At 37.9% G+C, this 288,358-nt stretch overlaps 2 protein-coding genes across 9 annotated transcripts; one reads left to right on the top strand and one right to left on the bottom strand.

Moving 5' to 3' along the window:
* The first annotated feature begins 35,075 nt into the window (after positions 1-35,075).
* Positions 35,076-71,834, top strand: LOC129248340 (inhibin beta B chain). Of its 4 annotated transcripts, none has more exons than XM_054887847.1 (5): positions 35,076-35,295; positions 63,223-64,534; positions 64,705-64,962; positions 70,620-71,002; positions 71,126-71,834. In XM_054887847.1, the coding sequence occupies exons 2-5, from the start codon at positions 63,550-63,552 to the stop codon at positions 71,291-71,293; spliced, it is 1,794 nt and encodes a 597-aa protein (XP_054743822.1). In that variant the 5' UTR covers positions 35,076-35,295; positions 63,223-63,549; the 3' UTR covers positions 71,294-71,834. The 4 variants fall into 4 exon arrangements, with proteins under 4 accessions (XP_054743822.1, XP_054743820.1, XP_054743819.1 ...); XM_054887845.1 differs by having other exon boundaries at positions 35,076-35,631; XM_054887844.1 differs by lacking the exon at positions 35,076-35,295 and adding an exon at positions 60,388-60,587.
* A 35,973-nt stretch (positions 71,835-107,807) lies between these two features.
* LOC129248174 (voltage-dependent calcium channel subunit alpha-2/delta-4) lies at positions 107,808-277,326 on the bottom strand. Of its 5 annotated transcripts, none has more exons than XM_054887632.1 (18): positions 276,671-277,326; positions 252,154-252,539; positions 251,158-252,038; positions 213,633-213,714; positions 154,161-154,271; positions 127,689-128,165; positions 127,347-127,628; positions 123,007-123,714; positions 122,834-122,931; positions 122,587-122,702; positions 122,312-122,523; positions 121,945-122,159; positions 113,613-113,717; positions 113,244-113,505; positions 112,714-113,181; positions 109,313-109,468; positions 109,095-109,251; positions 107,808-109,015 (listed from the first exon to the last, which is right to left on the bottom strand). In XM_054887632.1, the coding sequence occupies exons 3-18, from the start codon at positions 251,265-251,267 to the stop codon at positions 108,822-108,824; spliced, it is 3,753 nt and encodes a 1,250-aa protein (XP_054743607.1). In that variant the 5' UTR covers positions 251,268-252,038; positions 252,154-252,539; positions 276,671-277,326; the 3' UTR covers positions 107,808-108,821. The 5 variants fall into 5 exon arrangements, with proteins under 5 accessions (XP_054743607.1, XP_054743608.1, XP_054743606.1 ...); XM_054887633.1 differs by having other exon boundaries at positions 252,159-252,539; XM_054887631.1 differs by having other exon boundaries at positions 251,158-252,539.
* Positions 277,327-288,358: the final 11,032 nt, after the last annotated feature.

The raw sequence follows: 288,358 nt of genomic DNA, 5'->3' as shown, positions 1-288,358 counted from the left end.
CGCCATCTTTTTAATGAGTTAGTGCGTTGGAAGTTATATCTCTAGCTGACTTCTAGTGAAAGTTTGGTGACATTCGGTTAAGTGGAAGCGAAGTTATTGCGTCTAAAGTGTCAGTATGTTTGTGTCATCGGTACAAAAATGAGTTTCGCACAAAGAGCTAATATTAAATTTTGTTTTAAAATCGGTAAAACCTTCACCGAAACATTTGAATTGACGAAAAAAGTGTATGGCGATGATTGTATATCTCGTGCTAGAGTTCAAGAGAGGTTTACACGTTTCAGAGATGGTTGTGAGGGCATAAATGACTATGAACATATGGGCCACCCAAAATCACCACGAAAACTCCATTGAAATTGTTCGTAAATTTATCAAAAATAAACCGATTTCTTCGCTGAAATTCATGGAATCGGAGTCCAAAACATAAATTTATCGCAATTTAACTGATCATTTGGTCTCATGAAAAGTGTGCATACGTTTTCTTCCGCACAAGTTAACTGAGGACCAAAAATTGCTCAGAATTCAACATTCGAAAGACCTCATTAAAGAGGCGAGAAAAGACGAGAACTTCCTCTACAACATTGTAACTGGTGATGAAATGTGGTGTTTCCAATATGAGCCTGAAACTAAGCGTCAAAGTGCCGAATGGAAAGCCCCAGACGAGCCACCACCCAGAAAATCGCGTTTGGAGAAGTCAAAAATCAAGTCGATGCTGATTTGTTTTTATGATACCAAGTGAATTGTCCACAAGGAGTGCATGCCAACGGACCAAGCTATCAATGCAATTTTCTATCTTGGCGTTTTGAAGCTTTTGTTGCACCGCATTCGTCGAATTCGCCCTGAATACCGCGAAGAAGGAAGTTGGTATTTCAGGGCGATCCACTCTTGTGACTAATTTTTTAACTAGAAATCGCATTTTAACCATCAATCACTCACCGTCTTCACCTGATATGGCTCCCTGGGACTTCTACCTATTCGGAAAATTGCATTTGGCCATGAAAGAGAATCGTTTTGCGTTCGTAGAGGCTATCCAAAAGGCTTGTACCGACATCCTCAAGAACATTCCGGTTAATGCAACTGAAACATTCTTTTGAAAAGCTTTTAGATCACGGAAAACAGTGTATGGATGCCAGAGGGGACTATTTTGAAAAAAATAAGCTCGAAGTTATCAGTACAAAGCTCCTGTCGTTTTTATTTAAGTTAAGTCTTGTTTATTTTGGACTTCACCTTTTATGGTAGAATTTTTGGTAGTATATGAATTAATTTGAAGAATTAAGAATGACAGCCCTCCAGACATACAACAATAGATTTAATACTAACCACGGACTTAACTTCACAATCATCGAAATTTATAAAACAAAAGCCATAAATACTCGTATAATATTTACATGAGTCCACTACTAATGCGTTATAAGTAAAAAATTTAATGGGTTATTTTATATATATCTGTATGTAATAGGAGTGTTTTATCTTCTCCAAAAAGGTAATAAAAAATCGTACTGCCACTTATCTCACTTAGCGCATACCAGAGAGCGTAGCCAGACTTCTGGCTCGCGAATGCCGCTTGCGTGTTTGGGATTCTGGATCTTACATCGTCTGCTGACGCGTTACCGTTAAGTGCCTATATCTGATATCTACGATTTAAAAATGTTGCGCTGATTCAACCCTTCCTAGCTTTCAATTCTAAAACGATAAGTGTAAACGAAAGTATGCGGAGTCAAAGTACTTGCTATATATAAGTACAGTGCACTCGCGGTAACTCGAATAGCCGCTAAGTCGAACGACGTGCTAACTCGAACACATTTTTTCCCCTATTGACTTCTTTGTAACTCGAACAATAAAAAAGCGCTATAACTCGAACAAAAAAACAAATTTATTTGTACACACATTCTTTTTAAACATGTACATTTTGTACATATGTAGATACATATGTAATAGTATATGTATATAAATTATATGTATACTAGTGTATTGTCCATATGAATATTTCGGCGTTAATATCCCGTTAGTTTTCTGGGAACAACATCTTGCATTGACCAAATTGCTTTAAATTTGTCATTTGTAGTGTATCAGTGCACGTGAGTAATGGATCGTAAAAGGTTGAAGTGTTTAACATTAAAAGAGAGGGCTGAAGTCCTTAACAAAATTAAACGTGGACGTAGTGTTACTTCTCTAGCGAAGGAATATGGGGTAGTTAAGTCCACCATAAGTCTTATAAAAAAGAAAGATAAGGCAATTTATGGCTTGCACTAACGCTACCGGCAACCATAAGCTTAAACTTCTCGTTATTGACAAAGCAAGAAATTCTCGTGTTTTCAAAAATTTTAACTGTCCGGTGGAGTACAAAAATTCCAAATCAGCCTGGATGACTTCGGCGATTTTCAAAGACTGGTTTCATAATTCGTTCGTGCCGCAGGTAAAATCCAGATTCATTAAAACAATTTTTTTAACCAAGTTAAATGACTTTAATATTTAGGTAAGAAAATATTTGAAAGATGGGGGACTACCTGAGAAGGCTCTTCTTCTAATTGATAATGCCCAATCACATCCCAACGAAATCGAATTAAAGTCCGAGGATGGTTTAATTTTAACTATGTTTATGCCGCCGAATGCGACACCATTGATCCAGCCAATGGACCAAAATGTAATTCGTATAACGAAACTATACTACAGAAATTTTCTACTGGCTTCCATTTTCAACAATCGATCGAAAAATCGATATCGATGACTGTTTTTTTAACATAGCACACTCAATTGATATATTAAGTCGAACAAATTCGATAAATCGAACAGCGCCTGTTTTAATTAGTTCGAGTTATCGCGAGTGCACTGTACTTATATACTTACACCTTAGCACACCTACATACATATATACGAGTATGTACATATATGCATATGAATTTATGTTATCGAAACTGTCTGCAATTGATTGCTCCTAATTGTGGAGTAGAAAGCAAAATAAACCCGATAAGCGAAAGTAGCTTTGAAATGGTTTTATATTTCTTTCATTTATTATGACACTCAAGGTCCACCCTCCTCCACTTAACCGGTGAGATAAAGCGATAAAATTAGCTTCTAATACTCATTTAGCAGAAACGAATTTAGCGGATACTTACAGTTCTTGACAAATAGTTAGGAACGCAAGAGCTGCTAGGCTACATGAAATTACGTATTCACAGTACGATGTACGAAGCGCACCTTACTTGTAACTAGCCATGACACACACCACTTCACAACCTTATCTCCAGCAGCACAAAGTATAATCAGTTATCATCAAAACAATAACCAAATGCTCCCTCCTCCATCTGCCATACCTTCGCGAACCACCATCACCCAACAAAACTCCACCATTGTAGCTTCCTTCATCTGCCATCAACACTTTCCTTCGTAGACATATCAAATATTCTACCTACACTACAATATATCAGTTTTAGCGTCACCACAGATACAAAAATTATCCTTCATTCCCTTCTTCTCGAATATTGTTCCGTCTTTTCAGCTAAGATTAGCGCCAACCTTACCTCGCAAAGATTTGGATATCCGCATGTATGGTGAAAAGCGAATAGGGCGACTGCGGAAAATATGGTTCGACCACGTTGAGGGCGATCTAAGAAGCATGGGTGCCACCACCGACCATAGTATGACTATGGGCCGAGATGCATAGAACAATTGTGGAGGCAGCTAAGGCTCACACTGAGCTGTAGCGCTATATATAATATAATGGCATGTGTACCGACTCACTCTCCTCTAAGATTATATTAGTAATTTGGGAAACAGCGAATACTCTGCCAACAAAATCAGAAAACGATTAACTGGACATGTTCCAAAATTTCTCTAAGTATGGATCCCCGGACTGCGGCCGGCAAAGACGAATGGGTTGGTGCGTGACTGCTATTTGGAATTCAGAGGGAAAGTAGGTTCGAATCTCGGTAAAACACTAAAATTAAGAAAAAGTTGTTTCTAATAGCTGTCGCCCCTCGGCAGGCAATAGCAAACCTCCGAGTGCATTTCTGTCATGAAAAACCTCCTCATAGGTCCCTCCATTTGTGAAACAACATCAAGACGCACGCCACAAATAGGAGGCCAAACACACAAAAAGGGTATACGCGCCAATTATATATAAATGAACTAGCCGACCATCATCATTGTCATTTACAGCTCGGGGTGAGCCAATGCTCCCTTTACTATTGCGCTCCATACATATCGGTTCATTGCATGGCTTTTCGCGCGTTCATGCTACGCAAGTCGTCTTCCACATCATCTGCCCAAATTGCGAACGTTAAAAGTCTTATTTGCGATATTGTAGCCATCCATTTGAAGTACGTGTCCTACAGGACCGGAAATTCTCCTCAAAATTTTACGCTCAACGCGTAAGAGATAGTTGTTTATATTAGTAGTCAGAGTCCATGTTTCACATCCATACGTTGCTACTGGTCTTATAAGCGTTCTATAGATCTGTAGCTTACACGTCCATGACAAGAGTGTTTTTAGAATAGTTTTAGGTGTGAGTAATAGCCTCTATTTGAAGTCTGCAGTCTGTCGTTTATGCAGATAAGCGAATCCGCTGTACTACTTAAGTCGAGTCCTAGGTATTTGAAGGTTCCACTTTTTTTAAATATGTCGTCCCCGACTTTCAGGCTACAGTAAGGACCATTGCTTTGCGATCTAATCAAGTAATTTAGTCTTTGCGATATTGACTTCTAGACCAACTAGCTTTGCTTTGTTAATTAGCTTTAACGAGGTGTCGGCAAACGCATGTTGGTTTCTTGCGATGATAACAAGATCGTCAGCAAAGCCTCAAATATGAACGCTCCTAGAGAAAATAGTCGCACCAGGGTCGATGACGGTGATAACAAATTTCAAAAAAGTGTTAAAAATTAGGGTGGAAACTGTGCCACCTTGCTTGTCACCCGTGAGAACAGCGAAAGAGCCAGAGGCTCTTCCTTACACTATCACCTTAGATACTGTTTCTGTTAGGCGAGCTTCAGTGGAATTCTTGCCGACGCAGAAGGAAGTATAGCTTTTCCCTGCCGATGCTGTCAAAGGCTTTTTGGAATCTATAAAAACCAGTCATTCACGCTGCCAAATTAGCGCCTCTGGCTCGCCTGACTACTACACACAATTGGAAAGACATGAAAGGGCGCATCACTTTACACAACAAACAAATCCATAAAAATTCATTTCCACAAACTTCTGTGTACCAATCTATCAACAGTAACCAATCTAACATACAAACTTTCTTCCATCACATTGACAACCGCATATCCAGACTTGGTCTAATAAAATTGGGACAGCTTCGTTTAGGTTACATAAATTTTACTTTGAAAATATTCAACCACAACACTCAAATTGCAACTTTCCAACCAAAAAATTCCAGCATCAACCCACTAACCTTCTTATCAGTCACAAATGCAGAAAATATATGAAAAATTATATCCGTTTTGAAATCTATCTGTCTATAGGTATTATGCTATTGGGTATGGGAATAAGTTTCCGCCCTCGTTAAAGAGGTGTCGCTGCTGATACCATTTTTGTGTTCGCTCTAGTAATATACTGGTGATTTGAACGCGTACGAGTATATGTGAGGTCTCGATTGCAGTAGTTGACATTCGTTTGAAGGGTAAATATCCTTTTTTATCTGACGTCAAAAATGTCTACGTTCGTCCCGAAAAAAACAACATTTGCGGTAAATCATGATTCATTATTACCTTTTAAAGAAAAGTGCAGCTGAAACATATCGTATATTGATCAATATTTATGGTAATCACGCTCCATCAAATATAACTTGTAAAGAGTGGTTTCGACGCTTCCAAAGCGGCATTTTCGACGTGAGTGATAAAGATCGCGAAGGGGCACCGAAAAATTTCGAAAATATTCAACAATTATTAGATGAAGACGCATGTCGAACCCTTAATGATATGTCTAAAGAGTTGGATGTTGACTGTTCAACCGTCGATAAACGTTTGTACGCGATGGGAATGGTCCAGAAAGTACAATAGGTAACTGGGTGCCACATTAATTGAAGGAGAGGGATATCGAGAGATGTTTGGTGATGTTTTTGAACGGCAGAAAAGAAAGGGTTTTCTGCATCGTATCGTCACTGGCGAGGAAAAATAGATCTATTATGATGACCCTAAGCGTCGAAAATGTTGGAGCTTGCCAGGTGAACCAGATCCATCGACAGCGAAAAAAAATACATGCTTCAAAGGTTATGTTGTGCATCTGGTGAGATCAGAAGGGTGTCATCTATTATGAACTCCTTAAACCATATGAAACCATCACTGACGATCGTTACTGACTGCAGCTAATGTGTTTAAATCGAGCTCTCAAAGAAAAACGGTCGCGATGAGACGATAGACATGACAAACTGATTTTGCGGCATGACAACGCCAGGCCGCACGTTGCTAAATCGGTCCAGAAATATTTAGAGGGACTGCATTTGGAAATCTTGTCCCACCCGCCGTATTCCTCAGACTTATACCTTTGGATTACCATCTGTTCCGCTCAATGTAGTCAGCCCTTATTGGAGAGCGGCTCACTTCTTACGAGAGCACCGCAAACTATGTAGCTCAATAAACGGATTAAGTCAAAAGAACTCGAATTTTTCGTCAAGGGAATCCGTATGCTGCCTGAAAGATGGAGTAAAGTTGTACCTTCTAATGGCACATACATCTCTTAATTCAATTGATTAAATAATTCGTAACTTTGACTAAGAAAAGACAGAAACTTATTCCTATACTCAATATTTAGCGATTCTTACTTGTAATTAATTATTAAAGTTAAACTCAACATCTTTGGTAGTATCAAGTTTTCCCGCGAACTGAAACCCTGCGCTTCCATTGCTGCTATTAACCCATTAGCTTGAAATTTTAATTATATGTACGTTAATCATGAAAATAATAAATAAAAAATAAAAATAAAAATACGTATAGACTACCATGGGATTAACAGATTTCCAGATCATCACTCTAAATCATAGTATATGGTATAGTATGTTTAGCATTAACAAAGTTTTAATTTGTAAACTTAGTCAAGGTCATTCTAATGACTCTGGAAATTTTGGCTGATGCAATTTTCACTTAAAATGTTATAATCAATTAAATATGAAATGGCTGGTGAAGGTTTACACATTAAACTAAACTTCATTGAATACTGGCACAGCCGCATGTGCATATAACGGGTGTTTTTGGAGGTCTGGAGTTGTTGTTTCCACCTAAGTCACAAAAAAAAAAAAATTAAAGGCGGCGTCATTAAAAAATAATGTCGGATATATGGCTAATCCTATTGCGTATTAAAGCCCATCTGGAGTAATAGCCGGTTTCATCTTGCTAACAACGCCCCATATCTTTTTCTTAATTCCTGTCATCCCCGGTGGGACATAATGCCTTATGAATATTGCATCTCCAAATTCCATATGCAGGCTGGATTTTCCACAAAAAAGTGGGTACCATTTGGATACTGGTTTCTATTAGAGTTTATACTCAATATTTCAATTAGCTTGAGAAGGGTGGAGTACTTAAATAAGTCACCAGCCTAAGGAAGATCTGGTAAGCTCCACCTATAAAATAACCAGATAATCTATAAGAAGAGGCTGCCTCTAACCTGAGGCGCAGACGCCTTTTGTAGTCGCTCGCTCCGAGACAGACGCTGCAAAGCTTCAGGGGACCTTTAAATCATATTTAAAGAAGTACGATAGCCTCCGCGAAGCTCCCTCTCTTTTTAGCCCAGACCGCACCTCGCATGCGGATTCGTTATCTCATCTTCAGTATGGTTTCTCAGGTTACCTGGGTGTATCACAGAGAGGTGAAAGAGGGAATGGAGGATCGATTGCTGATAGCAGCTATCTCAGCTTTTCTAAAACCCCCTTAACACCTTAGCTGGTTTATAAGCTTACAAAAGGCTTATCTCCAGAAATTCATCCCAATAAAGTGACGATTTCAGGCGTTGAATGTCATACTGCAGTGTTTTTCTGGAACCATCTGGTACTTAGCCGATTAGTATGGACGTATGGAACTAACAATCAGAGTATAACTTCCTGATAGTGATATTATTGACGGTAAAGTCTATTAATTAATTGTTTATGTATTGATATTTTATGATTTTAATATAGATGCTTTAACAAAAAATGTACGAGTAATAATAAGCTTTATTCGTTAGAAGAAAATATTATATAATAACATTTTTTATAGCATGTAAGTAAGTCAATTATTTAAAAGCTTAAGAAGGTTAAGAAAAGAGCGTCTAGAGGAAGCAAAGTCAATCTCAAAAGATTTGTGGATAGTATTAAATTCTATCAAAGCGCTCATATTAGATGCATTCCTTACATATAGCAGAGTTCTTAGAGAGTCAATGTAGAAAAAATAAAATTTACGAAGCCCACTAGATGGGGTATTAAGATAGATTCGCTCAAGAAAAGAGGAATAATTCACAACCACTTGAATATAAATATAAAGAAAACATAAATCGCCGGGACTGTAGAGATTTCAAATTGGGAAGCAGGCATCCGGAATGGTATAAGGGTATGGGGTCAAAAAATTAGAGGAAGGCAGAGCAAAGCCAATGAGAACTTTTTGGGCACGTAGAATTCGAGTTATACGACAGACACGATCCCAGAGGCATGGTCTCCAGCTGAAAGATGCATATTCCAAATGCTGTTTAGAGTAATTTCAGAGTATAATGATTTGTAAACTATAGGTGTTATAAGTAGGAGGTGGTATTTTGATATTCAAAGCAAAATGCTATTTTTTAATATAAATGAAAAAAGCAAAGAACCCAAATACTACATTCTGAGACTCCATATGACACAATAATCGAATATGACTTATATTTGCCAACAACAATCACACACCTACGATTAAAGAGATAGGAGTCCAACCAACGGACAAATACAGGGTGGGCCATATAGCGTTTGCTTTTTGAACCACCTATTTCTTTGAGCATTGGTGGATATATTCTGTCAGGTCCAGGGGACTTGAAGTTCTCAAAGGAAGACAAGGAAAACCTTATCGATTCTTTTTTCACTATCCGACTAGCATTATACAAGCTGTACCTAGAGGTTCCACCATTGCTACCGTAGACAGGGGCACTACTTCAGAGAGAGAGTTCTACTACCCGGAAAATGGGTTTCGAGTAGAGCATTAAATGTATATCGAATTAGATATAATCATGAGCCGGAAACAGCAAAGCAAAACACGAAACTGTTATAAGATTTATAAAATCTCAAAGGATAAGATGGCTTGGTCAGGCGTTTAGAATGCCCAAGGAGAGAACAAGTCGAAAGGCAGTTGAATTGCGCCCTGTTGCACACCGAAGAAGAGGACGCCTCAGAAAAAGATCGCTGGAAGACGTTGCAGATGTCTTTGCAAAGCTGAACGTGCGGCGGTGGAAGAAAGTAGCCTTAGATAGGGACGGGTGGCGAAAGGTTATGAATTAAGCAATGGTTCACCAAGGATTGGGGTGCTAAGAGGAAGAAGAAGTAGTGGTACAGCTGTAGCATTACCGGATTTTCCGAAAGAAAGGTGTCTATTTTCTTTGACGAACTTCTTCCGCGAACAACTTTTATTGGAACATCCAAGGCAAAATACTGCACATTCAAAGTGGCCATAACTAAGAAATTAGACCAAAGAATGCGAAACGGTTTTGAGGTTTGGGTCATATAGCGTTTGCTTTATGAACCACCTATTTTTTTTGAGAATGGTAACACAAATGACATGTCAAATGTGTTCATAATTTACTTAAAGGTTTGACATTTACGAAATGGGACGCTATACGCTTGAGCAAAATTGGGAAATATTGAAAACCTATTTCCAAAGTGGGGAGTCTTCTTCTTCTTTTCTGATTTTCACATCGGTGGCTACGTCAGTAAGCGGAGCTCAGAAAATCCACATGTTACTGTAGAGAAGCAAATGCATCCACAACGAGTCACTGTTTGGTGCGGTTTTTGGTCTGGCGGCATCATCGCGCCATTTTTTTTCGAAAATGAGCGAGGGGGGACCCGCGGTTACAGTAAAGCGTTACCGTGACATGCTCAACGAGTTGTTTCCAAAAATTGAAGAGGATGGCATGGACGACATTTGGTTTCAACAGCGCGGTGCAACTTGTCACACTGCCAAAGTTACACCCGAATTTTGGCTACCATTTTTGAAAACCGAATAATCAGGCGAAATTCCGATATCAATTGACCGCCTCGGAGCTGTGATTTAAGCCCGTTGGACTATTTTTTGTGGGGAGCCGTTAAGGAAAAATGCTATGCGAACCATCTAGAGACGATTTAGAGAGAGACTATGCTTTAAAACACGAAATCGAAGTTGCCATTCATGAAATTGGAGCCCAAGCAATCGAAAATGTGCTTAAAAATTGGGTTGATCGAATGGCTTACTGTAAGGCCAGTCGTGGCAGTCATTTGAACGATATTATTTTTCATTCATAAATGACAATGTTCAATCTTCACAAAAAAAAAAAAAGTTTGAAAAAATATTGATTAGTTTTTTTTTTATAGCCGATTCAAAAAGCAAATTTTACATGGCCCACCCTATATTAAATGAAAGCCAATACATTCTAATTTCTTAACAAGCATTGAATGCAAAACTCTGGCGAAGGTTTAGAGAAATACGAATATATTATATAACATCGATTTGGAAACTTTTGTGAAAAGCTTGTATGCAATCTTCTGAGAAAACAGCCAAAGTTTAAATGGCCGATGTAGCAGGAATGACGCCGTGCTGGTTGGGAAAAATTAAGCTTTTGACCGCACAAAATATCTTATACTATATTTTACAATGCATTCAAACAAGTAAATCATTCTTGGTTCCGCTTTTAAAAATTGGTGTAATAAAAGCCAATTAGCTCTACTTCAATGTTGGAAGTATGTATGCAAGCTATGCGAAGCAGTGCATCGGTGCATCGGTAGTTGATGAGCCATCAATCGTTCATTCTGGCCGGAATTACGGGCTATTAATATGGCTTATCAGGGGACATAATTTCTTTAAATTCAGCAAAAATTCAGAGAGTCTAATCTTTTTGCTGGATTCACAATTAAGTTATAATATTAAATGGACTTTGTTGGAAAATAAATAGATTTTGAATGTTATGGGTCAGTCCTTAAGTTCGTGCGTTTTTTAAAGGTGGTTTTAAAATTAATAAAAAAGATGTTTAAAGTATTTATTAATCAATAATATATTTTCCTTGATTATTTACAATGTCTTCCCAACCTTTAGGCAAATTTTTAATTCCCTGCCCCAAAAATTGCTTGTCGTTGGAGCCAAAATACGCTTCGATATCCCTTTTTATAGCTTCTTTTGAGAAGTAACGGGTGATTTTTTAGCTATTATCTTTTTAAACAGTTGGTTTAAGCAGCTGACGCAAGTTTCGTATTTTGTTTCACTATCAAACATCTTCAGTTTGGTCTATAATTTAACCATGAATCGTCTTACAAACGAACAACGCTTGCAAATCATTGAATTTTATTATAAAAATGCGTGTTCTGTTAAGAAAGTTTATCGCGCGCTTCCTCTATTTTATGTTCAGTTTAATCGACTTACTGAAGCGGCTATTCGAGCTATTGTGACTAAATTTAGAACCAAATTGACATTATTGGACATCAAACCACCAAGACGCTTACGTAGAGGGCGAACTAAAGAAAATATCGCAGCTGTATCGGCCAATGTTAATGAGACCATCATTCTTCGCCGTTCGCAGCAATTGGGCCTCTGTTACTCAACAACGTGGAAAATTTTGCGAAAGGATTTAGGTGCGAAGCCTTTCAAAATACAGCTGGTGCAAGAATTGAAGCCGATCGACCTACCACGACGCAGAATTTTTGGATAATGGGCTCTTGGAAAGTTAGCCGAAGATCCACTTTTTACCGAAGATCCTCTATGTTCAGCGACGAAGCTCATTTTTGGATCAATCGGTACGTAAATAAGCAGAATTGTTGATTTTGGAGTGAAGATCAGCCAGAAGAATTGCAAGAGCTCCAGAAAAGGCCACAGTTTGGTGCGGTTTATGGGCTAGCGATATCATTGGATCGTACTTCTTCAAAGATGCTGCGAATCGTAACGTAACTGTGAATGGTGAGCGCTACCGTGAAATGATATCCAACTTTTTTTGCCCAAAATGGAAGAGCTTGACTTGCATGACATGTGGTTTCAGCCAGACGGTGCCACATGCCACACAGCACGCGTAACAATGGGCTTGTTGAGAGGCGAGTTCGGTGAACATTTTATTTCACGTTCGGAACCTGGCAATTGTCCACCCAGATCGTGCGATATAACGCCTTTAGTATATTTTGTGTGAGGCTATGCTAAAGCTCATCTCTATTCAGACAAGCCTGCTTCAATGAACACATTGGAAGACAACATTAAAGCATTTATATATGAGATACTGGCCGAAACATTGGAAAGAGTTTGCCAAATTTGGACTAAGCGGATGGACCATTTGAAGCGCAGTCGGGGTCAACATTTGCATGAAATAATCTTCAAACATTCAATTATATGGGCTGTACTATCGATTTAAATAAAAATTTCATGCATTTTTCTAGATTTTACGTGTGTTTTTTGAAAAACTTTCATATAGTTCTTAAATAATCATCCGTTAGTTCTTGTTGCTCATATGGGATTGAAGTCCACGGAAAAGGTGATAATCAGACGGTGTAATATTCGGAGAGTATGGTGGATGCGGCATTAGCTCCCATCCGAGCTCGTTTTGCCTAATGTTTGCCTTACGGAATAAGGTCTTGCGTTGTCGTGGGGAAACAAAACTTTGCGTCTATTCGCTAAAGACGGTCGATTTTTGTCAAGAGCCTCATTGAGGTTTGATAGCTGATGGGAATAATAATCAGCAGTTATCGTCTGGTTTGGTTCCAGAAGTTCATAATAAACAATACCGGACATATCCCACCAAATAGACAGGATAATCTTCTTAGGGTGAAGGTCATCTCTAGAGGTCGGTTGTGGTGTTTCATCTACATCTACGATTTTTCAAAAAACTTTCATTTTCAAGCCGTTGCATCAGCTGAAACACACATTCACACTCTGCTGAAGGTTGGCGACGGAAAGTCTATGCAGAATCCAATTTCCCAGCTTCGAAACCTTTCCCAACTGAACCAAGTGCCTGTGAACTGTTCCATGCTATGAATTTAACCTCTAAGCTATCATATCGACTGTCAAATTTGGCTCATCTTCCACGAGTTCGAGCAAGGCGTCGGAGTTAAAGACTTACACTCACGGTACCCTCTCCGTGAACAGTGTTTATTTCTGCAGCATCAGTTGTTCCATTTTTGGAAAAAAGTACAAAATATGCCTCTTATACGCGTTCGAAGATTCCATTTTAATTTTTAACAACACGTGCTTCTATTCTCGATTAAAATCACATGTTGCATGCACAATATATCAAAGAAAATATAAATAGTTCCGTTATTTTCCGCGAATAATTTTTTGTATGCAAAAATCGTACAAAAGTGAAATTATGGGTAAAATACGCATGAACTTATGGACTGACCTGATATAATTGTCGGTGCTTTGCCAGAGTATTTTACAGTAAAAACTGCTGCAATTCACGAAACTGTGCTTTATCCTCAGCAACAAAAAAGAAATAGTATTCACTTTAGGGATAGGGCTCCATAACAGCATAAAAATACACATGTTAAGCCGATCATGCCACAACATGAGGACATCCATTCGTCTTCCATTTGGCCACACGGCAAGGACTCACTGCCGTTTTCTTAACGTTACCCACCAACCAATTCGTTACCATTGCAACGCTACCACCAAATCAGTCATTCACAGCGTTGACGAATGTTCTGTGCTATATTTATCAAGGATAATAATATTTGGGGATATGAAACCATTTGACCTTTTCAAAGCTACTAATATAGAGAGCCTTAGCACTACCAACAAAATTGTATGTTATGTAACATCAACGGCATATAATTTAATATGTTGCTAAATATCTACATGTATTAAATATAAATTGTTTTACTGTAGTTGTAGCATTTGAGCAGAAGTCCTTGGTCGGTTGAAGTGGTGATTCATCCAGAATCCAACAAGCGCTTCCGCACCATTTTGTTGCCACATTCTCGTTACTAACTTGTTTCATGTGCGTCTTGATGTTTTCCCGCAAATGGAGGGAGCTACTGTTTTATGCCGCTTCCGAACGGCAGATGGTTTTTATGAAACTGAACATTTTTAAATTTCGACGTTCAATAAACCCGTGCCTTTCTTGTCCCAGAGCAAAAACAAAAACAATTCGTACGTTACCAGGGGGAGAGAAACCCGTGAGATAATAGACGTTTCTGAATGGTAGATGATTTTTATCATGATCTTTTACATTTTCCCAATTGACTCCTTAGCAAACAAGCAGAAAGGAGTTTCAAATTAGCTTATATTATGTTTTGGAGTTTAAAGTTAAACAGTACTCATAAGCACGGAGTTTAGCGCAATAATAATTTTCCTTTAACTTGCCATAAACACACCTCTTTTATTTGGTCACCAAATGTAACCGGACATGCAGCCCTATTTTTTTCAAAAAATTGTTGTTGCCAAATTTGACCGCACTATTGACTACTTTGACAGCTCCAAATCTCACAAATCACAATATTACCAAGCCGTTCACAATTTTCACAAACATGTAATTGCTCCTCATTTTGTTTGTTTTTTTATTGGAAAGGGAGCTGACGTCAGACTTGTCAAATCGCGAAAAATAAAGTAACTGTTTTGGCTAGGCGCCACCTATGGTACTCAATTCGCCTTGGAAGCAACTGGTATAAATAAACATATGTTGGTGGCATTGGAAAAGAGCCGACAAAAATTACATTTGTTTGGAAGCCCTTAATGAGTATTAGTAAGACCGGGTAAACATTTGTTGCTTCAACTCGTGATTAATGACGCTCGTGCTCCGGCAATATCCTTTGTGTTCCCATTCTTCCCAATGTTATTTTTGACTGTAGACTAAAAACTAACAATTTCACGGTTTGCAAACACTACGGGCAATTCCCAAGGGGAATTCGCAATGTTGAAGCAAAAAAAGTCGCCCTGCATGAAAGCGGTTTACTGAAACTTGCCAAACATTAGAAAAGAAAGTTGGCAGCATTGAAATAGTGAGTTATGCCAGTTTAGTGGGGTATAACCAAGATTGATAGAGAAACAGATGACGCCTTCCGAATTCGCCGTGTCGTAAGAGCGGATGAATATACAAGCAAAAGGCAGGGGAATTACTTGTTTGTGAAGAAGAAGAGTAGTCGAAAGCAATGGAAACAACCAAGCACAGGAAATTATTCCCACACACACATACTTTCCTGCCGTGGCGTCTTCCGCATAAAAACGCAAACAAACTGCATATGGAGGCTTTATATTAATTTGTGCTTTCACAATTTAACACACGGCACTTTGTTTTGATTCGTTTAATTAGTTTAAATTTCACAAATTACAAAACTACCAACTGAATTTTCACAAACATATAATTTTTCCTACCTTTTGTTTTGTATTGCGAACTTAGCTGACGTCAGACTTTTCAAAATCGCGACAAATAAAGTAACGGTTTTTTAATGGCGCAACCATAGTACTCAATTCACCTTGAGATATAACCATAATTTTGTCATTGCTCTCACATGGACACCAATGGACACCAATGGACATCTCGCGCAGGGCTAGGGATAAACGCCGGATAAACGGACATGGTACTTTTCACCAGGAAGTACAAGGTCCCGACGTGGAACCTCCCGAAGCTAGGCAACAACGAACTACTTCTCAAAGATCATGCAAGGTACCTCGGAGTAATACTGGACAGTAAATTGCTGTGGAAGCACAATATTGAGGAAAGGGTGAAAAAGGGCAGTAATGCGTTGTACGCATGTAAAAGAATGCTGGGCGTTACTTGGGGTCCATCACCCTCTCTGATGCATTGGTGTTACACGGCAGTAGTTAGGCCGATATTGCTGTATGGGGCCTTAGTATGGTGGACTGCGACAAAAAAACTGACATACTTAATGCCGCTGGAAAGGATTCAACGACTCGTTGCTCTGTGCGTAACAGGAGCGATGAAAACCACTCCAACGGCGGCACTGGAAATGATACTCAGCATGCCACCTATGGACCTTATGACGGAAAACCTGGCAGCGAAATCCGCAAAGAGGTTAGTGGCTGCTGGGGTATTCCCCTGCAGAACCTTCGGTCACAGCTCAATAGGAAAGTGGAGCTCAAGTTGTACAGACTACATGACTCCGTACTTTAATTGGGAGAGAAGGTTTTGCCCTACAATTGAAGAGGAGGGATGGCACAAAGGCATGAGGCCTGGCCATAGAGCTTTTCACATCTATACAGACGGCTCTAAATCTTTAGACGGAGTGGGAGCGGGTATTTACTGCTCAAAACTAGGGATAAGTCAGCTTGTCAAGCTGCTAGACCACAGCAGTATTTTCCAAGCGGAAGCCTACACTAGAACTAGAAAGAACTCAACAATTAATATATACGTGGACAGTCAAGCATCAATAAAAGCAATAAGCTCATATTGTTTTAAGTTCAAAAATGTTCGACGGAGCAGGGAGGACATAGAAAGGCTATCCGCAAACAATAGGCTGCATTTCTACTGGGTACCTGGTCACAAAGGCATTGTGGGGAACGAAATAGTAGATGAGATAGCAAAAAGTGCTGTTAGACTACATTTTGAACAAGAGAACGACATACCAAAACCGCTAAATACTATATACAATGCAGACAGAAAACTGACTCAATTCATACTTACGCTCTCGCGAAAGGACTGCAGAACTATCATAGGTAGGCTAAAAGGTCATAATCTATTGGCTGCACATACGTAAAAGATAGGGATTGCTAACACGGAGAAATGCAGGAAATGCAGAGAGGATGTTGAGGAAACTTTAGAACACCTTCTGTGCGTTTGTCCGGCATTATTAAAAACGCGTTTAAAATTCCTGGGAGCCCCATTGTTTGAGGGTCTGGAGGACGTCTCAAAAGCGGATCTCCCAGCTCTGCTTAGATTCGCCAAAAGCGCTGACATCCCACATGATGTCTACTTTCGGTATTCATAGAGGTCGGTCTCCATCTGGTATCGCTAGGGACCAAAAGATCTATGCGTGGCTTATTGCTAACCAGGCTAACCTAACCTAACATGGACATTTTTCGTCAACTGATTTTTTATAGATTGGGCAGTAAAAGTTTTATAGGTTTAAAGACACCCGTTACTTTTATATGTATGTATGTATATGTTTGAGCTAGAACCTATCACAATGCTTTACATTTATATGCATTTAAATTTATGTATTTGAAAGGGAAATTAATTTAATTTAGTGATTAAATGCTGGCAAGAAACATGTGTTCTCTATTGTTAAAAAATGCAATATTTATTATCAATATATGTATGTATGTATGTACTTACAGTTATGGCCAAAACATTAGCTTGTTTTTTGAAATTAGTTCTCAAGAGCGAATGCGTTATTCTGGATGCCACTTGCACATCGCTTAGGATTAGAGGATATTAATTGATTATTGATTTCCTGCGAGCTATACTGCGAAGCTATTTTCTCGCCGATATACTCGAAGCTATTTTCACGCCTATAAATTGATTTTCAATTGATAATTTGGTTTGGCAATTTTCTCGCTTGATTTGTTTTCCAATAATCTCCACAAGCTTTTAATAGGATTAAGATTGGGCGATTAGTTGAAAAATTAAGAACTTCTGGCTCTGTAGAAAGTCTTTGCATACTTTAGGGACTGGCGTTGGGGTGTCTTCATACCTCCGTTTTAGTGGCATTTTTCATAGGTATATTGCAAACATCAAATCCATGAGTATCTCTATTTGATCTGCTAATAGGCCTTATTCCATTTGAATCTTTCAGGCAGTTCATGGATGCGTCAGCTGAAAAGCCTTGCTTCAATTTTATAACATTTCAGTTAAGTTAGGTTTTGTCGTATTCCAATCCGGGTCCACTGCTCTTTGATGATGTGAAAGATTTAATAGCGGTTCAAGCAAGGCGGAACCCGCAGATACTTGATTATTGCTTCAGCATATTTTGGAGGATACCGCAATACCATACTGTCAAAAGAGGTCCAGATTGGTTAGCTGCTGGAGCAAGGCTGCGATGGCAATGCACCCTGTGAGCAATGGGGAAGTACTAGCTCGAATTAGAGGGGCGAACGTCTATTGTAACATTGATACTGATCTGTACATATTAATTATCGGTTGTACACCGATAGGAATATATTGATGTGATCCCCAGTAATAGACGGAGGAACGGTCAAAGACCTATCATCAGATGAAGAGAGTCCCTGCTACAGGCAAGGATAACTGCAACCGCAACGGCGGAAGGTAGATACTATCCAACTCTAAATAAGTAGAGTATGGCCGCAGGTGAAGGATCCTCCCACGCCTCTTGTGGAGCCTAGTTGTCGATAACTTGCTGACTAAAAATGGCATCCGCTATCGAGAATACGAAGATGACATTGTAAACATAACCAGGCGCAAGTTCAATAATACGCTTTGCGATACAAAGAGCTTTAAACCTAACGAAGAGATGGTGTGTTGGGGTGGATCTGAATATAAACCTGTTCCAAATAGTCATTATTCCTTTCACCTGAAGAAGAGTCGTACATTGAATGAATGAAATCAATATGGACAAAATTGTCTCATCCCAGAATATGGAAATGTTGACCCTGCAGCTCTCACTTGCCCAAGGAATGAGGTCCAGAAAAATTCAGCAATGTGAAATAAGAGTTCTGATGATACTTGAATGATGTTTATTGTATGAAAGTTCGTAGAGGAATCAATTAATGTGATAAGACAATTTTCTCTAAATGAAAATTTGTTACATTGCTTCTGCGTATAACAAGGTATTGTATATATACGTATATACTACTGCGGGCAAAAAGTAAGGTGAATTTATTTGTCAAACTTCGCGGGATTAAAATTTCGCTCTAGTTATTTTTTTCATGAGTTGGCAGCACTGTTAATAACATCTGGGCCAACTTTCATGTGAATGTCATTATCAGTAATATATTTACGCTTGTGTTTACCAAACGACCAAGAGTGCATTTTTCGATTTTTACAATGTCTGATTTGATTGAGCAGAGAAGTGCCATCAAATTTTGTTTGCGGAATGAAATTTCGGCTGCGGAAACGTTTAGCATGTTGCAGAAGGCATTTGGTGATTCGACCATGTCGTATATATATTATATATACGTGGTGTGTTCAAAAAATAAGGCGAATTTTCATTTTTCTCAAAAAGTATTTATTTATTCACCCATTTCTATTTTATCTCCTTCAAAGTCCGTATGACACAGTTAACACTCGGAATGCATCCGCGCATTTAATTTCGTTTTTCACACAAAATTTGATACAGGTTCTTTAACCCATCTTTTATCAATAGGTAAAAATCGAAGACGAACCGAAACATGTGCAAGCAAAGCAGTTGTCAACAATTAACTGAACATTCAAAATGGCCGAACTCGTCGGCATGAGTGAGAGACATGAGTACCAACATATCGCCACAAAAAATTGAAATTCGAACATACGGAACCTGCGAAAATTCAAAATTCGCGATACCTTTTGAACACACGTCGTATAATGAAGCCGACATTTGTCTGAATCCGCAGTGATAAGATCAAAGTGATTCACTGGCGATGTGTAACCAGTTTATGGCTTATCCTTATATCCATCTTCGCAAATGATTTGGACATTTTTCATAATCATCTTTACCTTTTAGCAGGCAAGAGAAATATATAATAATATTTTCCTAGTATTTATTATAATACAAAAGTGCTCTGACGTCAGTTGAACTTCCTGGTCGCATGTTTGAAAGTACCTTCGCGCTGTCTTTTTAGAAAAGTATTTAATTTGTTGACAAAATTTTATAAGCACATACATATTGTACATATTTTCTTTAAGTTTCATTGTAAATTTGTTTTATTTTTAACTCAATTAAATGTTTTGATTAAGCGGATGTGAGCTATAAAAGTCGCGAAAAACATTTTAAATGTGATGAAAAGATATGGACAGACATTTATGGCTATATATGTGTAAAAAGGAACTAAATAAATGGGTAATTAATCAAAAACTCCACAGACAGCGTTCTTAACCTTAAAGCCAATTTTAATCAGCACTGTTTGGCACTGATACATTGATAACACCCACAATATGCCCGTGTGGGGAGCAAATACATACATATGTACATATATGAGTAATTATAGAATTGTAACACTGTAACACTATTCATGCTATATGTAATAAAGAATTTTATATATTGAAAAATATGAATAAAACTACAAGTATGTACGTGCATGTAAATACAGAAGTACTGGCATGAAATCAATAGCTGATCGTAGTCTATATAATTAAAAATTTATGTTAGAATTCTGAAATTATGAAGTCTCTAAATCTACTATATAACTCCATATCAAGCGTTCCAGGCTCTGTGGCTTTTAGTGACTATAAGATTTGGCAGCTGAATATAGCGCTGAAAGTCATAACTGGAAGCCTATCACTCATATCTGGCACGTTTGGTATGGAATTAAAGCTTAAAGGCCTATATCATTCGAGCCATTTGTGATATAGAGCGAGAAATCGCCCATATGGCATTCGAAAATTGAGTTGATCTGCGAAGCCAGTCGATAAATGAACGAAAATATCATCCATAAATAACTGGACTATTTGTTTTTTCGGAAGCGCACAGGTTCGAAACATCATTTAATAATGCCCTGGTATGAATCTTCTGACACGAAGCCCAAATTAATAGGAACAGTTTTTATTAATAAGGGTCACACCTCCGCAGACGATGGCAAATCGCCGAGTGTATTACTGGTACGAAAAAACTCCTCATAAAAACCATTGGCGTTCGTAGGTGGCGTAAAATTGTAAGTTCCTCCATTTGTGGAAAAACAGCAAGACGCACACGGTAATATTAGTCGGAGCCAATATAATCCACAGCATCTTACAAACGAATGAAAGTTGCATGGGCAATCAAATCTTTTTCACCTTTCAAATCTCCAAGGCCAGATGGGATAATTTCAAAGATGTTACAGAAAACCTGGGACTGTATCCTACCATGGCTAGAGGAAATTTTAAAAGCGTGTTTAAACTTAGGCCATATTCCAGATAGTTGGAAACTAGTCAAGGTCGTCTTCATACCAAAAGTAGGTAGTAGGGGACATGAATCAGCGAAGCAGTTCAGGCCAATAAGTCTTTCGTCTTTGCTGTTAAACACTTTTGAAAGACTTTTGGATGTACACCTCAGAAGCTCTTTGGAGGGCTCTGGTATATCAACTGCACAATACGCATACCTTAAAGGCAAATCTACGGAGACAGCGCTTCACGAGGTAATCCGAACAGAGGGCTCTCTAGAGAACAAACATTATACCATGGCGGCATTCTTGGATATAGAAGGCGCCTTTAACAATGTTATGCTTGGAAGATGGGATCTTCAACCTAAGCATACATTATGGCTGTATAAGGCGGTTATACGACCTATTTTATCGTATGGTTCAGTAGTTTGGTGAAAAGCTCTCTGTACTCTCTACAATACCAAATTACTCGGCAGAATACAAAGATCTGTCTATGCAATAACGGTCGGTGCAATCAGATCATGTCCTAGAGAGGCTCTCAATGCACACGTTATTCCAATAGACCTACATATTAAGAAAACGGGAACCATGAGTGCATTTAGGTTAAATGAAGCGGCTCGCTGGAAAGAAAAAGCTTGTGGTCACGCTAGTCTATTATTGCTAACTCAGCTAAGCTCAGTGTGGACTGACTACATCGTCCCGATGGTAACTTTCGATAGGAATTTTGCCTCTCTCATTCCATCTAAGGAAGAATGGAATAAGGGATTCTCTCTAAAGAACTTCGACACTACAGTCTATAAAGATGGCAGTAAAATGGATTGTGGTGTTGGAGCTGGTATATATTCTCGTAGACTTGGAATTGAAAAATCTGTGCGTCTCCCTAATACCAGCAGTGCCTTCCAGGCCGAAGTACTGGCGATTGGGGAAGCCAGTCGGCTACTAATCACGGATTTCTCTTTTAAGGACAATATCGCTATTCTTTCGGATAGCCAAGCTGCAATCCAGGCACTGGACTCGGCTACAACAACCTCTAAAGTAGTAGGGAAAGTAGGAATAGCCTCACCATCTTGAGTGAAAACCATAAAGCAACCTGAATTTGGGTCCCGGGACACCGGAACTTAGAAGGTAACGAAAAAGCCGATGAACTGGCAAGAGGTCGATCTGCCATGAATAGCGTTCTTGCAGTACCGGTATTCACACCATTAGGTGCAGTCAAGAGTGCAATTTCCCTAAAATACATTCAAATCGCAGATTGTAGATGGAGAGACCAGACGAAATGCAAAATCAACAGGACGTTATGGCCCACCTACAACCTCAAGCAATCGTCGACATTGATAAACATGAAACGACGATACGCCTGTAGACTGACGGCAGTTATAACTGGATTCTGGTCTATCGGAGAACAAGCCGCCAAAATGGGCATCCCTCACAACACATACTGTCATAGTTGTAAACAACCGGAGAAAAAGGAACAATCTCCCATTTCCTCTGTGAATGCCCTGCCCTATGGAAGGACAGAATGTTAACTCTGTGCAAGCCGCTGTTCGAGAGTGTCGAGCAACTGTCTGGCTTAGACGTCAACAGCCTAATAAGGTTCCTAAACCGCACAGACTAGATATAGTCTTGCTGTAAATAAGGGTGGGCCAAATAAGACCTACTAATGTTAGACACAAATAACCTTTTTATTTTTTGACATATTATCATATCGAGTACTTTTTCCCCCGGGCCCGGAGTTTTCAGAGGGGCCTGGACTCGAGGGTAATTCCAAGAAATTTCCTGCTTGAAAAAATATAGTAAATAATACTTCTACCAGAGTTCCGTCACAGACTTTTTTTGGTGTCACCATATCGAATGTTATGATCACGATTACGAAGAATAAATATAATATGGTGATACAAAAGTGTAGGTGTATTATTGAGCTCTTATTAAAATGGAACATTTTATGCTACTGATTTATAAGTTAATTAATAATTATAGTGGTGATTAGATTAAATTTAGATAGTTGTATTTTAAATGAAGACCAATTTTGAAACGTAGTTATTCTTTAAAGCTTTAAAGCAATTTGTCCTTACGTTGATAAAGAATTAAATGTAAAGATAGCAATAATAATTTTTATAGACTAGAAATTTTTGATTTTTCACTGGGTATGTTATTATTATTTTTTTTTTTTATGTTATTATATAAATAATTTTTTAAATTCGTTTCCCCAGTCGTGAAATTGACTTGAACACTTTTCGTGAACACTTTTCGCATTTTAGATACTTCATAAAACAAGTTATTTTGAATATCGATTTCAAGAGGAACACATTTCTCGTCATCATAGACTCAGTTATCACTAGTATTGAAAATCGGCTTACTGCAATTAAAAACATAAACAACATTTTCTCATTCCTGTGGCTATTTCCTAAAATTGAAAAAGCAGAACTTCAGACAGCAGCTCTTAATTTTGCTAAAAAATACCCTTCTGATGTGTCGGAAGAAATCTCAATTGAGATGTGTCACTTGAAGAGTGTGTACAAGGCGCATTTTACTGGATATTCGGAATGTCGTATGCCTCCGTTCGACTTGTTGAATGCCATCACAGCTAAAAACTTGGATACTCTGTTCCCGAACATCTGCATTGCTTTGCGAATATTCTGCACCCTGCCAGTATCGGTTGCCGGCGCACACTGGGGATTTAGCGGAAAAAAGTCAAATTTGCAACATACCACCTACGCAATGTTTAATGGTATTTCTAAATTCCAGAATAGAACTAACAATAAAATCAAAAAGAATTACTAAACTCCGACTTACAGTTTTTTTTATAGATACATATGTCAAAAGTATAATTTTTTTATAGTATTAAACTGACTAAGAAAAAACTTCAAAGCCCAAGGTGGTTTTTTTTCCTTTTGCTTGAGCCGACTTCCAATTTTTTATTTTTCATTTAGGGTACGATATTTTTATATATTTTAGCCGGAAGAACAAAGGCTGTAAAGCATTTGATTATCTACATATTTATAATTAATTTTACGAAAAAAAATCATATTCCTTCATATTCTTGGATCTGCAAGTTCAGCTACATTTACCTACGGTCAGAAACTAGTATCAACGTGTTTCTTAATAGCGTCTCTTTCAGTTTTAATCAATTGCAGGTGCCACCAGGCGCCACTGATTATTTTTTGGCAATGATAATAACTAAACGCTTTCTAGTGTGTGTATAATGATAACGAAACACTTTTAATTTTGTTGTCACATTTTGAGGGTAATTCAGAATTATGAACTTACATGTATCCTGTGCGTAAATATGTGCTGGCTTATATTAATTAAAAAAAAAAAAAATTTATGAATTTTAAAAATCAATTTTTTTTTAATTTTTTTAAAAAATAGTTTTTAAACATGTTCTTTTCATACACAAATATATACAACTTCGTTAGTAGTAAAAATATAAATATTTTTTGGGATGTATACTTTTTTCCGCATCTCTGTACAAAAATCCCCAGTGTGTGGCGCCGAAAGATCGTTCAGCGCTTTATCAAGGATCAAAGACTACCATCGTTCTTCTTCAACTCAGAGTCGAGTAACAGGATTGGCAACTTTGTATTTGGAATCTGAGTTAGCAAGGAAACTCGACTTCGATGATATTATAAGAGCTTTTGCCTCAGCTAAAGCAAGAAAAGCAAACTTCTAAGCATCGTGGCAGTCATTTTCAAATATTTGTAAGGCTCACAAAATGAATAAAAAATTTTAACTTTTTTCAGCTGCGTTTTTTATTTCAGATCTGCTGAAGAGTTTTCTAAAATTCATTTTAATCAATATTTCATAATTAATTCTATCAAAAATTTTATTATAGATATGTATATTCAATGTATAAAAACAATTTGCCAAAATAAATGATTATTGCAAAAGTTATTTCAGTTTAACATTAGTAGGTCTTATTTGGCCCACCCTGTAGATCTGGGCAGTCGACGATGCCGTTAACAATACTGAAATAAATGAAAGTAAAAGTGGGTTGTCCTTATCTTTTCTAGAGATTCTAATTCTGATTAGCTTTAGCCGCGAATTATAGGAAGGAACAGAGGACTAAAATCGAAGGGAATGTAATGCCTGTTTAAGAAATATTTTTTGAACGATTTAATCTTTCTTAATATTTATTTATTTTTATTTCTCCCTTAGTGCCCTGTGTCCAAAGCGCATAGCAAAATCGCATTAATTTTAGAAACATTGCTCATTAAAAGATTGCACATGGTTAATATATGTACATATTAGAATTTATTAAAAAGGATGATAAGTAAGTATTCTTCAAAAATGTCTCTTTTTTAATATTGTTTATATTGTGAGTACTAAGGCGAAGCCATCTAGCAAGTCACTCTCAATTCTTTTAATAAATTTTTAATATTACTGCAGTTTGCTTGGCAGCTCAACAATTTGTTTCTATTAGAACTCTATGGGAATACACTTTTTCGAGTTCCAGCTGGTTTTTTACGTATGGAGAAATATGTTGTGCATGGAAAATGCGACTGAGTATATAAAAAATAAACTACTCGTGAACTCTTTGTTGAAATGTATGGCTTTGAAAACAAATATATGAAATGTAAGCACAAATACACAATATTCTAAGGACAATATCAAAGAGGTAAAAAACAGACTGACCCAGAGAGTTTATACCTTCTTCTTTTTAATTGGCGCGCTAACCGCTTACGCGATTTTGGCCGAGATTAATAAAGCGCGCCAGTCGTTCTTTCTCATGCTAATCGGGCCCAGTTGGACACACCAAGTGAAACCAAGTCCTCCTTCACCTGATCTTTTCAACATAGAGGAGGTCTTCCTCTTCCTCTGCTACCACCAGCTGGTACCGCATCAAATACTTTCAGAGCCGGAGTTTTTATATCCATTTAGACAATATGCTCTAATCAGCGGAGCCGCTGGATCTTTATTCGCTGCACTATGTCTATGTTGTCGTAAACCGCATACGGCTCATTTTGTTCTATCGCCTGCGATTATCGCCGTCGCCAACGTGTAAAGGTTCGACAATTTTTCGCAGACTCTTTATTTCAAACAGTTAAAGGGACGTATTATCGGATATTGCCATCCTACAAACTTCTTTTTAGACTTATAAAGATTTAGTGTTTTTCATCGAGAGAGAAAAATTGCCAATCCAAAGCGTTACTTTGTTGGCAAGAGATATTCTCCATTGGATTTCAAGGCTAATATTATTATCGGGGATAATGCTGGTTTTATTTCATTGGAGGACATTTTTATGTGGCGGGTCCCAAACCCAGCGCACAACCAGATATCCCGGTTGGCTTCGCCTTCTCACATCAACTCGCTCTCAAATGGATGATTGGGAGCTACTTGGAGGATTCATGGGCGAAGCCCGGAAGTTGTGAGCTGCTTGAACAATTAGGGACTTGAGTGACAATCAGAGACTTTCACCACTTGCATAGACTTCTACACATGGAGCCATCCTCCAAAACAATCCCGCCACCAAGAAAAAGAAGATAATGCTGGTTCCTAAAGAAATGAAGTCTCCCATAACTTCAAAATCATAACTGCCAATAGTAAGGGGGCTGCCGATACGCGAGTGCGCCAACTGTTTGTTTGCTGACAAGAGGTATGTTTTCGTCGTGTTTTCGTTTCACTTCCTTCCTTAGCAAAAGCAAAACTAACAGCGCGGTTGTTAACTCCGATGCTGTCAATATCATCGGCATGCGTCAGCAATTTGCGCTCTTATAATAAATACGGGGCCTCAGCTATTAAGCTCTGCGGCTCGCACAATCTTTTCTAGCGTCAGGTTAAAGAAGTCATACGACAGCGAGTCATTCTCTCTGAAACCTTGTTTGATATCAAATGACTCGGAGAGGTAGGTATGCGTTCACGCTTTTAGACCATTCAAATAGATATAATAAGTCCAAAGAAAATTCTTTTGAATAACAAATTTTATTGCCGCAGTTAAATTTGTATATCTCTGAATAACTACAATAATTCGGAGAGCATCGTCGAAAGTCAGAGACATATTCTTAGCTGACACCGCAGCTGGGCTAGAAAATAAGACTAAACAAAATTGTTTACACCTCTGCCACCTTTCTTGTATGCAGGTGCAAGAATAAAAATTTGAGAGATCAAATTTCAAAATATTTACACGGCCAAGATTACTCAGGCAATTATGGTATAGCGCCATCCAAAACAGGGGGAAGCAGAAATACTTAAGTTCGTCTGTACTGAAAATGGAAAATGTATGCAATAGTGGAATAATGCTTCTTTTTTTTGAAGGGAACATTAAGATGATATCTTAAAAAATATGTTTAGCTTTAAAGGTCAAAGACTCAGACCACCTAATGGTATTATTATGAGAATTGAATGCAGTGACACACAATACACCATGAAGCTGACGACGATGCTGACTACGCGCTTAAGGGGTCCCGATTGTACATACATATACATTTCCATTTGCATGCACCAGAAGCTTTACGTTGCATGTAAACAATAAATTAATTGAATGAATGGAGTAAAATACAGTAGCTGCTGGGCTGCCTGGCTAGCGGGTGAGCAGTGCTGCCGTTGGTGAATTTTTGAGCGGAGTGAAAGTGCAAGAAGTTGAAGTGTTCCGGAGTATTTCGGGATAAAAATGCTACGGAATTTATTTCATTTTCATTATACTTTCAAATAAAGTATTTATTTTTGTTAATTGTACATGGTGGCGCAAAATTAATCATCCCCTTTTGTTTTTGAATAACTGTTTTATTAAATGAAAAACAAAAAAATGATTTTTGAGTGATGAAAATCTTTGTTTTGAAGTTGGAGCGCCCATTGCTTGTCTATTTGTATGCTGCAACTATTTCACAAATTATAAATATTCCGATAGAGTGCTTAATTTTGCGCCATATTGTATGTACATTTAATAAGGAAGGAGGTGCAGGAAACTATTCAAATTAAATATTTTCCGCCTTTTTGTATGCAAATTCCAGCTAATTTCTCGAACCTATTAAATAGTGACAGGTGCGCATGTCACAGAGAATGTGAAGATTTCGATACCCCAATCGTTGACGACGGAATTGTCGTTCCGTTACCCGACCATAATGAGGTGAGAATAACGCGGCTAAAGAAGAACAGAGTCGCGGGCGCCGACGGACTACCGGCTGAGCTATTCAAACATGGCGACGAGGAGCTGGTAAGGTGCATGCATCAGCTACTATGCAAAATATGGTCGGATGAAAGCATGCCTACCGGTTGGAATTTAAGTGTGCTCTGCCCAATCCATAAGAAGGGCGATCCTGCAATCTGTGCCAATTACCGCGGGATTAGTCTTTTAAATATCGCCAAAAGGTTCTAGCGAGCTTACTGCGTGAAAGGCTGAAGCCCACCGTCAACCAACTGATTGGACCTTATCAGTGTGGCTTTAGACCTGGAAAGTCTACCATCGACCAAATATTCACAATACGCCAAATCTTGGAAAATACCCATGAAAGGAGAATCGACACACACCAACTTTTCGCCGACTTGAAAGCAGTACGAAAAGGAGTTTCCTGTAAGCCGCGATGTTTGAATTTGGTATTCCCGCAAAACTAATACGGCTATGCAAGATGACGTTGCTCAACACCAGCAGCGCCGTCAGAATTGGGAAGGACCTCTCCGAGCCGTTTGATACCAAACAAGGTTTCAGACAGTGTGACTCGCTGTCGTGTGACATCTTTAACCTGATGTTTCAGAGGATCGTACGAGCCGCAGAACTTAATCGCTCAGGCCCAATTTTTTATAAGAGCGTACAATTGTTGGCGTATACCGATGATATCGACACCATCGGCCTTAACAAACGCGCTGTTAGTTCTGCCTTCTCCAAACTGGATAAAGGGGCAAAGCGAATGGGTCTGGTGGTGAACGAGGACAAAACGAAGTACCTCCTGTCATCAAACAAGCAGCCGCCACACTCGCGTATCGGCACCCACGTCACTGTTGATAGTTATGATTTCGAGGTTGTAAAGGACTTCGTATACTTAGGAACCAGCATTAACACCGATAACAATGTCAGCCTTGAAATCCAACGTAGAATCTCTCTTTCCAACAAGTGCCACTTTGGACTAAGTAGTAGTAAAGTTCTCTCTCGACGAACAAAACTAATACTCTACAAGACTCTCCGATGAAGCGACGCTTGGAGTGTTTGAGAGGAAGACTGTGCGTAAGATTTTTGGAACTTTGCACGTTGGTAACGGCGAATATCGCAGCTGGGCCATGTCGTCCGAATGGATACAAATGCTCCTGCTCTGCGGTACCAGCTGGTGGCAGCAAAGGAAGAGGAATGTCTTCATTGCGTTAGAAAGATCAGGTGGAGAAGGACTTGGCTTCACTTAGTGTGTCCAACTGGCGCCGGTTAGCACGAGAAAGAAACGACTAGCGCGCTTTGTTAAACTCGGCCAAAATCGCGTAAGCGGTGATCGCGCCAATTAAGAAGAAGAAGTCATGCACCAACGCTTTCTGTTACGGAAACTGCTAACATGCGATCGCAAACATTTCTGCATTTGTATAATGTCTTGCAGGACTTTTGGTTAACCTTTCCTGCAAAAGAACATCTGAGTGCGAGAAGGTGTGGGGTAAGCATTCCCAAAAGAGTTTTTCAGCACCCAGGTCTGGCCAGACTGACTTTCTACTTTGGATATGAATTTAACTTATTTCTATTATAGCTAACGCCTAGGGCTTCCGGGTAGCTTCCTAAAATATAATTTTGTACCGATTTATGGATATAGCCTTTAAAAAGGATCCTTGAAAAGCACAAGAAAAATGCCAGATCTGGGTGCCCAACCGAAGGTTTTAAAAATGAGGGTTAAATGGCGAGTTTTCTAAAGATTCAACTAAAAATTAAAATACATACATACATTAAAAATAGTAATTTAAAAAAAAAGTGAAATGATTTTATAAAATATATAATAAATCACTTGCTTTAAAGTCGAAATGAAAAATTCAATTACAATATCGGCGGCAGCACTGCCGGTGAATAATTACGACTGAGTTTAATGGCCAATTTGCTTGTGAATACGCACATATGTATGTATGCATGTATAAGTACATGCGTAATGAGGATTACGAAGAGCACTCGTCGTGTGCATGACTCGCCGCTGGACTTTGGACCCAGGCGACTGGGAATTGCCTACATAAAAAATAAAATAAAAATATATATACAGCATTGCAATGCGCAATGCTAAGGCAAACACCCATCCGCCAGACAGTCAAATATGCAAGCAAATAAATACAAAAGCCCACTGGGCGAACGACTACGCAGCATGCAAAGCATAAACAAAGCAAATACAAACAGTATGAGAGATTTTTCTTATGTGTTTATATTTTTAGCGCGATTTTTATCGATACACCCCAATTACTTAAATGACAATTTGTTTTGCAAACTTCCAAATTGATTTATTTGTGTTTGTATTTTTGTTTATATTCTTTGCTCTTTTTATGTACCATAAATACTCTACTTTTTTAATACGTATTAACACATTTATTGCCGGAGAGCAAAGTTGTATTCGCACCATTTGTTTTTGTTCGCTCTTACTTCAACTACTAATCACCTGTCTGGCAATTCAATCACGAAAGCCGGCCGGCAACAGTGTTTCTATTTATGTGCACCCATACATATATGATATATGGCAGGGGAACTTCAAAGTCCATGAACCAATTAGATGATCCGAACGAAATCATCGCCAGCTCACCCGATCATACTCCATAAAAGATCTTACATGTGTACTTACGTGTACTTATAATAACCGAATTAATCTGCCTCCCCCACATTCACAAGCCTAAAACCCGTAGGAAAACAAAGAATAGTATGGTATATGTATATGGTACAAAACGTTATGCGGTCGTCCTTGCAAGTGAGTGTTCACCTTGCCGTTGTGTGTGAATATAAAAATCATGGGTTTATCACGTGGTCCGATAGGTAAATATTTGGAATTTTCCATCGAATAAAAATAATACTATGCGACAGTTTTAAAACGATGTGGAACTTATTGCATAAACCTTTTATTTTCGGACTCCCTAATCATGAATACGCGATTAATGTGTATTTTCGGGTAAATTTGGTTATTCATACGTACATACAGGTACACAATAAAACAGTTGTTAATTTTAAAATTTCGTTGGCAAACAAATAAAAAAATGTACAATTAATTTTATGGAGCAGGTAAGCGCATTATAAAGCTGAACGCTAAATTATCTGCCGTACAGAAGCGGCATAAACTATATAGCGCTCGATTTGTAAGATAACGTCAAGATCCAGGTTTGCTGGAATTTCGGCCTTAACACTTGTATGTGTATACTATTATAAAGGGTGGTTAAGTTTCAAGGGCCGGTATTGATTTTGAATAAAATACAATTTTTTTAGGAAATTATTGTCATTTCTCTTTATTATAATAATATTGGTATGACTCAATTACGTATGGAACAAAATATCGGCCAAATGGCCGCCGCGGCTTCGGCGGTACACCTCCATCCGATGCTCCACATTTTCGTTGACGCTGAGGCATAATTGAGGTTCTATGCCGTTAATGTGCAGAATTATCTTATCCTTTAGCTCTTGAATTATTGCTGGCTTATCGACGTACACCTTTTTTTCAAATCACCTCAAAGAAAGAAGTCCAACGGTCTCGTTGACGTTTAGGTGTGGTTCACATGTACCATCGGCCTTTGAAATTTAACCATCCTTTATAATATTAATTATTCAAATTATTGTTGATTAAGTCATTTAGACTTTCTTAGATGCAGTCTGCAACACAGAATTCCTATTGCGTATATGCAAATGAGTATGAGTGCGAGTGTGCCAACTGTTTGTTTGAGGACAGGAGGTACTTCGTTTTGTCCTCGTTCACCACCAGACCCATTCGCTTTGCCTCTTTATCCAGTTTGGAGAAGGCAGAATTAACAGCGCGGTTGTTAAGGCCGATGATGTCGATATCATCGGCATACGCCAACAATTGTACGCTCTTATAAAAAATTGTACCTGAGCGATTAAGTTCTGCGGCTCGTACGATCCTCTCCAATATCAGATTAAAGAAGTCACACGACAGCGAGTCACCCTGTCTGAAACCTCGTTTGGTATCAAACGGCTCGGAGAGGTCCTTTCCAATTCTAGCGTCCTGACGGCGCTGCTGGTGTTGAGCAACGTCATCTTGCATAGCCGTATTAGTTTTGCGGGAATACCAAATTCAAACATCGCGGCTTACAGGAAACTCCTTTTCGTACTGCTTTCAAGTCGGCGAAAAGATAGTGTGTGTCGATTCTCCTTTCATGGGTATTTTCCAAGATTTGGCGTATTGTGAATATTTGGTCGATGGTAGACTTTCCAGGTCTAAAGCCACACTGATAAGGTCCAATGAGTTGGTTGACGGTGGGTTTCAGCCTTTCACACAGAACCTTATAGGGCAGAAATATTGGCTGGTTTGGAGAAAACCCCCACTCCAACTCCAAACATCATCTTGGATACGTGGGTGGAAACAGACGTGCAGACTTTCCCCTCCTTCCAATCCAGTCTGCTAGGAAGTATAGCATTAGCACGACCCTCAAAACCCAGTTTGCGGATGGAAAGATCTGTACGAATTACAGAAAAGGAAGGAAAAATCTGCTTCAAAATGCTACTATGTTCAACCTTTTTCAGCTGAATAGTGCTCTTAGCACCAATGGATTAAACTTCAAGATCAAAGGGAAGTAAGTGCAGAATGACGTTAAGGGCGGTAGTGGGACATGTTCTACACGCACTACCCACCAAAATAGGCAACCATATGCCAAAATTGGCAGAACCAATAAGTGGTACATGCAGAGTACTGCACGTGTCTTGGAAACCTATTTTTGCCGTACGTTTCCAGGAGTAGAAAGCTATACCGGCCTTCTTAACTCGATTTTAGATATGCTGCTTCCAATGGAGCTTATAGAGCTTGAGTTCAGGTATTACACCAAGTCACTTGACTTCCGACAAGAGCTTAAGAAACAGGTTGTATAATCTAGGAGGTCTAAAAGGTGGAGGTTTTTATTTTCTTGCGAATAGCAGCATCAACTCCGTTGTATCAGAATTGACTCTAAGACTGGCTGAGAACAGCCAATGCTCCATCCAATATCGGCATATGCTACCAACTTTACTGCTGTGGGGTAAATACAATAACTACCAGCACAAATCTAGTGATTTTGGCTACTCCCGCCTCTGGATTAATTCTTATACATCCTAATAGGGATGAGATTCAGATACAGATACACAGTGGCAATTGACTCAGCCCGAACATTATTGAAAGCGTCCTCTATGCCTATAAAGCTCGCCAAAATGAATTGTTCCTTAGCAGAGATTTCTCTACAGTCCCTTCTACCTCATGTAAGGCTGTTTCGGTAGATTACCTGCTCAGATAAGCATGCCGAGATGGAGATAATTTTGCTTCAGAGTGCTTGCAAACGTGATAGTCGATCGCTCTCTCACACACCTTCAGAATAAAGCAGTGAAGACTTATAGGACTGAAGTTCTTAGCCAAAACGTGACCTCTCCTTCTTTTCTTTTCTTCCAGCTAACAGGAACATAGTTTAACGTCAAATAAAAAATATTCAAAGAGAAGGAATAAAAGCAAATAGTCCAATGTAAATAAAAAAAAATTCTGAGGCGCCAAATGACACTAAGTATGGTTGATCTATGGAATAAATATAATATATATGTACTTGCATATACATATATTTTATTATGTTTTATGTCTAAATAAGTTCAGTTGTTTATAAATCACAAATGCCATATTCCACAATCGATTCCCTCATTAAAACAAAAAACAAAAAAAAAAAACGATGTTTTATGACACTAATTTTACTGCGCTTTTAACGGCGCCCGCCGTCGCTGTTTATGATTAATGATAATGAAGTATTGAAGGTAATTAGTATGATCGCTGCTGAGTAATTGCTACTACTACGCCATAGCAATGGGTGCAAAGATCACTTCTGTGGCACACACTGGAAAGAGTTGACTGGTCGATTAACGCTCCCTAAATGCCGGCGTTGATTTGTATCGCAAGTAATTTGTGTCAACAGTTAGTGGGTGGATGTGCGCAGCGGAGAGTTATCGTTCAACTGGACGGCCGCTTGCCTTATCAGATGATCGGTAAGCGAAGTTCTGCGCGAATTTTACGCACAACGACACGAGCATGTGTTGAATATACTTCGCAAGATGTTTCTACAAAAATATAATATTAACCGAATATATGCGAGCGTATAGGCGAGTTCAGTTTCGTAAAGCGTGCAGCAAGCCATACAAGAGTTCGTGTGTGGCGGGGTATCGTTGGAGCGAATTGAGCAATATTATGGTACTTACAGACATCAGTTGGCTACTCCGAGTGATTGCCAACGTATCGTTGTTGTTTCTACTTCATTCATTCATGATTCTACACTTAATATCCTCGAAATTGGTTATCTATATTTGTAAATACATACTTACTCACCTAAACAGTCGCTTGGGGTGCTATCAATAATTCATGAAACCAATGAGCTGATTAAAATATCAAACATATACGATTTGTGACGACAACGATCATAGTTCGTGTACGCTACCAATTAACTGTCAAATAACTTACTAACACACATACCTATATGTACGTACAATCACTCATATAATAAGTACTCGTAAATAAATACGTTTCAAGTTTTGTCTTATCACCCCAAACTTTTTTCGCTTTTCATGCCCGCAATGCGCCTAACCTACACGATGCCCCCGCCAGCTTTATAATATAGCTTAATTTTTGTTATTGTTGCTGCTCACCAATCTCTCGCCTGCAGCGATGTTTGTGTTAGTGTCCGCTGTTCGTCGTGTTAAAGCAATGTTAGAAAGCCCCCGAATAGGCGTTCGAACACTTGCTGATTGATATGCACAGACGAGCACACACACGTACATACAGATGCTTCATATATTTAGTAACGCTGCTGTGTTGCTGCTTTTGAGCCTACACTCGCCCAACCCATACGGTCTGCTTGTGTCCAATGTGTGCCGGGGAAGTCATCTCGAAAATTATTCACTCACAGGAGATCCCAGCGTGTGGACGTGTTGTTACACTTTCGGAAATTGAAAAGCGAAATTCGGTTTTAAATAATTAATCGAAAGAAATTTCACAACAGCTCAGCTCCAATTATTTAACGTCGAAAGTGTGCCTTAAATATTGTGTGCCAATTAAATTATAACTTCAACAAATTAGACGATTATACTAAAAAAAAAAAATAACAACAATTCAGTACAAGAAAAAAACAAACAGTAATTGTTCCACTAGAATTAAGCGATAAAAAAATCCAAGGGAAACATATGTCAAAGCTTATGAAGCGTATAAGTGCAATGGCAAATATTTAAAGAATATCAGAATTTCAATTAACAACAAAAATCGGACAACAAATAAGAAATTAAAATCGTAATTTTATGATGAGAATGAAAACAAAACTTGTGAAATAAAATATAATTTAGATCATAAGGTGAAAATATTTAAATCTATTTACGTTGTGACTTAGATCCGCAAATGGATTTTGTTTTAATCTTAACAAAGCAAAGATGACTTAGTGACACAAAACGATTTAAAATTATTTAAAAATTTAAAAGGTGAGTGAAAACAAATTGCTGGGTTGTTCGTTAATTATAATACAATATAATATACAATAGTAATTGCTAATAATTATGCAAAAATAATAATAGTGATTTATTTAGGTAACAAAATGCATGATTTCTGTATTGTTTCTCTTTACTATCGGTAATAATTGTATTAAGTTGGGTAGAACATATAAGAATTTTAACAATTTATATTGTATTTGAGTTTAAATGTAAATTTTTACTTACATTTTACATATATAATATAAATAAAATTGAGCTTATTATTAAAAAATATTTTTAGATAAAGCTGAAATATTTTTTTGTTCAAAACAAAAAAAAAAAAAATACTTCAGGAAGTAAATCGCAATTACAAATGCTTAAAGAATATATATAATATATATTTATTATAATATAATTATGTATAAAAACAATTCAGCAAGACGCTGTCTTCTGCACACCAAAAGCTGAACAATCGATTTAAACCACTTTCACTTCCAAAATCTAAAACTTAATCACAAACTATATTTCTTACACAAGTAATTTTGTCATTAAAAAATATTGGACTTCACCCACTTCTTTTCAATTATTATCATAATTTACATTTATTTCAAGACCATACAAATTCATAAAAAAATCATATAATTTAATGTCATACCCGCTAATGTATAACACATTCAAACAAATACTTGCATACTATTTTATTTATTTATGTGTTCCTGATTAGAACGAAGGCTGCCAATTCGTTTTAACCTGAGCTCTCTTTACAGAGTTCCTTTTTTGCCACTCCCTTCTGTAACCTCAATTACTATTTAAACATAAAATATGGCGGCCGCCGTAGACGAAAATTTATTAAATCGAGTTCTACGCTCGTTTGTTTTAGACGAGTAATGCTGGAGAACTGTATGCTCGGCTAGTTTCCATTTCTGATTTCTCCTTTTCGGCTGTTTACAGTTCTCAATGTTTTTTTTTTTTTCTTTCAAATATCGACCTGCCGATTTTCGTTCAAGCGCAGCTGGTGCGGCCATTTTGTTTGCCGACGTAGACGCCGAAAGGAGAACGAGCTTCGTATGAGTTTTCGTTCAAAGTCGATGCCAATCTCGTGTGGTTTTAAACGTCAAACGAAGTAGTTATGTATATGTAAGGGATTATATATATGTTTGTATTTGTCTGCCTAGTAAATTTGAACATGCAAGCGCATAAAGTGAGTTTTTAATGTGAATTTCTTAGCAAGTTTTTGGGATTGCTGCGTTGATATTCCTAGATTAGATTGGATTAGATTTGTGGGGGGTTTGACAAGTCCAATTCAAGGTAGATTTCAGTAGAGATAGGAAAGATAAAGAGTGGGTGGTAAGACGGATAAATTAGTTTGAGGTCACTCTTTCACAAATCTCTTGGATTCATTGATCAATCTTAAGAGAGCCGGAAGAGGAAGAGTATGAGCTTTATCCATACTCAGTATATCGCAACTCAATCCATAGTCTGATTGTGGAAAACGCCGGACAGCTCCAGAGAAAATGCTTTGCAGTGTCGTTACTCTCAAGTCATGATAGGCATATCGGGCTGTCTACGACCCCAATGGCAGCCATATGCTGACCGCAGACGTTGTGTCCTTTGATTACACCCACCAGTACTCTCAGGTCCTTTCTGCTGAGTTTTAAGAGAAAGGACGCTATTTTCCTATTTGGTTCTTTAACAAAGCACTTGGCTGCTCTGCACGAGTTCAACTCAGAGCAACGTCCTCTATGGGTAGACCTCATGAAGTCGTCAATCCATAGTTGAATCGATGCGGAATTGACTCCTAGAAAGCGTTCAGGGCCTAGTGGCATACTTGCAGAGCCTTCATTCGCCAATTTATCAGCTAACTCGTTTCCTGTAATACCTCAATGTCCAGACACCCAAATAAGACTATATTTGTTGTGTTTTGCAACACTGTTCAGTTTTGTCTTACATTCACCGACTAACTTCGAAGAGCAGCGTGGGTTATCAAGTGTTTTCAGTGCAGCTTGACTGCTCACTACAAATTCCAATACTGTTTCCTAGCGAAGCTAACGACAGGCACCCGATTGTCCACTGGCATCGAGAACAGTGTGCACCGCTCCGACAAGTGGTGGTATATCGGACAGTGGCCAGTGTTTACTTCATTTCCACAGACTCCGTTTAACTTGAACCTGTACGCCGCCTTCATCGCTTCCTTTCGAATTTGAAGATCTAGAGGCTGCAAGTTCAGAATGGCATTAAGGGCATCAGCAGGTGTCATACTCATGGCACCTGTGATACCCAAGCACACACTTCTCTGTAGCCTGTTTAGGGGATTTACTCTGGAATTAACCATTGTAGCCTTCCACCATACTATGTATAGAGGTCCTGGTCCCTGGTCCTAATATACTTCTCCACCTTACACTCCAGACCCTTAAGCATAGACGATGTCAGGCTTATAGGTGTGAAACTTTTTGGTAAAGCGTAGTTGTCCTTGCCTGGCTTTGCGACAAATACAACTTTCACCAAACGCCCCGTTTGTGGAACATAAGCGTGCCCAAGACATGCCGTAAAGATTCTTTTCAGAGCCAAAATGCAATCGGGTCCTAGGGACTTAAAGTTTTCGAATAACGAGAAGGCGAACTTTATCGTTTCCTAACTATCCTGGATGCAATGAACCAATCCCGTCTGCTGGTGATTATATTGACAATTGATATTCTTACTTCTCATTGAGTCTATATGTTTGTTACAAGTTTTTTGTGATAAACCGTCTTATGACAGGAATACAGTCAAAGGTTTGTAACTCCAACATTGAGTGTCGGTGCGGCAACTAACTGCGTGATAGCCACGCGTAACGTCATTGTCTACAGCGGCCGAGGGATTTAGTTCTGCTAAGTGCATACTTAATTTTTAATGCTTTATACTCGTAATGCTTATTTCATTAAATAAATATGTATACCAGTACAAACGATTAGCAAACGCAATGTTTTTTTTAGGTGAAACTTCTTAGGCGTCGATGGACGAGCGAGAATGGAGAGTAAAATTTCAAGGCCCTGCAACGTTTTGGGCATTTTCGTTCCGTGAGAGAGAAAAAAGATATAACGGAGAGGAAAAGGAGAGAGAGAGCTATGCCTTATATATATCTTAGATACACTTCAGGCTATTTTTCCTGAGTTTTTCCTTGTGGTTGCTAATTTCTAGTGAGAAATAACACTGCCCACTTTTTGGCGCTTGTTTGTTGGTGCTAACTTGTAGGAAATATATTTTTGGTGCCTACTTTTTGGCGTTATATTTCCTTGCTGCCAACAGTTTGAGGTGTTTTTTGGTACCAATTTTTGGGCGTTTTTTTGGTGCTTATTTTCGTTTCCTGGCTAGTACTTGTGCGTACTATAAAGTGCTATCCATTCCGGCGTCGGATTTATTGGTCTTACCTTGCTGCGGTCCTGAAATCGCTGCGGTTGTGCGGGTGATAAACGCTCGGAGTAGCGCGCGTTGTTGCCACGGTTTGTGTCCGGCGTTTACCTACACCGGTCGACCCTTCTCCGGTTTTTGTAAATTTTGTCTATTTGTATTCTCGGCAAATGTTGTGAATTTATTTACATATGTATATATTCTTTCTTTCTCTCTCTCTCTCTCTCTCACTCATTTTCTCTCGGGTCTCTCCCTCTTTCTTTGTCTGCTTTGAATGTTTTACTTCTGTTATGTGTACTACGCTACACGCACTGTTTTTTTTTTGTTTTTTATGATTGACACGTTTTTTTGAGCTGAATGGTGATTAGAAGCCTTGCTGCCAAGTAAATCAGAGCAAACATGCTGCTATTATACACCTGTTAGCTGCACGCTTGCTGTTGAATGCTGCACTACAATTATGTGGTCGTATGGAAGAATAACTTAAGTTGAAAATGATAGATACCTGATATATTCAGATTTGCCTGGTTTTTATTATTACTTCTTGCCAGAAGAACTATTTTTTATCATAAAAAGGTTGAGATAAGACCTGCAATAATTTCGATTCAACTCTAATTATAATTTTTTTTAATTTTCTCATAGTCACGTTTTGTTATATAAGTATTTCATTCCAGTAATATATCTTTGTCTACAAATATTTCATCTTCACAGGCTCGCGTGTCGCCTTGTAAAAATGTAAGGGGAAATGTAAACAAATTCGTATTGAAATAAATAGCAATTCAAAATAGTAATATGTAATAATAAAAAAAATAAAAATAATAAGGGGCGGTTAAATTTCAAGGGCCGTTTTTGAATGTGAACCACACCTAAAATCATCTTCAGTGACGCGGCACATTTTCACCTCAGTGGATTCGTCAATAAGCAGAATATCCGCCTTTGGGCGAATGATAATCCAAGAGTGGCTTTTTATGGTCCTAACTAACGAAACAATGCTCTTTTGCGCGAAAAATTTGATGGCCGCATAATCTCACGTCGCGGCGATGTCAATTGGCCGCCAAGATCATGTGATTTGACAACGTTGAACTTCTTTCTTTGGTGTTATTTGAAAGAAAAGGTGTACGTCGATAAGCCAGCAACAATTCAAAAGCTAAAGGATGAGATAATTCGGCACATTAACGGCATAGATCCTCAATTATGCTTCAGCGTCATCGAAAATTTGGACGAATTCTGATGTCCCCCAATTTGGGTCGAACTTTTGGGTAGGGGCAAATTTTGAAAAATCTCTCTTTGACCCATTTAGAGTGCTCCAATCGAGTCCAAATGTATGACCGATCCCCACTAACTTTGGACGGCCGATCCACCCATGCCAGTGGCACACCCCCTGGAACTCCCCTGGGGGTTCCTCATACAATCATTTCAAAATATCACCATTTTTGGCCTTTACATGAAAAAATCAGCTAAATGGCAATGTTTTTTCTTTATTTTTATTTATTTATAATAATATTTATTATTTATTTATAATAATATCTATTTTTTCTCTTAAGAAATTTATTTAGTCAGAACATATGTAAATGAAAAAATTAATTTAAGTGAGTTATAGAAAAGAAACTAAAAAGTTCGACCCAAATTGGGGGACATCAGAACTCGTTTTAGAGGTATGGTTCCTTCGGCAAAGTTTCTTATTTTGATCCCTAGAATATGATTTTCACAGAGCAATGGGCGATTTTTTTGCCTCCCCACAAATCGACCCGGCCTTATATATATATAATTGGCGCGTACACCCTTTTTGGGTGTTTGGCCGAAGCTCCTCCTCCTATTTGTGGAGTGCGTCTTGATGTTGTTCCACAAATGGAGGGACCTACACTTTCAACCCGACTTCGAACGGCATACATTTTTATGAGGAGATTTTTCACGGCATAAATACACTCGGAGGTTTGCCATTGCCTACCGAGGGGCGACCGCTATTAGAAAAAAATTTTCCTGCATTTTGGTAGTCACGCACCAACTCATTCGGCTACGGCGGGCTGTTTACATTTACGGTGAACAAAAATATTTTTTCAATTGCATATACAAGGTGGCTCAAAATTAATCATCCAATGTTGTTTTCGAATAACTTTTTTACTTAATAAGCAAAAAGATGTTGAACGATGAAAAACTTTATTTTGACTTTTACGCTCCATTGTTTGTATGTTTTTATACTGCAGCTGCCTATCTCAGAAGTGCCAAATTTGAGTGACTTATGACGCCATTTCCGAAATTAAAACAATTGCCGATGGGGTGCTTAATTTCACGCCACCTGGCATATGTGAATAGCCAGAAGTATAGAATATTTTTTGATAGATGTTTCGATTTCTGTAATGACGCGTCACGGAAAAAAGTTCTACTGTGCCTTAATCGTTAATCTCATTTCTACCTTAACTCAATTTAAGCTTTTTTTCCGTCATACTACAGAATTTAAGAAACATAAAATCTCAAAAAGCAACACAATTTATGTTACTTACAAACTGTTTAGGCATGCTTAAGTCACGTGATTGACGTGTGCGCGCAACGCGATGTCTGCGTGAACCCGCAGCCTATAAGCCGTTACCAAACAATACTCATATTTAAAATAAAAAATGTGTCATGTATTTATTTAGTATTTTAGGTGATTAAAATTGTGAAAAAGTTCAGAAGTTTGGAAAATGTATTTCTTCACATAAATTAGGTGCTAACTGATAAAGCTAAGTACATATTTTAGTACCAATAGTCACACACATACATATAGTATATACTATAAAGACGTATGAGTAATTCTACTCAATAGGAAATATCTTTTCAATATTGATTTAAAAAAAAATATTAATATTGATTAAAATTTAATTATTATTTTTTTTAATTATAAGTATGCGTGATACCGGAAAGTTCTATTCTATGCTACAGCATTGCTTAGAATTGAGACGCACAAATACAAGCGGCGCATACGTTTTGAAGAGAAATTTTTACTTGGTAAAAACGTACTCTGAGCTTTCTAATTAAAGGCTGAGAGGCGACCGCTACTAGTGATCTCTTTTCTATCATTAAGTGTTATGAGCATAAGTTCCCCACACAGCATCGCAATGGGCTATGAATCCGTGTCTGCTGTTTCGACGGCACCAATGGATTGGGAGATGGAATATTTTTAGCTTGTGTGTTGTTAGTACATCCCCTTCTAATAATTTTTGATTGAAGTGCGGCATCTAATATGGGTAGAATTGATGCTTTCTCCAACGAAACGGAAGCCACACTTGCAGGCTATGTATGTCAGAAGGAGCGTAGTGTTACTTCAATGTTAAGTCAAACAGCGTTTTTGCTTGCTTTCTTCAATTATAATATAATAGGGTAGAAGGGGGAGGCTTCGACAGGTTAAGGAACAATACTGTTTTTAGAGAAACTGGAGTACGAAGCAGTTATTTTCTTTCATAATTATTGATTTTATGCATGTTTGTGCCACTCTCAATTTGTCGTTACTTTTCTTATTTAATTTTTTTTCAACCTTTTAATCAAAAAACTATCACGGGAATATTTGACGAAACCTCCCACTTTCAGGGAGGCTTCGTCAGCCTCATGGGAGCCTTCGACAGCGAAGGGGAGGCTTCTACACTTATAAAACATATAAGTAAAATATAAATTTTAAGTGGAATTTTTGGAAAATATATTCCGTATAATAAAAATTTCAAACGAGTTTGCATATTATGTGTTTTATATTTCAATTCAAAAATACATCTTATCCACTAGCACTACTTATAACATTTAATTCAATGCAATTCTCTCATTTCAATTCATAAATACATTTTATCCATTAAAATTACTTATAACATTACATACTTTAACGCACATCTAAATTCGAAAAGTCGCAGTCAAAAATAAATTTGCTGTTCACCCGTGAAGTTCCTGGGGGATGTTCAGGTGTTGGCAAAGTACGCAATATGTCCTGCTTTGAAACCAAGCTTTTGTCTTCACTAAGGGGTTCATAAAATAGTTGTGTTTTGAGCTGCCGTCTTAAAAATTTTACTATGCACGTAGTAATTCCCACTTCTACAACTACACCAATGTAAAAGAAATCGGCTTTGTCTGTGAATTTAACCAGTACAAATTTGTTTTCCTCAATTTGCATTTCGTTCTCTACACATAGTTGTTCCTTCATAGGATCTTTGCCCTGAACATGAATTTCTTTAGCAACCTCCAATGCCGTTTCCTCATTGCTGAGATCTTCACCAAAGTCAAATGAGTTATCAGAATCAGCCAAGCTATAGGAAGTGTTTTCACTAGATGGTGAGGAGCTTATTCTTCGGTGTTTCTTAGCTTTTGGATTTCGCAGTGTTTTGACTTTCTGACACAACTTTAGTTTTGGTAACTTAAATTTATCAATGCTTTGCTGTTTCAATTCCTCTAAGCGTAACTTTTCTGGAGAATCCGTATAAATTCTCGACTTCCCTTGGTTTTTGGGTAAGGTTTTCTTCTTCCTCAATACGGGAATTGGACGGATAACTTCTGGAGAAAAACAAATCGGTTCAGATGACGGCCTCTGAATATTCTCGGACGACAAGCATTCGACTTGGTGAGTTTCGGCGGCACTATCAGAGTTTAATTCGATTTCGGAGTGGGAAAAGTCTGACTGAGGAAAGATTAATGAATTGTAAGGAAATATCCCAGTGGCTGAAAATCCTTTTACAATGTTTTCGGGAGAAAAAGCTCTCAAAAATGGATTTTTTGTAAGCTCTGCGATATGTGAAATGTATATTTTTTTTCCAGGATTATTTACCATAAAATCGTTAAAGGATTGTTTACAATATTTTTTGAAAGGTCCAAAAACTGATACATCCAGTGGTTGAAGTTTATGTGAGGTATGTGGTGGAAAAGAAACTAGACATATTCCGTTATCGCGACTATAAATGATGCTTTCTAGGCTGCAGTGCGAAACATGATTGTCCATTAAAAGCAGTATAGGATCGTCGATAGTGCAGCGAGCGTAACCTCTAATATGGATAAGCACATCTACGAAGAGCTCTGAGTTCATCCATCCGTTCTTCGATAAAAGTGCTTTTGACCCTGACACTGATCCATTAAGAAAATGCGGGTTCATTCGCTTCCGGGGGAAAACGTAAATCGGTGGAATATGGTTACCAGACCCGCTGACAATCCCTACCATAGTTATTAAAGTTCCCCGCTCTGCGGATGCGACTTGAGACACCGTTCGCTTTCCCTTCTCAGCAATAACCTAAGAATTTTTATATATGTACTGATATTAGGTGTATTTGAAACACAAAAACAGAGCAATGCTTACTTTAGGAGAATCTAACACAGTAGTTATTCCGGTCTCATCTACGTTGTATATACGATCAGAAGTAAAGTTGTGTGATTCGTATACTTTTTTTAAGTTTGAAAAAAATATTGAAACCGCTTCCTCGGAAAATCCAGAAATGCGCAATATGCTAGTGTTTTCAGGTTTTCGTAGACTTATATCATTATTTCTATGCATGAAACACTTCAGCCAATCTACCCCAGCTCTCTTTTCTTTGTCCCAGTTTGCTGGATGTTTTATTTTGTATCTAGACACGAATTCGTAAACGAATCGTCTAGCTAAGTCGTAAGTTAGTCCGTGATGAACATTTGAACATTTTTTAAAATAAGCTGCTAAATCTCTTTCTTCCGATGCCGTAAGAACTTGGTTCGACGAAAATTTGGATTGAAAATGTTGTAAAACTCCCATATTTGTTTTCTGCTTTAATAATCGGGATATAAGAGTTGTCCGCTTTATTCCATATTTGCGAGCAGCACTTGAAGGGGTTTCTTTCTTTTTCTTAACATCCTCCAGGGCTTTTTCCATATTATCCTCGTCGATCACTCTGTCAGGACACTTCCTTTTATATACATTCGGCATCTTGGTAGCTGCAAAATATTATTTAGTGAGTAAAATAGGACAGAAGGAAGGCTTCGAAAATTTGTCGAAACCTCCCAAAAAACGTTGTCGAATCCTCCCTCGTGCACTTGTTTCAAGTTTCCGCTTAAAACTCTATTTGCTTATGTTTCTTAAAACATCATCAAAAACACCAAATCACACTTCTAATATAATATTGTTTGGCAAAAAACGAAACCTATACGTCGTAATTTGCACTTTTTACACACTAATACTTGCACGCACTATTTACATGTACACTTACCAAAAATAAAAAAATTGATCTATTCATCACCGCGTTCAAGCAATCACTGATCAATTCATACGCAAGCATCGAATTCAACTTCGCCGTTGTTCATTCTTGGAATGAAAGAAATAGCAGTTATAATGCGAGCCAAATTTGAAAATGTCGAAGCCTCCCTCATGTCGAAGCCTCCCCCTTCTACCCTACTAGACTGAGAAAGAGAAGGTTATGTTCGTCAAATATATGTTTGGAATATCAAAAAGTATTTGGGCGTGTCAATTGTCTTTGTAAGGAGTCAAGATTTTTTGTATAGGTTTTGTGTGGAATATAGAACTTGGAACAAATTTGCAGAAAAATAGGTATGTATAATGCGTTGACCACCAGTTGGTTGGCCAAGCTTAGCACCGCTAAACAGGCTTTTGATAAATTTCGGTTGAGGGGCGGCTGCGTTTCTTCATAGGGTTCTTTGTGCCAAGTAGGGCGCGTCCTTTTGGGTTGCATAACGCTTCATAAATTGAGTAGGTGGGTTAATTACAATTTCATTGATATCGCTTTAATATTACATAAAATCTTTTATGATTTTCAGTCAAGCGGGTATTATTGGTTTTCGTTGTTGTTGTTGATGTAATACCTTAAACAATCTCCATACATGTACGAGGAATGCTGTTGGCCGGATATAAGCCCAAGTCGTTCCTGGTAACGTAGAACCGACTCTCGTGGGAATGTCCTTATCTTTAGTCGAGTCTTTTTATTGTTTTTTGTAGGCTTTAGCACCTAAAATATATACATTAGGGTGTCGCACCAAAAACAGGGTGCCGCGATTTTTACTCGGAATTATAAAATCTTTTATAAATATTTTAACACTTCTATCAAAATATTTAGCAAAATTTTTACGATTTATGTGAGATTGACCGATTTGAAAATACCGCCACATATCGAGTTTTTTTATGAATAATACCGGTTTTTAAAATAATTTCATTTTTGAAAATTTTACCTGCATAATTAATAAAATGAGGTTTTTGCAAGTACTCTCAAATTAGTCCAGCTCAATTAAATCTTGGCGTAGGTGTTAAAGTATAATAAATTTTACAGTGACGATGTGGAGTTTATTTGTGGTTGTGCAGTTTTTATGTGGTATGGGGTATTTTTACGCTGGACATCAATTCAGAGCTGCATGGAAGCTCGACTGGTAGTAGTTTCGGTTACTAAGTTTGATCTGCTGCCACGAGGAACAGCAGCCGTCAGAGTTTACTCCATTCTATTCATATGTACGGCTCCTCGGGGATTATCGTGGTGGCTTCATACCCAAACGTGGAAACGTAGAATCCATTTGAATCGATTTTGAGTTGCATTGCAACCGGGTGCCGAACATAAAATACGGCACAAGTTTAGATAGGTCTCGAACAGCATCAAGGTGTCTGGTGTGTCCATTCCACACCAAGAATGGGTACCGTAAATGATTTTAACATTTTGGGGCTATCCCATATAAAAATTAACGCCTTTTTATTTGCCATTAATCTATTCGCCCAACGAAGTAAAGCGAGCGAGAAGCGCTTTTGAGCGAGTTTGTTCTCATTTTAGCTTGCCTAGACAAGTGCTCCCCAGAATATTTAAAAATTTGGAAATATTGCACGAATTTTGCTTACTGTGACGTGCCTATGCATTCAATCGCAAATAGAAACATCATTACTTATAAATTAATCATTCGCTGTACATTTATATATATATTTTTTGCCTGTATGGTTTTGTTACTTTATTAAGTTTTGCTTCGAGTTTCTTCTCTACTCTTTGACCCTTGTTTACTAAATGTGTCCAATGAATATTTTTATTGTTTTATTCGCTAGTAGCTAAGTGGTTGGCAAATCGAAGCCAGTAATTTTAACTATATATATATATATAAAGGTTGGCAAAAAAGTCTTGCGGTATTTCCGCAAGCTTGTCTTTGCAAGCGCGTAGTTCTAGTTGTATTCGTCGCATCGGTTCACGCTAGAGCTTTTTGGAAAACTCTTTTCACTTGCTAACACGTGTTTAATTAATTGTTGTTTGCTTTTAGTCGTTCGTGAGTTATAGCGTCGCAAACATGGAGCAAAATAAAGAGAAAATACGGCATATTTTACAGTACTACTACGATAAAGGCAAAAATGCATCTCATGCTGGCAATAAAATTTGTACAGTTTATGGACCCGATACAGTTTCCATTTCCACCGCACAACGATGGTTTCAACGTTTTCGTTCTGGTGCAGAGGTGATCGAAGATGCGCCACGGTCCGGAAGGCCTGTCGTCGAAAATTGCGATAAAATCGATGAATTGAACGAAAGAGACCGGCATAGTAGCAGCCGTAGCATCGGCCAAGAGCTGGGCATGAGTCATCAAACCGTTATAAACCATTTGAAGAAGCTTGGATTCAAAAAGAAGCTCGATGTGTGGGTGCCACACGACTTGACGCAAAAAAACATTTTTGTCCGTGTGGATGCATGCGAATCGCAACAAAATCGACCCGTTTTTGAAGCGGATGGTGACTGGCGCTGAAAAGTGGGTCACTTACGACAACGTGAAGCGCAAACGGTCGTGGTCGAAAAGCGGTGAAGCTGCCCAGACGGTGGCCAAGCCTGGATTGACGGCCAGGAAGGTTCTTCTGTGTGTTTGGTGGGATTGGCAGGGAATCATCCACTATGAGCTGCTCCCCTATTGCCAAACGCTCAATTCGGACCTGTACTGCCAACTGGACCGCTTGAATGCAGCACTCATGCAGAAGAGGCCATCTTTGATCAACAGAGGCCGAATTGTCTTCCATCAGGACAACGCCAGGCCACACAAATCTTTGGTGACGAGCCAGAAGCTCCGAGAGCTCGGATGGGAGGTTCTTTTGCATCCACCGTATAGTCCGGATCTCGCACCAAATGATTACCACCTATTTCTGTCCATGGCGAACGAGCTTGGTAGTCGAAAGTTTTCCTCAAAAGAGTCCTGTGAAAATTGGCTCTCCGAGTTTTTTGACAATAGGGAAGCGAGCTTCTATAAGAGGGGCATTATGAAGTTGGCATCTCGTTGGGAACTCGTCATCGAACAAAACGGCGCATATTTGACTTAAATCGCATTATTATAACCAATTTTATGAACAATTGAAAATTCAATAAAAATACCGCAAGACTTTTTTGACAACCTTTATATAATAGGACTATGAATAAGTTCGTGCGGTTTTTTCGAAATTTGAAACTTTATTGACGTAAAATGGTTTCAAATTTAATATTCAAAGTATTGTCCATCGCTTACTACTACTTTTTCCCATCTTTCTGGCAATTCACGGATTCCCTTTGTGAAAAATTCGGTCGGTTTTGCCGCAATCCACGAATCGATCCATTTTTTGACTTCATCGTAATTACGGAAGTGCTGGTCAGCCAGGCCATGTTGCATCGATCGGAAGAGATAGTAATCGGATGGCGCAAGGTCTGGACTATACGGCGGGTGGGGTAGGACATCCCATTTGAGCGTTTCTAATTATGTTTTGACCACTTGTGCAACATGTGGCCGAGCATTGTCATGTTGCAAAATAACTTTGTCGTGTCTATCGGCGTATTGCGGCCGTTTTTCTCGCAGTGCTCGGCTCAAACGCATCAATTGTCGTCGGTAGACATCCCCCGTAATCGTTTCATTCGGTTTCAGTAGCTCATAATACACAACACCCAGCTGGTCCCACCAGATACACAGCATAACCTTCAGGCCATGAATATTCTGCGCCGACGTCGATGTTGAAGCATGGCCAGGGTATCCATACGTTGCCCGACGTTTTGGATTGTCGTAATGGACCCACTTTTCATCGCCAGTCACAATTCGATGCAAAAAACCCTTTCTTTTGTGCCGTTGAAGCAGTTGTTCGCATGCCATAAAACGGCGTTCAACGTCTCTTGGCTTCAATTCATACGGCACCCAATGGCCTACCTTTCGGATCATTCCCATGGCTTTTAAACGTTTGGAAATGGTTGATTGATCAACTCCCAAAGTTTTTGCAACCTCTTCTTGCGTTTGAGCCGGATCTTGATCGAGCAATTCCTCCAATTCGGTATCCATGAACTTTGGCGGCGCACCCTCGCGTTCTTCGTCTTCCAAGCCAAAATCACCACTTTTAAAGCGTGCAAACCACTTCTGGCACGTTCGCTCAGCTAGAGCATGCTCACCATAAACTTCCACCAAGATACGATGACTTTCCGCTGCTTTTTTCTTCATATTAAAATAATGAAGAAGAATTCCCCGCAAAAACACATTATTTGGCACGAAATTCGACATTTTCAAGTGTGGTAAAAATATTGTTGTTTACGCTTCAAATAAAAAACTTATACTGACGTTTGTGCCTTACGACAGTAGCTCTCCAATGAATGTTTGGAAATGTGGATCGATGGAATAATAATCAAGTTACGCCATCTGTTGTAAAACCGCACGAACTTATTCATAGTCCTATTATATATAATTACCGCTTACACACCTTATTGGGTGTTTGGACGAGCTCCTATTGTGGAGTGCGTCTTGATGTTGGTTCACAAATGAGGGGCCTACAGTTTTAAGCCGACTCCGAATGGCAGATGGTTTTTTTTATAAGGAGATTTTTCATGGCAGAAATACATTAGAGGGTTTGCCATTATTTGTCGAGGGGCAACTGCTATTGGAAAATACTTGAAATCATTTGTATGGGTTTTTCAGTAAGAGCGCTTCAACTTTTGAACTTTTTTGAATAAAACACAAACGGTTTGACTTCTTTAACTAATTTTTTTTATCGAGTTTGAACATATACATTTAAGTATGAAATTCGATTTCTTTTGCATGACCACCGCGTGCACGTTTTACGAAGTCCAATCGTTGAACCCAATTTTCGACTACTCTTTTGCATAAATCGGCCGAAATTCCAGCAATTTCGCGTTCAATATTGGCTCTGAGCTCACAAATCGTCGCCGGCTTGTTACTGTAGACCAATGACTTCCCATAACCCCAAAACGGGACGGCTTGTTAAATGGACCGTAAAATGGCCGTAATGCTCTTAAAGGAGCAGCAACAGAACGATTATTTTCATAAAAAATTTGCACGATTTGCAATCGTTGCTCAAGTATGTAGCATTCCATGATGAAATGTATACTAATGAAGTTTACAAATGACAAGCGAAAAATAAAAAATATTGCGTCGTTCGCCCTCCCTATCGGAAAAAAGTTGAAGCGCACCTATTGAACAACCCTATAGTAGTCACGCGGCAATACATTCGGCTACGGCAGCCGCGAAAAACTCTCACTTGCGAGGCCTCTAAATAATATAAAAATAAATATTGTTTCCCCACCAATTTCTTTCACTACTTCTAGCACTGAAAGGTTATAGTTTTTTCAAATTTTCTTTTTGTCTCGAAATTGCAAACTTAGTAGCCCTCTCGCAATAATCTCGAAGATTTTTCCCAAATTCGTACAAAAATATCTGAGCTTTGACAAACTATGTTTTCCATTTTTTTATAATTGCTTGCAAATAACTACATTTATACTTGCATATGTATATGTGTTGAAATATGTATACATATGGATGTGTGTACACAAGTATGTGGGTGCCTTTACTTGACAATAAAATTTGTTTGTCTTAATCGGCAACTGGCATGGGCCATGCCTTATCGGGTCGCTTACTACATGCATATATACACACATAGACTTGTATATATGCATGCATATGTAACGGTATGCCGCCATTTTAATACGGTTTTTACATAAAAATAATTCAATGTAAAGAAGTACTCTAAAACAAATACGTGTTTATGTATGTGTGCAGACAATATTTGCTGACGATCCCTGATTGGTCCCAATGCGGGATGATTACTTTGTGAGTAGGCGTAGCTTATTCTCGTCGCATTCCATTGTTTTTTGTTTTTATTTGTTGATGATTGTCATAAGCATAATTGCCAGCGCCGCTTTGCGATTACAGCACCACAGTAATCGGCAACAACAGTAGCAACATAAATTTCTTGAAGGTTATTTACCGCAACAAAGTGCAATTTTGTCATATTTGTGTTATTGCCGCTCTGCGCAAATGTTCAATGCACTCGAATATTTTAAAAATAAAAAGATGAAAAAAACTCTACTTTATTTCAATAAATATAATAAGGAATATGTGATATTTCTTTGTAATATTTTGCCAATTGTACAAAGAAATCTTGACGTCTGCAGCTTGAGAGATTAGAGAAGGTGATTGAATAGCACGCAAAGAATATGTGAATGATTTGTTTTGAATATATTTTTATGTTATTTAAAAATTTCACCACAAAAGTGAATAAACGCACCTACAACGGCATGAACTTTTAATTAGGCCATTCACAAATTCCGCAAATGTGCTCTAAATAATCTTGGAATATTGTTTTTGAAACGCAAAACGACGCTGCGACTCTATTTTTACTAATAATATTCAACAGGCTATCAGTGGCAAAAATACCCAAGTTGAAGGACTGGCTTTGAATAAAAACCTTACCCCCCATAAATACACCAAATATTGATAAGTTTGTTATTCACATTGAAAACCTGAAGACTCTATATAATAATCTAGAAATGTGAATTTAAGCGACCGCAATGAATGCAAATGATTTTGGTACAAAAAATTCCTTTTAGATACATCCATACATACATATCTGCATAGATGAACTCCTGAAATACAGCATCCATCTCCATCCGATGGAGCAAATTTTCAATGGCGCTGAGGCATAATTGAGGTTCTATGCCGTTAATGTGCCGAATTATCTCATCCTTTAGCTTTTGAATTGTTGCTGGCTTATCGACGTACACCTTTTCTTTCAAATAACCTCAAAGAAAGAAGTCCAGCGGTGTCAAATCACATGATCTTGGCGGCCAATTGACATCGCTGCGACGTGAGATTATTCGGCCATCAAATTTTTCGCGCAAAAGAGCCATTGTTTCATTAGCTGTGTGACAAGTGGCACCATCCTGTTGAAACCACATATCGTCCACATCCATGTCTTCCAATTCGGGCCATAAAATGTCCGTTATCATCTCACGAACACTATGCACAGTAACTGCCTGACCGGTCTCATTTTGGAAAAAAATACGGCCCAATGATGCCACCGACCCATAAACCGCACCAAACAGTCACTCTTTGTGGGTGCATTGGTTTTTCGGCAATCACTCTTGGATTATCATTCGCCCAAATGCGGCAATTCTGCTTATTGACGAATCCCCTGAGGTGAAAATGTGCCTCATCAATGAATATGAAGTGCGCGATATGCATTTTGATTTGAACGCCCCTTTTCATAATAAGCCGGAATAACTTTAACACGTTGCTCGATTATGTATCTTTCCATGTTTCAAATTGAGCTAGTCTGGAATTGAAAAGTGTCAAATAAAATGCAGAAAAAAGCTTGACGTTGAAGTATGGTTTACATTCAACTTCGGCCCTTGAAATTGAAACCACCGTTTATAAGAAATCGAAGTATTTTGTCTGCCTTAAATTGTGCAAAACAGCAGAACCTATGACCGTCTCACGGAGTTTATGAATAACAATATTGGCGTATGAGGGCAACCAGGGCATGAAACAACATTAAGTGCGCCACCAACTTGAAAACGCAGAAACAACTCAAAATGAAGCACCAAATATTTATTTTAATAATTTCAAAGTTTCAGTTCTTTTTCCAAGGTTTGTCTTAAAATTTAACAACATTTCGTTGCTCGAATGTTGCACTTAATAATTTTCCAGTGAGACAAGAAAAAACCACTCTAAAGCTGGATTCAACGTTCGTCGTTAGTTAGTAATTTTATATGTATGTAATTTCTGTGCTCTCAGTTTTTCAGCGGGTAGCGAGAATGTGCTGCACATTATTTGTTCGGCCTTCGATTTTTTCGAATCGTACAACTTGATAATTAGTATTGCCGTTATCGGTTTCTATATGTGTTTGTAGCAATTTAAATGTAACAAAATCAGAATTGCGTATTTTGGCAAAGGTTTCAATGCTTCTTGAACTCAGAAGAAGATCAAATGTGTTCAACTGAATGGTGAACTGTACTTTAGCACTCTCTGCGACAAAAAATGTATACGCAAAGTAAACAAAAAGCGATCGAACAAAAACGGTTAATCCATTCTTATGCAAACGAGAGCTATAGCTTTACTGAACCGAGTTTATGAGAAGCGAAATGCATTGTATTCGAAAGAGAAGGCTTAACGCTAAACTTGAGCACCGTTATTTCGGTTCTCTGCAGCAGACGGAATGCAAGAGATGATTGTGGCTTCTTTTGAGAAAAATAAATAAAATTTGGTGGGGAAATTTCTATACACCTATAATAGCATTTAAAATTTGAACCATAGGGGGTAGAGATACACATACATATGTATGTATGTGGTAACTAGACTACAATTCACCCACATTTTTGCCACTTCAAGAGCTCGGCCTAGATTTTGCACAGCGAGAAATCAGAATCTAAAGAAACTTTTATAAAGGAATTATACCCTTTTTTCTCGGCACAAAAAATTTTTTAATGGCTAGAATATGTACTCATAAGATTGATACGCTTATGTATGTATGTGTATGAATAAATGGGCTTTAGTTTGAACGTTAGTGCAAAAGTTTTAGACGAACACTCTTTTTTCGCTTTTTAAATAATTTAATTAATAAATTTTTTATTTAATTTTTCATATACCATCGCTAGCGACACATTTTTCCCATCTCTCAGGCAATTTGTGGATGCCGCGCCAAAAAAAATGGCCGTCTTTAGCCGCAAACCAATCATCGAGTCATTTTTTGGTTTCTTCGTGAGAATTGAAGCGTTGCTCAGAAAGTGCGTGGCCCATCGATGCAAACAAATGATAATCGGAAGGCGCCAAGTCTGGTGAGTAAGCCGCATGCACCAACGGTTCCCAATCGTACGTCTTCACCAATTCCCGGGTCGCTCTTGTTCGATGTGGCGGAAAAATAAGATATTTGGGAAGGTTTAAAAATACTCCTGGCGACATCTATGGACTAATAGCTGAAAGTCTCATTTCATAGATATCTACCTGGTATGCCTCCTTCTTGCTTCGCTTTCTCTCTCTTAGAATGGTATCAAGGGACAAAGTTAATTTTCCATTCCCTCTTATGCTTGGGGGCAATCTTATCACCTAACCTAATTTATTAAGGGTGAAATTTGTCGGTAATTTGTGATTCTCAAAAACACCCAAAGTAAAATTTTTTAATAATCTACATTTTTCTAGTTCATACAGAGAGAAAGAATTGTTATAACTGACAAATACTCGTTTTGAACATATGTATGTACATGCACAGATATGTGCATATGAGAATAGGCATAAAACACAGCAAAGCTCAACGGGTCAAAGGCATTAAACGATCATAAATTGTTTTCTTGCAATGCTTGATAATCCGCTCAATACTCTGTAAAGGTAGTATAATTTAACAATTCCTTTAAATTTAAGACGATTTAAATCTTGTCTTATACAAGGTGGCGCTAAATTAATCACTAATTTTGTTTTCCAATAATTTTTACTGAATAGAAAAAAAAATTATCTTGAGTGATGGAAATTTTTATTTTACTTTTACGCGCTAAAATTTGCTTGTCTGTTTGTATGCTGCAGCTGTCTACTTCACAAGTACCAAAATTACAAATCTTCCGTTAGGGTGATTAATTTTGCGCCACCTTGTGTAAGACTTACATATGTATTTTATTTGCGTATTCATGCGTAACATTAGTTCAAACTTACAAAAAAACGAAAAAAAAAACAACTGGCCGTTTAAGTCGCGTTATCAAATTCGTTTATCAAACAAAAGTGGCGAGGAAAAGGCGAGTGCGTAAAAAACATTGACACAAGTTGCTGAAAAAAGTTGTTGGGTATTAATAGCCCACAGGGGTACTCTTTCGAATTTATTATGAACAATGACTTGCACAAATATTCAACGGCGCAAGTGTTCACTTGAAACTATTTTTCAAACTAAGTAGTAGTTCATAATAATCAATCACTGCTGTCCGAATGTTCTAGTTGCTGTGCGCAAAAACAAAATGAAATAAATCGCTTCTTTTCTTTGAATGCATGATTTTGACAATTGACATCTCTACTTGAACTTTCCAATACCAAGAGGCTTCCTCCTCTGCTTCCTTCAGAAGATACCAGATTGATTACTTTCAGGAGGACTGGATTGCTTGTGTACATCCGCTCGATGGTATCCAAACTATTATCACGAGCTTACGAGGGTTGCATTTGGGTACTTTCAAGACGTGCTGTTTAAAAGCTTATACAGCTGCTTAAGTCGTTGAAATATGTTGAACTCGCATTTTAGTTTTGATCTTGGGGAACAAAACGAACTTATTAGGTGATAAATCAGGGCTGTTAGGCGGATGACCCATTAATTTGATCGTTTGAGTGCTCAAAAATTCAAAATTATTTTGTGTGAGCCCCATACGTGAGGCCTCGCATTATCTTGGTGAAGGATGATTCGCCTGCGGCGAAAACTTCTAGCAGAAAAATTGTTGTGCATCACTCAGAATTTATTGTTTTAAGTTCCTCGAATGATACAGTTGCAACAAGGCCAGATTTTCCGTAGAAACAGGCGACCGTTCGACCATCTGCCTTGAGGTGCTTCTTCCGCAAACAACTTTCGCTGGACTAAGCTAGTATTGGAACACCCATACTCCCGGCTCATATGCACGGATCCAAGATTCGTCGTCATGGAGGATGTCATAGACGTACTTTGAACAAGCGCGGCTGATTTTTTCAGCATTCCTTTATTTTCTGAGAGGGAGATTACATATTTTTTATTGCATCTTTTCCTAATATCGATGTATAGTAGCTGGTAATATTGCTGATTATACTCAGATGTGCAAGTCTCGCGGTTAGCTACTATAAAATGTCATAAGTCCCTACTGATTTGATTGGCTCTATTCATTTGATTGGCTCTATTCACGGTACTGATTTTCATTGATTTAATTATTGTATGTAGAAATACCAATAAAGCTTTATTGTCACAAGTTATTCACATCAATGTAATAAATTTTAGAAGAACCGATACCCCCAATGTGAAGGTCATTCGTTCTCCCTTTAATGCTCCAGGCGCCTCATTCAGAAAATTATCTGATTAATACTTTTGTACTTACGCATGCATGTGTAGTTCCTACATATGCATAGTCTCTATCTAATTGAATGTATGCATGCATAGGAACTATATATAAAGGGTGTATATATATATATATTATATATACATATATAAAGGGTGTTTCAAAAGTGACGCCTAGATGTCAGGAGTGAATAATTCCTAGACAGTAACTTTTTTTTAATTCAGCTTTGACATTTGTACAGGTCTAGAATTTTAACCATGGATGATATAGCAAAGCGTTTTATTGAAACTTATCATGAAACTGGTCAATCTTTAAGAACAACATTCGCAAAGTTCGTGATTTTTTTAGTGCCTTTTTTTGTTCGAATGAGTCGATAATTCAAAGGTTGCTGAAAAAATTTCAAAAAACTGGTTCTGTCGAGGATGGAAGAGTATAGCTAAAAGACTGGCAAACCAAAAACTGAACATTCTGTTGAGAATATTGTTGCTGTAACGCAAAGTCTTTGCGGAATAACGTTCAACATCGATATCTTGACGTTCTGAAGAATTAGACATTCATGAATCGACTTTTTGGCCGATTTTACATAAAGATTGCTTTTTCATCTGGTCCAACTGGTCATTATCAACGCAGAGATTTCGTGAATTTGACTTTAAACGTGATGTGGGTTTTCACGCAAGATCATCTCTAGCGATGAAGCTCACTTCACACTGGACGTATCTGTCAACGAATAAATTTGCCGCATTTGGGGAGAAGAAACACTCGCGTAGTTGCAGAAAAATTACTACATCCACTAAAATGCATTGCTTTGGTGGAATAATTGGGGCGTTCATCTTCGAAGATGAAAATGAAAAGGCTGTTACTGAAGGTATGGACATAAACGATCTTTACTTTGAAAAGGATAGATCCACAAGTCAAACCACAAAGAAAAAAATTGCATTATTGCGATTTAACTTTCCCGGTCGATTAATTTCACGTAATGAAGACATAAACTGGGCGCCTAGATCATGGGAGCTCTAACTCCACTAGACCACATTTTGTGATCTAAGTAATCTAAGATGAAATGGGTTAGTGTTGCGTAGAGGTCTGGTAGTGGTATGAACGTGAATGCTCCGTAAGAGAGATTAACAATCAATTATCTCTTCTAATTACGCTAAAAATAAAAAGTAGTAAGAGTATACACTTTAAGTTATTTAAAATCAAACCGAAATTATAGGAAGGCATAGGATTTGAGAGTTTTATCGATCTGATAGCATATTTAAGGAACACCTTCCGGACAAAATCTATTCCCTCAATTGCAATTTGTTGGCGAACAAAGGAAGTAAGAAGCAATTTGAGAGTGTAAAGATCCGAGAACTCCGAGCTATTACGCCGTATAAAACCTGAGGTTAAGTAAGAGGTGGATACAACAAAGTTAATGGGACTATTGAGTGAAAAATGGGTAACAAAGTTTAAACCTGCATCTTTGAGTTCATGAACAGATTGAAGCAAAGTATTAGCAATGCTTGAGAAACATTTAGGGTTTTGGTGAAGGTAACATGAAAACATTTATTGATACTTCGAGAGATGCCAAAGTAACTGCACCAGCAAACGATCGCGTCAATGTCCGATTCCATATAGAAGAAAATTGGCAAAAGAAAAACAGGTTCTATGTAACATCATTAAGGGGAAACGCCACTGTGAAAATTCAAAAAAATCGATTTTTGTTAGTATAACTACTCAAGAAAATGTGGTAAAAATCTTAAGCGAAATTCGCTTTATTCCCGATTCTATGTGCACTTAAGTGAGCGCCCGTCGGTTCGGCTGCGTAGCGCTTACGATACGATATTTATTTCAAATACGTTTTTCTCGAACCGACTTTTTTTTGATACGGTGGCAACGATTTCTCGAAGACTAATGAACCGATTTAAATTTTCTTTTTTTCAAAATTTTTGTTATCGCATTGGCTATCGTTGTACGTAGCTGATTTTCAAAATTTTGAAAATAACTATTTAATTTTGAAAATCACCACCATTTTGACAAAAACAAAAACAAAAGAAAAAAAAAACACGGCTGAGTACAACGATAGCTAGTATTGTGTAGATTAATAAAATTTTCGGTTTTTTGATTTCAGATGATTATTCATTGCAATATTTTTAAATAAAAATTTACATAAACATAGTTTAATACATACATAATAAATTGCCTTTTGTCCGATCCTCGAATAATCATTCCTACTTATATTACAAAAAAAAAATCCCAAAAATCGACTATTTTTGACTCTCCACAGTAGCGTTCCCCCCTAACAGTAACAGAACGAAGAATAGGGGGCCTCAAATACTGCCTTGTGGCACCCCTGAAGATGCAATGAAAGATGCCGCACATTCACCCCAAATCATAACCATACATTGTTTGTCGGATAAATAAGATTTCAACCATTGAAAGAAAATAGAATGAAAACCAAGCGAGGCTAATTTGCAGGGTAGACACATAAATGATGTAATTTTAATTGTTAAGAGCCGTATTTTGAACAAAAATGGATAAAATCTGGAAGAATCTTAAATTTTTACATTTTTATTTTAAAACAACATCTTGGCGCGCCTTTTGGAAGACCCTTTATGTATACGTATATAATTGGCGCCTACATGTACATATAAATGTGTAAGAATTTGCGATTAAAATCTACTAATTAACTGGCTTCATATAGCTCAGCAAAGCATATCAATGTAAAAGTTCAAACTCAAGCTCATTACGAGTATTCCTACGAAAGCGAGATGCTTAAAAATTCCATTCCTAATCAAAGCCACACGGGCAGTAGTTGTAAGTGCAAAGTGAGCATTTTTTCCCAGCTGATGAAACTTCTATGTATTTTTTCAATGCCGATCTTTACAAGTTCAGCACTCTAATCGGCTTGCCACTTGAAATCATTGATAATATTCACAGTTACATGCATACCTACTTACGTAGTAGCCGCGTGCCAGCTACACGAATTTGATACAAATGATAACAGTGTCAAGACGTGATCTACGTGAGTTCACTAATCTAAGTAATTGCTCAATTAGTAATCGTCATTGTTGTTGTCATTGTCTTTTAATATCTGAAAAGAAAAGAAAAACCAAAATCGTTTTTATTTTTGCGTGAGTTCATTTTATTGTCATACTGATCTTGAAAACGCTTGTTTGTAAACGAATTTGCGAAATTTTGGCAAAGTACGCGAGCGCAGTGGAAATTCTTGGGTGCAACAGCTGCATTGGGGCGGTAAAAATAACACAAAAACGTGAATGACAAAATTAGCGCCACGAATTGCAAATTCTTTCAGGCGATATAATTAAAGCGTTCACTTTCTTGTTTTTGTTTCTGTGGGGTATGTAATTTTGCCGACGTCTGCATAGATTTTGTTTTACATTGTATTCTTTTTTTGCTTTTTTTGCTACTGCAATGACGCGTGGAAATGTGATCCATTCAACGAGTTGGTTGGCTTGAGACTCAAACATTTCATGATCGTTTGGCTGACGATCGATATTCGATTTGTTACAATGTGCAGACATATTTTTACATACACTTAGCTATAGCAACTTATGTACGTATATACATACATACATACATACACACAAATATGTACTTATATGCATAAATGTGCATGAATGTTTGACTATCTCTTCTATATGCCTGCCCGATGGCTATGCAGTGCCTTCGAGTATGCCTCTAAATTACAATGCATTCTGTAGCTGTGATTGGTAACCAACCATACGAATGTTTGGGGCCAAGCCGCTCACGCTAGGCGCGCTTTTGAAGCTGATGCAATTTCATTAGTAATTTCATGACGAAAGGTAATCGCTCACGGCCTGCATAAAACAAGCTTCTATATACTACATAAGTATGTGTATGTATGTTAGTATAGTTGTAAATATATGTATGCATACATATGTGTGCATGTATGTAAGTGTAATGTATTGTATATGAATACGATTTTTAGTTGAATTGCCATCACGGGTAGCGGCGTCGAGTAGTTGTCGCTGCTGGGGTGATCGCAAAGGGCAGATGGGGAGGGGACGTCTGATTTTGTGATTGTAAGCATAGTACTGGTCTGGTAATTTTAGTGACACCACTGCTGCTGCTGCGAAAGCGTTCCGGAGTCTATTAATAAAACCTGTGCGTTCGGTAGTCTGTCACTTCATTCATCAAATGTGTCGCAAGTTGTCAAGACGCGTGTCGCGGTCTCTGTCGCAAAAGATATAAACTATGTATTGGATGTAATTTGAAGGGCTGCCAATCTCAAAGAAAAAATCAACAATTTTTTAAGGGCGCCAAGATATTTTTGTAATAAATAAAAGAAGAATAAGAGAATTACTCTGTCTTGTAATAAGGAAATAAAAGTTGGCAAAGGTATTAAGAAAAAAATAAGTATGTAAATAATAAAAAAAAATTCTATAAAAATGTGTGTTTTATAAATTTGTTGGAAAATTATAAACATTTGTAAATGCATACAAAATAAATATCAGGCGAAATAAAATATACGTAAATAAATTAAATAACATCAGGCAAAAAACAAATATTTTTTTCTACTTCCATTCCCATGCACACGTGTGCCTCTGAAGTAGTGCGAAAATTGTGCCCCGAGAGCTTTTGATTGTGTTTTAATCGCGTTTCCGATCTACATTTAACCGAAAAAGTATTGCGCCTATGAAATTTACTAAATGCGTATTAGTTGATTTCGTGATAGCGTTTCCATACATTTCAATTAAACTAAAGTACCGCTATTTATACAAAATTGCAGAGATGCTATAAAAGTAATAAAAAAAAATAAATGAAGTGATTAGAATGCGGTAAAATTCCTGTGGAGGAAGAAAGCGGCAGCTAGATAGCTTATGACTGGAAATACCCAAAAAATAGTTAAAATAATAAAAGTAGTGATTATGATAAAAAAACGAAAAAACCCAAACGATATTGAATTGTTATCAACACAAGCCTTAACATATCTTTCGTATAAGTGTAAAACTTCCACTTGAAAAAATGACATGAGACATTCCTAATGATAAAACAAGTTTTAAGTTAAAAATTTACTACCTTTAAATGTGCCCGTGGCTGAATGTGAAGAGTTTCTTGCGAATTTAGGGTGAACAAAAAGTGTGCCAAGAAGTGCCATACATCCCATTTACGCTAATTGGAAACTAGTGCTTCTTTTCTTTCTTTTCTACGCATTTTAGTTGGTATTCAATAACTTAGCATACCGGTGCAAATCTTCTTCTACTTAGCATCACAGTTCTTGCTCAGCCATTGCTTCGTTCACTACCTGCCAGCTCTCACTATTCAAAGCCATATTCATCATTCAGTTTCTTAAGGTCTGCTTCCTCATCTTTGCGCCATCTGTTTCTCGGGCATCCTCTTCTTCGCTTTCCAACCGGGCATAACTCAAGCGCTCTTCATCTTGCCCGCATTCTGAGCATTCTCTTAACGTCCCCGAGCCATCTTATCCGCTGGGCTAAGAAGCGAGTGAACCGTATCACGGTTTCGTTTTTGTTTGCCGGTTCTATTATTATATCCAAACTCAATCTTATAAAAGTGGACATCATTCATAAATTATGTTGTTTAATTAAATCTAATTTTGGTCTGTTATAACTGGTGATAATTTAGTGCCGTCCAAATTAGTTGTGAACTCTTAAATTTAATGATTTAGGTTTGCTGATCGACAAGGTTATATGACTGTATTGACTATTAGATATGGCATAAGGTGACCGAAGTCGAGAACATAACGGGTTCCGTTTCGTGACTAATAGCAGAATACAATACAATACATTTCGGGATATTTCCAACACAGAAAAACAAATTCAATTTCGTGCGCTACTCAGCGTTTCCACAGCTCGAATTAAACACCCTACTGGTCGCATATTTCAATGTGATTCCTCTCGAGTAGACTGGAGGTGCCCAGTGGAAAAAACTTGCAATTAAAGAGCTGTTGAGTAGGTAATGAATAATTTTCCTGATATTATATGGAGGGAGCAGATGAGTTTTTAAAATCTTCTTATTTCTGCTTGGCACTATAACCGCTTAAGCCATTTTGGCCGAGTGTAACAAAGCATGCCGGTCGTTTCTTCCACGTGCTAACCGACACTAGTTGGGCACACCAAGTTTGGCTTCACTCCTTTCCACCTGATCTTCCCAACGTAGTGGAGGCCTTCCTCTTCCTCTGCTAGCATCTGCTGGTACCGTATCCGAATAATTTCAGAGCCGGAGCGATTGTATCCTTTCAGACGACATGACGCAGTAACGGAGCCGCTAGAAATTTATTCGCTGTTTATAGACATATCGCCGTATCCTACGATACTCGCCGTTGCCAACATGCAAAGATCCAAAAATCTTTCTTATATATGCATATACAAGGTGGTGCAAAAAAACATCATAAAATCTTGATTTTGAATAACTTTTTTACTAAATAAAAAAAGCTTTGGAGTGTTGGAAACCCTTATTTTGATTATTATTTTTGTATACTGTAGTTTACAAGTGCCAAATAAGATTGATGTGCGACGCTATTTACAGAAATTATAAATCTTAGGCAGGGTGATTATTTTGCGCCACCTTGTAGATTTATTTTTGGCATCTACATCCATTTGTAAAGATGCTTCTGTAAAATTTAAAAACACTTATGGTTTTTAGAAATTTTCATACATTTTACAAAAATGAAGCGCATGGTTCTTGATAGAAGAAGGTTCAATATTTTAGGTAAAAGCTACCTGAATAACTTGGCAAGTAGACAATATAAAAATAACAAGTCTTGTTAGATATATTAAAGCCACAGGCTGGTTCAATGAGGACAATGTAGAGTGAGGAGATGGGACAGCCGCATTGTTATCCCTACCTACCTACCTACATAAATGAATGCTTAGTTGTGAATTTTTATTTCATTTATAATTTTTAATTAATTTCTATAAGAAAAATGGTATTTAATTATTTAATTAATACGTATTTAATTTGTTCTTTACTGAAAATTAAAATTTTTGTTTAACTTTTATTTTCTTTTTAGTCTGAATCAATAAGATTTTGTCTACACCAAAGCAAAAATTGTTTAGTGCGTTTACAAATCTAAAAAATTCAAATGAATATAAACTGAAAGGAAAAATAAATTCAAAAAGCTGTTGAATAAGAAGTGAAGTTAAAATATATTCTATGTTTTTCAAACAAAAACGGACTAAATTGGGATTTTTAATGTTACCGAAGAGATAGTAAATGTGTGAAAATCTTAAAACAATTCAGTTAGAAAAGTTTCCTGTATAAAAAAACAAATTATAAAAATAAATTATTTGTTCTCCAAATAATACTCAAAGCAAGCAGTAAATACAACCCAGCAGCAATGAGCAAATACTTACTCTCCTTCATATTGGTCGCATTCGTTGCGCTCGAACAAAGCTTTATCTACGGCCGCCATCACAGTGACACGCAAACGCCAAGCAGCACTGACAGCCTGCAACCTTATAAACAAAATCGCCACCTATTCCATATACAATCACCTCAACAGTTCCACAAACGCTCAAATAGCGTGAAAAATAATCGACCGCGAAACGCCAAAGTGCGTCGAATACGACAATCATCCTGGCATAATAGAAATAGCGATGAAGCGCGCGAGGGACAAGAGGAGGCCGCAGCGGCCCGACGTAGCTACTTACACATACAACGCCATATGGCTCACCAGCAGGAGCATCTGCGGCACCACCAAGAGGAATACCATCGCATAGCAGAAAGTATAGAAGGTCAAGATGAGGCATCGGCTGAGTTACAATCGGCGGAGCAAGTGGAGCAGGAGTCCACGACATCGTTAAACATGCGTCTGCCACGTATTTGGCAACATTTGGGCGGCACCGAAGACATTATGTTTAGTGATGCGCCGCGTGATTACAGCGATGAGGTGCAGCATATCGCTGATGTGAAGCTACCACTCACACAAGCACTTGCTGAATCGGATGAAATTGACGGCTTTGTGCCGCCTGCGCCAGAGGCTCACAGCAATTCGCTCGAAACGGCAGATAGTGAGCAAAACTTAGCGACAGCACACGATGAACACCGCACAGCGAAGTCTGGTTGTCCGAAATGCGAAAGCAGTCGGCGGGTAGAACATATTAGTGAAGAAGAGCTGACACAGCTACGTATAGAGTACGTGAAGCAGCAGATTTTGGAGAAATTGCGTTTGAAAGAGCGACCTAATGTTTCTGCGGTGGGCTTACCCAAACCCATCTATGAGGGTACAACTATCGATGAAGAGGAAGATGATGGTGCAAAAAACAAAGATCTCGATGACTACTATGCGCGAACGAAAAAAAAATTCATTTTTCTTCAAAGAGGTAGGTGTTTCTAGTAATTCTTATTCACATAGAGATTTTCTGAAAAAAGTATGCTTAAAAAATTTCAATTTTAATATATGGTACATATGTACACTTATAAATATAAATTTTGCATACACAAGTAAATAGAAAACAAATATTCATATAATGAATGACCTCTTTGTTTTTAGAAAAACGGGAATGCCAACGCTTGGGCACTAATTCGTCCATGTGTTTCTCCTTCAAAATTGACGATGCTGATGCCGATGGTTTTGATGTCAACACCGCTGTACTTTGGCTCTTCAAAAGCAGAACTAAACGTTCACACAGAACTAACAGTACAAGAATAGGTCCACAGACTATTGTCGTATCAGAGGTGCAGCAGAATACAGATCCGAAATATTTACCCATCGTGAAAACGATCGCTATACAGTCCATCGATGTACAAGGTAAGCCGCATATAATTAAATACACAAAAAGGTATTAAATGCCTAAAATATGTAGAATATTTATTCATATGTATAAAATCAATATTTCCGAATACAATTGAATGAATTCCCATTTATATATAATAATTGGCGCTTAAACTATTTATTGGGTATTTGGCCAAGCTCTTCCTTCAATTTGTGGGGTACGTTTTGATGTTTTTCCATAAATAGAGGGCCGTTTCCGAATGGCAAACGGTTTTTCATGAGGATGTTTTTTTCATGGCAGAATTACCCTCGGAGGTTTGCTTTTGCCTGCCGAAGGGTGACCGCTATTAGAATAACTTTTTTCTACCATTTGGTGTTCTATGCTGAGTATCCTTGAATTCACTTTATTTTCCGGATCCTAAGAACACGGGAAATGACTTTGATCACGCTCGTTTTCGTATAAGTGTTTTGAATCAAAAATCTTGAGTAGCGTAAAAGATATTCTCTGTTCATTGATTACCTCTGAGGAAGAAATTTGGCACCACAGTAATTGAAGAAACGCAAAAATAATTTTTATCAGAATTCGAGGTGGATCGGATTTCGGCTGAGTAATTTATTTATTTATCTAGCGAAATAGTATACATTTATCAATTGTTTAAATAATTTTTTCTCAGTCTGAAAGGGTGAAAGGATAGAAAAAAATTTGTTTTCTAGTTTAGAGGATCTACAAAGTACACTTTTAAAAGCAACTGAGCAACCCGATCGCTGTTATGCAGCGTTTGAAGCTGCTATGGACCTATACTTAAAAAACGTATAATTTGGGTTCAGGAAGTAGAAGCCGGCGGTTAATTTTCTATAAAATTGTATGCTTTTCTTTACGCCATAGACAAAGTTGAACAGCTTATTAGAGGCGTCTGCTTCTCTTTTGACTGCGACAGTGTGTGATGCTTCATTTTACCACAGCTGCATCAAGGCATTAATAAAAATAAAATATAGGTATATGTCATTTCTTTCCAAGTGACTCCAAAAGGTCCAAAGAGCACATGTCCCACGTTCTTGATAATCCACATACACTGAGATTAGTAGAACAGATTTATTGTCACGCGTTGTCAGACGCCTCGAAAGGTCTTAATCTTTATTTATGTGACAAAGAAATTTTTTGCAAAATTCTCACAAGCCACTTTCCAAATAAAAACAAAAACATTTTTTTGCAACGAAATTAATAAGAATTGGCAGAGCACTTAGAAGTAGGTATAATTAGGAAAAGAAATAGAAATTATTTATTAATTTTTGGCATTTTTCAATGGGTTGCATACTAGCATGAAGCAATAAATTATCTGTATCACTTTTCGGCAACGGATTTCGCAATCGGGCCAGATAGGAAGAGGGCGAAGTTGTCTACTGATGCTCATCCTTTAGTTGACGCAACTATGCAAACAGAGCAAATCCTATTCGTCTGTAGTTTTAAATTTAGATCACTTTGATTGTCATGTATTTTATCTGGAAAAAGAATGGGTTTTTTTGTATTGAATATTAAAAGCGCCACTCTGTTTTTGAAATCAGTTGAGAGAAGGGTGCTCAATTTATTGGTATTGGATATTTATTGTGCAATCTTTATTATTTTTGTATAAAACCATGCATGACATTTTTTTTTTAAATAATCCCTTTCAAATGTTGGTCACAATTGCGCCGTAATTCGGTCATACGTAAACACCTCTTTTGCATGATTGGCTGGAGGACTTTGGTCGGTATATCGTGAACAACTTCAGTAATGTTTGCTTTCAATGCCTGAAGAAAGTTATTAGCAGTGGCGCGATAGCGGTCGCTATTCCCTGTTACATTTGCACCAGCCTCGTCTTTGAAGAAATATGGGCCTATGATTTATCCAGCCTATAGGCCGCAGAGCTTCGATTTTCGTAATACAATTGCACGATTTGTAAACGCTGTTGAGACGTAAGTCTTTCCATGATGAAATGCCAATGAATACTGAAAAGAAAATGTATTTATTTTGACAGTAGTCATGCGTGGCCATATTGGAAACAGTACCTCCAATCTGATCACCCGTTATAAGGCTGACAGACCGCACCCGATTTAGGCATTATAACCCAGTGAATGGGCAGTGTTTTTTCTTATTATTTGTACTTGACATTGCTAAAGCATGCATAATTCACAATGTATATAATAAAAAAATAAATTTAAAAAAATCGTTTTTATGCATTTTAACCGAAAATCCACTATTCACTAAATTATTGTTATTTTAACCGAAAATCCACTACTCACTAAATTACCAGGGCATTTGTTTTGAAAAACTAAATCTGATGAGCTTGAATTTCACTTATTGTTACTTCCTTTTAATGGAAAGTGATATTTTCTTGAAATAATATTATCAATTGCATTTTTATATGTGTACTTATATATTCATATGTATATTATGTAAGTATTTTCTTAAGAAAGCAAGTAAATTAAAAAGATGACAGCACATAGTAATTCATGATTACCAAAAATACTCCGAACTTTTGTAAAGGGTCTTTCCAAAGATGCACCTAGATATTGTTTTAAAATAAAACATGTGAACATTTAGATTCTTTCAGGTTTCACTATGTTTGTTCAAAATACGGATCTTAACAGTTATATGTGAAAAATGTCAAATTACATTTAAATGTCCACGTCTACAGCTAAAATTTGCAAAACCGTCGATTCTCGAATGCCTAATTTTTGAGAACGTCGAGACACAGCAACACTTCGCGCTACAGCAACAAAATCTTCAACAAAACGTCCAGTTTTTGGTCTGGCAGCGCTTTTTCAATCTTCGACAGGAACAGTTTCTTAAACTTTTTTCACCAATATTTGATTTGTCGACTCATTCGGACGATAGTTTTCACTAAAAAAAATCCCGAACTTTTCGCTATGTTGTTCTTAAAGACCGAACATTTTTTATAATACGAGTAAACGCGGTGTTCTGTCAGATAAAATTGTACAGCTGGCTACTTGAGAAATGTCAAAGATGACATAAAAAAATGGACTGCCTAGGCCCTATTGACATCTAGTTGTCACTTTTGAAATACCCTTTATCAAAAATAATATATATAAAAATATGTGTCCACATACTCGTGCTTAGTAAGTACGCTAGTTCATATGTATAGGAGATACCCTTTTATATATTTCATTTAACAGGTTAAGTAAAGTGTGATTTAAGTGGTTCTCGTTAAAGATCCCCATAATTTTCAAGTCAAGCACAAAGAACTTACTTAGTTATAAATTAATTGAAATACACACTCACTCATTTCAACGAAAACTGATTAATATTATGTGACATTGTTCGAACAAGTGCAAGGTGGCGCAAAATTAAAAACTTAAACAATTTTTTTGCTTTTTAAAAAATAATAATTTTGAGTTATGTAAATCTTTATTTTGACTTTTAGGTGCTCCATTGCTTGTCTGCTTATATACCAGTCTGAAGGTGTTCAGTTCATAAGTGTCCTTAGATAAGGATAAATTTCCCACGCGGCATCACAATTGGCTATGAGCCTGAGGACAACCGCTTCAACCTAACTTAACCTAACGATACCATTTGCAAAAATTTACAAATCTTCCGATAGGGTGCTTAATTTCCGTCACCTTGTACATACATATGTTAATTTATTTATAGGTATATTGGACTTTAACCGATTAAGGGAATTAAATACTACATACATAAATGCATTGTGCAAAAATTTAATAAGATTAAGTGAAATATGATGAAATTATTTTCAACTGTTCGGAAGATGGGCAGCGCTGTTGTTGAGCTTTTATTGGCCTGTCTTTTCTAGAAAGTTGAAGATTCGGAGGTTTTTACAATGCTTTATAAAGGGTGGTTAAGTTTCACTAGTCGGTGTTGATTTTGAATAAAATACATTCTTTTTAAGAAATTATTATCATTTCTCTTTATTATGATAATATTGGTATGGCTCAATTACGCATGGAACAAAATATCGGCCAAATGGCCGCCGCGGTCACGGCGGCACACCTCCATCCGATGCTCCAAATTGCCGATGGCGCTGAGGCATAATTGAGGTTCTATGCCGTTAATGTGCCGAATTATCTCATCCTTTAGCTCTTGAATTGTTGCTGGCTTATCGGTGTACACCTATTCTTTCAAATAACTCCAAAGAAAGAAGTCCAACAGTGCCAAATCACATGATCTTGGCGGCCAATTGACATTGCCGCGACGTGAGATTATTGGGCCATCAAATTTTTCGCGCAAAAGAGCCATTGTTTCGTTAGCGGTGTGACAAGTGGCACCGCCCTGTTGAAACCACATATCGTCCACATCCATATCTTCCAATTCGGGCCATAAAAAGTTCGTTATCATCTCACGATAGCGAACACTATTCACAGTAACTGCCTGACCGGCCTCATTTTGGACAAAATACGGCCCAATGATGCCGCCGGCCCATAAACCGCACCAAACAGTCACTCTTTGTGGGTGCATTGGTTTTTCGGCAATCACTCTTGGATTATTATTCGCGGCAAATGCGGCAATTCTGCTTATTGACGAATCCACTTAGGTGAAAATGTGCCTCATCACTGAGTCCCGAAGTGCGCGATATGCATTTTGATTTGAACGCCCCTTTTCATAATAAGCCGAAATAACTTTAACACGTTGCTCGATTATGTATCTTTCCATGTTTCAAATTGAGCTAGTCTGAAATTGAAAAGTGTCAAATGAAATGCAGAAAAAACCTTGGCGTTTAAGTGTGGTTCACATTGAGCATCGGGCCTTGAAATTTAACCACCCTTTATAATAATTTATGCATTCGTGACAAGTTTCAGTTCCCTAGCTTATTTATTTACCAAACTGGAGCCAATTTCACAAAACAGTGGGCGCCATTGAATTTAAAAAGCCCCAATTAAGCGAGCATCAACTATAAAATTTTTGACCAAGGTTTTGAACTTGCAACTTTGCTGATTATTTGAATGATAGAAAAAGTTTTTGCCAGTCACGCTCGCCCCCTGATAGTCAAGCGCAAGCCCCTAGCACGTCTGTGCCCACCACAAGGAAACGTTTCGAATGAAACCCATTTTGCGACTGCATAACACAATTTAAGCTCTTCTATTTCATTAGCAACTTATGAGCTTCTATTCGTGCGATGTTCATAGAAAATTTCTCCAATTTTATGTTACTCAGAAATGTTCGCCAAATTATACAATCTAAGGCAGGCTTAGAAACGCTTTCTGATTACCGAAAAAGTGAACATAAAATTTTAAGCAAAGTAATTGGAATTGGGAGAGCTTTGAGCGTTTACTAAGTGTATATATTAATTTACAACACATACGAATAGATTTTTCATAAAGACTATGCTATTAAACATTGTGTGCATACTTGTACATATATACATAGGTCAAAGCATGATTAAAACTGGCTCCTCGAACCCATTATCATCGTTATTAATAGATTTTTTTAATCAGTTGCGTGGCTCGTGAGTTTGCATAGAAGAGGCTTCTTAGGCTAAATTTTTTGCTAAAAATTTCCCAATTTTATTAAAGCATTTTATGATATTAGATTACGTTGAACTTTTACATATGTATGCAATACAATATATATGTAGCAATATGTAATATTAAATAATCTGACAATTTTATTCGCTATTAAAATTTGTTATACACATTCTCGTCAAATTCTGAAAAACATTTGTTCTCTATTTTTATTGCAGACGAATGGATGAAGATCGATATCGAATGGCCGATAAAACGTTGGTTTGGCAATCACGATCTCAGCCATCTTATACACATATCGTGTCGCACTTGCGATATGGCTACAATGGAGAAAATGATTTCCATGAATAAGGATTATCGTCCATTCATTATGGTCGACACTCAGAATCGTCGTCGCGCATCGCGGCAGAAGCGCGGCATCAATTGTACCGATGGTGTGACGGAATGTTGCCGCGAGAAGCTATACATCTCATTCGATGAAATCGGTTGGGGTGATTGGATCATACAACCGCGCGGCTACGACGCCTACTTCTGTCGTGGCTCTTGCGGAAGTGTAGCCAGTGTTACACAATCGGCGACGCATCATAGTGCTTTCTTGCAGGTATGTTATTACACACATATAACATACTTTCACTGTTCTGAATACTTTTTCACAAATTGTATTTACCAATAAGTACATATTTAAATGACATGAGCTCATGCCCAATATTGTTCTTTCTTGCAGAAAGTTGCCTTGTCGCGTCGTAACCGTGGCAGCAAGCCGCTCGAACTGATACCTTGCTGCACCGCCAAACAGTATTCTTCGCTGCAGCTCGTCTTTATGGATAGTAATAATACAGCGACGCAGAAAACCTTTCCGAATATGGTTGTCGAGTCGTGTGGCTGTCGGTAGTTCCACATCACTCGAAATTTAGTCGCTCGCACCACTAGTAGAGTGCATCACTGTATTATCGCACTAGTTATTTAGCCTGTATGTCTCACTTGTCTCGCATTAATCGAAAACCCATTCAAAATGCATGCCAGTATATGTAGAATTTTAAGGTCCATTAATGCAGCTTCAATAACTCTTTCGCTTTTCATAAAATCGCAAACATTATCTGTTGTTAAATAAATTAGCTTTTTTCAAATGCCACCTAACTCAAATCTCTGCCATAAAATATTTTATTTATATATGTGTATGTTAAGTAATTATTTTGCTGTTTTTTATAAGAACTATACTCAGTACTTAAGCTCTCGAAGAGAAGTTAGTTACTATTAGTCATGTAAGGCTTGCTTTAGTTTATTCTTTTGCCAAAAATAATATAAGTAGTCACTTTTGGAATTGTAAAAATTTAGTCCAATTTATAGCTGATTATTTATTTATAAGTTTTATTATAAGTGCTTGAGCACAATTAGAATACTTAACAAAAACAAACCAATATTGAACCATAGGTTTGGTAAGAATAAAAGAAAAAATAAAAGAAATCTTAATAAAATTATGATAAATAATTTAAATTAAAATAACAAAATCGTTTATTTATTTTTAAAACGTTAATAAGAAAATACTATTAGGTGCGCAACTAAGTTCTCGCTGTTTTTTTGATGAAAATACAATTTGGGTATTCCCGCGGGGTACTTTTTCCCCCGGGCCCGGAGTTTTCAGAGGGGCCCGGACTCGAGAGTAATTCGAATTATATGAATTAGACATAATTTGAAGGGGCCCGCATGTCAAGTTTCCCGCGGGACCCGAATACTCTCTCCACGGCCCTGCCATCGATCGGAACAGGTGATAATCGGACGGCGCAATATCTGGAGAATATGGCGGTTGAGGTAGGATTTCCCATTTCAGTGTTTCCAGGTAGGTTTTAATGGGTTTGGCAACGTGAGGCCGAGCGTTGTCATGTTGTAAAATCACTTTTCTGAAATCTCCGCGTATTGCGGACGCTTCTCGCGCAGTGCTCGGCACAATCGCATTAATTGAAGTCGATACCGATCCCCAGTGATGGTTTCGCTTGGTTTTAACAGTTCATAATAAATAACACCAACTTGGTCCCTCCAAATACAGATCATAACCTTCGCGTGAATATTCGGTCGAGGCGACGACGTAGAAGCATAACCGGGCAGTCCCCATGACTTTCTTTTCTTTGGATTACTGTAATGAATCCATTTTTCATCCCTCCTTTTTTGCCGCCGGAGCAGTTGTTCACAGGCGACACAGCGAAAAAACGACGTTCAACATCCCTTGGTTTTAACTCATAAGGAACCCAAGTCCCCTGTTTCTGAATCATTCCCAAAGCATGCAATCGCTTGGAAATGGATTGGCGGGTAACTCCTAATACTGAAGCAAATTCTTCTTGCGTTCGACACGGATCCTTATTGAGCAATGCCTTCCATTCAGCGTCTTCGAAGGTTTTTGGCCTTCCTTCACGCGGACGGTCGTCAACATTAAAATCACCGTCTTTGTAGCGACGGAACCAATCTCGGCACGTTGTTTCAATTAAAGCAGCATCTCCGTAAACTTTTTGTATCTCCGCCGCTGTTTTTTTTTTCGAATGAAAGAGGAAAATCACCACTTCAATCACAAATGACGATTATTCGGCACAAAATCAGACATTTTCACAAAACCAAAAGTGTATGATGCCAAAACAAAATCACTAATGTGTCGAGGTAGTGTGTTTGCCATATGTCTAAGTTTGGTTTATGACCTTTAGGTTATGTTAGAATCGCCTAGCACACACTGCTGGCGACATCTATTGAAAAACAGCGGGAACTTAGCTGCGCACCTAATATAACACATGTCCATATAACCTTGAACTCTCTCTTAAGCGGACAGCTAAAGGACTGAAAAAATTGACCGCTTATGGTAAGTGGACGCTTTATTAGAAAAGTGTAAAAAAAGGGCTATTATGGGAGAGCTTACGAGCGCAAAGGAGCTCCTTTGCAGGATATGGTGGGATTAGAGTATGCCAAGCTACCGGAACTAAGTGTTTTGCTCAATACATATGAAGGGAGATCTTGCAATCCGCGCAAACTATCACGAGATAAGCCTGCTTAAGGTCGCATATAAGGTTCTAGTCGAGTGTATTGTGTGAGGCAATGAAGTCCATAGTCAACAAACCGATTGAGCCTCATCAGTGCGGTTTTAAACCTCGAAAGTCAACCAGATCTTTCACAATACGCCAAATACTGGAGAAAACACACGAAAAACAACTCCACACACACCATCTCTTCGTTGACTTCAAAGACGCCTTTGATAGCACGGATAGAAATGACTTCTATGGCACTATGTCTGAGTTTGGTGTATCCGCAGAACCAATACGGCTGCGTAAGATAAGGTTGCGCGCTACAACAAGCGGCGTCAGAATTGGAAGTAACCTCTCCGAGCCGTTCGATACCAAGTGAGGTAATTCTCTATCTTGTGACTTTTTCAACGTTTGGCCGGAAAAAATCTTTCGCGCTGCCAAGGTAAACCGCATTGGTACTATCTTTCATAAGAGTACTACGTATTAGCATATGCCGATGACATCGATATTATCAGCGAAACCAACTGCGCTATATGCTCGGTATACTCCAGTTTAAATAGAGAGACGAACAATGTGGGTCTTGCGGATAATAAGGGTGTAGCAAAGTCCTGCTGTCAACATACAAGGAGTCTTCGTATCTTGGACAATATGTCAGTGTTGACAACCAACAATTCGAAGTTGTGAAGGACTTGGTTTATCTTGGGACCAGCATTAACAACTGAAATGATGTCAGGCTGAAGATCAAACGAAGAATAATTCTTACCAATAGGTATAACTTTGGGCTCAGTAGGCAATTGAGAAGTAGAGCTCTATTTTGAAGGGTCAGACCCTTCAAAACGCTCATCAATTCTGCCCCGCTATATGGTGCAGAAGTATGGAAGTAAGTTTTGGAAGCCTTCGAGAGAAAATTTCTTCGTAAGATCTTTGGCCCCCTCCGCGTTAGGGAGGAGTACCACGTAGGATGGAACAGCGAGCGGTATGAGCTACATAGGGATATGGACATAGTTAAGATTGTAAAAATACAGTTGCTACGCAGGTTTGGCTGTGTCACCCTTATGAAAGAAGTCGTTCCAGCAAAGCGAATTTCTGATTCACGGTACACAAAGAGGAAGAGGTGGACCACATCTCCTTTGGAAGGACCAAGTGCTGCAGGACCTGTTATAACTCAAGATTTCCAACTGGCCCCAACGAGCGCAGGACAGAAACAGTTCGCGCGCTATTTTAGACTCGGCCAAAACCGACACACGGTTGTAGCACCATATAAAAAGAAGAAACGTTAACGTATTATGGGAGGGTTGTCCGTTCAAGGGAAAAAATTTTTAAGGATCTGAGGTATGCACTGAAAAAAGTGTCCGCTTATGGAAGATGTCCGTTTATGGATGATATCTGCTTATGGGAGGTCTCCGTTAGGAGAGAGTACACTGTATATACTCTATATACTGTATACCATGTTATTGAAGTGTGTGTACGAAATAAAAACACCATCCAGAGCTTTTTGAAACTCCTGATGGATACGGAAATATTAAAAGAACTGGTTCAAAGCCTAAGATTGACGACAGGTGTAACACAGAGATAAGACGGTAGGCTGTCAATAAATTCAACGGCCTAACCGAATTCCTTTTGAACTTTCCCTCAATGTTACGAAGAGAAGAATACTGCAAAATTTGAGTGAAGATTCGAATTTAGAATAAGACGTTTGACGCCGTTGTCTTGATGCAATCGAAATATATCCGGAATAACAAATTTTTCAGCACATTGAAATAAATTATTTTTTCAACGAATTTAAATAAGTAGTTTTATTCATAGTTTCCTCTTTGAAAGCTAAGATTACGACCCCTGCTGATGACATATGTACAACCCCAAACTATAATTTGATCTTCGCCGTGGTTTGCAATACTTCGTTGGATTTTTGGCTGCAGCTCTGATTTCGGCCAGATAAACGCCATCCTCTTGGTATGACTCATCCGTTCTTATTAACATGAGTTTTAGCAAACTACATTCTGGACTTCATTTTTCGCTTACTAACAAATGGTTTGTTTCGAGGTGTTCTTCCATGAAAATCGGCAATACCCAAAATTCCTTTTATAGTTTACGGATTGCAAGACTTTGTGGGTATGAGCTGAACTGCTTCTGTCAACGCTGGAGCACATACGGAGTGCTCATCTTTCGTGAGTCTCTGCAAAAAACTGAATCACTAACTCTAAGGTGAATGCCAGCCAATACCTTAGCTCCTTTAGGGGACATTTGCAGGTGGAATAATCTTCAAAAAATAAGGTCTGAATTAGAACGACTGATAGTTTTTTTTTTAGGAATTTTTTCATGGTATAAATTCATTTGAGGGTTGGCCATTGCCCGCTGAGGGTCGGTTGTTATTATAAAGGGTTTTCCAATAAGAGGTGTTATTTTGATATTAAAAAAAAAATGCTATTTTTTAATATAAGTGATCGGATGTTTATTTCAGTATAAAGAGGAAGTTATGCCGTTAATAGTGGAAATAACATCAGGTTAATGACCACCATGACCACGCTTACAGGGCAATATCCTTTTCATGAAATTTTCCATAACCGAATTGCAAAGTGGCTGCCCTATGTCCTCGATAGCCTCACGAATTCCATCTTTGAGGTCTTGAATCGAACCTAGGCTGTTGGCGTAGACCTTCTCTTTCACGTGGCCCCAAAGAAAAAAGTCACAAGATGTTAAATCACAAGATCTTGGTGGTCAATTGTGATCACCGCTTCGAGAGATGGACCGTGTGAAAGATCAATGGTATCGTTGCTTGTGTGGCACGTAGCGCTGTATTGTTGAAAATAAACGTTGTTCAGATCAATACCATCCAATTCCGGCCATAAAAAATCGTTAATCATCTCTCTATAGCGCAATCACATTCAAAATAACACCTGTTATTGGAAAACCCTTTATTAGAAGATTCATAGCTTATGAGTTTCGATCTCACTTTTGCACGGCACGGTTTAAAGCGGTCCTCGTAACTGCGCGAAGAAAAAAAGAGTGCATGAAATTGCATGGTCACCTATGGATGAAATACTGTCACAAGAGGCAATTAAGTATTTAGGCGTAATGATTGATGCACGACTCGGCTTTAAGCAACATTTAGCAACTGTGGGTTCCAAAGCAGCGGCAGTCAACGGTGCTCTTACAAGAATTCTTCCAAACATAGGCATAGAAGGCACAAGTGTGGTGGGTTCAGTCATCTTATATACTGCTCCTATATGGGCAGGAGCTAAGCCATCGAATGTTAGACCAGTAGTTAAAGTGCACCGGCGAAATGCACTAAGAGCCGCGTGCGCATACAGGACCGTGTCAGACGACGCGGTTTGCGTCATCGCTGGAAAGCTCCCAATAGATATACTTGTGCAGGAAATGGGACAACTTTATGACAGTCAAGGAGTAAAGCCGATAACTGAAGCGAAAGCTGCAGAACGTCTGCATTCATTAGAAAAATGGCAAAGCAGATGGGACTCGTCTGTTAACGGACGTTGAACCTATAGACTTATCCCCAAAATTAGCCAATGGGTGACCAGAAGGCACGGTGACGTAGACTACTATTTAACCCAAATATTAAGCGGTTTCTTGGAGTACATCCATCTTTTCAGATGGAGCACACGTCGTTCTGTCCAAGCTGCAACAATGCAATAGAAAGCGCGGAGCACGTGTTCTTCTACTGCGATCGTTTCAACGAAGAACGCCGAACGTTTGAGTTAGTCTTGGGCGAACAACTGAGCCCAGACAGCTTAATCAATAACATGTGCGCATCACATGACTGTTGGAACGCAGTTAAAAGTTTTGCAAAGACGATAATGCTGCACATGCAACGCGCGGAGTGGCAACGCTACACGCAGGGAAAAACAAATCAGCCCTAGATAGGAGGTGGACTGTCTACGAACTGAGGACAAGTAAAAGACGGTCGAGTCATGTGTTCACGACGGCAAAAGACGGTATACTATTTTTATTTATTTATTTATTTATTTATAAAAATGAGAAACAACAATACAATTGTTATTGCACAGCAAAAAAGGAGCACTATTACCGCAACATCTTCTTTGCTGCAGATGCAAAAGAAACTTCGATAGCGTATAACATATATACGCCCATGTGAGAGGAACCTGAGAGCATGCCACACATACTACTGGTATGACGTCAGTGAGACATTAGAAGATGAGTCTATTGCATAGACGTGGGGGAATAGTATTGGTCCATTTAATGGACACCGTTCTGGGCCTTACCGAAGTAGTACAAGGTAGTTCCGGTAGGTAGGGAGAAGGGAGAAGAGGAGGAGGGATTGTTTTAGTGGCTATAACATTCGACGCAGTTGACGACGGTCGCCTTCTTATCCACCACAAAAAAAATAGGTTTTAATACTCACCATATCCTTCCGTTTTTTGTTTTTGGTTTTGAAATAACGCAACTCCTAAATATCTTTTTTTTTTCAAATATTTTGTAATATTTGGTTTCCTCCATTTTATTTAATTCACCTTCAACGGCCTTATCTTTCAACGTCACCTTTTTCACCTGTTTGTTTATTCATTGTTTATGGATTTATAATGTCTTTTTCACCCTCACCTCCTTTCTATTGACTTAAATGTATATATTTTTATCAATATACGTTAAGTATCAATCTGTTTTTTTTTTTATTTAATTGTTTTATTTCATTTTGTGTTTTCACTTTTTATTAATACTTTAAATTAGCTTTTATTATTACTGTTTTGTTGTTTATGTTATCTTTTCTTAGTTTTCTACAGTTTCTATTTTAATTTTTATGGTTTGTTTCGTTTTGGTAATTGTATTTAGGTGTAATTAGCAATGTAATAAACTTTCATATTATGATAAGTATGTATAAATAATTATTTGGTTTAATGCTTAGTAGTTTAATTTGAATGAACTTTTTTATATCAGTTTTGAATGAATTTCGTATAGATAAATCGATTTTTATTTTGCATTTTTTTTTATAGATTTATTAGATAATTTGAAATTCCTGCAATTTTATCGTTTTGCATTAACATTTTTTTTTGGTTTGGTTTTCAGTTTATAATTTGTTTTTTGTGCTTTTTTTTTTGTTTTTTGTTAGAAAGTGTGTGTTTCCTATAATTTTCGATTTTGTATATGAAGTTCGGTTAATGCATTTGTGTGTAAATGTGTGAATGTGGGAACTTCCTCGTAAATGTTTTAGAATTGTGGGATTGTTGTGGTTGTATTGTGGGCTAGTGTGAGTAATTGGAGTCGTGTTTGGTGATAGCCCACATACCAGTACATACCAACTGTCTGTGAGTGGGGCTTTTGGGTGGCGTTATTTTTTTCGATTTTTTATCTCTTTCATTTTGATCTCTAAGTATTACAATAAATAGGTAGGAGTTTTTGTTTTTTTTTATTTTCATACATAAATGTTGCTATGTGTGTTTTTTATTTGCTAGATTTAATTTGCGGTAGCAAACCGTCAATTTGTGTGCGACAGAAAGTTTTATTTCGAATTTAAGTTAGTTTTTGGTTTTTGGTTTTAATTTTGGGTGAAAATTTTAGTTCAAGTAAAATAATGAAAATTTGTCATATTGTTACGTTATTTTGGTTTTATCAATGATGAGTTTTTACACATCAATAAAATATTTCATATCCCATATCTGTATATGTATATATTTTTTAGTTAAGCGATTTTTCTAAATGCTGAGTTTAGTCAGTGTTTGCTTTTTCGTATTGTATTTTAATACTTGAAAATTTCGATTTTTAAGAACTCAGTTTCGTTAAGTGTTTTGGCTAAAAAGAAATAAACAAAATTAGGTCACAAAAATGTATGAAGCACGAATTGAGAAAATAAATTTCTAAGCTGCTTACTGGCTTATTTAAAAAACAAGGGAAATATGTGGCCGAAAATATTTTTTATTACCATTTTTTTCTTTTTAATACTACATAACTTATGTTTCCAACTTGAATATTTCAGCTGTAATGAAAATGGGCTTTCAGTAATAATATTTAAAGGTAAATTAATAAGTGGAATTTTTAGTCGCATTTAACTGTATTTGAATGCTTTAACACGATTTTTTAATAGTGCGTCTAAAATTTTGATTATTAGAATGGGCATGAATAGGAATAAGACTTAGTCACTTATATTTACTTCCATTCTGCACTAAAATTATTAAGTTTTGATGAAAAATTTTAGAAAATTTTCTATAATAAGAAATGTCAGAAAGCGCACTAAAATGTATTTAGGCATTGAGTTAGATACTTATTAATAATATATTATATTAAAATGGAGAGCAAAAGCAACTTATTCTTGCATGTGGGGCCAATTATGTCTCGTTAATAGAAATTATATTCCAATCTGCGTTAAAATATGGCATTCCAGCTCTTAAACCCATAACTAAATTTCCTCAAAAAATTGACTTTATTTATTAGACACAGTACTTTCGTCGAGTGTGAAGAAAGAGGATATGACATTTGCTTTTATAGCTTCCATAAATGTGAATGAGAACAATTTTTCAATTTGTGCAAATTTATGTAGTTTGAATATTGAAAATCTTATTTAGGTCATGGTGCTTTATAGGGTCACGAGCTGCGTTCCTTGTTAGCAATCTTTGCGTATTTTTTTCTGCTTCATATTAGTTATTTCCTTTGAAAGTTAATTGCTTCAAAAAGTCACAATTTCGCGTACTTTTCAAAGCTAACCCACATTAAACAAGCTTCGGAAATAGGGTGAAGGGTTTTGGCTAATTAATGCAGTAAACTTAGCGGGTTGAGCATCGAGAACCCGGTAAGCCGTTGGGGTGAAGCTAATATCAACGTAAGTTCCCATGCACTTGATATATCTACCGTGGAAATACCAGGAGAAGCTGATTCGAACATTTTCGAATTTGGAACATCGGTATCTAAGATTATTTATTTATTAATTCATTCGTCAATTAAAGCACAACTCAAATAGATTAGTAATACTAGAGATTAAATGGTAGAAAATACGGTGCCATACATTAGTCGCAATTCAAAAAGTGTGTCTCTAGATTAAGTTTTGACTAAAAATTTCTCGTTAGTTAGAGAGTATGTTTAAATTTTTACAAAATTGGTTAGACTAAAATTGGTCTTGTTCACCCTATTATGAAACATATTGCTGAGTTTAAGGTCACGAGTAGGTCAATTAAAAAGTATTAGCTCCAGTAAGAAGTGGCATTGGATATGATTTGTCGCTTATAAACATTAGCGAAGAAATTTTTCTTCGCATTTTTAGTGTTGGCAAAATGCTTTGAACGATGTAAGCCGGTGGGCTGCATCGAGTGGTCTTGGGATAAATCCCAACAAAACAGAACTAATCATGTTCACCAGAAAATACAGGATACCTCTTCTAAGCCCCCCTAGCCTTGAGGGAATCACACTGTCAATTAGAGAAGAGGCGAGCTACCTAGGACTAGTATTGGATAGAAAGCGTGGAAACATATGATTAATGATAGAGTAAAAAAAGCAGCCACAAAAGCAGCCACACCACTCTATAAATCCAAAAGAATTGTGGGGGAAAAATGGGGCCTAACCCCAAAAATAGTACCGTGGCTATATACAGCAGTGGTACGGGCTATCATGACATACGGTGTCATAGTCTGCCAACACTCGAGAAAGGAACAACAGTAAAACTCCTAGAAAGTAGGGTGTGGGGTGCTACTCTCTGCATAAGCGGGGCACTAAAGACTACGCAAAGGCAGGACACTCACAGAGAAAATGCTCAGTGCTATCCGCCTCCTCCAAGCACAACAGGCACATTGGGTCCTCAATGATTCCAGTGGTGGTCATATGCTGACCCCATGGGTTGTGTCCTGTAATGATACCGCCCATCAACTGAACGTGTTTCCTTCCAAGTTTTAGTAGAAAGTTTGACAGTTTTCTGTTCCAGAAGTGTATCAAGAATCGGATGCAACGCTAGCATAAGTGCGTTGCTGTTGATGGGTAGTACTTTGAAAGCGAAAATATTACTTTTTTTGAATTTTTTGAATATATTCCGGGAACTGTTTGATCAGGTAGTATTCTGATTTTTTACTTAATTAGCAAATAACATTTACTTCTTTTTTTGCTAAATGCTCACTTTCCCTTCCTTCCTAAAACACGGAAACCCATATTGATGTTAAAAATTTAAACTAACTAGTGTGATTGCGTTATATTTGGCTGGAAAATCACAACCAGCCATTGTTCGTGAGCTCAGTCACCTCAAAGTGAATAAAATGTTTGTGTATCGCACTATAAAACGTTACAATGATACTGGTAGCATTGCAAAACGCTATGGTGGTGGATCAAAAAAACTGCGACAACGCCAGAATTGGTTCGGAAAGTGAAGGCTCGACTTGAACGAAATCCTCGACGAAGTGGAAGAAAAATGGCTAAAGAACTGAAAATATCGCAAGACAGCATTCAAGGCTCAAGGTCAAGGTTTACAAGTTCCAAAAAGCACACGATCTTTCACCCCAGCAAAAAAAAAGTTCGGTGCGAAAGAGCAAAGGAGTTGTTGTGCTTGCACAAACGTGGGGAATTTCCTAACATTGTGTTTTCTGATTAAAAAAAATTCCCAATTGAGAAGATCATAAACCCTCAAAACGATCGTGTTTACTTCACCGAACGCTCATACGAGAATTTGAGCCTACGTATGGCCACTTGAAGTAATTTCCCATCGAAAGGAAAATGTTTTAGAAGCTGCTTTAGAGCCGTGGGCACGCAAACATTTCGGTCGTAGACCGTGGACGCTCCAACAGGACTCGGCACCGTCTCATAAAGCTCGTGTGAACCAAGAATGGTTAAAAAATCACGTTCCACACTTCATTTCGTCCACACAATGGCTTTCGAATTCACCAGACGCAAATCCGATGGACTATTCCATCTGGTCCATTTTGGAGAGCAAGGTGAGGACTAAAAAATGTGACCAAAATACCTCAAGATCACATTCGTGCAGCATGAAACTCATTTTTTGACCGTTTGAAGGCTATAGTCAAGGCAAAAGGTGGTCATATCGAGCTAAAGTGAATATATGTTAAAATTGTAATCATTTTTGAACAATTTTGTCTTTGAAATCAATGAAAAACTAATTTCACACAAAAAAGTTATGGTGTTTTGAATAGGTAACAATTCATATCGTTCACCCTGTATATTAATTGGTGTTTACGTTTCACCTTTTCCCCACGCATACGAGTATGTAGTTGCACAGAGAAGGGTATAGTTATAAGCTAAGATTATTATTCAATCCCAGATTACTGAAAGAGCCACTTTGTATGGGTAAATTCGTTGTTCAAAAGCGCATTAACGCGAAACCCTTGAAAATTTCGATAACTTGGTATGTGTAAACATGTTATTAGGCAGGAGCGACTAGGATTAAAGCCAAGTAAAATATATTTTGCAGTTAATTAAGTCGAACTACGTTTATGAACCTTTCAAATACTAAATGAAATCAATTGTAATTAATTTTTAAGGCCTTGAGCTGCTGGTGCTAGAAACTAAAATTTTAAATTTGTGAATTATTTACTTTTTTATATGAATAATAATAATAATAATAATAATAATAATAATAATAATAATAATAATAATAATAATTAATTAAAAGAACTCAACATCAACCCAATTATACATCATAAGATACAAAAAGCAGTCATTTTAAAAACATACAACATTATTAGAAAAACATTGACATAAATAAATAAACACTGACATAAATATTAATAAAATAATACAAAACATAACACAAAAAAAAAAAAAGTGCCGACACGACTTGCAGCACGAAACTGCCGTCGTGCTCGGTGAAAATGGACCCCGCCTCGCGCGGTATGCGGGGGGGAGAGTGGCGTGGGAATAATAATAATAATAATAATAACCATAGTTATAATAGACCAGACATCACACTTATAAACAAAAAACAAAAAGAAACATATCTGATTGATGTTGCAGTCCCTAATGACAATAATTTAATCCAAAAAGAACAAGAAAAAATTTCTAAATATACTCCAATCGCAATTGAAATAAAACAACTATGGAAACAACGAAAAGTTAATATAGTACCAATAATAATATCTGCAACTGGCTTAACCGCAAATACATTTACAAACCACATAAAAACAATAGAACTAGAACAAAACATCCACCATACAATTCAAAGAGCGATAATCATGCAAACGACACGGATAACTCGAAAATTTTTAAACCAAAACTAACAAAATATATAAAAGTGCCGACACGACTTGCGGTCCGAAACTGCCGTTGTGCTCGGTGAAAATGGACCCCGCCTCGCGCGGTATGCGGGGGGGAGAGTGGCGTGGATAATAATAATAATAATTTTTAATTTTTAAATTTTAATTCGGTATTTTTGTGTTTTTTTTTTTTTTTTTTGTGGCCATAGAGGGTGTGGGCGTTTATTTTTATGGATGAAAATCGGTTATTGGAAAACTCATTTTTATTTACTCTTTCCGTTATGTCTGAGTGGTTTTTCCTTTTGATAAATTTACTACACGCAGATTAGCAAATGCGAGTTTGATTATGAATTTTTGGAATTTTATATTTTTTAGCTTTATTATATCATATCCTTAGCAGCAAAATATACGAATAATAGTGGAAAGACTTTATATATTATATGATGTATACTTTTTCTTTTTTGTTAATTTAGTTGTTGAGTAGATGAAGCTTAAAACTTTCTTTTAGTTGAGAGCGGAGAGTGTTCTGTTGTTTTATTTTTTTTTTTTTCCTTTGTTTTCGTATTTTAATCTAAGAGTATGTATGCTAGCGCATGCCATAGAGTTCTATGTATGTCTGTACTATGTAGTTTTGTATGAAACGCGTGGAAAGTGTGTCACTGGTATATACGTTAGTTTGGAGTATGTTTTCTTTAATAGTTTCAAAAAGTTGCTTTTTATTTCAGATATTTTTTTTGTTTTGTTTTTTGTTTTTTATAGTTCGTTTCAATAAAAACAACTATCAAACAATTGCGCAAAATGTTTCAAAAACAGTTTTACATACAACTTTGCAAAATTTTATCGCACATATTTCTCTGTTTCTTATCTTTCTTGGTACCAGTAATCAATAACTGCTTTTCGATATACTCACCTACATTTTTGTCATGCACTTCAAAATCTTCTATATTTCAATAGATATATGTATGAATGTATGAATTTCGTTATTTATATTTTCATTTTTTGTTTTATTTTGACTATATGTTAATGTACTTGTAAGTACATAAGTATGCAACTATGTCTAGTATTTACCAGGTAAATGTTTTTAAACGAAAGTTACAAATTTCTTATCTAAACGTTCATCCCATTTTCACAATATTCACGTTGATACAATTCGTTAATATTTCTTCTAAATTCATACATTGCCTTAAGGTCATTCAAACAATTTGCACTTCTTTGCAATTTTCATCAACTTATAGCATTTAGTTATTACACAATTCGGACTCATTCACTTACACTTACAGGTATTTATGCTACGAACTCGTACTTAAGTTCAACTTTTACTTTTCCCATGCGATTGGCTGAAGCATCGTAAAATCCTGTAACAAATATCATTCTAACATTTTAGTCGTAACTATTGGCATTTATCTCTGTATTTTATGTCTAAGTATGTAAGTGTATATGTACGTGTGTGAGTTTGTCAGCATTTGCAACATTTGTGTAACTTAATCACACCCATTCATTGGCATCTAGACGGTCGTTCAGTCGTTCAATAAAAATTTCATTTCAATTGGTGAACATCAAAATCCAACCCGTTTTCAATTGTCAAAGATACGTTTGCAAAAAAGTTAAAAAGGACAGACATAATACAGGGTAGCGCAAAATTAAACACCCTATCGGCAGCTAAAATTTGTGCAAATGCCGGCGTACGTTAATCATAGTTGACATTTGTGAACTAGGCAGCTACCAAGGAACGTTAAGGGGGGCCTCTTATCAGTCGGCTTCAAAAAATCGATTTTTTTTACTGCAATTATAGGAAAACTAACTTTAACCCGCGGCCCCACTCGCGTAGGAGCAGTTTTTAGGGATTTAGGATATGTATATAAAAGAATTACAAACAATAATTTCATAGAAAATAATTTTTTATTAATAACCATAATATTACAATACCCGGCATCCGTTGCTATGCCTCGTTGAATAAAATCAAAACAACCATTCAGAAAAATATCAAGCAAAATTATTTTTATTAATTTTCTATCTCAAACCGTTTTTGAACTTTGCATTTGGGTCATAGTTGAACAGCTTATACGAATTATGAAGTCTAGAGTGTGCTATAAATAGTGGGAAATAGGAAAAAATAAGATTTTTTAGATTTAAATTTAAACAAATATTCGATTATTAGTGACGAATGAGAGTGGTGGCGCGGCCTAGGCGCTGTGGGAAGGGAGTTCCATCATAAAAACATGCCTATAACCATCATTGGGTGAAAATATGAATATATAAAAATTTTTACATCATTTGGTGCTGTCGTTTCGTAGAGATGCGCGGACAACGTACAGACCTTTAAAGTATAGATATGCCTTCAAAATTTTATAGCGAAATTCATAGTGATTTCGGAGTTACAGGCCTGTGTATAGTACCTCGTGTGAGTATACTGTCTACCTTCTGAAAACTTTGAAACACGTTTTCTCAAAACCATGTTTTTCAAAATGGCGTGTAAGATTTAAAAAAGCGACGAAAGTTATCGTTTCAAACCGATAATCTGTATAAAGATAATTAAAATGCGGAACTAATTAACTAACAAAATACAAAAAAAAAAAAATTTTTTAATACTATTTAACACCTTTTTTGAAAAAAAGCGAAAGAAAATCAGTTTTTTTTTTTCAAATAATTAATGGTGTGTTCATTTTTTCATCTTTTTATACAAGAGTAGTCTATTATATGCGGGAAAGCCTTCTGAATAAGACAATATTTTTCTTTTGTGTTTCAGGTGAAAACTATGACCGCAATCTTACACGTCGTTTTACTAGCGCGCAACGAGAAGCTGTGGGAGATCCCTCAGTTTTTTGAAGCCACTGATGAGAGGTCCCCCTTAATGTATAGAGAAGTCTCAATGACAGAAACTTATGGAATTTTGAGGGGTACTCGTCCCACGAAGACTAATCGCCACAGACACACTTTCCACCAAAAGTTAACAGCAACAGGCTGAATTATGTAAATTTAGCAGCAGTCGATTAGAATTTGTTGGTGATTGGAAAATCTGCATGTGTCTTATCGGTCGCTGAGAGTTCCAAGAAAAATAGAGAGAGAGAGAAAGAAAGCAACTAATAACAGTAAAAGAGCAAAATTATCAAACACTAATGGTGAAAATAGTGAACGACGTACGCAGTCCCTTACCGCAGCCCCTAACGAGCACAAAAATTCATCCCATGAGAACAACTGCATTTTTTTAGTTACATATTTACACAATACATCGGTTTGTGTGTGTATGTGTTGGTTGTATCTAGACAATGTTTCCATTGATATTTTTGCCTATACACATTTTCACACATCAGCGTTATCAGTTACAATTTTTCATTGTTTAATAAACCAAAGCCAAAAACCAACAAATGCAAATAGTTCATTTATCTATAATTCATTTATCCATATCACATGTGGATTTGTTGACGATTTTTGTTTCGTTGCTGAGTGAACATCGAACGCAGAAAAAAATGGTTGTCATGCATGGTATTTATTTATGCTTGAAAAGAAGAGGGAGAGGAAGATTTTTTTCACACTTTTATATTAGCGTTTTTGTCTACTTCTTTATGTTTTTCTAATAAAATATGCCACAATTTTAATTTTTATTTCTGTCTTTATACTCATCGCTCTTATTTTTCCACATTGCGAACGGCTCAAGTAGATAAGACTTTGGGCCTGCCTGAATATGTGTTTTACTTAATGTTGACATGTGTCCGCTCATGTGTACATTTCAAAATTTCAAAGAAAAATCGTGAACTCGGCTCACACACACGCAACCGATTGCAAAACCCGAAGGGAAAATCGTTACTTCGACCGATTTTTTAGATTGGTTTTCCGTCTCTGCCTAGCTTAAGGGATGTAAAAAATATTGTGAAACTGTAAAAGATAATATAAAGATTTGTAGCCATTAAAAATAGTGCGTGTATTTATTTTTCAAGAAGAACGCAATGGCTAAGAGAGACATCAGAGATAGTTTTGAAGAAGTCTTCGAGAACTACGAGTATTCGTAATTGAGGTTAGTAACAGAATACTTAATAATGGCAGAACGTGAAGATTCTGATTTTGATATTCTAAGTGGTTTTTTGGCAGAAGTGAAAAAGTTATCCAAGTCTTGTTAATGATAAAGCGAATTTTGTACAAGACAATAAGACTCAATCTTATTCTATATAATTTCATAAAACCAATTGAATTTGCAACCGCTGGAAACATGTTTGGTCGTTGTGTAAGTGATTCTGAAGACTTTGCCGCAAAAACAAGTCTGCATAATATCAACGATTTAGAGGGCAAACATCGGGTCTCCATTTTGTTGTCAACTGTTCAATATACATAATTAGCCAGCAGAAAGTGGGGAGAATTATTTAAGGCAATATTCGAAAGTGATATCGATGACTTTCGCAAATTGACATCGCAATATATTCAAATGGATAAAGTTAAGGATGTTTTGGGAAAACTGCTCACTTAACACATCACAGTGTTTATATGAGAAATACAAAACCAAATTTATTCGGTATACAACTTTTCACGACACAAGTCCCGCCGGTCAAAATCACGCCAACTCCTTAACGTTTACTCACGTATCGGCACCCATGTCACTGTTGACACTTATGATTTCGAGGTTGTAAAAGACTTCGTTTATGTAGGAACCAGCATTAACACCGATAAAAATCTCAGCCTTGAAATGTAACGAAGATTTTCTCTTGGCAACAAGTGCTACTTTGGACTAAGTAGGCAATTGAGTAGTTAAGCCCCTTCTCGACGAACAAAACTAACACTCAGCAAGGCTCTTATCATGCCCGTCCTAACGTATGGCGCAGAAGCTTGGACGATGACAACATCCGATGAAGCGGCGCTTGGAGTGTTTGGGAGAAAGATTCTGCGGAATATTTTTGGACCTTGGCAAGCGATGGAACGATGAGCTGTATGAAATTTACGACGAAATATACATAGCGTAGCGAATGTATCCGAATGGATACAAACGCACGGTGGTAGCAAAGGAAGAGCAAGACCTCCTCTGCGTTAGAAAGATCAGATGGAGAAGGCCTTGGCTCCACTTAGTGTGTCCAACTGGCGCCGGTTAGCAGGAGAAAGAAATGACTGGCGCACTTTGTTAAACTCGGCCAAAATCGCGTAAGCGGTTATCGCGGTAATTAAGAAGTTAAGGAGCTGCAAAGAAAAAATAGGTTGAAAGTAAATGCACAAAACTTGCAGAACCATCTCAAGATCACGCGTTGGGAGTTATAAAGTTTACTGGTTTCAAATAGCACAAAATGGCATTTCTTTCAAGTTATCTCTTGATTTCTTGATATTAATGATATTACAAATGCACTAAAAAATAAAAAATATTGCACAGCGGTTTTTCTTGATGTACAACAAGTATTCGGTCAAGTCTGTCATTCGGGAATTTTATATAAAATTTAAAAATAAATCTTCCAGCTCCATACTTTTAATTGGTAAGATCATATCTAACATATGCTCCATCTAACATAATACTCCATAAATATCGGCGTTACGTTAGACAGCGTTTTGAGCCCGGTTCTGTACAATTTTCACTACTGATTTACCTGACTTGACAGATGTAAACATAGCCACGTATGCTAACGATGTAGCCATAATTATAACACGTGAAGCGCCAGAAGAAACCTTTCACTGTGTGCAGAAAGAGCTATGTGAAGTAGAGAAATGGTTAAACAAATGGAAAATTATAGTTAATCCCCAAAAATCAACTTATATATACAACCCTCAGTCTTAGAAGAAGATAGTGGCTGTGTTATACTCAAGTTCCGCAAACTACGACAGTTAAATATCTTGGTTGTTCTTCTTGATAAAGCGTGGTTAAATTTCAAGGGCCGATGTTGAATGTGAACCACACCTAAACGTCAACGACACCATTGGACTTTTTTCTTTGGAGTTATTTGAAAGAAAAGGTGTACGTCGATAAGCCAGCAACAATTCAAGAGCTAAAGGATAAGATAATTCGGCACATTAACGGCATAGAACCTCAATTATGCCTCAGCGTCATCGAAAATTTTGACTATCGGATGGAGGTGTGGCGCCGAGGCCGCGCCGGCCATTTGGCCAATATTTTATTCTATACGTAATTGAGCCATACCAATATTATCATAATAAAGAGAAATGACAATAATTTTTTAAATAATTGTATTTTATTCAAAATCAACACCGGCCCTTGAAACTTAACCACCCTTGGGAAGGCTGACATGGAAAGCAGTATACTGGCTTTTTAGAAAGAACTCTCAATTCAGCTTGGAAAGTAAAGTTATCATACACAAAGTAGTTCTTAAACCGATTTTGACTTATGCTGTACAACTCTGTAGAATAGCAAGTCATTCAAATGTTGAAGTGCTCCACTGTTATCAATCGTAAACTCACAGGTTCTTAGTAGTTACGTAAAGAGCTCAATATACCATATGTTAAAGAGGAGATATTAAAAACTAGCAAAAATATATGTATATCAGTAGGCTTAATAGTTCCTCGAATGCCCCGATGCCATTATTAGATTTGTCAGATACAGAATTGTAAAGTTTACTGGAGGCTAACAATTCCATCTATAGGTTCAGTTTATACCAAATATTCATAACATTCGCTTATTGTAAAATAACTAAAAGTATCAATAAGAAAAAAAAAACGAAACAAACAAAAAAGCTTGTTGCATGATTCATTTTGTGCCACCTTGTATTTGAAATTCTATCAGTTATGCCTTAAAATACAGTCTGCTCGATGCACTAACCGTATTATGAAATCCAAAAGTTCGGAAATCCATTGAGTTATACTTGGAACAAGTGGCAGCGTTATTTTCAAACACAAATTCAAATGGTTAAGCAACTGATTGCGGTAATCACATCACTATTGATGGGTATGGGTATGCGGACTTAAGCAGATAATGTTTTTTCTACGCAATTGCGATATTTTTAGTACTTCTATAAAGCTGCCCACATATTGGAAATTGCAAATTTTGTGGATTTTATTTATTGAGTTCTCTCATATTACCATTTAGCCAAAGGTAGAGTCAACATGATTGACAAATCGTTGTCTCGCTGTATTTATGTGCAATTATTAATGGCTAATTGCAGTGTTTTCAGTGGTGGCGCAAAATTAATTAATTTTGTTTGTGAATAAAATTTTTACTAAATAAAGAAGAGATCTTTAGTGATGGAAATCTTTAGTTAGCCGCTCCTTCGCTTGTATGTTTGTATGCTGTAGCTGCCCACGATGGAGAAATGGCGCGTGCTCCCGCTTCTGTGCTCTCAGCGAATTTGACAATATCAGCTGATTTTCGTGGCATAACCAAATTTGGTGATTTTTTTTTCAAATGTATTTGAGGTTATGTAACAAGATAAGATACTCCTTTTTCAAACAGGTAATTTGGTTTCGCCTGTATTATCTGTTTGTTTTTTTTTTTTTTTGTTTTTTACTATAATTTCTCCTCTATGATTTTAATTCGTATTCAGTAAATTCAAGGGCTTTTAGAGTCCAGAAGAGTTTAGAGAAGTGGAAATAAATATTCTTGCATAAACTCAAAAAATGAGATTAGCACTTTTAAAACAGCAAATTGTATAAGAATCAACTAATTTTCAATAGCACGAAAATTTTCTCAGGGTAGCCTTTTTTAATTATATGTATTTTTTTAACTTGCGACTTTGATAGCTTCAAATTAAAAAAAGAAACAAACACTAAACTTAAACATTTTCGCATTTTGGCTATAAAAAAGCGCTAAAGTTATTGCGAAGAGCAAAGGGTTGGCAACACTAGGCAACTAGGCTAGCGCGACGTCACTCACTCTCTGATGGGCGCATTCTTGTTTCAATCATTCTTGGTAGCTGCTTGATTCACAAGTGCCAAATACGATTGACATACAATGTGATTTGCAAAAATTTGACGAGGATGATTAATTTTGCGCCATGTATTGGGAAGTTGCTGCAATAAGATCACAAGAAAACGTTTGCATAAACCTTATCCTGTATTCATAAAACGAAACGTATGTGACGTTAATAGGCCAATACTATCCAATATACGGAAAAAAAATATTTTGAGTTCAATTCAAGTATTAGAGGAATTTTTTTAGTTAACAAATATAAAATTAATTTCTAAAAATATAAAATATAGAGTTCTCACGTTTGTTTTAAACAATTAGCGCTTCTGATCGATGTCTCGAGCGAACTTTGCAGCTTTTATTGTTAAACTATAAATATTTTTTGCTGTTAGATCAATTCGGACAAATGAAGCTATAAATTAGTAGGTTGCGGAATTGTTTTGCGGAAATTTGGTGGCTTCTAACAACAATTTTGGCTGGACTGGTACTAAAGAATGTGGCTCTGCACGCTATTTTCTAAGAAGTTTCCGAGCTTTTCTATTGATCCTTAGTGTTACCAGATGGAGCTAGACCTTTACGTGTCTTTGTAGTAGACATCTTGTAATACCTCTGTGTCTTTTGCGATTCTGAGTAAACTTTGGAGCACTATACCCTCATATTGTAAAGCACCTAAGCATTTTAATCTGGTTCTAAATAATGCAGGCAGGAACATAGAAGGTGTTTTAGCATTTCTCGCTCTTCTAGTTCATTGCAAAATCTGTAGCTATCGTTGTTTGTGCTTCCTATCTTGTATGCTTGCGCCGCTAGAAAATTGTGGCCTGTCAGAATACCTACGATAGTTTCGCTTTCTTTTCTAGACAGAGCTAGTACGAATCGGACGTATTTATCTGCACTCTGTGTACACATGATTTACGCGATTTTGCAGGTGGCTAGATTGTTCCACCTCCTATCTATCCGTATTTTCATGGCCGTAGCGATGTCTTTGTATACCGTATTTCAAGCTTTCAGTGTGTCGTTTTCTTGTTCGAACTGTCTGTAAACAGCGCTTTTGGCAATCTCATCTACAATTTCGTTTCCTGCAATGCTTTTATGTCCGGGTACCCAATAGATATGCAAGCGTCTGTCTGCGGCTAATCTCACAGTAGCTTCCCTGCTTCTTAGAACATTTTTAGATGAAATTTCATATGAGTTTATTGCTTTTATCGCAGCTTGGTTGTCAACGTATATATTTATTTTGGAGTTGCTTCATGTCTTTGCGAATGCTATTGCCGCAGCCTTACCCATAGCAAAGACTTCTGTTTGAATAATACGATCTAGTTTATCAACCCCCAACTGTTTTTGTCGTAAAAGTCAATGATTTCGGGTTTTTCCGTGTTAGTATTAATTTCAATCGGCCTCTGGAGTCTAGCGTAAGTGCACTAGCCTGCCATCCCAGAGGTTGTGGGTTCGAGTCCTACGTAAAGCACGGCCCCCGCATTTTTCCAAATTTACCTACTTTCCTAGTCTCTATAAAAAAAAAAAAAAATAAATAATAATTTCATTCCTCTACCCCAATAACCTTATCCTTCAAGTCAGCGGCAAGCTAAAACAAGCAAAAAAAAAAAAAAAACAAAGAAAAAGACACAGTTACACATTGCAACAGTGGCGTCAGCAAGAGGAAGCGGGCAATCGCGGTAATAGCGCAGACACACCAAATTTAGGGAAGTCCTCAACCAACTGTGTGATCCTTCTGCCAGAAAAATGTGACACACAGATGGCGCTTCAAGCAGTAATAAGGCGTTGTTCCTAAGCAACGACAGGTGCTATTTAGGACTTGTAGCGGCAGGCTAATCACCTACCCTGTCACAAATCAAATAAATTAACGAAACCAACGCAAGACTGAGTCCTGTCGAGGCCCTATGCTCCCGAGTGGAGTGAAAAAGGAAAAAAAAATAATTTCTATAATAGTATGAAGTACACTGAGTAAATATACCGCTCTGGCTCTTTTTAGATACACGCCCAACAAATGTGGTATTGTTGTATATATCAAAAAAGGAGTGTACGTAATTTTCCGGATTTTTAGTAATTTACATAGACAAGAATGTTTTGTTTTTTCACACTGTGCCAACTAGGGCCATTCTAGTTTTCAATACTTCAATCTCCAAATTTGCGAGATGTAAAAAAATTGCCGCTTGTGACGTTGCAGTCTTGTATATCTGTTATTACATCGAGTACAACACGACGTGACTGTTCTTTTTCAGGTTTCGAATTTCGATCGTGGCCGTTGTAGGTACAATACTCATATTTTAAAAGCGTATTTTGCAGGTTGCTATCAGATATATTGCTTGAGTGTCTCTGATTAGAGTCAGTTTATCGGGGGCTCAAATCTTACAATTCGGCAGATAGTTTAAAATCTAAGCCGCCTTATCACCGAGTTGAAAGTTGGCAGGCATTTGTGGTCATCGCACAAACATTTGGCTGCTTCATCATGTGATCAAAATACTCCAGCTAAGAGCAAAAGCCAAAAATATGATTCAATAGTGACGCCATCTACTTCAACTCGAGTATGTCCAAACGCTTAAGGCAATGTGAAAATATTATCAGCTTATTGGGCAATTTTGACCCACATATGCAGCATACGCAATTATTTTTGCGCAGCGCATCCAATGGAAAGTTTTTTACTTTAACCAGATCTTTTGAAATTTAATTATAAATTATATGAAAGCTATAAAGAAATATTCATTGTTAATACTCGTAGTGGTTTGGGCAATTTTGGCACTTGAATACAAAATAAGAATTAATATGTATTAGTCTGTAAGAGTACCGATGCGCGCACATAGTAAAAGATATGAGAATTCTAAATGGTTCAAAAGGCCTTCATTTTTTCGTATAAGATAACAAAAAAATAACAGAAAAATTATAAAAGTAGTTGTAATTTTTTAGATATTTCAATGGATAGACATTTTTTAAATAAGAGAAAAGCTCCGGGTCTAACGCTTAGATAGCACTATTTTTATTGCATTCACCTCTTTTTCAGTTCGTACTAACCTTTAAAAGTCAGCAGTTGAAATTTCTTGATATTCTATTTTTATTAGTTTGTGAGTTATTGCGCTAAAAGTGACGCTATTTCTGTTATTTTCAAAAGAATGGATCAAACAGAATTTCGTATTTTAATTTTACACCGTTTCTTGATGGGAAAAAATACCATTCAAGCAAAGCAATGACTGGAAGGGATTATGGGGAACTCACACCATCAGAAACAACAATAAAAAACGATGGTTTGCTGACTTCAAACGTGGTCGTAGAGACACCAATAATGCCCAACGCAGTGGACGTCCAAATGAGGCAGTAGCACCAAAAAAAGCATCAACAAAATTCACAAACTCGTTTTGAATGATCGAAAAGTAAAGTTGCGTGAGTTAGCTTACATCCTAAAAAAATATCAAAAGAACGTATTGGATTTATATTGCATGAGCATTTGACTCTGAGAAAGCTCTGCTCAAAGTGGGTGTCGCGTTTGCTCATCATTTTGTTTAATCAAAACAACGCATCGCGTCACAAGTCACTCAAAACAATGGCAAGACTACATGAATTGAACTTCGAATTGCTCTCATATTTCCATACAGATTTGGCTCCCAGCGATTACTGTTTGTTTGTTCGCAGACCTACAAAAATTTTGGCAGGTAAGAAAGTTCGCTTGAATGAAGAGGTTATCGCTAAAACTGAGACCTATTTTGAGGCAAAAGATAAATCGTACTACAAAAGTGGTATTGAAATGTTAGAGCGGCGCTGGAATGATTTCGTTATTCTTGATGGAAATTACGTTGATCAAAAAAGCTAATTTGAACCCAAAACAATACGTGTTTTTTTTTGTTATGCCCGGGATTTTTCGTCCCATGTGTTACAAAGTCATTTAAAAATGCTTCTTTTTTATTAATTTTTATAATCTACCTGAATTGTTATATTGATTTGTAAGGATGTAGTGCTCCATTGACTTGATAAAATAAGTAAATATGAAGTTCAGCGATCCTTCAAGCCTGCTGCAGAAAGCTAAGAGACCTGCCAAGAGCTATTTAAGTGTACATGGGCTATTAGTTGCAATTAGGAAGGACATACAGCGCACGCTCGATAACGTGAACGCTCTAAAGCGTGAACTCCCCAAAACGTGAACAGACATTTTTGTGCATTGTCTAGTCTAAAACGTGAACAAACCCAAAAAGCTCTATAACCTGAACAATAAACGTTACAATTATTTGAATGTAGTTTACATTGATCTCAAGTAATTCTGAAATTGGGCAATCCCCTATTTATAAAATAGGCATTTTATTCGTAATCGCATGTAAGGAGTAAAATATTTCAGGCGCAGTTTTGGTTTTGCAAAGAGTGTTTCGTCTTATGTTCTCCTGTGAAAATAAGTTCTAAAAAAATCGTGTGCTTTACATTAAAACAAAAGGCTAAAATTCTTGGCTTTTTAAAAATAGGCTCATCTGTCACGATTTTAGCAGAGAAATACAATTTTGCTAAATCAACAATTTGTAACATTAAAGCGAAAAAGCAAGTGATTTTAAAATGCGTATGCAACACGTATTGTGGACCGTGAAATAGAAAAACACTGCGTTCTTCAGAGTTGCCCAAAATGAGGAGAGCTCTTTATCGTTGGTTTATCCGAATTCGAGATAAAAACTGGCCAGTAAGTGCTATAATGTTGAAAGAACAAGCAAAAACACTGCATGCAAAATTTAAATAAAAGGAAGCAAACTTCTTCGTTAGAAGAGGTACGGTATTCGTCTTCTTAAAATATCAGGCGAAAAACTGTCTTCGCAACCTCAGCTAGTGGATCCGTTTAAAGAAAAACTTAAAGCTAAAATGGCCAAATCAGAGTTGTGCAACGATCAGCTATATAATGCTGATGAGTCGGGGCTATACTGGAGACTTTTGCCAGAGAAAACGTACGCGTCAAGTTTGGAGAAGAGAGCCCCAGGGGTAAAGTCCGAGAAGCAGCGAATCACGTTTTTATGCTGTTCAAATGCAACTGGATCCCACAAGCTTAAGCTTTTGGTAATTAGAAAGGCGAATAATCCACGCTGCTTTAAAAACTTTCAGTGTCCCACCGACTATAAGAGCTCGAAATCCGCCTGGATGACGTCGGCTATTTTCAAGCAATGGTTTTATGAGTCATTTGTTCCACAGGTGAATAAGGAATATTTATTAGGTGAATTATTTAAGTTTTGTCTAATTTTTAAGGTTAACTGGTTATTTTTTAAGGTTACATCGTTTTTAAAGGAGAAAATCTTACCAATTAAAGCTCTTCTCCTAATCGACAACGCTTGGCAATGTTTATGCCACCAAACGTTACCCCCCTCATTCAACCGATGGATCAGAATGCAATAAAAATCACTAAGTTGCATTACAGAAACAGCCTTCTAGCTTCAATAGCAGCGAAAAAGTCTGATTTGCTCGAGCCGTTGAAAAAAATTAACTTAAAAACAGCTATAAATCTTTTGGATGCGGCTTGGTTTCGTGTTGGTAAAGCAACATTAGCTAAGTGCTGGAACAGTATTTTAAATTTTGCGGTAAGCAATGATGATCGCGCAGATAATGTTTCGTTGGCGGTTTTAAAAGGAGAATGGGAAGCTGAACTTTGCACCTTAATGAGCAACACCGTCGATCTCCTTAGCAGTTTAAATACTGAGGATCGTTCGTGTTTGCAGATATGCTCAAAGATATGTACATATGTGTGTTATTGAAAAAAACTTTTTTTTTATTAAAAAATTCAGATTGAATTCACGTTACCAGCCATTCATGAATGGAACGAAGATATCAAGGAGGGCAATGCAGATGACGATCATCAACAAGAGGACGAATCCTATGATGACAGCGTATCAGAGCAACTGGAGAAAATTAAGCCGACTGAAGCAGTTGAAATTTTCAACAAGGCTTTAATATGGGCTGCTCATGAAGACGTCGATCAAAATGATATGAGTGTGCTAAGACGGTTAACACTTTCCCTGTACGCTGAGCCACATATGGCTCAGGAAAAGTGCGCCTGATAAGCACTGATACGTTCCACATGTGTTTCATGAACGTGAAGAAGCAAAAATGTCCCTCTACGCTCATGGACCATATGTGTTTCAGGTTGAAATACCCTACATTACTAAAGCTATCCTATGACTACAAAAACACAAATTATTCAAAAAACCCTGTTGGACTTGTCGGTCAATTTTGCATTTTTGTATTGGGACAGGGAACGTGTTAAGGGAGAAAGCTTTGCTTTTAGAAAAACAGAAGATACAAGAAAAGATGACTGATTTAAAAAAAAAAACATCGTATGACTTAATTTTCAATTAATATGTAACGAAAACAAGCCAAAATTAAATTCACATTTTCACAAAAAAAATTTATTTACTTAGTCGTTTTAGGCATTCCAAAACGTGAACACTTTTGTTAACGTGAACTGCCTTGGTTTGAATTATATTAGTTCACGTTATCGAGCGTGCGCTGTATTAAGTACTTTATTTGAGTAATCGAATTGGACTTTGTGAGTTTTACAAATTTAGAAATTTTAAAATTTTTAGAAATTTTTAAAATTTAGAAATTTTTAATATTAGAAATTTTTTTAAATTTCTTGTATTTCAAACAAATTTACAAATTTTATTAGTATTATTATTTATATGAGATATATACAATATAAACCTAACTTAATTAGCACACTGGCTACTAGGGCCTTCAGTGCTAACAAATTTTAAATTTTAGCAATTTAGAAATTTAAAAAATTTTTAAATTTAGAAATTTCAAAAATTGTAGAAATTTACAAATTTCAAAAAGCTTAAAAAATTTCCATGACTCATTTAGGTATTCGTCAAAATACTCAGTTTCCGTTAAATACATTTCTTCATGACCATCTGAATGCCCTCATAGTTCGTTTAGCTGAGTGCTTCATACTCATATGTAGCATATCTATGTATGTAGATACTATATATATTACATACATACTATATATGTAGTATATTTTACATACTCGACATGCCTCTTGAGTAATAATGTCTAATTTACACTTTCGTACAAATGCATTTGTTGGCTTCTCATACTTACATTTCCAGCTTAAATATAAGTTTAAGTATATACTCGTACATATGTACAATACATTCAAAAATTTTACAAATTCCTTGCATACAATCCATAATTTTGCATATCATTACAATTTTTTCAATTTAATTTTTTTCAAATTTTTTTGTTTTTCAAATTTTATTTTATTATTAAATAGTAGTATTCGCGTGTTTAAATGCAAGTGTGTGTAAAAATGAGTGTTGCGTATGTGTGTGTGAGTTCACTTAATGAGTTTGAATGCGTATGTATTTGTTTAATATTTAATAGTTAATTAATAAGTTGCATTTTTGTTTTTGTTAGTATTTAATTTACATTTTTTGTTTAGTATTAATTAATGGAAGACATTTTTTTATACAAGTTTAAGACACAGAAAATGTTTTTGTGTGTGAATTTTTGTTTTTATTTTTTTAACGCCTCAACCCTTCATTGCATTATTTTCATAGTTATCGATATATTTTGTTTCCCCAAACATTTCTTCGCACTTTTCTCCTTTACTTATATCTTTGCTCTTTGCATAATTTTCCTTTTCTTCTTATGTTAGTGTTAATTTTAGTAATAAAAAAAGGAATTACATCAATGAAAGTTGAAAGTAAAAAACAACTCTTTGTTGCAAAAAACGCGCAAAAACACAATTTGATTATGAAATAGACGATATGTTTAATTTTTATTAATTTTATTTTCAATTTGTTTTAGTTGTATTATTGATTTAGCGAAAATCTGCGAACACTGCAAATTTTGAATACTTGAATTTTTAATATAACTTATTTTTTGATATTTCTGCCAATTGCAATTGCAGTGAGAAATGCGAAAATTTTCACGCAAATTTAAGCTTTTTTTTTTTGTTTTTTGACATTTATCAATTTCTTGCTTATTTAAGTTTTCTTTTTCGTTTAAATTTTTTCTTATTTATGACTAATTGTTTTAAATATTTTTTTTGCATTTTTCAAATTGTTGTTTTTTTTCTTTGTCAGTTTCATTTGTATAAAGTTTTTATATAAAATAAATCGCTTGAGTAAAAATACCAACAAAAGTGTTTCTTCCTTTTCCTTCTTTCCTTTTTGAATATTTTTAGTATAATTCGTTTGTTATTGCTATGCCGTTTGGTTGTTTGTTTGCCTCTCGTTTTGACCTTACGGCCGCTCACTACATTGCGTACAGGGTATATGTATGAAAACTTCTTAGTTGCATTTATTTTTTATCTATTTGGTTTTGTTGTGGAAAAAATCGTCAATATTGTATAAGTACAATCAATATTTGCATACATACATACATACATAATTTTTTGTTTAAACTGATATGACTTTCAGTAATTGCATTAAGTCTTTTCATTTAACTTCGCTTGAATTTTTTCATATGTAATTTTGTTCTTTGTTGTTGTGACGCTGTGTATACTTAAAATTTATAGTTATATGGCATCATTTATGCATTTGCAAAACGAAATATACAAAAGTAAAAATGAAAATAAAAAATATTTACGCAAAAAATTTAAAGGTGAGTATTAAAACTGCAGTGCATATTTGTGCGCTTCTGTAGATGGTGCAAGGAAAACAATTTTTTAAAAGTCAATCTATTTACCAATATTCTCAAAGGTTTTTGATGCCAAAAAATTTTTGTGTTTAAACTGTGTTTTTATTAATATAATATTTTTTTTTTAATTGTTTTTATCATTTATCTTTTCTGCACTGACTTGCAAAGTGAAAACTAAAACATTATTTTTATTACACTGTATAGCACTCAGATGGGCTTTCGAGCAAACCAGTTTTTTGAAGAGATTTAGTCATAAGTAAAAAAGTGATTTCTCCGATTTTCGAAGTTAACCAAGAATCCAAAATCGAGATATGAGCTTCGAAGTTCGAAATAAGAGCTTCAGCAAAAAATCGTTTTAAATTAATGCGTGTAAATAACAAAAACAAATATATGATCATGAGCCGCTTGCTCCATGCACTTAAATAGCATATCATTGTTTTAGCATAAAATTGTATTACAAATGCTATAACGTCCCCTTAGTATTAAAATAGCCTATAAATTTTTTGATGTTTTGAGAAAATGAATTTCAAACTTTTTGTCGAAAGTAGCTTTCACTGAAATCTCGTTATGTTTGTAAATATTTATTATTTTTTGACTGACGTTTTGACCCACTTTGTGGAACTAGAATTTGACAAAATTTTGACCACATATAAAATCGACGATGGAGAATCCGAAAATTCAATAAAAGAATAATAGCTTATGAGCACTTAGGCTATTGTTATACTAAGGGGACGATAAGGGGTCAAAGAGCAGATCTTCGAAAAATTAAACACCTTATAAAGGGTGGCTAGATTTCAAGGGCCGATGTTGAATGGGAACCATACCTAAACGTCAAGCTTTTTTCTGCATTTCATTCGACATTTTTAAATTTAAAACTAACTCAATTTGAATCACGGAAATACACATAATCAAGCAACGCGTTAAAGTTATTCAGGCTTATTATGAAAACGGGCGTTTAAATCAAAATACATATCGCGCACTTCGTGATTTTTTCGGTCAATTTAATCGTCAAAATGTGCGTACAACCGGAAAAATTGTGCAAAAGTTTGAGCAAACCGGGTCTGTAGGAGATGTGAAAACACTCGTACAGCTCATACTGCAGAAAAGATTGCTGCTGTTCGCGATAGTGAGGTTGAAGAGCCGTCCACCTCAACTCGTCGTCGTGCCCAACAATTGCAGCTCTCACGCTCGTCGTTGATGAACATTATGCACAAAGACTTGCATTTACACGCCTACAAGGAGCAATTGACTCAAGAACTAAAGCCTCTTGACTATTTCGAGCGTCGTCCAAGGTCAGAATGGTGGCAGGAAATGGCAACAGTGAATGACCAACTGTGGATTGGGCGAATGATAATCCAAGAGTGATTGCCGAAAAACCAATGCACCTACAAAGAGTGACTGTTTGATGCGGTTTATGGGCCGGCGGCATCATTGGGCCGTATTTTTTCCAAAATGAGGCCGGTCACGCAGTTACTGTGATTAGTGTTCGCTATTGTGAGATGATAACGAACTTTTTATGACCCGAATTGGAAGATATGGATGTGGACGATATGTGGTTTCAACAGGGCGGTGCCACTTGTCACACAGCTAACGAAACAATGGCTCTTTTGAGCGAAAGATTTGATGGCCGAAAAATCTCACGTCGCGGCGATGTTAATTGGCCGCCAAGATCATGTGATTTGGCACCGTTGGACTTCTTTCTTTGGGGTTATTTGAAACAAAAGGTGTACATCGATAAGCCAGCAACAATTCAAAAGCTAAAGGATGAGATAATTCGGCACATTAATGGTATAGAACCTCAATTATGCTTCAGCGTCATCGAAAATTTGGACCATCGGAGACCGCGGCAGTCATTTAGCCGTGCGTAATTGAATCATACGAATATAGTATTTCATAGTAAAGAGAAATGACAATAATTTAAAAAAAATATTGTATTTTATTCAAAATCAGCACTGGCCCTTAAAACTTAACCACCCTTTATTTTAAATATTAGTTGACGGATTTTTTAAAAATTGGTGTTGCTGTAAAAATGTTTAAACTCTCTTTCCATGGATATGCAATACTATATACTTTGTGTGTAAAAATGAAAAAAAGCCTTTTACAATGAAAATAACTTATTTTTTGTAAAACAAAAAAATTATAAATAAATAAATAATTGGCGCGTACACTTCTGTGTAGGTGTTTAGTCGAACTCCTCCGTCTATGTATGGTGTGTGTCTACAAGTGGAGGGACCTACAGTTTCAGAACAGCAGATATTTTTATGAGGAGCTTTTTGTGGCAGAAACACACTCGGTGGCCTGCCATTACCTACCGAGCGGCGACTGCTATTAGAAAAAACTTTTTCTTCATTTTGGTGTTTCACCAAAAGTTGAAGCCACATTCTCTCTGAATTCTGAATGGTACTCACGCACCGAGGGGCAACTGCTATTAGAAAAAAAATTCTCTATCATTTTGCTGCTTCATGCGTGGAGATTCGAACCAACACTTTCCCGAATGTTAATCACGCGCCAACTCATTCGGCTACGGCGTTCGGTATGAAAAATAAAAAATAAATTTAACAAAAAAGGAATCACTAATTAGTAATACTATTGAGTGCTTTTTTATTTATGCCTAAATCTCCCAAAAAATTCAAAAATGCCTTAATCTCCTAAAAACCCGGAAAAAAACTCAATTTGGCCATACAGTGTTTTAATTGAAAATAAAACCGCTCCTAAAAACAAACTTTCATAGGACAATTGGTGTTTTTAAAATGTATTCTGTTTTTTGTTGTTTTTTGTAATTTTTACCTAGCTTGAAAATACTTTTGTAATGGCATGTGGAGTTATTGAAAATTAACAACAAAATTTTGAGTATCACTATTTCTATACTTTAAAAACGGATCGGTAGGAATTTTTGTTACTTTTCTTTACATCAAAACTGTTCAACTGTATTTTTTCATTAATTTTTTGCTGTCAACAGTATTTACACAAAACATGTTGTTTTTTTTTTCAATGCGAATATACACTAATCATCTTAGTCCTTATAGTTTTAGTTTTTTTTAATCATAAATTTTGATTTTAAATTTTTTATAACGTCAATAATTTAACTACATTTATATTGAATGTATTACACTGTACTAAGTGTGCATCAAATATGGATTTTTTTCATCCGCGCACTTATATTTGAATTTATAAAAAAAATTCTCAAATAATCAAACAATTTTTCTAAACTTCTTCAACACACTCACTTTGTTTGTCTACGCTCCACTTAACGCTTACCATACCTGATACCCTTCTCACATGGCTTAGCATGCTTTCAATAAATAGTATGTGTATTTAAATGCTACTTTTATTTCTCCAATAAATTTCAACAAAAAATTTAAGCCTATAAAAATTGCTATATTCATTTACTAAAGTCTATTCAAACAATTTGGTATTTTTTATGCATACGAGTACTTCGTTAAATACCAATAATTAGCCCATTACTACTCGTACTTACAGATGTATGCAAGCTGTCAGCCAATAGGTAATCGCTTGAATTTTGTAGTTTAAATTTATGTCCGTAACTACTTTGTTAGTATCACTGTACTAATACATATATTTTTTCGCTATTTAGTACTAATCAATATTAACTTAGTCGTCGCTACTAAATGTTTTTTTTTATCAATATACATGAACTACAAATACTAAAGTTGCTTAATTCTTCCTACCTTTTTCTTAATGAGTTTCAATACAACTAATTGGAATTAATTTTGCTTATTAATTATAAGTTAGTTAAATTAAATATTTATTGTCTACCAACTTACACAAAATCATCCATTTCGTTTTTTTTTTGCAATTTAACTACATCTTATCTTTATAGGAGGCATTCAATAAACTTATTCCACTTCTATTTGAAAAACGAAAATTCGCCTTTGGAAAAAATCTGTCAGTGAAAAGATTTAGTGAAAAGCGGAAGTACTTTTGGGAAGCATGGCGGGGCTGTTACTACTGCTTAAACATGCCAGAACCACCAAATTATGTGTAAATTTCTAGTCTGAAAGTTCTACAAAGTCTCCATACTGCCTTACAGCCTCCAAACTATAAATTTCTAGATTACACGCAAAGAAGTTCTACAAAGAGTCAGTACTGCTGAAAAATGCCCATTTGTCTCAACTGTCTATTTTCTTCTCTTTTTTCAATTAGTTAAATATTCCGTATCCGATGGAACAGCGAGCTGTATGAGCTATACCGAGATATGGACATAGTGAAGCGTAATAAAATACAGCGGATGCGCTGGCTCTGCCATGTCTAGAGGATGAACGGAAGGGTTCCGGCACGGCAGTCCATCGAGAGGGAACCCACTGGCGTACGAAGGATCTACGTTGAAGAGATCAAGTGAGGGTGTCACTAACTGGCTCCAGCAAGCAGCGAACCGCGCTAGATGGCGCAATGTTTTAGATTCGACCAAAACCCGCATACGGTTGTACATAGACTCGTTTAAGTAAGTAAGTAGTAAAATATTACTTCTGCATCCTATGACATAATTTCGAATTCTCTGAATCCGATCTAACATTCATCAAACGCTTCATTACTGGAGACAAGTCATGGGTTTATGAGTATGAGACGCAATTCAGACATCAGGCGAGTGAGTAGAGAGCTTTGAATGAACCAAGTCTAAAAAAGAAATCGATGCTCATGGTTTTTATGAATTACAAGAATTCTATACGCCACGAATTTTCACCAGAAGGTCAGACAGTTAATAATAGCAATTCGTCAAAAAAGGAAGGATTTGTGGGAAAACAACTCGAGGATTTTGCACCAAAATAACGCACCGTCGCACAGTGCCATCATTATCTGTGAATTTTTACCAAAAACAAAATTAATACCTTCCAAAAGCCATCGAATTCAGCTAATATGGCTCCTTGCGCTTTTTTTCGTTTGACCGAGTCAAAAAATACATTTTAACAGCAGAAAGGCTGTAATGAAACAATCGAAGAGCCATGACTATACCGCAAATAGAGTTCCAGATATATTGCGGGAGGTGGATCAACCGCCATCGTAAGTACTTTGCAATTGGTGGCGAGTACTTTGAAGGCGAATATATCACTTTTTAGGAATAATCTTTTATATTTTCTGAATACATTCCGAAAACTTGTTGAACAAGATCGTATTCTGATACTGAACGATTGGCTATCCCATAGTTTTGTTTCGTGTAAAGCTGCAGCTTGCCCATATCTTATGGTATATTCCGACGAACTTTTAAATCTTCTGTTGAAATACAAATTAATGAGTCGACCTGCTATGCATGCATTTGCGAAAAACATTCGTGAGACTGGCTTGCTAGTGGACATCAGTCAACTTCGTCGATTATAATTTACATGAGAGTAGCTGTAATAGCCGAGAAGAAAGTGGCTACTGTCGCTGAGTGTATGCAACAGTATAATATATATAAGAAAATCTACTCGCATCTGATATCAACAATATAGCACTTCTTGAACCAGTCTAAACAGAATTTTTCACAAAGATTTAAGGTAGTGATGGGCAAGTCCGAGTTGCTTTAGTCGATTGTCAACATTGCGTAAACATATTGATGCTTTCTGTCGTAGATGAATTGCTGATCGCGAATAGCCGTGCTTGAGTTAAAGTAACACATTAGCTAATAGTCGAATCATGGACCAAAACATGCGGAACTCCATCTTGGCTAGCGTTTGGAGCTCTCTCGCAGTCTCTGGAAACTAATGGCTAGTCGCATGTAGCATTAGATAATAATCGTTCAAAATACCTCGGACTAGCTTATGGCTCATGCCAATTTATTTATGCATCCAATAATTTTTTGTGGAGGAAAAACGGAATCACTGGAATTACATACATATATTAATTGAGATGCAACAAAAATGCATTTAATTGTTGATTATTAAAAAATGAGACGTATTATAGTAATAATTGGATTTTTTTCCTTTTGAAAAATATTTCAATTGCACAGTCGGACATCGAGTCGATAGTTCATTCGATTGTATCCGGAGTTAGCTGCATACACTGATAACTATGATTTGATAGCTGAGAATGGCAAACTGTGTTGACATTTGCCTTCAGTAAAGTTTGGCAAGTCATGATGAATCGTTTAATCCAAGAACCACACTTCCAAGTTGTGGAAATTTACTTAAAAAAAATAAAAACCCTACTTGCGAAGTTCTTAGAGCGAAGTGTTGAAGAAGTCGCCGAAATGTCGATCCGCCGTCATTCGTAACTGGTTGGCCTTTGTCTCTCGACTACATGGAAAATTTTACGTGAGCAAAGATCTTGCTTTTAAAATACAGCTGGTGCAAGAATTGAATCAAAATGACCATCGTTTGCATCGCATTTTGCAGATTGAGCTCATTAAGGTTTATTATTCAGATTTGTAGGAAAAACCTGTCAAAAATTGAACTGATCGAATGGACTATGGAACTCGCGGCCGCGGTGGCCATATGCCGTATATTAAAAAAACATGAAATTATTTACCAGATTATAATGAAAAAATAAATCATGCTAACAATATTTCTTTTTTGTATTATCATTTCAACTTCTCAAGCTCTTAAGAAACCCCCAATAGCAACGATGGCGATTCTCTCGATTGTTTAAACATCTCGAACTCGTCCATCATTAATCTCAGGTTTTTTACTTACAGGGTCTAGTGCAATCAGCATTTAAAGATAAATAGTCAGCTACTTCGTTATCGTTTCTGAGGTTCCGCCTAAAATACTCCAATTCAACGCCGAAGCTATTAGGAGAATCGGCTTTTCTCACGCGTCATATTTTGGTTATTTTAATTGTTATTTTAGCAAACAAAATTAACGCATTTGTAGACCGCAAATCCTTCACTTCATATTATAGAAGCCAGTGCATCCCGAGAGAGCAAAGGTTGGTTGCAGGTTATGGTATAGAAACATTGCTGATTGATGTTTCGATAATTGGAAATGCTTGAAATGCTATTTGGGTCGACATTTAAAGAGAAAGATTTTGGCGATCTTTGAGATCTCAAACGTTTGGCATGTCATGCCATGCAATTCATTATGAATCGGTATTTTAAGTGCTAACTTCGACAATACCGTTATCAGCTTCCTTGGCCATCTCGAACCAAGAAGGTTCTGCGGTTAGTACACCAACAAGGTAGCAGCAGTAGAGCAAAAACCCTAATGGCGTGTATTTTTTATGGCTTTAATTCCCTATACAACAACAAAGTGAAAGTTAAACAAAGTTTGACAATTAGAGTACCAATAAAATTGGAATCATAGCTGTTATTGTGTTGTTGTAGCAGTAACTGCGCCTTGTCAGTGTAGTGTAATCACCGGTCGTCTGCGTCTAGCTTATCTAACGGTAGGCCCAGGAAACTAGCTGTTTCGACGGGTTGGGTCCAGAGGAAGAAGGGTGTTAGATGAGTGGGTTTGATGGGGCATGTGAAAAGGGGGTTAGCATTGTGCGGGGTGCCTTCACGTGCCGGACATACACTCGTATATGTTTGGTATGTCGGGGTCGATTCTGGATAAGTAGGAGTTTAACATGTTACAGTATCCAGAACGTAATTCTGCCAAGGTTACGCGGGACTCTCAGGGAAGTTGGAGCTCTTCGTCTCCGATTGGTGGTGGTTGGACTTCGATAACGGCATTCGGGGAATCATAGTCACATCAGCAGCTGTTATTACCTTGTCGATGTGCCTCGATCTGTATAACCTTTTAATAAGAAGTAACGTTTGAAATTTTTAATTCAAAAATACGGTAGCTATTTGGAATTCTTTTACGCCTCCTAGCATGCCTGCTGATTTGGTATTTCTTTTATTGTTCTGAAATGCAAAACTGTGCGAAATAATTAAAATGCGAATAATTAAAATCAGGTGATCTCAGCGTTGCCAAACTTGATCATCAGCTGATTGTTTTCTCGTTTTTAGAACTCTACAGTCGGTTAGTTCTCCAGATAGAGTTAGCAGCAGTTAACTTTTCAGATAAAAAAAGTTCTCAATAACTTTCGATTATTGACTTTGATACGCAAAACTTAATTTTCTGTGAAAACAGGTTTATTTGCATTTTGGTTGGAGAGATTTTACGTAACAATTTTTTGATGCCTAAAGTTTAAAGTTTACAGAAACTCATACACTGTGGAATTTTCGATGAAGACCTGAAATTCAAATTTCACTCTAATTCTCGCTTCTTTTAATTCGCTTTTAGAATGGAAGCAACATAGAATATTTCCTTACTCGTGATTATTCCTATACCGCAATTGCTTATACTATCTCTTGGAAGTATTTTCTTTTATAAATGCAATGCTTAGCGTTGTGTGACAGAGGAAGCTCCGCATTTTTGGTCACGACAAGACGAAGGAGATATTTTTTTCGGCTTTACAGAATTAGAAGATTTCATACCCATTTGGTTTGTAAGAACACGAATGCGTTTAACACTTTTATAGTTATTGACTTGAGCGCCCTTAATCTTTAAATAAGCGCCCCAACCAAAATATACTTCCTAAAAATATACAATTCGTACAAAAGTAATCCAAGTACACCGTTAACCTTTGGCACACCTAACTTCAGATTTTTCCTTCCGCATTACTAAAAACAAAACTAGATTCAGAAGTTTCGCCTAATCAATATCAATTCTGAACTTAATTCCACTAAGCTACATGCACATATTTATATGTATATTTAACAAAGAATTGTATACTCAGTAAATATTATTGGTTGTTTATCTTTAGTGGCTTTGTTGGTATGTAATTACTTTCTGGCATTACTATTGTTTGCTGTTTGCTGCGCTGTTTCATTCTATGTTGTTTACTTAGTTCACTTTCCACTGCTGCATACTTTTCACCTGTGTGTTGTAGTTCTTACTGCACTTAGTATCACGCAGTTGTGAGCGTAAAAGTCACCACCAACATGAGCAGATGCGCTATAACGAGCGAAATGGGCGTCTGCAGGAGTGACGTGGCACGCCCACATTGCTGTATTTCAATTTCTTCCGGATGATAGTTGATACATTTTTTGGGTCGGCGACGCTTTGAACTCTCCTGCGACTGGCGACGCGCGCTGCAAGCACCTATAAATTGAGCGAGAAAATTGTTAAGTTGTTAAAAAATTGTTTGCTCAAAACTTGATTTGCGAAAATCCATTTATACCAATAGTACCCGACTCCTCTAGTGGTTCTATATCGAGCTGTTTGGAACCGCAAGGGCACAATGTGTCCACTACAAGCAATATCAGGTTGCTGTGTGGTATTTTCTGTACGCTGAAGGGACGTTCACATCCTGACACATGACAATTTGTCAACTTGCCCTAAAAAGTAGAAATTGCTTAGCTTGTTTTTTATGGAACGCATAAACGATAAGAAGCTCACCTTAAGTGGGTTATTTTGGCCGCCTTGATTGAGACGCTCTGGCTGCAGCATATAGAGATCTGTACGGAGATCACAACGTCGTGCGTGTTGGGGGTCTGGTGATATGCGTGGCCCGGTGTGCGGTTTATGTTGCTTAGGGGCTGGTGTTGTGTATTCCTTGCAATGAAATGGGGGAAAATAATTAGATATGCATATTTATGTGTGAATTGAAACTACAGTAGAAACTCGATTCTTGTACACACGATGCGACATAATTTTTTTTCATTGCGTACTCAGTATTTGTGACATTAGAAAAGGTTTACCTCGATACTTCCAAAAAATTTTGTTTTGTCATTCTCTTTTGCTCTTTTTACGTTATATTTTTTAGAAAAAAAGCTCAAAGAAGTGCCGCCAATGTTATTCTGATAATGACATTTTTTGAATTGAATTAGTTGAATGAATTTAGGGGAAGTACCGTCTAATTCATTTGTTGACGAAATGCCAGTTTTGCATTAGCTTTTGCTTGTTGTGGTCTCATATGGCAAAAAGAAAATTTACGGTGCTTAAAATAAAAGAAAAAGCTGACATTCTGAACAAATCAAATGAGGAAATTTCCAGCAATGCATTAGCTAAAAATTTTCACGTGCATAGAGCAACCATAACACCTATTAAAAAACGAACCGTCCATGGAGAAGTTTGTTACGCGATCTGAATCCAGTCTAAGTAAAAGGAAAATTCATTTGATTTCTGAGTTTCCAAAAATGGAAATGGCGTTGTTCAATTGGTTTGCGGATCGAAGGTCGAAAAACTTAGGCATTAGTAACCAACTCATCAGAAATCTGAATCGTGCTTTATTGACCTCCAATGATGACCAGATCCGTAGTTGGAAAGAACACTTTGAAGCAATTAGCAACATCGCTTTTAGCAGCCAATCTAGCTTCGAAGTGGACAGCACACCAAACAGCAGCAAAATAACAACATCTTGTCCTAGTCTAGCGGAGATCAAGAATGCAATCAAAAAGCTGAAGCTCCACAAAGCCACGTGCGAAGATGGCATACAGCTAGAACTACTGATCGCCGCCCCGCAAATCTCAGCGGAAACTCTGCATCACCACCGTCTGGGACAATTAAAAGCCGCCTCCATCCTGGATAAAAGCCATCATCTTGAAGCTGCCCAAGAAAGGGGATTTGCGTAACTGCGGCAACTGGCGAGGAATAACTCTGCTCAACGCCACCTACAAAACTCTAGCCATGATTATACAAGGCAGACTCCAATGTGTCGAACGCTCCTTAAGGGACGAAAAAGTTGGATTTCGTGTTCACCGAAGCTGTGTTAACGAAGCCAACACTCTTCGCCTTCATAGTAGAACACTCAGTTGAGTGGCGCTCCCCGCATTCAAGAAGGCATTCGAGACAATCAAGCGAGACTCAATATGGCTGGCGAACTGATAGTGCTTCACAATACCAACGTCAGCGACCCATTCACCAAGAACGCAGGCGTAAGGAAAGGTTGTCCCCTGTTGCCCCTTCTCTTCGTCGTTGTCCTAGACGACGTTATGAATCAATTGACCCTGTACAAAAGAGGCATCATATGGAGTTTCACCAGACATCTTGAGGAGCTGGACTTGGTCAATGACATTTGCCGTCTCTCTCACAAACTCTGACAAACTGACATGCAAGCGAAGGCAGACAGACTAGTCACGCTGGCACGCACTGTCGGACTGAGGGTCAACAGCGCCTAGACAAAGGCTATAAGAGTCAACCACATCAAAGCAAGACCTATATAGGTTGACGGGTATTCGATGGAATTTGTCGAAAGCTTCTGATACCTTGGCTGCACTAACACGACAGACGGTGGAACAGAGGAAGATGTCAATTGCAAATGTGTGAAGTCTGTATTGGTGTACTTGGAAAACCACCAGAAGTCATCACGAGAATGGTACTGGACAGGAATCTACCAAGAAGCAGAGGTCGCGGTCGGCCAAAGATCACTTGGCAAAGGTCGATGTTGTGCGAACTAGCAGATGCCGACTTCACATGGGACGGCATGACGATGGAAGAGTCTTGTCGACGCCTTATGCGGAGGGAACAAGGATATAAAAAACAAGGAGTGACTAAATCAATTAATTTCTGAACAAATTTAACAAAATAATTATGGATTGTAGTTTGACAAAAGGGCAGATATACAATGCCGCAGACTCATCGGCCTATGTTAGAAAATCTTACCTCAAAGAAACCTTGGCTCGGATGCATAAGATCAGTAAGGACAGAATAACGTTTGTTGCTTGTACAAATGCTGGTAAAAATAATGTTTATTGGTAAATCGGTGAATCAACGTTCATTGAAACAATTTTCTGATATACCTGTTGTCTACATAGGAAATACAAGTGCTTGGATGAACCTAGCGATATTTGAAGAATGGTTTCACACAACATTTGTTCCAGAGGTATGTTAATTTTTTGTCAAAATGAAAAATTCTGTTTTAATCAAAAATTGCTTAAATAAACAGATAAGGAACTCTTTTAATGCGCACAAATTTTTCTGGAAAAACACATCTTCTTATTGATAATCTTTAGTGCCATTCCAAAGAAGGCGATTGAAAGAATTACGATAGCCAAATATCGGTAATGTGCGTTCCTCCAAACTGTACGGCTCCAATGAAGCCCATTTATCAAAAATGTATAATTGGCGCGTACACCCTTTTTGGGAGTTTGGCTGAGCTCCTCCTCCTATTTGTGGCGTGCGTCTTGATGTTGTTCCACAAATAAAACCTTATAAGGTTTACTAAATTGAACTACAACTCATCCCTCTTAAGTCACATTGTTTATTGTGGAGGAGCCATCGATGAGTCAATGAGAAATATCGACCTGAAAAATTCAATATGCTATTTAGCTAGTGCATGGGATGCTCTTACGGCAACTTCAATTCAGTCATCCTTTCAAAGAAGAAGAAGCGTCTGACTGAGATTGTGACGATATCATTCCTCTTTTTGAGTTACGGTTACAGGTATCTGATGATGCATTCAATATTCAATTCATTGCAACATTGCTCGGGAAGTAGAACCATTGCAGCAGTTTACCAATCTTAAGTCGAGCAATGGATTGCTGCGCCTCATTTGGAACCCACAACTTGAAATGAAGAACACTGTGATGAAACATATCGCTTTAATATAATAAAACCAAGTAAACTTGGAATGCTATTAGTAAAAAAAAACTGTTTTAATTTGTATGGAAAAAAACCTCAGTACTTGCGACAACCTCGAAAATTGCACTGACTCACAGTTTTCGTTACGTGCAAGAATCGGGTTTCTACTGCATTTTATTATATGACACATCAAGCAACTCCTAATAATATTTTTCAGAGATTTTTTCGGAATTTTCATATTATTAGAGGTCAAACCTTTTCAAGTTCTTTTAACTTACCACATCAGCGGTAGTGAAAAACTCATCCATTTCCTCATCGATTGGTGAGTTGTAATCCTCGAAAGGTTCATAATCATATGAGGGCTCTTCAAAGACATCTTCATTGTAGGTGTAATCGTCCTGCGGCCAAGCATGTAACGGTGCTGGTAATATTGCCAACCAAGTGGCGCTCAACGATACCAAATATTTCATTAGCCAAGTGGAAGCGCGGTGTGGCTGCAGTGAAGCGCTTGCAGCCGTATAAGGATTGTCAGCATCCGAACAAACACCTTGATAATCATTGATAGTGACGCGCTTGTAAATACGATCTTGCACTAATGAGTCCATTATAGTGCCATCAATTTGACCGAAAAATTTGCCTGAATGATCACCCTGCTCGGAGATGATAACAAAGCCATTATTGTCCAGCACATAGCAATCGAGATCATCTGAGGCACATGTGCGGCGACAGCCTGTCATACCGGTACACTGAAAGACATTTTTATTGTTTATTAGTATGTCTGCTTTAATTGGTTGCATTATATACTAACGGTTGAGGTTATGTTTATGAAATGCTTCGCCAATGAGTCCAACTGAAATTGCAATCCGACGACGGCGGCAATGGCCTTGTGACCACGATGTTCTACAAATATCGCATGCGAAGCAGTCACAAGCGTGGTATTCAATTTGGGCGCATATCCAGTAGCAAAGGGCACGCTGTAGACAAAGCTGTCCTGTTCGACGGTGTGTTGATCCACGGCTCGTTTATACCAAGTCATGTCCATCGCGCGAGCATTGTCCTCACTAAAATGACTGTGACAAAAAATATGGGTTTGCTTAGAAAAAAAATCGTGCTTAAAATATTATTATTCGATTTTAGTTGGAAAATATATCAAGTGGCTGGAAGTTTAAGAACTTACGGCTCAGGTGAGTCTTCTGGTCTTTTAATGTGATCAATCCAACGTAGCAGACCCGAACGTGTGGCAACAAAAGAAGTCGCAACCAGAAACTTTTGATAACCTTGCCTGTAAATATTGTAATAAAAGCTATTGTAATGAACAGAAATATTAAATCGTTCATTTTTGTTTTAAGCTGGACCAACTACAAGGGAGATGTGCTAATGGGACATTCCTTTTTAACTCTGTTTGAATTAGAGCGGACATAATTTGTTAGTTCCAAATCGGAAATTTATTTTTAACCAACTGCTGACAGATTAGCTTGCATAACGGGATTTTAAAATATATGAGTTTTGCTTTATCTCTCTCTCTCTCTCTCTCTTATGGGTAACCTACTTCGCTTTCAACTTTTCTCTCTGCGAAACGACGCACTAAAACACGAATGCGCATTCGATAAAAAATAGAGTATTTTTTTCGAAAAGTCTTTGAATAAACATAATAAATAGCTAACTAAAAGAGGAAATTCCTGAAAAGCAGAAACTTTGCGCTTATCTTAGGTTTGAAAATATAAATGAGTACTGCTGATGGACAAATGAACTCCGTTTTTTCTCTTTCTTTCTTTCATTAAGATCACAATATAAAAAATTATAGTCATTCTATAGCAATAAACCTAGTAAAATACGAAAGAAAAAAGGTTGCTATATGCTCAGACTTACTCTATGCCCTTAATTCCATAGCCGATATAACAGCAGCTATTACACAAATAACATCAGAAATATTATTACACAATGCTACCCAAAAAATTATTTTAATATGGGTGCCTGGGCACGAAAATATATTTAGGAGCAACTTCGCTGCCAAATCGGCAAAATAAACTCATCAAAGTCCAGTAACTACCATAGAAACTTACACGATATTTATATTAAAAATCATATCAACCAACACTTCGACAACGAACAACACCTCGGATGGAATCTTGTCAATGACCGGTACAACTACACTGGTACTACTACACTTTAACAGACTTCCTACAAAAAACAAAAAATAAAAAAAAAACACCTAAACGACTTGATGATACTTTAAAATTCGAATGCCTTCGGTTAGTCATCACCATCATCAGGTAGCGATTACAGCTCAGGGTGAGCTTTAGCTTCATCCACAAACCTCTTCCAATCTGCACGGTTCATAGCAACAGATCTCCAGCTCCTACCTCGTAGCTTTTTCAAGTCGGCTATGGCTTGGTCAAGCCAGATTAACCTTGGACGTCCTCGGGCTCGGGTCATTAGACAATTCGTTGATTAAAAAGATTTTTGGGGGCGCCTGTCTTCTATGTGCACAGTGTGTCCTAACCAGCGAAGCCTTTGGGATTTAATGTATTTCACGACATCTTCTCCCTGGCATAAGCTTAGCAACTCATCGTTGTAGCGTATTCGGTACGTTCCATCGCTGCAGCGTATGGGGCCAAACACGCTTCGGAGTAATTTTCGTTCGAAAACTCTTAAGCTACTTTCGTCTTTGTTTGACAATGTCCAGCACTCGCAGCCGTAGGACTGCACCGATAGTATTATTGACTGGTAGAGGCGGAGTTTACATTCACGTGTGAGCAATTTGGACTTCAGCAATTTTGTGAGGGCGTAATATGCTTTTTTAGCGGCCATTATTCTGTCTTGTATTGTGTCGTAACTACTGTTGTCATTTTTTATTAACACTCCCAAATATTTGAAGTGTTGAACAGCTTCAAAGGTTAATGTCCCGATTTGGATGTTTTCAGGACTTCGTATTTCTTCGCTGCGGGAGACCTTCAGATATTTAGTTTTGCCTTCATTTATTCAAAGGCCTACTGATTTTGCCTTCGGTTAGTACACTCGAAAATAACACGGTGGACATTCAACTGTAGAGAACAAATATTTACTAACACAAAACTTATTTTCACACCTCTCAGTCCCTTTTCAATATCCCTAATAATTGAATTCCTTAAAAGAACAAATTTTTATCAGAGGATCTAAAATGAAATACAACTTTATTGAACAATGGAAATATGTATGAAATTAAGGAGGCCTAGCTGCTATAGTTCGAAACACAAATACTCCACATGATGATGATGCCAAAGTATGCCAAAGTAATACTAGAAAAATGTCACAATACTGTTTCGTTGTTTACATCATCATCGTTTGGCACTACAGCTTCTTGTGAGCTTCTCTGCTCTATCCGTTGCCACTTCCTTCCAGTTTTTTAGATTAAGCTGTTCCAGGTCTTCTTTCAATTCATCTATCCCCCTCGATCTTGGTCTTCCTTTTGCTTTATTTTTGTATGCATTCGCCTCCAGAATTTTCTTTTGAGCTCTTGAACTGTTCATTGCCATAACGTGGCCTAGTCATCGTATTCGTTGCGCTTTCATGTAACGTATGATACTAAATTATAATAAGTTCGTCCAGTTCACCATTCCATCGTATGCACCATTCATCTTGTGCAATTCTGACTGCGCCAAATATTTTGCTGAGAACTTTCCTTTCAAATGTTTGCAGTTTTCTCTTATATTTTTCACTCAGCGTCCATATTTCAGTTCCATAGCACAGCACTGTTGAATTACGGTTTTATACTTATACTCGTATAGTGTCAGCTTGCAGGGTCTGTTAAGGAGTTGTGATTTCAGAAGTTTTGTGAGTGATGCACACGCTCTATTAGTTGCTTGAATTCGTTCTTCTGTAGTAAGACTCATCGAATTATCTGTCGTCAGTTTGCAGCTTCAAATTTGTATTTTCCTGCTTCAAATTTGGATTTTCCAATATCAACCTCTTTTGTTGTTGTTGTTTGTTTTTCAGTCTAGAGAGCAGCATATATTATATATTTGATTTTTTCGTTGTTTAAGTTTAGTTCTTTTTGCCGTTGCTGCTTCGATTTCGAAAAGGGTTGATACCCGTGAACTTTTAATTTTGCTGACATTCACTGTATCATCGGTGTATGCATATAATTGAGTTATTCTATTCATTATACAATATGTCCAGTTCTTTTGGCATCGTTTACCTCATCTCTTGCACAGCACAGTATTATGTTAAAAATTGTTGATGAAAGTGTGTCGCCCTGTCTTACGCCACTCTATATGTCAAAAGGTTCAGATTTGTTATCCTGTATCATGATTTTGGATTCAGTGTTTCGTAGGGCTATCATTATTTGCCTGATTAATGTTTCACGGAGTTTGCATTTTTTTAAGATTGTTGGCATGGTCATTCGGTTGACGGTGTCAAATGCTTGTTTGAAGTCAATGAAAAGCGTTTGCTTTTAATTTAAAAGTGTGCAATGGATTAATTTGGAAGTTACTACTCGTCGTGTTCAACAAATTCTGCAAGCGGATTCTAGTCTAGAATATGTAAAAAAAGTACCTAAACCACACAATACAAACGGACCAGACTGACATTTGCAGAGAGGTACCAGTTTTGGGACGATGAATTGGAAGGAGTATTTTTTTCCAATGAAAAAAAAAACATCAATCTGGACGGACCAGATGGTTTCCAAATATATTAGCATGAGAAGCGTAAAAAAAGGAGCAGAGGAAAGCACATAATATCGGAGAGAGTTCTGTCAAGGTTTGGGCAGCCATTAGTAGCAAAGACAAAACGCTTATATGTTTCATGTCCACAAAAGTGAATATTGTCAAGTATATAGAACTTCTAAACAAAGTACTTATTCCTTCTTTGGATGATAATTTTGATGAGAAGTGGATTTTACAGCATGACAATGCAGCTGCTCATGCTTCTAAAGCAATAAAAGAGTTTTTGGCAGCGAAAAAAATACTTATTTTTGAATGGCCTGCCTGCAGCCCTGACCTTAATTTAATTGAAAATGGTTTTCTCAATTGGTTTTCAAAAATGCAAGACAGTTTGACAGAGCTAAAAGTCTTAGAAAGCAATTAATGTCGTATGGTCAAAAAGTGATCAATTCGTTACATAAAACATAATCAAATCCATGCCGCGACAACTTCAACAAGTTATAATCAAAAGAGAAACAAACAAAACGGATTCAGATTACTAAGTTCCAAATTATAAACCAACCCCAAAAATTGTATTTGTTTATTTTAAATATTTGGAGCTTCCTGGATTGGTGGACCAAGCACTCCAGCCTACACTTGCCATTACAACGTTCAGAATTCTCCTACCTTTAAGGGAAAGAGTGGAAACGGGGCGCTGTAAGACAGGGCGAGTCCATCCATGTATACACAGATGGCCCAAAGTTCGAGGGTAGTGTGGGCGGAGGTGAATATTTCGAACATCTGGGGATCTCCTTCAGTTTTCGGCTTCCCGACTACTGTAGTGTATTTCAGGCTGAACTGATGGCAATGATTGAGAGATAAGGACAAGCTCCCCACTCGGCATCTCACTGGGCTATGAGCCTGAGTGTGTCCTACAGTGGACAACCGCTTCAACCTAGCGTAACCTAACATTGGTCTTACGCTTTTTCGTACTATAGATTTTACATTTATTAATAATTAATTTATGTTTCCGTGAATTGTGTTCTTATTTCAGGATATTTTTAAAACATTTATCATTACAAGTTTAAATATTAAAAACATAAATTGTTAGCCCTAAACTGATAATTAAAATATAATAAATTTATTTAGTCTTTTAATTTTTTTTCGTGTGGTGCAGCTTATAATATTTATATTGTAAACTAAATAAAATGGTTAGAAAAGACGTGCAATGTAAAAAAAAATTAATAAAAACCTCGTTATACAAGCTGAGTAGTTAACAGCTATCAAAAAGCGAGTCCAAATTGTTAATACAAAGGCTTTTTCGAGTTAAAAAAGATTGTCTCTTGTGTGGGTACATAAAAATGTATGCCCATATTGATTATACAAGTCTGTAAGTACATTCGTGAATAGCAGTAGAAAGTCATTAATAGAAGTAGCTTTGTTAATACTTTCATTTTCATGAAAGCTTTTACAGTAAGACCTTAAATCGAGCTTTCACTATTTTTTAACTTTCAAGCTTCAGAAGCTTTGGGTTAATGAAAGCTCCAAAAAGCTTTTTGAACATATGCCAACAATAGTTCCTAGAAAAATAGCTTACAATGGCCAATGCGGTTTAAAACAGCATTAGCATTACGTCTTATGAGTTACCAATAGCAGCGTAGCAATAAAATATGCATTTTGTGTATATTCTGTAATTTACCTCTTCAAAATTGCCATTAATGTGGCGATTGGACTACGGTTTTTTATAAATATTTATATTGCATAAATTAGGTGAAAGTTTTGTATGCGCGTTAAAATCGTCATAACACATATGTAAATATATATAAATTTTCCACAATATAAGTTATTTGCATATGAAATGTTTATCATCGAGAAAATAACCAAAAAATATTTATCGGAAAGAAAAAAGAGTAGGAATACAAAAAACAAAAGAAATTGGTGCTTTAGTGCGTAGAAGTTTTTTTTTTAATTCAAAAATACTTGATTAAGCAAACGCCAGTTATGATTTAAGATATTCAATTACAGGTAAAACACAAAAATTATTGGTGCTGGAAAAGGTGCGTTAAATAAAAAATAAAATAAATTAATGTTCGGTTTGGGCCGAATTATAAGTACTCTGCACAAATGTCTTAACCTATAAGCCAAACGTAGGCTACTAACTAGCGTCATCAAGTCCATTCTGTTATATGCAGCTCTAGTATGGGTGGAATCCTTGGAAATAAAAAGACCTTACGAGGCCTTGTACACACTTTGCGCAGTGTGCATGAAAAGCGGATACAAAACTATCTCGTACGAAGCAGCAATGGTGATCGCAGGCATGACGCGCCCCTTTCTTATATTGAAGCAAAAGGAGCAATGTTACGAGTACACTAACATATCAACGATTGTAGAAAAGGAGAAGGCTATATCCTTAGTAAAATGGCAGGAGCGTTGTGAGAACTCGATAAAAGGAAAGTTGACCTATACGCTAATCCCAAACATCGAAAGGTGGCTAAATCGAAGCTGTGGTGAGCTTAACTTTCAGCTAACATAATTCCTGACGGCATGCTTGCTACCTCGCTTTAGAGTACGTGAGGCACCTTTACGTTTAGCAAGCAAGACATGTCTTTTTTGTATGCCCACAATTTGCAACTAGCCGACGTGATTTAGCTACACTATCAAAAGATCCGATAGTTCCAGAAAACTTAGTTGATGACATCAGAGTATGCGTGGGCGACAGATTCTTAAGTCGACATTTTTTTTTGTTTTTGTGGTGGGTGAGGTAGGGTTCAAAATGCCTTCGCTCTTACAACGACCATCGTCAACTGTGTCGACATGACTCAAGTTTGGTGGAAGGGGGGGGTGCAAACGCTCAACTGGGGTTGTTTCCTGCGGAAATAAACAAAACTGCGGGTAGATTAAAGTACATGCTGCTTTTGATGGACCGCATGTGAAAATTAGTTGACCTAGAGCTTAATGCTCAACCGCCTCCCGAAGATTTACTTAACGGTAGTATCGGGTGGGGATCGGTACGTTGACGGTTGAAGGTTTTGGTCGAGCTAAAGTCCAACATTAACAGCATAAAAGCCAAGGGATACAATACTTCGATCGACATACAGGGTTCCTTAACCATTCAATAGGCCTTTTGGGACCATACAATTCGGATTAATTTCCGTGACTTTAACCCAGATTTACACTTCCCGTTATTCACTACTCAACAACTTTTATATTCGTACTTCAATTTCGTTTCTCTTTGTTTCTTCATGTGTGCCCTTGTTATATTAAAATTTGTCAAATATATTTCCAAATTTTCAAAATAGCTGCAATCAAACTATTTCATATGGAGAACTCGACGAAAAATTTCGCTATGTTGAGATGTCAAGCTACTCTACAACAGTTCGTGACAAGATTCCTGATAATAGAAATTCGGATCTTCACCTAGCATTTTTGTTTCACCAAAGAGCCTACGGAGTCTATGATAAGTGCAACGGTTTTGCATAGAGTAATCACTGCTAAAAGCGACTGTCATACTAGAATCCATAACTTATTTTTGAGTTGACTGTATAGTAGCACGAAATGTGTGTGAATTTTTTTTAATTGACCCTGTGTGGACTTATTTGACTATGATTTGTGATGATATGCACGTGTTTGTACATCGACTGTTACGAGAGATAACAATAAAGTTAGCGATGAACGATCGAAAGTATGTACATATGTGGTTATAACTTTCCGAAACCATTATTTTTCGTTTGCTATTTTTCAGATAAGACTACAACTTAACTCAAGAAATGAAGAGACATGAAGTTACCGTCGTTATATGTGTAAGTCATACCCAGAAAACTCTAACATTTTTTAAGTGCGCCCGTTCATTCTTTCATAAGGTCCATGCCGAATTGGAAGCATCAGGGAGCAATGCAGAATCTGCTTCAAAACGCAAAAACTCCGCGGAACCTGCCACGTGTCCTTCAAAGAAAAAGGCGAACCGCAGAAATGACAATGGCTATGTCCCAATCCCAGGAACCCTGTTGTCATGCAAACGAAGCTTCCAGCCACTGTTATGGCTTTAGGTGTTGTGAGCAACCAAGGACATGCCATATCACCAGACTTCTTTACTCAAGGATTTCGAGTGAATTCTGCGGCATATATCGAGGTACTAGAGACAGTAGAGTAATCCTGGGTTGATAGTGTACGTGGGGACAGTCCATACAGCTTTTAGCAAAGCTTTGCTCCTTCACACAAAGCGATGGCGACACAAGAGTGAATGGGAGAAAGTTTCCATGACCACATAACACCGAACTTGAGGCCGCCTAACTCCCCAGACCTTAATCCACTGAATTAAAACGTATGAGATGCAGTTGGGTGTGAAACCAATACGAATAATTGACGAGCAACCAACTTGCATTCACATTAAAGGACACCTCCAATATACGGAACATCTCCAATGTGATTGCTTCACACAAGGCAAGTGGTAGTCATTCCAGCTAAGTAAGCGTGGATTTGAAACATTCTAAAGCCCTTCTGGCGTGGTGTGAATCGAATACAATTAAAAGAGCTTCTGTGCCATCTGATAGGAGCCCATGCAGTGCAGGCTCAGCATCATTTACTATTATGGTTGATGTATGGAAGAAAATGTAGTGAAATCGTAACATCTTTTTCTCCTTAGCAGAGTTATTTACGAGAGACTAGAATTTAAACGTAGAGCACCTAGAGCATTTTCTCAGAAATAAGCGCTTTCAATCCCTTTTTAATTGGGCGATCATTATCATTTGATAAAATGTGACGGCTCGCATTCGATTAAATTATATTTTAGCGCATTTGTATTGTGCAGAGTAAGAGAAAATAAAAATGAAAATAGTAATGTAAAAGCGCGATATTTCATGCTTCCACACAGCGTGGTCCCCGGACACATACTGTTTATCCTCTTTGCCATTTGAAGTTGCTGTGGAATTTCGATCCAGCCCATCTGTTACCATAGCGTCACGCACCAAACTCTGTACCAAGGTTCGATCGCAAAAGTATGGTTCAGCTTTGCGAGATCCTTGTACGTTATTTAGATGTTGGGCGAAATGGCCGACAGGTGTCGCACCATGCATGGCGTGGTGTGGTTGCGGTGGTTTCGGGCGCACCTGTTAAAAATAAAAAGGCAGAAGTTATAGAAAATTTATTCCAAATCAAAGAGCGACATGTTGAATGATTAGAGTGAAATAAGAAACTCAACATGAGCTGAAATGCTCTTTGGATCTGTACACAATCTAGTGCCTTTTTCCAATTTGCTTACCGACATCCACTTCCAGCCAGGTCGACCTGCACGCCCCAAGAAATGTAACACCTGCTCTTCGGGTGAGCCAAAACTTAATTCTTGTTCACGTGAGGCTGAGAGAGATTCGCCCGAGCTTTCACGCTCTTTCTCTAGATCACTAACACTGTTGTACTCACAATACACCCAATCGGGATGTACGCGCCAATTTTCTCCCTTGAAGTACTCGGTCACTATGAGGAAAGATGAAGTTTAAATGTAAATAACAAAAGCTGGACTATTTATGTGTCTCTCACCATTTCTGCGCGAGTGCCGTATTTCCTGTTGGGAGACCAATTCATGGCTGCCATATTTTTCGGGGAGTACAACAGCTAAGGTGAAGGGCGTATCGTCAATAGGTCCATAAAAATACCTGAAAGGGGTAAGACACAAAAATGAATTAGCTCACTGATGTAAATGGTGGAATAACAGAAATTTTACTACTACTGTTAAATTGTACCCTTTTGTACCCTAAGTACATATTCAGTTGATTCCGTTATTTACCTTTGCGTACGCGCCGCTACACGTTTCATGCCATCAAAGTGATTGAATATGGTGAATTCGGTTTCACCTTCCTTGGGCAAGAGCATATCGCTGCGCATCTGCCAATTAAATATTTTCATTATATAATTCTCATTACATAAAAATTGCATCTGATCTTCTCTTGCTTTACTCACATCATACAACAGATTCTTATTCATTTCGACAATTTCATGCTCATTGCCCACCTCGGTTTCCGGCAGTTCCAACTCCGTTATGTCGACCGACGTGTACCGCGGCCGCAACTGATCTATATATTGATTACCATCACTCAATGGACGCAAGTCTGGATGATACAGTACACGCCCATTATTATCAACGATAAACGAATATCCATTCGGTCCCAGTTTATGTTGCGGTATCATTTTACGTATCTCCTCGATGGGCACATCGGTGCCTACAACACCGAGTAAATTAGCCACACGCACCGAATGGTTTCGTCTATCGAAGACCGGAGTTGAAACTGTCGTCACCAGCCGACGCTGGTAGTCGGAGTCGCGAGCCAAACCACCTGTCTTGCCGGCGACAAAGACGGGACTCCAGTGCACAGGATGATCGGCCTGATACATTATCATCGGACGTGCCATTACCAGAGCATAGTCGATGACCTTCTTGCGTGCATCATCCATATCATTGATTTGCACAAAGAATCCCTTGTTAGAGCAAGCCATTTCATGCAGATTGCTGCGACTGCTCGAATCGGAACCGATTAAATACGTAAAAATTCGTACGGGCATATGTGGCCAATTATATTGTTTGATTATGTCGCTGTGGGTCTCAGATGTGCTTTCGGTGATCAGCATAATAGCCTGATTACATTGGCTGCCTTCACCAGATTGGTTGTACTGAAGATAAGAAAAAATATTGAATTAATTCAGAAATGGAATATAGGGAAGAACTGTGAACGATGAGAAATATTCTAATGTTGCCGTTTAAATAAATAATAAAGCGTAAGCAAGCGAGCGTGTAAACAAACTGAACCAATAGAAATGATGAAATGTTAGTAGAATTTAAAACTAGTTGTCTGAGTTTTAAAATAACGCAAATTGATGTTTAAATAAAAAAATTGGTTAGTGTATTAAAGCAGCTATATTTATGTACTTCTCTTGCCTAATCAATTCACAAGGCAAAAGGATAGGTCGTAAGCTCCCCTGGCAATAGTGCGAACAAATATTATTCGTCTAAAGAAGCAGAAGAGTGAGTTGCTGGAGATATTTTTATGGTACTGTAAAAAGTTTAAGATTTATTCTCCAGGGTAGTTTCGCACACAGGTAAGATGAATCCGGAACCACCAAGAAAAGGGAAACCCTTGATTTTTTTCTGAATAAACACTTTCCAGAGTGTTCAGATACCACCTCGGATGAAAATAATGATTCATTTAATCCAAGTAAAGGTACTGAGGCTCCTTCTCACAAAACAAAAAACGCACAAAAGTAAGGATTTTTAATTCGAATATAAAGTCAGTTCTTCTTTACGGTTGTGAAACTTGGCTTGTAGCAGCATGTACCACACAAAGCTCACAACCATTTGTTAGGCCTGACAACTGAATTTCGGATGAACAACTCCTCGCGAGATGCGGACAAAAGCCCTCGCTATTGAAATACGGGTACGTAAATGGAGACGGATTGGGCACACCATCCTCAAATTAGCTAATGTAATAAGCAGAACGGCGTTAGACTGGAACCATCAAAGACATCAGCGCAGAAAACGTCTTATAGTATCATGACAACCTAACCTTTTCGACGAGTTTTTATGTGTCGAGGAAAACCTAGCATGGTCCCAGATAAAGGCAAAAGCGAATAATCGAAAACATTGGCAATCTTTTGTTTTAACACCATGCGCCTCTAATCAGCGCGACAACAACAAATAAAAATAATAAATGTACTGATGGGTTATTCCAATTACACAAATAAATTTTCAGCCTTTTCCCATTGAAATCAATTACTAATCTATGGAATAGTAAAGACATTGCAATGTATAAAAGTGACACATTGGGGTATGAAACTACGGGTACTAGTCAGGTACTTTCTCCACTACTGTGCAATGTCAACGCGCTTCATGTTTGTGCTAATAATACAGGGTTTGATTGAAAAGTAATGAGCCTTACTTTTTTAAGCAGTTTTAATAAACCTTTTGGCTTATACAACTAATATTCTTCAAAATAGGACCCTTGAGCGTCAATACACCGCTGGTAGCGGTCCTTCCGCTGCAGGAAACAGTTTTTTGGATCGCCTCGATGGAGTCGAAACGCCTCCCCTTCAGCTTTCTTTTCAGGCACGGGAGCAAGAAGTCCGGAGGGGACAGGTCTGGACTGTAGGGAGGGTGGGGAAGCACCGGAACCCCCATCTTGGCCAATGCAGAGGTGCAGAGGAAGGCAGTGTGCGCCCGCGCATTGTCGTGATGAAGGGTCCAATTGTTGACGAGGTCGGGCCGAACCCGGGCGACGCAGTTTTTCATTCGAAGGAGCACTTCTTTGTAAAATGCCCGGTCAATGTTCAAAAATTGACGAACCCGGTTCACATCTTTGTCTGTTTGCGTCGTCGAAGGCCTTCCAGATCGCTGTTCGTCTTCGACGTGATGAGCGAGTAACGTTGCTCCAACGATCGCTGCATTTTCGCCACTGCAAAATCCTAACACACTTTTAAAACAGTTTTCACGCGCGGAGCGATGTTGACTGCACCGCTGTTGCCAGCAAACTGGGACCGGTTTCTAGTGGAAGGGGAAGGTCCAACGATCATTTTCCCCCACCAGCCGATTCGGTTGATCGCTTGGCAGACGCTCCGCGCGGGAAGGCTCACTACTTTTCAATCAAACCCTGTAAAAGCTTCCAGCTCTGGGATACCATACGACTTGTATGGGTGGTTGATTAAAGTAAGATTTTTCCTTGAATCCAATTAGCGCTTCCACAATTTTGTTTCCACATTCTTGCTACCAACAAGGTAAAATGGTTTATTCCTTCTCCACTATATCTTCTCTGTGAGATTGAGAAACTTTATATGGTTATTTAAGTGTATATCAGCCAGCTCTTCGAGGTTTTCAAAAGGCGGTTTGCCAAGGGTTAACATACGAGGGCATTAACAGTGGAAGTGGAAGATAGTTTCCTTTTTCTCCGGTTGTTTACAACTGTGCTACGTGCTCTCCTATGAACCAAACCCAGTTAGCACTGTCGTGAGTCTGCAGGCATCCCTTCGCTTCATATTTATCAATGTTGACAATTATTTATGGTTGTAGGTGGACCATAACGTTCTTCTAACTTTGCATGTCGTCTGACCTTTCCATCTCCTATCCGCGATTGGAAGGTATTTTGAGTAGATTGAATTCTTGATTGCATCCAGTGGTGTGAATACCGATTCTGGAAGAATGTTATTCATGACAAATCCTCCTCTTGTCAGTTCGGATCCAGACTTAGGTAGCGTTATGGTTTTTACTCAAGGTGGTAAGACTATTCTTGCTTTGTTCCACCAGTTTAGAAATTGTTATGGTAAAATCCTTTGCCTGGATTGCAGCTTGGCTATCCGAAAGAATAGTAATTTTGTCCTTAAAAGAACAGTTTGCGATTAGCAGCCTACAAGCCCCCCCTATTGCCAATACTTCCGCCTGGAAGACACTGTAAATATTATTATAAGAAGAAGCACATATTTTTCCTTTCTAAGTCTAGTTGATTAAATTCCTGCTCCGAAACCACAATCTATTTTTCAACCCTTTATATTGACTGTACTGGCAAAATTGTTTGAAAGTGTGTGAATGTCTCTTACTCCATTCCTCCCGTGATGGAAGGCAAAATTCCTATTGAATGTCGCCTTTGGGACGATGTAATCAGTCCTCCTCGAGGTGTACTGAATTTTTCGATATAACAGATTGGAATCACCATAAATTCTTTCCTTCTAGCTTAATTTAATCTAAATGCTAGGTTTCTATAGTCTTCCACAAAAAAGTTTTTTCACTTATTATCTATTATAGAGTTATTGTACGAAGGCTCGCCTTAGATCAGTGAAACTGAGTAAGCGCCTCCACATATGTATCTGTGCGAGTAAAATTTTGCTGACAGGATAGAAGGTGGCGTATTTTCAGCAATTTTCGAGACTGTGAAGTTATTAGGAACCTTACTTCTAGTAGGAGATCTATACGTGAACGGTAATATAGTCAGGGTACAGTCAGAGCTCTACCGCTTGCATACTGCCGTAAGAAATTGTTTATTGAATATAAACCAAGCGGTTTGTTTGATTTCAAGGCGCACTTAATGGGACCGGAAGTGAATACGAATTACGAACTTTCAGAAAAGGCGTAAAGTTTGAAGAAAGGTGGACAAATGAGTGCCGGATGAAAATCATAAAAAAAACTCGAAGTATTGAGATTTATTTCAATATTTCTACAAAAGAAAATTCTAGTATATTAAATAAAGGATCGCATACAGGGTATGAATATGAACGTGCAATGAAAACGCTAAAGTAAATGAAATAAAGTGGATGTATCTTACTTTGTGAAGCAGACTAAAGGCATACTCTAGGCCAGCTGTGAAATTAGCTGTATCTTGAAGTTTGATGGCCTTCACTGCAGACTTTATCTCCTGTACATTGTCCGGGGTAGCGCGAACCATACGATCCTTAAAGCACGGCACTGGTGTTTTGACATCCTCCGAAAAGGTGATTAAATTTACAAAATCATCCTCGCCTAGCGTATCAAGTATATTAAAAGCCGTAGCTGTGGCAAGTTCGAAAGACTTCTCCGACATACTGGACGAAGAGTCCAGTAAGATCATCTGAAAGTGCAAATTATAAATTTAGAAATTATGGATTTCAAAATATGGCTCTAAGCTTACAATATCTTTTGGTGACGATGCAGCCTGCACAAACCAATTTTGCGCACGAAAATCATGTATCTGTTTGCTACCTTTCGAACCCTCAGGTGGCCAAGCGGTGCCGGGAAAACGCCGTAAGAAGCCGGTGGATGAGCCAAAGTATTGCCAAGATAGCGCAGGGTCACGTTCGAGATTATTTTGAAAGAGTGGATCCAGATGCGCACTCCACTGCAGTGCAGCCTTTACATCGCCATCGTCCATTGAAACTCCATTCGGTACTAAAATCGAACTAAGACTGAGATTGACTGGTAAACGCTCAAATCGGCGCATAAAGCGTATATCCATGTGACGTGCGCCATCGGCCAATTTGCCATCCGAGTTGTATTCGTTAATGCGACGTGCATCGTAATGTTGATTATTTGCCGTCGCTGAAGTGCTGTGGGAATTCTGTGAGTCCAATTCGGAAAGAGCGGCCTGTTCGGCGGAGTCCATGATGCGCTGAATAAAAAGAGCAAAACCAAACATTCAGTAAAGTGAAGTTCCTTAAAGATAAGTGTGAAAACTTAAAAATAACTGAGTATATAGGTTACATTCTTAATATTTGAACTGCTTAGGTAGATAAAGAAACGAGTGTGCTTTGGGTATAGGCATTTGGGCATAGAAGAGTTTTTATGTACACTCACTTACACAAAGTTATATTAGCTAAGACATGGTTGCATAAACAAATCTGCAACAATAAATTTGTATCGCAGCTACCAAACAGCAGCTGCCGCCAATGTTACGGTACACTCAGTTGGAGTTTTTAGTTGCTTTTTTACAAACAAACCAGCTAAGGATGTTCGCACCAATGCTGTACATCACTACAAATGTATGCCAACGCCTTGAGTCCAACAACAAGAATGCTCTTGTTCGGAACTATATACAGAAGGGCTGAAATTTTGCAATATTTCTTTAAGTTTTAATATCAAAAAAATATACTTGAAGTGCAGTGTATATGTGAGAGGGCATGGTTTCAATAGATTATGGGCAGTCCATATTCGGCTATAAATAAAAAGATGCATGAATATTCTTCACTGATTTTTTTATTGTCCCTAAACATGCCGGTCGTCGTAGCCGAATGGGTTGGTGCGTGAATACCATTCGGCCTGAAATATCAAATGATAGAGGGTCGACCACTCGGCACGCAATGGCAAGCCACCGAATATTTTTCTGCCATAAAAAAAGCTTTTCGTAAAAAATCATGTGCCGTTCGGAGCAGGCTTAAAGCTACAGGTTCCTCCGTTTGTAGAAAAACACCAAAACGCGCACCGCAAATAAGAGTAGGAGGGTGTAAGCTCTATAAGTATAAGTATATATACAGGCGTCTCAGTTTTGTTGCATTTTTTTTTTCTGTGATGCAATTTAAACGTAATAGTGTGATTGTGTTATATTTGGCTGGAAAATCACAACCAGCACTATAAAACGTGACAATGATACTGATAGCATTGCAAAACGATATGGAGGTGGACCCAAAAAAAAAACCACAGCAACGCCAGAAATGGTTCGGAAAGTGATGGCTCGACTTGAACGAAATCCACGTCGAAGTGGAAGAAAAATAGCCAAAGAACTGAAAATATCGCAAGACAGCATTCGACGCATATTGAAAAATGAGCTCAAGGAGAAGGCTTACAAGTTCCAAAAAGCACACGATCACCCCAGCAAAAAAAAGTTCGGTGCGAAAGAGCAAAAGAGTTGTTGCGCTTGCACGAACGTGGCGAATTTCCTAACATTGTGTTTCCTGATGAAACAAATTTCCCAATTGAGCAGTTCATAAACACTCAAAACGATCGTGTTTACTTGACCGAACGCTCATACGAAGCAATTTCCCATCGCAAGTAATGGTTTGGGCCGTAGTGACCGCTGATGGACGCTCTCCAATCGTTTTTATAGAGCCTGGTGTCAAAGTGAATGCGACTTATTATCGGAAAAATGTTTTAGAAGCTGCTTTAGAGCCGTGGACACGCAAACATTTCGGTCGTAGACCATGGACGTTCCAACAGGACTCGGCACCGTCTCATAAAGCTCGTGTGAACCAAGAATGGTTAAAAAATCATGTTCCACACTTCATTTCGTCTACACAATGGCTTTCGAATTCACCAGACGCAAATCCGATGGACTATTCCACCTGGTCCATTTTGGAGAGCAAGGTGAGGACTAAGAAATATGCCAGTATGGATGCGCTGAAAAAAGCGATTATACGAGAATGGGCCAAAATACCTCAAGATCACATTCGTGCAGCAAGCAACTCATTTTTTGACCGTTTGAAGGCTATAGTCAACGCAAAAGGTGGTCATATCGAGCTAAAGTGAATGTACTATATGTTAAAATTGTAATCATTTTTGAACAATTTTGTCTTTGAAATCAATAAAAACTAATTTCACACAAAAAAGTTATGGTGTTTTGAATAGGTAACACTTAATATCGTTCACCTTGTATATATAGTACGTATAAACATGGCTGGCTTTACAATCTATCACCCCAATTTCTTAGTAGATTTTAAGGAATTTCGATATTTATCTTATCAATGGAATCTGCGATTTCATGATTCAACTGGATCGTCTTTGGGTAATTGCCGTAATATTTTTTTGTAAAGGTGCTCCATAATAAATATTCTAAAGGAGTCGAACCGCGTCTTCTAGGTGGTCAAATGGCACTCCTGTTTCGGCTGATTGTTTGATTCTTGAGTGTTTTTCATATTTTTTAACTTTGCTCAGCTATTATTATTATTATTACTATTTATTAGAATAATATAAAATATTACACTAACTTAAAAAAAAAGAGCACACTAGCTGCTTGGGCCTTCGGTGCTCAACTAAAAAGCGACTCCTTTTGGAAATGTCTAACCATAAAATAAATATCTTGACACTTCGCGGATGTTATTTTAACTGTCCAAGTCGAACAAATACATAGATTAAAATCCAAACGCTAGATTAAGTAGCGAGTATGAAATCTGTATTACCGAATTCAACCTTCGAAACGGTACGCTACGGGCAATTTACGCAACGCTTAATTAATCAACTATTTGTACTATTACGAGTATTTGACATTGGTTTCAAATTTATGGTTCTGTTTATTTGTTGGAAAGTAGGTGTCTTTGCATCTCGGACTACAAGGTGTGGACTTCACCTAAATAAAAAGGTTTTTGATGGCGCCATCTTTTTAATGAGTTAGTGCGTTGGAAGTTACATCCTTAGCTCACTTCTAGTGAAAGTTTGGTGACATTCGGTTACTGGGAGCGAAGTTATTGCGTCTAAAGTGCCAGTATGTTTGTGTCATCGGTACAAAAATTAGTTTCAAACAAAGAACTAATATCAAATTTTGTTTTAAAATAAGTAAAACCTTCACCAAAACATATGAATTGATAAAAAAAGTTTATGACGATAATTGTCTATCTCGTGCCAGAGTTCATGACTGGTTTACACGTTTCAGAGATGGTTGTGAGGCAATGAACATACGGGCAGCCCAAAATCAGTAATCACCGAAAACACCACCGGAATTGTTTGTAAATTTATCAGAAGTAAACCGAAATCATCGTTGATATACATGGAATCGGAGTTGAATATCTCCAAAACATCGATTTATGGCATTTTAACTGATCATTGGGGCTTACGAAAGGTCTGTGCAAGTTTCATTCCGCACAAGTTAACTGAGAGGAAAAAATTGCTCAGAATTCAACGTTCGAAAGACTTTATTAAAGAGGCGATAAAAGACGAGAACTTCCTTTACAATATTGTAACTGGTGACGAAACGTAGTTTTTCCAACATAAACCTGAAACTAAGCATCAAAGTGCCGAATGGAAGCCCTCTGACGAGCCACCACCCCAAAAAATCGCGTTTGGAGAAGTCAAAAAACAAGTCGATGCTCATTTGTTTTTACGATTCCAAGTGAATTGTCCACAAGGAGTTCGTGCCAACGGGCCAAACCGTCAATGCAATTTTCTATCTTGGCGTTTTGAAGTGTTTGTTTTATCGCATTCGACGAATTCGCCTTGAATACCGCGAAGGAGGAAGCTGGCGCTTATTGCATAATAATGCACCATCTCATCGATCCACTCTTGAGATTGTCTTTTTGACTAGAAATCGCATTTTAACCATCAATCACTCACCGTATTCACCTGGTATGGCTCCCTGTGACTTCTACCTATTCGGAATATTGTAGTTGGCCATGAAAGAAGCGCGTTCTACATCCATAGAGGCTATCCAAAAACCTTGTACCGACATCCTGAAGGACATTCCGGTCAATGACCTGAAACACTCTTTTGAAAAGCTTTTAGATCGGGCAAAACAGTGTATCGAGTCCAGAAGGAGCTATTTTGAAAAAATAAACTCGAAGTTATCAGAAGAAAGCTCCTGTCGTTTCTATTTTAGCTCAGTCTTGTTTATTTTGGACTACACATTGTATATGTCAGTATTGACAACGAGCAATTCGTTATGAAGTTATGAAGGACTTATTCTACCTTGAGACCAGCATCAACAACAAAAACTGAGGATCAAACGGAGAATAACTCTTTCCCATCGGTGTTACTTTGGGCTCATTAGGCAAGACCAAACTGACATTTTATAACACGTTCATCATTCTCCTCCTCCTATATGGCGCAGAATCATGGACAATGTTAATAGCAGATGAGAAAGTTTTGGGGGCCTTGAGGAGAAAAATTCTCCATACGATCTTTGATCTCCTGTGCGTTGGTGAGGAGTATCGTGCATGGTGGACTATTGAGTTGTGTGAGCTATTTAGAAACATGGTGTTTAAAAATACTGCGTCAATGCTGGCTTCGCCATGCCACCCATTTTAAACGAAGACGATCCAGCAAGGCGAATCTACGACACGGTACCACAATTATTGTCCACTTATGCATTCACTGTGCTGTGCCATTTAAATAGAGTATCATATTTCTTAAAAGGTTCATTACACTTGAAAGTAAACGCAAACATAGCTAACGTAATTATTTTATGTGCGGCGCGTGAATGCTAGAATCATATTACACAAGTAAACACCGAAAAATTGTTATTGGATTGCATTGACAAAAATTACCATAAAAACGCTTGTACGTAGTATGTAAGACACAAGAAAGAAAATAATCGTTTCACAAGCTGGATGCCTAGCTTGAAATGATACTATTTCAATAAATATATTTAAAATTTAAACAATACATTTTTTTTAATAATTTAAAACATTACAGGACGTCTGTGGCTAAATATGGCTAAGTACTCTGTAGAAAAAGCTAACTCGCCTAAATAACCTAATTTAATTTTTTAAAATAAAAAATAAAAATTTACGAAAAGAAGAAAAAATGTTGCCCCTATTAACAGAATAGGATTTAATTTATGTGCCCTTCTCGACTCGCCTCCAAATATATTACAAATTTTTCTTTTTGAATACAAAGCTTGCTGACGGCTTCTGACTCTATCTTTCGAATGGGTAGGTGATTTTCGCTTTAACAGCTTACATTTTTTTTGGGTTTGAGTAGTGATCCGTAGTCGAATGGGTTGGTGCGTGACTACCATTTGGGATTGCTTAGGTTTGAATCTCTGTGCAAAATTATAATAGAAAAAGTTTTTCTCATAGCTGTCACCTCTCGGCAGGCAATGGCAAGCTTCCGAGTATATTTCTGCCATGAAAAAGCCCCTCATAAAAAACCGTCTGCCATTCGGAGGTGGCATAAGGTAGGGTATCCTTCCATTTATGGAGCAAAAGCAAGACGCACGCCACAAATAGGAGGAGGAACTTGGCCAAATATATTAAAGAAATGTGCGCGCCAATTATTAATCGATTTTTGCGTGTAATAATGTTCTTTCGAGATATCCTACAATAATAATATCAAATTACAGCCGTAATTTTCGGGCCTTGAAAAATGTTCACCTCGCATCTTATTTTTGATTTTTGGAAACAAAAAGAAATCAAAAATCATTATGTGCAAAATCAGGGGTGTAAAGTGAATTAGTTCGATGTTTTAACTACTTAAAAACTCTCTTGTGTGAGTTGATACGTGAGAGCTCGCATTGTCTTGATTAGTGAATGCTTCGTCATCGGCGGTAAACCAATGGTTATGTACCGCTCCAGACCGAACTAACTGTTTTTAGATTCTTGCTAACTCACGCTGCTCTTCGAAATTAGGCGGTGAAAGGATATTCGGTATTGTAGGGAGCCAGTTTGCTGATAAACTGGCTAATGAAGGCTCTGCAAGCATACCACCTGGCTCTAAACCCCTTTTAGGTGTCAATTCTGCATCGATCCAGCTATGGGTTGATGACTTCATGAGGTCTACTTATAGAAATCGTTGTTCTGAGTTGGGCTCCTGCAGAGCAGCCAAGTGCTTTGTGAAAGAATGAAATAGAAAATGAGCGACCTTTCTCCCAAAACTTAGTACGAAGGTCCTTAGACTACAAGTGGGTGTAATCACAGGGCACAACGCATGTGGTCCGCATATGGCTACCATGAGAATCATTGACAACCCAATACGCCTACCCTACCGTGAAAATGAGGACACTGTCGAGTATTTTTACTGAAATTGTCCGGTGTTTTCTAGAATCAGACCAAGGCTATTGGGGTGCGATGTACTGATTATATATAAAGTTCATGCTCTTCCTCTTCCGGACTTTTTGAGATTCATCAATGAATCCAAAAGATTCGCGGAAGAGCAACTGCAAACCAAATTTTCAATCTTACCATCCACATTCGATCTATCCTGCCTCTATATTCCTGCCATTGTAATCTATCGGGGTGTAGTATTGTACAATTCTTTTCCTGACTGAGTGTTTGGACTTGTCCAACTCCCCAAAAATCTAATCTACAAAACAACGGCTTTTAGATGGTCTTCACGAAATTCATCCTGAAAAGATCGAAGTTCTCTTTGTACCAGCGATTCATAGTGGTGAAATGTGTTGTAATGTCTAAGAATTTCATAAAAAATGAAGATTGTGAGCTTTGCGTTGGCATAAAATGAAAAAAAAAAAAAAATGATTGATACTACAATTTGGTAAACTATGTATGTGCCTTAGGCCGGGTCGATTTGTGGGGAGGCAAACAAATCGCCCATTGCTCTGTGAAAATCATATTCTAGGTATCAAAATAAGAAACTTTGCCGAAGGAACCATACCTCTAAAACGAATTCTGATGTCCTCCAATTTGGGTCGAACTTTTTAGTTTCTTTTCTCATGTAAAGGGCAAAAATGGTGATATTTTGAAATGATTGTATGGGGAACCCCCCAGAGGAGTTCCAGGGGATGTGCCACTGGCATGGGTGGATCGGCCGTCCAAAGTTAGTGGGGGTCGGTCATACATTTGGACTCGATTGGAGCACTCTAAATGGGTCAAAGTGGGGTTTTTCGTTCGACCCAAATTGGAGGACATCAGAATTCGTTTTAGAGGTATGGTTCCTTAGGCAAAGTTTCTTATTTTGATCCCTAGAATACGATTTACACAGACCAATAAGTGATTTTTAAATCGACCCGCCCTAATGTGCCTCCTTATTTTCTATATTCTATGAAAAAAATACTGGTTTCACTACATGGAAAGCAACCGCGGCAATCACGAGACGGCTTTAAGCGTTTACTAACTGCTGCCTGTGGCGCATTTTCCGAATTTTTTAGCCCCTTATAGTATCCAACTTGGACCTGCTAGGACAGCTTGGACAGCTAATCAGCTCGACTGAGATTTGAAAAAGGAAATCGCAATGAATAGGACATACGCTTAGAAAAAGTGATGCCAACATTGCCCTGCGTTGGAACCCTTCCCAACAAGCTGTCCGGATAGTGGGTGGCAGGCCGTGTACCACCTGGAGACGCTTAACAGAAACTGAAATGAAGTACTTTGGCCTTACGTAAAACTAAAACTTGGAGATTTGTAGTGGTCTTTTGCTGTTTTAACTAGCAACATTTTGCACTAGAAAGTAAAAGCGACTTACGCGCTTTATTAGACTAGTGTAAAAATCGTTCTTCATTTGGTCCACAGTGGGCATTGCACCCGAAACCAGTCGAATAGTAGTCATGCTCAAGCTTTAAAACGTCTAAAAGGATTGCCAGCAATTTCTAAAATGTTAGCATTTAGTATCAATATTCTAGCATCAAGTGCTTGCAACTTCTAATGTGTGTGCGTATGCGTATTGCTAATGCGTGATGTTGCTGAAGCTGAAGCATCTCGTTGCAAATCCGTTGGCAAACAACACTTACGAATAAAGTTCTGTTCGCTAACACTACACAAACTGCAATAGTTTTATTCTTTTCCCTCTTTTTTTCCAATAATAACTGACAATTGTGTATTTGTAAGGCTGACACCGGCGCCAACACGTTGCTTTGCTCTTTACTCCGCACTTCTGATATGCCAACCAAATGCGATGCGACTGAGTGAGTGCATTTTAATGTAGACAACATGCGTTGCCCAGCTGTCGACATGTCGTGTGTTGACAGATGTTGCAGCAGTAGCAGCAGCAGAACTAAAAGCACAAAATGGCGAAAAGAATAAAAGTAGAAGAGTAGAAGCAGCAGACGTGGCCAAACCATGTATGTTTGTATGTCCGAAGCAAAGTCGACGCTGCGTGTTCTTTATGCAATCGTCTTGCGTTTACTATTGTTGTTGTTGTTGCCGCCATACACAAATAGTCAAAGTGCGCAGACTTTACAACGAAAAAATCTCATGTAAGACAAACAAGCGGAGCAGTGAAGTAACAAACGACAATAACATCAACAACAACCGCCGTTGGGTCGACGCCTTCATAATTCAAAAAGTACACCTAGGCATATGATAAGTGTGAACGAATGCAAGTTTTTACTTACTGACTAACACATTTAGTTGGCTGTTGCTTTTACGAACCCATACATACATACATATATGCATGTATGTATGTGAGTGTGCGTCCACTTCCTTTAACGCCACCATTGTTGTTTATGGCAAGGCACGTAATGCCACAGGCAGCTGCGTCTGCGGTGTCGGATAGTGTGAACTCAGTCTGCGAAGGTCTGGCTAACTGTTTGTTAGTTTATTTGTATTCGTGTTTTTTATTTTTCTATATATACTTGGTAGTTCATTGGTGCTACTGGACTCGCATAACTTCGCTTGTAACAGGAAGCACTAACGACCATCAACTGCTTAGCTATTTCGAATTCGTGGCATCTCTCCTTCGGCTGCTGTGAATCCCTTGAGATCTGTTTTTTTCACCGTTGTCTGTTTGTTCATTTGGCCGGCTTTTACAGTCTGTTTCTTTATTTGTTTGTCTGCCAGCTCCAGCATGTCTTTTAAATTTGCGTTTCTATCCTCTTTAAGCAATATTCAGGCAGCATTCAATTTTAGCAGCTTAGCTGACCGTTTTTTAGTTTGCCTCCGAACTTTTTTCTATCCGCCAATTCTTGCTCTTCGATTTCGGTGACTCATACTTTCAAGGTTTTCAATTCCGTCTTTGATTTGTTGAAGCGACTTTTCCAATTTCCCCCTCGCGCTGCCCTAAGCATATTCTTTGTTATTGCATATTTCTCAACAACAAATAAAAAACAACTGAATTACATAGAAACTGCAAATACACCAGTACAAAGGGCTTGCTTGCACTTTAGCTCAACTGAAAAAGTAAGAACATATTTTGAAATCGTTGGAAAAGTGCATGTAAACAAGTCAGTTAAGACATAATTCTCACATTTTTGCACATCGCACTTGGGAATCAATGCGTTCATTTTTTGTACTCGGGGCATACACACACTCGACTGCGAAGATGTAGGAAATAATTTTCTTGTTGATAATTACGATACCTCTGGGGACCCAGCATCTCCACTTCATCTTCTAGTGGAAGATTTGCACATTGTGAGTTGTGTAGGACATGCGAGTATTTAAGAGTACTATTGTTCGTATTTGTTCTTTGTAATCAAATGTCTGCATAGTTCTTGAACTGACTATTATATTGTCTTGGCGTTTGTAACGGATGTTAATTGTTTTTGCAAATAAAACATGCAACAATTTATGAAGTGCGATTTTTGTTTAAGCTCCACTGCAAACCTTATGCCGTTTAGTGTTTATAAATAATTTCAAGCATACCAACTACACCAACTGTCTCCTATAAAGGCCAATCGGCCAATATAACTTTGTATCAATTTATGGAACCTAACCGACTTTACCTCACTAATAGATGTTTTCTACCAAGTAGTGCTGCTAAAGCTGTGTGCCTTTGTTGTTCATCAGTGGTGTATGTAACGGGTGATTTTTTAGGTATTATCTTTTTAAACAGTTGGTTTAAACAGCTGACGCAAGTTTCGTGTTTTGTTTCACTGTCAAACATCTTCAGTTTGGTCTATAATTCAACCATGAATTGTCTTACAAACGAACAATGCTTGCAAATCATTGAATTTTATTGTAAGAATGCGTGTTCTGTTAAGAAAGTTTATAGCGCGCTTCTTCCATTTTATGGTCAGTTTAATCGACCCACTGAAGCGGCTATTCGAGCTGTTGTGACTAAATTTAGAACCAAATTTACATTATTGGACATCAAACCACCAACACGCTTACTTAGAGTGCGAACTGAAGATAATATCGCAGCTTTAGCCAGTGTTAATGATGACCATCAATTCTCGATTTGTCGCCGTTCGCAGCAATTGGGCCTCTGTTACTCAACAACGTGGAAAATTTTGCGAAAGGATTTAGCATTTTTAGCCTTTCAAAATACAGCTGGTGCAAGAATTGAAGCCGGGCGACCTACCGCAACGCAGAATTTTTGGTGAATGGGCTCTTGGAAAGTTGGTATGCCTACCTGTGAATGGTAATGCCTACCTTGAAATGATATCCAACTTTTTTTTGCCCAAAATGCAAGAGCTTGACTTGCACGACATGTGGTTTCAGCAAGACGGTGCCACATGCCACACAGCACGCGTAACAATGGACTTGTTGAGAGGCGAGTTCGGTGAACATTTTATTTCACGTTCGGAACCTGTCAATTGGCCACCCAGATCGTGCGATATAACGCCTTTAGATTATTTTTTGTGGGGCTATGTTAAAGCTCATGTATATATTTAGACAAGCCTGCTTCAATTAACGCATTGGAAGACAACATTAAAGCATTTATATGTGAGATACCGGCCGAAACATTGGAAAGAGTATGCCAAAATTGGACTAAACGGATGGACCGTTTGAAGCGCAATCGCGGTCAACATTTGCATGAAATAATCTTCCAACATTAAAATATATGGACTGTACTATCGATTTAAATAAACATTTTATGCATTTTTCTGAATTTTACGTGTGTTTTTTTGAAAAACTTTCCTATAGCTCTTAAAAAATCTATGCTTGGCTTCCTAACGAGGAATCGAAACAAATTCCGGGGCCTTTCCACGCTCAAGAGTTTATACATTTTATTTGAAGGTCTAAACTAAATATTCTGTAATTAGACCATATACTTTGCCATAGTTGCATATTTAAACAATTAGGTTATTAGAGATGTACTCTAATCGATAAAATTTAAATACGTAAAAAATATAAAATAAAAAACGTAACCGTTTTTAGATTTTAGTATGCGCTAAGTGGCGTTGGGGTTGAGACATATCTAAAGATCCTATTCCGGGTTAGTCATTTATGGAGTTACTCGAAGATAAATAATTTGGAGGAAAATTGTTACTCTATTATAATGGCCTATGAAAAATGTGCTTAGCTAATATAGAAAACGCCAACACCATTGAAGTATACAGACAAAAGTCTTTCCCTCGTCATATATATATCTATAAAGCCTTCAACTATACATTACTCAGCTCGTTTGTCAGAAACGTTAGAACAGCGGCATGTAAATTTGAAAGGTCTTGGAGAAACGGACTCAGATAACCTTAATATTCCAGTTTAAATATTGGCGTATTCTATTAACAATATTACAGTAAAGGTATTGTTTTGGCTTAGCGGCACGGTAAAGATTTCTACATAAATAAGACTTTATTATGAAATGAAACTCCATTGACTCTTAAGTGCATTCACTTTTCAGATACCAGAAAATTGAGATTTTTAACTGTGAAAATATTTTTGCAAATAATTTGTATTTAACGTAATTAAATTGGCGCAGGCAACTAAATCGTATTCCGCCTAAAGTTTTTTAAAGGTTATATTTGTGACTGAAACACTTAGCAAACTGTTTATCTTGAATCAAAATACAAAAATATTTTAAATTATAAAATTCCCACTTTCGGGGGGAAACCGGTTTAGCTCGATCAAAAAATCGATTTTTTTATTGCATAAATCTTTAGTATAACTACTTAAGAATATGTCGTAAAAATTTTAAAGCGAAATTCGCATTATGCCCGATTCTGTGAGCACTTAAGTGACGGCCCGTCGGTTCGGCACCATAGCGCGCGTTGTTAGAACGACGTTTTTCTCGAAACTACTTTTTTTCAACTGGTGGAAATTCTAGCTTAAAGAGTTATCGATCAATCGTTCTAAAATTTTTCGGGATTTTTTCTTTATTCAATTCTAATCTATATGAACCTAATTTTGGGATTATATTATAATTTAAAATATGGGTTTTTAAGCAAAATAGATGAAAAAATATGGTATAAAAAGACTACTTTGTGTTCAAGTGCCTCAAAAGCATTCAATTTTCAATATTTGTTTACCACAATTAGGTTCATATTCTTAGGAAATATGGTATTAATAAAAAAAAATTTACATTGATTTCAGAGAAAAATTGCAACTTCAGCAATTCCCACCAGCAAGACACTCGGATGGCGATCGTCCACGTACAGCACGCTCTAACGCCACTATCTCCTGCGGAAATAGTTTCAAAAAAATTTAAAAGTGAACCTAAAAATATAAATAAAATATCCTCTAAACTTAAACAGTTCATGATTATTCCTTCTTTGTTCAAAAAATTATCGAAAAACACCAAAATTTTGGTTTGCCCCCTTCAATGAAGTTTTGATTTGATTCTAACTTATCCTGATGCCTTCTATTCCCCATTGTTTGTTACTGTTACGAAGTCAACGAGATGTTCAGCTTCAGAACTTCTTGATTTCGTACATTTCTAAAGCCACCTGGGTTGCACAGTTAAGTAAAACGAGTGGATGCCTTTGTACCCACACATTACGGCTCACGGTTTATTCCCACAAAAGTCGAACTAAGCCATCTACAAATTTTAACGTTATCAGTAGAAAATTTATTTGAAGCAGCTTTCAATTAACTTACATTCAAGCGAACGTAATATTTACGACGTGTGTATATAGCTTACAGCCAAGTACTAAATCATATTTTAAGCAGCCTTCAATCACTCATACGCCATGTATCCCAAATTAAGCTATGCGTATACGTAACCTCGGATAAATGAAATAATCACAATAACACACTTAGACTACGATTACTGTGATGCGATGCAGTAACGGACTAGAAATGACGCACGATTCGGTTTTATCTTTCCATTTACTCTAAAGTTGTATATCGGGCATTTTGAGAAGCTTTGGAAAATATGCTTGAAGAAAGGGTGTATATGGGATATAAAAGCAATAAACTATGATTATTTCTTTATTATTATATTCAATATATTATATATAAAGTGTTGTTGGTCACAGTCTGAAATATTCGAAAAACTTTTTCAGGTAAATCTTGAATGTTATTCCGATCTTTCCCTTATCATCCCTTGTGGAAGATTTGAGATTTACATTCCGTAGTAATATTTCATTAAATTTTGCCTCCAAATAAATCGTGATCTTAGAGCACATGGAAAACATATGCCATCTGCCTCAAATTAGTTTTACCCAGCCCCGACGAGAAGGGGGGTGTGGATTGGGGACTTTTTACCCCGGGCCCGGAGTTCTCAGAAGTGCCCGGACTCGAGATTATACGCATTTATATGAATTAGAAATACAAAGTGATTTCACTACATTAGGAATTAGTTTATGCTGAAATCGGGTAATAACTGGAAGTTGATCTGCATTGGGAATTAGAGAGAGAATTTCAGTCTAAACTAGTGGTATAACAATGGACCTCCCGACCTAGGGAGCCCGCCCTTTTGGAGAGTGCTAAAAGTTATTGACGAAATAAGTATCTCAGAAATAGAAGCTTGTAGATTTTCATTTTCAACAATTACTACTATTTCCATTTTTTATTAAAGCGAATTACTGTTTTGGGTTGAAATATCTAATTTCTTAGCCATAATTCAATACATTAAAAGGTTATAAAATGTTTATACATCTTTAAAATTTTCCCAGAACTTGTGAATATTACTCAGAGGGGGAAAAAAAAGTTAAGCAAAGAATTACAAAGACATCTCAGTCATTGACTTGCAGCGAATGAATAAACCAAAGCAAACGACCAACTGACTGAATTACTGACTGGTATATCTTTCTTTGTGCACTTATTCATCTTCCTACGTCCTGCTTTGTATACAATAACTTTTTTACTCTGAGCTGCCATTGAGGTGCTTGTCGTCCTCACTGGCCGGATGCATGCCCCTGTGTCACGTTGCATTGACCCGGTTCGCACGCAATGCATCACATCATCGCGCACACACACCCACACATGAGTACATATTGTATATATTCGTTTTCCACATACGCCACGTAGTCTGCGCATTTGTCTACCTGTCTGTCCGTTTGTTCCATTCGCGTGTCTGTCAGAGTTCGGTATGCCCACAGGCAAACAATTTTCACCGGCTATTCAATTGTCCACCTGCCAACTGCGCTTTGCATCTTCCTGCCAGCCCATCAGGCGGCAGTTATGACGCGAGCCCCTACTCCCACAATTACCTCAATGTGTTTACTGTTTTGCTGTTATTTGTTGTTTTTTATTTCATTTCTATTTTTTCATTTCGTGTCCACGCGACACGGAAATGCAACCTGCTGAAACTGCTGGTCGCACATTATGAGCGCCTGTTTCAGGCAACTGACTTTCAACGCCGCTCCTCTCCAGATGCCATGCTGTGCTGTGCTGTGCCTGGATGCTGCCATGTGTAGATATGTATTTGAGCCGGTTGGTTACCTAGTCGTCTCACCGCACGCACGAATTGTTTTTCATTATTTTCATGTTCAACACGAGTGCAAATTGCCAATGTGGCATTTGCGGTTGTGGTGATTGGGAGAAAGAGGAAGAGTATCGTAGAAGGGGAAAGAGGAAACGTAAAGACGACTGAGTGGGTAGTGATGCGGTTATGTTGGCTCGGTGTGACGTAGATATTTTTGTTGTTGATATTGATGGCGACGTGGCACGTGAAAAAATCCGCAACAGCAGCAACAAAAATAATAACAACAAGAAGGCGGTTTCGGCCATGAAAGGCCCATTCATCGCAGTCAACGAATTGGCGATTACCATGGCCAATGCCTGGCGTAACCACACACAAGCAGCATCTTCAATCGATATGTATATGCAGCTTTCGCACAACTCCGCTGCCCACCGGATCGGCCCACCTGCTCCCTCCCTTTTCCACTATAGCTACTTCTTTTCTGAAAAATATCAATTGTGCGGGTAATAACCAAACCGAGCGTCAATTGCTTTGGTAAATGGATCGATGCTCAAATAAACTGCCGAACATTTTACTTACGCCATGTGATTTTTCCGACTTTTTTTCGGCGGCAGTGCACAGGCAGGCATTTCAGCCAAAAATCTATAATTTGAATTTTAATTAAGAATCCGATACAAGTTCAATCCGTTGACCTGTATAATCGCTATTGACAAATTTTCCACAGTCGCACTTCTACGCAGATACGAGTATCGGGAGCAATTACCCAAATATCAAAAAAAGAGACTAACTTAAATAAAAAAGCTAAGGAACTCGGTTAGATTTGATAGTTCTTCCATGGTTGAAAAAGGAGCGCTGAATAGGATTGACACATATATTTAAATGATGATGCTTAGGAATTAAGGAGGGAAAAACCTGTGTGCTAATGAGTAAACTTCGCTGGTGGCTAATATTCAAGTTTTTGAGCCAGAATATTTGAATCCCAGCCTCCCGCAAGATGAGCAGTTGAAGAGTAATCGTAGAAATATTAATACCAATATCCTCCAAAAATTTTCCGAAAAAATGGCTCGTCATCGATATGATGACGATTAAGACCAGCGTCCGATTAAGACACCGCGTACAATTAAGAGTTACTGAATTTTTAATTTTAGAAGCTCCCTTGAACGCCTTTTATCTACTCAATTAAAAGGTTTTACAGGGCTAAAAGTCAGTATATTCCAGCGCTCGCTGAACTGACACTAGGGGTACCCTCAGTGAGCCCAGGGTTTTAAGTTTTACCCGGCTGTCAGAACAAAAGTCTATCTTCTAATCGGCTGCTTCATTTATAGTAGCTTTTTCTGTTTGGCAATCGATGCCGTATTTCGAAAACTTGAACCTAAACCAAATGGGAGGCTTCTTGTAAAATACTCTAAAACCAACAACGAGTCATTTGTGAACAGGTTTAATGAGCACTGTTGTTAGATGTTACACTGAAATGAATTTGAGGTTTCTTAGAACTCCTTATACGGAACTTATAAGTATTAAGTCAGTCAATAGCAACCGTCCAAGAATATATGTTTTTGCCAAATAACACAAAACACAAATGCGGCCTAAACAGAGTAATATGTTTTGCAAGTAAAACGTAAAATCTTTTGGTAAAAAGAGTTAGAGCATCATTTGAGCCACCGTAGCTGAATAGGTTGGTTCGTGATTACCATTCGGAAGTGCACAGGTTCGAAATTTCGTGCACGAAAAATCTGTTGATAGCAAAAGTTGTTTCTAATAGCGGTCGCTCCTCGGCAGACAATGGCAAACCTCCGATGTTATTTCTGCCACGAAAAATCTCTTCGTAAAAAACATCTATTGTATATAGAACTGTAGGCCACTCCATTTGCAAAAAACAACAAGACTTATTCCTAAAAGCTTGCCAGACAAGCTTATTCGTTACTTCTCACGGCACTCTTGTCTAAAACAGACATGGCGGTCAGCAATGAAATCGGAGTTATTTGTATGACATTGAACGGGTTCCGAAATATATAGATGAGGACGATTAATCTCTGATATTTAGTTATATGTTTATTAAGAGGGGCCTGTTACTAGTCGGCTTCAAAAAATCGATTTTTTTTACTGCAATCGATAGTTATATTATAGGAGAATATGCCCTCAATTTTATAGCGGAATTCAAAGTGATTTCAGAGTTACAGGCCTGTGTACCGTCCCTCGTGTGAGTATACTGTCTACCTTCTGAAAACTTTGAAACACGTTTTCTCAAAACCATGTTTTTGAAAATGGCGTGTAAGATTTAAAAAAACTACGAAAGTTATCGTTTCAAACCGATAATCTATATAAAGATAATTAAAATGCGGAACTAATTAACTAACACAATACAAAAAAAAAATCATTTTTTAATGTTATTTAACACCTTTTTTGAAAAAACATAGCGAAAGAAGCACTTTAATTGTGTGTTAATTTTTTCATATTTTTATACAAGAGAAGTCTATTATCGTATATGCGGAAAAGCCTTCTGAATAAGTCAATATTTTTCTTTTGTGTTTCAGGTGAAAACTACATCCGCAATCTTACACGTCGTTTTACTAGCGCGCAACGAGAAGCTGTGCGAGATCCCTCATATGTCCGCCATTTTTTTTTTATTTAGATTAAAAAAATTATTTATTACTCTTCCATCATGCCTCCAAATAAATGCAAAAGATTATTTCTATGTGCCGCTTTTTTCGCCACGAAAAAAAAATTGAGAAAAAACACCTTTTTTTGAAGCCACTGATAAGAGGCCCCCCTTAAAGGCTGTGCGTGCCTTTTCATATTAAATACAAACCTCAGATTCCATTCTATGATAAAACCAGATAGCCAAATAATATCATATAAAAAATTTTGGTCAAGTTTTAACGATGAAAATTAGTCTGTGCAGTAGTAAATTATTGCTATTGTGCATCCCCACGTGTCTGGCTCTCGATTCGGTGCGATTGGTTGGCTGTTGGTTTGTATATTTACCTTGTTGATTGCCAGGAAAATAGTAGCTACATCCACAACAGTAACAATAGCAAAAATGCATTTCATTCAATTGCTTGCACCGTATCGCTGTTTGTGGCATGGCTTTGAGTTCTGGTGCACGCATGTTGCACGTTGCATGCAGCAAATGCATTAAAGTGCTGTGGCAAATATTTGCTTTACTGATTTCATGGTATACTTGTAAACACGCTGAAAATGACAGCGGCACACAACATCATCGCACGTTCTTATTGAGATAATTATTTCGAGAAAGCGGCATGGCGACTCTACAGCTGTCAGAATTGTTGCCATAGCCAGATATTATATGCATTAAATATTTCTATTATATGGAAAGATATGTAAGGCTCTTCCTCTCCCTTTTATGGAACAGTTGTCATAGTAACATTGGAATTGTCTTGAAATAAATTAGCCTGCATCGCAAAGTCACATGTTAAGAAACTGCAAATCTGCCAAAATAAGGTACTCAAAATGATGCTACGACTGCCATGGCATTTCTCCACCAGAAAGCTTCATGATGAATCAAAAACTAAGATTTTGTCAGATCAAATACAAAATTTGACTAAAATATTCAAAATTCGTTCCAGTTTTTCGGACAATCTACTAATAACTGAACTTTCTTAATGTTCAATTAGGCCCTGGTACTTAAATGCGTACAGATTAACCCTAGCTTGTAAGATGTATAGCGGAGGTTTTTCATAGTAGTTTTTTCCTTCGAAAAAAAGAAAAAATCGTTTAAAAAACCAAACCTGTGATAAATATACAAATATAATGATGTAATATAGAATTAAGATTTATATCATATTCTGTAAATTGTGCGATAACATAAATTTTGTAACGTTTTCTACTTAATAAACTCTTATCTTATCTAAAAAAAATTAGCCTGCCATGATGCGCTTGTATTTTAGTTTTTGGAAAATAATTTGCCACTTAAATTTTTTCATAAGCAATTATTGGTTAATAAAAAAAATACAAACCTATGTCATGCACAAACAAAAAAAACAAGTGGTAATCTGTATATCTAGCAAGAGATTACATACAATGTGGCGCAAAATTAATCATTCTATCGGAAAATTTATAATTTTTGAAAATGGTATCGTACGTCAGAGCCATATTTGACAATTGTGAACTAGACAGCTGCAGTACACAAACTGACAAGCACTGGAGCGCGTAAAGGTCAAAATAAAAGCGCGTAAGGTCGACAAAAAAAAAATGTTTCAAAATATTTTTTTTTTCATTTAGTAAAAAAGTTATTCAAAATAAATTTGTATAATTTTTAGATAATTAATTTTTGTAACTCCTATCAACATTGTGGTATCTACCCTAGAACTTCGAACTAAAGATAATCTGCTAGAATACAGAATTACGGGAACTTAGAAATTAATCAAGCAAATTTCCTCAAATTTCGTATACCACAGAAAGAAGCTTGCTTGAAAATGTTGGGAAGCATAGTACACATAAATGGTTTTAAGATGGCGCTAAGTCACACATGACCCGAGAAACCATGGATATACTGCATGATTTCTTCCCTAAACAGCTGATGAGCTGTATCGGTAAAATAATCTGGCCCCCAAGTCACCAAAACTTAGCCCTATGGACCTTTTTCTGTGGGGTACATCAAAAGTAAAGTATATAAAACAAGCCCAGCGACCATTTTAGTACTAAAAAAAATATCGTTCGTGAGGTTAATGGAATCACGAGATCTTTTCTTTAGCGAGTAGTACGTAATGCGGAGGCCCTCAATGGTCAACGGTTAGAGGGAGTAGATAAAAAAGAAATGCACTTGTCGCCTTTGTAATAGTTGATGCTTTCCATTTCAATTCAACCGGGCTATTCGGGTTCTTCGATTTCGATGTAACTTAAATATGATGCTCTCTGGACGTATTTTTTTGTTCGCCCGAAAAAATTTTTTTTCAAGAGTTATCGGCAATTTTGTTTTTCGGCTCTAACTCGATTTTTTTTAATTATATAAGAAAAATTTTTTTTTAAATGCCCATAACTTAGTCAAAAATGAACCGATTTTAATAATTCTGGGTTCAAAATGATCGTAATTACTTACACGAGCGACTTCATGTAGAAACAATTGCAAAAAAGTAGTTGACAATTTTTTATTTAGCAAAAAAGAACAAAAATTGAAATTTTTTCGAAATTCAATATTTCAAAAAGTGTATTTTTTTTTTTATAACTTTTTCCAAATCAAAAGGACATCTCAAACTTTAATTGAGCTGAGTGCCTAGTAGCTAAAATGAGTTGTTTTTGAGTAATGAATTTTTGAGTAAAAACCGTGTTTCGCACTTTTTGTTTTTTTCAACTACTTTTTTGCATCTGTTTCTGCATTAAGTCGCTCGTATAAGTAATTACGATTATTTTAAACCCAGAATCATTCAAATTGGCTTATTTTTGACTAAGTTATGAGTAATTAAAAAAATTTTTCTTATATAGATTCCTTCCATTTCAATTCAAAAGGGCTATTCGGGTCATGTTCTTCGATTTCGATGTAACTCAAATATGTTGCTCTCTGGTCAAAATAATGAGACACGTATTTTTTTGTTCACCCGAAAAATTTTTTTTTCACGCTTTATCGGCAATTTTGTTTTTCGGCTCAAAATCGATTTTTTTTTAATAATATAGCTCATAGCTCTTAAAAAAGCACCCTTTATATATAAGTTAGAATTCAACTAGAACTAATAATTAAAAAAAGAGGATTTGCTGAGTCATTTGGCTTTTAATAAAGACGTGCCTAGATATTGTGTTAAAAAATAAACTAAAATTATCGGGCTTTCAGGTTTCACTATTTTTATTCAAAATACGGCTCTTAACAGTTATATGTGAAAATGACGAATAGCATTATGAAGAAGTCCTCCATTAGCATGTCTACAGGTAAAATTCGCACAAACAGTCGATTCATGATTGCCGTATGGTTGAGAACGTCGAGATATCGATGTGGAAGATGGTTCAGCAACACTTTGCGACTTTTGAGTTGTCAACTCAAAAGAACGATTATTTCAACCAAAAAATTACGAATTTTACGATATGTTGTTCTCGAAGATAGACTGTTTTCATAATAAGTTTGAATAATTGTAGCCTGCTATAAATTGAACATCTTTCTATCTGACAAATGTCGAATATGACATAAAAAAGGTAGGAATCCCGAATTATTCACTACTGACACCTAGGCGTCACTTTTGAAACACAATTTATGACCTAGAAACTATAGGTAAATTTATGGCATCCAAGCTTAATAATTGTAGCATAAGGTGGTGGTAACAAAAATGTAAAAGTTGGCTTAAAAGATTTCGTATTCAAGGGTGCACACTAGGCCGGGTCGATTTGTGGGGAGGCAAAAAATCGCCCATTGCGCTGTGAAAATCATATTCTAGGGATCAAAATAAGAAACTTTGCCGAAGGAACTATACCTCTAAAACGAGTTCTGATGTCCCCCAATTTGGGTCGAACTTTTTAGTTCCTTTTCTATAACTCATTTAAATTAATTTTTTCATTTACATATGTTCTGACTAAATAAATTTCTTAAGAGAAAAAATAGATATTATTATAAATAAATAAAAATAAATAAAAAACATAGCCATTTAGCTGATTTTTTCATGTAAAGGCCAATAATGGTGATATTTTTAAATTGGGGGACATCAGAATTCGTTTTAGAGGTATAGTTCCTTCGGCAAGGTTTCTTATTTTGATTCCTAGAATACGATTTTCACAGAGCAATGAGCGATTTTTAAATCGACCCGCCCTAGTGCACACCCAATCAAGTATTGTACTGGAACTCCATTATAATTACGGGAAATTAGTGTAGCTTAGCATTCAAAGCATGAAAGATTTTCAACCAATTTCCGCAAATCAGCATAAACATTTTATTTCGTATGCTCCAAAGGGTCTTTAAAGATAATCTAATAAAAACTAATACGTTACCACAACTACAAAAGCAACTGCTAAAATAAATCATACAAAATATGTAAAACATGAATAAAAATGCTAAAGATGTTTCGAGCAGTAAATATTAATGCACCTGTGGGACGACATCCTTACAAATATACAACATAAAAACATATTTATTTACACACCTCAGTTAGTAAGCAAAAATATCCGCATAAAATGATGGACAAAGGCAATGAATACGACGAACATTAAAACGGATACCAATGAACGTTTCCAGTAGACGCCTCCTCTCCGCCAAAGCAATGCCTTACAAACACAAGGGGTGTACCTACATACGATATGTAAATTCATATATCTGTATTATGATGTGAATATCATTTCACAGATGGTTTACGTTTGGATAGATGTTTTAAGGAAAACGACACCTTAATCCCCGCTAGAATAGATTTGGACGTGAAAGGGTTGCTTATACGAGTACAAAATACATGGCACGAATCATTTCTTTGGTGGTGTGAGAGCGCCAGCTTTGCTAGCTTTTTTAATAGGTCAGTGTGAGCTACAAAGATGTTGTAGTGAGCGAGCGCCTGGTTCAAAGACTATAGCGGTAACAAAAGTTCCATTTCAGTAGTTGCAGCATCATAAGAAAATCGTGCGATTTTTTTCTAATATTGAACAGAAGTCCAAACGAACGGTTACTAAAAAGTTTTGCAAAGTTTTTGCATATAAAATGCGGATGCGGCTGAGGGCGGCAGATGTTTGTGGTGTTGCTGGACAATGTTACTGGCAAAATAATATTGCCGGTTGGTTGTGCTCATAAGCGAGCTTTCAAGCAGGCAAAATATTATAAATAGTAAAGGTGCAAAATGAGATGGGTTTAGAATGAAGGTTGTTGTTGCACAGTATTGCCGACATATACATTTTGCTTGTTGCTTTTTAATGCTGCCTTATTTATTTTTTGTTTTGTTTTCCGCAACTACTTTTGTATTCAGTGCTGCAAGGAGCATTTGTTTTAATTTGATTCATCACCGTACATATCGACTTTTTATTAAACAAGTAAGTACCTATGTATGTACACATACGGACTGGCAGTTTTAGAAATTTGTTAACGTGAGAATTTGATATATACAAAAAATTTAACTATAATGCATGGTGTATTATTACCGTCAAAGAAAAATTGGTGGTTTAAGACAAAAGGTATTAAAAATTCTAAAACTTCTGTTACTATTTTTTTTTTTTCATAAATGATCCTTTTATATTGAAGATGGCTGCAATCGGTTGTTTTAAAAGGCGAACAATCTCATATTGTAGCAGTAACACTGTTCGACAAAGTGTGGCATATTTTTTTCCTTTTGTCGGGTCAGACTAGCGTGTACAGCACTCAGACAACATTAAATTCACTGTACTCCACTCAGACTCCCTTTTTAATTTTCTTTACCTTTTCTTTTACCCAACCTCCGAAGAAATCTGAGAAGATCTTATGGTGCTAAGGAGCCAAGGTGGTCGCTTCTTAATACATCCAGATGCCAGTGACCTCAAGCTTGATTCGAGCGAAGGCCGAGTAGACGCACAGAAAGTACGCAGCCATCTCATCCTCCTCTCCATATGTTGAGCAGAGATGCCTACCTTTTGTATTTGCTTCGCTCATAGAAAGTGGCCAGTCACTTCTGCTTAATGACAGGAGGATCAGCGACAGTCGGTCGGACATGACAGATAACATCAGTTTTGTCCATCTGCAGCCTCTCTCAGCATTTCAAGCTCGTTTGTGGGTTGAAATAACCCGTTTGCTAACCCTGGCTTTGATGGCTGCAGAAGGGAGTGGCAGAACGGGCGCCAGGCCAAAGAAGTTGGCCTTAGAGGAGCTAAGGAGTTAGAGATCTTGTTACCCGCGATACCGACGTGTCCCGGGACCCATGTTAGCATCAGGATATTATGTTTACCGACATACTTCAGCCTGGATTTACAGGGCTTAACTACCCTAGAAGTGGTTGGAGGGCTGTCTAAAGCCTTGACCGCAACTTTGCTGTCGCTGCGGACACATACAGATGTGCCTCTCCATCTGTTTTCCACAAAAAGTTCATTGCTTCTTGAATAGCATACATAATATAATGCGAATAGCGCAATATCACGTTCGAGATTACAACTGTGTACGTATCAAAGCGCATTATTAGCACATCTGAAGACTTTATTTGAAACCTTTGTATTTGGTATTTGGAAGGTATTGCTGGTGCTTGAGTAGCGCCATATCGGTATCAGACAGGGCAGTGTGCTATCGCCGCTGTTATTCAACTTGGTCCTGCGAGGAGCTTGAACGGTCACCTTAAAGACCTAGGCTATGCGTACGATATTTTTTTTTATAGTGCATAAACACTCGCTTATATAAGCACAACTACTTTCAGTTAGTGATTTTGCAACGCAGATTAACTCACTAAGGCAAAGTTAATGTGGTACAGGCAGTTGTTAAACATAGAACCTTACTGCCTACGTGCTTCAAGCGTTGCAATCCTTCTTCAATTGTGATCTCGCAAGATCATAAGCAACGCTGACTTTTGGGCTGGGGCTATAGGTACAAACACCTATCCACCTCGAGATACGACGTCGGAAATGTTATTGGATAAGTCATACGTTGTGTTATGTTATCAGTACAGTGGAAATCAGGGATCTTCAAAATTTTTTGAAAAGTACACACTGCTTTTAGAAGAGATAAGCACAAGTTCTTCACGTGACCTCACATTTGGCTGTAAGACTGAGAGTGCCCCACAGAGGACAACCACTTCCACCTCTCCCAACCTTTCCGATCATTATAATATTTATATATGTCAGACCTCGAGTGTAACTTTGGCAGTGTGACAAGTTGCACCGTCCTGTTGAAATCAAATGTCGTCCATGTCATTCTCTTCAATTTTTGGAAACAAAAACTCGTTGAGCATGTCACGGTAACGCTCGCCATTTACTGTAACCGCGGAAGAAGAAGAAGACTCGCCACTTTGAAAATAGGTTTTCAATATTTCCCAATTTATAGCGTCCCATTTCGTAAATGTCAAACCTTTAAGTAAATTATGAACACATTTGACATGTCATTTGTGTTACCATTCTCAAAAAAATAGGTGGTTCAAAAAGCAAACGCTATATAGCCCACCCTGTATGTATGTATATGCCTATATCAGTTTCAATTCGTTTAGGTTGTTGCATACAACCGTTATGTGCGCGCAGATATGAAATATCGCTAAATTAATTTTAACTGTGCATAATTTTGTAGTGAAATAGAAAAGTCTTTCACAACATTCACTCAGCTAAAAAGTGGTGTGTTAAAAAATCATTTTAATGCCAAAAGAGACGTTATGCAGCATTCTTGTAAAATAAATACACATTTGTATGAGCAATATAAATTTATGACACGGAATTCACGAGCTAAATAAATAACGGCATTTAAAACAAAAAGAAAATAGGATGCGGCTTCTCTCCGAACTAAATATAAAATTACCTTTTATATGGCTTGTTAGTTGAATAGTCAGAAGCGTATAAATCTATATATGTATTTATACACACATGCACGTACATGTGCTCGAGACGACAATAAATAATTCGACCAGGCGCACACGAACAGCCCACATGTGCCAATAAAGATTACGAATATAAGTATGTATATTTATTAAGTATTACGCTTTACGTAACAAATATGCAAAGTAATAGAGAAATCATAAAATTGTGCGTATTTATGTATATCGATTTGATTTTTGTTTTTATCTTAAGACTAGCGCACGCGCTTACCACAAATCTAAAGGACATACGTCAGCCTTCGCTATGGCCATCTCCCCAACTTCCGGTGGTGTTAGAAGGCATCCTATTAAACGCAAAAACTGCCAAATCTTGTAATAAACCCTCGTAGTTTCTCCTTTGTAGACTTATAGGCGAATGTAGTTTCACATTTTAAAGACCGCTTATTTGAACGGTATTTTTATTTCCCTTATATTGCTTAGTTTGTGTCACAAAAGCCCGGCGGCATTATTTTTAAGTTTATGCAACTTTTAGACACTTTTTCCTATTTCAAATAACGCTGCACTTCGACCTTTTTTTATTGATTCATTCTAAATTTGCTTCGCTTAAAGTAAAATATTATATAAGCACTTCTCACACTTACTCACCCACATACATACACACACACACACACAAGATATATTAACATAATATTATACATGAGCCAGTGTATATAGGAGCTTTTCAATTTCCCAAAAATTGCTCCCGGATATCAGAGAAATTATAATTTTTACACACTCCACTGCGTTCGACAGCGTCTCTTAGCAAGTCTTACGACATTGCATACTTTCAGGCATTGTATGGACATTTTGTTGGCTGCGAACGTCGCACATTTCTTATTAGTTAGTAGTACTATGCCTTTGCTACATACATATAAACATCTCCTTGCCTAGCTCATCTTCAGCGCGTTCTTGCCCGACACCAACTCATTCGTCGCGATGCTCCGTCTTTGCCATTTTTGGCGCATCCGCCGCTATTAATTTGGCATTGATGTTTGCAAAACTATGTTTTGAACATTCACACTCTTATTTATACCTACATAAGTATACTGCATAAGTATATGTATATTTTCATACTTGTATGTATGTATGTATGGAAGTAGGCACCATAGTGAACTTACCATCACTGCATTGCGTTTGAAATCCATGAAATTTTTCACCTCAGCTGCCAATTCACGTAGCAATATGATGCCATCCTTTCGCTTTACTTCGATGTCATTGTCCTTAAAACGCTGTGAAGAGGAAAGTGTAAAATGAAAGCAAAAATTAGTAAAATTGTCGCCTGATGAAAATCGCAACAATATTAAAAGTTTTAGATGATTGAGGGAATTTGATTAAAAACGTTGATTTGTCATTGATCCTCTTTTTTCGTATGAAAATCGGTAGGGGATGATAAGCATCGGAGAAACTTAATCATGGAATTTTGTTTTTGTATAACTTTTTTACTAACTGTTTTACTGTCTAGTTCACAAGTGTCAAATATGATTGACGTACGATTCCACTTGCAAAAATTGTAACTCTTCTGATAGCCTAGAAAACCATCAGCTTGTAAAAGGTTGCTCTACGATTGGTCTATAATTATCTACATTATTGCCATCATCAAATTAATAGATAGGCAAATTTGAACATAGAAATATTAAAAAAATTCGCTTTAGGGACTGGTAAGACTGAATATGGTTTACAAAATATGGGCGCAAAGCTTTTGTGATCTAAAAGTTTACTTATTTACATATTTGGGGTGGTGGAGTAGTGAAGAGAAAAAACGAGACATTTGTGTAATTTACTATATAGGAGAGTTACTGAAATCGGAAGGCTTATCACTATTAAAGTCTTTTATTAAAAATGTGATTTTATTTATTTATTTATTTATTTAATGCCTAACAAAACTCAGAAACGACATTTAAGATATAAATTTCAGAACTAAAATAGAAATTTACAACATTTAATATTAAGCAGTGGACAAAACTTAGATTAACAACATAAGAAACCATTAAATTGCTAAAAATATTTAGAAGTTAATAACTAAATTAATACTTAAGAAACTAAAATAACAAATATATACTAGGTATTATTTAGATTTCTTATATAGAAAGTAATTTTTTAATTGCGTTTGAAATACATGTTTGGAAAAGTCTAAATCCAAAAAGGAGGCGAGATAATTAAGGTCAGACAACGTTCTAACGACAGGCGCTTTGGCACTATATACCTGTAATGTCCTACTAAAGCCAACTCGAAAAATTTTGCAACGGGAAAATTTCTGCAAGGAACATTAATTGTATTCTTCCTAGAAAAGAACCTCTGTCACTTAATGGAAATACGAGGGCGGGTCAATAAGTCCGTGATTTTTGTATTTCTGACCTATTTACTGAAAAAGAAATACTGCTCCTGTCAACAGGCATCTGTCAGTTGACTCCTGTCAAAATTTGAACGTGCTGCGTCAGTTAGTTTGTGTTTTACAGCTACCTTTATCAGACTACCCAGTAATTCACAGTCGACCACAAACGCAATCGTGTAACAACTTCATAGGAAGGTTTGGCGTTGTTTAATCGCAATATGGAGGAGTTTTTGCGCCGTTTTGTAACCGTGGACGAAACATGGATCCATCACCACACACCAGAGACCAAAACTTAGTGCGAACTTATTGCGCAGATTCCTGCTCTCCAAAGTTGAGTAGAACTCAATAACAGGAAATAACAGAAATAACTTTGGCTATTGCTATATAAACGAAGAGCACGGACCGTTTTCAAAACCGAACTTATGGTTACTTGAGAATACTAACGGAGAACTAGATTATTGGACATATGGAGGAGATAATTTGTCCCTAAGCATTGAAAAAAGATACCCCAATGGAACTTCCAGGTTCTGTACGGAGAAAGATGAAACCGCTAAAACTAATCGCCTAAATTAAATGAGGTATACATGGCTCGTATGAATCCTATATCCATATTGCTCCACTGATATTTCATTGGTATTACTAAGTTCAGCCAAAGTTTGCCAAATTGAGCCAGCAAAGTTTTGTTGGGAAAAGCTATAAAACGTTAGTCGATCTATACGTTTTTTTTTTTTCATTTAAAAATTTTTTCATTCCGTGTATAGAATAATTTGGGGAAAAAAAAGTTTTGACACTTTTAATTTTTAAATATTTTTTTCCTTTAAATCACTGTATGTACAGCAACTGAAAATCTTTTCTTCTTCTTGATAGGCGCGATAACTGCTTACATGATGTTGGCCAAATTTAATAAACCGCGTATTTCGTTTCTTTCTCGTGCTAACCGGCGCCAGTTGAAAACACGAAATGAAATCATGTTCTCCTCTACCTGACCTTTTCAACGCAGGGTAGGCCTTCCTCATCCTCTGCTACCACCAGCTGGTACCCCATCGAATACTTTCAGAACCGGAGTAGCCGCTGCATCTTTATTCGCTGCACTATGTCTATGACGTCGTAAAGTTCATACAGCTCATGGTTACGTCGCCTACGAACTCGTCGTTGCTAACGTGCAATGGCCCAAAAATCTTCCGCAATCACTCCAAGGGATGCCTTATCGGGCAACCTCAATATTTTAGGACTTACCTCGGACAGTTTGCTCTCCTTCTCAGCGCATACAACCGCTATTGCCACTAAAGTCCAACATCGGAACAAGGTTCTCAAATCGCTTGTCAGCAGCACGTGAGGCAAAGACAAAGAAATGTTGCTATCGACATTAAAAGCAATAGGCCGTCCGGTTTTAAACTATACTGCGCCTGTCTGATCGCATGGAACCAGTATTTCGCAGTGGATGAAGCTGCAGACTTGTCAGATCACTGCCATTAGTGCTGCGACAAGATGTTTTCTGATGTTCCCACTACAACATTTACATGACGAGGCCTATATTCTCCCTGTAAAGGAGCATTATAAACTGCTCAGCAAGCAGTTTCTGTTAAGATGTTACCGGAGGTCCCACCCATGCAGACACCTCCTTGAGCCTGAGACACCTCCCAGGCATGTCAGGAGGCACTTCCTCAATTACGCGGACGAGATCCAGGTCAAAACAGACCGACAGCTACTGGATCGGACAGTGTACAGACAGACAATAAACGACATTCATCGATAGACCATTACCACCTTCTTAAGCTCCCGACCCCCGATTGCCGTCATCGGAGTCCAACCACCACCAATCGCAGACAAGAGCTCCAACTTCCCCGAGAGTCCCGCGTAACCTTGGCACAATTACGTTTTGGATACTGTAGCAGGTTCAACTTCTACCTATCCAGAATCGACTCCGACATACTAAACATATGTCCGGCACGTGAAGGCCCCCCACATGACACTAACCACCTTTTCACATGCTCCATCTAACCCAATCATCTAACACTGCTCTCCCTCTAGGCCCAACCTGTCGAAACAGCAAGTTTCCTGGGCCTACCATTAGATGAGCTGGACGAAGACGACCGGTGATTGCACTACACTGACAGGACAAAGTTACTGCTACAACAACAACAACAATGCCTTATCGGATATTGCCATCGTCCAAGCTTCTGTGTCGTGCGATAGAACGGGTATGGTGAGAGCCTCATAGAGTATTAGTTTAGTTCGTCATTTGCCTACTTAGTCCAAAGTAGCACCTGTTGGCAAGTAAAATTCTACGTTGGATTTGAAAGCTCATTTCAAGATTACCGAAGTAGAACTGATCACTCCGAAATATACTTTGAACCGACTTGATGGTAAAACATATTTATACAGGTCAACATACCAGTAATAAGGGAAATCAATATGGATAATGTCGAATGGTCGGCGAAGTTAAGTAACTTGTCCTTATCTTGGACTAAGATTAGCTGGAAAAAGCAACTAAGGCCCTCATTGTGTGCAAATGTTTGGCAGGAAATTCCACGAGAGTAACTCAAAAATTTGGGATGTATGTATACCAAGATTATTAAGCCAATGATAACATACGTGGGTATCGAGAACCGCTCTTTCGATATTACGAGCAGCACTGACAAAGCTTCAGCGTTTAGCTTGTGTCTGCATCACGGGAGCGATGCACATTTGCCCAGCGATTGCGTTGGAGGTGGTGATCGAGCGGACACTGCTTCATATAGTATACAATATGCAATCAACTAAGGGTACCCTATTTCATATGGCTTTGATAAAAGAAAAGTGAACCCATCCAAGAATATGCATACAATAGTTGAGCCTGCCCACTGGCCCTGCTACCGAGAGATAATAGAGAAAAGTAATTAAGGAGAAAAATGAAGGGCCGAGCTAGACGATAAAGTAAACTTGAGTACACTTGCTTTCGAAAGGAGACTCCAAAAGTGTACTCTGTACTGGTATACAGACGGCCCGCGGACACATGAAGACATAGCCCATGGCATATATGGCAAAAAAAAGCAGTAGGTACTGATGGGTAGTTTTTTCAGTATCTTCCAAGCGAAATGTATTCCATCTGACTATGAGCGAATTGTTATTCTGCACGAAAGTCAGTCGGCACTCAAGGCGTTCTCATCCTGTCAAGTTAAGTTTTCATTACTTCTCGAGTGCATCCAGATTGAATTTGCTAAGAATGCACAATCGCTTCCGAGTCATATAGGTCTCAGGACATAGGAGTAAAACAAAGTATCGAATGCATAGACTAGATAGGCTACAGCCTCGTTATTAATAGGACCGGAACCCTTCCTTGCTATTAAACAATACACCATCAAGGAGGAGCTTAGAAGCAAGGATCTCCAGCAACCAGATGCAAGCTGGCATTAAATTATGGTGTTACGCCAAGCAAAGTTCTTACTGGTGTGTATAACCTCATAACCATCCCAAAGGATAAACTGAGAATGCTTACTGGCATACTCACAGGTCACAGCAGATAGCACAGTCATCTACATACATAGGCTTAGAGTATGCTCTACTGACTCCAATAATGTGCCGGAAACTCCAGCACATCTTCTTTTGGAATATTATGCCATGCCAGATGCCTATTCCTTCTCGGCCGGTTATGGCCGGAAGAAAGACACATACGCTCAGCTCAATTGAGTTCCACCTTGGGTTTATGAAGAGAGCTGGGTGTGGATGCGGTACTATGATGAATAGAGGGCACAAAAGGTCTAAAGGTTTTCCGTTCAGCGACCTCTATTAGAAAAAATGTTTTTCTTCATTTTGGTGTTTCACGGAGATTCGAATCTATGTTCTCCGAATTCCGAATGGAAGTCACGCACGGCGGCCGTTATACTGAATACTAAAATTCATTGATGTTCGTTATTAAGAAGCGCCAGTGAGATAATTTTGATGTGACTTCAAATCGAAAATTCGAGAATTTCTGAAAGTTAGTTGTACCCCATGATAACAAAACAACAAAAATATATGTATTTTCCATCATAATTTACAAATGCCATGGTGCTAGGCCATTTGCATTTAATTGTTAATTGCTCTACTTCCCATTTGAAAACTCTTTATAGTTTAGCTCCGGGACACGCTATTAAGCAGAATCGCACATACGGACATTTAGGCTTTATGTACTTATGTGTATGTATGCATGTATGTATGTGTATGTGCCTGCACATAGATGTATTCAGAGACTGAGCAGCTGGCCTTGTCAGTGGCTGTAGTAATTCGCATTGAAAACTGAGTTAATTTAATTATAAAATTCGCTATTTCCCTTATGCAATACCCGAAGAAAACTACATATTTTGCTTGACTAATAAAAGTTTTAAAGATAACTAATTGGGAAAGTGATTACTTAATTGACACTCTATGACATACACAACGCCAAACTCAGTTTACTTAAATGAAAATCTGTACAAAACACATAACTAAATAACTAAATATTTTGTACGCAAGCGGGGTAAGCGGATTTGTAATGCTCTTCTGTTTCGTGTGCCGTTCAACTTATTAATTATGCCCAGACAGAGAAATACACCAATTTGTCTGGGTATTTCGTAAATTATTTATTTTCACTCAACATTTACCCATTAGCCCTTGTTGTAAGTAAATACGCGCAAGAAAATAAGAAGAAAGTTTCTTTTTACTGAATCACTGAGTGCGTCTGGGCGTGACGACATGCGTAATTATATCTAATGAACTTTGCGAATATTTAAAATTCAGTTAGGATTATTTGTTACCTTTATTTAAGTGTTCACACATATGCACATAACTATGCGTAGATGTACCCATTTATATTTGTGCATCCAACTTTTGTGCACAATGCAGAATTGCATCTTAATGCAAATTCCTATTCCATTTTAAGTTAAATTTGCACTTCATACCACTCAACGCGCAAGTCATCCCGAAATTTTGAACTCCACTTACGATTTGTGCACGCAAGTTGAGGAAGAGCAAAAGTTAACGCAGATTACAGGAAGCTGCTGTAACAGTAATTGAAATAGAATTAAAGAGTTGAAGAGCTGCTGAGCTGCTGAGCTGCCGAGCTCCTGAGGAGGCTGTGCGGTAAGCTGTGTATAATTATTTAGAGAGTAGTTCCTTAGGTGATGTTCTACTAAAAATATGTGTGATAACGAAGAGTTCCATGCCCCTATGGGCACACAACTTTATCTTTATAAAGTCTATGTCTACGTATACGCACACAAATACAAATACGCATACATATAAGAGTATGTATGTAAAATCTACAGAATAAAACAGCTCAACATTCCCACATTCATTCATTAATATTTCTATGCCTCTACTCTATTCACAGCTCTACTTTCTCTACATGTAATGCGTAAACTCTTTTGGTGGCAGTTGAGAAAAGTTTTCTAATTAATTCACAAAAAACTGTAATGGAAATGAAACTGGCATAAATTGTGTGTACTGGTAGAGTGTGAGCGGTGTATGTAAGTAAGAAAGATGCGTACATATTTGGTATGACTGTTTGTTCTTGCAAATTTGTATGTGAACGTATGAAAATGTGGATGTGTATGCAAATACTCAGAAAAGCCTGTGTGCTAAAGTTATATGTTTGGTTGTGTGTCAGCAGTTAAGATGACTGATGTTTGTAGGCGCATGCATGAATGCTTTCTACTTTGTACGTGTCTAACGCCATATTCCACTGTTCTCACACTATTTTTTAGTTTTTTTTAACGCGTTTAATTGTGTGGTTGTAGTTTAGCACCCTTAAGTTAATTTAGAAATTACTTTACTCTTTACGGGAACTAATTTCTTTGAGCTTAAAAATATTTAATATTAAATGCCAAAAGCCGCTGCCGTTAGTGCTTCCTTTCAAATAATGTAAAATAATAAATGTATTATCAAAATAATTATTGCAACATTATTTTTCTCTTTATAGCAGTAATAATAATATTTAAGAACTTTATGCGAAATACGTACAAAAATGTTTAAATAAATTAATTTTAGGTCTGGAATAGAATAATTCGAGCCTTAAAACCTTCAAATGCCATAAGAGATTATCGATATATTTATGATATGCAGTGAAAAATTAACACTAGATTTGCTAGACCAGTCATTTTGACTGGGTTTTGAATTGAAAACCCCTGCTGCATATAATATTTTCTTTCTGTAATGATATCATGACTTTTGCAGCTATAGCTAAAGAATCAGTTCTAGGAACTTTATATTATTTTATATATTATATATTCGTAACAAATATATTTTCTGTTATTGATACTTATACCAGTACCAGTCAAAATGACTGGTGCAAGTTTCTATGTAATGAAATGATATTGGGGTAGCTACAACAACTGGTAAGTGTTGCAATCTATTTTCGCGACAAAATATTATATATGATTCCGAGGAAACCATTATTCTGAGAAATACAATGTCGCGGGTTCTACGGGAATGTATTTTTCACAAAAAGAGAGAGCAGAGTCACGTCAGATTAGTCGCGATCGGCTATATTTACTATTGTTACGATACTACTCGTGTAATGTGTAAATATGCAAAAAGAAATATTATGAAGGGGGAGCTAAGTAGTGTATTTTTATTACTAATTATTACTACACATCTTAGAACATATAAGAACTTGCCACAGAATTAGAAGCATCTCGCGTTTTGGGGGAAAAATGGATACTAACGCAAGCAAAATTGAAGGCATTTTTTGCAATATTGTATGCACGCATACGAAGGAAGCACTTTGAGACATGAATACTTATGAAATAACAAGTGGGGATGAAAATTTTTTTCTTCAGCTATGAGTAGGCGTGATTTCACCGAGATTCTACGTTCGTTCATTCGCTTCGACAAAAAAAATGAGAGGAGCCAACGTTTGCAAAGGGACAAATTCGCCTAAGTTTCAACTGTTTGGAATAAATTTATAGAAAAATAGCGAAAATTGCTTCAATACAGGAGCTTAAGTGTCAAAAAACAGTTGATACTGCTCCGATAGTATCTTAAAAACTCCTCTTTATGCCGAAGTTCCGTTTTCGTGCCAGAAACCATATTTATTGAATTTGCACATTGTTTTTATTGCTTCTTGTTGTATCTTCAGATCGCCGTACACTTATTTGCATCATGTATAGTTCCCGGTAGTTAATAATCTCTATACCCTTATAGTGCTTATATTTATATTAATACTCTGCGGATACATTAGCATCTTAACCAACGCGCATAATTCAGATTTTAAATCTTGTGTGGTAAATCGGTGGGTATACACTTTTTATTAAATTAAAGATTTGAAGATTTGCTAATATTGCTAATTTCAGCGAATAAAGTATACTTTTAAATTTAGCTGCAGATATACCCTGGTGTATATGTGGATATGCGTAGTCCTTTGGATTGAAATCTTTGAAGAATTTGTATGCTTGATTTAGAGGCTGAGTCTCATACTTGGACCCCATTTTGACTGTAGTATAGATTTGCAGATCAAAATTTTGTTTCCCAGTGATAATGCAGAGGTTTAATTGAGTAGCCAGCAAAGTGAGCGAAGTTTTGATCGCAGTTACCTACGCTTCAAGAATATCTGTGGAAGCCGTGCCAGCCTTCTATCGAATCCAGGTATTTTTCCTGATCGGCTTGAAGTATTTGGCAGTGACTTAAAGTTACTGGAAGACATCGGTATTTGCAGAGTGTGAAAGTAATCTGTACAGATTTGGTCTGATTGGCTTTTATACGAGATTTGTTTAACCAAATACTAACTTTATGGAGGTCGTGCTGCAAGAGAAATGAAGCAGTGGAAGCAAGGCCATTACAATGGTCAGTACAACCGTATCGTTCGCATATGTAACTACGTGCGTGCTTTTTGTCAAAGGTAGAAGATTTTTGTTCAATTTTTTATTCAATTTGCGATTTAGAAAAACTTGAAAACCACGTCTTACATTTTACTGCTTTGAGGAATTTCTTTTGACTGGTTCATTTATAGTAATGAACAAGTATTTGTTGCAGTGATGATTAAAAATTATTGCAGTATTTTATATTTGCTTTCGTTTATAAACGTACTGAAGATTATGAAATTCATACACCTCATTAAATGATATTTTCCAGCCAAATAAATACTTTTAACAAACGTACTGAATTTCCTCCATAAAAAGGATCCAACTTAAGTACGCGTACGAGTATGTGACAGCTTACAAGAGACTTTGATGAATGCAAAAATGGTGAAAAGGGAAATAAGTAATAAAATACAATATTTAAAAATTTCATAAATAAATGTATGAAGACTGAAAAAGGAAAATGTCTTCTAGCATATTAAGTTTTTTGCCTTTGACTTTTTGACATCATTACCGTCGTCATCATCATCAGCAATAATATGAAATACAATTACACTTAATTAATTCAGACAAGTGACATTTGAGTGTCGTGCAACGATTTTGAATTGTACTCGATTGAGGACAGTGGTGAAAATATTATCTAAAGGGTGCGTGACGTGCCAGGGGAAAGACTTTTTTGTTCTCCCTTCAGAAATTTTTATTTCATCATCATCATCATCATCATAGCATTTACAGCTCGGTGTGAGCTAATGCTTCCTTTACTATTGCGCTCCATGCATTTCGGTTCATTGCATTGGCTTCTTCGTGCGTTCATGCTGCTCACCTTCTTGGTGGCCGCCCACGCTTTCTGCCGCCCAAAATGCGAGAATTAAACATCTTTGCAATTCTGTTGTCATCTATTCGCGATATACGTGTCCTAGCTAGCGCCTGTACTGCACTGTTTTGTCCATAAGTATTATACTTCGATCTCAATGTTATGTTTTATTCTTTAAGACATAGAAGGCTTTCGTACGGGACTGAAAATTCTTTTTAAAATTTTACGCTCAAGCGTAAGATTAATTGGAGCCCTGTTTGGGTGTTTGACCGAGCTCCTGCTCTTATTTTGATGTTGTTCCACAAATAGAGTTACCTACAGTTTGAAGCCGACTCTGAACGGCACATATTTTATTGTTTCACGCACGGAGATTCGAACCTATACACTCCTGAATGGTAGTCACGCACCAACCCATTCGGCTACTGCGGCTGGCCAAAGCGTAAGAGATAGTTGTTTATATCAATAGTCAGAATCCATGTTTCATATCGATACGTCGTTATTGGGTTTCAGAGATCGGTAGTTTACATGTTCATGACAAGAGTTTGTTTGTAAGCAGTTTGAGGTGTGCGTAGTAGATTCTATTTGCAGCCAGCAGTCTGTCTTTTATGCAGGTAAGCGAATCTGGTGAACTTCATAACTTTACACCTAGGTACTGGAAGGCTGATATATGTGGGAATCGATTTTCCAATTACCGTAGGGACCATTGATTCGAGATCTAAACAAGTATTTAGTCTTTTCGATATTAACATCAACCATCATCTGTTGGTTTCTTGTGATGATGCATAGATCTGAACGCTTCCAGAGAAAATAGTCGCACCAGGGCCGAAGCTATTGATGGCAAAGTTAAAAATTACGACTGGCAGTTGCTTAACACCCGTGAAAACATCGAAAGGGTCAGAGGTTTTTGCTTGCACCATAACCTTAGATAATGTTCCGGTGAGAGACCTAGTAACTAGTGAGGCGAGCTTCAGTATTATTCCTTGTCGAGTAGATGCTCACTGAATTTTTGAAAAATTTGATACATTACAAAGCAGTAACCTATTGTTGATCTATTGTTTATAAATCCGCATGGATGCTCACCTAGAATATCCTCTGCCAGCGGATTAATTTTGTTGACGAATATGTTGGTGAATACTTTGTAGGCAAAGCTTTGAAACCCCTGTATTTGTTACAGTGACGTTTCTCTCCTTTTTTATGGACCGAGAATATTAAGCTAGATTTCCAGCCCCGAGGCAACGTTTCGTATTCCCAAATTTGCTCCACTGCTTTTGTTAGAACCAACACTACAGTCGGACCGCCATATCTCAGCAATTCAGCTATTATACCGTCTTCACTGCTTGACTCCCATTTTTTTGTTTTTGTATCGCCTAATTAACTTTTTCTTCATTTGGCTCTTTTAATTTCAATTAACTTAAAAATGCAAATACGAACAAGTACTGATGTATATCCATACCATTTACTGATATACAGAATTCAAATAAATGGAATAAGAGCGAGAGCAATATTGCGCTACAACAAAGTTAGCGTTGAAGTGGCTTTGGCAATAAATCTGTGAGAGAGCAAATTTTTTGCTCAGTGTAACTGCCATTATTTTTATTTTCATCATCATCATAATCATCTACGTAATATTTATAGTAATGATGACAACCAGCAGCGTAATGATACGTACACGACCCGTACGCCAACCAGTGTCAGCTGTCGCTCTCCACTGCAACCTTCCTCTGTTACAGCCCTCACTGCAACTTCAGCTACATAGCACTAGCCTCAATGTGAAAACTTTTCATAAAATTTTATTTCTTACTCTCTCTCTCTCCATTTAATCGTTCTGTAAAGGGGCAGCACAAGTAAGACGGCAGCCAAGCAGGTAAATATGTATAAGAGAAGCAGACAGAGCAACCAACTGAATACCAAAAGATAGCTACTAAATGTGGCATCTCCGACGGAGTAACACATTCTTTAATTTGAAGTTTTTCCCCATAGCATTATTATTTCTCTTTCCTTGCCTTTCTTCAGTTGTTGTGTTTGTATGTATGTACAGGGTGTGTGGTGGTAAAATTAGGTTTTAAATTTAACATTTTTGCTTGAATGATGAGCGGGTTATACGTGCGGGTTATTGAGCCACGAAGTCCCAGTGGACTGATGAACAATATGTGTTCGCAATGGAAGCGTATTTCAAGTCCAATGATTCGTGTGTAATTGCTCGTCGTAGATTTTGTTCGTGTTACAATATTTGACGTTTACGTAACGCAGCAAGTGAAGATTTGACTAGTTCCTAGGTACGAAAGTTCCGGCCAACAGGTATCGTGTGGAGAAGGACTTGGCTTCATTTGGTGTTTCCAACTGCCACGAGAAAGAAACGAAAGACACGCTATATTAAACTCGGTCAAAATCGCGTAAGCGATTATCGCGCTAATCAAGAAGAAGAATAAGAGAACACCATAGAGATACTGCGTGATTTCTTCCCTAGGTTAGGTTAGGTTAGGTTGAAGCGGTTGTCCTATGGCTGATAGCCCATTGTGATGTCTCTTAGGGAGCTTGTCCCTATGTCTCCTAGGACCAGTGTATGCTTTTCAAAAATTTTAAAATATCTCTGATTTTAGTAGAACTGTGATCCTCCAAGTCATTAACAAATTGTCTACCCATAATAGTAAACCTGCGTCTGAATAGAGCAGGGCAGTGGCACAGTAGGTGCGAGATTGTCTCTTCCTCGTCCTCATCTAGACAACTTCTACAGAAGCCATGTGTTTGCACACCCATCCTTTAGGCGTGTTTACCTATTAGGCAGTGCCCGTTTGGCTTAGCAGAGATTTTGTGCGCTTAGCATTTAGAGTCGACCACAGTTGACGGGCGATTTTGTAGGTGGCTTCATTACGCCATCTTTCGTTTGCTTTCTTTACAACTTCTTTAAGGATGAGCAGCTTATATATATGTAAGGGTATCCCTATGCCATTATCTATGTACTCATCAGTCAATGTAGTGCCGAGTCTCGCTAGTTACCCGCAATGTCGCCATCGCCAGTAACCCAAGTTACCTTTATGTGAAATGACTCAGCCATCTCGTTAAGAGATGTACGGCATTTCGTGGCTACCTTGGCGGTTGTCGACTGTTTTGCTAGGGATTTTATCGCCGCTTGGCTACCAGTGAAAATGTGTCGCGGCTTTTATTATTGCCATCACTTCAGCCTGAAAGACACTACAGTAGTCGGGGAGCCGAAAACTGAAGGAGATCTCCAGATGCTCGGAGTATACACCTCCGCCCACCCTGCCCTCGAGCTTTGAGCCATCTGTGTATACATGGATAGACTCGCCCTATCTCACATCGTCCCGTTCTCACTCTTCCCTCGAGGGTAGGAGGTCGTAAGCGAAGTAATGACAAGTATAGGCGGGTGAGCATAGTCCACCAGTCCGGGAAGCCCCAAAGTGCCATTCAGGATTTCACCGTGACCATAATCCGTGTTTAACCACTTGTTAAAGTGTTCACTGCGTGCATTATATATTGCCTGCAGATATACCGGAAGGAAGTTTAATGTCGCATATAATGCTTTCGATGGTGTGGTTGACATGGCGCCGGTTATCAGAACAGATACTAGTCTTTGAACCTTGTCAAGTTTTTTGATGTTCACACCCTTCTGAAGGGCATCAAATCATATTATTTCTTCCCTAACAAACTGATAAGTCGTTCCGGCGACATATACTGGCCACCCATTTAGGTCTTACAGCTATGGCCTTTTTTCGGTGGGTGTACTTAAAAAGTAAAGTTTATGATACAAACCCAGCGATCACCATTAAAAGAAAATATCGTTGCTGAGGCGAATGGCATCCCGAGATCACAGCGAGTGGCACAGAGTACGAAAGCCAAATTCCATTCCGACGTAACGCTCAACATATAGAGGAAATAATAAAAAAAAAAAATCGCACTTGTTTTCTTTGTAATAATTATTGAAATAAATATTTGTGATTAGTTTATTTATTTTTTAATTTGTCAACAGGCTACCCTGTACATCTCCATTGACAGAGTGTGGTAAGGTCTTCCTTTGCTTTTTATTGTACTTCTGTGGCATTTTGTTTTACATATTGCAATTTTGGATTCATTCAAAAGAGATTCTTTCAAATTTGCTTACAAATATTTCTAAATGATAGTTTTTGTTTTCATGAATTTAATCCGCATGCATATTTGCATTATTTAAAATATGCTATTTTGCGAGTATGATGAATTGTATAATACAAAAAAAAGCAACACATATTACCGTCTTTTTGATGTCCCTTTCGATGCTGACAACTCATGGCCCTCCCATATGTGCAAAGGAATATCTCGGTTGTAATATTCCTATTTTTCATACTCTAGCCATTTTAATTCCTTTATTTAAATAAAAATAATTATATTGTTTTTATTTTACAGCCAACCAAATACGAAAGGTCGTTGAATGGGAAAGCCAAGCCCCGTTTGAATCGAGATCTTCGCCTCTAGTTCACACTGAATATCGGACTCTTATGTCTGAACGTCACTTCTTTGGAACTCTCTTCCCATTAGATTAAGATTCTCAGAAAATGCATTACTTTTCAAAACCAAGCTAACCAACTACTATACAAGTGGAAGTACAATAACACTGTACAACATTTTTGAAGTCATCGAATGTGCACTCCGTTTTGACTTCAGTTTCTGAGAGTACTTGTCACAACTAACAAAATTGCACTTGGGTTTTTTTGTATTAGCTCGGATTCCAATTTTATAGTGTTTTGAATATATTTTATCTAAAACTTTATTTTTAGCACTTTCTTCAATGAAAATGTAATTTTTCTCACTTCTATATCACTTAAACCGATTGCAATTTTATTTTCCTTTCTTCAACATAAATGTAGGTAGAGACTACAAAAAAATCTGTTAAAAAAACTACATCAAATGCCTTAAAAATGAAAAAGTAGAGAGAAGTTAATGTCTATATAATAGTCTAAGCAATCAAAATTTTCTTTTTTCTTTTAAATATTGTAAAAATGATTTGTATCAACAAAAATTAGTGTATTTAAACAGTGTTAATGTGTTTGAGTCTTTTACCCAGATTACGGGCTTGGAAAACTGCAACTTTGCTCTTCGTCCATGTAACCAATGTAAAAGATTGCTATAGCAAACATCACATACTGTATTTGGCGTTAAATCTTCACCACTTGTATCAAATTCATCGAAATATTTCGTATAGGCCAACTTAAATTCTTGAGAAAACAAATTTTTTCGTTCTTTTCCTTCAATTTTAGGCACTATATGACCACACACATAACAGAATTCATTTATTTTCGGGCACTTGTTATTTTCCATTTTCACAATAGAATTTCTTAATAATACTAAGTACTAATACAAGTGCACTAAGTACAGAAAAAAGATGTTAAAAAAAAAGACGAAAAAAATATCTTAGTCGATGAGTTGCAAATTTTTTCTCTCCTTTCACTAGAGCAGTAAACCGTTCCGAAAAGCTCTCTTCGTACGTGATGAACACTGTACGTACTGTACTTTATGTAGCAACTACTTATAATAACGAACTCAACTGCTTGGTAACAAAAGCACGGGAAACATTAATGACAAAAGGTTCGAAAATTGTTAATTTCTCGATATTTGTTCAATTTTAAAGCATTAGATACAGCTTCAGCAAACAACTTGTTCGACACTTTGCCTCCTCAAAGAGAAAACATTGTGATGGTGTCAATTTTTGATTTTCCAAAAATAGTTTGAATCAAATCCTTCTTATCTAAAAATGATGTGTACGAAGTTTTAAGCAAATTTGTGTGTGTGTTTGTGTGTGACACTTTTTACTAAACCAAATATTTAGAAAACGATTTCAATGAAATTTCGTCAGAGTTATTGCCCTCAAAAAAATCTAGAAACGAAAACAGGAATTTTAAGAAATACTAAATCAACAAATTGTCTCAAAAATAATTTTTGTCTTAAAATTAAGTTTTCTATAAATTCTTTATTTATTCTAAAAGAAATTTTAATTAGTAAGTCAAAAAATTAAATTCCTTGAATAGAAACGAATCGATTGACTTATATAAAGTGTATATTTTACCAAGAACTGATAGAGTAAACTACAATTTTTTATTATTTTTGACATTTAAAATTTGATTCTCAAATAATTATCCACTAGTATTTCTTTTATTTTTTACGCACATTTATGCTGAAGACAAGAAAATAACTTCCAATCATTTTACGATATATAGATGTGAGAAGAATTACGTTTTCTTTAAAAGAAAGACTGCTCAAAATCAAGTTTCAGAGGAAATATTCATGACGCAATAAAATTAGAATCCGAGCTAATCTAGAAAAACCCAAATGAGATTTTGCTAGTTTCGATAAGTACTTTCAGAAACTGAAGTCAAAATGGAGTGCACATTTTATGTGTTGCACTGTGTAATTAATCTTTTGTTTCTGTTCTTCTTTTTTTTAATAATTACCCTTCCATATAAATATATTCACTTTTTTCGTTCTAAAATCCAACTCTAATAAAAATAATAATAATAGCGGTCGCCTTTCGGCAGACAGTGGCGAACCTCGAAGTGTATTTCTGCTCGGAGTCTGCTTAAAACTATCGGTTCCTCCATTTGTGGAACAACATCAAGACGCACGCCACAAATAGAAGGAGCAGCTCGGCCAAATACCTGACAGAAGTATATTCTTTCCATGCTCTACGAGCCCTGCTACATCCTAATGTAGAATTAAAAGCGTGTTTGTAACTTTGACGTTTTCGTTTGCAATTAACTATAATAAGTAAGGATAGATTTCTCAACACCAATCCCAATATGGACTGCAACCATTGCAATTTTGCTGCAAAGTGCTTGTTGCCTACCCTCATAACCAACATATGAATGTTTATAGCGCACAAACAAACGCAAACTATCGACTCGATGCCAAAATGTGGCTTGGGACGAGGAGAAATGTTTCGGCTATCAGTTGGGAAACCAGCCTCCATACAAACTCCACTTCCCTGGAGCTCAAAGCAGAAAAAACAAGGATTACTGTAATTCCGTCACGCAATTTCTCCAAGAAATTCTCAACGAATCCGCACATTTTGTTATTGCTTGAATATCTTTCTCATACACCTATAGAATTTGCCAATGTAGGACATGTCTTAGATATGCACCATATATTAAAAAAGAGGCTTAATCTAAAAACACCTGTATGCATCACCGTGAGACAAGAAAACATGGCTGATAAGAAGGTTTAATTGCAATAGAGTATTACAACATAAATAACAGTTCAACGATCTCGAGGCAATGACTGTTCTGAACAAAATACGCCGCATCAGCGTCATTTACCGTTAATAGCCAGCTGTTCTCTGCCGATATACTGATTTATGGTTTTTGAATATACTTGACCTATAGATTACAAGTTTGTGACATCTGAGAGAGTATTTCTGTCTGTGACGTAACGACTGGACAAACAGGAAAGGTAACAGTGTAGTCAAGAATGATACAGGATGCGCCATCTTTCATGTCGGTATGTAAACGCTGAATAACTTTGTCATTTACCAACCGATCGATTTCAACATACATACTTTCGATACGTCAATTCAGTACAATTTCAACCATGGATCGCTTTACACCGAAACAGCGCGCTGAAATAGTGACGCTATGCATCGAAAATAGTCGTTCTATTGCTCTAACTCAACGCACATATCGCAAAAAGTATCGCGGCAAACAGGCACCGTGTGAAAATACTATTCGAATTTTTTTAAGCAAGGAATAGTAGGAGATCGTCAACATGCCGTTCATCAACGACCGAGACGTTCCAATGAGCTTGTTGAAGCAGTGAGGGAGAGCGTTGCCCAGGAGCCAACAGTGTCGTATCGTCGTCGCGCTCAGCATTTTGGCGTCAGTGAAACCACAATGCGGCGCATTTTAAAGGATGATTTAAGTTTGTTTCTGTATAAAGTGCAATTGACACAAAGAATAGACCCATTCACGTGGCTTGGAATGCGGCCAAACAGTCGCTCGAATGATTGGCACTGAACCCAACTTTTGGAAGCCAATTTTAATGGCTGACGAGGCACATTTTAACCTCTCTGACAGCGTGAATAAACAAAATTGTCGAATTTGGGGAACTGAGAATCCACACGAGATCCATGAAACGCCATTGCATGACCGGAAAGTAATTGTTTGGGCCGGCGTTTGCGCCAAAACCATTCTTGGGCCATAATTTTACCAAGAAAACGAAATGGTCGTTGAAAACCGATTTCGCTGGATTTTGGCTCATTATGTCTGCCCGCAAATGCATTTGAAAGGCTTAGACAGTTACTTGTTTCAACAAGACGGTGCGCCATGCCACACTGCGAATGCAACAATTGAGTTTTTGCAACGAAAATACCCGTGACGTCTAGTGTCAAAAAGAGGTGACATCAACTGGCGCCCCAGATCACTTGACTTAACCCCCCGGACTGATTTTTATGGGGTTATCTAAAAAGGAAAGTTTACGCCAACAAGCCGCAGACTATTGACCAGCTTAAGGCAAACATTCGTGCAGAAATCGACGCTATAAAATCCGAAATGCTTGACAAGGTGATGACAAACGCAGAAAAAAGATCGCAGTTTGTGATTGCCAATAAAGGTGGCCACTTGATTGATATTGTATTCGAAAAATAGTTTTAATAAATTGTAAATAACCAGACCAAATAAAAATACCTCACTTATGCAAATCAGTTTTTTTTTCAAAGTTATTCAATGTTTTCATACCGACATAAAAGATGGCGCACCCTGTAGATTACCAGGGCCTTCAGCTATAGTGCCACGTAATTGTGTACTCGGCAGTAGAATCCCGTCCGCTCATTACATACGTGTTCACACACTCGTTCAATCTATCGTCAACGGAGACGGAAACGAGGCAACATGATAGAAGCCTATGCTAATTTTTTTCGTACATCACCAACACATTCTCAGTTTTTTCGTAAAGAAACCATTATTCTCCATGACTCATGTGACGTTAGCTCATCGGCTGATACTTTCAAATTCGTTGAGAGCCTGTTGCTCTGTCGGTCTGATCTTCGACCTCTAAACCTTTAAAAATCTTTTCATCATGTGGTACAGTAGCAGGGCGAATATTATATAGAAGGTGCAGTCCTCCCAAGCAGTTATTTTATTTTTCGCGATTTTGACAAGTCTGATGTCAATCACCTTAATAATTCAAAACAAGCAAACAAAAGGAAGAGAAATTGCATGTTTGTACAAATATAGCGAATGACGTCGCAATATTGAGATTTGTGGCATTTAAACTAAACAAATTAATTGAAAATAAGTGCCGCGTGTTAAATTGCGAAAGCTCCAATGAATATAAATAAAACCTCCAAATGCAGTGTCTTTGCGTTTTTATATGGATGACGCGGTGGCAAGAAAGTGTGTGTTTGTGTATAATTTCTAGTGTTTAGTAGTTTCGCCCACTCTTCCACTTCACAAACAAGTAATTGCCCTTCCTTTCTTGGTTTATTCTCCGAGCATGACGTCACAGCGAATTCGGAAGGCGCGGTCTCTTTTTACAATATATTATTGTTGGTGTAGTACGATAATTTCGATAGCTAATAGCAACAAAAATGAAAACCAGTAGAACAATAAAATCAAAATAAATACCCACTTATGTGGTCAGTTAAATGGCTTATTCTGCCGAACTCACTGTGAGCGGGATAGCGACTCGCAAATGTCCCCACCTTCCGTATTCTCTCCACCGTGTTGGATATAAAGGCTGATCAGATTGGAAGTAGTTTTTTCAATATGGTTTTTTTGACAGATCACTCATGAGTTCTGTCAAACTAAATATTTATATACTTTGTTCAGCATTCATTCACATTTCATCATGCAGACACCTACGCCTCAACAACGTTTACAAATCGTATAATTTTTGTTACGAAAATCGACGTTCTGTGAAAACTGGTAATCGCGCGCTAGGCCAACTTATCGCGTTTAGCGATGAGGCACATTTTTTTGTTAATGGCTACGTCAATGAGAAAAATTTACTAAAGAGCTTTAAGAAAGTTTTCAAAAAAAAAAAAAACACCTAAAATTCAGAAAATTGCATGAAATTTTCATTTAAATCGATAGAACAGTCCATATAATTTAATGTTTGAAGATTATTTCATGCAAATGTTGACCGCGACTGCGCTTCAAATGGTCCATCCGCTTAGTCCAATTTTGGCATACTCTTTCCAATGTTTCAGCCGGAATCTCAAACATAAATGCTTTCCTGTTGTCTTCCAATGCGTTAATTGAAGCACGCTTGTCTGAATAGAAATGAGCTTTAACGTAGCCCCACAAAAAGTAATCTAAAGGCGTTATATCGCACGATCTGGGTGGCTAATTGACAGGTCTTGAACTCGCCTCCCAACAAGACCATTGTTACGCGTGCTGTGTGGCATCTGGCACCGTCTTATTGAAACCACATGTCATGCAAGTCAAGGTCTTGCATTTTGGGCAAAAAAAAGTTGGATATCACGGTAGCGCTCACCATTCACAGTTACGTTACGATTCGCAGCATCTTTGAAGAAGTACGGTCCAATGATACCTCCAGCCCATAAACTGCATCAAACTGTGACCTTTTTTGGATACATTGGTAGCTCTTGCAATTCTTCTGGCTGATCTTCACTCCAAAATCGACAATTCTGCTTATATACGTACCCATTGATCCAAAAATGAGTTTCGTCGCTGAACACAATTTTTCCACTTTAAACTTTCTTAACAGAACACGCATTTTTATAATAAAATTCAATGATTTGCAAGCGTTGTTCGTTTGTAAGACGATTCATGGTTAAATTATAGACCAAACTGAAGATGTTTGACAGTGAAACAAAACACGAAACATGCGTCAGCTGTTTAAACCAACTGTTTAAAAAGGTAATAGCTAAAAAATCACCCATTATATTTGGGCTGAAGAGCGATCCGAAGCCATAGAAGATCAGCCATTACATCCATTGAAACACCCGTTTGGTGTGACCAATGGGCTGGCGGAATCATCGGCCTCAATTTTTTTGATACCAGAAATAGACACCCGTGAACTCCACAACATTTGCTTCCAACAAGACGGCGCTGCTTGCCATATTCATTTCTCGTCTCGTTTTAGTGAATTGGCCACCAAGATCGTAGGATCTCACACCTTTGGACTTTTATTTGTGGGGTTGTGTAAAGTCTAGATGATGCCTCGATTGAGGCATTGAAAGCAAACATTACTAAAGTTATTCACGAGATGCCGATCGAAGTCCGCCAGCGAGTCATTCAAAATTATTACTTATGGATGGCCGAATTACGGCGCGGTTGCGGCCAACATTTGAAAGGGATTATTGTAAAAAACAAATATCACGTTCGTTGTTTTATTTCAATTTAAAACCGACGCTTCCAAATTGATCACCCTTTAGCAGTGAAGAGCTTCAAAAATACACTCAACCTAATCCTACTGTAAATGAACTGATTGTAACCGCAAATGCACAAACTTACAAACTAGTGCATGAGTTACTAATTGCGAAAGGAAGAAAAAAAACTTAGAAAGTTATGTGATATTCTAATGACTATTCAAAAGGTGATTGTGTAATTTCGAAAGGGAATTCGTAATGCCTTACATATATGCCATTTTCTGTCAAAGCTTCAATTTCCCATATAAAATCTGAACAAAAATTAATCCCTTTGTTAAAAGAAGAGAGAAAATTCAATTTGCCAATGTTGCAACTTTTAACTTCACTTGGAATAGATTCTTTTGAAAGCATTTGCCTACTTTTTAAGCAACCGACATACCATTGCTGCTACATACATACATTTGTATGCACATACACACATACATATGCATACGAACAAATGCACACACAAAATATTTTAAGAGCTACTTGCTGCTGTATACAGAGGCACCCAAGAGATTTTAAGCTGACTGCTATACAGCAAAATAAAAAGTACAAAAAAACCGAGTCCATAAAGAACAAAAAATTCCGAGTTTTAGAGGAACGACAGCACCAAGAGAAACGGAAGATCTGCGAGGAAAGTGCCAACAACAGAGCAACACAAATTATAAAAAAAGAGTGAGAACATTGAAACCATTAACAACAAAAACAGAAGTAGCAACAACAGCATTTATAACAGCAAAGTGCAACTTCAGCCACAACAATCGCAACGAACCGTAGCGAAGCCAACCACAAAAGATGAAGGCAAGAAGCGATCGCGAGGACCCCAGCAGGACTGCAGTAGACGTACATACATACAAATGTATGCACGAAATAAATGCATTTTAGCGGCGAATTTCATAACGCAGCAATTTAAGGGAGTTGTTCCATACCATAAAATGGGAGTTGCCTGCCACATATCAACGTTCTGCGTCAATACCGCGTATGTGGCAAGTAAGAAAGTAGTTCTATTTCGTGGTTGGCACCACTGAGTACGAACGAAATAGCCGAACGGCAGTGTAGGTAACTTGAAGTAGTGCGCGCGGGAAGGAGGTACGCGACAACCACAACAGAAGACGACACGCTACAACCGCAAGCGATAAACGCGCGCATACTCCTCGGCAGTGTGGTGATTGTGTTTGTTGTTGCACATACTTTCGCGTAATGTAATATACATATTTAAGTGTGTATGTTCGTATTTACTGCTGGGTGTGGGTAAGTATGACGCCGTAAGCAAGTGCTCCCGCTACTATGCTGCTGCTGTTGTTGTTGGTGTTTGTGGTCTTACTGGTGATGTCAGTTGCAATCCAGAACAGTAGCAGCCACTGTAACAAAAAGAAAGCAAAAAAAAGCAGAAAATGCAATAATGCGAAAAACTACAAAATGTGCTCTGCGCACATAGAGCAACAGCTACACATTCGAAAAGACACAGGCACACATTTAGCGAAGTTTCAACGCTCCCTGCAGCGCAAATAAACCAAAACTGGAGCAAGGACATGCGTTGGTGTGGCACTTGCAGCATACATATATTATATGCACTTACATATATACTGATATGTATTTATTATATGCGTGCATTGGTGCTTATGTGTGTACTTGCATAGTTATCTACTTTTTTACAGGGCCTAACAACTTCGAGTTTCTTTGTGTGACGGTTGTTGTTGTTGTTGTGGCAGTGCATTAGGCTCTGCGAGTGCGGCGTAGTCATCGATCGTCTTCGTCTAACTTATCTAACGGTCCCCGGAAACGTGCTGTTTCGACAGGTTGGGTCCAGAGGGAGAAGGGTGAGAGATGAGTGGAATTGGTTGTTAGTACCGTGCGGGGTACATTCACATCCCGGACATAAATTTAGTAAGTCGGGGTCAATTCTCGATAAGTAGGAGTTTAATCTGCTGCTATATCCAGACCGTAATTGAGCTCAAGTTAGGCGGACCTTGTAGCCGAATGAACTGGTGCGTGACTACCATTCGGAAATGTTTACGTTCAAAATTTCGTGGATGAAACACAAAAATGTTACACCAAGTTTTTTTCTAATAGCGGTCGCCCCTCAGCAAGCAAAGGCAAACCTTCGAATGTATTTCTGCCATAAAAAAGCGCCTCATAAAAAAAAAACATTTGCCATTCGGTATCAGCTGTATGTCCTTCCATTTGTAGAACAGTATCAATACGCACAACACACATAGGTGGAGAAGTTCGTCTAAACACCCAAAAAAGGGTCTCACGAGGCAGCTGAAGCTCTTCGTTTGGAATGGATGGTGGTTGGATTCCGATAACGGTATTCGAGGCATGGCAGTTTAGGAAGGTGGTGATGAATGCCGCTTAATGTCTCTCTATAAACGGTCCGGTCCCTTAGCTGCAATTGTGTTTGGTCCTGGATCTCATCGGTGTAGTCGAAGAGATGTCTCCTAACTCGCCTAGGAGGTGGCTCGGTCATGGCAGCCGGTTCTATGTACCTGAATGTCTCAGGTTTTTCCGGACCAAGAGCTGCCGCTCCAATGAACTACCCCTGTCTAGTGCGCTGAACCTCACCCCTCGGGTGCTACCCAGTGTTTTATTTTGACAGCTGTCAGAGTTCGAAGCCGTTTCTTTTGACAGAGATTAGAACGAAAAGCTACAATTTATTAAAATGAGTTCCATTTTTTGCGAATAATTGTTGCTATTTTTGGTCATTAATATCGCCCAACAAATCTCGGAATAAAAAATTAATCAAATAATAAAATTTACCGGCACAGGAAAAAGTTAAAAATATCAGTGCACGTTCACCCCTGCGATTTGGTTCACAGTGTAGTAGTCTGGTGCGCCGTGGGCCATTTTTCCGAAAAAATTCTGATGGAAATTAGCTTCCACTTATTGGATTGCGATATCCAGTTATGTTAATACCTTGTACATATCTTATTTGTTGTTGTTCTGGCTATTGACGATATGTGGCTAACGAAACTATCAATTTATTGCAAAGAAAATCCCCAGGGAGAATAATTTCACGCATTTCTGCAGCAAATCTCATTAGAAGATGTGTTTAATTTTAATTTAAAAGCGAAACCTGAACTTGAAAGACCCTGTCCAAAGAAAAGTGTGTTTGATTATATTTAATAGCTTCACTTCCCCCAGCCCACTGTTAATAAAAATGCATATTTTACTCATACGGAACCTCCAAATATTACTATTTTCATTAAAGGGTAGCTCGTATTTTTAAATTTTGGCAACCAACTGTCTCGTATACATTTGAAGCATAAAATATAAAATATTCCAGCCACTTCTCCGTAGGAGTCGGCAACTGATACTTGCGTACTAGATAGCTCCAATAAACAAACAGACAATCAATGGGGCGCCTAAAGGTCAAGATAAAGATTATATCACTCAAAATAATTTTTTTTATTTAGTACATAAGTTATTCAGAAACAAAATTCGATTACTAATTTTGCGCCAACATGTACATATTGCATAGGTTTATGATGTAATATAAATATAACACCTCTGCGTCATAAGCAAGCTTTGTAGAGGATATCTGGCACCTAAATGCAAATTAGTTAATCCTAAAACTCGCAAATATTATAACGGGTTTACCAATAACAGGTGTTATTTTGAATAGCCCACTATTTCGGTAGATGTCACTTTTGAAGCTGCAAGTTTTTGATATTTGACAAGTAGAAAATGCGCCATTAATAAAAATAGGCCGATACACGCCTTAACAACGCATTGAAATTATTAAAATTCACCTTAAAAATGGTGAAAATTTGGCAGTTTCGAGTTTTACGAACCGAACATTTTTGGGTCATTGTGAAGCACCTTGTCGGACCGCAATACAGAAATTGATGAAAAAATTCGAGCTGTTGGGACAAGTTAGTGATGTGAAGAATAAAACTCCTGCACGTCGCTCAAGGAGAATCGAAAATATTGCAGTTGTAGCCGAAAGTGTTGCGGAATACCCAGGTTTGTCCATTCCTCGTCATTCTTTGGAATTAGGCATTCCACAAAAGTTATTACACCGTACTTTGCATAAGGATTTGGATCTTAAGGCTTATAAAATCCAGTTAACACAAGAACTCACGCCGGCCGATCATCAACAACGTCGTGTCTTTGCCGATTGGGTCGTTGAAATGCATAAAAATTATCCGGAATTGCATCAAAAAAATCCTCTTGAGTGATGAGGCCTATTCCCATCTCAATGGCTTCGTCAACAAGCAAAATTGTCGGATCTGGGGCTCAGAAATCCAAGAGTTATTGTTGAAAAGCCTCTCTATCCTCAACGTGCCACAAAAGCAATGAACCCATTGATCTTTTACGGGAATAGCACCTCTTATTGGAAAACCTTTGTTATCCAGATTATTTAATAAAAATTGTTACAACATGGCTTTGAAAGTTGAAATAGATTTTTAATACTTTTGTACTGAACACTATAAGTTCTACGGCTTATTCTCTGTTTCATGGTTTCCAAATGACGCCTAATACGAAGGTCGCTTTTATATTTTGAGATTTTGCAACACTACGTGTGATGAGCTATAGTCCGATAGTTTTCTCGAAAAGTTTGGTATTTTTTAACATAAACTTGCTTATTACGTTTTCACTTTATTTGTTCTTTTTTTCAGTGGGTTGAAAAATTCATCTCGCCCAAAATATGGAATTAACTCGTGAGAATTTTCATGCGATGACTTATTACAATTTTCTGCAGGCCGCTCCAAAACGGTTGTTGTGCTGGTTGCTAACGCAAGATTGTCATGTGACATAACGCGAGATAGAAGCAACCTAGGGCATAGTGCGACCAGCATACATTCAATATTGCGTGAATATTTGGTCGTCAAGAAGTTTTTTCTCGTTGGGCTCCTCATAATTTGACAATTGCTTAAAAACAAAAAAACTCGTGTCGATTGGTATAAAAAAATGTTGAAGAAACTCATCACGGGGGGCTCAAATCACATCTAAGGCATCATAACAGGTGACGAATCTTGGACTATTATTAGATATGAGCCCGACACAAAACAGCAAACGACAATATGGTTGTTCCAAGACAACTGTACAAGAGTTCGTTAATATAGAGCATTTTAGTATAGATGAAATTGCTAATGAAATCTGTTAGCTAAAATTAACGAAGAGTCCAGACTTTGATTTAATAACCGCCGAAGTTTTGAAAAACGTATCGAGGAAGACGATAGGAAAATTTACTTTGATCATGAGCGCATGCCTTGATTTTAAATATATAAATTTTCAATGGAAAGTAACTGAAATAATAGTAATACCTTAACCAGGAAGATATCCAAATAAAACAACATCTTACCGGTCCACCGCTTTGCTTCCGTAATGGTGGAACTCTTCCAAAAGCTGTTCCCCAAACGCTTGAAATGCATAATCACGCTTTGAAATCCAAAATAAGGTCTCTGCATCCTTATACCTCCACATCAATTTGGTATTCAGGAAAAGCATTCTAAAACCGATCAAATACATAGAATATTCCCTAAAATAGTAAAGTAATAAAGTCTGGTCAGAAATATTTCTTCACGTCGCCCAGACATTTGATAAAGTTTTCCACGAAGGACTGCTTTATAAACTAAAAACTCTTTTTCCATTGCAGTTCACTGACTTTCTGAAATTGTACATAACAGCTATGTACCTCAGAGTAAAGCAGAAACAGGCGTATTCCGAAATGGGAGAAATATCGGTCAGAGTACCACAAGGCAGTATACTCGGACCCGTACTGTAGTTATTCTATACTTCAGACCTGCCAGTACCAAAAACGTGCAAGGTATGATAGCTATATTTGCTGACGATGATGGTATCTTAGCGGTTGGATCCATCGAAAGCGAACCCATCATGAAATTGAAGAAATCCATTAACGAAGTGGGCTTCGCCAACAAGAAACTTTAATATTATAATTAATAATAAACCTGTATATCATTATATATACCTGATTATAATCAGTCAGCGAAAGTTACATATGCCAAATTTAACAGCAGTTGAGTATTATGAACAATCATAGAAACAGAGAATATATGTATGTATTAAGACTTTATACATATGCTTTTTGTTAGAAAAAGTAAACGCTGTCGAAATAACTGGCGCTTACACCATTTTTGGGTGTTTGGCCGAGCTCCTCCTCGTATTTGTGGTGTGCGTCTTGATTTTGCTTCACAAATGGAAGGACCTACAATTTTAAGCCAACTCAGAACGCCAAATATTTTTATGAGGATTTTTTTTTGCCATTGTCTGCCGACGGGCAACAACCCATTCGGCTACGGAGGTATTACCAGGCATATACCTATGAAATGAGACTTTCAGCTATTAGTCCATAAATGTCGCCAGGAGTATTTTTAAACCTTCCCAAATGTCTTGTTTCGTCGTCTGTCATCTGTCAACAATATTCAGCTCATTGTTTGTTACGTTTCATACAACAATGCATTTTTGTAGGTGTTAAAAATGTCGAATTTCGTGCCTTCAAATTAGGATTTGCGGGCATCGTTGATTTTCTGTTATCAATTGAAGAAAAACGCTTCTCAAGCTCATCAAATGCTTATAGAAACTTATGGTGGGCATGCTCTAAGTAGAGCACAGTGCTTCAGGTGGTTTGAAAAATTCCGCCGAATTGCAAGCATTGTTGGATGAAGATGATGGTCAAACGCAAAAAATGATGGTAGAGCAGTTGGGAGTGACCCAAAAAACCATTTCCAAACGTTTGAGAGACATGACATGATTTTATAGGTCGGAAGATGGGTGCCGCATGAACTGACTGAAAGGCAGCAAGATAACCGAAAAACCACTTATGAAATGCTGCTCTCCGGTTCAAAAGGAAGTCTTTTTTGCATCGAATCGTTACGGGTGATGAAAAATGGGTGCATTTCTCTAATCCCAAGCGTAAACGATCGTATGGTCCGCCCGGCCACAAGGCAAAAACAACGTCCAAACCAAATCGCTTCGGCCGCAAGGCAATGCTGTGTGTTTTCTGGGATCTGCGTGGTATTATTTGGTACGAGCTATTAAAACCAGGTGAAACAGTTGACGGTGCACGCTACCAACGACAATTGGCCGATTTGAACAGCGCTATACACCGAAAACGCCCAGAATATGCCGATGGGCGTCACAAAGTAATTTTTCTTGATGACAATGCACCGCCACATCGAACAAGAGCGACCCGGGAATTGGTGGAGACCTACGATTGGGAACCGCTGGTGCATGCGGCTTACTCACCAGACTTGGCGCCTTCCGATTATCATTTATTTGCGTCGATGGGCCACGCGCTTTCCGAGCAGCGCTTCAATTCTCACGAAGAAGCCAAAAAATGGCTCGATGATTGGTCGCGGCATCCACCAGTTGCCTGAGAGATGGGAAAAATGTGTCGCTAGCGATGGCTATTATTTTGAAGATTAAATTAGTAACTATGTTTTGTTAATAAACGTTTGAAATTGAAAAAAAAACTGTCATTAGTGTTCGAATATTTGAATCACTACTACGATAAATTACAGAGAGGGCAAGACACACTCTTGTCGGACTCCAGTAGTGGAGACTTTCCATTGTGAAATACTCTACAATTCGCACCAATGCAGCTATTTCTAAGTCAATTTAAGATTTTTCACGGATTTAAGATTTTTCTCTAAGGCTTCCCATATGCATGCTCTTTTGACAGAGTCAAATATTTAATATATTAGAAGATAATGAAAATCCTTATGAAATATTAGTACAGCCACTATAGAATATGAATAAAATGCAAAATCATTTTCACTTGCTGCTACTGCGAGACGTTCAAGTTGTGGGAGTTCGACTGTATTACTTTGTTGCCTCTTTTAGCTCTTCACAATATAAGTTGATGTAAGAATTGTTGTTCTTTTGCACGCTGTTATCTCGACTATAGAGAATATCAGTACCTGTGTAAAATCTTAATTTTGTTGAAAATGTATTCATATCTCCATTAAAATCTAATTAGCACATTGCATCTTCATTTCGAGACTACCATAGTTGTAGTTGACGCTGCATATGCTTGTGAAGATGTAGGTGTGCGTTTGCAATGTAATTCAGCTGGGTTGAAAGCACTTCATATCGGCTCATGGTGCCCGCGTTTCAGACAAGGACTGAACATTTTAAAGCTGCAAGTAGCAGTGAAAGGTAGTAGTGAAGAGAGCACATAGCTAAAGAAGAGATTTACTGCAGTACCCGGCCTGCAGTTACCGTGAGTGCATAGTTGTTGGCTTGGTTGTAGGTGCAGCTGCAGCAGCCGAGATTCCTTATGGTTAACAGCAATGACAGGTAAGTTGCTACAACGGCTGGTAACCAACTTTGCAAAGGTGTATGCGATATGTGTGTTACTGTGCACTTACTTACTCCAAAATGTGGCACAAGTTTTTCGATCAGTGCTGGGGCTTCTGATGCTGGAGTTGGAGGCACAGTTGGTGAACGGTGAAGGTGGAGTTATAGAGACGTTTATATATTATTGGTCGGCCTGCTTGGGGAGCTACAAAGGCAACACATTGTCAGATTTGCACTCAGTAGCCATTTAGTAGCCCGGCTAACTAGCTGATTGTTGGAACTTGCTTAAGCGAAAATTGTAGAGGAATGTGTTGGCCGACAGAAAGGTGTAAAATCCTTTGGGCACTTACTGATGGCTGCCAGCAGATGCCAAGTTGTATGGCATTAAGCAAAAATTGAAGGTGTCAGAAAATAAAGCAAAAATGTTGTAGAGGTTCTTGAAGATAAGAAGACAAGTGATGCAGGCTGTTAGAAAGAGAAGAATTACAGGCAGTGATGAAAATACAAGTAGATACCTCAGGGAAGCAATGGGGAGGAAAGTTGAATGTTGCGAAAGAGGTTTATAGAAGAATGAGAAGAGGAAATGCGAAAATGATGAAGTTTTTCGATATTCAATAATGGAGTAATGCCTAGAATGGAAAAGTTTCTCACACAAACTATTCAGCGTTCGAAATTTTCATATTTATAGAACAACAGCAAGCAGATGTATGTACTAATTATATATGTAAGTAAGTATATCCGTATATGTATTCTGCCATGACAAAGCTCCTCGTAAAAATCCATCTGCAGTTCGGAGTACGATTAAAACTGTAGATCCCTCCATCTGTGGAACAACATCAATACGCACGCCATAAATAGGAGGACGAACTCGGCTAAACATTCTAAATATACTAGGTGGTTTAAAAAGTGTTGCGGTTCGATAAGAAAAACACAATTTTATAGTTGGGAATAGACTTCATTGTTCATTAGAGTCTCCCTGAACATTATCATTTGATGAAAAATGTTTTCCACGCATGATTTTTTTTGGGTTTGAAAGCAGATGGAAATCGCTAGAGGTCAAATCTGGTGAATACGGTGGATGCTTCAACTATTCGAACTTTAATTCATGGATTTTAGCCATTGTTAAAATGGTCTTGTGACACGGTGCATTCTCCTGATGAAGAAGAATTTTTTCCTTTAGCTGGTGTAAAAGGCTACAATGATATTCAGAGTTTGTTGTTTTACCAATCTGCAAGTAATTCACAAGAAAAATTCTCTTCGCATCCCAAGAAACTGATGCTAACACCTTCTTGGCAGATTTCTGGATATGAACTCGTTTCGGAAAAATTAGTTTCGCATCACTCTTTAGACTCTTGTTTTGATTTAGGATGACGGTGATAGACCCAAGTCTCATCCATGGTGATGAAACAACGCACAAAATGCATTTTACACCCCTTGAAAATGCTCTAAATGTTTCTGAGAAAATCGCATTTGAATGTGTTTTTGTTCGATTGTTAGCGAATGCGGCACCCATTGCGCAACAAGCTTTCTGAAACCCAACTTATAAGTCTAATGAGTCATACATTAAAAATTTCGGAAAGTACTGCGTCAAACGCTGTACAAGAAGTGCGATTGATGGGTATCCAGGTTTTGGTACAAAAATTTAAAGATGTGCAAAAGCTCACATTTCTATACTTAATCGCCTATGAGAAAACATTAGCATATACACAGGGTGCGCCATCTTTTATGTCGGTATGTAAACTCTGAAATGTTAGTTCTGCCTTCTCCAAACTGGATAAAGAAGCAAAGCGAATGGGTCTGGTGGTGAACGAGGACAAAACGAAGTACCTCCTGTCATCAAACAAACAGTCGGCGCACTTGAGTATCGGCACCCACGTCACTGTTGACAGTTATAATTTTGAGGTTGCAAAGGACTTCGTATACTTAGGAACCAGCATTAACACCGATAACAATGCCACCCTTGAAATCCAACGTAGAATCTCTCTGGCCAACAAGTGCGAATTTGGACTAAGTAGGCAAATGAGTAGTAAAGTCCTCTCTCGACGAACAAAACTAACACTCTACAAGACTCTCATCATGCCCGTCCTAACGTATGGCGCAGAAGCTTGGACGATGACAACATCCGATGAAGCGACGCTTGGAGTGTTCGAGAGAAAGATTCTGCGTAAGATTTTTGCACCAGCTGGTGGTAGTAGAGGAAGAGGAAGGCCTCCTCTGCGTTGGAAAGATCAGGTGGAGAAGGCCTTGGCTTCACTTGGTGTGTCCAATTGGCGCCGGTTAGCACGAGAAAGAAACGACTAGCGCGATTTGTTAAACTCGGCCAAAATCGCGTAAGCGGTTATCTCGCCAATTAAGAAGGGAAGAAGAAACCACAATGCGGCTCATTTTAAAGGATGATTAATATTTGTTTCCGTATAAAGTACAATTGACATAAAGAATATTGCCAACAGACCATTCACGTCGCTTGAAATACGGCTAAACAGTCGCTCGAATGGTTGACACTGAACCCAATTTTCGGAAGCAAATTTTTATGACTGACGAGGCACATTTTAACCTGTCTGGCAGCGTGAATAAACAAAATTGTCGCATTTGGGGAGCTGAGAATCCACACGAGATCCATGAAACGCCATTACATGACCAGAAAGTAACTGTTGGGGCCAGCATTTGCGCCAAAACCATCATTGGGCCAGATTTTTACCGAGTAAACGAAACGGTCGATGGAAACCGATTTCGCTGGATGTGTCTGCCCGCAAATGCGAGTGAAAGGCTTAGACGGTTACTGGTTTCAACAAGACGGTGCGCCATGCCACACTGCGAATGCAACAATTGAGTTTCTGCAATGAAAACTCCCGGGACGTCTAGTGTCAAAAAGAGGCGACATCGATTGGCCCCCCAGATCACCTGAGTAATCCTTCCGGACTTCTTTTTGTGGGATTATCTGAAAAATAAGGTTTACGCCAACAAGCCGCAGACTATGGACCAGCTTAAGGCACACATTCGTGCCGAAATCGATGCTATAGAACCCGAAATGCTTGACAAGATGATGACAAACGTAGAAAAAAGATCGCAGTTTGTGAACGAAGTTGACGCAAGACCTACCTTTCTAGTAGCAGACCACTCGAAGGGTACGCCAATCCTCTCATATTGCGATGAAGCCGTTTCCCGAAGGCCTAGCAGTTTCCCTTTATGCCACTGGGACCGCGAACTCAAATGAGCCTAATAGCGAAGTATTCCGATGCAATCGAGAGGCATTTCCCGACTAACTTCGGCTTGTTATGGCCAGTTATTACAGAAGGGAGCAACCAATCCACTGCTTCCTTAATTGCGGCTACTTCCATTTGGGAAACATAGGGTTACAAACAAGGATATTTTGGCTAGAATGGATAAAGGCAGGGGAAAAATATGAAGTGCTGCAGCTGATACTGCAAGAATGATTGGGGTGAAGAAGAGGAATCGGACGAAAGCAACTATCGTGGTTGAGAAATATTCGTAACTGGACTGGGGTTACAATACTCGACGACCTTGAGCACACAGCTAGAAACCGTGAACAATTTACTGAAATAGCTCACAATTTTGTAATTTTGTAATATAGATACATATATTATAAGGGTATTTATCATTACAATTATTTGTATTCAATTTAATTGAGTTTTTTGCATAGAATCGATAACATCCAATGTGGATATTTAATAAAGAAGAAAAAGTACGCAAAGTGCTGTCATATTCCATGTTACTTCAGCAACTCAGCTGATTCCTTCAAAATCGCAAGATCCGTTTAATGGACTGATGCTAGCCATACCTTCTGAACTCTCTCCACTGCGCATGCAAATGGCGCGCTAAAATGAAAATCGAGGTGTCCAACTACGAAATGGCAGTTGATGTTAAGGCAGCGATGGCAAAAAATTCGGTACGACAGATATGTTTTAACAGTGAAATTCGCGGTCACCAGCTGAATCTCGAAATTTTTATGAGGCTTCACATATATCTCGGGTCTCCCCTTTATAACACTCTCCTACACAGCGCCAATGGCATGTCGTATGGAAATTTCTAACACCAGCAGTCGGCCAACTAGTCAAGTAGTTAGTAAAGCTTTCGCAAAACCAGAATGAGTTAGTCTTCTTGTCAGACACTCACCATCAAACGAACTGGGCGTGCAAAGATGGGTGTGGCAGAAACCTTAGACAGAAGCGAAAGCAGGCATTCAACCAGCCACCATTCAACATTTACCATTTACGCGTCAAAGTGTTTATCTAAGCGCACTTACAATGAGATATCTCAGTACGTGCATATGTGTATGTAAGTGCATATGTATGAGCTTATGTGCGGGTTCTATGTACTTTTGTGACTTTTCTAAGCACACAGAACTGAGTCCTTACCGTACTTTTTGTTATTGCTGTTGTGCGAAACCGTGTCAACGGAGAAGTGCGAATGTGCGACAAAACATAGACACTTACATACATATGTATGCATTGTGCACAGCCGTGTATCTACATATGTGTGTATCAGTATATTATTAGCGCGTGTGTCGTTTGCTATTCATTTACCATTTGTTTTACATTTTATTACTTTTTTCTTTCTCACTATATTTTTTCAACATATTTCAAAAGCATTTCATCTGGGCAATTTTTTTCTCTCCAGAACTAAAGAGTATTTTTCCTTCCTTTTTCCTTTTGTTTGCACTTACTATGTTTTTGTTCGTCATATGTGTGTATGCTTATGAGCAGGGGTGTTGCAGTTGTTGCTGCCACATCCGCTCGATTCTCGTTGTAATAAATTGAAGGACAACCAACTGTCAAATGAAAAATTGCGACCATGTAACATTGTTGAGTTGTTGAGTTAACAGAAAAGGAGAAAACAGAGGCTCAAGCGGAAACAACGAAGATGTACATGGAAGAAGTAAAATGAAAACTAGAAATTAAAATACACCAACCCATCATTCTGCTACATACTGAACTTATGATTACTCACACTCACGGTAGATGAGAGTGGCTGGCTGTAACTTCAAGATATCATTTATTTGCATATACAAAAATCATATAAAAGCATTTAAAAATGAACTATGGAATATTACATTCAAATTACGAGTGCTGAAAAGCGCACTTCAACCCAAAACACCAGTTCGAAATCAAAAAAAAAAAGTTAAGAAGACTCTATAGGTATGTACAGGATGTATTCAACTCTTATGCTCACCATAATGTTCTTAGTTTTTAAAGAAATTAGCTTATAATAACCAAATGCCAACAGCTCGGTCTTCAGCTTACTTCCTCACAATGGCTTATGGGAAGAAGATCAGTGCTGTCTCTCAAAAACAAACTTCTTCTGTGCAAAGCCGTAATTAAACTCATTTGGACTTACGGCATACAGCTATGGGGAGGGCCAACAAAAAAAAATATTGATATCATAGAGAGGTCCCAGGCAAAGATATTGTGAATAATCACCGGAGACTCGATTTACTTCAGCAACTCCAGGTAATACGCAACAAAACGATGATACCTTCAGTACGGAAAGAGATAACACGATTCAGTGACAAGTACAGCAGTCGTTATTCCAACAGACCTTCATACATATTAAGAAGACAGCAACTATGAGTGCATTTAGGTTAAATGAAGCGAGTCGCTGGAGAGAAAAAACGTATGGTCACGCTAGTCTATTATTGCGACAAACTCAGTTAATCTCGGTGAGAACTGACTACATCGTCCCAACGGTAACATTCAATAGGAATTTTGCCACTCTCTTTCCATCTAAGGAAGAATGGAATAAGGGATTCTCTCTAAACAATCTCAACACTACAGTCTATACGAATGGCAGTAAAATGGGCTGCGGTGTTGGAAATGATATATATTCTCACAGACTTAAAATGGAGAAATCTGTGCGTCTCCCTAATACCAGCAGTGTCTTCCAGGCGGAAGTACTGGCAATTGGGGAAGCTTGTAGGCTACTAATCACGGATTTCCCTTTTAAGGACAATACACTATTCTTTCGGATAGCCAAGTTGTAATCCAGGCACTGGACTCGGCTACTACACCCTCTAAAGTGGTGGAGCAAAGTAGGAATAGCCTCACCATTTTGATTGAAAACCATAAAGTTATCTTAATCTGGGTCCCGGGACATCGGAACATTGGAGGTAACGAAAAAGCAGATGAACAAAAGGGGGATCTGCCATGAACAACGCTCTTGCAGAATCGGTATTCACACCATTAGGTGCAGTCAAAAATGCAATTTCTCAAAACTACCTTCGAATCGCGGATTGTACGCGGAAAGATCAGACGAAATGCAAAATTAGCAAAACGTTATGGCCCACCTACAACCTCAAGCAATCGTCGGCATTAATAAGAATCAAACGACGGGACGCCTGGAGACTAACAGCAGTCATAACTGGCTTTTGGTCTATCGGAGAACAAACAGCCAAAATGGGTATCCCTCACAACACATACTGTCACAATTGTAAACAACCGGAGAAAAAGGCGGTCATCTTCCATTTCCTCTGTGAATGCCCTGTCCTATGGAAGGACAGAATGTTAACCCTAGGCAAACCGCTGTTCGAGAGTCTCGAGCAACTGCCTCGCTTAGACGTCAACAACCTGATAAGGTTCCAAACCGCACAGACTGGATATAGTCTTGCTGTAAATAGCTGTTAAACAAGTTGGTAACGAGGATGTGGCAACAAAATGATGCGGAAGCGCTAGTTGGATTCTGGAAGAATCACCACTTTAACCAATCAACCAACCAACAGCAGTCGTTTGTCGAGCCACTCCAACGCGTCTGCCAGGGCGATAATTCAGCCAAATACCTACGTACCGCGACTCAAACGAGGTACAGCTCTTCAAACCATATAAAACATAAAAAAATTATAAAATCAGCCTCACAATGACACGGCTCTTCATACCCAGTCAGTTATTTCCATCAAAAATGGAACTTGGCGCTCTTCAAGATCGCCCCATTATCATGATTTATGTATATAAATTGCTTAATGTTTAAATTAATAAAAAAAAATATATATATATAAATCTATTTTTAGTAAGCTGTGAAAATCCGCATGAAACCACGTCTAGCCGTTTTCGATGTTGTTCTTTCTAAACAGACAAACCTCGGTGCCTTATGACCGCAAGCTAACCCCACGTTATGCCTTTAAATAATAAAATCAATTACACTCAAAAACTGGTGCATGTGAAATGAACGATACCATCAGTTAATTTTCGGGGTACTAAAACCCAGTCCAAAAATATTTCAGATGAGCGTGCTGATGTGGTGTAAATCGTGGCTAAATAATAAATAATAACTGGACTCACAAAATATGGTTTAAAGACATACTAAGATAGTACGAGAGAAGATGTATGAAATGTAACTAGGTTGCACGCGGTAACTCAATACACCTTGAGAGCTTGCGACTATACGTCTTATTAGGCAGTGCAACAGGCCATGCTAAGCAGAATCATAAACTCGAGATTTAATCGTTGGATGTTATGCATGCATGAGACGAGCAAACTCAGCATGGAACTAAATAGATGGAACAAACAAATCGAATTATTACTCTCAGCGGAAATCATTCTATCATGTTGAGTAACAAGGGCTTGGCAGCCAATAGGTAGGTAGGTAGATATAGTGGTTGTCGTTTGATACACCTAGGCCTGCTCTAGACCCATTGTGATACCACCGAGGCTGTCCCCTCTCCTCACTCTACATCGTCCTCATTGAACCAACCTGTGGCTTTAATAAATCTAACAAGACTTGTTATTTTTATGTTGGCTACTTCTGTCAAGTTATTCATAGAGCTTTTTCCTAAAATATTGAACCTTCTTCTATCCAGAGCCATGCACCTGCATAGAAAGTGTTCTACAGTCTCTTCTTCTTCGAAGTCGTTACAGCTTCTGCAATAGTCGTTATAGGGCGCTCCCAGTCTACTGGCATGCCTGCCAATCAGACAATGCCCTGTTTGGACCTCGAGAAGATTTCTCATGTGTTCCCTGTTTAGTCGGTTCCATTCCGACCATGTCATTCTACTAGTTGCACAGGACAGGGACTGATACCATAGCCTGTTGGCAGCACTGATAGTGTGTTATCTATAAGCATCTTGCAAGTTGCTAAAGGTTTGGGTATGCTCGCTTTGTCTGGTTGGATCGGTAATGCAGTCCCTAATCTCGCCAGTTCATCTGCTTTGCAGTTGCCTTCTATGTCTCTATGACCTGGCAGCCAGAGCAAGTTTATTACAAAGTACTGTGATAGTTCTGTCAAAACGTCGATATATTCATTTACTGTTTTCGAGTTAATATTAGGCGATTTTGGCAGCCAATACTATGCATACGTTGTGGTGATCTGCATCTAAAGAAAATATATGGAAACAATATTGAGTCCCATGCAGCGTGACCTGCAAATCATCTAAAAGTGGTGCGACAATAAAGGGCTTTCTAAAAATCCGAGAACGACAATCGTCGTGAGATTCACGCAAACTATCTAAGATAGCGCCTATTTTAGAGAATACAAGGATATGTCTCTCTAAGGAAGTAACATAGATTCTATCCCTAAGAATGACTTATTGGTAATTCACTATTATTTTAAAACCAATAGTCAAATGCGCTTTCTTAACATGGTGGCCAAAACAAGGTAGAGAACTACAAGAACTAAATTAGGTGAATTGCTGGGATTGAAGTGCGTTGAAAATAGCGTTAAAAACCTGCCGCACGGATGCACCTAAGGCACTTGTAGGAGTGCTTTTCTTCCCAATTACTAAGTCGCAGTAGAAATTCGGACCTAAGCCACAGCAATTTTTCAGCACATACGAAAATGCAGCACATAATTGAAATTTATACATTCTGTAGTGCAATTTTTAAATATAAAAAAAATTGCGTCAAAGATCTCTAAAAATTTCAACATATATGTATATGTTAAATCCCGCGATACAGGCAACAGATAATACATACATTTACCCTGGCTTAAAAATTCAGTACACAGATGGATCGAAGCTTGCCGATGGTTAGACTGGTGCGGCTATCCGTGAGCCGAACTTTGAAAGATCGTTCCCAATATAGAAATGAAATTTGTCAAAGGCAGACAAAATAATTTATCTTCTAAAAGACCGTGAAGTATGCTCCTAGTCCTGAATAGAACATGCAACTCTCCTTGGATACTACACGGGCATTGTTGTATTCGTTATACTTTCAGGAAACGAGAACTTCTAGAAACAGGCGTATGTTTTTTTTGCGAGCTGAAGGCTCACTCCACCAGGAGAGGTGACTCTAAGTCCATTGGTGATATAAAACCAAACCATGAGGATTCCAGTCAAGCACAATAGACCACTTGAATATGGTCCACACCACTATGGCAATGCGCCTTGACTTCATAAAAGCACCAATTATATTTTAGGTAAATAAAAAAAAACCTAAATAATTATTAAATTTCAGTTGTGATCCTCTGGGATGATGCTCGACACTCGAAGCTATTAAAAAATACTTTTTCATTCCTTTGGTGTTTCATTCATGGATATTCGAACCTGTGCACTTATCTTAGCTTTCCACGTTCTTATATTTGCAAAAAAAAGCAGTTTGTACAAATTAAATACACTAAGCCTTACACTTTTGTAGCCATCTCGGGCGTCCCACAGGAGAGTAGGTCCTGTTTATAGTGTTATTGATCCTATTTTATTATCCTCTAAAACTGTTTACTGAAGTTAGTTGCCAATCGGATGCTTCCTTAGTACCTTCCTTGTCGCTTGGAGTACCCAAAATAAGCTTTCACTTAAAATAAAGAAATGATTTTATGTCACTTTTTCAAAAAATCTGAATATTTTTGCTTTCTCAAATGTTGTTCCTTCTAAAGTTAAAGAGCCTTCTGATCTAGGCGTGACATTTGAGTCCAGTTTTACACTCTTAGATCATGTTATTCATATATTGACGATGGCTTATGCTAATTTAGCATTTCTGAGGCGCTATGTGAGGAAATTTTATATAACTCCCGAGTTCGTTCTAAGCGGGAATATACATCTTTGGCTTGCAATTAAATCTATGCCTCTCATTCAAATATTACTCAAAGGGTACAACGAAATTTAATTCGATTCGTTCTGCAACCTTTTAATATTTTTAATCCACTTTCACCCTACAGTGCATTCTAATAAATCTGGGCTCCCACACCAACAGACGCCCCCTTCAGTACTTGATGTTTTTTTTGATGTTATTTGTGGTTCTGTTGATTGCTCCGAAGTTCTTGAACAGATTGGCTTTAATGTTCCTTAGAAACTTCATGGTTCTACTATGCATTTACCATAACATCAAAACTGTTAAATCATCAAAGCAAACTACCGTAACTTTGCCCCTATTCCGAAGGCTCTTACTGAGTTAAATAGTATCTAAAGACTTCTCCACCAATATTTATTTTCCCATCTTTTGTTCTACCATGCAAACATTACTTTTAAGTAAATATATGATGTTTCTAGCCTGTACAGTTCTTGCAAGTAGAGACTTAAGGGAGGGGTCTAGGATTTGACTTTCAAAAAATCGATTTTTTGGAAATAGCTTTTTCTTATAGTAAATCATCTCAAAAATATTGTCCCAAAATTTCAGCTCAATCGAAGCAAAACTTTTGGAGTTATAGACGTTTTTGTCCCCACTCCTCTGCGACAGCTGCGAGCGTTTGGAGCGGAGCGTTACGCGTTTTTCTCGAAACCACTTTTTCAAAGTCCGTGACTATTAGAACTTCAACAATATTTAACCGATTCTTTTCAAATTTGGTATACAACTTCTATATATAAAATACCTCCCCCCACTGAGAGATTTTTCACTTTTTTGTTTTACGTTAAGGGCGGTTTCCACTTATACAGCGAAAAAATCAGTGAAAATCGCACTTTTTGCTTCAAAAACGCGCTGGCAACGTAAAAATCAAAAAAAAAAAAAATCGGAGCCAGTGGGGGGGGGGGGGGAGGTTTTGGTGATAATTTAAAAGAATATGAAATATGAAATAAAATACCTCTTAGTAAGAGAAATTTTTGCTTGATTTTAGGGCTGATATTGTCACCTGGATTTATTGTAGTTGCTAATCAGGCGAAGCATTTCTCATCTTTAAAATTATGACTGTCAATAATAACCTTGTTCCCGAGCACGGGGCTCATTCGTGTGTTGTCAAGAGGTAGGCTTTTTTTCTCATAATTTTCTAATCTTCTACGTTTTTCAGATCTTATTTGAAACAAAAACCTTTGGTATTGTATTGGTGGTCGCCTTAGCCACCTAGTGACCTAGTGCGTGACTACCATTCGAGAGTGCGTAAGTTCAAACCTCCGTGCAAGAAACAGCAAAATGAAAAACGTGTTTTCTAATAGCGGCCGTCCCTCGACAGGTAAAGGCAAACCTCCAAGTGTATTTCTGCCATGAAAAAGGTCCTCATAAAAACCATTTGCTGTTCAAATTAAAATTGTTCGGGCTTAAAATTGTAGGCCCCTCCATTTTTGAAACAACATCAAGACGCAAAGAGGAGGAGCTCGGCCAAACACCTAACAGAAGTGTTCGCGCCAATTGTTATTATTTTTTATTGTTTTAATGAATGCAATACCGGTTCCAAACTACCGAAGAAGTAACTCAAATCTCCTATATTCAAAAAACCAGTGGATTTCCCTGCAAGGTATGCTACCCAACCAACCTATTCATGTAAATATTCATTGTGGCATATATTGCGAGTGGTTACTGATACAAGTTTATGAGAGTTTTAATTGAAAGCAAGCGACAAGGTTCATGCTATACTAATTAGAATTTACCACCAAAATTTAAATGATAAAATAATTTATGTTGGTGCGTGGCGTTAGCAAACACACACATACGGACGTATCCACATCCAAACTCACAGCACAAAAGCAGCACTGAGAAATGTTCGTTTGACAATGGCAAGAGCAGCAGCAGCAGCCGCAGCATCAGTCCCAGAAGAGGCAAGGAACTCACAGGCACATATATATAGTACATACATATGTAGATGCATATGCATCCATTCGTATATGTTCCCAGGCATACTGCTGTATTTTAAACAGCCGCTGGCTTTGGTGTGTGTTACTGGTAAAATGACACTGCCAGACGTAAATATTTGCATAATCAGACACAATTTCGCAGCGGAAAAACGATGTTGCCACCAACGAGCGAAAGAGCAATGCCGCGGCAGCTATTCAGTAAGCCCAGTAACTAAACAGTCGTCAATCTACCCAATTAAGCGAACAACCACCGCACAACCAGTAGTGACCCAGTCCACCAGCCTGGCAACACAAAGTGTTCTCACCATCAGACCACTGTTGGCTACTGGTTCAGAACTGATTGGTTGAGATTGGATGGAATTGGATTATGTGGCAGCGTAGGGTATCTATAGATATGTAAATATACAATATGTATGTATGTACACAGATTTGTTTGCTTGTTGGCATTGCACCACAATCATGCCGCCCCAAGCACGTCATTGCTTCTTCTGCTATTTTGTAGATCCTCCCGCCATTTCAGCTTTGATGCGGTGTTGATTTATGGTGACTCCTAACTGCGTGTACGCTCATTTTGATTGCATTCACTAGCGGGCACACACATTAAGGTTGTATTCATTTACATTTAATTTTCTACTGATTTAGTATTAGGGAGATTGTCTATGTCTTGCATAATTGCAGAATAGCAGAAAATGCTAAAAATTTATAGCAAAATACTCAAGTGTACGAGATCACCGTTGTTGCAGAATGGTAGCAACCTAAAAAGAAACAACCGGCCTCTTCTATTCGCCACTTTTCTGCTTGGCTCACTTGATAGAAAATTTTCAGGTGAAAACAATAACAAAGTTATCGAGCAAGATTCGCTGCTAACAATTATAATTATGCCTCATAAAAGTGGAAATATTGAAATACTGACCAAGTTGAACATATTTAGAATCACTGAGATTCCCTCCTTAGTTTTTTTTTTTTGCATTTTACAATAAGTAATAAGTCCCCTTAGATAAGTTAAAGTAAAATCAAATTCAATACTATTCGAGATCTCATTGAGTTCATGAAGAGCGCGAGCAATAGGAGCATTGCTGGAATAATTGTTCGGAACCTAGTCAAATGGAACAGATATTTATTACGTAAAGACCTGGTAGAGACCGAGCATTGGACCTCGTCAAGACTCTTCCATCGTACACGGCTCTGGGCTGCAGTTTTTGCGCCGTCCTATATGATGTCACCATTTGCTAATTCGCGCAGCATTGACCTTCTCCAAGTGTTTTTTGGACGACCATTGCTCCCTTACGGGTTCCAGTCAAGTTCCATCCTCGTGATGCTATCTGGCGGTTTTCAAAGCATGTGACTTATCCATCGTCCCTGATAATATTAAACAAAAAAGGCAAAAACGAAATCTGTCGTCTACTTTCTAGTTGTTTGAGTTTAATTAGAAGTAGGCAAGATTTATATGACGGGACAAGATCAGATAAATTCAGGGAAGAGAAGGCATACTTAAGAAAAACTTTTTGAACGAATGTTATAAACAGTAACTTAAGATCATAAGGGTATGCATAGTTCAAGCAGATACAGTCGATCTGTTGCCTTGCTGAAAAAGCTAAATTAGAAACTGTGGATCTACCTGTAACAAAAGCATGCTGGTATGGAGATATGATACTTTTAACTGTAAAATTCATCTTGTCTTTGACAATATTTTCAACTAGTTTAGATACTGACGAGAGTTTTGAGATTGATCTGTAATTGCGGACGTGAATTTTTTTACCACTTTTAAAAACTGGAGTAACAACTGTCATTTTCCATTCATCGATAAATATACCAAAGGGCAACGATTTATTGAAAATTAATTTGAGGGGCAGATCAAGAGAAGAATAATGTTTGAGAAGAACAACTGCCTAGTTAACCTGTTCACGGATGGCTCGAAGCTGGACGGTAGGGTTGGAGGAGGAGTATTCTGCAAAGAGCTTCCCATCAAACTCAAATTCAGGCTACCGGATCACTGCAGTGTGTTCCAAGCAGAAGTGGCCGCAATTAAAGAAGCAGCTGACTGGCTTCGAAACTGGTCAGGGAATGCCTGGTCTCTCTCTCGATTGCATCAGAATTCTTCGATATAAAGATAATCTGGGTACCTGGTCACAGTGACATTGCTGGAAACTGCGAAGCCGACGAGCTGGCCAGACAAGTGATCTGTGAGGTAGTGTGCCCGCGAAAGGAGAGGATTGGGATCCCTAACTGAAACCTCTTCCAAAGTCTCCTTACGAGACAAAGCGTCTGATTTATTCAGAGTTGAAACAGGAGTAAAGCAGGCAGATGTGTTGTCAGGCTTTGTATTCAATCTAATCCTAGACTATGCATTTAAAGACGTTGATTCATTAGAGATCACCAAAACTTCCCAAATATACGGCTTTGCTGACAACCTGGTAGTCCTCGCAAAAAGTATGAATCTTCTAAAAAAAGTATTTCAAGCACTACTAAACGAAAGCAAAATGAAATACCTCGCAAGATCGTAAGTATGAAAGCGTATATCAAATTAAATATCCAGGACTGCTTCTCATTAAAACCGATGATACAACGATTGCTATCCAAGACCGTGCGTACTGAGAAGTATACTGGGCCCAGTACGAAAAAAATAACGCATCAGATATAATAACGAGCTAGAGGAATTCGTGCAGGGTGAAAGCGTTGTGCGCTTTGTTAAATTGCAGCGCATCTTATGGCTAGGACACGTTTTGCCGAATGCCAGATGAACGAATACCGCGCAAAGCTTTGGATGCATGCACGTTTGGTGAAAAGCGAATAGGGCGTTTGGCGGAGAAGATGGTTAGGTGACATTGAGAACGATCTAAGAAGCAAAGGAGCGACAAACTACCGTAGTATTGCTATAGACCGAGATACATGGAGTGAAATTGTGGAGGAAGCTAAGGCTCACACCGAGCTTCGAATGCAACTTTCTCAGCAATATTTAAAGCGTTTTCGAAAGGATAAAGTGAATTTTGTGCGTCGATTCATCACTATGGATCAGACTTGGGTCTATCAACATGATCCTAAATCAAAACAAGGGGCTGAAGAGTGGTGTGAACCTGGTTCTTCGGCTCCTAATCGAGTTCGTGTCCAGAAATCGTTCAAGAATGTGGTAGCATCCGATTTTTGGGATGCGAAGAGAATTTTGTTTGTGGATTATTTGCAAACTGGTAAAACAATAAATTCGGAATATTATTGTTACCTTTTAGATTAGCTGAAGGAAAAAATTTGTGAAAAAGCACCCAGTATGCTTTGGCACCATTTTTCGGCTTTACTTTAAATAAAAAACATTCTCAATTTTTATGAAATCCAATTATTTTATGTGACAGCCCCGGTTGGTTTCACAGTAGCACATTCTTATGTTGGGTTCAGGTTAAAATGATTGCCCAGAGAGAGGGCTTACTTGGACGAAGAAATAGCGCATCTTCACGCAGCGCAATTTCGCAAGACCCCTCAGATGGCTTTGGGATTTATATCACGATTTTCTTAACCGGTATTCGCTTTGTGTTAATTTCCGGAATATCCGCATTTCTTATCGAATTGAATTCGTACCTAGTAGGCTGATATCCAGAAATTGATATACCCAACAGTTGTGTGGCATTGGGCTTCATTCTTCTGTAAGCCAAGGTCAAGCAAGCGCATGCCACCGTCTATCTTACAAACTTTTTACGTATACAGTGTAGTCTCTCCTATCGAACACCTCTTTAAGCCCCACATTTTTTCTATACCAAATCTTATGTATCGGAAGAAGTTAACCTTTTTTGAGTGGACACTTCTCTTGGGCGGGCAAAAGCTGATTGACGGCGAGTATCCACCCACGAGAGGTTTCACTGTATTTGCAAACGATAAGCGCGTTGAATGCCTCATTTCGGTACGCAACACAGCAAACAAGCGTGCAATAGGAATGCATTCCAGCGTCGTGGTTCAAGCGTAAAACGATGTTTTTCAATCTGTGAAGCCTGGAAAACTATTTCGGGCACCCCTAACTTACAAAATACCATAGTTATGCATATTTGTACGTTTGCATATCACCAAATATGCGGACGATTTGCCGTTGTCTGGCAACTTCTCGGCAATAATGGATGTTGGGCAAATTTTCGGTGCTGCTGCTGTCATTCTAGTTCGCAGTCACTGGCATTCGTTGTTTTTTTGTTGTTGTAGCAGTTGACATTGCTTTTCAAATCGGTGCATATATTAAATTCTGTTGTTTTTGTTAGTGTTAAATATTCTCACGATAATCGTTTAAGGCAATTGTCAAAAGTTTCGGCGAATTCAGTATGTAAAAGTGCAGAAGTTTGCCTCGAGTTCTAATAAGTTATTTATTCCGGTCAGGATTTGTTATTTCTTATGGGAAATGTAGCCACTAAATAGTTATGGGCTATGGGGGTGCGAAAAATAAACTGAGTGGAAGATACGAAAATCACATAAGTGCGGTTTTTAATGGGAGCGTGTCATTATTCTGTATTACAAAATTCTGGGTGACAAAATTCTGTAAATTGCAAAAAAATTCTGCTTTTTAAAATTCTGCTTTTTTAAAATTCTGCTTTTTAAAATTCTGCTTTCTAAAATTCTGCTTTTTCAAAATTCTGCATGTTTAATGCGAAAAATTCTGCTTTATTCAAGTTTTGTGATTTTCGTCATACCAGAAGTACCAAAATAAACATTTATTCCATAAATATACATATACTCTGCCATACCATGTACTCTGCCATGTATGGAAAAAAGTTGCCTCATAACGCGAGGAACAACATGGAAAGTTCCATCAACAGCCCAGCAGTCACTGCTACTCAGCATTTCCAATGAAGATTTTGTCCCCAATATTATAAAAAGTACATCATCGACCCACTTTTCTGCTAAGACAAAAAGCTCGCCTTCAAGGACATATAAATTAAATGGCATATCAATATCATCTACAGTTTTTGGTTCTTTCATGTTCCATTTCTTTTCTCTAGTCCGCATTATTTTACTTTTTTGGGCCATTTAAGAAGGTAAAGCATCACGGCTATCGCTCGGAGTTAGCACAATGGTTTCTCGAATTATCTGGCTAGCCGGCAAGCATGTTTTTTAGATAACTCTTTAAGCTTTATATTAGCATCGCGAAAAAAACCTTCCACTGCCTCAGGGCTATGGGTATGTACACCGGACCTTTTAATCACACAATGGATACCGTCTTTTAATTCAGTCACCAATCGAAATTTACAGTGACACGCTATTCTCTTGGAACACGACCAATTATATGTCCTTTGTTTTGTTATTCTTTCTAAATAATAGAAATACCCATCAACACCCAACATTTCCTTATTTTTATTTGTTTTCAAAATTCTTATTTCGGACATTTTTATCAATATAATATTAAACCACGCTCTTTCACAAAAAGTCAGCACTTAACAGAAGGTAAACAAACAATATAAGAACCGTTGTAGACAGGTGTGGTGAAATTGTAATTCCTCATTTGTGATAGAAGTTCTCATCTCCAGGTAATATTTGATTGCAAACATACCTATGTACATACCAATGTATAAATGTTGTCAACTATAATTAACGTAGGTATGTACATAGGTATGTACGAATATGTTAAAAACAATGGGGCGCATATACTCAAATTGTGTAAAAAGTTTTACTAACAAATAACCATACCTAAATTTGACAATGAATATCCCACAATGTTCTGTATTACAAAATTCTGTATTAAAATAATAATGTTAACAATGTTAAAGAGGTAATGTAATTATTTTGGAAAAGTGCGCACTTTTTCAAAATAATTACATTACCTCTTTAACATTGTTAACATTATATTTTAATACAGAATTTTGTAATACAGAATTTTGTAATACAGAATTTTAGAAAGCAGAATTTTAAAAAAGCAGAATTTTAAAAAAGCAGAATTTTAAAAAGCAGAATTTTAAAAAGCTGAATTTTGTTTTTAGAATTTTGTACATACAGAATTTCGAAACCAACCCGTTTTTAATTACTTTTATGCGCTTTACTTTTTATTAAAAGTATTTCTAAAAAATTGATAATAAAAAAATAAAAGTTATTTTGTATTGGTGGTCACACCTCCCTCTCTGCATTTCTATCATCATAAAAAAGCTCTTATATAATTATAATAAAAAGCTTATATAAATTTTACTAAATTGTTATCACATACCCGCACTAAGCACAAAAGTATGCCTCACTTAAATACACAAACTCCGTAACACACACACTGGAACTTATCGGTCGCACTCCACGCCAGATAGCATTTCAACCATTCTATATGTAACCCAGACATCCTTCATTATCCATTTTAAACAGCACACCTACCCTGCACTCATACCTCAACTCACACATGCGCTTGCATATGGAATAGTAATCCTGTTTACCCATTAAACCAAATTTGCCAAAATCGTAACGAATGCGACGCCATATTTATTAAACTTTCTCTTTGTCACGAAACTATTTTCAAACTGGATTGTTGTGAATTAGATTGCTTTGGAATCTGTGGAAATTGTTGTTGAAGACATTTATGAAAAAGTACAAACTACGATATTAGTGGAGAAATTAATCACTTAATAGGAGAGTTCATTTCTAAATTCTATGATTTTATGCTTACATAAATTTTAACGGAGCTAGGTAAGTGTTTTTGTCAAAATGAATACATAAATAATTTTAGGAGAAAATGCTATTTATGTTTTATGCTTTGAGCATACACTTTTACAAATATCTTCGCGCAATGACATTGACGGCCTGCGCTCCAAGGTAAACAACTACCTCGCCTCCCTTTCTTGCTTCTTCACTGCGAGGAACTTACAACTTTCCCCCACTAAATCCACGACGACCTGGACAAACGAGGTCAAGCTGCAACTTAAGGTAAAAGTCGACGACACACCAATTCCGACGGTTAACAACCCCAAAATATTTGGAGTTACCTTCGCCAGCTTGCTCTCTTTCTCAGCGCATACAACTACTATTACAATTAAAGTACAGAATCGCAACAAGATCGTCAAGTCGCTTGCCGGCGGCACTTGGGGCAAAGATCAGGAAATGTTGCTGTCGGCTTTCAAAGCAATAGGCCGACCGGTTCTAAACTATACTACGCCTGTCTGGTCGCCTGGAACCACTGATTCGCAGTGGACGAAGCTTCAGACCTGCCAAAACGCTGCAACAAGGACCGCGACAGGATGTTTCATGATGTCCCCGATACAACACCTATACGACGAGGCCCACATGCTGCCTGTGAAGGAGCATAACAAACTGCTCAGCAAGCAGTTTCTGCTAGAGTGTTACCGCAGGTCTCACCCATGCAGCCTCCTGCTTGAGCCTGAGCCACCTCCTAGGCATGTCAGGAGCCATTTCCTTAATTACCCGGACGATATCCAAGACAAAACAAACATACAGCTATTGGATCAGACAGACCATAAACGATATTCGTTGGGAGACCATTACCACCTTCTTAAGCTCCTGACCCCCGAATGCCGTTATCGGAGTCCAACTACCACCAACCGCAGACGAAGGGCTCCAACTTCCCCGAGAGTCCCGCGTAACCTTGGCACAATTACATTCTGGATACTATAGCAGGTTAAACTCCTACTTATCCAGAATCGACCCCGACATACTAAACATATGTCCGGCATGTGAAGGCACCCCGCACGACACTAACCACCTTTTCACATGCCCCATCAAACCCACTCATCAATATGTCAAAACAGCTAGTTTCCTGGGCCTACCGTTAGATGAGCTGGACGAAGACGACCGGCGATTACACTACACTGACAGGCAAAGTACCTGCTACAACAACAAAACCACCAACAACAAGAAATATTCTCTTATTAGGAAATTCAACTTTATGAAAATAAAAATATTTACCTAGGGACTTGTGAAAAAATCTCATTACAACCACTCCATATTCAGCATACAAACAAATTTATATGTAGGCAAATATGGGTAAATCTGACTATATAAATATTTGAGAAAATAATATTGCTACAGTACACCAAAATCATCTTACGGCGGTTCAAGTATTTCAAGGTCATTAAACATCAATTAAAAAAATTGGTTTTGAATAAAGACTTGGAAATCAAACCGTTATATTTGAGGTTTAAAGCATCTGTGGATACAACAAATATTCAAATCTAAATCGAAAATTTTTATTTTACTTCAATTCCATCTGAATCTAAAAGGTCTTTCAAAAGACGCGCCTAGATGTTATTAAAAAAATAAAACATGTATAAATTTATATTCTTTCAGGCTCAGAATATGGCTCTTAATAATTATATGTGAAAAACGACATCATTGAAATTTCCCAAATGAGCGCGTCTGCTGATAAAATCAGCCAAACAGTCAAATAACGAATGCCTAATTTTTTTTCTGCAACACTTTGCGCTAAAGCAGCAACGCTCTCAACCGAACGTTTAGTTTTCAATCCCCCAGTTCTTTTTCTATTCTCGGCAGAACCAGTTTCTGGAAATTTTTTCACCAACCTTTGAATTGCCGACTCATTTGGACGATTATGTCCACCAAAAAAATCAAGAATTTTGCGAAATGTTGTTCTTAAAGATCGACCAATTTCATAATAAGTTTGAATAATTTTAACATGCTGCTTGAATTTTTTCTATAATAATAGAATGTGGTGCAAAATGAATCACCCTTTTAGAAGATTTATAATTTTTTCCAATAGTTTCGTACGTCAATGCAAGCAGTAGAGCGCGTAAAGGGAAAAATAAAAATGTCCATCACTCAAAATTGTGTTTTTGTTTTTTATTTATTGAAGAGGTTATTCAAGAACAAAATAGGATTATAGACTTACTTCCATCTATTATCAGGTTAGTCCATAAGTTCGTGCGTATTTTACCTATAATTTCACTTTTGTACGATTTTTGCATACAAAAAATTATTCGCGGAATATAACGGAAATATTTATATTTTCTTGATATTCTTGATGTTCACGGAGAGGATACCGTGAGTGTAAGGGCTGCGCAAAAGTGGTTTTCATAATTCCGAAGTGGTAACTGAGGCGTGGAAGATGCCCCGCGCGCTCGTCGTCCTGAAGTCTTTAACTCCGAGTCCTTGCTCGAACTCGTGGAAGCTGAGCCAAATTTGACATTCGATATGATAGCTCAGGGGTTAAATTCATCGCATGGAACAGTTCACAGGCACCTGGTTCAATTGGGAAAGGTTTCAAAGCAGGGGAAATGGGTTCCGCATAGACTTTCCGTCGATAACCTTCAGCAGAGAGTGAATGTGTGTTCTCAGCTGTTGCAACGGCTTGAAAATGAAAGTTTTTTGAACTGTATCGTTACCGGCGATGCAAAATGGGTCCTTTACAATAATCCTGTTCGCAAACGCCAATGGTTATATAAAGATGAAACACCAGAACCGACTCCTAGAGATGGTCTTCACTCCAAGAAGATTCCCTTGTCTATTTGGTGGGATATGGCCGGTATTGTTTATTATGAACTTCTGAAACCGAACCAGACGATAACTGCTGATTAATATTCCCATCAGCTATCAAACCTGAATGAGGCACTTAACAAAAATCGACCGTCTTTAGTAAATAGACGCAAAGTTTTGTTTCACCACGACAACGCAGACCTCATACCGCAAGGCAAACATTAGGCAAGCTGAACGAGCTCGGATGGGATATTGCACTTTGTGATTATCACCCTTTCCGTGGACTTGAATCCCATGTTTGTAACAAGAACTACTCCTCAAAAGAAGCTATAAAAAGGGATAACGAAGCATATTTTGGCTCCAAGGACAACACATTTTTTGAGGACTTATGGACTGACTTGATATATGTATGTACATATGTATATTTTCTCTACATGTTTTAATTTTGCTTTAAATATTTTCTATATTAAGCTAAAGCGAAGCCCAAAAGATCTACTAAAACTTTAGATCTAATCTGGTATTATGAACTTTTTTTTTGAAAAATCTAAAAGTGCTGCTAATTAAAAAAAAATTCAATTCAGCTTGGTACTCCTACTATGACTCTTAGCAGCGCCTTACATACGCTGAAATACTCCTAACCCTCTCTATGCTTTTCAATTGTTAATTTGTTAACCTTCTCTGAGACAGTACATAGTAAATATCTCTTCTGTTTGCAAACTTTCTTCAGTTTGGCCAAGTATCTGTAGCTAAAATTCTGTATGCCTTTTCATACTTTCGGCGTAGTATAAATAAACGTTTTATCGTTTATTATGGTTATAAAAAGGTGCCTCTTTTTAATTATTTTCCCTTAACAGCACTTAACAACTTAAATTACACCGGCATATACTCTACAATTTCAGAGTTCGTTTCTTTGTGGCTCGATATAATTTTTTCTCATTAAGCTCTTAAATATTAACGTCATTGCTTTCTCAGTGTATATCTTTCAATAACTCTTCCTTTTCTTGTTTATTGTCGCGGCAACCGCTTGAGCAGTTTTGACCGAATTTAACAAAGCTCGTCAGTTGTTTCTTTCACAAGCACTTTCAAAGGCAGAATTTCGTATCCATTGGGACGGCATGATTTAGCCGGCGGAGCCGCTGGATCTTTATTCACTGACTATGCCAAGGTCACCGTAAGGCTCATACAGCTCCTTGTTCCATCGCCTACGATACTCGCTGTCACCAACACGCAAAGATCCAAAAATATTCCGCAGAGTCTTTCTCTCAAACACTCCCAGGGATGGATGTTTTTATCGTCCCAGCTTCTGCGCTTTACAATACGACGAGCTTGATTAGAGGCTTATAAAGTGTTAGTATTGTTCGATGAGAGACGAGTTTACTGCGCAAATATCTACTTGGTCCAAAGTAACATTTATTGGCAAGAGAGATTCTCATCTGGATTTTAGTGGATCGGTGTTAATGCTGGTTTCTAAATAAACGAAACCTCTTACAACTTCAAAATCATAACTATCAACAGGGGCGTTGGTGCGGTATGCGAGTGCGGTGACTTTTATTTGATGGCAGGAAGTACTTCGTTTTGTCCTCGTTCACCACAAGATCTATTCCTTTTGTTGCTTTACCCAGCTTAAAAATAGTAGAAGATGATGATGTCAAGTGTTTACAAGGACATTAATTAGCCTCGCGCGGTTTTCATTCTGTTTTCTACCAATGGTTGCAATCTTATTTATCCGATATACGATGTGTGGTAATGATTGAAGATGAATGTTCGGAACCTTTCATTTCATCTTCAGGAATGCCATAAGGCTGTATATTAGAGCCTCCTCTCTTCATTTTTTTTTATGATGTTAGTAGCTGTTTTTCGTTTGTCAGTTTTCTTCTCTATACTGATGATTTGAATATATTTTCTACCATTAGTAATACTAAGGGTATTCTTGTCTTGCAATCGGAAATTGATGCGCTGTTTGGTGGTACAGCCATTCTGGCATCTCTCGAAATATCAGGAAATGTTTTCATGCTACTTTCACCAAAACCCAAAATGTTTTTCAATCATCTTATAGTATTGCTAATATTCTACTTCAATCTGTTCATGACTTCAAAGGCGTCTAAGTATGATCTTTAACGCCCATTTTTCATCCAATTGTCACATTAACTTCGTTGTATCCACTTCTTACTCAATCTTAGGTTTTATACGGCGTAATAGCTCGACGTTTCCGGACCTTATACTCTGAAATTGCTTTTTACTTCTTTTGTTCGCTCTAGATTAAAATATAAAATATTTATTTACCTATTTGTAATTGAGCTTGTTGAACGTGTCCGGAAGGTGCTCCTGAAATATGCGCTCAGGTAATTAAAATTCTCAAATCTTATCCCCTCCTATAATTCTCATTTGATTTTAATTAACTTAAAGCTTCTCGAGATTAAAGGTCTCTCACTGTCTTTTGTTTTTTGTGTATTTAAAGGAGAAATTGATTGTACATAACTATTACTGACCCATTTTAAATTGCTTAACACAAATTATGTACCCAAATTGCCCGCGCACTAAGAGAACTCAATGAGATCTCGAGTTCTATTCTGCTTGACCTTTCGGTGTCAAAGACCGAATCTTATGAATTTCTAAACTCTTGTTTTAAATTTATTTATTTAACTATCTGCAGTAATTTTAGCTCGTATTAGCTCTTAGTGGTCTTTAAAAACTTTGATTATGTTTTAGACTTGACGTAAACGAAAATGTTTCTTTATAGTAAAAAAATATGGAAAATTTGTTTATATCGACTAGAATTATTTTTCCAAATGTTTATTAATTTATAAGCAAACAATTCTAGAAAAGGTTATTAGAATGGCTTTGGAATTTTATTTCAATATTCTAACTAATCGCTGTCAATGAATATTTTGTTTCAGCATCGAAATTTCAAATTTGTACTCTGTAACTAAAAGTTTCCCTCCCTATAAACATTTTTTAAATCGCATACATTTCCAAAGATTATTAGCATTTCTTCTCCGTGCCCTATTCTTCATTTCAAATAATTCCGTTATACCAAACTCATTGGTAGCAGGGTTGAATTTTTGTTGTCTTACCACAACTTCGACAAAGGCAACAAATTTCGCTTACTGGGAATTCGTATAGTCAATCATTTCGGTGAACTTGTATGTAAATACTTGTGTCCTAATTAAAAATTAAATTACCACTAACAGAGTGTGGCACATGCATACATACGTACATATATGCCTAAGTATATACATACAGATATAAATTGTTCCATGTATGCTCGTACATTTTTGTTAATACCCAAAAATACTCAGGAGAGATGTTGACTTCGTTTTACGAGGTTATGCAGCACAACTGCCATGTTACTTGTTTTCCCATTTTGATTTTTTGGGGTTGAACTTTACCAAATTTAATTGTGATTGCGGCGCGTTTGCCGTGCGGTTACTTACTCGTATTTGTCGTTGTGATTTTTTAATTGCACAAAGTGTATGTGTGCGTGTGAGAGATTATTAGTAACATACATACATACAAACTCAATATATGTAGATATATATTGTGGCAGATAGATACCTCTTGACAGACAGTGCAGAAATAGACAGCGCCTTGTTTAGCCAATGTTGGGATTCACATTTTTTCGATAAATCAAACCCCACTTCTAATACGGCCAAAGTCAACATCAAAAGAAAGTGTACACCACATATTGGTAAGTTTGAACTATTTATTTTTTTTTGTAATTTTAATTAGTTTTTTTATAAAAATGTAGTTCACGCTGCAATAAAAACCATATAAAGCAAAGTTTCAAAATTATTACAAATGTGTTAGAATTAGGCGAATTTTCATCAAAACTACAAACAGTTTACTCAGAATTTTTAGATTTAGTGTTTTAGATAAGATTTAGTATATTAATGTTATAAATCATTTAATTTTGGTGTAATATAGTAAAATACAAGTTTCAAGTGGTTAAAAAATGGCTTTGATGTTTGACAATTTTTTCTGCTGACGGTGTTGGGTGCTTTTTTCCATATAAAAAAATGTGGAGTAGGCGTTAAATGGAGAAAATGCACAATACCGCCAAAAAAAATTCTCAAAAATCAATGTGAAATTTTACCTACTTCAAACTTGCCCTCTATGGTACTAAATTGAATGAGCTATAAATTATATTTGAATATTTTTCTTTTACATTTCTATTTTTATATACGTACTTGAAACTTTTTCAGAAATTTTGAGTTAAATGTTCGAAATTTTGATGAACAAAGTTCGCATTTTGTTTTTTTTTGTTTTTTATTGTATTATGAACTCTGTTTTTATAAAAGAATAATAAAAATTCAAAAGTAAATAGTCAAAACTTGTCAAAGTATGCGCCGTTTTCTTTGAAAGTGGTGAAACATGTTCTCAAAAAATTAGTTAATGATAAAGATAAATACAGGGTTGGCCATATTAAACTGACCCATTGAGTAACCCTATAACTTTTTACTGTAATTTCAGATCAGCTAATGACATACCGCGTTGGAAGCGTCAGTCGAAGGAGATTTATACCATGAAACAGTACACCCCAATAGAACGCGCTGAAATTGTTCAGCTGTACATTCAAAATTCCTTCTCGATTGTAAAAACGCAACGTGCGTGGAGAAAAAAAAATAAAGTGAAAAGTGCGCCGTCAAAGAACGCAATCAAGCAAATGCACAAAAGATTTTTGTCTTCCGGCACTGTGGCTAATACCCGACGTCCAAATAAAAAGCGGCCAAGACGATCTAACGAAAATATCGCGGCCGTACGAGCCAGTATCGAGTCATCGCCGCGAACGTCAGGTAATCGTCGTTCTGCTCAGTTGGACATCCCTCGGACCACTCTACGACGTATCATTCGTTTGGATTTGGGGATATTCCCGTACAAAATACAACTAAATCAACAACTGTTGCCGGCCGACAAGCCTCGTCGCTTGGAATATGCCAATTTTGTCGTCCGAATGGCCCAAACTGATGAGGATTTTTGGCATCAAATCATTATGAGTGATGAGGCCCATTTCTCCTTGAACGGAACCGTAAATAAGCAAAATTGCCGTTTCTACGCCACTGAAAACCCTCAAATTATTGAAGAGGTACCTCTCCACGACCAAAAAGTTACAGTCTGGTGTGGCATTTGCGCTGATATGGTCATTGGGCCGTTCTTCTTTGAAAATGGTCAACACCAACCATTGACCGTCAATCAAGAGCGTTATCGGGCCATGATAACCGATTTTGTGATGCCGATTATTCGTGAAAATGGTATGGAGCACTTCTGGTTTCAGCAAGATGGCGCACCACCACACACAGCACGAGCCACCGTCAACTTATTGAAGACTTTGTTCCCTGGCCGTTTGATATCAAAAAGCGGCGATTTTGACTGGCCGCCACGATCACCGGATTTGACGCCACCGGACTTTTTTCTTTGGGGCTATTTGAAATCTAAGGTTTACGTCAAGCCAAAGACACTAGGCGCACTTAAGGTCAATATCCGACGGGAAATAGCCGCCATATCGCCCGAGACGCTGGCCAAAACTATGGAAAACGCCGAAAAACGGGCACATTACGCTATACGAGCTAAGGGCGACCACTTACGCGATATCATATTCAAAAAGTGATGTAAACGAGTCTCCTTGAACTAAATTAAATGTTTTTCACAATGAAACACAAAAAAATGTTTCTTTTTCCATATTTTTTTAATAATCACATGGGTCAGTTTAATATGGCCAACCCTGTACAACTTATTATCAACTTTTTATTGATAAACTTTTTCCGAAAAATCTGTTAATTTTGTCATTGTTTCTACAGGGTGAACGATATGAAGTGTTACCTATTCTAAACATCATTATTTTTTTGTATGAAATTAGTTTTTATTGATTTCAAAGACAAAATTGTTCAAAAATGATTACAATTTTAAAATATATTCACTTTGGCTCGATATGACCACCTTTTGCCTTGACTATAGCCTTCAAATGGTCAAAAAATTAGTTGCTTGCTGCACGAATGTGATCTTAAGGTATTTTGGCCCATTCTCGTATAATCGCTTTTTTCAGCGCATCCATACTGGCACATTTTTTACTCCTCACCTTGCTCTCCAAAATGGACCAGATGGAATAGTTCATCGGATTTGCGTCTGGCGAATTCGAAAGCCATTGTGTGGACGAAATGAAGTGTGGAATATGATTTTTTAACCTTTCTTGGTTCACACGAGCTTTATGAGACGGTGCCTGTTGGAACGTCCATGGTCTACGACCGAAATGTTTGCATGCCCACGGCTCTAAAGCAGCTTCTAAAACTTTTTCCCGATAATAAGTCGCATTCACTTTGACACCAGGCTCGATAAAAACGATTGGAGAGCGTCCATCAGCGGTCACTGCGGCCCAAACCATTACTTCCGATGGAAAATTGCTTCGAGTGGCCATACGTAGGCTTAAATTCTCGTATGAGCGTTCGGTCAAGTAAACACGATCGTTTTGAGTGTTTATGAACTGCTCAATTGGGAATTTGTTTCATCAGAAAACACAATGTTAGGAAATTCCTCACGTTCGTGCAAGCGCAACAACTCTTTTGATCTTTCGCACCGAACTTTTTTTGCTGGGGTGATCGTGTGAAAGATCGTGTGCTTTTTGGAACTTGTAAGCCTTGACCTTGAGTTCATTTTTCAATATGCGTCGAATGCTGTCTTGCGATATTTTCAGTTCTTTGGTCATTTTTCTTCCACTTCGACATGGATTTCGTTCAAGTCGAGCCTTCACTTTCCGAACTATTTCTGGCGTTGTTGCGGTTTTTTTTGGTCCACCTCTATAGCGTTTTGCATTGCGTTTTTGCAGTAGCATTGTAACGTTTTATAGTGCGATACACAAACATTTTATTCAGAGCCATGCACCGGCATATAAAGTGTTCAATTTTCTCCTCCTATTATATTTATATCCTGACAGCTTCTACAATAGTCATTGGATGGCGTGTCTTCAAATCTACTGGAATGTCTTCTTCTACTCTTAATAATCTGCAAATAATCATGAATCAAAGTTGAAAAATGCATTTTACCAAAGTCCAAAAATGCATTATTAATTTCCGTAGCTACAGGTCGTGCTGTGGATGTACAACACAGTGGTTTTGCCAATTTTCAATGGTTTCGTTGCCTGGTTTGGTGGGATGCTCTTCGGAAGGGCTATAATATCACTAAACTAGGGAGGGTGCAAAGGACTGCATGCATTGGCATCACCGAAGCATGCAAAACTTGCTCCAGTGCTGCCCTGAATGTGCTTTTGCACTTACTTCCCATCGACTTTTCCATCGTCAAAGTGCAATCAGGTTAAAAGAGATTGGCTTCTGAAGATAATCTCTCAAGCGACATGGTAACATTTTCGGGCAGTTAACACCGTATTTCTCCGAACTTCGAACAGATCTCTTTATCCTCAAACTAGATTTTGAGGGTCGTGCTAGAGCAATCTTCCCAAATAGGCAGGATTGGATCGAGGGGAAAATCTGCACCGAAGTTTACACCTCTGTCTTCACTGACGGTTGCAAGATGGAATCGGGAGTCGAAGCAGGGGTTTTCTCTAAATCATGAAATTTACCTATCTCCTTTAAACTGCTGAACACTGCTAGTGTTTTGCAAGCAGAAGTCTTTGCGATCTTGCAGGCATGCAAAATGCTTAGGGAACGCGGGGGCGAGGGAGATATTAAGATTTTCTCCGATAGTTAAGCCGCGACTAAGGCTCTGACGACGCCATGGTGCAAAACGAAATTAGTAAACTCCTCTAAAGAAGAGATTAAATCTCTTGGATGTGCAGGTAATTTTTCTCTGATTTGGGTTCCAGGACATAGGAACGCAGAGGGAAATGAAATTGCTGATGAGTTTGCCAGAGAGGGGTCGACTGAGTTGGTCTCAGAGGCCTCCTACCCGGGCATTGGCCTTCCTCTCATAGTTATTAAAGGGAAACTGCACAAATTATTTCTCAGGAAAGCGCAGAAAAGATGGAGCTCCATTTCTTCATGTGCTATTTCGAAAACCCTTTGGCCCCAATACGATGTACGAAGGACTCTGAAAGTTCTTTGGACTCCTCGCCATTCAATTTCCAAACTCGTAGCTGTGTTTACCGGTCACTGGACGATCGGCACACACGCGGAAAAGCTAGGGTTACCATTTAACCCCCATTGCAGAAGGGGACCTTTCAAAGAAGGAGGCTGTAGAGCATTTTCTCTGTAAATGTCCGGGTTTGGCAGCTAGACGACTGAGGTTACTGGGAGCTTCTTTCTTCGACAGCCTGGGGCAGTGCACCAACCTAAATCCAATCAATCTTCTCTATTATATCAACAGCTCTCTCTCGCTGTCTATAGATATCTGACTGTTGGAGGTCTCATAATGGTATCAAAACGGCGCTTTAGGCACTTGAGGAGTGCCAGACTGGCACTTCAACGATTTCACCTAGCTATCTACCATATCAAAATCTTCAAAAGCGCTGAAAGAGCAAACATTAGCAAGTGTTGACTAATGGCCTCAACATCTACCATTAATATTATGAGGTAAACTGGACTTTGGAGTGTTGGCGGAAACGCGTTTTTATAATATTTCTGAAAAATCCTATTCTCAAACAATTTTTGCCCGAGAGATTTAAATTTTAACCTCTTTATTTCAAGTTTTTTGGTATAACAACTAAAGCTGCATATTTAAAAATACTAGGAAAATGAGGCAAATCACATTAACTTTTTACTTACATTTTTTATTTCGTTCATTTTCGTAAACTGTCGGCCAAATTCCCAAAGGTCCACGCCAAACTTAAGCGCCCAATTTCGCACTCTGTAAAAAGAAAAAAAACATTGTTTTATTTAATATAATGAGGTGCAATAATACAGTTATTATATAATAACTACAATAATAAAGTGCTAGCTGCCAAATTCTGTAGTTCAAAGATATGTGTGAAAGATTTTTTTTTCTAAAAATAAAAATAATTATTGTACTTAATACCACCGAGGCGAAAAGTCGTATTTATGTACTCTACTGTAGTGTAACAGTAAAACACTGGTTCCCACGATTGGCAATAATCACGTCGAAGATGAGGCTTTCTTTGACAGACCAATCGTTGAAAATGGCGACAGAAATTGAGCCGGTAGGTGAACACTTATTCCACTGATCAAGAACTGAAGATGAACGAGGACTTTTTTTCTCAATCGAATAATCTTAACTGAAACTAGAGTTCTATAATTAAGTGAAGTAAAATTCTAGTTAAAAGAAGCTTCCCGTATGGAAATCTTTAGTCAATACAACAAAAAATTTCTTAACCAAAAGTGATAATATTTAGACACCAGGTCTAAAGCTACTCTAATGCCCTAATATCCTAATGACGTAAAACTTAATGATGACGTTCAATATTTCACGCGTACTATCGATGGAAACTTCCAACGATGTTAACCAAGTTTTCTTATGGATTGTGTTACATACACTTACATTCATTCCACAATCCAGTTATTGAAGTCTTTAGCTGATCGAATCTCTGTTAATAGCTGGTATATGCACTTTTATTCGCTCCTCGCTCTCGGCTTTCAACAGCTCATATATACCACCGACTTCAGAGATATTTTTATTTTCAAGTCACTTTATTGCTTTTCTCCTCTCGTGTTGGTGAAGTGGGTTCAGGCACATCCAACGGCGGATCCATTCGTTCTGGCTCAGCGCCCTTTGTCTCTAGTTTCTTCCGAGGGGGTGTAATATACTTTCACCAAGTACCGTTCGAAGTGATTGTGGTACTCTGTCAAATCGGTCTTTATTATCCGGCTAATAAAGAGTTTTAAGTAGGATAGAAAGTAATTCTCGAATGTCCTTTTTGGTTATCGCGTCAAACTTTCGTTATACTGCGTGATACACGCCTTTCACTTCACAGAGACTAACGCGTACCTTCCTGCAACCAAGTAGAAATCCGCGTTGATTTCAAACACACCCGAAACGCACTTTTCTTCCATCAAAGCATTACCAATTTGGTTTATCGTTTTTTCATCAGGGGATCGCCAAGTCGCCTTGTACGTATCGGATGCTGAAGCGGGGATCAGCATATCGAACGGGGATAAACAGGATGTTATTTTTCATCCCGGACACATATTCATGAAAGGCAAGTTTCCCAAAAATGTATTCTTAATCCAGTTAATGTTGAAATCGATAAGCAAAATTGAAATATCGCGTTCATATGGTTCTTCTAGACGATCAAAGGATTACTCATTAGTCTCAATATCTTTATGCTCCGTCGAAATGAGTACATAAATAAGTCGAATGTTATGGAATTTAGCACGGAGCAGCACTCTATTAACCGTGTTAGACCACTTCGTCCTTTTTAACTTCCTGAAATACATTTTCCTAATTACGCTTATTTTTTTAAAAAGCCTTTAGGAATTTTTGTTGATGCATAATGATACTTGGTTATGTAACGTATCCAACGTTTCCGAGGGACTCCACCAACGCTACTAGTCATGCGAACCAACACTGGCAGGACTGTCAAGCCTATGAAAGTGGCATGACCATAGAGTATATGAATGCGTAGTGCCCGTGCATTTCAAAGTACAATATTTTGAGTAATTCACTTTTAATTAATTAGCTGTTGTACTCTTTGCAGGATGTTCGGCCGAGCGCCTATTTATGGTGTGCGTCTTGTTGTTTACTCATAATTGAAGGGACCTATAGTTTTACCCTGTCCTCAAATGGCAAATTCTAATTAAATTTTCACTCAACGAAACCTTTTGAAATGCTTTCGGTCCCTCATCGGCTAAGGCTCTAGTGAGTGACCTACACTACTTTATGGATAATACGGCCTTGTTTCGAAGTCTCTACGTCCCTCCGACAAATCGTACACAAAATTTGCGCTCCATCTCAAAGCAGTTATAACAAGCTTCAGTTGGGGACTATTTCTTACATCCATGTTCTGCGATGATGCCAGCTTTAAATTTCTCAACGCACCAGGCAGATATCCGGAAACCGTAGTTCATAAATCATTTGCAGGGCCACAATGCACATAACCCAATTATGCGGATTTCAAAAAGGGAACTTTTATCTATGTACCTCCAAAGGCAGACGGTAAACTCCACCTTCTGCAGACATTTGTGCTGCTATCAAAAATATTCCATTAAATATCAAGCGAGATAATATTTGGTGGATATTTTTATTAGACCGCCTGGAAATGCCTACAACGCCTACAAACATGCGTACATACATATATTCATGTATATTCCTACAGTTATGATACATTTTTAATACTTTTACGTCAGCAGCGCTGAATTTACGCTTTATATAGGTTACAGTTTGGAAAAAAGGTTGCTGTTAAAAATAGCGCCTACCTGTCAAATGACAGCGATGATGGAAGGTAAAGGCAAAGAGCAAAAAAAGGAGAGACATCAGTCATTTAAAAATAACAACAAGCAAATTAAAAGTAATGCTAAAAATGGAAATATAATACGCGATAATGTGAAAAACGGTGAAAGAAGCGAAAGAAATTGGTTAAATAAGTCACCGCAAAGAAAGAGGGGGATAAAATAGGTGGGGCAAAACTCACATGAATGAGAATACTATTGTCCGCAAACAGAGAATTCACAGCGCCGGTAAAGGTGAACATTCTGTGGACAGTGCTGAGTTTTCATTATTCTGCTTGGCACGATTCGCAGCAACCGCGCGCAAACTGGGTGCCTTACTGGTGTTTGGTAGGTAGCAGACAGTCACTTAGTCAGTAAATCGGTTGTACGGTTGGCACCAACACCAGCCAAGCAGGTCGCCACCATCCATCAATTCAAATACGTTAACTAACTAACTCAACGCTCGGCTTAATGGGAACCTCATTGCGTCGTGCGACTACACACACAGCCACTTTTTAGATCCCATTCGCCAGCAAATACATTCACCAGCACACACACATACACACGTTAAAAACGTACAGAATGCGATTAGTAAGCGAATAAAAGCTAAGCAGTTGGATGGAGGTGTAATGCAAGAAAAAAAAAGCGGTTAGTCGCGTAAATTTTCTGCGCGCACCACTTCGTTGATGCTACTCTTATTTTGCGTGTTTTATAGGTCCGACCCACTCAACTTGTTTTGCATGACAGCGCGTTGATTGCCATATTTTCACATGAGCAATAGAAGCTCAAACGGTGAAAAGCAAAAATAATAACCAACAACTAAGGGAAACCTTTCCTGGAAGCATATTCATTCACAATTTTTCCATATATCCCACGCAACATACTCGAGTGACTGCGTGTTTACATGTATGTATGTGTATATGTGTTGGGGCAGCAGTGCGCGCATTCACACGATTAAACGGATGTTCATACCCTGAATGTACAATGTGGACTAATGAAACCAATTTGGAGGTCAATTCAAATTTCGCCAGTTGCGAATTATTCCCTTCATATTATTACAGAGCCGTAGATGGAAAGTAGCGTTTCCACGATGATTTTTTTTGGGCATTAATAGGACACTTGGGTGTACATTTAAAAAATCAAAAAAAAGTTAAGGCCGTACTTTCAAAATTCCGAGATTTATGTTTCAAGTTTGTCACAATTAATTTAATTTTTTTCATTACGGCGTTACTCTTTTTTTAGTTATTTTGCGATTAATTTCTGATATTAAAAATATAAATCGAATGATTAACAGAAATAGTATAAGCCGTAAAAAAATAGTACCAAGAAGTTTGAAATCTTATATCATCGTAATTTTTTTGTCTTCAAACTATCATCACTAAATGAGATTTTTCATCACACAAAGTGCAATTACACAGAATATTAACAAAATTCCACAAAGTCATTAAAATTCCTATTATGAGTTGACGCGAACTTCACTAGCAGCAAAAATCGCCCTTGTCTTACATTACATAGTAACAACGGGAAACGCCGAAGAGGACATGTGCGTTGATTACTTCTTCTAATACGTCAAATTTCTGACTAGAGTTAGGGTGTAGAGATGGTGAGCTTAAGGGGGTAGTATGGTATTTTTTTTTTCATTTTTTTTTTTTTTAAATTATTCTATAACATCTTAAGATTGTTGTGTGAAAGTTTGAAGTGCATTAGAGTAAAATTGACAAAGACACAAAGGATTAAGTATCTACCTCTCCAACCGGATTTCACAATCTTCACAAATCTTTAAACGCATTTTTCTCACACTTGCCTTTTTTACGGTCGGTGTCCACTGTAGATTCATATCTACTGCACCGATTCTTTTCAAATTTGGTTTTTTTGTTTCTTTACTTTATTCACGAGGTAATGACGTCGAGTTTTTTTTTTTAATTTTGTCATATTTTAAAACAACAAAGTTTTCAAGTTTTTTTTTATGAAAAATCGGTGTTTTGACTTCAAAGCGCTTTAAAAAATTAAAAAAAAAAAAAAAAAAAATTCGACGTTGTTACCTGCGAAACTTTATTAGCTGATGAAATCAATTTGGTTTTTTGATTTTAGTTGATCCAGTAATGAGTTCTGAGGGACACCGCAATAACACTTTTTTATGAGACGTCCGCGAAGATTCGCTGCCACCAACTCATTTCTTCATAAAAATCAATGAAAATTTCACACAATATTCTTTAAATATGACTTTATAATGAAGTAATTTTAAAATTTTGAATAAATCAACTGTGTCGATAAAAAAAATTTCGAAAAATATGCTTGTTTTACACCGAATTAACCATACTACCCCCTTAATAAATATCAATAGATATTGAATTGGTTTAATAAAATATAGGCGTTATCAAATATCTAACTGCAGTCGTTGTGATAAAAATGCTGTAAAATATTTCTTTCTGTAGAAAAGTGATTTGGCGGCAGCCGTAGCCGAATGGGTTGGTGCGTGATTACCATTCGGAATTCACAGAAAGAACGTCGGTTCGAATATCGGTGAAACACCAAAATTAAGAAAAACATTTTTCTAATAGCGGTCGCCCCTCGGCAGGCGATGGCAAACCTCCGAGTGTATTTCTGCCATGAAAAAACTCCTCATAAAAATATCTGCCGTTCGGAGTCGGTTTGAAACTGTAGGTCCTTCCAAGCATTTATTTTCATATATCGGCACATCATTTCAGAACAAAATTTCATTTCTTACGAAAATCTAAGGAAAAATATTATTATTATTTTCGAATGGAGACTTCGGAGCAGCTAAAAGCTCAGCTCAGAGATAAATATGGTCCGAGCACCTCCAATGGCCAGTACATATTTAATGAAAGGGAGTGTATAGAGATCGCTTTGAACAACCTTTCCCGTCCTATTGAAAAACCTATGCTCACAACAGACATAAAAACAGTTGGAACCTTCCCAATGCTCAGTATGCATTCTTTAAAACGAAGGCTCTGAACAGCCTGGCCTGTCCTTTGAAAAAATATTTGCAGTACAAAGACTGTTGGATATTCATACCAGATGACTTAAACTCTGGGCGGGTGTGCCCAGTAATGGTGCTCCAATACATTGAATGAATTTAATCAGCCCTATCATAGAATCCGTCGTAGAAAACCTACGAATACGAATGTCTACCGCGAATACGAAAAAGTTGTAATTGTTGTTGTTGTTTTATTGTTTTACCAGTAAATTAAAACTGTAGTCGTGGGTTCCATGTGAAGACTCAAATGTCAAATTTTTATATTTCGCCAACAGCTCACTTCAACGTAAAGAAGACAATTTGGCAAATAATCTTTAAGTTTTTTGTCAAGTTAGCTGAATTTCCTTATTAAAATGTGTTCATTGAGATGTGCGGATGTGTTAATGGAGGAAGAGAGAAGTAAACGGGGTCTCCAAATAGAGCGAAAAATACTGAGAGATGCCAGCAACCCTCTCGATACGAACGAACCATTGTAAGTACTTGCCTTACACGAGAAAACACAGAGTCCCTCAACTATGTCCAATTATGCTCAAGGGGGAAAGAAGCTCTTGGGATTTCGGAAGAAACCAAGTACTTGGGACTAAACATAGATAGGAAATCAAACATTTTAGAAAGAGTTAGGAAAGCGAACCTAGCTTTTTATGCCTGTAAGAGAGCTTTAGGAAAGACCGGGGAAATTAAACCTAAGGTTTATCATTGGCTTTACACTGCTGTCGTCAGACCCATTCTTCTATATGTAAATGTTGTCTGGTGGTGTGCTATGCAGAAAAAAACCTACTCTAATTTATTGAACAAGGTGCAGAGATCAGCGGAATTAGCAATATGTGGCGTCATGAAAACCACGCCATGGCTTTGGACATCATGCTATATCTGCCACCCCTAGATCTCTTCTGCAAATACTCAGCGGCCTGCTCCGCTTTAAGGCTCAAAGCGAGCTCACACTGGAGGACTGTCACACATGGACATTCAACCATCTTAGACTGCTACACGGATATACCCAATGACTGTGATTATCACCCTCCCATTCTTTGCTTCGAAAGAAATTTTCTAATGAAAACTCCTTCTAGACTGGAATGACTTGAAGAAGATCCAACACCCAACACACCCGTTAAGATCTACAAGGACGCATCTAAAATGGACACCGGTGTAGGATCAGGGTTATATTGCGAAGAGCTTTCTACTAGTAAATCCTTTAAACTACCGGATCGCAGTAGTGTTTTTCAAGCGGTAATAAAAGCTATTCATGAAGCCTTAAATGGCTAAGGGGGGACCAATCAGTTCTACAAATCAAAGATGGATTAGCGCTAATACCTGTTAAATTGCTAGGCAAACATGGCCAAGGCTAAATTTACATCTGTCCAAGAGTATTATAAAACTGAGTAGACTTCAGTAGACTTCAGGACCTTAGTAGGGGTCCTGACAGGACATTGTCTCATAGGAAATCATGCAAGGAGATTAGGCGTTTATACGTATGACTTCTGTCGTAGCTGCAGAGATGAGGAGGAGTTGGAAATAATTCAACACCTTTTTTGCACATGCCCAGCTCTAGCCAGAAGCAGGAACCGATTTCTAAAATCCGGCTTCGTAACGAATATGGATAATCTATACATTTTAAGTATCAACAACCTTTTACGCTTTGTCAAAAGCTCAGGATGGTTCAATATGGAGAGGGAAATGTAGCCCAGCCCCCGCGGCACACAACGGACCCATTTCGTGGTCTAAGTGGCATCGTTGTCTCTATGTGCGATGCGGCTGCCAAACCTAACCTAACTAACCCAAGTACTTGCCTGTTTGTTAAAGAACAAGTTTACTTAAATTCGGTTTAAAATAGGCAGCGCAAACTCAGCAAGGACGTCGTCCATAACTCCAGTTCTCCGACTATCCTCTGTTTTACGCTTTCTTGTGGAGGGAGGCTATCAGCACGCAGTTGCCAAAGATTTGAACATGCCAATGGGACAGTCGACATTTACCTATGTGCTAAAAGACGTATTGGCGTCATTGTAAACACGATTGTGTCCTCAGTGGATAAATCTCGACATGAGTCTCAATGAAAAACCAGCAAAGCAAAATGGAGTTCTATCAAAAATATAGATTTTCTGCCATCATTTGGTGTGTGGATGAGACGCACATACAAATTATTTTCCCCATTAAAGAAACATTCCATTACTACAACCGGAAGGGCTACTGCAGTATCAATGTCATGATTAATTTCTCCTTTATTAGCTTCTAAAAAGTGGCATACTGCTGACATTTTGTTACAACTTTACACCCGTGGAAGTCACAGAAAAGTTCATATACGTACATATATATTACTTCAACAATTTCTTTTTATTTATAGTTTAGTTAATATAGAACTTACATTTTACAGCTTTTTTATTTATTTCCCTTCAAATCCTCTTTTTATTTCTCGTCCCAATTTTTGTCCGTTGGTCTAACGTCGTCGAGTAAAATTGTACGAAACTCTATGATTTGACTTTACGAGTGTATTCGATGAAAGCTCCTCTACGAATTTCGAATGCACGTTCGGAGCTATTCGAATTGTATGATTACAATTTCCTAGTTTCTAGGAAAAACAGTCTCTGAATTCCATGATAGGGCTGAATAAAATTTCTAATTCTTTGGCTTTAGATTTTTATGCTCTTAACCAACATTCAAATTATCACTGAATGTATTATATATGTAGATAAGTATAAATTTGATGTCGAAAAAACTTAACGCAAAAAAAATTTAGGTCGAATGCAAACCTACTATTATATTGCTGCCGTGAAAAAACTCATAATAAAAAAGCATTTGCCATTCGGAGTCGGCTTAAAACTGTAGGTCAGTCCATTTGTAAGACAATATCAAGACGAATGCCACAAATAAGAGGAGGAGCTCGGCCAAAGACCCAATTAATTATACCCTTAATTGCAGGTGCACCTAAATTGCCAATTATTTATTTATTTCAACTGACGAAGAAACGGAAAGTTGACATAACATATTGGCAGGTATCTTCATAAAGTTATCGTATTGCTGCTGCAACCGCTAAATCTTGAATGATTGATTTTCAGATAAACTCTCCCCGTGCACTCGTTTTGGAAATTCAATTTTAAAGGTAAACCTGTAGGGCAGGCAAATCACACACAACATCTACGGTAGCACGAAAACTTTCAGCCTAAGGGACTCGCGTTAGGTCATCGCATTGGTTTGAGTACTGACTCCCTGCTTTCTCTCACTCGAGGAAGAGTGAATAATTTATGCAAATTAAAATTACTAGGGTGACCGGAACATAATGTCGTTTTTTTCAAGTAAATTCGAATAAATAAACTTTGAAGAAATTCTTCTTTTTAGTCAATGGTGTAATCATCCTCGTTGGCAACAAGCTTTTGCCATCTAGTGTGCATATTTTTAATGACGGATCGTCAAAGCCACTTTGTTTTTCAATAAAATGAAAATGAAGATCACATTTTTTATATCAACAAAATTTTGAAATTTTTTGTTTGCGAAAAAGTTTTGCAGTGAACGGTATAAATGATAATCCGATTACGTGATGTTGGGTGAGTATGGTGGCAGAGCTAGTACCACCAATCCCAATCCGATAATTTTGTCCAGCGTTTTTCTCGCGCAGCCCTCCATTATCGTACGTACTCCGAATGGTAGTCACGCACCAACTCATTGTGCTACGGTGGCCGCCGATCTTTGGATTATCATACACGCCACATTTTTCATCTGTAATGGTCAAGCAATCAAAAAACGGTTCTGTATTGCACCGTTAAAGCAATAAGTTGCATGTCGTATATCGGTTAGCTCTGTTTTCTTCGGACAGAATATGCAAAGCCCAAGCACCTGATCTGCCTGTTTTGCCAATTTGTGGCAACATTTTCTTGGATGGTCGACCAAGGCTGGTTTAAAGTATTTAACATTTTCTCGATTGTCTGACACGGATTTGCTTCCACTTCCGCCCTTAATACGTACTTGTCTAAAGTGGTTCATCTTCCTGATCGATATGAGTCGGTAAGACCGAAATTACCGGATCTGAACTTAGAAAATCACCTTTGACATTTACGAACATCTAAGACACTTGGTAGCATCTGCACCATTGCTATCCTACGCAATGAACCCATAAGTGGTAAAGAAGCATTGACATGCGCAGAAACGACATTATAATATTTTTCGCTTTCCTAGAATAGGAATCATGCTGCCATCATGCTGGAATATCACGCATAAAAGGTAAGGAAATTCAAAAGACATATTGTACATAAAATTGCATTTTTCAATGCTATTAATTCATTTTATTAGATATATTACAAAAAACATAGACACTTCTTCTTCTTCTTTCATAGCGTTACAACGCGGGGTGCGTCAAAGCTTCCTTCAAAATGCTCCTCCAAAGCGGTCTATCTTGAGCTGTTGCTTCGTAGTTACGTATTCCCAGCTTCTTAAGATCGTGTTCCACTGCGTCTATCCAACGGTTCCTCGGTCTGCTTTTGACCTTCACGCCCATTAGCTTTCCTGTCAAGGCTTTCTTCACGGTACAATCAACAGTCATACGGATCACATGACCTAGCCATCTTATGCACTGTGCTTTAGCAAAACGCACAGCTGTCTCGTTCTGAGTTAGATCGTTCAGTTCAGAGTTCAATCGGATTGTATAGGTACCATCATCCATTCTTATTGGGCCAAAGATCTTTCTTAAAATGTTTCTTTCCATGCAAGCAATCTGAGCACAATCATCAACCTTAAGAGTCCATACCTCACAACCATATGTTAGGATTGGTCGAATAAAGGTGTTGTACATAATGAACTTTGTAGCTTTAGACAAAAGTCGGGATTTGAACAAGTTAAGGTGGGCGTAATACGCTTTGCTGGCGGCGTTGATGCGATCCCAAACGGCGGAAGCTGAATCACCGCTACATGCGAACATAACTCCTAGGTACTTAAAATGCTGCACTGCTTCAAAAGTATAGTCAGGCCGCCTCGATTTCAACAGATATTTGGTTTTGCCCTCGTTTACAAAAAGGCCAATATCGTTCGCAATTTTGTTAATTTTTAAGAAAATTTCTTTAAAGGCATTCGATGTCATCTGCATAAGCACATATTTGGGTTGTTTTAGTTATCAAGGTACCACCTTTGTTGACTTCCCTTACGACAAAGTGCAGCATCAAATTGTATATAACCGTTGATAAGGCATCACCTTGTTTTACACCTGTTTCAATAGGGAACGACTCTGTGAGCTTCCCTTAAATTATCACTTTTGCTTGTGTATTTGTGAGCGTTGCGCTAACGAGCCTTATTAGTTTGGCAGGTATTCCAAGAACATAGACACTTATATTGTATATAAACTTGAACATATCAGCGGCCTTGCCTCACCTCTGAAAATTATTACTCTTACCACTTCTTTTGTTCGATATTTTGTCTTCACATGTCACAGCCTCTTATCCGTCCTGAAGTGTGCGGTAAAGAGTATTGTAAAACCGAATGATTTATGCGCAAAAATCAGTTATACAAAAAAAAAAAGCAAAAGAACAAAAAAACAAAAATAAAAAAAAAACAATATCAAAAGAACAAAAAATAAAAATCCAGCTCACCCAATAAACTCTTGAAAAAATGTCGCAAAACACTTGCTAACATGCACAAGGATGCTTAAAAAATATCTCACTTTTTTGTTATCTTTGTATTACTATTTTATTTTCTGAGCCGCTGTGATTCAATTAGCCGCAGCCGCACTTGCACCGCCATTGCAATGACGCTTGTTGCATCTACCCTTTGATGGCCTCAATAATTTGTTGTTGCATTTTTCTTGCTTTATTTTTCCTCTTACCAGTTTAAGTTTCAACACGTATTAAAGTTGCTAACGAAGGCAGCAAACAAGATGACAAAACAACAGCATCAAAGCATAAATTGTTGCATATGTTGGCAGAGGGAGGAGTGAGAAGACAATGAAGAAAAAGAAGGAAAAAAAAATGTAACGCGATACGGCGATTGAAGTTTGTGCTACTTTAAGATTTTTAATTTGTATAACACAAATTTTCTTGTGTGCTCTCATATATTTCATGGCGCTACAGCGAACGTGACAAAGAAAGTAAACTTGCGACCAATGGCAGCAATGGCAAAATGACCAACTAAAGAGCTGCATAATAGACCGGAGTGTGCTTGGTAAATGTGTGAGTAATTCCCTAGGAGAGGGCCGATATTGAAAACTGTTGATAAATATTAATATTTGATCTTCTTGTTCTGAGTCATGCATTTATTGTCCAATTTCCGTCATTTCCGAACTATCAGATATGGAGTTATTGCATCTGAAGTGACGGTATGCCTACATGACTGGGACATTGGTATACCTACATACCATCTTAAAAACAAAAAAAGTTTCCAGAATATATTCAGAAAATTCAAAATACAAGATCATTCCTCAAAAGAGAAATTATCGCCCTCAAAGTACTCCCCATCAACTGCAACCCACTAAAACCAGCGGTTGATCCAGCTATCGAAACCTTTCTGAAACTCTATTTTCGGTATAGTCATCAGTCTTTGATTATCCCATTACTTCCTTTCGGCTGTTAAAACACGTTCCCCGTAGAGCTTTTGTGACTCGATCAAACAGAAAGAAATTACAGAGCGCGATATCAGGTGTATCCGATGGATAGTATTTATTTCGTTCTTAGTCAATAATGCAGGGGTAATGAAGACGCTGTGCGACGGTCCGCTATTATGGTGTAAAATCCTTTCTTTTATGGTGAATTATTTCACGTAAATGTCTCATAACGCCCAAATAATAGTCCCTATTAACCGTCTGACCTACTGGCGAAAATTTGCTAGCAGCATATACTAGAAACCCTCACAAAAGAACGGGCGCCTGGTTATTATATCAAAGTAATTGGGAGCTATTTTTTAAACCGCAAACTGAAGTGTAGAACCGAAAAAGGCATTAATGAGTACAACGCTTCAACAGGGTCCCCCAACGATCAGTTTTAAGCCTAGTACTTTATAGCCTAATGTACGACACTGTTCTAAACTATATATGCTTCGCGGTGGTAATGGTGGCAAAACACACCAAAGATATAGAGAGGATCACCAGCGAATCAGTAAGCAGGATCAAGCCTTGATTGACATCCATGAACCTGGAATTAGCTGAGCACAAAACTGATGTAGTTCTATTAAGCAGCAGAAAGGCAATAGAATTTATGAAGGTAAATCTTTGGACTGAACTATCAATTCAAAATCCGCTATTAAATATCTAGAAGGGATGATTGATAATCGTTTAACTAAAAGAAATGCATATGTATGTATGTATATATGTTCCTTCAACTCCTATCTGGAGCATAGGGTGTCACATAAACTTTAAAATGCACCTAAAGTATGCTGTGAAGAAGACGTCGAGTGAGCAGTTCTGTCTGTCACGAAAAGCAAAATAATCCTATACAGTTGGGTAGACAGCTCGCCCCTTTTGGATGCGGCACAGATCTGTGTTGATTCATTGAATATAAATAGCTAAAATAAAACTTATAGCCGTATATAGGTTAAGTTCTTTGCTGACAATCTCCGGTTTGCGTACAATTTTTGATAACGCTATTGCTATTGCAGGACTAATCCCGATAGAAAGAAGAAGTGCAGAGAGTATACTTATATATAAGTCTATCCGAACCCGACGGTGAAGCAAGGCGTAAACTTATTTCAGCAGAAGAAAAGCGTCGTTCGATCGCTGACTGGCAAGACCGGTGAGACAGGTCAACTAAGGGTAGATGGACTCAGGAGTTAATACTCATCCTTACCACATAGTTAGAAAGGAACCATGGGCGAACAAACTATCATACTAACTAACTCAGTTCCATTCCGGACACAGTGTATTTGGAAAATACCTCCATAAAATATTTTTGGTATGCACTTTTAAAGCTTATTAAATTTTAGTACAATAAGGTGCAAGTTTGAAGTTGCTGAATTTTTCTCACACATTTTCTCCAAATAAAAGCATACTAATCCCATCAGAAAAGTTCCTCAAATGGAGCATCTTCATGTTGGACCACCTGTTTGTCTTCATTCGTTCTTTCAATAAAACACAGTGCCACTTTTCGAGCAAAGGGAGCGTTTTGTTTTTTCAAATACCAAAAAATCCTCTTAATAGAATATCTCTTATTAAGTTGTGTCTTAAGTCACGTTAGATTAAATGGCTTCCCAGAGAGAGAGCACACTTGAACGAAGAATTTAAATTCGATTTTGGAGGAATTTGTGGATGACGACCGAACGTTAACTGAGTTACGGTTGGGTTAAGTGATGCTGATGAAGTTCGTAGAATTGAGAGCCAAGATACTTAAATCTTAGCCCCACGAGAGTAGAACAGCTATGAAAAAGGTGCTGAGATATTAATACCCCATATTCCATACAGCTGATGCAAATAGGACTCCATGTAATGTCGAGTCTCACCGATACAGTGTCCTGTAAGTGCACTACGAAATTCGGGGTCAGTGAGTTTGCCAGCTTTAGAAGCCATGTGGCCTTATAAGTTTGTGTACTTGTCCAGCGCTCGGTGAGTTAAAAGCCCACCCTTCTATGAGTAAACCATAGGCAGTTATTGCAGCTTGTTAGTCTTTGTGTTAAACTTAATAAAAAGTTTTCCGAAATATTTCCATTGATGAGCCAAGTCGATGGTAAAACCATTTATTTTGTGGCAGAACTCCAATAGTTGTGTAGGCATCCCTAAAGTGCTCGTTCGAACATAGTTTAACCCAAGTTGACCTGGCTGGCTGAAAGCCATCACATAGACCTATTGGCTCTTAGTAGTATCAGATGGAGCTCGACCCTTATGTTTCCTTGCCTGCGTTTTTTGCGAATCTAAGTAAGCTATGAAGCTCTAATTCCGAGAGACATTCTAACCTCTCATATTGTAGAGCTCATAAACATTCAACTCCCATCTTGTATGCGTGTGCCGCTAAAAAATTTTGGCCTGTAAGTATACCTACGATAGTTCTGCTTCCCTTTTTAGAAAGGGCTAGTACGAACTAGCGTATTTATCTGCATTCAAGTGGCTAGATTATTCCACCGCCTGTCTATCCGTGTTTTCATGTCCACAGCAATGTTATTGTATACCGTACGAGGGGTGCCTTTTATATGTCGGGATTAGAGAACAAAAACAAATTTTAATCACCGAAAATCACTTTATTGTTTTTCAAAATATTCTCCATGAAGATCTGTACATTTTTGCATGCGTTTGAACCAATTGTCCAAGCACTTTTGCCACTCTGAATGAGGTACCTCCAAAACATGCATTCTGAATGCCCCAACTGCTGCTTCAGGTGTCGAAAAACGTTGACCTCTCAGTTTGTTTTTTACGTACGGGAATAAAAAGAAGTCATTCGGTGAGAAGTCAGGACTATACGGCGGATGACCCATTAATTCGATGTTTTGGGTGCTCAAAAATGCAGTTGTTTGAGCCGATGTGTGAGAGCTCGCATTGTCCTGGTGAAGAGTGATCCGTCTTTGGCGATTGATTTTCCTAATTTCTTGGAAGACAACTGGCAAACAAATGGTTGTGTACCACTCAGAATTTACTGTTCTGCGTTGTTCTAGTGGTACGGTTGCGACATGTCCAGTTTTTCCGAAAAAACAGGTGACCATTTGCTTGGAAGTGCTTCGAGCGCGAACAACTTTTGTTGGATTTGGCTCATCTTGAAACCCCCATACAGTCGACTGCTGTTTACTTTCGGGCTCATACGCGTAAATCCATGATTCATCACCTGTCACGATGTCATAGACGTGTTTCGAAGCCCCGCGATCGTATTTTTTGAGCATTTCCTTCGAGAAATCGACACGAGCTTTTTTTTGAGCGATTGACAAATTGTGTGGGATCCAACGCGAACAAATTTTTTTGACAGTCAAATGTTTATGCAATATTGAATGTATGCTGGTCCCACTAATGCCTAAGATTGTCTCAATCTCACGATAGGTCACATCTTGCAATATTAGTTCGCGCACAGCATCAATGGTTTTCGGAACACCAACTGATTTTGGACGACCTTCACGAAATTCGTCTTGGAGTGAACTACGACCACGATTGAATTCACTATACCATCGATAAACACTGGTCCGTGATGGAGCTTCATCGCAAAAAAATGGCTTAAGTTCATCCATGCAATGTTGCTGGAAAGTTGTAAAAAATAATCACACGAAAATGTTCACGATTTAATTCCGTTTTTGGACCGAGATGAATCTTTTAAGTTACTGTAAACAACACAAATAGCGCTGGTATTTCAAAACGTTCTGAGTACGTAAAATCCAAAAAATGTCAAGCTTTGCGATACAGCTGTCAGTTGCCAGATTGCAACATCAGGGTTGCCAAATCCCGAAATATAAAAGGCACCCCTCGTATTTAAAGGTTTCAGTATGTCGTTTTCTTGTTCGAATTGTATTTAAACAGCGCTTTTGGCAATCTCATTTACAATTTCGTTTCCTACAATGTCCTTATGTCCGGGTACCCAATAGATGTGTAACAGTAGTCTCTCTATAGCTCCTCTGGTCCTAAGAATGTTTTTAGATCAAATTTCATATGGGTTTATTACTTTCTACTTCTGCAGCCTTTCCTACCGCAAAGACTTCTGCTTGAAAAATACTGCAATGGTCAGGGAGCTTAATTGGCCGCTTGATGTCCAGCTCTGCGCTATGAATCCCTTGACCTACACCGTCCACCTTTTTCGAGTCGTCAGTAAATATATTAAACATATTGGAGCTAGGCTTCATACTTCTTCTTCTATTGTTGTTTTGAATCTCTTCACTCAATTGTATTTCGGAGTTTTGTAGTCCGTATTGGCAGCGTGCGATATTTTTTTGTGGGAAAATTATAAATATTTTAAAATTTAAAATAACAACTTTTGTTTTAACCTCTACAATTGGGGGCCCCATAGTTCCATGTCGTGTGAGAAAAGCAGAAGGAGATTCGTTATTATGCAGCAAGACGAAAAAAATATAAAAAACTCTTTCTATGATTTTGACTCTTAATGACTTTATTAGATTTTGATTCAATGGAATTAATTTGAGAGAGAACTACAAATTCTCAGTGAACGCAAATCAAGCAATGTAAACCACTTAGTGTGGTCTTCACAATTTCAATTCACAACAGAAGTGGAGCCGGGCTTAAATTTATTTGATCGCGTACGTTTCGCAAAATTTGGGAAACACAGGAGAAGCAATCTTTGAGCCAACTAAGAATTTCTACAACAGCAAAGTTATGAAATAGCTGCTAAATTTTCATGTGAGAAGTTGTATATTTTGGAATCCTCTCTTAAAGTCCCTTCAACTTATATTTGTATGTGTATTATTAGTAAATCTACTACACCATAATTTCATTTTAGTGGCAATACTTTAGTTTTACCGTATGAAACTGTTTCTGTAAATGTTGAACCTGCATATTTGTTTTCCTATTTATGCTATTTGTGCGAAGGAGAAAATGTGCTTTCGCATTTGGGTCACTCCATCAGTAATAGTGGAACAGCGAAGTGCACGTAGTAGTGGCGCAATGCCAGTAGTCAACGCCCATACGGCGCTTGATGTTGAGCAGCTGGCATTTAAGTACTGCTGAGAACCAATGGTCGCAGTAGTAAGGACTTCACAGAGCGAAGGCGCACAGTGGCTGAGTGATGGGCGTAAAATAAAAAAAAGTAACTGGAAGAGTAAAACTATGATTACTTTTCGATAATGTGACCATTTACTATAATTAAAAATAAAAAGAAACCACAAACTAATTCAAAATATTTTCATTTCACCTAACGGTTTAAAAAAATTTCATAAGATACTAAGAATATTTTGATATATATTACATAGGCAGAGGTCCTCGTCGCACGAACTTTGATTAGTCAAGTCAGGTTTTTTACCTCACACCATCAAAGATACTTTGCAGTATACGAATACTAAAAAGTGGAAACGTAATAAAAAGGCATTAGCAATCAAGACAATGAACAGAATTCCAATAAGACGGTTGCAGTTCCCCCTGACTCGTGCTGTTCTCATGACGTATGGATCATTTTTGTTTTTAGCACTGGACCAAGGCACTAAAATGTTCAGCAAAAAAAAAACCATCGTGAACAAAAAACTGGAGATATACTATCGTGAGTAATTTTTTGACGCTTACAACCTTTTCGGGAATTCGGCCGAGCTCCTCCTCCTGATTGTGGCATGCGTCTTAATGTTGGAGGGCATCTCCACAAATGGAGGTATCTACAGTTTTACGCCACCTCCGAAAGACAGATGATTTTGTTTTTTATGAGGAGCTTTTTCAAAAGAGAAATACACTCGGAGGTTTACCAGTATCTGTCGAGGAGGGATCGCTATTGGGAAATACATTTTCTACTATTTGGGCATTCATACTCACAGGGGGTTTCAAACCTGTGCCATTCAGAATTATTTCTAGCTTTTTCCTACAAGTAGCATGAGTGGGAACATTCATGATAAGCTATGTTCTAAGTGGCAAGAAAAACAATCACTCATTTACTGAAATAGTTTTGTCAGTTAGACACCAATCGCGATGCTACATAACCTCAAATGTAGGCCAATGGATATACGTACGACGCTTATAAAAAAATCATCAATATCGATTTCGTTCCTTTTAAAATAGTCCTGAACCTAGACAGAACACACTTGAATAGCCCTTTTCCTATTCTCGGAGTACTTCTGATTTACGCCTTTTAGTATGGAGTAAGAATAACAGCAATGGGATCTGTATCGCTTGAGGCTTGGTTAGGGTGTGATGAATATACAAAACGGAAGTCGGAAGATATCGAAGACGTTCATAATCAAATGGGTGCAATTCGGTATACCGAAGTTAAAAACTTTGACGTCTTCTCCGGACGAGGCCGGACGAGGCGGTCTAAGAAAAAGTGGTGTGGTGTTGATGTATTCAAAGACACGATTCGAGGGCGTTTTCATGCAGAAGATCTCAACTTCAGAGGACACTGAAAAAACTGCTGCTCTCATTCAAACATTGAAAAAAGATTTGCATGACCTAAAGAAAACTTTGAATGGAATTGAGCAAATGCAATATTCATAGATGAATCTTCCTCTTGGGCAAATAGTTGCATTCGTCGGTGCTGGTGAACTGCTGATGATCGACAACTTCAACGAACTGTTAAGCAACCAGTTCAGTTCCATGTTTGGCACTATTTCTCCGGAAAATGGTTTCTCCCTTTATTTGTGTTTACCGCCAATTTGAATGTAGTTTTGATGAATGAAATTTATGAAAAGGCAGAGATGCTTGGAACAACTAACCAACCTTGGATTTTATAAGAAGACTGCAATCTCAAGGATGGAAGCCGAAGGTGTGTAGAGTGGAAACAGAGATGAGCGCTCAAAGAGATATCAATGCAAATTCAGTGGATTTGGAGCCGATTACCTCCGCAGTTTGCGTAGAAATTAACATTACTTAGGACTCAAAGATCATTTGTGACACAACATCAATACCCACGCCACAAATAGGAGAAGGAGCTCGGCCACACCTAACAGAAGTGTACGCGCCAATTATTCATTTTTTTTATTTTCTATGACTCAAAGATATGCAGCCAGCTATAATGGTAAAGGTACTGACTATACATTTTATTGAATATATTGTGTATTATAAATATTATAAGCCCAGGCAATACAGATTGTTAAAATCTAATTGGCCAAATAGTTCACGGTTACATTAGACATACTGTGTATGGATATATTTTTGTATAAAGGCCCTACATCCTTTGCTACCCGGTTTAGAAAATATAAAAGGTATAGCGAGGTATTCTTCTCCCAGTGTTTCACAGAATCACCAGTTAAACTAACGTAAATTAATAGTACTTTTTTTAATGTTTTCTAAGTAAATAACTTTCTAATTTCCATTATCTTGCTTATTAGCTTTTTGATTTTCATTAATCTAACTTAACTTTTAAATTTATTTACAAACCGTTATTTTCTTATTTTTATTTCTTAATTCTCTCACTCACACCTCATCCACGCCACCGCAAAATTACACTCTTTTTCACTTCATTCTGGGCAGATTTTTATTCTATCATTCTTGTCTTTGTTTTGTCGGTGATGTCAGGACTGATATTATCCTACAAATTGAGGGACCTACAGTTATATGATACCTCCGCGCAGCAGAAATACCCTCCGAGGTTTGCTATTATCCCCTTGTGTCGCTCTTAGGAAAAATTGTTTCTATCATTTGGTGTTTCAAGTCTGGAAAAATTGTAGTTTGTTACCAAAAATTTACACAGGCTTTACACAGCAATTGTCAGACCAATCCTAACATACGGCATACTAGTATGGTGGTAGGCTTTAGATAATTTATATATTAAAAGAACCATGGTACATATGCAAAGAATGACAAGTCTTTGCATCTGCGGGGTCCTTAGGACTACACCCATAGAAGTACTAAATATTATTATGCTTAACCTTTTACCAATAGAGCAATTCGGTAAGCAAACAGCTACCAAAGCAGCTCTCAGACTAAGAGGAATCGGCCTACTCAGAACGAACCAAAGAGGACACTCTTCAATTTTAGACAAATTCCCCTGCATTCCTGGCACAACGGATTTCTGTACGATCAAGGATATCAACTTAAATAAATCCTTCGTCACAGTATTTCCTTCCAAAGAGGAATGGGATAACGGGCTTATTATTAAGAAAAATTATATAAACATCTACACAGATGGCTCAAAACTAGACAACAAAGTAGGTGGAGGGGTTTACTCCGATAAACTCAGAGTATGCCAATCATTTCGCCCACCTGATCATTGCAGTGTATTTCAGGCGGAAGTCACTGCCATAAAAGAGGGACTTACGGTAATAAAAACGAGAGTATTATCCACAAATGAAGTCTTCATATACTCGGATAATCAAGCGGCTTGAATCTAAAACACACTAGTCAAAAACAGTTTTAGAATTTTTAAACTTCTAAATGACGTATCTAAGTGCACCTTATCTGGGTGCCAGGCCACAGGAATATAGCAGGAAACTGCAAAGCGGCTTAACTGAGAAGCTACAAGAAAAATGATAGGGGTATTAACTGGTCATTGTTTAATAGGCAGCCACGCTAGTAGGTTAGGACTCCCGTACTTCGATTTCTGTAGAAGCTGTTTTAAGACAGAAGAAGTGGAAACAGTCAGACACCTTTTATGTGAGTGTGAAAGCTTAGCTATGAGAAGGCTGCGCACTCTTGATACAGCATTTTCAACCGATGTAGCGGACATATCCCATCTAAAACTAACGAAGCTCTGCTCGTTTATTAAAGTTAGCGGATGGTTTGAAAAGGAACACGTAGGGTAAGGATAAGTTCCAGTGGTTTCGCAATGGACCTGCGAAAGGTCTAAGTGTGTCCCTACGACAACCACCCAACCTACCTAACTACCAAAAATTTACTCTCCTTTGAAATCACGGTTAACATTAGGCGCCAAACTTTCAAGCAAAACACAAATTGAATTTTCACCTCAGCGCTTCTAACTTTTCACTTTAAACTGGGAGTTGTATGAGCATAATGAAATATGTGATTCAAATACAGATGCACATATTTTTGAATCATACTTTATTTTGATAGCAGCAGCTTTTTCCTACTCAAAATCTTGACTGTCAATCATTATAATACCTCTACTTTGTCATTGGGCATTAATGAGAAATATTGGAAATCTTTGCTACACTGGGAGTGTTGTGTTGCCCAAATGGAAATATTGTCTTAGAGCGCCGTGAGATACAGCCAAAAACTAAAATTTTCCTAGAGAAATGTTATTAATTTAATTTTAATTAAACACTTCACATGGGTTTTAAGCATTTTGTAGGAAAAAATTATTACGTGGCTATTTTTTTCATTCTTTCTGAAGTATTTTTAGTAAGGACAAAGATTTTGCCCGTTTCTGTTGTCTTCAATCAAAATTAATTTTTTTATTAAATCATGTTAGCCCTTTTTCGTATTTTGCATCTCAACCATTGGAGCTGCTGATTCGAGCAAATTCGGTACAATCTTATAAAGGATGATTAATTTAGAGGTATCGGATTTTCAATTGAAATAAAACAAGAAAAATATTTCACTGGACAATCTTTATTATTTTTGCGTAGAACCATTGATTAAATTTATTTTTTTCAAGATAATGCCTTTCAAATGTTGGTCGTGACTACGCCGTAATTCAACCATCCGTAAATAACTCGCTGAAGAACTTCCATCGGTATCTCGTGAATAACTTTAGTACTATTAACTTCCAATGCTTCAATCGAAGCTGGTTTATCCACAAAACATTTAGACTTTACATACTCCCACAAATAAAAGCCCAAAGTGTGAGATCACACGATCTTAGTGGTGAATCCATTGGGCCGAGAGAGAGATAAATTGTTCACCGAAACGACGACGAAGTAAATCCATTGTTTCACGGGCTGCATCGGAAGTAGCGCTAGCGTAGTCTTTTTGGAACCAAATATTATGGAGATCACGGGCTTCAATTTCCGGTATCAAAAAGCCGTTTATTATGCCGACATAGTGTTTGTCATTCACTATTACATTGGCGACAGCCTCGTCTTTGAAGAAATATGGACCAATGATTCCTCCATCCCATAGGCCTCACCAAACGATTGTTTTTAATGGCTGTTCTTGATGAGCAACCCGAGCTTTTCAGCGGAAATATGACAATTTTGCTTATTGACGTAGCCATTAAGCCGAAAATGGGACTCATCGCTGAACGGTTTTGTAAGCCATAAGTAATAAGCGTTGATTTTCGTGATACAATCGTTCGATTTGTAAACGTTGTTGAGCCGTAAGACTTTCCATGATGAAATGTCGATGAATACTGAAACACGTGATCGGTCCAAAAACCCCTATTGGAAAAATTACCTCCAATGTAATCACCCTTTATAAGTGGCATCGCTCCATATTTTAAGACTAGATAAGGTTAGACGAGATAGCTTTATAGTTCTGAAGGAATTACTTCCCCTAGAATCCAGGTCGACCTGGCGGTCGACGTAGCCAAGCGGATCGGTGTACGACTACCATTCGGTTGTGACCGAGTTCGGATTTCGCTCTGGACAGGAAATACCAAAATGAAAATGTGTTTGCTAATACTGTCGACCCTAGACTAGCAAAAGCAAACATTCAAAGAAATAACAAACGATGGAAGCGCGAATCATAATTATATAACAAATATACATATATCACAGTGACCCAGCCTATTACACTTAATGAAAATTTTCAAACAATAAAGAGCTCAAAAGGTGAGCTCTAATGACGCCCATAATAACAAACAGCAACGAGGATGGTACTTAAGATACTAGTTACACTGAAAAACAGGGATGTGAAAACGAGGCACTACGAAAAATATATGGTCCCTTACGACTGGATCCACATGCCACACCGAATCAGAAATAAATACGAGCTCTATTCATTGTAATACCATGAAAATGCCATACGTTTCTTTAAAAGTCAAAGAGTAAGATGGTAAGGGAATACGCATAGAATGCCCAAAAACAGAGCTGCCAGCATAGCGTTCCACAGATAACCGATTGGACGCAGAGAACGACGGAGGTTAATCAAACGTTGGAGTGATGAGGTCACAGGTGACCTGCGGAAATTGCGAATCACAAATTGAAAAGATGTAGTAGAGGATCGATAGAAGTGGAGACCTGTAGTTGCAGAAGCAATGACTGTAATGCTGAAGATGATGATGATATCGACCAACAAGTCAAACACAGAATAACTCTTGCCAACAGCTGCTACTTGCGGTTCGGTGTGCAATGGAAAATCCCCTATCTTGTCGAACAACGGTCTATAAAATATTCCTTATACCCGTTCTTTATGTGGCACAGAGACATCGCCTAAAATAAGTAATAATATTTTAGGAGCATTCGAGAGAACTATTACCCGCAAGAGTTATGGTTCCGCTTATATAGAGGAGGAATACTAACGAAAATGGAATGATGCACTGAGACCGGCTACAACGGCTCGGTAGGCAATTGAAAACCCCCTCTCTTTTCGAACAATAATCACGACTTATAAAATTCTAATTATACCTGTCCTTTTATGAGACACAGAGGCATCGTCCACGCCTAATAAGAATAAAAATGCTTTAGGGGCGTTATAGAGAGCTACTATTCGTAAGATTTATGGTTCCATTTGCGTGCGTGCCGGTTAACGCGAAGATGGAATGATGAACTGAGATCATTCGATTCGGTATCCGTTGCTGGAAGCTAGCACGCCCAAGGAAGGATCATGTGCAGAAAAACCTCTCTGCACTTGTTAGGACCAGGTGGCAGAAGTTTGCAAAGACAAATACGATATTGGTTGATCTTGGCCACAACTCTCAAACGGTTCTAGCGCCAAATAAGCAGAAGAATGTTAGTCGAAACTGTTGTTGTAATTATTAGGCTGCGAGGCACTTGAATCAACAGAGATCTATTGGCCAAAGCCTAATGAGTTCCCTATATTTTAAGGATTTTTAAAAAATATGCCATAATTTATAAATATGTATACGGATGCACGGTAAAACCAGCAAGATGATGTAGCCTTTTTCTGCCTAGTGCAGGACATTCTCAAAGAATGTGCTCCCCATTTTCTTGTATCTATTTCACAGAATGGGCAGATGATGGCCTTAGAGAGACCAATTTTATTTAAGTGATATTTCAGGCTACAGTGGCCTGCAAAGTAACCAGTTAAAAGTCTTATGAGTGACCTGCTGAGCAAAAGTAGCTTATCAGTAATTCTTCTGTTCGGTATTAGGAATTGTTTGGCTTGTCTCTCACCGAGAGAATTTTGCCAGAATTTCTTCTCCTTTTGTAAGTCCACAAAAAGCTCAAAACCAGGTAGAGAAAGGTTTCAGCTAGATGATAAGCAATTACTTATCTCATATCCTCACGTCCAGGAACCTAAACTAATAATATTGATAAAACGTTTCAGATCAACAAAATCCGTGAAAAATAAGAAGAAATCGGGACGACCAAAATTGTTTTTGAGAGCAGATGAATGGTGGATAGGGCAACAAATTAAGTAAAATCCAAATTTAAGCGCTCCTATGCTCGGAATAGAAGTCACCCAACACCTTAATATTAACAGAAATCCGGAAAGTTTACGTATAGTGTTGCGAAAGAGTAATTATGATGGAAGAGTTGCGCGAAAAAAAACCTTTCATCAACGAGATTAACCGACACAAGAGAATAAAATGCGCAAAGCGTCATGAGGATAAGGATTTCGAGTGCTGGAAGCACGTTTGATTTGCAGATGAAAGCAAGTTTAACCTATTTAGGTCCGATGGACAATCGTATATGTGGAGAAGACCTAATAAAAAGTTGTTGGAAAAAAACTTACGTCCGGCAGTTAAACATGCCTGCTGCTGGTACTGGAAATTTTTGCTTTACTAACGGTAATATGGACAACAAACAATACCTAAAAATTATGAAAGAAATTTGGTACAAAGTACTGAAAAGTTGGGAATTAAGGACAATTTCCAGTACTATCAAGACAACGATCTCAAGAATAAGACACTCGACGTCCGTCTATGACTTATGTACAACTGCCCTAAAGTACATGAAACACCTCCGCAATCTCCAGACATCAATGTAATTGAACATCTGTGGCCTCATTTGGAAAACCAACTGAAAAACGTGTTATTAGGAACAAGAAAGACCTAGAAGATGCTATTAAAGAAGAAAATGGGGAAAAATAGATCCTTTGACATGTAAGAAGCTGGTCGAGTTCATGCCAAGAAGACTAAATGATGTGAGCAAAAATAAAGGTTTGCCGATTAAATATTAATTCTATTGTTTTTTCTTAAGTTTTATTTGCCTAACACTACTTTAGGCGGGTAACGGCGGTAATAGCGCAGACACACCAAATTTAGCGAAGTACTCAACCATCCGTGCTATCTTTTTGGCAGAAAAATGTGAAACACAGAGGGTGCTCTAAGCAGTAAGAAGGCGTTGTTCCTAAGCAACGACAGGTGGGCATTCCCACTATTAAGGAATGGTAGCGGCAGGCTTATCACCTACCCCGAAATCAAAATAGATCAACGAAACTAACGCAAGATTGAGTCTTGTCGAAGCCCTATGCTCCCGAGAGGAGAGAACAGGGAAAAAAAGAGTCTGCTTTCTATAAATATTCAACTTCTGTTTTGTCATATATTTGGTTAAGTTTTTATGTTTGTAAGATTATTAATTGAAGCTTATTTACGAAAATAAATGTGACATATAAGCGCATTAGATTTGCATTTTACATATATTTTTTAATTTAAAACCATATCACTTAAGTGTTCGAGCTCTTTATGGAGCCACTGTATACATATCGCTTACCGAATATAAGTATATGATTCGCACGTGAAAAATTTCAAAAATTTGTATGAAACCTTCCCACTGTGCATTGACGAAGTCTGCAAATGCATTATGCGCTGGCACTGACGCGCATATAATTGAAGTAATTGAATTCTTTTTCAATAGTAAGTAGGTTTGGTATTTACTTTTATTTGATAAAACGAAAATATATACACTTTACTACTTTTAGTAAGGCTTTGTGCGCTCTATTTTTAATTTTATTAAGTTTCATTTTTTTTTTTGTTTCCTTTAGCATTTTCTTCTTTCAATTATTTATTTATTTTGCTTATTTGTTTCTTTCTGTGTCTTTCACTACTTATTTAAATTGCATTCGACGGCACGAAAAGTTTTGCTGCGAGCAGCCATTAAGAAAAACTAGGACTAAGGTGCCAGGATGGCAGGGTGATTGTGCCCGATAACTAGTTGGCTGGTTGTTTGCGTGCCTGAAAATGGAGCTACAACAACCAACTGCTAATTTCAATAAGAAACAGAATAAAACGAATATTGCAGGCACGGAGCAGACGCACAAATATATTCAGTTGATACGCGTAAGCTTGAAATCAGTAGCAGCAGCAACAGGAGCAGCAGTCACTACACCTTCTGGTGCTCCTTTAAACTCTTTCGCACTAGGCATCTCCTCGCCCTCCTTTTTCTATATTTTAGCATTACGCATACTTAAGTTAAAAGCATTTTCTTCACATTTGCTGCTTAGTGTTAATTAAGGCCTTCAAAAAATTACGACATTAACTCTTACGAATGCTTGCTGGAACATTCTCGTCTGTACGTGTGAATGGGAGCGCAAGAGCGGAAAAATGCGAAATCCTATTATGAATCCATTAGATACGCTTGCACGCGCAACAAATTTACGACAATTGCATATATTTTGCAAAAGATATGGGAAACACACTTGCATATGTATTAGTACAGTGGCGAGCATGAACTTCGGATAAGTAATGAAATTCAGTTCTCATTGTGATTCTCCGGATGATATGAATGATCACTTGATAGCATTATGAAGGCAGAAGAATTAGTTCTTTTAAATTTTTTTTTATTCGGTTGAAGTTTTTAGTTCGTTTTTCTTCGTCTTCTTCTTCTTAATTGGTGCTATAACCGCTTACGCGATTTTGGCCGAGCTTAACTTCGTTAGACTTACCAAAAATGCCACCACATTATAGAATATATACTGTCCCTCAATATTTGTGTATCCATGACTCTGCTCAGGTACTACTCGCTTTACTTAATCACAAGAAAAAAGGTCTCCACCTCTCTAATTGAAATAATTATTTATAATACTGTAATTTTTTCACAAAACAAAGCCTATGTTGACCGTTAAGGAAGAAATGAAAATTTTCAGAAAATCGATATTCAAAAAAGTTCAAATTCTTATGGTAAACATTTGTCGAATTTTTGGGGAAAACTAGATTTTGGTAGCAAAGGTCGAGTACAAGCCGAAAAAGAGTCCCAAACACTCAGATCTTGTAGCAGGTGGCGCTAAAGTAATCCTCCTATCAGAAAATGCTATAAATTTTGCGATATGCCCCTAATGCCAGTTCTGTTTTGACATTTGTGTAGTAAACACATGCAAAATACACGTTAATAAACAATGTTACGCTACACTGCTCCAGAACGCGGAATATTGCTGACTATTTATTTGACTAATAATCGGTTGGTGACTTTGGCACAACGTGTCAACGCTAACTGGTGAAACACTGCGACGTTTAGCCGCTCGCCTCGAAGAGACTGGCACAACACGAGATGCTGCCAGGCGTGGCAGACCCCGGAGTAGCCGTTCTGCAGAGAATATTGCTGCTGTAGCCGAGGATGTCATGGAAGCGCCGTCGACATCGACCAGACGACGTGCCACGCAAATGGGTATTAGTCGACGGTCTTTACATCGAATTTTGGTACAAGATTTGATGATGTTTCCGTACAAAATCCAGACGGTGCATCAACTGTTAGCTGCTGACCGCCAATTGCGTCTAACATACGCTCAAGCCACCCTTAATCACCACCAAGAGGAAGATGATTTTTCATCAAAAATAATCATGAGTAAGGCCCATTTCCATCTTAGCGGGTACGTAAATAAGCAAAATTTACGCTTCTGGGGCACTGAAAATCCGCGTGTAACCCACGAAGAGCCATTACACCTGCTCAAAGTCACTGTATGGTGTGCTGTTTTCGCTAGAGGAGTCATCGGACTTTTTTCTTCGAAGACGTCGCGGGCCAAACGGTTACTGTAAATGGTGAGCTCTACAGAGCAATGATCAACGAGTTCTTTTTGCCGCAACTTTATGAATTGGGATTGGAAAACATGTGGTTCCAACAGGACGGTGCAACGGCACACACTGCACGTGCCACAACCGATATGCTGAAGGATGCATTTCCCGGGCGCCTAATCTCCCGTTTTGGCGATTTGCACTGGCCAGCAAGATCGCCTGATTTGACCGCTCCAGACTTCTTTTTGTGGGGCTTTTTGAAGTCGCGGGTTTATGTCAACAAGCCTCAGACTTTTGCGGCTCTTAAAGACAATATCCGTCAAGAATATGAGGACCTATCGCCGGAAGTTTTGGCCAAAGTGATGGAAAATGCCATTAAAAGGGCTCAAATGGCAATCAACTGTGGCGGCGCCCATTTACATGACATCATATTCTCGACTTGATGTAAAAAAAATTAAAGGACCAAATAAAAATAATCCACAAGAAGAATCAAAGTTTTTCATTTTTTTTTTAATTACAGCCAAAAAACATCGGAAGGTTACTTTTGCGCCACCTGCTATTTCAACTTGAAACGCGCTTTCTTCGAATACAAGTTTTGCAACCTGCTTGACATGATGCAGAAGAAAATATTAATTCGATCGGACTAAAATTTGTACAGCTTATTGTGAATAAAAATTTATATAACAAGAACTACGATCAGAAATACTAATTAATATATAACCCCTTTTTTAAATTTATGGTTAAAAATGTTTAAAAACCTTCAAGATCTCCATTTGGAAATTTTTTTAGGATTTTAACCATCGTAGCTCATGGACAATTCTCAACCGTCAATTCTCTCTCTTTGCTCTATATACTTTGCTCTTTACTTGTTACTAATATCTATTTTTCCAATTTCTCTAAACTTCAGATATCATACCAACCACTTTTTAATAGCGATAACTTCAGGTTTTATCATATAAACTTATAAAATAAAATGTTTGTAGTAGATCGGATGTTTATTTCATTATAAAGAGGAAGGCATGCCGTTAAAAGTGGAAAATAACATCAGGCAAATGACCACCACGACCACGCTTACAGGACAATATCCTTTTCATGAAATTTTCCATAACCGAATTCCAAAGTGGCCTATACGGCCCTATGTTCTCGATAGCCTTACGAATTCCATCTTTGAGGTCTTGAACCGATCCTGGGCTCTTGGTGTAGACCTTCCTTTTAAGTGGCACCAAAGAAAAAAGTCACAAGGTGTTAAATCACAAGATCTCGGTGGCCAATTGTGATCACCTCTTCGAGAGATAATACGGTTCGTAAAAGATCAATGGTGTCGTTGCTTGTGTGGCACGTAGCGCCGTCTTGTTGAAAAAACGTTATCCAGATCAATACCATCCAATTCCGCCCATAAAAATCGTGAATCATCTATCGATAGCGCAATCCATTCACCAATAACACCTGTTATTAGAAAACCCTATGTATTACTTCACATATAATTCTTCAGAGCCGAAGTGAAACCTGAAAAAGTCTCAATTTTTACATTTTTATTTTATCACAATAACTAGGCACGTGTTTTGAAACATCTGTAGTATGTGGCACCAATGCGCTTAAGCCAATAAAATTAGTTTTAATGCGAAAAAAATCTTAATCCCGTTTCCGAAAGATGTCGACGAAAAAAAAAATAGCTGAAGGTAATATTGGTCATACCGGTGGTCTCAAGGTGCACTTCAATTCTAAAATATTGAAGCAGTCCTTCTCAATGGAAATGAAATAGATATTAAGAACCCGCATGACCTCCGCTAACTTTTTTCATTAGAAAACTCCAGTCGAATCACCATCTGCCAATCTCACATGATTTTTTGCATTTTTTTGTATTCTTTAAATAAGGCTAACCGATTTTAGTGAGATTTTAATTGTAAAGAAAAGACGAATCCCGCAGGGTTTAGTATCGACTACTTTTAATCTCTATATGTGAGGATGATGTTGGAAGTTTTTGTCCAGTTAAATAGTTTGGTAGCGGAAACAGGAGAGATGAAAGTTCTAAATGCGGAATTAAATTTTTTGTTTTTTTTTAGTTTCATGAAACTTATACTGTCCTCACTTTCAATATTTCTTAGCATTGCATTTTAAGATTAGATTATAAATTTATATTATAAAAAATTCTTAAAACTCTGGTTAAAAAGTTGAAAGTTTTGAAGAAATTTTCGAAGATTAAGAAGCCGTAGGGAACGATTTAATAGCGGTTAAAGGAAGTACACATAAAAATGCTCGGCCTCTGAAAGTATTCGATACGGTACCAGCTGGGCGTAGCAGCAAAAGCGGAAGACCTCCGCTGTGTTAGAAAAATCGGGTGGAGGAGGACGTGGCTCCACTAGCTGTGTCCAACTGGCCGGTTTGCAGAAAAAGCTGGCGCGCCCTATCAAACTCGGCCAAAATCGCTTACCAATCAAGCGCGCCAATCAAGAAGAAGAAGAAGAGCAAATACATGTTAAGGGGGGAGCCTCATGTAGAAGCCTCAAAAAATCGATTTTTTTCGATAATCTGAAAATATAGTATCTTAACCCTTTCGTCCCTGAATTCGAATTTCGTATTATATATCCAACAAAAATAATTACCTTAAAAGCCTATGTTCGATTAATATACACTATTTCAGACGAAAAAGCCAAGAAATTTATTTGTGGGAGGCCGTGGAGGGAGGAAAAGGTGTGGTACACATATGTACCACTAGGGGTTTTAACCGGTACACATACGTATGTACCAACAGGTACAACAAGTTACCTTGTATTCTAAGTGTTATCGCTATAATATAAAGAAATATAATATCATTTATTTTGGGTGATAAAGCTTGAAACAATCTTTACACAATGGAACATTACACTCTCTTCGCCCATAGTTTTTGTTCTCTTTTGAATTTTTACTAACGCACAACGACTACAACGTCTTCTTGTAGCACCATCGACAGGTAGATTTAATGATGAGCCAAAATGTTTTCTCTTCTTGGGAAGAGTACCTCTTCTTAGTAATGGCAATCCTGTAGTCTTCGTCCCTTCTACAATCAGTTCTTCAGCAGGATTCCCAACATATGTAAGATATGGAACTTTCTCATTTTTACGCCTCAAATGTTTGTAAAGTATCCCGTTGGTTGTACACATACCAAGAGAAATATAAAAGACTTTCTTCCACCATTTGGTAGACTTTCTATCATGATTGTAGAGACTTATGAATTGATCAGCCCGATCAACTCCGCCCATTTTCTGTCGATAGAATGCAATTGCTTCGGGGCAGTCTATTTCCATTTGACTGGTCTTTTTTTGAAATTTTAGTCATATTAGGCTTATGACAATTAGTCATTAACTTCTTTTGTGTCTTGCCACTTTGTACACATAAGTCCCGTATCAGTACACCGAAATAGTGCTTCTCCCCGTTTAAGTTTTCCTGGCATTGCTGGAACATTTTTGCGGTTAGCCATGCAAGTGCCAACAGCAGCAAAGCTAATAGTTTCCAATAAATTTACACTTGTAAAAAAGCGATCAAAGCATAGAACTTCATCAGGAGCCTTTATTGTAGAAGCTAATGTCTTCACAGCTCTTTCTCCAAGAGTTAATGAATCAACACTTGATTCTGAACCTTTACCAACGTACACATTAAGGTCATATGTATATCCAGAATCAGCATCACAACGTAACCATAGTTTGATACCACGTTTGACTGGCTTCAAGGGCATATATTGCTTGAGTGAGGAACGGCCCTTGAATTTAATCACTACTTTGATATACTTTGATGTGGACTGTCTTGGCGACATTTACTAAAAGTCTGCTTCAAACAAGAAATTAAGTCATCGACATTGTTAGATTTTGATGCATTTTGAGGCTTACTAGGTGCTGAAAAGTATAATTTGGAAGTAAGGACCATATATCTGTCACGAGAAATACAGCTTTCAATAGTTCGATTGTCAATGGATTCTTTTTGACTCCAATAGTGCTTTAGCACTGGTAGTTTATTGTACGACTTGATGAGCATACAGCCCAAAATTTTTTGGAATTCCCCCTTATCGGTAAGCTTTATCAATTTCAGGTGTTTGCCTCTTGTTTGGTTAAATAACTCCAAACGCTGATTAGTACAAAGTACAATGTGTAAACATAAGGAATGAGGGAACATTTTATGGAAAATCTCCAATACAGTGGATTGCTTTGAGATATTGGTCAATATTTCACAGGGCCTTTCTGGGGGAATAATTTTGGCAGTACTAAATGAGTCGCTAGGCATCTAAGAATATCAAGAATACGATTATTATAAACAAATTCAGGCTCAGATTCAGTGGCTGATTTTCAGAATTGCTGCAGAGCCCGCTGTGCCGACTCAGATGTTGAAGGCTGCTCAAAATCAATTTGGTTGTGGTCGCTCTCACTTTTTGTTTCAAGGTCCATTTCGTCGTCACTTTCATGAGATGAAGAATCTGTTTCATCTCCGCTTGGTTCGCAGTCGTCTGATAAATCCCCAGAAAAATCTGACATTCTTGTAATCATGCTTTCTAGCTCCTTTTGGCTCAACGTTCTCTTTTTCATTTTCGTCCTGGAGTAAAAGAGACTTTGTCAATATGTGTACCACTCGGGATGAAAGGGTTAAGAATATACTGTGAAATTTTCAAGCCGAAATTTTCAATATTATAGCTTCTACAACCTAATAACTAGGTAGAGAGCGGTCCGCGTGCTCCTGTACTACAAACTTTAAACTCATTTATCTCGAAACCACTTTTTTAAAAACTGCTCGTGTTGTAACTCATAAAGTTATCGCGTTGATAAATTACTTTTTGAGTGTTAAAAATGTCAATAAAATAGCCCTAAATTCTGACTTTTTTTCTTTTAAAATTAATTTCATACTTGTTTTTTAATTTTATAGGTTCATCCTTTCCGTTAATATGTTATAAAAAAACAATTTTGTTTTTTTGTTTCAGATCGATAGACTAAGAGTAATAAATAGAGCAGTTTGGGGCCTCGCGCTGTAGGCAGCCGACAAGAAATGATTCTGAGCCGCCATTTTGAAAAAAAAAAAAATAAAAATTTTTTTTGTACTCTCGAAAGGTTAAATACAGGTGTGTTAAAGCTTCAAAATAATATAATTTTTTTTATCACCTTTAAAAATATGTTTAAAAATGACCGATTTTGAGGCTTCTACATGCGGCTCCCACCTTAAATTGCAAACTTTACTTGGTACGAATTTATGGTACTCAGTGTCAAATCTCGAATAAGCATTATATGTATACCACTAAATACAAATTTAAAATTGTTTATTAAAAAAAAAACAGAATTTTGTAGCATCGTGTTATTCGGAATCGGTGTTAGAAGTTATACCTGACACCCCAACGCGAGGACGCTCTGAAGCGAATACTTTTGGATCATCATTCCTTAAGACTGTGTATGTCTACTACCGTATAGTAATGCCAGATAGCTTCAAAGTGATGGCATCTGGCTGCCAGTACATAAACAACGCGACCAAATTAGCTGGCCGACTAAGTGGTGGCAATGACGAGAACACACAAAGAAGTTTACATACGTAGATACGTGTTTGGTAAGAAGGACAAGAAAGCCTTTTATTTTACATATATTCGTCTATACATATGTACATATGATGGAAATATGCTCAAAAGATTTATAAACAGAAAAAGTCAAATATACATTTATATAAGTATTTACATACACATATTCCACACACATCCATATATACTGCATAAGTATGCGTTCACTCATGCATAGCAAAATGCCTTTGTATGCTCTGAAAACATCCTTCAAGTGAAAGTATGTGCTCATAAGTCATTGCTACGGCTAACAAAGAAGAAAACATAGCAGCTACATACATATGTACATATTTATATGCATATGCACATAATCTGCAAACAGCCTTAATACACTTGTCACTAATTATGGCCGTATTTCAGTGAGGTTGACTGGTCTGAGCCCCAAATTCTCTTTACTGTTCTACATGCATATGGACATACTACTACTTTCACACATGCATACCTATGTATATACATATATATCTATATGCACACAAGTCACAATTCTTTCAATCCTCCCTCTCAGCACTGCTGCTCATCATATTATTACTTTCGCTGTCATCTTAATAATTCTTCTAATTCATTATTTTCCTTTCTCTGCGCTCCGTGTCTTTTGTCTATTTTAAAAATCTGTCACATACTATAGGCCGAGAGTCAGCGAAAATACACACACATACATATGTACCTATATAGTCAATGTTCATCTTTCACTTTCTGAGCTATTGAACTGATACAGGAAAGTCAACGTGTGACATAATTTACGTGAATACAAATCTGTGAACTTTTGACAAAGCAACTTAAGTCGACTTAGCACTTTCCACCCGTTGAAGTATAATTTTAAATGTTTGCGCTATTAATACAGTTTTTAATTACAATTTTTGTAACTATATAACTTTTTTACTAAATAAAAAATATGATTTTGAGTGATGGAAATCTTTATTTCGGGCTTTACTTTTGTACACTGCAGTTCACAATTGTCAGATCTAATTGACGTACGTCGCCACTTTCAAAAATTGCAAAAATTCCGATAGCGTGATTAATTTTGTGCCACTTTGTATAAGGCAAATGTTGTTTTGAATAGCTCTGAACTTTGCGTAAGTCTAACTAAATCTTGGTTTAAGCTTTGTTTAAGTTTAAATGGGAAATTAAAAATTCCCTATTTTCATGTTAATAACAGTGCAAATTAAAGGTAAGACAAACTTAATTATTCATAAACTTTGTTTTTCGTGCTTCTCATTTATTTTCCCCCCACTTTATTCTCCTCAAATTACGGAGTGAAAGTTAGGAATACCCAAGAATGATTCACTTCATTTTAAATATACGTAAAATGTATTATACTTTACTTCCAATTTTTCTTTCTATATTTCAGAGCAGATGAGAGTACAAGGCAAGACACTGAGTTTAACCTTCAGCGAGTGGTAGAGGACTTTAGCATTCCTCTAAACGAACTGTAAACTGTGAATGACTTGAGCGTAATCGCGGAAACCGATAGAAGGCAGTATCTGACTACCTACCGCAGTGTCTCCAAAGCGCTCTGGCCAAAACTGAATCTGAAAAAGAAAAAGTGTCTGCTTGGATCGACAGATCAACTACCAGCGTCCCCACAGTTGTCATAAAGGGTCACTGCACTATTGGCACCTTAGCCACTAGAATGGGTGTACCTCACAATAACTTCTGCAGGAGTTGTGAAGATGAAGAAGAAATTGCGTCGGTACAGCACCTCATCTGTAAATGACCTGCATTACAAAGAAGCAGTACCAAATAACTTGGCGAGTATTTCTTTGAAGACCAGGAAAAATTGGAAAAATATCTCACTGGAGGGATTAGTTGCCTTCCAAAAAAGGTCTAAGTGGTTTAAGCAACTTGGTTAATAAAAAATAAATAATTGGCGCATACACTTCTGTTAGGTGTTTGGCCCAGCTCCTCCTCCTATTTGTGGTGTGCGTCTTGATGTTGTTCCACAAATGGAGGGACCTACAGTTTCAAGCCGACTCCGAACGGCAGATATTTTTATGAGGAGCTTTTTCATGGCAGAAATACACTCAGAGGTTTGCCATTGCCTGCCGAGGGGCGACCGCTATTAGAAAAATGTTTTTTTTTTATTAATTTTGCTTTCACCGAGATTCGAACCAACGACCTCTCTGTGAACTCCGAATGGTAATCACGCACCAACCCATTCGGCTACGGCGGCCACCACTTGGCTAGGGGGGTAGAAATCAAATGCAGATATGTCTTAGACAAGCATCCTGGCTAGCCTAACCCAACCTTCAATATTTCAAGTACATACCATATGTATGGTGTGGTATATGCCGCATAGGCATACTTGGCATTCGATATTGACATAAAACGTAACTTAAATTGGACTTAGAAATCGTTACATTTTATTAAACCGAGCAATATTAGTATCTATTATATTAACCGCTCAAGGTTCTTAAAAAAAGTAAATAAGGAAACTTGCCACGTTTAAAGGAATATAAAAATAGAAAATCTCGTACGTTATTTGTAAAATAGATGAAAAACAGTGCTGATATTACTGATATCCTACTATAATGCATATGAAGCTCTGGTTCAGTATAAGCTCTAGTTCGGCTAAGTAGTTTAATTTTCTATTTATTTCTAAATATCCCCTAACAATAAAAATATTAATAAAAAGAACTAAATACATCATATTTTCGTATTCTTTGTGTAATTATGACAAAAATTGTTTAGCTTCTTAATATAACTAAAATTATTTAAAAAAAAAATTTTTTTAAATAAAAAAAAAACATTATTTAAAAAAAATTGGAGTTATAAAACTTCATGCCCCATAATCTTTCTTACATAAGCACGTACTATATATATACTTGTATCTTTTTTTTGCGTAATGAATTTTTTTTAATTAAAGAATTTTTTTTTTTAATTTAAGCCAAGGTTAGGTTAGGTAGTGATGCTTGCCCAGAGAGTAGGCCCACGTGGACGAAAGAAGTTTGGTTCATGCTTTGTGATACCGCAAGAGAGAAAAAAGAAGGGGGTGAAGAAAAAATATCGACCTTCTCCAATTATTCTTTGGCGGAAGGTGACTTCTGTGCCTATCGGGTTCCAGTCCAGTGCCATTCTCGAGGGGCTATCTGGCGGTTTTCTAAGCATGTGACCACTTTCTGCGCTTGATTTTCCACAGGATGAGTTCTTAACTCGTTGATCTCTACAGCGCTTCGTTGCTGATTCTGTTCGGGCAGAATATTCTTCAGATAGTATGTAGACGAAAGATTGTAGCCTCTGTGTAATGGTGTTTCGCTTCCGTACAACATTACTGACTTCTCGCATGACCTGATGTTGTTTAACTGAGATACAGCTATTTGAAAAACCCATAAAAATTAGGCCATCTTTTTTCTGCCTGTGTCCATTACTTTAATAATCAGTCCCATCACTGAACTCATAGCCGGTTTCGTTTTTGTAATCATCTATGCAAGTAGGTGCACCAAACTCGAGTGGCTATGCTGCTATTTAATCTACTCGTAACTCTAAATCGTGCACACACTCGGTACGACGGATTTATGCTAACACAGCAATATTTAAAAACGTAGTAACTAGCTTTGGCAATAACCAACTTATCAGACACGCAGATTGATCAGGTTGAAACGCTTGGCCTTAGTTGGCATTGTTCGTTTAATTTGCGGTGTATTGCAAAATATAATAACAATTTCAATCATATTCTCTACAAATTTCTGCCCTACCTCCATCAACAATACAAATTGTTAAATTATAATATATCATGTAGCTAGAAAATAATATATTTTTCAGTGTTTTAGAAATTAGGCAAACAAACTGCGAATATAAAATGACCAGCTAGTCAATTAATAAATCATTATTATGTATTATAACAATATGCAGTTATTACGAACTTACTCATTATGTGGTATATCCTCATCCTGATCGGCGACCACAGCAAAAACGTTGATTTTAAATACCAAAACGAACAAACACAGCGCCCAAGCGCCAATATTTTTGCGTTCCATTGTGAAGTAGCGTCAGTAGACGGCGCTTGTATGTGTTGCAAAGCGTGTAAATGTGCACAGTTTTTTTTTGTTTTGTTTTTATTGTTTGGTTTTTGATAATTTAAATGGTTGCACTACAACCCTAAACAGTATTTTTTGTGCTTTTTTCCTGTCAGCTGGCGCTTAAGTGCAAGCGATACGCGTTTTTATAGTTTTAGCAAATTGCTTTTGACGCTTTTACTTTATTTATGACCTTATATTGTTGTATTGTCTGCATATGCATTATTATTTTGGAGATCAAGCGTATAAGTGTTGATAATGATTTGTTTTTCCTTTCACAATAGTTGCTACTTTCAATACATACATACATATATGATGCTTTGTGTTGTTGTTCACCTCAAATGTTGTTGCTTTTTTTTTCTTTTGTCGTTCGCCTTAGCTTTTTGCTGTCGTCTCTTTTGTTGCTCTTTTATTGGCTTTTTGTTTGTTTTATTGTTTTTATTGTTTATTATTATTACTTTTTATTGTCTACCTCGCGTCGCTTCACACGCAATGCCCATTCGTTTTGTAAGCTCACCGGTGCGTATACGTAATGCTAAATGTGTGCAATGCTTTGCGCGAATATTCAAACAATGCAAACTGGCGAAAAATGCGAACAAGTGAACTGTGAAATTTCTGTATTTAGTTGCACAGCGGGTGGCGTTGCGGTTGGCGTTTGTTGCACTTGAGCGGCTGTAATATATTTTGCATTGCGCCTTCCAAGGTAAATGTTCATTAGACACCTTCAGTTGACTGGGTGTGTTTTTATATGGTAATTATTTATATTTTTTATATTTTCCACATACATACATATGTTAGAGATATTGCGATTATTATTGCATATGAGTGCAATTTTCTATCAAATTACCTTACACTATTTTAATTATTTTCTTTATGCACTTCCGCTTGCCACCATATAGCAATCACTGGAGTGTCGATCCCAATTAGATGTCAGCACTTGGCACACTCGCTTTTTTGCCATGTTTTCGAGAAAACTGCAAAAGCTACAAAATTTTCACACAAATGTTCTACGGCTCACGTATGTGCATTCATATATACGTATGTGTGCGTATATGTATATTCGAATTTTATATTGTACTTAGTTATTCTCCTCACACATAAATCGATTTGTGGTTGCTAATATTTTCCGTAGATTTATATCCATTTATTGACACTTTACGTAATTTATGATATGTCGTGTCCACATATACACACTGCACATTGCTTTTTACACTTGGTCGTTGCGCTGAGAAGCTGCAAATAGAGTAAAGAAAATTAGAATTAACCTTAAATTTAATTAAAACGTCTTACGACCAATGGCCGATAAAAGTATGGTATACCGATTAGAGGTGGACGACGATACTATCGATACATAGATGGTAAGCATTTCCAAAAAATACTAATATTAAAATTTCCGATTTTTCACCAGGTAGGTAGGTTGGGTGGTTGTCGTAAAGACACACTTAGATCTTTCGCAGGTCCATTGTGATACCACTGATCCTTACCCTACGTGTTCCTTCTCAAACCATCCGGTAACTTTAATAAACGAGCAGAGCTATGTCCACTACATCGGTTAAAAATGCTGTATCAAGAGTGCGCAGCCTTCTCATAAAAGGTGTCTGACTGTTTCCACTTCTTCTGTATTAAGACAGCTTCTACAGAAATCGAAGTACGGGAATCCTTCTCTTCTAGCGTGGCTGCCTATTAAACAATGGCCAGTTAATACCCCTATCATTTTTCTTATAGCTTCTCTGTTAGGCCGCCTTGCAGTTTCCTGCTATATTACTGTGGCCTGGCATAAGGTGCACTTTGTAGCACTTAGATACGTCGTTTAGAAGTTTAGAACATTCTAAAACTGTTTTTAACTAGTGTGTTTTAGATTCAAGCGCTTTTGTGGATAATACTCTCATCTTTATTACCGTAAGTCCCTCTTTTATGGCAGTGACTTCCGCCTGAAATACACTGCAATGATCAGGTGGGCGAAATGATTGGCATACTCCGAGTTTATCGGAGTAAACCCCTCAACCTACTTTGTTGTCTAGTTTTGAGCCATCTGTGTAGATGTTTATATAATTTTTCTTAACAATAAGCCCGTCATCCCATTCCTCTTTGGAAGGAAATTCTATGACGAAGGATTTATTTAAGTTGATATCCTTGGTCTTACAGAAATCCGTTGTGCGAGGAATGCAGGGGAATTTTTCTAAAATTGAAGAGTGTCCTCTTTGGTTCGTTCTGAGTAGGCCGATTTCTCTTAGTCTGAGAGCTGCTTTAGCAGCTGTTTGCTTACCGAATTGCTCTATTCGTAAAAGGTTTAGCATAATATTTAGTGCCTCTAAGGTCCCTGCAGATGCAAAGATTGGCCATTATTTGTGCATGTACCATGGTTCCTTTAATATATAAATTATCTAAAGCCGGTCACCATACTAGTATGCCGTATGTTAGGATTGGTCCGACAATGGCTGTGTAAAGCCAATATACGATAGATGGGGAAAGACCCCAACTTAGTCCTATCAGCTGTTTACAAGAGTAGAGTCCTATTGTCGCTCTTTTTACTCTATCTTCGACATTTGCCTTCCAACTTAGTTTTCTGTCTAGTATTAGACCTAAGTAGCGGGCTTCATCGCTAAATGACAGTGCCGTTCCACCTAGAGTCGGGGGAGCTATATTGGGAATTTTATGTTTCCTGGTAAATAGGATGAGTTCAGTTTTATTGGGGTTGACGCTTAGCCCATTTGCCTTTGACCAGTTTTCAACCATGATTAGTAAATCTTGCATGTCTTCTCTAAGTGTATTGGGAAATTTCCCTCTTACTACCATTGCAACATCATCCGCATATGCTACGACGTGTTGTCCTCTCTCCTCTAGGCTCTTTAGCAAGAAGTTTAATGCCAGCACCCATAGGAGAGGGGACAGCACACCGCGCCAAACCAAACAAAAACAAAATGAAATATCTGCTTTTTGGATTTACTTCACAAAGGCGTAAGGATTATATATTCATAGCAATTTGTTCATGGTTGGTTCGTTTAAGTGGCAGAATCCAATTTGTTTATTCTGCAAAAATACTTTCGAATCAAGTCGAAATACTAGCAAATTGTGGGAGCACCTGCAGCGATGCTCAATGTATGTGACATCGAAAGGATGTTCTATTACGAGTGAGTAAACGTCTGTATCAGATTTCTCCTCGTCATTATCGCAAAGGTTTAAGCAATAAAATGCGTTGACATATTTTATGTAGTGATTTAATGTATTCAAGCATCTTATTACATGCGACCCGAAAGTATGCGTAAAAAGGAAATATGCGCTGCACTTTCGCTGATGGTAGCCAAAGATCTCCAATCATTCAGTGTATTGAATGATGAAGGCTTTACTCCTTTAATCAATGTTTTAGATCCTCGATAGCGCCTTACATCTAAACCAACCCTTAAAAACCTTTTACTGGGAAATCGATATAAAATCTCAAAGTTAGAATTTAAAAAATTAACTTATAGAGCTCAAAGGCTATGGAATCTACTCTTGGAAATATGGGCCTCGCGCCTATTTAATGAGCGCTGGTAGATCGCATGAGTCACACGGGTAGATCAGAGGCGCTTGAGTGAACTTCTAGGGCTAGCAAAGCCACAGCTTTTGAATTTGATTGGTGTAATTACCAGGCATTTTCCGTTAGATATTCATGCGGTGATAGCTGGGATTGCTTCAAATCCTTTCTGCAAAAGCTGTCTGGAGCGTGAGGTGGAATCATCTCAGCACATTTTTCTCAGCAGCCCTGCTCTCATCGGGCTAAAATTGAGGTATCTTGGCTCTTACTTTTTTGCTACACCTCGGGATATAGCATATTTACATATTACACACCTTGCGAATTTCATTAGTAGCTTGAAGCGGTAAATACAAATTTAATTAGACACTCTTGGTCGTCATAGTCCAATTCAAAGCCTTTTCCTCCTTTCCGCTACTTTCCAGTGGCCTGTAAGGGTTGCAGTGATGCGTGAGATGTTTGGCCGAGAGCATCCTAACAGATCATTCGTCCTTTGGATTTTGTATGGCGGCCATGTGTTTTTTGTTGTTATACATGTAGTTAGTTGCTTCCAACTTCTTTCGGCTAAAGCATGATAGTGTGAAGCAATGGATGCTTTTATTGTGTTGAGTGGGGTAGAGACTGCCACCGCCTCTGCTATTTCTAGTGTCGAACCTTTCCTTACTTGCTCATCCGCTATCTCATTACCCCGTATGTTCCTATGACCGGGAGCCCATATCAGAGTGATTTCAAGCCAGCTCCTCTCTACACTGTAAGACTAGTTTGGATGAAATGGAGTTGGAGTCTAAGGCCTTTATAGCTGCTTGACTGTCTGAGAAGATAGCTACTCTTGCACCAACTTCCTTGTAGAGTTTTAGTGATTTGCATGCTTCTCTGATCGCTAAAAGTTCCGCCTGTCATTAGTCAGGAAGACGAATTGACTGAGATAGGTTGAGCGGCTCCGAATGGAAGCCAGCTCCCACACCACAGTTCATCTTAGAACCATCGGTATAGATTTCGATATCGTATCTTCCATTCACCTTCCCTTTGCTCCATTCGGCTCTCGGTGGAAAACGCACCGTAAAGCCTTTCTTAAAGTTAAGGTCGCGGATAGTGTAGTTTGATCTGTTATTGAGCAGCGAGGTTCCCTGTAGAAGGATCTTACTGTGACCGTACGACCTTGTTGTCCAGCTTCCTATGTCTCTGAGTGTCACCGCGCTGTATGTAGCGATTATTTTAATGTGTAAATCTGATGGCAACAGATGAGTTAGTACATTGAGCACTTCAGTAGGACTGGTGATAAGCGCTCCTGAAGTTAAGATACACGCTGTTCTTTGTATCTTATTCAGTTTAGTTTTGTTGTATTTCTTTTCTGTTGCAAGCCACCAGACTAGTGCCGCATATGTTAGTATTGGCCTTCTAATGGCTGCGTACGACCAATTGGTTAGTTTTGGTTGGAGACCCTATTTTTTACCTAACATTCTCTTACACGTGTATAGTGCTATATTCGCTTTCTTTACCCTGTATACTCTACGTTGGACTTGCAACTGAACATAATCTACCAGATAAATCTAATGTTACCCAAGTTTTGAATCAAAAATAAGTTAATTTGCTCAGTAATATTTCATGACAGACCTTATAAAAATCAATCCAAAACTCAACTCTGATGGCATCCAATTGACAGCCAGCCTTAAATCAATTAATTAAAATTTGCAACGTTAGACACTGTAGGCCTTCCACTCATAAAACCATGTTGATTCGGGCTTATGAGGCTAGGCATAGCTAGAATCGGCTTTGCCCTAACAATAATCTCAAATAATTTCGAAATTGTTGCCAATTTCGTAATTTAATACCCAAGTTTATCACCCTTCTAATTTTTCCACATTAGTCCTACTTTATTGAATGACGGAAATTGCCGCAAAAACATGCCGCGCTATCATGCATACATACTCGTATACATATAAATACTTATACATACATATGTATATGTAAGAACATTTTTAAGTATGAATGTAGTAAAATTTTTCACCACAGTATGAAGTTTGACCTAGAAAATGGCCAAGCTGTATAGGTATGTATATGATACTTGCTTATATACTTATAACAAATATATATATACTCATATATATATAATGTGCTTATATTTCAGATACATACAAACATTCACACTTAATATGTAATATACGTATATTTAAATAGTATAGCTGTACTAGTGTTGCCTACCCGCAGGCGCACTGTTGGCCGAAGCGTGCTGGGACACTCATTTTCCTGAGGAGTATTTGTGCGTGTGTGCGTGTGTGCTCGTGATGCACGCATGTGCATTAGCCTTAGCATTCCTGTGCGGGAAACCAGTTGTGTACATAAATCGCAACAAAAAAATCCACAAAATACTCGCTTGGTTAAATGAACGCACATATTCTGGCACATTTATGCTCGCAAACTCGAGTACAGACTTACATACAACTTGTACATAATCACATACACTTGAACATAGTATTCTGTATATATATACATATATACAGAGAGTCATTTATATAATTGTGTATACATAGAAACTATTAACTATCTTCTGTGATAGGAAAAACCGGTCAAGGCGACAGCTGCTAAATAGGGATGCGTAAGAAACAGAATAGGCGTAAGTTTGGACTATCGAACTTTTCTTTTGTCCCTTTATATGCGTCATATCGCATACAAGTTATAATTAAAAACTCTAACTCTAACTCACTATAAAGAAACCAACTAAAATTTTGACTAATGCTTTAACATCAATAAATTTGTTTCAAACCGATTGGTATAGTTTTGCCTCGATTCACGCTAAGGTTCTTTCACTTTTCTTCAACTAAAATGTTAACAACCTTAAATTCAACAATCAATCTTAATCTACAGTGACACATATTCGTATAAACGCACTTTTAATTTTAGCATTACTACCTTCTCCCTCTTTTTTCAACTTCTAACTCATATTGTTTGTCAAACAAAAACAAAACTCATTAAAGTGAATAAAAAGATAACTCTATTTTTCTCTAGATTTTTATTAAAACTCCAAAGGCAAAATATCTTAATGATTCTGAAAAGATCCAAATCAAACTGTAGCATAAAGGGTGATATATTTGAATCGAAAGATGCGGCGAAGAATCAGACGATCAAAGGCAATGGTGTGCGCTTACTTAAAAATAGCAAAAATTATGGCGTAAGAAAGCCTAGGAAAGGCAATAAAAAACGTGACTCACCGCCAAATAAACTAAATTAAAAAGGAAGACATGAAAATTTTTGCGCAAACAAAATAGGAGCTGGGTGTTCCAATGATAACCAGGCACATCGCACACATTTTACGCAACATCGATTACGTAAATTGAAAAAAAAAAACAGTGTGCAAGATCAGATCATCACAGATAAGCGGGCTTATAGCCCAGACAGACGGCGTTGTTAATCGGAATTCCCGCCGCAGTTAATTCTGATTAAAATGGTAGTGTGGCAGACGGTTGTTAGGCGGATTAGGGAATATCAGATTTGTTTATAGAATATTTTTGACAGTAAAGCATGGATCTCAGGCAACAAATTCGGGTGGATTGGATATGAATAAGTTCGTGCGGTTTTTTACATTCAAAGTATCAAATCAAATTTAATATTCAAAGTATTGTCCATCGCTTACTACTACTTTTTCCCATCTTTCTGGCAATTCACGGATTCCCTTTGTGAAAAATTCGGTCGGTTTTGCCGCAATCCACGAATCGATCCATTTTTTGACTTCATCGTAATTACGGAAGTGCTGGTCAGCCAGGCCATGTTGCATCGATCGGAAGAGATAGTAATCGGATGGCGCAAGGTCTGGACTATACGGCGGGTGGGGTAGGACATCCCATTTGAGCGTTTCTAAGTATGTTTTGACCACTTGTGCAACATGTGGCCGAGCATTGTCATGTTGCAAACTAACTTTGTCGTGTCTATCGGCGTATTGCGGCCGTTTTTCTCGCAGTGCTCGGCTCAAACGCATCAATTGTCGTCGGTAGACATCCCCCGTAATCGTTTCATTCGGTTTCAGTAGCTCATAATACACAACACCCAGCTGGTCCCACCAGATACACAGCATAACCTTCAGGCCATGAATATTCTGCGCCGACGTCGATGTTGAAGCATGGCCAGGGTATCCATACGTTGCCCGACGTTTTGGATTGTCGTAATGGACCCACTTTTCATCGCCAGTCACAATTCGATGCAAAAAACCCTTTCTTTTGTGCCGTTGAAGCAGTTGTTCGCATGCCATAAAACGGCGTTCAACGTCTCTTGGCTTCAATTCATACGGCACCCAATGGCCTACCTTTCGGATCATTCCCATGGCTTTTAAACGTTTGGAAATGGTTGATTGATCAACTCCCAAAGTTTTTGCAACCTCTTCTTGCGTTTGAGCCGGATCTTGATCGAGCAATTCCTCCAATTCGGTATCCATGAACTTTGGCGGCGCACCCTCGCGTTCTTCGTCTTCCAAGCCAAAATCACCACTTTTAAAGCGTGCAAACCACTTCTGGCACGTTCGCTCAGCTAGAGCATGCTCACCATAAACTTCCACCAAGATACGATGACTTTCGGCTGCTTTTTTCTTCATATTAAAATAATGAAGAAGAATTCCCCGTAAAAACACATTATTTGGCACGAAATTCGACATTTTCAAGTGTGGTAAAAATATTGTTGTTTACGCTTCAAATAAAAAACTTATACTGACGTTTGTGCCTTACGACAGTAGCTCTCCAATGAATGTTTGGAAATGTGGATCGATAGAATAATAATCAAGTTACGCCATCTGTTGTAAAACCGCACGAACTTATTCATAGTCCTATTAAGAAATAATTATTAAGGGAGGAAACCGGTTTAGGAGGCCGAAATTTTGGTGTTCTTCGTGAATTTTTTGAACAAGAAAGGAATATTCAGAAATTGTTTAAACTTGGAGGGTATTTTACTCATATTTTTAAGTACACTTTAAAATTCTTTCGAGCCGTTTCCGCCGGAAATAGTGGCGTTAGAGCGTCTTGTACATGTATCCGAGTACCTTGCTAGTGGGCATTCCTGAAGTTGCAATTTTTCTCCGTAATCAACAACATTTTTTTTTTCGTGATTTGATAAATGAATATTGAATTGTGGTAAAATAATATTGAAAATTGCATGTTTTTGAGGCGCTTGAACACAATGCCATTTCATACCATTTTTTTAATCTATTTTGCTTAAAAAAATATTTTGAATGATAATATTATCCAATAATTAGGTCCATTTGAATTAGGATTGAATAAAAAATACTCCGAAAAAAAATTTTAACGATTGGTCTATAACTTTTTGAGCTAGAGTGCCCAACAGTTGAAAAAAAATAGTTTCGAGAAAAACGTCGTTCTAACTAAGGCGCGCTACGGTGGAAAACCGACAGGCAGTCATTTAAGTGCTCATAGAATCGGGAATAATGCGAATTTCGCTTTAAAATTTTTACCACATATTCTTGAGTAGTTGTACTAACAATTTATGAAAAAAAGTCGATTTTTTGGCAGGTTAAAAAAAAATATTTCGGAGAAGTTTGAGAAATTGCAATTTAAGATTTTTTTTTAATTTGTCAAAAAATCTAAAATTGCAATTTCTCAAACTTCTCCGAAATATCAAAAGAAGTAATGGAATTTCGAGCAGCTTAGTGCAAACCACCATTGTTCCTGTCCTTCTTCTTCTTCTCTTTAAAAGTTTCATCTTTTTTCATTCACAATAGTAGATATTAACTGTCATTTTTCGGCAAAGTTGCCATCGTAAATTCCCCGAAACCTCTTAAATTATGTGAATTAAGTCTAGTTGTCAATCCGCATTAGTTGCACTTAATTCCTATGATAATTTTGAATTAAGCCGTTTATCCCGATTAACCCCGCCGTCTGTCTAGGCTATTAGACTTCTCTCAAAAACCAATACAGTAGGAAACTGAGTGGGACAATATTGTGTTCTCCGATGGCACCGTTATGGTTTGTGCGGCATTTTCATCAACTGGAAAAGAAAATACTTTCTTTCTGTGGATTTGAGTCCGACGCAGCTCTGGGAGTGCATGTCGCAAAAAATTATGGACAAAAAGGACAAGAACACCATTATAACACTGTAGGAAGGACAAGACAGGAAGCTTAGTAAGATTTGGAGCGATCTTAGTATCAAACAACAACGCAACAGGATTTTACATGCAATCTAATATAAATTGCCTTTAGTTTGGCAAACAGTATGAGTTAGAAGTTGTTGTAAGCAATGCATTGAGAAAACAGAGAGAAGGTAGTGAAACTGAAAGTAAGAGTGCATTTATACGAATGTGTGCCCATTTCCACTGAAAAACAGGATCTTAGCAATTTTCAACAAGATTATATTTTTATATTTAAACCTAAAATATGTCATTTTATCTGCGCAGTTTACCAAAGTTGCGGGTAAAAATTGTATACGGAACACGAAACGGGTTTAAAAGTAGGCGGGATTTATTTATTAGTAGCAAAATTAATAATTTCTAAACCCTATTCCAACTGTAAGTAACTCAGTTAAACTATGAACAGGAACAGTGGTTAGGAAAAAAATATTAATTGCGATTCGGATTTGTGCATTAATTAGCAAATAAAACTATTTCTATAGCAAATGTTGTTCAGCTCTCGCTTACGCCCATCTAGGAAACTTGCTGAACTCGAAAATTTGAACCACACGAACTCTAAATACCCAAACTTCTCAAACTTCTCAACCTTCTCACCCTTCAACCTCACACACTCCCTCTCGCTCTTCTACCACCTGCGTACACCCACTCAGTTAAACACAAACTCAAGCGAAGCGAGCAGTTGGCATCAGCATTTGTTGCAACATAAGCGTCCGAAACACATACTTTCCACGCAGTTTGAATGCAATTTAACAACAACAAAAACAACGTAAAAGCTTTAGCACTTGATATGACAATAAAAATGCAACAAATAATGCGTGTGCAGTGAGATATAGACGTGGTACGAAGTGATAAGGAGAGCGGGGAAGAGCCGGTGAGAGCAACAATATTACAAGGAGTGAGTACGAATAAGGAAGAGATAGTAAAAAAAGCCACTATATCCCAGAGGATATCACACGATAATTTTCAACTGTAATAAAAGTGAAATAAACGCACTCATATTGTACATACACACATCTACACATACGAGGGTTGCCTTCTAGTTCTTACGGCTGTGGAACACTACGTGTGATGAGCTGCAATTCAATATTTTTATCGAAAAATTTTGTATTTTTAGCATAAACTTACATTCAACGTTTTCACCTATGAGCTTTATTTGTTCTTTTTTCAATGAGTTGAAAAATTCGTGTCTCCGAAAAAATGGAATTAGCTCGTGAAAAATTTCATACCAAAATTTTTTCTCGTTAAAAAATAAAAAAATAAATAAATAATTGGCGCGTACACTTCTGTTAGGTGTTTGGCCGAGCTCCTCCTCCTATTTGTGGTGTGCGTCTTGGTGTTGTTCCACAAATGGAGGGACCTACAGTTTCAAGCCGACTCCGAACGGCAGATATTTTTATGAGGAGCTTTTTCATGGCAGAAATACACTCGGAGGTTTGCCATTGCCTGCCGAGGAGTGACCGCTATTAGAAAAATGTTTTTATTAATTCTGCTTTCACCGAGATTCGAACCAACGACCTCTCAGTGAATTCCGAATGGTGATCACGCACCAACCCATTCGGCTACGGCGGCCGTTAGATACCGGATAATTTGACAATTGTCCAAAAAAAGGCACGGACTCTTGTCGATCGGTGTAAAGAAATATTGAAGAAATTCAGCCGCGTTGGTAGATTAAATTAGATTAGATTTGTGGGGGGTTGGACAAGTCCAAGCACTCAGTCAGTATACCATTGTACTACAGTAGAAAGAATGGAGATAGGAAAGATAAAAGGTGGATGGTAAAAACGGATAAATTAGTTTGAGATCACTTTTCCACAAATCTCTTAAATTCATTGATAAATTTTAAGAGATCCGGAAGAGGAAGAGTATGAACTTTGTCCATATCGCAACTCAATATCCTAAGTCTGATTCTGAAAAATGCAGGACAGCTGCAGAGAAAATGCTCTGCAGTGTCGTCATTCTCAAGGCAGGATAGGCATATCGGGCTGTCTGTGACCCCCATGGTAGCCATATGCTGACCACAGACGTTGTGTCCTGTGATTACACCCATCAGTACTCTCAGGTCCTTTCTACTGTTCCCTGTAATACCACAATGTCCAAATAAGACTAATTTTGTTGTGTTTTGCAACACTGTTCAGTTTTGTCTTACATTCACCACCTAACTTCGAAGAGCAGCGTGGGTTAGCAAGGGCTTTGAGTGCAGCTTGACTGTCACTACAAATTCCAATACTGTTGCCCCGCCATTTTTTCTCAATTAGCCAGTACGCCACATTCAAGATGGCAAAGACTTCCGTAAGAAATACCGTGGCCATCTATTCTGTGGCATAGGAATACTTAGTGTCTTCGTCTAAGTACCATCCAGATCCGCTTCCATCACTGGTTTTGGATCCGTCCCTGGACTTAACCATTGATCTCTATCTGGGATCAAAACATCATACTTCCTACCGAAACCAACGACAGGCACCCGATTGTCCGCCGGCATCGAGAACAGTGTGCCGCGCTGGTACAAATGATTCAAAGCACATCTATGACATCGTAACAGGGGACGAATGTTGGATTTATGCGTATGAGCCGGAATTAAAACAGCAATCGTCAGTATGGGTGTTCCAAGACAAGCGTAGTACAATAAAAGTTGTTCGCGGGGGAAGCACTTCAAAGTTCAAATAGTCGCTTGTACCATTAAGGAAACTTAAAATAGTCAGTTCTGAGCAATACACAATCGTTTTTATGCCAAAATGCGGAGAATTAAGAAAAGCTAACCGTTGAAGACGAATCATACTTCACCAAGACAGTGCGAGCTCTCACGTATCGGCTGACACAAGAGAGCTTTTGAGCTCTCAGTAGATCGAATAATGGATCATAGCTCTGGTTTGGTACCTGATGACTTCTTTTCTTATTCCTGAGCATCAAAAATAAAATGCGAGATCAACGATTTTCAATGCGTGAAGAAGCTGTTGAAGCCTTTAAACAGTTCTTTTTTGGATGTGTTCACGTCTGAGTGGCAAAGATGTTTTGAAAATCAGTTTAAGCGAATGCAAAGGTGTATTGATTTCCAAATAGAATATTTTAAAAAAGTCTAAAGTCATTTACAAAGCAGCGAAAAGGTTGCAGCGGCTTCGTTAGCGGGGTCATGTCGTCCGAATCGATCAAACGCTCTGGCTCTAAAAGTATTCGATGCGGTACTACCTGCTGGTAGCAGAGGAAGAGGAATGTCTCTTCTATGTTGGAAAGATCATCTGGAGAAGAACTTGACTTCACTTGGAGTTTCCAACTGGCGCCGATTAGCACGCGAAAGAAACGACTGGCGCGCTTTGTTAAACTCGGCCAAAAGCGAGTCAAAAGCGGTTATCGCGCCAATCAAGAGAAATAAGGAGACGAAAGCCATTGTTGTACTGTGTTCTCATTATTGGGCGCAAAATATAAAAGACAACCCTCTTACAAGCATAGTACAGATCCACTCGCATGTAAATGGCAAGAAACGCAGCTGTAAACACATATTGTATACAATCTGTAAATATGTAATTGAGTATATTTAACGCAGGCACTGAGTGGATTTGCTCGTGACTATTATTGGGTTGGTCTCGATTTTGAAGTGTACTGTGGGGATGAAATTTCAAATGAGAGTAAGTTCTTTCTAATGGCGGTTGTCACTCGGCTAACACTTCCAGCTTCCAAATCCACTTCTGTAAAGAAAAATATTTTCTTGGAAATTATCTGCCATCGGAAACAGCGTAAAATTGTAGCACCCACCATCAAACCTTACAGCAAAAATTTGAGCGTCTTTTGATTTGGTCAAAAACCCATAAAAGGATGTACGTAGCCATTTGATTTTTCTGATATTATGTTAGTAAACTTCATATGTTTGTATGTTTGATCATCAATCATGATCTGGAATTTGACATAGGTTGCTTTTTGTCCCGAAAGGTATATAATTTCTGTAGAATAAATTATACTCACGAGCCGAAGATCCCGGTAGCCAGTTCCTTTTTTACATGTAAGAATAATTGTATTATTATATCACCTTGGTATGTAAATAATTAAATAAAATTACACTCATCAACAAGGTTGGTGCCACAAGGATTCCGCCCGGGACCACAATTATTCCTTTACTATATATAATACCTTCATTATGAAACAGAAATTATTTGTTACTATTTCACTCAGAGATAAGTTGCACAATGGCAAGTCACAGTTATTATTTTAGTGTATCCCCCACTAATACGAGTACAACTGAATACAGTGTGAAAAGCAATTATGCAATAGATAAACTAATCTATGTGGCTTTCTCAACGTACAAACGCAGAATATCAATCACCCTAAGCATATTTTAAATTGACTTTTAAAAGTCAGCGACTAAGCTTCACTGAACTAGTGAAAAAGTAATGTCGTGGTTATTTTGCTATCTCTGTAGCTCTTTTCATTGTAATGTAAAAAACAAAAACATACAGAGTTTGCAACGGGCTCTCCGATACCAACATTCTACAAAGGAAGTTTGGTCAAATGTTCTCGGGTCTGATTAATCGAACTTCGAGACAAGCTTAGTTTACCTCGTTTTAAAATATTAACAACCATAGCTTCTTACCCCAGTCTAATTCTTATAAAACGATATTTTCGTTTTTCTACAGGTATTTGGAACACCTGGTGTGACGTTCGTGAGGCGGCAGGTTGGCGAAGAATACCATCCAGATTGCGTGTTACCCACTGTTAAGTATGGGGGAGTCAGCATTATGATGTGGGGTCATATGGCCGCTGATGATGTCGGAAGGTTCATTTGCGAGCGTCGCATGAACAGTCCAGTCAAAAGTATATACTATAAATGAATATTAAAAACTGACCTGAAAAAAGACCTCAAACCTGTTTCGAGCGAAGGCGGGGCAGACGCACAGGAAGTGGTCCGCCGTCTCATCCTCCTCTTCACAAGCTGGGAAGAGTACACTGTCTGAGATGCCCAACCTTTCCATGTGCCGTCTGCACTCTCTTCTGCTTAATGAAAGAAGAGGTTGGGACAGTTGATCTGACATGACAGGTAACATCTGTTCAGTCCATCTGCAGCCTCTCTCAGCCTGCCAAGCTCGCTTGTGGGTTGTAGTTACCTATTTGCTAACCGTGGCTTTGATGTCCGCAGAGGGATGGCCAAAGAAGTTGGCCTCAGAGTACATCTTAGCTAAGGAGTCAGGGGTCTCGTTACCCACGATACGCACGTGTCCCGGGACCCATGTTAGCATCAGGCTATTATGTCTACCGACATATTTCAGCCTGGATTTACAGGACTTGACTACCCCTGATGTGGTTAGGGGCTTTCTAAGGCCATAGAGATCTCCCTCTCCATCGTCCTCCTGACTCCCACCAGAGAGAGTCTACTCATCCAGACCACTGATGCATAGGTGATAATAGGTCTTATTATAGCCGTGTAGATCCATAGGACCTTGCTAGGAGAAAGACCCCACGTTTTCCCAAAGATGCCTTCGCACTGCCAGAAAGCTATCAGACAATACCAGTCTTGATGCCGTTAGCCCATTCCCACAGCACCAAGTGTCAATCAGATCCAGAGTTTTCTGCACTTTCCTGCAGATGTTCATAAGCGAAAGGCCTGTCATCAAACAGGCCACATCGTCCGCATATGCTTGTGCGGAGACTCCCGAATCGTTTAGGGTGGTGAGTAGAGGATCGATTAACAGAGCAATGGAGGCACCACACCGCCTTGGGGGCAATCTCTAGTAACCCCGGATGACTCCAGCAGATCTTCCTCTGCTCGTACCGAGACGATTCTTCGGGCCAGCATCGAACAAATCCAATTGACTAGCATCCGGTCTACGCCTTGAATACTAGCAGAGCTACACATTATGTTAAAAGTGGCATTATCAAACGCTCCCTCCTGTCGATGGCTAGCTCTAACATAGCAACAAGGTTTTGCAGTGCCGACTCGCAGGATTTTCCATTTTGATGGGCATGCCTGAAATGGAGACAGAGGGTGAGCCTTCAGCGACTTCTGACGCATAACGCAATTTCACCAGTCGTTCGAGACTTTTCAGCATGAAAGAAGTTATGCGGATGGGTCTAAAGCTTTTGGGGCTGGTGTAGTCGTCTCTTCCAACCTTTGGGACGAAAGCGACCCTCACCATTCTCCAAGAGCGTGGTATGTAGGCCAGTGTCAGGCAAGCAGAGAAGATTTTCTTCAAGGCTGCTGTCACGGACTCTGCGCTTTCCTTCAGCATTGGAGGATATATGCCATCTGGTCCGGGCGACTTGTAGCCGCCAAAAGATGTGATGGCAAATCGAATGGCGGCCTCATTCACCACAGATCTACCAACGTACCTATCATGCCGAGAAGGTGTAGCAACTCTCACAACCGCCTCTATCAATAAGGCCTGTTGTCGTCTGACACCTATCTGATTGTGCGTGACTATAATTCGGAGTACGTAGGTTCGAATCTCCGTGAAACAACAAAATTAAGAAAAAGTTTTTTCTAATAGCGATCGCCCTCGGCAGGTAATGGCAAACCTCTGAGTTTATTATTTCCATGAAAAAGCTCTTCTTAAAAAAACAAATATCTGCCTTTCGAAGTCGACTTAAAAGTCGGCTGTAGGTTTCCCCATTTGAGAAACAACATCAAGACGCCCGCCACAAATAGGAGTAGGAGCTCGGCTAAATACCCAGAAAGGGTATAAGCGGGTATATATATAATTTCTTCTGCACCAACACAAAATTATGAGTAAAAACGACTACAAAAACAAGAAACGCATAATACCGGCATAGGGCGATGAAATGCTCGTGAAAAAATCTCCTATGAGGGCACGCGATGCTGTAATAAGCGGGCAATTTTATCTTTTTCAACCACAAACGTTACTGATTTCCCTTTTTCTGTTTGGGTGTTTTTCGACAGTTCGACGGTTTCCCTTTTTATTGTTTTTTTCATATATATAGGATTGTTCAATAGGTGCGCTTCAACTTTTTTCCGATAGGGAGGCCGAACGACGCAATATTTTTTATTTTTCGCTTGTCATTTGTAAACTTCATTAGTATATATTTCATCATGGAACGCTACACACTTGAGCAACGATTGCAAATTGTGCAAATTTTTTATGAAAATAATCGTTCTGTTGCTGCTACTTTAAGAGCATTACGGCCATTTAACAAGCCGTCCCGTTTTGGGGTTATGTGAAGTCATTGATCTACAGTAACAAGCCGGCGACGATTTGTGAGCTCAGAGCCAATATTGAACGCGAAATTGCTGGAATTTCGGCCGATTTATGCAAAAGAGTGGTCGAAAATTGGGTTCAACGATTGGACTTCGTAAAACGTGCACGCGGTGGTCATGCAAAAGAAATCGAATTTCATACTTAAATGTATATGTTCAAACTCGATAATAAAGAAAAAATTAGTTAAAAAAGTCAAACCGTTTGTGTTTTATTCAAAAAAGTTCAAAAGTTGAAGCGCTCTTACTGAAAAACCGTATATTTGTTTTTTGCGCTACTCACTTGTGACACTTGTTTGCCTTAGTTTATGGGTAATGCATTGAAATATTTTACAATAACCATGCAGTTCAATGTCGACTCTTGCAAACATCGAGTAAAGAGTTATTAGCAGTGAAAGAAAAAGGTGAAATAATAAACTTTTATTACAGTGAACAAAGGTTTGTTCGAACTTTAGCAAAAAGGTTCAGTATCGGCAAATTGCAATCAGCTTTGATTGTAAGAAGTAAAGAATACTCGTATATCAAATCTCAATCTAATCTATCAATCTCTATCAAATGAAAGGAAAACTCACGCAAAGTAGGAATATAGAAATTGAAAAGTTGCCTTTGAAATGGCTTTCTAAGGCAAGAAACCAAAGCATTCCAATATGTGGACCATTAGTTAAGGCTAAAGCAACAGAAATCGCCATGCGGTTAGGCAACGACGCTTCATATGAGCTCACTTTTCAAACGTGAATTTTAATATTAATTTTCATGACATCCCAATAAGCAGGTATCTATCATAAATGGACAAAACGCAGGTATCCATCAGTCTCCGCTTATGGGAGCCTTCACTGTATTTATGTAAGATACTGGATAAATGTTTTTGGTTTAATTCGATGATGAAATTAACCTCTTCATTTATAGGACCAGACCCAATCTGTGCTTTAGGAAAGAGTAAGTTTTCCTATCTTTTTCAGGAAGTAGAGAAAAGAAAAAAGGCCATACTGGGGTAAAAGTTCATCGCAATCAGAATCAATGATAGGTAGCTGTAATTTAAGCCGGACCAAAGATTGCACGAAATTAAATAAAAATAATTTAGAATCATCAGCGGAATTCCAAAAGGGTGATGTAGACTGAATTATCATCTTACAAACCTGAGGATATCCTCCAATAGAACTAGCAGTTTCTGTAGGGTGGAAGATGAAATCTGCCAAATATGTACTGGCTGCGTGCTCAGCACTGATTCATGAGCGAGACAAACACCTGGGTAAACAACTAAAACTTATTGAGGAGGTTGGGTTCAGAGAAATGATCTGTCTCCCTAAAGATAACCCAATAGATCAGGCCGCGTGCTAAATTCCCTAATAAAAATAAGAACAAAATGTAAATGCTTTCAAGTACCATAATTAGTCTAAGTAAGTCAAGTGACTAGTCTAGAAGTTCTGGTCAATGGTATAGGTGCTCGCATTTGCCGGTCCAACTCGACGATTTACAAGATTTTAACAAAATTTTCGACTCTTGCAACGGAAGACTTCGAATCTCCGCGTTGCTATTGGATTTGATACCTTAAGATACCACCTTTAATTTGATGTATTTTTTGACCCGATGCGATATACGGCACGCATCGTGAGATATGGCTCACTAGACTGAATGCATTCAGAATTTATTACATGAACATATTCACATGCACAAATATTAATCAAAAATTGTTTGAAGTCTAGGTCGATTCAGTTTGATCATTTTTTATTTATAAATTTTGAAAATAATAAAGTGAGCCTTTTATCGAATTCAAGGAGGAAAAATGTATGGCCGCAAAGTTAAAAATTGTATTTAAAATTTCCGTCTTAGGGACGACTATACCATATTTAGAGCAAATTGCTTTTATCATTTTGATTAATTGTGAATCGAACGCGTGATATATCTAGTGACCCATTCAAACCATTGAGGAAATTATCAAAATGCACACCACAAATTGAAGAAGGAATTCCATCAAATACCCATTAAAAGGTGTAAGCGCCAATTAAATACTACCCTATGATCAGAAAGTACCGGGAATGTTTAAATAAAACAAAACAGAGTTAAATTCAGGCAAATTTATTTTGTCTCCTTCAAAATATGACCTGTTTGAAGCAACATACATGTGCCAACGTTTAACCCAGTCCTCTATGCACCCCTGGTAGGCCGACGAAGAGATGACATTCAGTTCCTTCGTCGCATTCTCTTTGATCTCCTCGCACGACTGAAATCGCCCTCCACGGAGTGGTAACTTCAACTCGGGAAAGAGAAAGAAGACGCACGGGGCCATATCAGGAGAATAAGAATGAAATAATCCAGCACAATTTGGGCTCGGTGCGATTGCGTGTTATCATCATGCAAAATCCAAGAATTGTTTGTCCACATTTTCGGCCGTTTTCGAAGTACAGTTTGCAACATAAGAAAAAAATATGGACCGGTTGCCACGTGCGCGGTTCGTTTAAACTAAACATGCCCGGTACTTTTTGATCATAGGGTATATAGGTACTCGTATATGTATGTATATATTCAAACCATTTCCCATGCGTCAGAATGTTGTCTTCTTCACTGAAATATAATTATAACTTTATGGCTTGTGCTCAAACAAAATCGTAGTTAAAGCGTCTGAGGTGACACTCTGCTTGCGTCACTCGAAGAAATGTGAAAATAAATAGTAGGTTTTAAACTACTTTTACTGCAACATTTCAGGTTTACGGCGACAATAACAAATGATAGCTAGTTGCACCATGGCAATCATTCCAATACGTTAGTTTGCTCTGGTACCAACAATTTTAACAAGGCTAACATAGGAAGAAATAGTAAATTTGGTGTATGTAAACAAAATTTGTACCCAATTGTACCCATTTCTCATATTAACACCCCACTTGCGCTCTACATAAAGACCAGAAATCTAAGGCTTGCAGGGAAACCCATATGTGAGGCGTCACAGAACTCGCATATCAAAATTAATTTAAAAATTCCTTCCTCGAATATAGAATTAAAATAGATTTACTCGTATGTACGCACTTCGATGTCTTTTTGTAACGAATCATTATTATGACTTAGAAAAAGCCTCATGAAAGTCTAAATTGCAAGGTGGTGCCGATACAAAGAATTGTTTTGCTTTTAGTTACTTTCCCGGTACTAAATTGAAACTTAAGAAATCCATGAAAGAAAAGTGGCGATATGGGCTACATCAAGCCAAAGCAAGCTATTACATATTTAGGGAAAATTATTGGAGCGTGGTACACGTAATGACCTGAAAACACAAATATACAAGGTGGCTCAAAATTAATCATCCAATTTCGTATTCGCTTTGAATAACTTTTTACTAAATACAAAAAAAAAATGATTCTGAGTGATGGAAAGCTTTATTTTGACCTTTACGTGCTCCCTTGATTGTTTGTTTGTATACTGCAGATGTCTTTTTCACAAGTGTCAAATATGATTGAGGTAGGAAGCCATTTGGAAATGATGAGTAATTTTACGCCACCCTGTGGGAATACAAAAGCAAACGTTTTTTCTTCGCCTATTCCGAAAACTTAGCTAGCCTTGATTCTTTCTTATCAGTTCGATCAAATACTTTTGCGAATTAGTTATTTTTATTGCAAAGGTTATCAGTAAAAAATATAGAATTGCAAATATTTATTATTTCAGAATGTAAAGTCTTTATTGCAATTTTATTTATTTCATTGCCTCGCTTTTACTTCAAGTGGTTTGAGTAGATAGGCTAAAGATAGTGAGCAAAAAAGCTGTGGTTTTTCCGTACTCTGAGCTAATTTTTGTCATGAAAAAGCATTTAATAAAAATTAAATTCACGGAACTATATAAATATTCTAAGTAGCGAATAGAGAAATAAGCCCTGTGTGTGTGTAAAATATTTTTATTGAAAATTAAGAGCTCGCAAATAGATAAAAATTCAGAAACTTTCAAACGCTTCTCTTGTGCATTCGAAGATTTGTAGGCAATTCAACGCTACAAAGTAAAGTGAGAAAAAACAAGTAAGGTAATCTAAATTCGGTACCGATCGAACTTTATGTACCCGCTCACATTTTAGTAAAATTTTATTTTACTTTGTTTACCAAATTTTTTTTATTTTTTGAAATTTAACATTATACGGGAGGTAGGCGTGATTACCAACCGATTTTACCCATTTTTAACATAAATTTCTTTTTATTTTTAAGTAATGAGAGTTCAGCATACAAAGCTGGGAAATTGTTTCGGTATTGATACTCTATAGAAATCAGCCGTTTACGAGTCGCATGAACGCTTTAGAAGAGATCGTGAGTCCATCAAAAAAGTGGAAGAAGGTTGATCAATACCGCAAATCAGTCAATAAACATCAGAGAACTTACAGAGACTACTTAAACATTGCTTGTGGATCGGTTCTGGGCATTATAGTTAATGATTTGGGTTTGAGTCGAGTTTCTGCAAATTTGGTACCAAAGGACCTGATCAAACGAATCATTATTGGAGACAAGACGCCGTTTTTACGTCACACAGCCATCATTATCGGTGAATTTTTAACCAAAGCGAACGAATACCATCCAAATACCGAACACTCATCGAATTCACCTGTTATGGGTCTTTGAGATTTTTTTCTGTTTGTTCGAGCCGAAAAACCACTACGGGAATGCGTTTTAACAGCCGAAAGAAATATTGTAAAATCGAAGACGACACTGATGTCTATACCAAAAATAGTTGTAGAAAATTTTGAAGAGCTGGATCAAATGCTAGCGTAAAAGCATCGCAGTTGATGGGGAGTACTTTGAGGGCGATAATATCACTTTTGAGCTATAAACTTGTATTTTGAATTTTCTGAACATATTTCGGGAACTTTTTGATCAAGCTGGTAAACGTTTACCCGAATGTGTTTTAAAAAAGAGAAAATATTTTGAGTTCATCATTTACACCAAATTTGGATCATTTTTCATTGTTCTTAACAGAGATATTAAGTTTTATTATTTTTCAGAATTGCTCTTGTATCGCAGGTGGGCGTGATTGTTAGCCGATTTGGCCCATTTTCAGTATCTAACAGCCTTGGATGCCGGGTAATATGTGTACCTAGTTTCGTTGAAATAATTATTTTTTGTTTTTAATTTGGCTATATCCGAGTCCTTTCATCATTGTGCGCATTTTGCTATATTTTTGTCTATATCTATCTTGATTCCTTCATACTGTTACACAGATCCGTTGTGTGAACAAAATTCTAATACCCACTGCACAAGTGCGCGGGTATAATTATGAAATCAGAAAGCACAATAAAACATAAAGCAATTTTTGGATTTAATTCCTGAGGATAAAAACAATCCAAGAACAAAAACTTGGTAATAAGTAATAAAAAGAAAATCTCTAAATCTATTGACATCGGAATGCTTTACTACAGCGAAAATCCCAAGTGGCATGAGAAACTGCAGCCAACAGTTTCGAAGCAACCAGGCCAACCCCAACACCCCCGATCATCTTGAGAACTCTTCGCACAGCGTACACTTTCTATTCGGTAGCTTGGGGAAATTTAAGTTTTAATTGAAACACAAATAGCAAAAAGAAAAATGAAAACCTACGCTAACGACAACATCGGCAACAACTTCCGAGTAATATTTGTGTGATTGTACATTGTTATCATTGCTAGACTCTTCGTGTTGTCGCTACTACTGCAGGTTAATGTTCATTGTACCACGAAGGACACTCTCGAAGGAGCAGAGCACAGATAAGTACGAAAAAATTGCATGTACACACGTACACACACTCGCTAAAAAGGCGGAAATAAAACAGTTGCAAACAGCAGAAAATATGCACCGGAGCAAATAATCAGAAAAATGAAATTGAAGAGTTGATAGCAATAAAACAATGAAAAGCAGGAGCGAAAAAGTTGATAGCAGGCATTTATATGACAAAAGTTAGGCAAAAGCGAAGGCGAAGGCGTCGATAAAATGCATTATTACTTACTAAGTAGATTTGCCGTTTGAGGTTAGATAAACTACAAGGAAGCTGTGGTCAAGAATATACCAGGTGTAAAGAAACTTTTCACTTAGCTGCTTTAAAGCTATGAAAAAGTCCGGCAGAAAAGTTGCAAAGAAGAAGATACTTGAAAAACGCTGCAAAGGTTGAAAAGTAGCAGAAGAAAAGAGGAAAAGTTAAGAGAACAAAAACGCCAGAAAAGTTAGCGAAATGCGAGAAATATGAAAAGGTTGTATTATGAATTATTTTGTACAGACACACACCCATACATATGTACACATACATATAGACATGTAAATGGTTGCAATTCAAATGTGAGTTAGCGGAAGCGGGAAACAATTGTATAACTGTCATCAAGCCGGAGTTATATCGCCCACAAATAAAAGCACACGTGAACGCCAAGATTCTCATTTTCACATTGCACACATGCATAAACATACAAACAAACATACAAACATACAGACATATTTACATACATACACATACCCGCGTAGATATTATTCGAATGCAGTAGCAGCAGCAGCAGCAGCGTCACTTTTGTAGATAAATACTACGATAAACCGTTATTGTAACGTACTACATAACGGCAGTTGTCCTCGGTCGGTCATCGTTAGTTTAATAGTAATAGTGGTAGTAGATATTCGAAACGGCGCATATGGCCCCAAGTGCGTAACACTAAATCTGCTGCTGCGAGTGTTGGCGATGGCAACGCTCCTATTGTTATTGTTGTTGAGGGTGGTAATGGTGTTGGCATTCGTAGTATTACTACTACAACTACATATACACACACAACTACATGCATACATATACGCACTAACACCGCTACTAAGTACTTATACCAACACAACTCACACACACAGTTGTTGTAGCTTTTGTTATCATTGTAGCAACATAATAATTTACCTATGTATGTATGTTTGTATGTATGCATGCATATCATGAACGTTGAGACCTTAAATGGACAATAGGCACCCTGTGTGCGTGTGTGTCTTTATGTATGTATGTATGTATGCATGCCCCTTCGACCCACCGATATATACACACACAAATGTTGATATCTACAGCTTCAAAAATACGCATGAGCTCGACAACGACTGCGACTACTTCTCCACAAGGAGTAACCTCTGGACACATGTGTTCTTCCAACAGCTTAGGGGATAGACACACGACCTTGGTTTGCCTGTGTGTATGCGCAATATCCCCAATAATATGTGTATTAGTATGTACAACACAGTTTCATTTGCATCACAGTTTTTCAGTTATCCAGTTAGAGTTTTTAACACCTCCCCATTTCGTGCTTTTCTACCCTCAATGCGACTTTTGCGCCAGCGAAGCAACAGCTTCAATGCCATTCAAATAAAATATATTTATATTATTCCGTAAATTATTACCCGAAAAAAGAATGCACACGCACACACACAGTGATGTGTTTAACACTCGCATTAATTTTTTCACACATTCATATTTACAGTTATATACAGCGCATATTCACATTGTCGACTCCTTTTTTAATCCTTGAAATGTCAAAGCATGAAATCAATTATAATGCAACTCTCATTCAGTAGTGAGTATTGAGCTTGGCCGAACGCGCGCCTTTACGCACATTTACTCGTACAAACATTGCCTCACACTCCAAGTGCGCATTCTCGATATTATCTACATCCCTACACTCCCGTTAGCACTCTCTAACATAAAAGCGACCAGCGTTAATCTCACACACTCTGTGAAAAAGCTAGTAGGTCTTACTTCTCTCACACTTGCTCACTTCTCATACGGACCACCGCTTCTTCTTTACCAATTTGCTGCACTTGTTCGTTTGCTGCGCATCCTCTGTCATGTCAAATCATGCGCTCACCACCTTCTTTAGTGTCCGACACACCATGCACTGCCCGCGCTCTCTCTCTCTCTCTCTCTCTCTTTTGCTCTCTTTTCACATTTATGAGTTCGTCTTCCTTTTTGTATTACTTTCGAAGAGCGCTTTGCATATCCGAAAATCCGCATGCCAAAACAGTCCATATCCGTTTTCGCATTAAATATTCGAAAGTGGTAAATTTCGAATGTTTTTCATTCACCGCACATTTTTTTTTACATTCTACATCTTACTATTAATTTGTTTTTAGTCATTGGGGGTTGAAATTTACTCCCCCTCACTGGTATCACATTACAAATTATTGTGTGTGTGTGTGTGTGTGTGCATTGTCGGCGTATTGCCGCGCGCCTATCCCCTTAATGGGACACCTGCCAGCTCCAGTTCCTTCATTCACACAGAACCAAAAAACAAAAAAAGAAACAAAAACGAAAACTAAACGCAGAACAAAGGTGCCGGGCGTAGAATGGCGAGAAGGTGGTGTAGACGAAGTTGAGTTTGTCGAGTTTAGTTTGACGGTCTGCCTGCCCGGCCCGTCCGTTCGCTTGGCGTCGCCCACCAATCCGTGCACCATTGCCTTGCTTTTGCCTGGCACACAAGAAATTGTGGTGTACAGAGATTTTCTCATTCGGAATTGTGGGGCAGCGCTGTAAAAGCAGCAGCCGAATAAAAGAAATGAAACGAAATGTATGAAATATATGAAACGACGACTTACAATTCAATGCTCCGCAAGTTTCCGCACATAAATTTTCATATGTATTCACATCACTGCCGAAAGATATTTATTTCGAAAATTAATAGCTTTTTCCCATGTTTCACATATTCGTATTTTCTGATCAACTTCTTTTCTTTCCTTTTTCTTTTTTTTTTTGGGATGTATGAATTTTGACTTAAAAAATTACTTTCACAAGTATTACTCGGTTCACTCGAGCTCAAATTATATTTAACTTTTCACGCTCGATTCCTTTTTAAGTGATTTCGAAATTCCACCACAAAAGTAGTACTTTGAACAAAATATTCCTTCTCAACACGGGCCAACGCCAAAGCCAAAGCGGTAAAGAAATTTAACTTTTTCACATGAAATTCCGCTAACTTCGTACGTGTTTTAGTTTCGAAATATTTTTGGTTTCACTTCCACACACCTCTACACTTTATTTTCATACAACTGTATCGCGTTTTTTGTAAATTTTTTATTCAACTATTGTACAATTTTTTTCTTCTTCACCAAAAAACTTGGTTGTGCTTTGCTGTGCTGTAGTGGTATGCTATGTGATTAGGCGACACGTTCACTGTGTTTGACCAGCGCCACAGTTCGAAATGGCTTCCATTCGTGTGGGGTTTACGCACCGTACTAAGTGAGATTCGCGCTGTGCTGCCGTGTGGCACGACTTAGTAGCATTCCATGCATTCGTCCCTCGCTAAACTCGCTCACAATCGCACTAATATAAACACCGCATATCAGTACGTACGGGAATGCACCGTGAATCGAATACCATAGCACAAGGCGTTCGGGCAAAGAAGCTCATTCTCGCTCTCATCTTAAAACAACGGTATATGGCATTGACATTTGATTAATAAGAAATTTTCGGTTTGCATCGAAATCGAAAAATGCAACTGGCTTTCGGCATCCGGTTTGAGACAAGGCTAAATATTTTCGAAAATGAAAACGGTAAAGACCTCAACCCAGCAAGCATTTGAAAAATTACATAGATTTTACTTGTCGATGGAATAGAGTGCGCATAACAATTTAATAACTTTATTGTATTTTAAATCTATAATTCCGGCCGGTGAACTGCATACTTTTAACTTATAGTGAACATACATTCGAGGACTAGCCTCAGGTTATACTTTTCAGCCCTGAAGTATGCAGCTCTGAGGGCTTTCTCTGCTAATTTATAGTGACCATTTTTTACTTTTTCTACTAAAAGAAGCTCTGCAATATTATATCGTCATCGTGTACAAAATGTATTTTATTAGAAAATTTCTCAGCAAGGACCACAAATCTACTGCACCCGCCTCTAAGACTTGCTGGAATTTCGTTATCGGGGTTTAACGCTTCAAGCCAAGGTGGATTTATTAAGGTGACAGCATTCACCCAGCTGAATTTTTCGCCGCAGGTATGGCTTACGTCAAAGTGATATGCTTTGTTTGTATGTATTGGTATGTTTACATTCGTATGTCTACATTTGATTACTGATTTTGACGTGATGCTTGGACCAAACGCAACAACAAATACATGTAGGGTTTTACTTATATGTGTTTGCTGTCGCCTGTAATAAATTCGCCTTGCTTCAAGCCGACCTAAAGTCTATAGTGAGATGCTCTGGGCAAATCTGCAGCCTATTTTAATGGATATGATACATAGACGTCGAAGACTGCAGGTCAAACGGTAATAAATCTAGCTGATATATTATAAAGGGTGGTTAAGTTCCAAGGGCCGGTGCTGATTTTTAATAAAATACATCTTTTTTAGGAAATAATTATCATTTCTCTTTATTATAATAATATTGGTATGGCTCAGTTACGTACGGCCTCGGCGGCACACCTCCATCCGATAATCCAAATTTTCGATGGCGCTGAGGCATAATTGAGGTTTTATTATCTCATCCTTTAGCTCTTGAATTGTTGCTGGCTTATCGACGTAGACCTCTTCTTTCAAATAACCCCAAAAAAAGAAGTCCAACGGTGTCAAATCACATGATCTTGGCGGCCAATTGACATCGTCGCGACGTGAGATTTTGCGGCCATCAAATTTTTCGCGCAAAAGAGCCATTGTTTCGTTAGCTGTGTGACAAGTGGCACCGTCCTGTTGAAACCACATATCGTCCACATCCATATCTTCCAATCCGGGTCATAAAAAGTTCGTTATCATCTCACGATAGCGAACACTATTCACAGTAGCTGCCTGACCGGCCTCATTTAGGAAAAAATACGGCCCAATGATGCCGGCGGCCCATAAACCGCGCCAAACAGTCACTCTTTGTGGGTGCATTGGTTTCTCGGCAATCACTCTTGGATTATCATTCGCCCAAATGCGGCAATTCTGTTTATTGACGAATCCACTGAGGGGAAAATGTACCTCATCAATGAAGATGAAGTGCGCGATATGTATTTTGATTTGAACGCCCGTTTTCATAATGAGCCTGAATAACTTGAATGCGTTGCTCGATTATGTATCTTTCCATGGTTCAAATTGAGTTAATCTGAAATTGAAAAATGTCAAATGAAATGCAGAAAAAATCGTGACGTTCAAGTGTGGTTTACACTCAACATCAGCCCTTGAAATTTAACTACCCTTTATAACGATTCCTTTGGAAATCTGAGCAAAATCGTTTGTATTAATATATTCTTTGTTCATCCTAGACCTAGAATGAGCGGCTGACATTAACTCATGGTATCAGTCAGAGCATCATCAATGCACAAGTTGAAATAACTAGTAAAAATAGCCAAGCCAGCCAACCATAAATAAATATACTTGTATATACAGAAGGAAGAAAATGGAAGAAAAAACAAGTTGCCTAAATGAAAGTCATATCTTTTAATACTAAAGAACTCAAGATTTACAATGGTGTTGGGATGGATATTATTTTCGCGCTCCCAGGAGCTATGGTCGAGAAACCCAGCGAGATGTTAGCAATAGTTTATCGGGACATCGACAAAAAGGAGAGAGAGAATGAAATGGAGAGAAAGAGACTTGGCTTAGGTGAGAGACTGTCGCTATTAACCTGAGAAGCCGTCTCGGTGTAATAGCAGAAGGAACTCGAATGAACTATATTTACATCATGCTGCAATAGAGCTTCCCCACAAGAGAACCTGCGACAGCAGTCGCGCGGACGATGGCGAGGCAATTCCTTTACAGTTTCAAAAAACTCAAATATTCAAATAAAAGTCGCTCGGGTTACTTTACCGTAAGAAATGTGTATGCAGTTATGATCGCAAGTTATAAGATAATATTTGCATTTACTTTTTCCATAACCTCATCATTTACATACATACTTCTTTCCAATTCTCTCAAATATCATGTTTTTTACAAAATATTGACGTAAATTAACAGTTGAATGTCAGAAATAAAATATCAAGCAAGTAACGAGGCTTCGAGAATGCGGTAATCGTGTTCGATACACACAAAAATTTGCAATAGCTTTTGCAAGCAGGTGTCCGTTAGCGTACAATTCTCCATCACAAAAAAAAATTTAAATTTAAAAACCGTCTCAGACACAGCCAATCTCTGTGCAGTTAAGCATGCTGAAAAGTTAAAAAAACACATTAACGCAGAAGCTTCCGTACTAAGCGACGAAGCAACTGTAAAAAGAAGATTAAAAAGAAAGAAACCTCAAGACTTAGTTGTCAATATTGTTTAAGCGACTTCAAATTGTGAAATGAAAATTACTTATTAGTTTTATACTAGGTGTAATCTTTATGGAATGTAAATAAAAATTTATAACATTTCAATAAAAAAAAAAAAAAAAAATTGAGAGCAAAGTGACAGTAGTATTCAAGAGTGACGTTAATTTTGTGCCGAAGAAATTTTAGCTAGAAAAAAATATCCATTGCAAAAGCACATGATCTGAAGGCATATGACTGAACTTTTTTCAAAGAAACAAATTAATTTTTTGTGGTTTGAGTTTAAGTTTAAAAACAAAAAACGAAAATTTATAAAGTAAAAGGTCTTTCAAAAGTAACGCCTATGTAGATGTCAGTAGTGAATAATTCCTAGACGGTACCTTTTTATGCCATCTTTGTCAATTTTAATGATAGAAGAACACGATCTTTAAAAACAACATATCGGAAAATTTGTGTTTTATTTCTGTGGAAATAATTGCCCAAATGAGACGTCAATCAAAGGTTGGTCAAAAAATGTCAAGAAGCTAGTTCTGTCGAGGATAGAAAAGTACTGGCAGACCAAGAATTGGAAGTCCCGTTGAGAATATTGCTGTTGTAGCGCAAAGTGTTGCTAAACAACCTTCAGCATCAATATCTCGACGTCCTCAAGAATTTAACATTCCTCAATCTGCTATTTCTTCTTCTTCTTGATTGGCACTATAACCGCTTACGCGATTTTGGCCGGGTTTAATAAAGCGCGCCCGTCGTATCTTTCTCGTGCTAACCGGCGCCGGGTGGAAATACCAAGTGAAGCGAAGTCACCAAGTCCTTCTCCACCTGATCTTTCCAACGCAGTGGAGGCCTTCCTCTTCCTCTGCTACCACCAGCTGGTACCGAATGGAATACTTTCAGAGGCGGATCGTTTGTATCCATTGGCATGACCCAGCCAACAAAGACGCTGGATTTTTATTCGCTGCACTATGTCTATGTCTCATCGTTCTACCGCCTGCAATACTCACGGTTGCTAACATGCAAAGGTTCAAAAATCTTCCGCACAATCTTTGTCTGTTTCGCGAATTTTACATATTCTAAATGCGTCTTTTGAAGGACCCTTTATATTTATGGTACATTTTTTGGACAACACACACATTTCTAAACAATCCCAGCTGATATTGCTTCGTATTCCGCTTTTTGCAAGCGATGACAAATTTTGCGTTAGTCCACTTTGTTTGCCTTTTCTGCTTTTTGGGAGAGAATTTGATTGATGGCTGGCGATGGCTAAATTTGTTACCGAACGCACCCATTCACTTTTGCTTTCGTACAGCTACATTGAAGCCTATCAGTAGTTTTAAAAATAAGAAATTATAAATTATCACCCTGTGAACTTAGCACCGCACTGCTTTATCGGCACACAGGAAACCAATACTGGTTGTTGTCTTTGCTGTAATTCAGACAAAATGATGTGAATCAAAAGGGCCAAATAACCCTCTAGTACGAGTAAGCAGTGCGAAGCTAACGATTTCAGTAGAGACTGCGTAATGACCATTATTTACTCTGCTACTTGGCTGCTCATTTCTGTTTTATTAACCATGCATTACTAACGTGAGAGTGTATGTAAGCAACCAAGTGAACTTTATTTCTTACATACATAATTTTATAGAAGTGTTAGATAAGCTTCTTAGTGAGCTCGTTCACAGCTTTATTTAAAGTACATTCACATATGCATTAATTACCAATAAATCCACCCGTTCACATATGTCATATTACCTGCAAAGTTGACAATCAGCTGTCAATACTGTTGTGAAAGATTTTTCTTCATAGAAATTATTTTAGTAGAATATGTCGGTGTTTTTGGTTTGTTTAATTAAAATATTCATGAGGCAACAATCGCCTTGTATGGGTGCAAGGGTGCAATTGGCAAAAGATGGGGCCTTTCGCCTCGAGTTGTTTTCTGGCTATATAATACTATTGTAAAGCCTATCTTGTTATATGGAGTCATAATCTGGTGGAACTCACTAGAGAAAACGACATTGGTGAAGTAGCTGCAGAGAGTTCAGAGGTTGACACTTATTGGAATCAGTGGCGCGCTTCGAACGACTCCTACTCTGGCGCTCAACGCAATGTTAAATGCGGTACCCGTAGATAGGAGGGCTACACTTGGGGGCAGGGCCTGGTGAACTTGTTCACAGATGGATCGAAGTTGGAAGGAAAGGTTGGTGCTGGAGTCTTTTGCGAAGGGCTCCCTATCAGACTAAAATTCGGGTTACCGGACCACTGCAGTGTGTTTCAGGCAGAGGTAGCCGCAATCAAGGAGGCAGCTGATTGGCTGCTCAAATGTGTACTAACAGTCAAGAAAGAAAAAATTTACTCCGACAGCCAAGCGGTAATAAGGGCCCTCGGGTCTATGACGGTGCATTCGGAATTGGTCAAGGAATGCTTGACCTCACTTTCGACTGCGTCCGAATTCTTTGACATCAACCTCATCTGGGTTCCCGGTCACAGCGACATCGCGGGAAACTGTGAGGCGGATGAGCTGGCCAGACAAGGGACATGTGAGGTGATTTCCCCGCGGAGGGAGAAAATTGGAATCCCCCCGACTACCTGCGGTCTGCTCCTGGAAAGATAGGCATCGCGCAAACTCAGCGAGCGCTGGGCAAATACACAAACGTGTAAAGTCGCGAAATCCTTCTGGCCACGTGTGGACCGAAAGCGCTCGGGCGAGCTTCTGAGGCTCACAAAATATCAGCTCTCCAATCTAGTGGGTTCTCTCACAGGACACAATGCGCGAGGAATGCATGCTGTGCGACTTGGAATCACCTCGAGTCCTTTTTGTGCTGGATGTATGGAGGATGAGATGGAATCATCTCAACACCTTCTCCTTAGCTGCCCTGCTCTGGCGGGGCTAAGATTCAGGCATCTTGGCTCTTACTTCTTTGCCACGCCTGCTGATATAGCCGGCGCTGACATTAAAAATCTGATGAGTTTCATCAGCAGCACAAAGCGGTTGACGCAAGCATAGTCATCGTTCATAATCCGCACGCTCCTAACCATTCCATCACCATCTCTCCCCGCCCTCTCCCTGCACCTCATCGGTCCTTCCCTTCACCTCACTTCCTTGACAATGGTATCACAAAGGACGAATCCTTCTTCGTCCAAGTGTGCTCACTCCCTGGGCAACCATACCAACCTAACCTAACCTAATTATAATATTATTAACGGTATGAAGAAAAGACCGGCCGCCGTAGCTGAATGGGTTGGTGCGTGACTACCATTCAGAATTCACAGAGAGAACGTCGGTTCGAATCTCGGTGGAACACCGAAATAAAGAAAAACATTTTTCTAATAGCGGTCGCCCCTCGGTAGGCAATAGCAAAACAGAGCTCCTCATAAAAATATTTGCCGTTCAGAGTCGGCTTGAAACTGTAGGTCCCTCCATTTGCGGAACAACATCAAGACGCACGCCACAAATAGGAGGAGAAGCTCGGCCCAATATCCAAAAAGGGTGTACGCGCCAATTATGTAAATATCAGGTCAGTCCATAAGTTCGTGCGTATTTTACCCATAATTTCACTTTTGGGCGATTTTTGAATACAAAAAATTATTCGCGGAATATAACGGAACTATTTATATTTTCTTTGATATATTGTGCTTTCAACAAATGATTTTAATCGCGGATAGAAGAATGCGTTGTTAAAAAATAAAATGGAATCTTCGAACGCGAATAAGAGGCATATTTTGTATTTTTTTAATAAAAGTGGTAAAAATGCAACAACTGCTGCTGCAGAAATAAACAATGTTCCCGGAGAGGATACCGTGAGTGTAAGGACTGCGCAAAAATGGTTTTCAAAATTCCGAAGTGGTAGCTGCGACGTGGAGGATGCCCCGCGCGCTGGTCGTCCTGAAGTCTTTATCTCCGACTCCTTGCTCGAACTCGTGGAAGCTGAGCCAAATTTGACAGTCGATAACTCAGAGGTTAAATTCATCGCATGAAACAGTTCACAGGCACCTGGTTCAGTTTGGAAAGGTTTCAAAGCTGGGAACATGGATTCCGCATAGACTCCGTCGCCAACCTTCAGCAGAGACTGAATGTGTGTTCTCAGCTGCCGAAACGGCTTGAAAATGAAAGTTTTTTTGAACCGTATCGTTACTGGTGATGAAAAATGGGTACTTTACAATAATTCTGTTCGCAAACGCCAATGGTTAGATAAAGATGAGACACCAGAACCGAAACCTAGAGATGGCCTTTACCCCAAGAAGATTCTCCTGTCTATTTGGTGGGATATGGCCGGTATTGTTTATTATGAAATGAACTTCTGGAACCAAACCAGACGATAACTGCTGATTATTATTCCCATCAGCTATCAAACCTTAATGAGGCACTTAATAAAAATCGACCGTCTTTAGTGAAAAGACGGAAAGTTTTGTTTCACCACGACAACGCAAGACCTCATACCGCAAGGCAAGCATTAGGCAACGTGAACGAGCTCGGATGGGAGCTAATGCCGCATCCACCATTCTTTTTAAAATTTATGTTATTTCTAAATTTACTATCTTTAGGTATATTGCACCTTGTGATTATCACCTTTTCCGTGGACTTCAATCCCATATGAGTAACAAGAACTACTCCTCAAAAGAAGATATAAAAAGGGATATCGAAGCGAATTTTGGCTTCAAGGGCAAACAATTTGTTGAGCAAGGAATTAAAAATTTGCCTAAACGTTGGGAATACATTGTAAATAATGAAGAAAAATAGATTATTGATTAATAAATACTTTAAACATCTTTTTTATTAATTTTAAAAGTACCTTTAAAAAACGCACGAACTTATGGACTGAACCGATATAATGACAAACTCGTAGTACGTTCAAAAATATCTACGAGAGAGGAGTATCTCTCGGAAGGGAGGAAGAACGCGGATTTCGAAGACAAATTTTCAACTCTTCATGCCCTGAGCTTCAAATAATGCACTTTAGGAAGCACCTTTTCACGGGATCGGGCATCCTTAAAAGATACTCGAAAAATCTCTGGATTCGTCAAAACATCGCGACTTAAAGACGTCGGAATGGGGGAAAATTTTTTTTCATGATCGTCAGCCACTGAGCAAATTCTTAAAAATCAGCTCGTCTGACTCAACCTTCCACTGGTATGAAGTAAAAGCATAGCTTTACTAGGAAATTACCATCACGAATGCATACGACTACAAATCTAAGATCAACAGATATTTTATGCGATCCTGACTTATGGTATGAAATTTAATTGCAACATGTTTTACTAGAATTCAATTAATTTACTTGTTAAAGCAAATGCATACATATGTACGTATAAACTTTCAGCGATTAACAGCCCAATTCAAGTGCGATTAGCAAAACAATGTGGTAGGTAAGAGTCTCTTATGAAGCGTTAAAGAACTGCAAAGCTTTTTTTTTTTTAAATTTTTGCTAAACGTTCGAAAAAATTCCTTTACCAACTCCATAACAATGTACAAGTGGAATTGAATACATATTTGCGTGCATGGTTGTTGTTGTTATTGTATAAATAGTAGTCATACTTGTAGCTGCGCACTATAATGAGCTGAGCTCAGTCAAGCCGAGTGGATGATGAAAAGCCGTTGCACGAAAGGTCAAACGCAATAAATTATGCCACTTAAAAGTGAGCAGCAGCGAAGGTGAGCGGAGAACTGCGCACCCCAATGCAAAGAGCAAGTAAGAGCATATGTACACACACATGCATGTGTGTTCGAAAGTGAGTGAACTGCGCTAGGCGTGAAAAAGGGGCTGTGTATAGGGTATGCCTCGTGTCAGATGCTCGTTGAGTGGCATTAATTAGCGGGATAGGCGGACGTGTGTGTTGTGATTGCGAGGCGAAAGGAGGTGTACAGCAGCAACCTATGAGTGCGTAGGTACATACATTCATGTGTACTTCGTTATAAAAACTGGAACAATCTCATAAGCGGACTAGTTCTATACTAAGCAATTCGGAACTAGTACTAAAGTAGTGCAAAATGGTTGCAAAGTAGAAGTTGACATATTTATATATACATACATTCATATATATAATACATAATGGAGAGAATATTAGGATAGCACCGATTTGGTACCGCTACTTTGCTCTCAGCGAATTTGACTATATTAAATGATTTTTGTGACGTCACTGTGGTGCAATTGGTGAACAGTGTGACCAAATCACCATTTTCGTAACTTAATAAGCATTTTTTGTTTGTTTTCTATCCTCGCAGTTTATTTTTTTTTTATCTATAAAAAATATTGTTTTGTTTTACTATGAATGCCCCTCTATGGTTTTAATTCGTATTCAGTAAATTCAAAGTATTTTAAAATTGATCAAAAGGTTTTTAATGTTAGAAAACTTCAGATAAGAAGATCCAATGTAAATACTTGATTAAACTCAAAAGAAGCAAATCATGAGAATTGCACATTCAAGTATCAAATTTTATAAGAATCAACCAATTTTCAATAGCACTGAAATCTTCTCGGCACAAGCTTTGAAGGCAAGAGTGGCCTTTTTTTTATTATATATTACATTTTTTTAACTTACAGTTTTGGTAGTTTTAAATGAAGAAATGAAACAAACACCAAACTCAAAATTTTTTTCATTTTATGTATAAAAGAGCGCTAAATTTATTGCTCAGAGTAAAGGGTTGACAACACTGCACAAGTAAACCAATGTGACGTCATGCTGGGCGCAATCTTGTTTCTATCATTTTTGTAATATTATTCTTGTAATACTGGTGTTGTAGCATCGGGACGTAAGAGTAACGGTTTAACAGCAGTTAAATTGTCGTCAAGAAAGCGGGCAGTTGTCATACATAGCAGTTAGCCGTTCACTGCCGCGCTCAATTAACTTTTTTAAATATGACATATATACTTAGTCCTGCCATAAGTTCTGTTACAAGTTAAGACCATTATATCATAGATATGAAATTATAATACTTTTTTAATGAAATTTTATTCATTCATTTAAATATTGAAAAAATCTAAAATTTTCATTCTAAATGGTCACCATTTGCCTTTACGCAAGTCTTCAAACTATTAGGCCATTCAGCTATTGCAGCACGCTCGGTTTCCATGGATATTGACGCGCGCTGCTCCAACCAAAGATTGTTTCAGATTCTTCAAATTTCTGTGAGGTCTTCGACAGGCCATGTTCTCCAATTCTGACCACAAACTGGATTCATATCTGGACTTCCAGACGGTAAATCTTCTGCGGCTATGAACTCAAGAATATTGTTTTAGAGTCACTGCTGGGTGGTTTTTGCCTTATGGTTTGGAGCGGAACTTTGCTGGAAGATCCAACGCTCTCCATTGAAGACAGTACTACTCAACTGCTTTACCACGCTTTCTAAAATATCCTCCTGGTACACTTTTGCTCCGATCTTAACTTCTTTTTCGCAGAAATGAAGAGATGTAACGCCTTTAGAAGACACTCCACACCAAACCATTACGTACGTAGCCTGGATGATGGCCACGTTGAACCCTTGGAATGAAATTTTTTGAGTCTTTAGCATAGATTTTGTGGTTTCTCTTATTAAAAACTTCTTCAACAGTGAACATTTTCTCATCTGTGAAAATAATATTTTCATGGCCGTTGGCCAGGCGCCACCGAAGAAGCTCCTTGCATCTGTGGAGTCTCATTTTCTTCAGGCGCGTTGTCAAAAGGTGATCAGTTGAGCGACGGAAGGCTTTCATGTGGAGATCGTGGAGATGTGGAGAATTAATATTGGCATGGACATGATTTTCTGCTTTCTAAGGGGATTTCGAAGGCGAACTCTTTCTCGAACGGCTTTTATGGCTGCACTGGTTCAAACCATGCGAGGAGGACAATTTCTTTTTCTGTCTGTCACTTCAGACGTTTGGGAAAAACGATTGATCATGCGGTAAAGAAACATTCTTGAAATATTAAGTTTTTTCCGCAATTCGTAATTCTCACTTGCACTTTTAGCACACTTTTGTAATGCAATCACGGCAATGCGATTTTCCTTAGCTCCCCACTCCATTGTTAACGAGCGAAATTTACCACGAAACTGAGTATAATTTATGAGTAGACAATGCATTCGAACAAAAGC

The sequence above is a fragment of the Anastrepha obliqua genome, chromosome 5 (assembly GCF_027943255.1).
Source record: "Anastrepha obliqua isolate idAnaObli1 chromosome 5, idAnaObli1_1.0, whole genome shotgun sequence".
Taxonomy (NCBI): Eukaryota; Metazoa; Arthropoda; class Insecta; order Diptera; family Tephritidae; genus Anastrepha; species Anastrepha obliqua.
Note: the sequence above shows the minus strand (reverse complement) of the source record. Positions and strands in the feature narration are given on the sequence as shown.

Coding starts and splice junctions, on each gene's coding strand:
- LOC129248340 (XM_054887847.1), top strand. CDS start 63,550: ATGAGCAAATACTTACTCTCCTTCATATTGGTCGCATTCGTTGCGCTC. Junction 64,535..64,704: donor ATTCATTTTTCTTCAAAGAG/GTAGGTGTTTCT, acceptor CTTTGTTTTTAG/AAAAACGGGAATGCCAACGC. Junction 64,963..70,619: donor ACAGTCCATCGATGTACAAG/GTAAGCCGCATA, acceptor TTTTTATTGCAG/ACGAATGGATGAAGATCGAT.
- LOC129248174 (XM_054887631.1), bottom strand. CDS start 251,267: ATGGAACGCAAAAATATTGGCGCTTGGGCGCTGTGTTTGTTCGTTTTG. Junction 122,932..123,006: donor ATAAGAATCTGTTGTATGAT/GTGAGTAAAGCA, acceptor TTTAATTGGCAG/ATGCGCAGCGATATGCTCTT. Junction 113,182..113,243: donor TCATAAACATAACCTCAACC/GTTAGTATATAA, acceptor AATGTCTTTCAG/TGTACCGGTATGACAGGCTG.